Genomic DNA, 203,967 nt, shown 5'->3' with positions numbered 1-203,967 from the left:
TCAAGTCTGCCGTACAGTATTCTGGTAAAAGGAACTACTTTCAATATAATCATTAGCAACGAGACCAAGTTCCGTCATTGACAGATAAAAGTATGGTAGCCACCAGTACGATAGTACGGAGTACTTCGTATTCGACTGGATACCTGGCCACCACCACATGGGCCGTAGAAACCAAAAAGAAGATTCTATCCTGCACCCAAAAAACGTGGCTGGGAAGACAGACAGGTTCGTCTTCCCTACCTGACGGCCCCAATGCCCTGCGGCCCAGCTTGCTTAGCGACAGTAGCTTGCAGCTTCTCTGCATCCTAGCCTCTACTAGCTGCATATCTAGCCCTCCCCCTCCAATGTCCAACAAATCCTCGGAACTCCGTGAAAAAAAGGAAGGATCGTGGTTTACAGTTCCAGATTTCACACTGTCTGTACTCCGTACTCCATACTAGGCCTCAGAGCCGTGTAAACAGGGGACTGGACGCCCTGGAACGGGGTGGAATTGGCTCGATGGGCGCCAACGTGGAGCCCTGACTTCCAACCTTGTCCAGCATTCAGCTGAACTCAGCGCCGCTGCTTGCCCACCAAACGTGCATCATGGCAAATTTCTTTTTTTCTTCCACGATCTCTAAAATCTATAATTGTCCACCGAGATCCTCCAGACTACAATATAACTGACTTTCACTAATGAACAACCAACCCCCCTCTTCAGCTCCCACGCGCCATTCCACAAAGACAGGATCAGAAACATATCCATTCCGAGAATCCCAGCAGACCCGCGGGGCGCATGCGATAGTCTCGGGCTCCGCGTATCACTATCCCCATGCTCCCGTCCATTTGAGATAAACTTTCCCCTATTCCAGTGTCAAGGTTGATTTGGATTTGAATTTGAATTCCAATTTATATATATATATTTTTTCTCTCTTTCTCTTTTATTCTTATTCGAATTTATTTTCACCATTGATATAGCGTGCAGGCTGTTCTGGTGATACGCGGACCATGGTTCGGCGCGCGGAGGGGTTCATCATCGGCAGTCCTGATCGGACTCCAGCCGGACCGCGATGCAATCGCGCTGCAGCTTCGGACATGAACGGGTTTTCCGGGTACGGTCGGTGGATACGGACGGAGTGAAACCCTAAATTTGGGTCGAATTGCAGACATGTTCAGGAATACGTACTATAGTGTACGGAGTATATTGTAGTGTATGCAGTGGTTACCACTGTAGACGGCAGTTCATCGCTAGTCGCTAGTCGCTGGGGCACTCTTGATTTGCAGATCACAGATCACGGAGGATGAACTCCTCCGTCTCTGCTGTGTACTCCGCTTACTCCATAGAATACACTTCACATAGTTAACTAACTAGCGTACTTTTATATAATAAGGTCTCTGATTCTCTCTACTCAATAACTATTTAGTTACCTAACTACCTACCTCCAAGCTCTATGAATAATTCCTCCCTCGAGGCTCTTCCCAGCCTTAACCCCCTACCTACCCCTTACTTACCACGAAAGCCTCCGAATCTCCTATCCGCCTCGTTGCCGACGACCTGACCCTCTGGTTCAGCCAGTATGGTACAACCAAGATCTCCATCCGTGGAAACTAATTTCTCCAGAGCCCTTCTCTTTCTTAGAACCCATCTCCAACCAGACCCAAACGAAAGCGAATCGGCAACCCAACTATGTACCCGACACTCTTGAGTGTACCAGCGATCTTAATTTTTCGCTTTAACATTGGGGACATGAGAGTGATCCATCCATCGCCACCAACCAACCAACTAGTTAGTTTAGTTAGTTATGCAAGGTACGGAGTACTGTGATTCTGACATAATCCACAGCCATTGGCCATCGGGTCTTGGCTCCATCTCGCCTGCCAAGCACGTCGATCCTCTCCAACGGTTTTCCTGTCACTCGCACCCGCGGAAACAGCTCCTCATTTTCAGGGTCACCCGGCATAAGCTTTTGCCTCGCCTATCCTGTTCCCGAATGTGCACGTCATACCCGCTGAAATTCGAATGCAGGAAAGGTGCCGGCTATCGCTTCTGATCCGAGTTCCTCACCTAAGTATCCAGGGGCAACTGGCAATTAGGTTTCAGTTCTACACTGCACCGCACTGCACTGAACTGCACGGCCTCTGGATCGGTCGGCAGATCTCTGTGTGTGTGTGTGTGTGTGTGCCTGGATTCGAACCACAATTTCGCTTTTCGCTTGCGCAACCGCGGCGCTTAGTCCATCCCATACAGTACTTCGTACACCTACTGAATAGGGGATGTAATCTGCAATACCTTCCGTATACTCCGTAGATGATTCTCGCCTCGACATGGTGGCGTCTAAATTATCCCCCTCTCTTCTTTTTTTCGCAGTAATAACAATATATCCCGCGAATTGGTGGGCGTGGCCGTGCTCTTCACTTCTGTCAAATTAGCCCAATGGTCTAGATTTCTCTTCCCTCGGTCCAATTCCCACTCCTACTCGCTTTGGCTGTTCTCTCGTAGCTAGTCGCCTGGCTGGCCCTTCGCGTGAATGGGCATGGCATCATGCCATGTCAATCTTTCTCCACATCGGGCCCTCGTCCCACCCCCTTAGTGGCAAGTGCTAAATACGGTAGCTCGGCCGGGAATTTGGAGGAGTAGCTTGCGGACCACACGTCTCGCTAGGAGAAATTATTTTGCACATCAATCGCTCCATCGTGCACGTTCGGGTGATGAGCGCTGGTCGCGTAGGTGGGTTTACTCTGGCGCTATTGTACGGAATACGAAGCAATCCATGCGGCGATGCGCTGATCATCGTGCTGCTGCTTTTTGAGGTGCATGGCTCTCCATGGCCCACCTCTGCGACTGACAGCTGGGTGTTACATGTATCTTGGCCTGTATTGATATACAGCTGGACCAACAGTATTGAGACTCGATACGATGTACACTGTACTTCGTGTATACCGTCTCCACGCAATTGGCCATAGCTGCATCCCGTCACGTCTCTTAGATGATGGATCCGGGAGGAAGAGAGGAGCGCTATGCTGCCGGGCTGATCTAGACTTTCCCTGTCATATTCTACCTCGGCATCGTAGACCATAGAAACGAGGACTAAGCGATTTTGGGGCAATGCGCATACCACTACAGGAACTTTGTTAAGTCGTGATTCATGTCCAGAGTTGTATGCAACGTCTGGCGGGGAACTCGGCTGAAACTCGAGTCGAGTTGATATGTCGACTGCCGCTACGTATGACAGGTCGGAGAATTGATCGAACGTGTCGACTGGTCACAATAGTCCTGCATAGTGCATACGATGCATTGTCCATGACAGATGATGTAACTATACGATTTGAACTGACATGCTCATGCAAATACAGGCACCCCTGAGCAGCTGTCAAGCTGAGGCCCTGCGCAGATTAGCCGCCCCATCAGGATCCGTTAATCGCCAGCACTATTTGCAGAGCTAACCGGTCAGTCCCGCATTTGCTTAGTGGTGATAATCTCAATCTCACCTGCGATACAATCAAGGCATGCAGAATTGCAGATGAATAGATATAGCTATTCCATCGACAGTTGAAAATAGAAGCTTCATAGTCCATGCCTCTCCGTTCTTATGGTCCTGGTCTGTATCTAGTCCCACAGAAAAGAAACAAATTAAATTAATCACAAAACTTCCCAGACTACCCATCAACTTACGTATACCTGTTGCATGCTTTACTTCTCGGTTACAATGTGTACTGCAGTCACTGAGTCTCCTTCATGCTGTAAACTTGGCAGATCTTCAGACCCAAAATTGCGTTCTAACTTCCGCCACATCCAATCCTGCATTGTGATCAGCACCGTTGGAGCTTGCAGAGCGGGGGGACTGGGACTACAGTAGCATATCCCCTCGGAACTCCACTGGCGTTAACCTAGCCCAGTCTGCAGCCCGTCATGCGGCGTAACTCAACTTAACTGAAGAATATTTATGTACTTAACTAGTCATGTCTGTAGATCACTTCAAGAATTTTCATTCTTAACCGACCAAGTACCTACCATCACCCTCGGGATATGTATATGTAAAAGCTCCATACTGTACTGGAAAGTAAGACCCGTCCTAGCCTCATCTTTACCAAATCCCGGTTCCTTCCCCCCACGGCTTACCCTGCAGTGCCGGGCGGAGTATCCGTGCTCAGAGGATCGCGCAAGCCGTTGTTTCAGACCACGAATGATGATCTTTTCGGGAGCTTGCTTAGACAATCAAGGGTCACTCCTAGTTAACTTCTTCGTTTGACTAACTAGGAATGAGCTATGATGACATATGCATGTGTATCTCCATCTAGTCGGACTGTAGTTTCCAAGATACCAATCCTGCATGTAGCCATAAACTCTAGCTCTTCTATCTGTATGGACTATTCGGTTTCTCGCAGTGAATAAAGTTTGAACATGAAACGCCTTGTCTTGGTTTACTGCAGGCCCGATTGGTGGGCCGTAGAGCCTGGCAGCAAGCGCTGTGGTTACAACTTACTGCACGTTGGTGGGCTTGTTTGGCGGCCGTTGAGGATCCTTGCTCGCGGTGGTATGCGTCGGGCGTTGGACCCGTCGATATGCATAGCTGGTCTGTAGTCTATTTTAGGCTGGTGGACGCATCGAGGGGCTGGTAGCTTGGGTACTTTGTTCGAGGACGATGAGTCGATGACGCTTTGGGGATATGCTCAATGCTGCACGTCGTCGTCACCAGTTGCATTTCCTGTTTCAGGGAGTTTGAGGAAATATTTTCGATGTCGATGCTTTTGTCGCTTTTTACTCCATATAGACGTTTCTGATGTTCTGTCTGCAGAATAGCTTGGTAGGTAGGGTCCATTATGTTCCATGCCACTGTTCGATACTCACGATATCGAGCGCCAAATTGAGCTCAATGGCTAACGGTGCAAAACTGGATTCTTCGATGGTTTTCCGAGCAAGTTTTCTAAATCCACTGTGAAACAGAAGATCTCATTTTTGAAGGAATGGATATTTGGTTGGATGAAGCTGCTTCTCGCGGCACTGAAACAAATTTCTCAGTCATCGGAGCGTCCTAGCCCAAGAAATATCCATAGAATTCAGTTCCTAGGGTCTGCATGTCGTCGTCATTTGTTTAGTAACTCTGTAGGACTGGATAGGATTAATTCGAGTTTCCACATCCCCTTCAGCGTAAGTTGAGCTGGCCCCTTCGTGCCCATAGTTTGGCTATCTATACATGTCATAGTGAGCTCGCAAAGAGCGGATGCCTGGATCGACATATCATTTTCTACCAGCGTTTGAAAGCTATTCTGGTCCAGTCGGGAGTTTCTTCTCTTCTTTAGACTTTGACAAAAGGGACATAGTAGGTACTAGGTTTGTTATTTTGATTTTGTTGTATGTCGTACCTGTTAAATACAACTCATCAATGTATAGATGTACAAACCAGTAGATCCACAGTTCCACGCTAGTATATGGAACAAATCAAACTGATATATCTAATTCCATCGCGCTCTGTCCATATATATATATATCCGCTAGGACCAGGCGTTGCTAGTCAAGTGGCTACTGGGCGCTCGGTTATGGCTTCCGCAACGGTCAGCCATTGAACATGTTTCCTAATTCGCAACAGTGCAGTATATTGCTGGCTTTATTGGACGCTGAAAGAAATGATCTATCGCGCGGACAGCGATAGCGGGGTCGACACTAGCCTGAGGTATCAGACTTATCGCCTCACGAGGGGCAATCATGGCCATTGCGTACTCATTGGTAACAGCAGAGTGCTTTATTCAGTTGGGCGATGCAGGGTGCAAAGTCGGGAAATCCGAGGTATCAATTTTGAGATGTCTCAGATGTGTTGATCGTTAGAAAGCCGCAAACAGCGCCGTTCAGTGGAACATCGATTCATTGAGGGAGGCATTGATGGCCAGTGCTTTGTCTCGGGGAATTACAGTTCTTCGCTAAATGCATCTGTTTACTGGCTAGATACGCTAACTGACTCCGGGCGTACTGCGTAGTCGATAATGGCCAGATAATGTGTACTTTTGGCGTAATCGATAGGTCTACGGCAGGTCTGGTCCTCAGGCTACGGGAGTTTTCGGCATTGGTCTAGATTACTCGTGGTTTTCTTGATCGCATCTCCCCATTGATACTGAGGCAAGACACTAGACTTAGGCATCGATGGACTTGTGAATATGCGCCGACTAGGTTGTGTGTATACGCAGAGGGGTCAAGTGTGGTCTATGTTTTCTTATTTTTGGGCTGGCAGCAAGTTGGGTAGGGCTCCGATAGTTTCCTCGTTCCTCATTGGATCTTTTTTGATATCGAAGTCACGGTTTCTAGTGTCCGAGGAAATGCCATGTAGATACAGAATTTGCAGAAATAGCCATTTACTTTCGTCGATGGTAATCATTCATCTAACTCATGTTGATTTTCTCCTGGTTTTGGTCAAGGTTCGCAGAGTATGAGACTGGGTTGGACGAAGACTTGAGAATGCAGGCTAGTAAACCTGAGTACTGCGATGTTCTATCTATTCACCAAGGACAGTGTTAAGCAATTAGTTCTCAGGAGAATACCAATTTAGTGTCTATATTGATCTTCATTCTGAAAACCTGGAATGCCTAAGAAGATGACGCGTGAAGCATCCCTCCATAATAAGGTACACACTATCTACGGAGCCCAAAGGCAGATATATATTGATAGCTTCAGCAGCTTATTTACGAGACGAAGAAATAATTTTTATTCAATTTTCCCAATGCACCAGGAGCTGATAGTGTATAGCCAGGCTGAACAATCCTCACCTCGACTCCCTTGAGCTGGTTCCATTCCGTTCAAAAGTCCATCCAGCATAGCTTATCTGGGCAAGTCTTGTTGGGATTGGTCGTCGGGCAAATTGTAGGCTCTGCCGAACTCGGTCGGATCGATGACCGATGATCATCGAGCGTCCTCAGCGCTGATATAAAGGCCGGAAAAACTTCTCTAGCCTCAAGCCCATCTTTGACAAAACTTTCAAGCAAAACTCTCAGCTTTGTAAACTGCTCTGCTCGAATGTACGCTGTAGGCCAGCTCCGCGGTTTGGACTGTTTGCAGGAGAGCCACACCGGCGGCCCCCGAACGGGAAGCGCTTAAGTAATCGGGAAAGTTTGCATTCCCAACATCTGACGGAAAAGTGTCGCTATCTCCAACCCATCATTCTCCCCCTTCTACAATTGGGCTTCTCGACGTACACAATGCTCTTCCGTACTGCGGCCCGCCAGGCTGCGCCTCTGCGTCGCCAGGCCTTTGCCCCTTTGACCCGTCGCTCCGTCACCACCGACGCCGCTTCGTCGCACGCCGAGAACATCCCGCAGGTTTGTTGAGGAACCCATCCGGAAAACAGGAAAATCGTTCGCGAGCCCCGGAACACCTCAATGCTGATGCTGGTGCTTGCGCTGTATAGGAAGATGACAAGCCGTTCACCGTCCGTCTCTCCGACGAGAGCTTCGAGACTTATGAGCTCGACCCTCCTCCTTACACTCTGGAGACCACCAAGAAGGAGTTGAAGCAGATGTACCACGACATGGTCTCTATGCGGTATGCACCTATGCTTTGCACTCCCTCTTTTCCCCAGACGTCCTCTTGAAGCAGCTTCCTAACTGTTTATTTTCTCCGCTATAGCCGCATGGAGATGGCCGCCGACCGCCTGTACAAGGAGAAGAAGATCCGTGGTTTCTGTCACTTGTCGACTGGCCAGGAAGCTGTCGCCGTCGGTATTGAGCACGCTATCAACCGCGATGACAAGGTTATCACCGCCTACCGTTGCCACGGTTTCGCCTTGATGCGCGGTGCTACCGTCAAGTCCATCATTGGTGAGCTGCTCGGCCGCCGTGAGGGCATTGCCTACGGCAAGGGTGGTTCCATGCACATGTTCGCTCCCAACTTCTACGGTGGTAACGGTATCGTCGGTGCCCAGGTGCCCGTCGGTGCTGGTCTCGCCTTCGCCCAGCAGTACAACGAGCAGCCCAACACCTCCATCGTCCTGTACGGTGACGGTGCCTCCAACCAGGGTCAGGTCTTCGAGGCCTTCAACATGGCCAAGCTGTGGAACCTGCCCGTCCTGTTCGGTTGCGAGAACAACAAGTACGGTATGGGTACCTCCGCTGCCCGCTCTTCCGCTCTCACCGAGTACTACAAGCGTGGTCAGTACATCCCCGGTCTGAAGGTCAACGGCATGGACGTCCTGGCCACCAAGGCCGCCGTCCAGTACGGTAAGGACTACGCCGTCTCCGGCAAGGGTCCTCTCGTCTTCGAGTACGTCACCTACCGCTATGGTGGTCACTCCATGTCCGACCCTGGTACCACCTACCGCAGCCGTGAGGAGATTCAGCGCATGCGCTCTACCAACGACCCCATTGCCGGTCTCAAGCAGAAGATGATCGAGTGGGGTGTTACCTCCGAGGAGGAGCTCAAGAGCATTGACAAGGCTGCCCGCGCCCACATCGACGCCGAGGTTGCCGAGGCTGAGAAGATGGCCGTCCCCGAGGCCACCCCCCGTATCCTCTTCGAGGACATCTACGTCCGTGGTTCCGAGCCCCGCTGGATGCGTGGCCGTACCGTCGACGAGACCTTCTACTACTAGAGTGTGTTCTGACGGTATGGGGTTTCTCTCGAAGGTGAAACTTGGAGAGGAGCCCTGAAAAGAGCTTGAAAAGAGAGCTTTGTTGGTGTTTCCGGGGGCTTTTGGGGGGGGATTTTGGTTGTCCCTCGGCGGGAAGAAGAATCCCCGATCAGTTCCCCTATCTGTTCCTACCTACCATTATCTGTAATTTAGCCGATGACTACTACCTCTTCCATTTGTGTTTCGTTTCCGTGTTTGCGTCCCTTTTAGAGTAGAACAATCGTCATTCACTTTTCTCCAGGGTTCAACTTGAGATCTTTCACACGTAAACATGGACTAGTCTCTGTAGTAAAAGTAAAATTCATAACAAATATCCTTGATTGCTAAAATTGACGCGAGTGGGTATCATATCAAAATAAATAAAAGCATACAAACAGCGACACGGAACTCCGGAAAGATCGCCAGACCTGACCCCCAAGCGACATGTAAATCAAACCCGATCTACCCCATCAAGCCGGCTCCTGCCTCAACATCTCTAAAATCATATCCTGTGTTCGCTGAACAGAGTCCAGCTTCTCTTCTAATCCGGCACGGTCCCGACGTAATTCTTCTCTCATCTCCCGACGCAATTCCTCCTTCATTTCTTGTCGCAGTTCTTCTTTAATTCGTTCAATTTCCCTGGAGGAAATGTTGCTTGAAGATGATTGTTGTGACACTTCGGAGGAAGCTTGGTTCTGGGTCGTGGACTCAGTGGCTGATTGGACCAGCGCTGATATTAACGGCGAAGAACGGGCATCGGGGGCACCATTGTTATTGCCTGTTGCTGCATCGAGGTGTTTATTGAGTTTGCCGAGGGTTTCGAGGACAGCGCTGAATACGCGGCGATCTGATGATGGTTCTGCTGCTGCCCTAGGTGCTGGTGTAAAGGTTGAAGGCCAGCGGTTCGGCTGGGGATGGTTGTTGGAAAACATCGTGTCGAATCCTGGGGGTAGCCTGACGCCACCTGTAGAAGCTGGAATAGAAGGCCTGTCCAGCGAAGGTGTTGCTGCAGGGACGGCCGATGATTGAGGACTCCTCGTAACTAAAACGATAGGACCCTCGTAAGGATCATTCGCCTCCATGCCAGTATCATCAGGGCTGGTTGGGGAAGTCAGATCAACCGGTTCCAAAGCCGGACCTGCCCGGGGCTGAAGTTTCCACGGATCATCAAGATTCCCTTCAGGTTTCCCCCTCGAGCGCTTGCGAAACGTCGCGTCCCGCTTCGCGATCCGACGCGCCTCAGCTTCCTCCCAGCTTTGCCAAGTCGGAATCCAAGTATCCAGCACAGCACACCATTGCGGATTCATCACGTCAGGAACCGGGTTCGCACCGGACAGATCTCGCTGTCGCTGCTGCTGATCCTCGAGGAACTTGATGCGCTTCTTCGTCAACATTTCCACTTTCCTCCGCACCGAGTGCCACGAATATGGACGGCCATTTGCGCGGGAGAACTCTGTTGCAACGGTCTTCCACCAATTACAGAGATCGCTGCGTCGACCGAAGCTGTCGGCGTGGTGATTGCAGATCTCGAAGAGGGTGACTTCTTCTTTGGTTGTCAGCCGTTTCCAACCTTTCCGTGGTGTGTCGCCGTCTCCGTCATCGTCCAGGTCGAGTTCGTGGGCGCGCTTCATGCCCCGCGTTGGTGGCGCAAAGTTCAGCGCGCTGTCTCCGGCGTCTTGGAAGATGTTCACTGGCACCGGCATGGATACCAGGTTGCTTGCGATGACGTCCACTGAATTGTGGTGAACTTGGCGCCAGTCTTGACCTCACCGCCTTCGGAGTGTCTTATCAGCGGCCCACTCTTGATGGCAGCTATGAACCTGATTACAGTCTCAAGTGAGTTTGATATAAACTAGAATCGATATGGTGGACCTGGCAGAGACTATCTTTTACGCAAAGAGAGCTGCCGTAGCTAACCTTGGGAGAATTCTACTCCGAGATATAGACTTGTCATTGCCAAAGTTCTCGGAGAATAGCTAAGTATATTTCCAAACCGGGTCTGTTCCCGACGAAAGTTAGAAGAAAACGAGTCCGGCATTGTCTCGAGGTATACTTTAAAATATAGACACAGAAAAATATGATGATGGATATGTGGTATTGATTCAGCATAGTCTAGAATGTTGACATTGGGAAATGATATTTGGTTCTTTCTCGGCGAGGTTGCTTAGGTCCTGCGCGTCCCTAAAACCCCATCTGGCTTGGTCCCTCTCCCCAACTGAGGCTTGGATTGGTCCTCTTTGCCTTCTCCCTGTGCCCACCCGTAGTTATTCCGGGGTAGTTGGATGTACTTGTCGATCAGTGCGGCCGCGTAAGTGGTGTCTGGTAGACGTCGTAACTTGATGTCCGAGCATGCAGGTGACTTCTTGTTAGCCAAATACAGGAAATGATCAAGCAGCGAAACGCGCCGACCAAGTGCTGCACTGTGCCTTGCATCCGGGTAATTTCGCCGTGGCCATCCAGTTAAATGAAGAAGTAGAAGAAGACATCTTGCTTCAGAGATAAGACAGAACTGTAAACGTTCTGATATATCGGTACCCTTCAAACAGAAGTCGCATCGGTCGCCGAACCGCGAGCGCATATCTGACTTTCGGCAAGGAGCACGAGGAAGCTCGCAGCCTATACAGACAAACACTGCTTTGCCTAGTTAAGAGGTTAAACCCCCGTGACGAGATATAGCCGCAGGCTGAGATGTCTGCCCAGGAACCTGTGATATAAGAGGACAGGCTTTCGCTCTCGGTGAAGGGAATTTGCTTGCAGTAGCTGCGTCTAGCTCTCAAGAGACGGGCAATAGGGTGGTATTGCTGGATTGTGATGGCTAAGAGAAGAGACCCTCGTGTCGGAATTGGTCAATTTTGTCCACGAGAATATTGAGCGATAATATAATGGAGACGATGTGTGATCGAGATCCAGTCCGGGATGTTGGTTAGGTCCTTGTCCAATGCAAGAAACATAGTTGCATAGTTGACGGCGAATCTCATCGCTTTGTAACAGAAGCCAAAGACACAGGAAAATCACCGAGTTCCAAATATCTAGGAGCATGAAGCAGGAAAGAGGGAAAGAAAGGAAAGGGGCAAATCGAAGTCTAAATAGAGCTTGGGAAATCAGCAAACAACTGGTCCTGGCAATCTCCGCAGAAAATCCCCATCAGTAGTACAAGGAGAGAACTCTATACTCTTGAGAATAGCGCTAGAAGCAGTGATTTATTCCATTTACAATCCATTCATGGCTATGGTGATACACAGGGACACAGAAGCCCCCAACAACAAAAAGGCGAGAATAATAAGGCACCAACACCATGGTCAACATGATCCCACTAAAGGGGTCCCTTCATGAGCACCAGAAGAAATATGCAAGCAGAGGAGGGATGAAAAATAAAGATCGGGAGAAGACCCAGTAATACAGTCGTGGGAAATGGGGGGAAAGGGTAGGCAATAATAGAGACACGGAAGAAGCAGGAGGTCGAGGAAACCGATATGTGAGTGTTTCCTTTACCACCGTCTCTTCAGGTACCAGCCATAAGCGGGTGTGCTGATCGTCTCGCCGAAGGGGGTGGGAACCTCGGCGGAACCGGGGCGCGCAACGGGGTGTCGCAGGTAAACAGCTGCGCAGATGTTCTGGTTCACTTCGAGATAGCGCGGGATGAAGGCGAAGGCGGACATGTACTCGCGAGGACGCCAAGGGGTGGCGTAGGGCTTGGAGTGGTCGATGGGGTTATCGCGCATCTGGGTCAGAGCACGCTTGAGAATGTCGAATTCCTCGTCCGTAAGCTCGGAGGTGTCGACTTTGCCGCCCTCGGCGGCAGCCTGGAAGGCTTCCGAGAGAGCGCCGCTGGTAGTTTCCTCTGACTTCGTGGTAGCGGCAGAGGTCTCCTCCTCCTTAGCCTCCTTCTTGGACTCCTTGGCGGGCTTCTTCTCAGCCCGCTTGGCCTTGAGCAGCAGGGTCAGCTCGGAGAACTGCGCCTCCAGACTGTCGGTCAGGACAGTGCTGGTGTCGGAGCGGGACAGCACTCGGCGCACGGCCTTTTGGAAACCGCGCAGCTCCTGCTTCTTCTTGGCGGGAAGAACATCCTTATCCGTTGACATGATGGTCTTGGCTTGGGACATCAACGCCCGCAGGGAGTCTCGAGCGTTCTCCTTCTCATCCTTCTCAGTAGCCTCTGGCTTGGTCTCGGCCTCAGCCTCCGCGTCGGCACTCTTCTGCTTGAGCTGGCGGCTCTCGCGTCGCTCAAAGGCCGTTTTCGGGGCACCGGTAGCGTACATCACGCGGTCTGGCTCGACTTGGAAGAGATCACCGGGATTGAGCAGGTAGCTGGGATGTCTCATCTGGACGGGAGCGACATGTTAGGAACCATTCAAGTTCAATTCAAGTCTGCAAATCATTCTGTCTTACCTTCTGTCCATTGACAGTCACTGCACCGTGGATAACAAACTGCCTCGCTTGCCGCGTGCTGCTGGCAAACAAAGCTCGGAAGATAGCAACATCCAACCGACGCTCCAGCGGAGCGAACGCCATCTGAGTATAAGGAATGGGACGAGACGATCGACTCCTGCCACTACCTTCATTCAGACCAGAGCCACGGCCAGCAGACTCCTTCGATCCGTCGTCGGCCGCCAGATCGGCCGTGTTCATGGGAATGACGCTGCGGATGCGCTTCGAGAACATGCGCTTCCACTGGCCCTCGCGGACCTGCTCGCCGTGGTAAGCACGAGAAACGGCTTTGGCAGTCCATTTTTGCTGGAAGAAGGTTCGGTTCCCGGTAGCTGGGGTGCGGAATCGTGACAGGTTATACAGGTTATATTTGCTCCATGATTGACGGATTTTCTGGGGAGGACAGGAGTTAGTTTTTGCGTAGCCGTTTGAAGAGCGGAAAGTGCAATTGAACTTACCCCCTTAGATAAGGAGGTACTGGCCCTGTTTCTCATAGTGGCGACTTCGTAAACAAGACGCTGAGGAGGTGGTTGTTGCGGTATCCTCGTGTCGGAGATGGGCTCTGGTGGATGCACTCTCCCAAAACTTCCGCAAGTCACGTGACTATATGACCGATTGGTTGGTGGCCTGAGTGCCTGACACATGTTCTGCCACGTGACCTTGTTTGATTCACATCACGTGGGCGGTGACTGGTCTCGCTTAGCTGCTAGCGTCCTCGCTTGGGACTAGTTCGGACTAGCGTGTTTTCCGGAAACCTTTAAATAGCTCCTCCTTCCCCGAACTTTCCTCCTCTTTTTTCTTTTCTTCTTCATACTTACCTTGTTTGGGTGGCCGCGCTCATGAAGGCGGTCCACCACAAATTGGTCCCTGCATTGCACATCGCGGCGGAACGGTTTGTTCAACGGCCTTCGGGTCATTGACAGGCGTATTCTTTGGCACTTTCCACCCCGTGGATACTCTTCTTTTCATCAAGCTTCGGGTCAGCGACTCGTCCTTGGAGAAGGGAAACCCTCCTGTAAACTACACTCACCTCCGAATCCACCGTAATTTGTATTAGGAAACAGACTCTGCTCAGCCGTGACGCGCCTGCAGCGTATTGGATCTCAAGTGTCCCAAAACATAATTCCAAGCAACGGTTCTTCAATGTGTATGGGGGGTCTGGCGATCCGCGATATTGCTTGACGCACGCCCGCCATTCTCCGCTTTTCTTTTTTCCCTTTCCGTGCTGATTATCCGACTGCCTTTAGCGTCCCTCTCGTTACTCGTTATGAATATCTAAGTACATATCTTTCAAAGGAGCCGCCTCTTGCTTAATCCAGACGTCAACCAACCACATCAAGGGCCACCTACGAACCGAACTATGCCACATATAGCCCATATCTCCCTAGTCGTCCGTGACTACGACGAGGCTCTCGCCTTTTACGTCCATAAGCTCGGCTTCACCCTCGTCGAGGATAACCAGGAGCCCAACAAGCGCTGGGTAACTATCCGCCCTCCTGGTGCATCGCTAGACGCGACAACTATACTGCTCGCCCGTGCTTCGACGCCGGAACAACTAGCCGTTGTAGGAAGTCAAACGGGCGGGCGTGTATTCTTATTTCTCGAGACGGACAATTTCCAGAGGGACTATGACCGGTTTACTAAGAATGGGGTTGAGTGGGTCAGGCCACCAGCAACGATGGACTATGGGACAGTTGCTGTGTTCAGGGACTTGTACGGTAACCTGTGGGACTTAATTCAGCGAGCAAAAATTTCTTAATCGAGATCATGCAGTACTATTCCAATATTCAGGTGCCCATTTTCAGGGCTGGTTCTCAGACTTTGGCCACCATTTGGTTTCCTTGAAATGTAGCTGTTTGTGGCTGGTTACTCGCACGTGTATACATACGCCTAGGTGTCAACCAGCCACCATCCATTTTGCACGGCTTGAGCGCATCGTTATACATCCATCCCTTGCGGTGGATCGGAGATGCAGCTCTTACTTTCCATGCTAGGACTGGGAGCTGAAACTCGTGAATCTAAAAGTAAATATTGGTATCTCAAATTCATAAAACTCATAGAAACAAATGCATGCAATTCGCCCCCACATCCTGAGCGCCATCAAATATGCAGAGCCCATTCCATCCTTCACCCAAACACCATCCCTAGTACAATCATTTTCTGCGGTCAGTCTCGCCGAGAGCTAGGGAACGCCTCAGCCAGTGACTCCGCTTCTTGCGGGTTCGTCCACTCCTCCAGCAACTCGTGTGCCATGTCCACTGTCTCGTCATCGATACCTGCTTCGAGAACCGACCCGTCGCAGAAGGCCAGCCGTGTGAGGACCACCAGATGCTTTTGTTTACTCCCCGACACGGATGCCAGCTTCTCTTGCATGTTGATGGATGAACCGTGGCGGCGCATGACTCCAAAGATCAGGCGCATGAGGCCGTTGACCATCGCAACGCGGAGTTCTTGTTCGGGTGGCGAGGAGTAGAGCGCATCTAGCTCGTCATGCATCGACCGGAATAGACGTGGCAACGCCGTTGGGTGCGCTGCGATGATGGCACTTCCGTGTTCTTTGGATGGGGCTGCTGGGTTGAATGCCAGGGACTCTAGCAATAGCAGAACCTCGAGTCGCATGGCACATATGTCGTAGGCCGTGTAGGGCTCGCAACCTTCATCTGGCATGGCTGCCTCGCTGAGCATGAATGAGAGGCGGTCGACAATCCATTTCTGGACGTCTGCTTGGTCCTGCTCCGAGGACATGATGGGGCCAAAGGAGTCTGCCCGAATGCTAGTGGACAGCAAGGGTAATATGACCATGATGTCCTTGAGTGGTTGTGAACCATGCAGCATCACCAGAATGAAAGTGTAACGAATGTGTGCCCAGAAATTGTCTAGAGCACTCTTGACATGTAGTAATTGACAAGAAATATAGTAGAGTAGACGAAGGGCCTCGGTCGAATCGACTTCTAGATGCAGATCGGATTGAGGTGTTGAGCGCGGAAGTCGTGCCTTTTCTCGTGCTGCTGGGGAGTATTTGAAGCGAGGAACTGCATTGACCTCAACTGAATCTTGAAGCACACCGACTAGAGAGGTGATGAGATCCGGGAGCGGAGCCTCGTCCATCATCAGAACATATCTAGCAATGGACATGAGTCGAGGAACAGGCTCGTAGAACCTCTCCGTCAGTGCTCGCCGCCAGAGCAGCCCAATCGTATAGAGGTACTCGAGCACGAAATTTCCCATGTCCACCCGAGCCAACTCATCCATGATGATACTGGACAGCGCTTTATGAGGCTCTGACGGGAAGTATAGTCTGGCGAACGCTTCAAGATCGGTTTGCTGATCGGGGAGTATCCTATGGTTCAAAATTCGCTTCATAAGATGATCATGAGTGCCCGATTCCCGCGATTTAGGCTCCTCATCAAACACTGTCCCGGAGGTATCGGTCGGAGCATCTACCATGTTGAGCTCCCCAGCTGGACTCAGCTGTAATGGAGCTGGGCTGTCAACGCTTGCCTGTCGTTTCCGCTTTCCTGGAACGGTTGGTGTTCCTCGCTTTGATCGTGCTACCGACTTGCTCGGCGATACTACGGCGATCTCATCGTCGTCGAATCCATCACGCAAGGGAAGTATTCGAGACTTCTTTGGAGTGACCGGGGCAGCCTTCTCCGCTCCGCGTTGCTTTGTTTTATAATTACGGAGTTGATGAACCTCCTCGGCTAGGTCGTGCTGGAGGAAGAGATTTTCCGTCGCCAGCATTTTGCCCTCTGACATTGCCGCATCGACTGCTTCCTTGTGTGTGGTTTCCCGATCGGCCATAGCCTTTCGCAGAGCCGCCAATTGCCGGTCATACTCCTCGGCCATTCGCGTTTGTTTCGAGCGAATGATGGCAATCTCTCCAGCTTTGGTTTCGGCCAGCGTTCTGGCTTCAGCCAACTCTCGTCGCATCTGTTCTTTTTCTTGTTCAAGCTGTAGCCAAGCCTGGGTCAGCATTAGGTATGTAAAATAAGGTGAAGCGCTAGTAGCCGACGTACTTGCTTCATGCGTGCATTCATCTCATATGCATTCGCTTGGCCATACTCATGATCAACCTCCATCATATCATCCATACCGCCATTGGCAGGCCATACGGTCTCTGTCACGACAACCGCAGGGGCCTGCGCAATTGCCTGTTGGCCCTCCACATTGTCATAGACCTCTGCCTCCAACTCTCCCACCTCAAGTGTATCATAGTCATTCGTCAATCCAGTGTGTAGGCGGGGTGGCGGCTTCAAGGTAGCAGCAGGCTGTCTCGTGTGCACGAGGGCGGGCTCCTCGGGAGCTAGCGGCGCATTGTGTTGTTGAGATGTCGCTGGACCTTGAGTCGCCTGGAAGGCATTCTGCTCCAGTTGGTACAACGTACCCGGAGGTAAGGAATCGAGGTCATCGGAGAAGTAATCATCGTCAATGTCTTCCATGCCCCCGCCATGAATAGTGCTACCAGCGTATTGGTAGGACGAAACTGGGGAGATGAGAACCGGAGAAGAAAAGTGGAGACGCGAACGGAGAAGTTGAGCTTCACAGGGGCACGATCATCCTGGGGCTTAGCTGATTAGGGCTGGTCGAGGCTGGGGTGGAATGAGGGAAGAGGAAGTAGGAAACTCGGCGGGTGAGGCGCAGCTCCGACGTTCAAATTGTCTGTTCGTTGCCCATTTTTTTTTTCTCCAAGACATCCTTTTTCCAGTACGCGCCTGTTGTTGAAGGAGCTGACCGCTTTCGGATTCACATGAGCTCATGAACTTGCCAACTCCACTCTTCCTCTTCTTTCTGATCTGGTCTTAACACCCTCCACTCTCTCTTCACCCCTCCCCCTTCCCTCCCCCTTTTTCCTTTTTCGCCTATCATGTCCAAGCCTCGCCGCAATGTTCGGTTCCAGCGCCGCGGCGAGCGGCGGATGAGCATGTCCTCCGACGTCAGTGATGGCCCCTCGGAGCCCTCCAGCCCAAGCAAAAATGGCAATGCCTCGCATCCGACTACGATACCTGAGGAGGTAAGAATAAATTTTGTTGATGTGATTTTGCGCGTTGGCCATGGCTAATGTGGCATTTTTCCCCCGATTTCCACAGAAGCCGCAGCAATCCGAGTACGAGAAGAAGAAACAGGCTTTCATTACCCGGACGATATGGACATTTGTGATGATCGCCGGCTTTTTTATCGCCTTGTTCTCCGGTCATATCTATATCATCGTCCTGGTGACTGCCATTCAAATTGTTTCGTTCAAGGAAGTTATCGCCATCGCCAACGTTCCTAGCAAGGAGAAGAACCTCCGCTTCACCAAGTCCCTCAACTGGTATTTCCTCGCGACAACCATGTACTTCCTCTATGGAGAGAGCGTCATCTACTACTTCAAGCACATTCTGCTGGTGGATAAAGTTCTCCTTCCCCTGGCGACGCATCACCGTTTTATCAGCTTCACTCTCTACGTCATGGGTGAGTTACCTGTACCTCGGTAGTTGGATTTCGACTACATATACTAACTAGATGTCGACAGGCTTCGTGTTCTTCGTTGGCTCTTTGCAGAAGGGTCACTACCGATTCCAGTTCACCCAGTTCGCTTGGACTCACATGGCCTTGTACCTGATTGTGGTCCAAGCCCATTTTGTGATGAACAACATCTTCGAGGGCATGATCTGGTTTTTCCTCCCCGCGTCTCTAGTCATTACCAATGACATCTTCGCCTACGTTTGTGGTATCAGCTTTGGTCGCACTCAGCTGATCCAGCTGTCTCCGAAGAAGACTGTCGAGGGTTTCATTGGAGCCTGGATCTGCACCATCATCTTTGGCTACTTTATGACCAACTTGCTCATGCAGTACAAGTACTTCATCTGCCCTGTCAATGATCTCGGTGCTAATGTCCTGACCGGCCTGGAGTGTGTGCCTAATCCCGCTTTCGTTTCCCAGCCCTACTCTCTGGCAGTGTTGGGCATCGATAAGACCCTCTACATTGCGCCCATGCAATTCCACATCCTGGCCTTTGCTACCTTTGCTTCCCTCATCGCTCCTTTCGGTGGCTTCTTTGCCTCTGGCTTGAAGCGCACCTTCAAGCTCAAGGACTTTGGCGAGTCCATCCCCGGCCACGGTGGTATTACCGACCGTATGGACTGCCAGTTCATCATGGGTTTCTTCGCTTTCATGTACTACCACAGCTTCATTGCCATCTACAAGGCGAGCGTGGGTGATATCATTGAGACTGCTATCAACGGCTTGACTGTTGACGAGCAGCTCGATGTTGTCCGCGGCCTTTCCAAGTACCTGTATAACCAGGGTGCCGTCTCGGAAACTGTATGTATCCGCACTGTCTAGTCGTTTCGTATCGTTGCTAACTTTGATAGATCCTGGAGTGTCTCAAAACTGAGCTCAAGCGCCGGTGATTCTGACTCTGTCGACCCCCTCATAATTTCAAAAAATGACGACTTTTATTTATCGTTCCCGTTCTCTCATACTCCATTACGAGGACAACTTCCCAACCCCGTGCTTCTCTCTTGATTCTTTCTTTGCCGTGCCGATCTCTTCCCTTCCTTGCTTTCCCGGTACATGAACCTCCATATCGTTGTATTGCCCGATTCATGCTCCACCTGCGTGCATGCATAAGATAATCAACATTCGATCTCACTTTTCAACACGACTTCCCCCTCGAGAACTAAACGGCGGCTGCGAAAAAAACCCTCGCTCGAAGCACGGGGTCAATCTTTTATTCACTTCATGCTTGTGTTTGTCCCAAATCTTTTTTTGGCTCAGTACTTTCCTCTGTGCTCTTTTCTTTTCTTGTAAGGTTTCTGCCGACTGGTTGTGGGGTCCGGATCGGCTCTACTTGATGATTGTGTTTCGACTGCTTGAGCTGGGGGTCTCAAGGCATACTGGTATACTTTGCGATCGTGGAAGGATTACACGGTCTGTTAATGCATAGCAGGAAATGGAAGGAGGCAACAGGCAAAGCCTTCTTCGGGAGAAACGGTGTGATTTGCTTTTATTTTCTAGTTGCGCGGTACTCCCTGGTGAGATGTGTGGCTGCTGCGATGGCTGTAAAATTTGTACATAGCTTTCAATCATACCTACTTGAAGCTGACGTTCTGCTAATACGATGCCAATGTAGTACGCTAGATACCCAGACATCCATAGATGCAGTCGATGACTAACATGAAAATGATGTTGTCATTGCATAGAGTCCTCCATGGCGTAACAATTACTCTTTCTGGTGTACGAATAGCGTCCTTGTGGAGCCTATAGTTCTCTGATGGCCAATAGAACTAGACACTGGACAAAGACATACAGGTCCGTTCTATCCGGCTTGTTAGATACCCAGAGATCCTTAATAATCTTGCTTCATATTATAGTTTGCTCCATCCACTCGAACTATCTGACTATACACTTCCAAGATCTCTATGGCACATAAGCATTTCCTCGTACTCGGCGCATCAGGTATACCCAAGCCCTCTGCCATCCACGTTATATTGCGCACATCGAATCTCATAATCTCAAAGCTGACCCACAGTGCATTAAGGGGCCATAGGAAGCCACTTCTGTGACCTCGCCCTCGAAGAAGGCCACACGCTCACCCTCTTCGTACGAAACGCAACCAAACTCCCCGATTCCCTTCGCGATCACGATTCAGTAGCCGTTATCGAAGGAAAGCTCGAAGACGACACCTCACTGGACGAAGTTTCGCAATGTGATGCCGATGCATTTATATCGTTTGCCGGACCGCCTGTCGGAAACAAAGGCACAGTATGTAAACTCCCAAAACCGAAAACGCAGGGGTCATAACCGAAGACTAACCACAGACATTCTCGCCAGCCATTGACGAAAGGATACACGGCGCTGGTCCCTAAACTCCTCGTCCAGAATATAAAACGCCTTCTTATACTATGCACCGCTTCCTTCCACGGATCCGAAGACCAGATCTCCTTCAAGTGGCACTTGAGTCACTGGACGCTGAAAATATTCAGTCCCGATCAATACGGCGAGATGATCAGCGTGGGGGAATTCGTGTCCTCGTTGGCGGCTGATGATGGAGTGCGATGGACGTTGTTCCGGGTTGGGTTGTTGAGGAATGGACCAGAGGCGGAGGTTGAGGCGACGCATTTGGGGAGTGGGAAGGACGTGATGTGAATTAGTTGGGCGAGTGTGGCGGGTTGGGTGTTGGATGAGGTTACGGAGGAGAAATTTGTGGGGAAGATGCCTTATATTTGTAATTTGTAATTTGTAGAGGATGGTGTCGTTGGATTTGGATTGTAGCGTCTTCGATTTCTATTCGAGGATGGAGTCTGTACGTATGAGTATGAGCATCGTGAAATCGAGGAATGGCTTGTACAATTTTTACGCTTCCTAGCTGTGTGCCTTTACCCAAGAAATTCTACATCTATAGCCTTCATTATCGAGGATGAGTTCAAATTGTGATGTTTTTTTGTCTGTCTTTTTTTCTAGTTTAGTAGTGTGTTATGTCATTCGATCCCGCAGCTGGTTGTTGGAACACAGCCCCAGGTCTCTCCTGCATATCAATGTTTATCGTACCCGTATGAATGCTGAAATAAACCATTTCAGCGGCGTCCAATAATCTCACGGACTTCTTCTCCTCCCTCCACCATGCAGAAAGCATCCTCGATCTCGTCGAATCGTTGCACGCAGGAGGCAATCTCGGCAGCGCGCATCTTGGGATCGGAGCTAAGTCCATGTGGGAGCCAGAATCCGAACATGTTGTCCGATGGGGGAATTGTTCCGTCTGGGTTTTTCGATCCTTCTCTGTCTCGCTCGTGCTTTTCCTGATTCTCCGCCTCTGGGTGGACTAGTTTGAACATCGAACGCTCTTCCTCATCGCAGGGACCAAGGATGTTTGTGTCGACGATGGCTTCCAGCAGTGTGTTGAGATCGGCTCCGCTGCGGACAATCATGGTGGCAAGCCTTAATAAGAGGAGTTAGTGGGTTCTGGGGAAGAAAGAGGTGGATTGAAGATAATGGGAGGAGGAGTAGTAGTGGAGGCAGTGGTTCCAGGATGCCAATATGCTTGGGTGCGCCAAAAGGACCGACGGGAGAAGATCGAGGAAAGAAAAGAATGTCAATTTAAAGGGAAAGAAAGTTCAACTCACCATTCAAGGTCCGCATTGTATTCACTTGACTGAAGCGAAATCTTGCCACTGAAAACCAAATCCGAGTCCCGTTGTACATTCGACAAGCAATACAGAAACTTGGCAACAAAATGGGTGTCGTCCGTGGCCCCGTAGAGATCCACAGGGACGGTCAGGCAGTCAGGGTTGATCAGGCCCTTGTCGACCAAGGCTTGAAACAGTTTCCAGATGGCTGACTGGCGACGACCGCGCCACCAAAGGTTTCGAATGATCGATTTCCAGTCGGGAGCCTGGGACGACATCTCATCATGAATGAGGAGGTCAGTGACGAGGCCTCGATCATCACAGTTGGCAACTTCATGTTGGGCAAGGGCGACGGCTGATTCGGCGACGACCTCGCTGGAACCATCGGTGGATGGCGGGGTAGCGGTCAAGGGTCGCTTGCTCAGGTGAGGCAGGATGTCCTTATTCAGGGTCGGCCACTCGATTCTTTGGTTACTCGAGGGAGGCTGAGGTGCAGATTTAGTGTCCATGCAGCGGAGAACCGTGGCTTCAAACTGCTGCGACGGGTCGATATCCGAGCTGTGCCAGAACTGGGGCGGGACGATTTGGCTGGCGGGGGTGGTGGGGGTGATGTCGCGAGTGAGTCTCTTCTCCACGAAGTTTGCATGTTCTGTGAGAGTCCAGGTCGCTCTTTCCGCGCGAGGAGGGCAATCGGGGATTTCCAAAGTCGTGAGAGCTGCCACCCACGCTCCGATGAAGCGGCCGTTGCGGGCGCGATCGCTGACACTGCGGGAATCGGCGTAGGAGGAAGTGTTTTGAGGCGCGGAGGTCGAGATAATGCGATTTGGCTGGGCTGCCTTCTGGAACACGTGGATGAATTCGCCCGAGTTACAGGCACTCACGACAACGTAGACCAGCGTCTGCGGGTGGAAGTCCTTTAGCAGGTGGGAGAACACAACCGGGTGGAGCGATCCAGAGCCCAAGCGGAGCGCCCCGTTCTGGCTGCCGTGCGCTTTGAAGTTGATTTGGACTGTGTCCGCCGGTCCGGCCTGGGCCTGCACTTTGGTGATCCAATCCTTCACTTTTGTCACAATCTGGTCAGCTCCGACCTGCTGCCAGAAGTATTTTCGCTGGCAAAACTGGGCTCGCGAGTATGTCCATATCTCTTTGCCCTCCTGACCGTATTTTCCGAACTTGATGTCTGAGAAGGCAGGTGACTTTTGGTTCGCTAGGTAGAGAAAGTGATCTTGTAACGGGAAACAACTTAAAAAGTCGTTTTCAATGCCTCGCTCTTGATACGTCATGCAAATTCCAAGGAAGTCAGAGAACATCCAGCCGTGCTCGGGGTCTGTCACCCCGAGCACGACCAGAGTGAAAGACTTCGGACCCTGGGGGATAACGTGCATAGGGGCGCCGCCCAAGGCAGCCACCTGCGAGACCACCTTACGATGGCCCCGCAGGCCCCCTTCTTGTTCCTTGGTGGCTGGGGCGTCTGTGTTTTCCTTCGAGTCATCTCAGCCCTCGGCTCGATCGATGATGACGATGACGATGATGATGATGATGATGATGATGATGATGTCTCATGCGTGGAGTACATGTTGATGAAAGTATTGAAACCCGAGAAAATCAGATTGGCGATGGGTTAAGAGGGTAAAAGGAAGAAGGAAGGAAGTTTATTGATGGCTTGGTCGCGTTTTGTTTGATATGGATATTCTAGGGGTTTCCGGCCTATTCACCTAAGAGGATCTTTCCAGTATAAATCATCAAGAGGAACTTCCCGGGAATTCAGCTCAGTATCACCGGATATCCATGCCATATGCTCGAATCCGTGTCCTATGCCATGTCTCTTCGATCCCTGACAAAGAAGCCCCTGTATTATTCTATAGTAGGAGCTCATAAGTCGGAACCAATATATCTTGGAAAAAGTTCCAGGATAGGCTTCAACTTCATCTTTGTCGAAGGGTTCTCCTGAATGCTTTCAAATTATCTTCCTAGTCAGTAGGCATCATTGATGAGATGAAGGTAGTTTTTAGCCTGGTGTTTACAACTCACGGAGCGCTTCTATATCCGATTTGAGGTCCATCTCTAGAGGTTCAGTTCTCGTTGCTTGATCATGTGAACTTTTTGATATTCACGTACACAGACAATACTTAGATTACGCTTGCATATAAAGCAAAGCGGCCTGTATCTGCCTTTGATATTCTAAATGACGTATCAAATATACTACATTCCATCACCCAGTCGATACTTAAGGCTACTGCCGTTGCCGTTTCCCACACAAATATTGAGATATGAATTACCATATCGTAAGTAGATGTAATACGTCTCTGCTATGGTAATGCATACTGTGACATATATCTGCTTTTCACGACTCGAACTGATGGCATTCGATTAAGCTTTAAGGTTGTTGGTGTGGGTCTAGATAACAGATTGGCCATGCATATCTAATGTGGAGCTGCACATGATTATTCCCGCCGTCTCGAACAGGACGTCCAAATCGATAGAAGAACATTTTTCCTCGTGACATACATGAAATATCTATATCGGGAAGCATGATATAAATATTGCTTTGATTTTTGTTTCTCTAAGGAGAGTACACGCTGTCCTAAAGTCCCTGAATATCTACCCATGCTCTAGTTCTGCCGCTCCACAGACCACCAGGATATAGGTAACCGGCTTCTGCTAAGGCTTAACAGCCATAGGGGCATAGTCTGGGGCTATTACCTGAGAGACCATAGTGGGGGTGGCCGTGCTGGCTACCCTTCTTGTTCTTTAGAGGTGTCGGGTCCTTGTCCTTTGGGTTTTTCTTTCCGCGGGCCATCTCCATCTGCTCTAGGTCGGGATTCAGGTTAGATGCATCCATGCATCTAGCCTGAATCCAGAGTTGTCATTAAATACACTCATAATGCAATTGCTGGTCGGAAAGGCAGGTTGGTGCAAGACTGGTGAACTGCTTAGAGTGGATGAGCGCGTCATCTTGACTCTGCTTGATTTGGCGCATATTATCGTAGTGGTGGCACAAGCATCCCGCATTTCTCATCGATAATAAGAGTTCAAACCCATAGCTCTGCTCGTTTTGGGCCACCACCAGCTCCTCCGGAGTATCTCATAGACGACATCGAGCAATAATATTTCCAGAATGGAGTTACCGTCGAAAAGGCCACGCACGTTGGAACTCAACTCGATATGGCGGGTTCACGAAATAGTTTGCACAACTTGTAAAGAGCCGAGAGTTTGGCCCTGCAAGAGGAAAATAAATATTAACGTGGCTTTCTAGTCTTATTCTCGCTCCATGTCCTACTAACCGCGATAAAATCCGAAAATATCCACCAGTGGTCTGGGTCTATAGCCCCACAGACTAGCAGGGTGTAAATATTTGGCCTTGTAGCCATGGGCACACCGCTCAGTGCTGTAATTTGAGAGACCACTGCACGTTCTTCTGATAAAGTGCTCGTGTATAGGAAAGCACAAAAGGATGGTCACCTCGTTGTCTGCTCCCAGCAGTATCGCTGCTGCCATGAAATCTGACCACATCCACCTGTGGTCTGGGTCTATTGCACCGCAGACCACGAGTGTGTGATGCCAGGACTTCTTCGGTTTAACCGACGGGGCGTCGCCCAGGGTAGCCACTTGCGAGGCCTCCCTCCTTGCTTTTGGGGTGGGGTTTTTGCTGGACCCTTCTTTTCTTTAGGCTTCTTTCGAACCATTTCTATCTTCCCAAGGTTGGCACCGACTGCATATGGGTGGTTGATAGATGAGTAACCGAATCGAAAGAAGTCGAAAAGTGGTGGTTCCGTGAGAAATAATATGATCATATAAATCAAGGGGATTTCCAAACCCGTGCCAGCAGTTGTCTAATTATGCTTTAGAAAGTGAAAGTAGATCAGGAGGGCTTTGGTATGGATAATCAGACATACTGTAAATATCACCAGGTGTTAAAAGGAACATAAACATCTCCAGAGAATTGAGGGCCAGTTGCTCAGAGCTATCTTGTGGACGACACCCCGAGTGTAGCATGAAGGTTATTATATACCACGATGAGGAAGAAGACTTGGCGTTAAGAAGTTCACGGGTAAGATGATGGTATATAAAGAGAGTGGACGAGTAAATGGATGGGAAGGCCGATAAAGTGAGGTGGATAAAGGAGGAGGAGGAAGGAGGATAGATCAGGTCTGCCCTGCTTTTATTATTGCGCTGGCTTTGTCTGTTAATTTCAGGTAGTTTCCGTATGTCTTCATGCCTAGTTTGCTAAAGCTGTTGAGGAGTTCCTCAGAGATCTTCAGGTTTAACATATTCTGTATAGCGTTAAAATCAGGTCCTTCGAGCTTAGCCTTAATCGTCCAGGGCAGAAGATGGATATATTTGAGGTAAAAAATAGCCGCTCGTCAACATTGACTAGGCTCCTTCGTAACATGGTGCAGAGATACTTGATTGTACATAGTGCGCACGACCTTTCTATTGCTACTGGTAAACGCGCTGCTTCGCTGAGATGCACGCATACCACGCCGATTCTCCCAGTAACATCACGTCTCCCAAGTTTTGAGACTCTGATCTAGTGAGGAGGAGTTTTTGCTGATATTATTACAGAATCTATAACCGCAATCCATTGATTGTCTTTGACAGCCTGACATGGAGATTTCCGTAGACTGGTAGCGTGATAGAGTCTTCGGAAAATACCCTGGAGAGATTCTGATCTCCACTTGTCGTGGATACCATGACTTCCAAAGTAAGAAGAAGACAACCGGGTAGGTAGATTCATTTGTGATCTGCATGACTTTTGCTGACAATTCATCAGGATCACCACCGCTTATTTGAGGTGCTTCGAAAGTGGCAACTTCCAATGCCTCTGCCACACCCCAGTCTTGGTCCTTCTTATAAAGGGCCAGAGTCAATGCCATACTTTCCAAACTTTATGTCCAAGAGGTTGACGGTCTCGTGCTAGCTAGAGACCTGCAGTAATTGCGTCTTGAAACGGCAGATCGATACAGCGTCTTGTGATTGGATTCGAATTTGCTTTTACAGGTCTTTTGGTCTGTCACTTCATCAAGACCGAGTTCGGTGTCCAAGATTGGTTACGGTGGGCTTCTCTCCACCCTTCCCTTTGCAATAGTGTGGTTCACTTGATTGTTGGTGAGATTTGATAAATTCATGGAGCTGTTGGTAGACAAGGATAAGAGAAGTCAGCAGTCGTTAAGGAGATAGAACATAATCAAAGCGGATGGGGACACATTCACGGAGACAGCGATGACATGACTTACTATGTGTGTAGTCTCGAGAGAGTGAAGGAGGCGACAACAAGCACAAAACAAAGGTTCAGCTGGCCGATGATTATGTGCCTTCTGTTTCTTGAGTCTATGTTGTGGATGATTGGGTCTATTGGAAGATGCGCTGGTTGCGTAGGTGTGATCCACTGAGATGTCCACGTCGAGAAACCTCCCTTGAGAGGGAAAGTTTTCGTACAATATGTCAGATGGGGACTTTTTCGAGATATTGATCATCGATAAGGTAAGTGAAAAATCCTGGAGTTTCACTTCTTGTCTTTATATAGTAAGTCAAGACGTCAAGACTTTGTTAGAGGATGAAGAGAGGAAATGGGGGTTGTGGCACTGTTGAACAGCTTATATACGAAGATCCGCGACATACAGGAACTACAAACTATTTCCTGAGAGTTGCCTTGTCCACTTTCTTTGCCATTTGTCCTTGAATATTCCATTCTATTTCTTTGTCTCCTTTGCTTTCCCTCCCCACCAGTTACAGGGTGTATAATTTAATGGTTGTGAGTAGTCGACCCTCGGCTTCGCTACATCGATATTTCCGTACATCTGGTATGCTTCACCAGCACTCTCGAATACCTTCCTGGGGGATGCCGATGTGCCTTCGTGGACAAAAGAGAAGATAACTCGCTTATATCTCCGAATTGGATATGGGCCCGCCCTATTGGTCACCTGCAACAAGACATGAAAGTCTGGCGTGACAAGTCCCGTTTGAGGATGCTTCTCAACCTGTGGCACGGTCACCTTGATCTTGCGTGCTCGAGTATAAACAGCAAATCCTGTAGTATCACCCTTCTCGGTGTTCGACGGAATGTCTTCCAAGGGTTCAATCTTGACCTCCGGACCTTTGCCAAAGAAGTGGAAACCATTGACGTCCCCGTAGAGCATCCATGCGTATTCCAAATTATCATCAGCGCTGCAATTATCCGCACTATGTGTACCACTTGCATCGAGGATATGCGTTTCACCAGCCCTGACTTCAATGACCAACGGTTCTGTGCCAGTGTGTCCATTGACATCAACAACCGGTGGATGTCCCGCCTCGGCAAAGTTGTCTGTCAGAGTCCAATGCATCCGGGCTGCAAAATCATCCTGAACAGCATCCCTCCATCGCCAGATGGTGGCTTTATGGTCAGCATGATAATTCCCATCAGCCCCAATGACACCAAAGTCTTGGGCATTATGGAAATGATTCCCATCAATGCCATCTTCCCAATCAGTCTCACTCTGCGGCCGAATATACCGACCACCCCAACCGCCCCAATTAATGAAGTCTCGGTGACTCAGACCATTCTGAATAAGCCATAAGAAAGACGGTGTGTCGCCCTCCATACCAAATTTCACTTCGGGGTACGCTTTAGCTCCAAAATTCCCAACACGAATGTGCTCGTTCAGCCAGGGGTTAAGCACCTTCGTATGATCGACTCCGTCACCGGCACTGGCATTCATTCCTAGCCAGCTGCCTTGGCTATACTGGTCCCAGCCGTGCAGTGATACTACGTAGAAGACATCGGGGTACTTGGCTCGAATCCATGCGCCGGTGTCGTCTTGGTCGGAGATTGAATAGACACGTAGCTTGGCTCGCTCTCTGGCAGCCAAGTTCGGGGATGATGTCTCGACGAGGTGCTTGAGTGCTTGGGCCAGAGTATTCACCCCACCCCAGACCGGTATATAGAGTGGTTCTTCGGATTCCTGGAGGGCGGCTAGCAGGCGTTGCGCGCCTGCACTATGAGGCTCTTTCAAGGCTTTCTTTCCGTAGACCTATGGATGGGAGTGTGTGAGTTAGAGCTAGATCCAATGGAGAATAATATTAGCTGCGAGTACGTACCTTGGGTCCAGTCGTAACAAGCGAATGGAGATATTCGGTGGACGGATATTGGCAGCTAGGATGCACATGTTTGTTCAGGTTGTCAACAACTTCGCCGTATGCCATGATGATACGACGAAGCTCCTCTGGATGGGTGCTGGAGCGCAGCCAAGTAGATGTTGTCGCACATATCCCGCGAGTATCAAACTCATTGGAATATAGCAGATACCTCACGAGGGACTGCGAGTCATCAGGCTCATTCAAGACATCTGTCAAGATGAAAATGCGGGGCTTTTGTGGGAAAGTAGGGAGCTTGTCTAGATTGGCGGTCATTGCGAAGAGTTCCAACACTTGAATTGGAAGGGAAAGAGCGAGATGGATACATGAAAGGATGGACGTTAGTTCTTACTCTGTCTTGAGATTTTCTCGGGGCTCTTCTTCCAGCCTCATCTCCCGAATGTAGCTGCCTCCGCCAAGACCAAAGCGCGGGAGAGCCACCACGGTAGAGCCCAAAGAGGTATTGATACCCGCAGGAAGAAATCATGAAAAGCGGAATTGAAGCCTCGCCACAAGCTCGTACGAAATACTTGTTGGTTGACGCGTATTTCCATTACTGGGGGATAATTTCACAAACTGTATTCAAAGACCAATTGAGGTAGGACTAGTCGCCCAAAGAAGTCAGAGGAGCATCATTAATTTAGAGTCATACATTGGAATCGGGGTATCATAAAATGGTCATCACGGAAAACGCCCCGGCATCCTTCGTCAAGCGCTCTGTGTGCCAGAAAACGCCGAAATAGCTCGCACGAACAGTACGAACAGCCAAACCACCAGCGGACTTCACTCCTCGACCTCGTACTCCTCCGTCTCATCCTTGAAGTACTCCGAAACCTGTTTTTTCTCCTCCGCCGCCAATGCCGGGTCCAGAATGAATCGCAACGGCGCATCTCTACCACTTTCACTCTCTCCACGGCGATCTCCATTGGCGGCAACTGGCGTCAGTGGGTGGAGAGGGCGTTGAACGTTATCGGGTTGCTTGCCACGAGCATCGCTTGGCTTAATCGGTTGCTTGTCGCAAAGATCGTCTGGCTTGGGTATTCCAAGTACATCCCAACAGGTCAAGTACCGTGGGAGATTTTTCTCCTTGGCTTCCTGGTTGAGAGAGATGCGGATTTGGAGGAATCGATCTTCAGGGAAATCGCGGCCAATCAAGGTTGAAGTCCGGTTGTGCGTGTACAGTTCAAGCATATCAAGGAGGGTTTCTAGAGATAAGATCAGTATGCCATCCCAATTATTGAAGCGTCAGTATCACGGGAGCAATCATACCCATGATTGCTGCGCGCTTCGTGTTGTACTTCTCATAGTGCTCTCCAGTCTCGAGAGGCTCGCAGCGGTGGTCAAAGAGCCGGCACGACAGCTCAAGGCAGCTGAGCGCCATGGTCGTCGCGACCTGTTTGAGAGGGACAAAGGTTCGATACAGATCGAGGGAAATCCGGTAGGCCACGTGGTAAATGTCCGAATCCTTTGTAAATCCGTACTCAAGAGAAATCTTGAGAAGGAACCCTTGGGGGTGGCGTGTACGGAAGTCAAAGCCAAAAGATTCCAGCATAAGCCGCTCGAGGCCGATGACACTACGGGAAGTCGCTTCAAATACCTGAAGAGCGGGTCAGTGTACCTTTCGCTACCAAAAGTGGTCTTTGAGGAGGGGTGACATACAGGGTCATCGGGGGTCAGATGCTCGGAAGTAGGCAACTTGAGGTTGTAGGCCGCGCACACAACCTCTCGAGACTTCTTTAGCGTGTCCTCAATCTTGCAGGCAATGAGCAGTGCAGCTGCAGCGGCATCCTGGGGTGAACGTTAGATATCAGAATAGAACACAATGACAAAGGGGCGACATACCACATAGTTGTAATCAGCATGTGGATGCACCAGTCTGAATTTGTGATAGTAGCACGCAGCAGTGTTGAAAGTTCGCACAGGACTGTATTCCTGGTCAGCATCTCACCACTCACAGATCTTATATCAGGACCAGCCAACATACAGGTGGAGGGCCTTCCGGACACTAGCAATCCAGGACACTCCCAGCAGGCGGAGTTGCTCATCACGTGCACGATCAACGCCCATGGCCTCATGGCAGTCTTGAACTGTCTTTTCGAACATGTAAGACTTGGTTACCTGCATGAAGGATGGGTGAATGAGTGGACGTTTTCGGCGGGGGCGCTCAGGCTTAGGCTCAGAGCCTGAATGAGGCTTCTCATCACGCTGATTTGGTGCCATCTTTGGGAGGGATAAAATTGACAGTTGGCTCCCAATCGTTTCGGGATGAGCAAAAAGCTCAGACAATGGAGGATGTTTGGGAAGCGGCGACACCATATTCGATAAGAGTCACGTGGTGATATGGTTTATCGGAGTAATATTGATCCTAAGGGTAGTGAGAAAGTCACGTGGAGATAAGTGAAAAAGAAAGTGATGTAGTCACGTGGGGCTGCGTGGGTGAAGATCACGTGTATACGGGCGACAGGGATAATAAGATTGTCACGTGTCAAGGTGTATGAACTTGAGATTTTGAAAAATGCATGTAAACAAACTTGAAGAAAGAGATAAGATAACATGCAGGAGCGCCTTCTCATTGTGCGAATTTCATGGAACCCCTCGACCAGCCCTAGTAGCCTTGGCCAATTCACTCTGCGCTGTATTATCTGCATACCTTTGTAGATAGGCAGGTAATGCTCCTTCTCGCTCGTTGTCTCCTGAATACTCTTCCGGTTCTCGAGAGCAGAGACCCATTTCCTCCACCTATTCCATGCTTCCTCATCTAGTCCACCCTGTCCTTTGGCTGGAATTCCCAATCCGCCGCTCTTGAAGTCGTCAAACACCCACAGGCGCACCGCCCATGGCGCAAGGACAAGATCGGGCAAGCTTACCTCGGAACCCAGGAAGAATGGTCCCTCGGGGTGCATTTCCTTTGTCCAGGCTTTGAGAAGGCCCAGGAATTCTTGCCGTATTTTGTCGAGTCCTGTATCGCACCCTGCACCATCCCCCTCTGCAGGCTGGTATTGCAGGAAGCGGTGAAAAGACGGAATGATGCGCGACGTGACGTAGTCAATCCAGATCCGGGTACGAGCGCGCTCATAAGGATCTTGTGGGAGCAAGTGCGGTTCATGGGTAGGATAGGCTTCTTCCAGGTACTCGAGGATCACGGTTGACTCGTAGAGTGGTCGGGGCTGTGGGTCAGTCGGACACGAAAGGGTTGGAACCAGGCCACGAGGGTTGAGAGAGAGAAGAGATTCAGGTTTGTTGTATGGATTGACTTCAATGTACTGATAGGGAATTTGTTTCTCCTCGAGAGCTAGCCAGACCCGTTGGACTGGACAGTCTATCAGTGTCACGGCTCCAGAAGGTCAATTGCTCTAGTTGATGAACGCACCAAACCTGCAATAAGATCAGCCGAATATATCTCAAGTCGTCGCAGGATTTCTACTTACGGACAGAACCATCCCGCATACAACTTCAGTGGCTGCTCCTCGCGATGCTTCTCAACTAGCGCTTTGGCGGGGCCAGTGGCCTCGGGGTGAACATTCGAATCAGGGTGTGCAGGCATTTCGTAAAACTTATGTTTGTTAAATGCGAATCACAAAAAGATAAAGAACCAAAATGTAGAATCACAACTTGGTAGGCCGGTTCTTTTTCGTCTTAAATCAGGTTCTGCGCTCTTGGATTTGTAATCGACAAGATTCATCCGTTATGCGGCTACCTGTGCCTTGCCTTAAATCTGTATCTGCTATTCGCTCAAGACAGAAAATCGGGTCGAATCAAAAAAGTCGTCCGGAGCCTCTGCGGGGTTGTCCACTTTCCTTTACCGTGATTTCAAAATGACATCACGTCATACTAGATCCCGGGACTGGACAACCTTAGTGACAGGCCAGCACTGCACGATATAAACACCCCTTTGGAAATGTATATACCAATACCATTACCCCTCAATAATGAAGTTGGAGTCCCTACGCCCACGCACCAACAATGCTCATACAGAATGCCCCCAAAAACACCAGTATACAAGCATAAACCCTTCGTCTCCCATAGAGAATCCGCCAACTCTCGTCACTGAGAAAGTCCTCAGACAGCAGTTCCACAAGAGAAGCAAAGATTAACAGCCCGGCAGAGATCGCATTCATCACACCGACCAAGAGTAGACCAATCTCTGAATCGGGGCTGTAGAGTGTATGCGTGGCCAGGCCGATGGCCTGTCCGATGGGTGTACTAGTCAATGTTAGGATAATTCTGATTCATAGGTACCATGCTATGAGCATAAAGCCAGTCACTTACGTGCAACCATATGCAAGCGACATAATCCAAGGCTGAGGCTGTCTTTCAGACCAGGGGAGGGAAGCAATACGCGAGCCCAGAGCAAGGCCTTCAAATGTTTCTGGGAGCGATGATCGTCAGCTTTCACACACAATCGACTTGGATTTGGAATTGCACACACGATGGAACACAATGGCAATCAGTAAAACCACAAACTCATTTCCAATTGAGACACTGAGAGACATGCCAATGAACACACTGTGGAATAGGATGCCCATTTCAAGGAGATACACCTGCATCGTCTCCTTCTTCTGCTTTTGTTCCGGTGTCAATTCAAAGATGTTCTCGTGTCGCTCGATATCTTCCTGGACGGCCCCATTATCTTTTTCGCGATGTGGATGAATCTCGGGGGCTGATGCAACACGAACAATGTCCCCGGAGTCGTCTCCCACGCGGTTCATAGCCCTGCTAATACTCGATGATCTTCCAATCAGAGGGCCCATGTCTCGTAGATGAGCTCTTCCACCAAGCGTGGACAAATAAGCTCCTTCATCGTGCCTTGGCAAAGGTGCCTGCTTGATAGTTCTCGAGTTCCCTCCCCGACAAATATGCTGAGCCGGACTAAATACCATTTCCGCAACAGTCACAATAAATATCCCACCCAGAGCGATGGCACCCGGCATCGCCGGGTAGTCCGTCGTCCAAAAATGAGACAAACAAGGGTCCCCAAGCGACGTGAACGCCGTAGGAAGAAGGTGCACAAAGGCAGTAGCAATCAAGACCCCCGTTCCGAAATGGCTAACGAAAAATAAGAATGAAGGCGGAATGCGTAGACGAGGGAATCGTGTTGCTAGTATTGGAAATGCGCAGGCAATGGTTGATGTTGCTAGGATGATGAATAGGGCTGCGACATGTAAGGGAAGGTCGTATGCCTCGCCGCGAACACCTCCTCCGGTTGCGCATTTTGATCTTTTGATTTGTGTGAGACGTTGGGGTTCGAGGGATTGCTCGATGATGAGCTTTTGTTTGAATAGCAAGTATGTGTTTAGTCTGGTGGATGAGATGAATACTGAACCACAGAGGACGGAGAAAAGCCATAATGCCCAGCTTTTGACAGTCTGGTATGGCGAGACGATGCTATTTGAAGCTTCGTTCTGGTCAGCTTTTGGGCCAACCTTGGATGGTGCGAGATGTCCTGCTATCACCATTAACAATAGAAGTCATCACCAAGAAAAGTGCTCGTACCTGACAATGTCAGGGACATCCCGCGTCCCGAGCAGAGGGAGTTCTCCTTCTCCAGCTCCTTCAATGGAGGAGCATCCATCCACTTAGAGGAACCATGCAATGCAGAAAATCCTCTTCTCCCATCTTTGTTCTCGCGAGTGTTCGCGATACCTTTGAGGTCTTGGCAAGTAGTCGAGTCCGGGGCGAGGAGGGACGGATTTTGGTTCCACTCGTCATGTTGGAGAGTGTCGTCCGTTCGCGAAGGGCAGTTCATGGTGGCACAGCGGGTACGTCTTCTCTTTTCTATTTGAGCAAGTAGGCCAAAGCAGCAGCAATTCCACATAGGACAGAATCTTCTGTCCACGACTCCCAAGGCAGATTGATTCTTGGTGCTTGGCGTTGAGTAGACTCCGCCGAGCTGGCTTGGCAGCGGACCCTCGTCGTCTCCGTGATTTGTCTAGAGGAAATAGACCTTAGAATGAGGGAGGAGTCTTATTGCTTGTACAATCTTCTGCTGTGTTTCTGAGAATTTGGTCTATTGTGGAGTTGCATAGATAGATTCATAGGATCATAACGGCATTCCCTGCTTGGATGTTTGCGATAATAGGCTTTAAGAAGCAAGAAATCTATATGAAATTATACAGTTTCAACAAGAAACCTCTCACACCAGCTACCTTCATCATCTACGCCCTGTCACTGTACTTCCGAACAAGCTTCTGCATAATCGACATCGCACCAGATCGATATCCACCACCGAAGATGGCATGGTGGTTCAAATGATGATACCTAAACACCAATCATCAGTCCTATCCTCATAGACTAAGCCAGATAATCAAAGACTCACAACTCGTACAGCCGTACTCGATCATCATACTCCTCCACAGGCTCCGTCTTCGGCACCACTCGATGATACAGCTCAAAAAACCTCGCCCCAAACCCCCCAAACATATGCATAATCCCCAACTCAAACTCACTATGCGCATAGCACGCAGACGGATCATAAACGAGATCTCCCACCAACTCCTCCCCCTCCCCCCTCCCCGGAACTATCCCCAACAATCCTCCCTCGATCAACATTCCCACTCCACAAATCCCCATGCACAACAACAGGCTGAATACCCTCCCCTTCACCCTGGGTATTATACCCCAGATGATCATCCGCAAGTAAACGCGGCACGACAATGTTCGCAGTCTTCTCAACGAGATCCCGTAGCCCCGCATCACGACCATTCCGTCTTTCCGACGACGCAAGAATACTCAAAAGCCTCTCATTCGCGTAGAACTCGGCCCAACTATCGTAAAATTTATTCGCTTGCCTCGTGTCACCACAAAACGTCGGCACGGGGAACCCATATCTCCGCCGACCACTCTCAGGATCAGCCGGTGTAGGCGTCGAATGTAATTTCCCCAATCTATACGCCAAACTGGACGGGTCAGTTTCATCCCCGGAATCCCGACCCATGGCGCCGCTCAGGTCGAGAAACTCCGTCGCGAGGAAGTAAGCATTCTTCTCGTCGAGGGAACCCCAGGCTAGTGCGCGGGGACAGAAACCGGGCACTGCGCGCGCGATGGCGTTGAGAGATTCGTATTCGCCGTGGAACATTTCTTGTGCTGCGGTGCCGTCTTTGGAAGTTTTGATGAAGTATTTGCGTTCTGAGGGTGTGCCGTTTGAGTTGGGGATTTTGGCGTGGAGGGTGCTGGTGCTTGTGAAGCCGGAGCCTAGACTGGATGAGTCGAGGGTACAGTATGCGGGGTCGGTTGGGAGGTTGAGGGCTTGGAGGATTGATCTTGGGACTGGTGACATGGTTGATGTGGTTTGTGTTGTTTGAGAGGTGTTGGAGAAGATTAGAGGTTGAATAACACGCTTGGATGATAGTTGTCAATGTCAATACTGGAAGGGTTTCTGATACTATGACGTCGAGTTTCTCCACAGATATCGATAAGATAAGAAGATTCTCTGATTTGTTTGACCAACACTGGAAGAGAAGGATAAATGTGAATAAGGTTGGTAAGCAACCTTAAAAGGCAAACGCTGTACAAATAAATAACTCGATCTAGGCTCGTTTTGGAATGAATATACGCAAAAAGCTTATGCACAGTTCAATTCTGAGGAACGCCCGAATCCAGAATCCAGGCCAAAATTACGCTCAAAGCTAAGCCAACGACGAGTTCATAAGATGTACCGCAGTCTTAGTCCGCTCCTTCACGTCCAGATCGGGATCGTCTTTAAGGCTATCCAGGCGGTCTGCGATGCCCAGAGCCTTCAACTGGCTAGCCCGCTCTCGGCATCCGTCGCGGTCACTCGAGTCCTCCACATAAAGGATATTAATGACTATCCACACGCAGTTGAGCCGCACTTCGCGGTTGGAGTGGTTGAAGTAATTTGTCAGCGATTGCAGAAGATCAGGGTGCGACATCAGCACCCGTCTATGACGAATGGGCCCTGCGGCGAGATGGATGACGACGGCGCTGACGGAGCTGAGAATTTCCGTGGGAACATGTAGGGGACGGCTGGACGATTCACGGCGATGAGCGAGCTGGATTGAGCGCGGGCGGAGGTTATTGGCGAGAGCATCCAGTAGCTCGTCCTGTCCGATTTCTCTGAACAAAAAGTCAACCATCTCGACAGCACCTTCGCCGCATATGATGTTGCGTAGCAAATCGAACATTTGCTCTTGAACTGCGATATCATCCTGTCGAGATTGAGTGGACTGCTCCAGCGATCCATGCAGAACAAGCTTGCGTCGGCGTCTCACATCTGGCAGGAACATGTCCAGGCTCATCTTCGAGGATGGCATGCTGTCACCCATCTTGAAGTCTTCGCCGAGCTCTTCAGAGTCTTCCATGGGGTTGAGAATATCGACTTGTTCGCCGAATGAGTTGACACGGCCCATGGCAATTCCCGAGCTTTGGTCCATCTCCTCTTCCATACCTCGCCTCGCTAATGCACTGACTTGGTCCTGGCTAATGATCTGTCGGATCCACCCTGGGCTGAGAGCTTCGATGACTTTCATTCTAACGTCATTGGGTGACATATATACAACATGCTTGAGTGCCCAAAGCGATTCAATTCGCAACTTGGTGTTGGACGAGCGGGCATGCTCGCAGAGAATTGGAATGATATCGCTCGAAATAATTGCCTAGTTCATTGGGTTAGGATGAGTACGCTGTACGGAGGTAAGTTGATCACTGACCTGTTTCATGGGACTGAAGTCCAGCGCCAGGTTACAAATTGCTGCTGTGGCAGCAATCTGAACTTCCAGGTCAGGATGCTTGATCAAAACGAACAGCGGCTGAGCAACGCCGGCGTCAATGAGACTGGTCCTCAACACACTAACTGACCTGGTCAACATCCGAGCAGCACCACAAGCAGCCAGTATTGTTGGCGTCGGGTTGCCGTCGGCGGCTGAATTCTTAGGCACTGATGCAGCATCAGCGGGCGCATCGCTAGGCCGAGGCTTAAGCGAGTCGATGATATATGGAACCACACCATTTTCACAAACCGCCTTACGGTACTCATCCTTGAATGGGACCAGTGCCGCCAGGGCCTTCAAGATGCTCTCACGGTACCGCATGACATGGCACAGGACGGGCGAGTAGCCAGGTGGTCCGAGTCGGCAGTCCGCCGACATGGATTCGGGATCTCGCGCTGGGCCATCGCCTTCCGCATACCACATTGGTCGTAGGCTCTCCGGGACCGGATTGTAAGTCTCTTTGAGCAGTTGAGATAGCCTTTTGAGAGCATTACCATCAACAGCGTGTTTCTGAAGATCTTGATCGTCCATGACCAAGTTAGCCAATACTGCCGGTGCTTCCTCCTTCAACCGCTGCGTTGGTGTGATGAGGCCATCATCACAAGGGTCATGGTCGTCTGGTATTTCAAAATCCTTGTCCAGCATACGAAGTAGAATCGGAACCAATAAGTAACTGAACATTGGAACCCGATGTTTCTTCGAGAGGCCGAGGCGGAAGAGGACCGTAACCAGCCGAGCAGCCATCAATCGAACCATGCCTCCCTCGGAACGGAGAATACATAGTAGCCATGGGACAATAGAATTTTCCTCCTCTTCTGGGGTTGGTGTCTCAGCCAGCGAAAACGGTGTGGGGAAGGAGTGACTATGGTGGCGCTGAGAGCTACTGTTCCCCAAAGGCGGGAAATTGGCCGAGTTTGGTGATGATCTCCCGTGCGCTAAAGGAACCGATGGCAGCAAAGTGTCGACTGGATTGGCGCCCGTGTTACGCGGGACCGCGGAGCCGGACAGGTAGGTCGACCCCCAGGGACCTCTTTTGATATCCGATGAGGCGAATCCGGGCACTTGTTTGGGAAAGACTGTGACTATTCCAGGTGAAGACAGGAAGTGCTCTGCCCGCCATTTCGACTGCTCAATGATTACCGTGACTGCACGAAGTATAGGAGCCAAGCGTGCGGATTTTGGTGCTGGGGCTGGGAGTTCCCCCAAGGAACCAGGGTCCTGTAGATTATCTTCAGCACCGGGAAGGACAAAGCCTTGCGCCACTACAAAGGTGGCAACCTTGACGGCGAGGGCATCCAGCACGCCAGACTCTGCCAAGGCTGTCTTGTGGATCTCTTCTGTGCATAGCTTTCCGATCAATGCAGCTGCCAGCTCGACACAGGCTCGGTTACGCGCAGAGCCATAATCTTGTGCAACGATTCGTCTGATTGAACCAATGTGCTCGCCTGAAAAGACCAAGTCTGCCAGACGGGTGTCTCGAGGCCATTGATCCTGGCTCTGCAGTGGAAGTCGGTCTGCAATGGTGTTCAAGAATCGCAGTATGGGGAGAGTAAAAGAGGGAGGACAATCTGGAGAAGATAGTACGGCGAGGAGAGTTGGGAGTATATCGCTAGCGAATATGGGAGCAAGGAATGTTGGTCCCCCTGTTCGGCCTAATAAGCTTCCGATCTATACGGCGACCATCGTTGCCGCGGGATTAACTTAAGACTTACCTTGGGCCAAGCTGCCCGCAATCAAGATAGCCTGGAGGCATGCTTCAGACTCGTCTGTGTTTTGATACAATGGGGCATGGTTCAGGGCGGTCCCATTGGACTCTGCTGCGGTAGCTCTCCCCGGCCGTCGCGAGCTAAGTAACTGCCCCAGAGCTGGGATGATACCGGCGGCAATATAGGTTTCTTTGCGCTGGTCATGGCCGATCAGTTCATTTTTCAGCGTACGCAGCAAAGCCACCTGTGAGGAAGCCGACTCCGAGCTCTGGAGCTGCAGCAGAATCGGCGGAGCAGCAGCTCGTGTCATCGTCCGAAGACCACCGTCTCCCAAGCGGGGAGATGCTCTCACAAAACCTCTCGCACTTTGATTGTCAGCTTCGGCGGGAATCCGAAAAGGAGAAATCAAGAGTTGGCTCTCTCTGTGCTGTGGTCGTATAAGCCTCGGTATCGCAGGGTCGCGTGGGTATCTGTGGCAAGCCGTCGGGGTTGCAGGGCCGGAGAGTTGGCAGTCAATGGGTCTTGCCCGGATTCAGCCAGTTGGGGAGAGGGGTCGCGTGTACCCACGGCGGGGCGTTCGATAACGGGGCCGGGGGAATGAGTTCACCTGACCGGTGTTGACTGAAATGAGATGGCAATGAGGTTGTCGCTAAGCTTACGCGACTGATTGCAGGGTTGATGATTAGCGTTCTAGCTCTCCTGTATCATTTGATGGCCTCCGACTCCGCAATGGCTGGGGGATGACTTCGCGGTTACGTAAGGAAGGCGGGAGAAAGGACACCTGAGGCAGAAAACTAAGAAACTCCAAGTTGCCCGATCAGGTGATTCAGGCATCAACCTCGAGCAAGTTATTAGTGCAGCCGTGAGTTTCAGGCAGAGTTGCCCTTTCCACGTGAGATATCTCTGCAAAACAGGGCTAGACCCTTGTCCAAATGATCCACAAGGAAGAACCAGCAATCCCCGCACAGCCATGGTCCAGTATCTCCGGTCTACGTAGTCCATTTCTTGATATTCCATGACGAGGTCTGTCAAAGTTTGCCATTATTATTATTATTCTTCTTCTCCCATTTTCGCGTTACCCCAAGACTTTCTCTTTCTCGGCCAAGGGCCATCATCACCTGACTGCCGAGATTTCCTGTATTGTCATGTCTTGTCACGCAGAGACGGCTCGGACCTTTCGGGGGGTGCACCCAGCCAGTCATCAGACTTCCCCGCCCTTCGGAAGGGCGAGAGTGGGGCTCTGGAAGAACGGCACCTTCGTCAATACATTTCCGTCCCCGTATGAACAATACTGTATTTCACACATTGTATGGGGGAAGGACCTCCCGCGGGCTGTGTCTAGCCCTATCCTCCACGTATTGGCTGTAATAAATTACCTCATCGCAAAGCAGGATTTTCCAAAGAGGTCCCGGTATTATTATGCATGACTTTTCCACTTCTTTCTTCTCCTCTTTCTTCCATCTCAACTACAGGACCCCAACCTTCGATGTGATCCCCATCTCTGTGCCCGCCAGTGTGAGACCCTCCCCGGATTCTCTGGTCTCTTTTCTCTTCCCTTTCCTCGCGAGGATGAGGCCGTGCGCCAGCGCCAATCCAGGTCCGCAGCGTCAACGCCTCGTTGACTCGTGCGCCCACGTGGTGCCATCGTGCACTTTGAGCGGTCGAGATTTGGATTGCAGCATTCCAACCACCCTCCAAGCTTCCAACTAAACCCGGCACAATCTCCACACGCCAGTAATCCGATCGACGGGAACCGTGTTCTGTCTTTTTTCTCCTCCCCCAGTCATGTTGGCTTCTTCCCCCTCGCCTTCCTCCGCGGCCTTGCGATCCTCTCACCCCCAACCGCATCCGCATCCACACCCACTTCCTCGCCCAGCCGGAGCTGCGGCGCATTATGATCCATCGTCCGCTCCACAATTCAGTAGTCCTCGCTCGTCGCGCTTGGCCATTGAGGAGCTGCGCTCGGCCCTAAATCGCCATACTGTCGACCCCTCCTCTCCTGAATCTCCTGCATCTTGGAGACGGCGCGTATCAACCGTATCAACGGCCTCCGTCGCCGCCTCAGTCGACACCCTGGCTCCCAGTTCCGCCTTGGCTGTTTCTTCCGGCCCTTCAGCCGCCTCTCCTGCGACTGCCCCCGTGAATATTCCGCTCTCCGCCGCCGCACCTCCTGCCTCTACTGCTTACACCCCCTCCACTCCCTCGATGCCTGCCCCGGACAGTTCGGGGTCCAACAAGCGCAACAGCCAGTGCGACCATCACCCGCCGGATGCGACGGCGCTGGCGGGATCCGTTCAGGATGGGGAGGCCTCACAGTCCAAGCGCCTGCGGTCTTCCCCGGAAGATGTTAAAATCTTGCCTGCAAAGTACGAGGAAGTCGACCCTCGTGACTTGGTAGTGCTGATTTCTAGCATGCTGATGGAGCTGATTCGCTTCAATGACAAGATCCCACTGCACCAGGGACGCTTGACTCGCTTCCACTCACGTTCGCCGCCCCGGATATCCGTGCTGGATTACCTGCAACGTCTGACTACCCACGCTACTCTTTCACCCCCAATTATGCTCAGCATGGTCTACTATATCGATCGCCTCTGCGCCCTATACCCGGCTTTCACAGTCTCCAGTCTGACCATCCATCGATTCTTGATTGTCAGTGCGACAGTGGCTAGCAAAGGTCTCAGCGACAGTTTCTGGACGAACAAAACGTACGCGCGAGTAGGGGGAATCACCATGAACGAATTGGCCATGCTGGAACTCGAATTCCTGTTCAAGGTCCAATGGCGGATCGTACCACAGCCAGAGGTGCTGGAGGACTACTACCAGAGTCTGATCGAGCGATGTGACGGCTTCGAAATCGAGCGCACCAGTACAAATCACAGCAATGCACCTACAGCTACGACGACGGCTGCCAACACTCCATCAGCGTAAAGAAGGTCTACGGTTGATTTTGTCTGGAATCACAAAGACCCGACAACGGCCGTAAACCTTTCCTCCCTTCCACTTCATCCATCCTCCCGCACTGGAGTCCTCGGGCTGGTCTCGAGTGCCTTCCCGATGCTGGAGCTGGCCCTACGATTCACCACACTACCTCTCCTCTTCTCTTCCTTCTCCTTTTCCTCCTCTCTAATCCCGATTTGCTTTTGCGACCTGATCTTAATGAACTGATTCTCTTGCATTTCACGGAGGGCGTTGTTTCAAAACAGCCGCACCCGTCATGCTCGTGATACTGTCCAGCTAGTCAGGAGATACTCATTTTTCGTGGCGCGGTCACCAATAGAAGGGGGGTGTCTATCTTAGCATACCCACGGCGGACGGTGATTTGTATCATGTTTCCAGCGGTTCATTTGAAGCGGATGATTCTGGCGTTTTGAAATGCTTTATGGGATAACGAGGTGTTATATATATCTATGACCAAATACCACAAAATTTCCCCGTTCTCTACTACTATACAACTCATCTGTGTTCCTTGGAGCTTTCTCCTATTTAAATTTTTTTCTTGCCCCGCTTGGCTTGTGCACGTTTGCATAGCCCCTTGCCAAAAGAAATAATTAAACTAAATTAAACTTTTCTTCTTGGGGGAGGACTTCCCGCCATCCATTACTCACATCACGTCCCATCTTCCACAACCGTCTAGGACTCGATTTCTGCCTCTACGGTGGAAGGGAACAGGGGTTGTTCCGGGGGTTGGGTTTGGTAATTAATTACCTAGTCTTCTTGGGAGTTTTTATGGAGAGGAAGGCTTGTAGTCCCATGGAATTTGGAAGCCTTGGCCCTGTTGAAGCGCGATGTTATGGAGGGGTATCAACGTGGTTAGCAAGTCCGCGGGTGTGTCGTCTCGGGGGTCGTGGGAGTGGCATTTTAGTGGTAATAGGTATATAGCTTGTGCATGTATATGGAGTAGCTGGTTTCCTTGAAATTGAAATGTAAAATATTCGTGCTTATACTTTGTGAGACTACTGTCGTGGATGTTGTAGTCACTAGTTAAAGCTTGGCAGTGGTTCCAGAGAGTAGATTCCATCCATGCTAGCTACCTAGTGCTTATCCTCTTCGCCATACGGACAGGTCATCAGTATACGGGACCGCTGATTAGCAGTTCTTGAGATCCATGACTGGCGGTTAATGCTCTATTCCTACTGTCAACTCACGCGGGGGTTCTTTCTGTGGTACTGACTGTCGATCTACGAGTACAAACTCAATCTTGTCTAGCCGGATTATCTGGAACGGACTGTATGAGGCATAAATATGACAATAGAATAACACAGATATGATTTTCTACCAATAATATGCCCCTGGGTGACCCCTTTGTCTAATAGTAGAGGTCTTGCCGACTGCCCGCCGGATTAGATGTTTGAGTCAACCGGGAGATTCCATGGTGAGATTCAGAGTGTGTCACGGTAGCTTTGGCTTTGGCTATCAACATCTGCAGGCTTAAGAGTGATTAGTCCCCCGAGCTCTAGAGGGAAGTGAGTTTAAACCACTTCCTTGATAGGCTTTCACAATAACCAGACAACCTCAAGATGTTTCGATTATTCGCAGATCTTTGGCTGGATGACCCCCCAGAAAATGAATCAACGTCTCTCAAGACAATTCTACCCCTAATCCAAAACCTTGAACAGAACATTTCCCAAGGCATGTACCTTGTTAAGGTGATATTTATCCCCTGAAAACTCGACTGACATGGCATTAGGGACCCACCAGCTGTCTACGTGGGATATGAATGCCGCATTTGAAAAATATCGAGACGAAGAAGATGCTTGGTGGAAGTCACATAATGTCCAGCGACCCCGCGAATACCTTGTCCGCCCCTCGGGCCGTCTTGATGCTCCAGTGGCCTGCCATCTGTTTAACCCCACGTTCATCGTTAACGACCCTTGTCTTGGCGAGATGGATGACCCATCTAATCCATGTATTGCACAGCTTCATGACGTTGGATTTACCTCTGACAACTGTCTGATGTTTGATCATTCAGCTCGAAGAGAGGACAGCAGACATTCCAAGGTGCTCTATCCTCCGGATCTTTGGGATATCCACGAGACTTTTGTGTTCACCCTTCGGTACCACATGGCAGCGGCTGTGGAAATCTGCTGGGGCTCAAATGTACGTGAGCGTATGCTCAGGCGACTACAGAACACCCTACGCGTCTTACCGCTCTGGGGTCGTTACAAAGGCGTGACCCTTTACTTGGAGCTCACCGAGGATGAAACCTCGGTAAAACGATTCATCATATTTGCGAATCACCCACAGTTTTTCATATTTATGAAAGGAACGAATGTTCGAGCTCACGCCTTCCGAGCAGAGCAAGGAGGCCGACAGAATCTACTGTTGGAGGTAGCTTCTTTATTAGGAAAAGTTGTCATCAATCCCCAATTTGACCAACTTAGCCCCTACTACTTCAACCATTTCGGCCAGCAAAGGCAATTCGAGATCAGAGAGATGCCTGGAAAGGCCAAGCCTACGCGGAGCTCAAATCCGCTTTCCCAGGGGTGGAATTCTTTTCTTCGGCGCAGAGAACGCTTGGTATCTCTCGGAGGGACCATAATGAACTACAGGACGCCAGGCTGCCTGAGATTAACCATGCTCTGACGACACCCGATATCGTAGCTGGTGATGATCTCACAAATGAGAAGGCTCTGGTAGGGCAAATCTGCTTGAAATTCAATTTCACTGCTAGTACTGACTTTAACATTGCGTAGAAAGAAGCTCGTCTTCAAGAAGTTGCCCTATTTTGGAAAGATTTACAGGACCTAGTTGTTATTTTTGCGCCTGATGCGTACTTCAATCTCGCAGACAAGGACCAATGTCAGAAGATTATTACCAAAATCGAGGCATGTGAAGAAGAGCTTTATCACTGGGAAGAGCTCCCAGTGAGCTTGGCTGAGTTCATCCACGGCCAAAACGGTCTTCGAATCGACCAACGCCCGATAGAATGCCGCAAAGAGGCCGAGACAGCTTATCGACTTCTGCATTGTACGGGCAGTCCAGAATGTCTAAGCATTGTTGGACTTGCTTTGTCCATCTTGATTGCATACGCTTGGAATATACATCGCACACCGAGAAGAACCGTGATAGACTTGATGGTTCTAAGGACGCCACCCAAAAACATTGTTTCACGGGTTTGTTCCGCATGTGGCGGAAGTGTATTAGACGACCCCTTTGCATATTTTGCAAAGAACAACCCGGATTACTATGTTGTCAGAAGCTCACAGATTGGCTGCGGGCTTACTGGCTGCAAAGGAGGTCATATTCTTCTTCATCCTTTGGAAAGAAGTCAGAAATATATCCGCGCATTGATCGATACATTGGAAAATATCCCCAATCCTCGGTTTCGTGGGGGAGCTCCATGGGAGAAATACTTTCTTCGCCATGGTCAAGATGAGCTTGGAGATCTCCCTCGAACAGTGAGACTAAAATGCCCGCATAAAGGGTGCAACGGCACCCTAGAAGATGACGCTCCAAGGTGGACAATTCAACCAGTACCGACAATTGTGCTTCGTCAATTTACATGTCCGGAATGTCGACGCAAGTCCGACTGGAAACCCGTGGATTACTCAATCAAATACATCACTAGTGAAAGTCTCAGTCGCACCTGGAGCAGATTCAAGGAAAGAGGTTGTGATCTGACTCAGTACCCTCGCCGGGCGGATGTGTACTTTTCCCAGGGCCACATAAATAATAGAATCGCGCAGCTCAAGGAGCTCAAGAGACTGTCCGAGCAGAATAGCACAGATTAATAAGCTAAATGGATGTTTGAACGTGTTATAGATGTTCCTGTCCTTATTCTCTCGTGTAGATCACCAAGCATTGAGGTTTTCTCCTTACCCTTACTTGTAGGTTAGAATCATGTCACATTCTGTGATTTGTTGACTTGTACGCTATTTATATGTCTTTCTCGCAGTGAATATTACCGTATCCCAAGAAATCTGGCATGGGTCGCTTCTATTCGCCGCGTTTATGCTGTATTGCTTTCCTTGCGTCAAAATAAGTCCAGTGTATTGTCCCCTTGTTGATCAAACTTTGTCTTTAAGGCCTCTCGTAAGACAAATGCTCTGTATTTATGCAACAGCTAGCAAATAAATATACTCCTTGAAGGGATATCAGCATATCGGTGCTCCAAGTTATGGAATGACTCACTTCTTTGCAGATCAAGTCGTCCGCTGCAACTCCAGTCATCGCAGATATCAACCAGCAGAACCATTGTTAGGTCGAGTTATGTATTTTCTCCCACTTAGCACAACGGGACATTATGAACAGTAGGAAAAATAATTTAAAAAATATCAAACAAAAGGTCGTGCCCGGGATCGAACCGGGATTGCCAGAAGGCAGATATTCTCAGAATCTGGAGTGATGAACCATTACACTACACAACCTTGAATTGTTAGTCAGCGGAGGTTAAAACTTTTCATGAAGTTTGCCCTGTGTGGAGATGCGGAACAATATACAGTACTTCATGACTGGCTATCCTATTCAGGACAAGCGTGGTCATTGGTAACTCTATGGGAATTCTGACTGTAGTTATCAAATTCCCTTGGGACTATGACATTAAATTTGGTAGACAAGAGATGTGTTTCTTGATGTTTAGATCGAAGCGCTGAGAAACACCTCTCTTTAAGCGCAGAGTATTGGAGACTCTTTGTATAACAATGCCAATATCGGCCGAGAATGGATGATTGTTGGCAAGTCTTTGAAGGGACAGAAGTATGACGGACAGTAATTCTCCAAATTTCTGCTAGATTCTTTGTGGGAACGTCCTCATAAGAATCTCTGTAGTCAAAGCTGAGATACAGGTCGTCAAGCTTGATCATGTGGGCAGGAGTAGACTCGCCCTGGTCTCCCATGACAGGTTTAATTTGATAGATAGTGTAGTGGTTAATGGCAACATCCAAGCACACGTGGTAAGATTGCTTTTCTTTTTCTCAAACCAGATTTTGTATTGAAAGGGTTATTATTGTTTGTTTGCGTGTCAACAAGGAAGGGTGGCCTCATATACAGAAACAAAGTTGGGCACTGGACTACTCCTCTCGGAATTATCTTATAAAATGATCTTCGGATATCTGAGAAATAGATCATTCGGAGCATGATAAATAATAATCGTGCATTTAAGCTGCAACGACCGGGGTTAAATAGCAGGTGAAAAAAAACATGATAAAAAACAAAAAGGAGAGGTCGTGCCCGGGATCGAACCGGGATTGCCAGAATCAGAATCTGGAGTGATGAACCATTACACTACACAACCGTTCTTGTTGAAGGACCAGGCAGATTTTTGGCTTCATAAATCACTGCAACCATAGGCATCAAAAAAACAATCGTCCCAGCGGAAGCTTGCTCATCCTGGTGGAGAACGTCTCCGAAAGGAATGCCTATTATTATACAAGAGTGAGGCTGACACGCCTGCTAGCACCTTGTTAGTCGTGTCAATCGAGTAAGTAACCCGATCATGTCTTAGATGAGCAAAAAAAGATAAATAGAGCAACCATTTCCTAACCAAAAAAACCTGTTACTGTTACTGTGGGGGCAGAAAAAAAAGGTCGTGCCCGGGATCGAACCGGGATTGCCAGAAGATCTTAATTCAGAATCTGGAGTGATGAACCATTACACTACACAACCTGATTCGTTGAAATGATCTGTCGAAATAATGCTACATGAGGCAGGATTTATGAGGCAGCCCGAAAAGCAGGCCAATGACGCAAATTTCAAATCAACAGGATCCAACCTAACAGCTGGTAAGCGTGCCGGCCGATAAAAATTTTAGAATACATGATGTCACTACCTTCACTCCCAAAAATTCCTGTCTGATTAGGCAATGAAAAAGAACAAAAAAGGTCGTGCCCGGGATCGAACCGGGATTGCCAGAATGTCCTGATTTCAGAATCTGGAGTGATGAACCATTACACTACACAACCTCTTATTGGTGACGAAACTGTGGAATCCTATCTCAAGAGCGAATATCGTCGATACGCAATCTAATCAGGAAATTCGTTCCTCGGTATTAGGGCATTTTGTCTTCGTACACTTCGGGGTGCTAGGGAATTCAAACTATAGGAATAGTATTCTAGAAATACTTGTTTCAAACCTCATATGATGGTAAATACGGCCACATTTATGAAATGGATTATAGGTACTTACCTTGGTGCATTATAGTCTGCTGGACAAAACATTACCGTCATTCCATGCCTTAGAGCAACTGAGTATCCTTCATATACCTCTTCCAGGGTGAGGTTATTGTTGAGAGACACTAAACTGGAAGTACGCACACCCATGAACGCGTCCAAGGATTAAGACAATGCTGCAGATATGTCTTCTTCTCGGCGGGAAGGTTGACATTCCAGGAAGACGAAATAGAACAAGAAATGCATGAACCGGGTAGCGTCTAATATAACAAGCTTTTCATGTCTAAATAAATCGAGTCGCTAGAATAATTATCATATAAAAATCATCAGTTAGGTTGGTAGGCAGGTTAGTATGTCTACGTGTAGAGAAGAACATGCGTTGATGACTTAGCAGGTAGTGGAACCGTAGTATCCAATAACACTTCGAATCTTTGAGTCTGCTAATCTACTGGCTAATATAATACGATAATTGAAATGCGCTAAATGGACAGACTAGGGGATATGGCTACGGCCGTATAGAAACTTATATAGGACTCAAAAGAAATGGAACATCACCGTGTTCGACAATATCTATCCCCTTTACGGACAAACTCCACATCTATATTCTTATTGTGAGCTTGATTCCCTACAAATTCCTTGCTAGCATCCACCTTGTCTACTAACACTAACCCGCCTCAGCCTCTACCACCAACCAACCAACCATGAAGCTCATTACCCTAACAATAACCACCTTCCTCGCCCTCCTGACCCCAACCGCCCTAGCCTGGGACGAAAGCATATCCGAGCGCGAAGACCCCTACACCCGGCTCCTCCTCAAGAACAACCTCACCGAAGAGGTACTCGGCGAACTCTGGCTAAAAGAGGCCTGGGAGAACAAGCACTGCATCGATATTGCGCCATTCCAGGCAACGTGGATCACAGTAGATAGATGGAACTGCGGGACTCAGCAATGCACTGCCTTCGAGTCAACAGACTGCACTGGTGAGGGATATGCCTTCTTCAGCCGGGGGTTAGATAAACGTGTCGGGCAGTGGTTGTCGGTCCCGTGGGGGTCTGTGAAATGTGGGTGGGAGGATCGTAGTTCTTGCAGTGAGACTGCGCCTATTACGTCTGCGCCCGGGCATACGCCGAAGAGGTAGTAGGGGATGCGAGGCATCTTCTGTTGGGTGTTGAGAAACAAGTTGTTTCAGGATGTGAAGAGGCAATGGAGAAGGTAGCAGAGTGTTATTGTTCACTAGATTGTTGCGAGGCTATCACATCTCAGAGTGTATTGTAATAAATCTGTAATGATGTATGGAGTCCCCTAGAACCGCTTGGTAGATCCCGAGATCTGTCTGCCCGCTTCCCGCCTCCCATCAGTCCTAGGTTGCCAGTTTCCCTCATTCTTCCCGCACGCAGCACAGCCTTCGTGTATCTCTATACGCCCGCCAGCCATCCCACAGAAGGGTGTGCTTAGTAGAGCTGACGATTTCCCGACCCCTCACATAGATGTTTCCTCGGCTACTGGTTCAGGGAGGAGAATACCTACGGTACATTCTTCTGATCGTACTTTTATAAGGAAGATAAAGCCGCAGTGGGTGGCGAAGAGCTTATTTCGTACTTTTCTTACTTGAAATTAGTATTTTTTAAGGGGGAGTAGGGTCGTGAGACGGTACAAACTGATTAAGCCATGACGACGATAACAATTATATTTCCCCCTAAGCTTATGTCTAATGACTCCTAGGAATAAAATCTAAGGCTAGAAGCAAAGACCGGTTTGAGTAATCCCGCATTGCCCCCCTTGTAGCCCCTTCAAAGTAGTAGTTTGCCTTCGTCATCAGGATATTCTGGTGTCCTACAACTTTGAAACTATCATGTCCATGGTCACTAACATTCGATGAGGAAAGTGACCTCATCACACTGCTTAAGCTGACCATAATATATATCCGGCCACTGTGCTTTACGCCCATACGCTACGTAGACTCAGAGCATTAAAGTATGCCCCATCCAATAATTGTCTGCGGTTTCACCCGTAACATAATTGTATGATTCTAGAAGTGAAGCCTAGAGCCACCATTGGTTATGTTCGTACTTTCTGTAGCGTGAAATTTGCGCGTCCTAGATATCACATGGACACTTTCATGGTCTTTGCAGATTGTTGTGATATCATTCTTACAAGTCTTTTTGTATTCATAATCTATCTCATGATCTCAGGAAACCCATTAAAAAGATGAAATGCTTCCTCGGCAAGATCGAGGTTTTTAGCAGTGCAGCTGAACTTGGTTTATACGAGTCTTCTTCTGCTACTAGTTTTCTCATCAATTAAGTGACCAAATTATCGTTACTGTTAACACTTCACCACTTATGGAATACTGGATACTCTTAAATAACATATCTGAGTTCCGATCCTATTCCTGCTCACACTCATGGCAATCTTAACGAATCTCGTTATATTGGCAACGGGCCTGATGTCTATAACACATGCCCAGACCGTTGAGCAGTGTGCTACAACCGATTGCGTTCTCACCGATGCGGGGAATGGTGTTATGGTTTGGACACTGACGCCAGCCTGCAAAGCAGTATGCTCAGGCGGAGGGAATTCAACAGCCAGTGATCAATGCCCTGAAGTACAAAATGAATGTCTTTCTAACACATGCGATCGTCAAATTGCGGCATGCTGCACTGTTACGCCATGTCCTCCTCAATGTTCCGCCTTCGCAGAAAGCTGTATTCTCGATTACGGGTATCAAAGCAAGAGAGCCAATTAGCTGTTGATTAGATACCTAGCTACTAGCAAGATTGGTAGTAGGAAGAAGATAGTGTATATGAAAATCTTTTTTTACTTAGAATTAGAATCAGTCTTGCAGAGATTTCTGGCTATCTTTATACTTGCGGAGTAGGTTGCCTTAGGTCTTTAATATAGCTAGTACTATCGTTATAGACTAGCTAGTGACGTAGCTAGGTAGGTAGTCAATTCGTTATATAGTAGGTCAAAAGACTGCTTAATAGCCAGTTATAATCTTCTACCGATATTTAATAGGTTAGATGATAGGTAGGTGTAGTCTAAAGATCTAGATAAGGATTACCTAATTCGGCAAGTAGGGCATAGGGTGCGGGGTCTAGGGCATCATCCCGCCGATCTGAAATCTTGAACTTCTTTGGTGTCACCGCATCACCGTGTCGCGCTCTGTCGCGTCTTTGATTACAAGCAGACCAGACGCGTGACCTTGGAATCTTTGTTGACTTTCTTACAATGCGATAAAAATTTACAACCCTCTCCTTCCAGCTCTTCAGCTGCCCTCTTCTCTTCATCTTCCAAAACCTGAGAATCCCATCCCAACCTGGATCTCACCACGATGGAACCTGCAGAGATAGTCAAGGCCATAGAGCCTCTCCAGGGAGAGGTCATCCCAGTCAGAACCATCCAAGAGACTCAGCCACCTGAGGACTTTGGTATGTCATTCGTACTGCGACCTGGCCTCCTCCATGACGTCGAATCTAACTCAGATCTACAGCCGATGCATACGTCGCCGAAGTCAACGTTAAAGCTGCCTCAAAGGTGATCAAGTGAGTGCATCCTGGCTAACCCAGAATGAGGAACTTTGCTGTCGACGGTATCTAATTAATATTCCCAGGGCTCTCGACTCTGCCATCCCTCGCGATGCCTCTCTCCCCATGGCCCATCTGCGTCGTTTTGCGAAACGGATCATGCTCCCAGAGCATCTACTCGCAGCCATTGAAGCCGATAAATCAGCTCCTGCGAATAACGGCCAGACAATATTCGTTGTGATCCCACCTCCATACCCGGATGTCGAGACCTTGCAGGGCATACTGGCTCCGTTCGCACCTCTGCCTCGCCGTCGCAGCTCGGCTACACCCCCCATGAACTCCTCCCGCCCATCTTCCCCCTTCTCGAACCCAGGTTCTCCGGAGCCTCAGCCTCCTACTATTCGCCTCCTCAAGACTCGCATTCCCATCTATCCGCCGTTCAACACAGCCCAAGCTGAAAGATGGACCCGAAAAATGTGGCCGGTGGTCTTCAACCCCGCCGCACCCCGCTCTACCGTCGCACCTCCCCCTCAGATTCTTAGTCGCGCTCTGGAATCTATCAAGCCCCGTGCAGGCTTCTATCTCTCCCTGGCGCGCAAAGTTGCCGAAGAATCGAGGCAGTCCGGCCGCGGTCGTGGCGTCGGTGCCGTCATCGTTGACCCCGCCATCGAGGAGGAACTTGAGAATAATGCCTGGCGACAATGTCGCGATCCTACCGAGCGATGGATGGACGCCGTTCTCTCCGTCGGAGGCGATGCCCGATATGCACGCTCGGAGGCCGGTGCATCCTCCCAGGCAGACCGACACCCTGGCGTGGCCCCAAACCCAGCGAGCACCAGCTACGATGCTGATCTCGAAGGAGGACCGGATCTCCATGCCCTGATGCGCGCAACGGAGCTCGTCGCTCGACGCCGACGTGAAGATGATGAACATCTGGCTCAATACACCGAATCGGTCCTCCCCGTCACCGCAACGGACCCGCAGTTATCCAACGAGCTCAGCCCACTTGAGTCTTTCTTCCTTGACGACGTCTGCGGTCCATCCTCACCCCCCGAACGTATGGCTACTCACTTGTCGCCTAGGAAGCGCAAGCATGAGTGGCCCAACCCGGAGACCACCACCGTGACCTGGCCGGACGTCAACAACGAAACTCTCGATCCAGCCGACTCATTCACTACACCCCTCCCAGCTCCCCCGCCCTCCGCTACAGCCGTGGGCGAACCCACCATTCCAACCCCGACAATCAATCACGAAACCTCGCAACAAGATTCCTCTGGATCCCCCACTCCACCTCAAAACTCCCGCATCCGCACCCGCTCCCAGGGTGGATACCTCTGCACCGACTTGGACATCTACCTCTCCCACGAGCCATGTCTGTGCTGCTCAATGGGAATGCTCCTCTCGCGCTTCCGCGCGGTGATCTTCCCCCGCGCCGGCCGTATGCCCAGCGGCGGCATCGCCTCGGAGCCGGTTGTCGCACCCACCTCCGTCGATTCTGACTCCGAAGATGACTTCTGGGGCACCCACGAGGTGGTTGGGAAATCCGAGGACCGGCTGTACTATGGCCTGCACTGGCGCAAGGAGCTGAACTGGCGCGCTCTTGGGTTCGAGTTTGTGGAGCACGAGACTAAGGAGGATGGCGAGAAGGTTGCTGTAGCTTTTAATGGGCATGGCGAGGACGTTGCCTTCCATGCATAGATGAGCGCGCATTCATATCACTGTAGAACAGTGATCTACTGATGTCGGATTATGTTAGACTAAATACCATGTACAATTATCTTCACAATTCTGTTGTTGTTGTAATATCGGGACCTGTGAATTACTACATCTGGTTAGTTTTGCCGTTCCCGGACTAGCGCCCTAATACACTGTCATGTAAGCTCTCCCTCCGTTGCTCCGACATGAAAGACAAGGCCTGCCCTCTCGACCTCTTTTTCCCTCCCTCTTCCCCCCTTCAACTCCTCTATCTTGCACTCGTCGCCGGCCCCTTTCTTCCATTCTGTCCCCTACCGACTATTGCGCCTTGGCTTTCAGCCCAACGCACTGCCCGTTTCATTTCACCGGAGATGCCACTCGATCCGACGCCTAGCTCATTCTCGCTCCTCCCGCTGGACTAGCAGTCGCACAGGGGCAGAACCACTGAGATGATCCAGCCCGCAGTGGTATCGCGAGACTTCTGTCGATACTCCTACTCCTTCCCCAGGGGAGTGACTGTGCTCCATACTACGAAGCTATCTATGTCTTCCTCTACCGGTGAGCCTTGTTCGTCTCTGATTGCCGCAGCCTGCTTCACATCTGCAAGGTGCCGGTATATCCTCTACGCCGCATTCCCCGCTGCGTGCGCCCACCTGAGGTTACATTGCACAGCCCCTGCCGTCAGGAACAGCTCTCGGTTGTCTGGTCGCGAATGCTGTGGCGCCCAGTTGTCGTCATTGTTGGTTTCCGGTTCCTCTACACCTAGTTGATGAAATCTTTGAAAGCACAGCTCGGTGATATGGTCCAATAGCAAATATACCACATACACCACTGACCTCGATCGATCCTGCATCATGCGACCCGTGCTCGGATTGCGACTGCGAAACCATACTATGGCCCCTGCGTCACATATCGAATGGCGAACGGGCTGATTGCTAATGTGGACATGCATCATAACGGAAACTGTTGCCGATGAACTACAGCTCGTGGTTGTAGATTGTGAAACTGACATGATATTGCGTCTTTGGATGGAATGCTACTCACCCCGGTCGCCCTACTCCGTACTTCATGGAAAAAGTAACCCACGCTTGAACGATCTGGACAGCTCAGTCATGCAAGAACTACTCGATCGCACAGACGATACGAGTCTATCTCAAGAAGGCAGTTCTGACAGGGCGATGCCGCAGTAAATGGAATGGATTGACTGTACGGACGCCGAGAAGCAATGAAAGAGAGTGTTTAGGCGGTGATCCCGACTCCCGGAAGTTACAAGTCCTGAAATCCGACCAAGAAAAGCTGAATATGCGAGCCTTCATTACGAAAAGAAGGACGTAATTTTCTCAAAAAAAAGGCGTGGTCTTTTGTCGATTTACGTTATGAAGACAAGATATGGCACGTTACTGTAACCGCAGAATCTCGCAGAGACGAAGTGGTGCTCGAGAGACTAGGTAGGTCTGTGCGCCGCCACAGCTACCGCAAGCTAGAGCGCACCATTAGACAGGACGCAAATTTCTCTCGACATATTCTCCGTTCGTGCTCATTGACCTGGCCTAAGCAAAAAGCCTTTCTCTGCTCATCAGCAAAGAACTAATGATACCAACTGCGCCAGCGACAAGCGGAATAACGAATGCTCGTGCCATCGCCGATGTAATTGCTTGAATAGCCGCACTTTGTAGATCACCATCCAGCTTTTCGAACAGTGTGCTCTGAGCTCCTGCGACAGCACCATGGATATCAGCCTGACTGAATCCCTGGCCGTCCAAAACATGAGTCAAGTTATTCACGGCATTTGACTGGAATGCCTGGCTAGCAATCACGAGACAAATCACAGTGGCTCCAATCTGCGCGACATTCTGCAAGTTGATGGCGCTGAGCATGTCAGTGGGCTTGACCTTCAGGCTGCCCACAGAGTATCCCAGCTGCATGGTTATGCCCGTTCCGACTCCCATCAGAATGCTGAAACCGTAAATTTGAGCAGCCGGCGTCGATGGAGAGAGATAAGCCACAAATAGTGCGCCAGCAATGGTCATCAAGATCCCAGACACCAAGCACATCGGCATATAGTACTTGATCTTCGGGAGCGCCCAGCCAGAAGCCAGGTTGAAAGTGATGGTGAATAGTAGATAAGGAAGCAATCGTACCGCAGCCATGAGTGACGAGTCGTTCCGAGTAAACTGAAAGTAAATCGGGATGTAGAACGTTGTGAAGAACATGCAAGTATTGGCACAAGTGGTTGTGATGTAGAACAGGACCTGAGTCCGGGACTTGAGCAAGTGACCGGGGAACGATCTGCACTCGAGAGTTGTAAAGATGCAAAACCCTTGTTGTATGGCGTAAAGAGCAAGAAGAATTCCCCAAACCACAACCATTGCAATGGTACGACCGTCGCTCCACTGCCAGGCACCGCCGGCAAAGATGAATCCCATAGCAAAGGTCACCCACATTCCTGCGCTGAGAACAAACCCAACATAGTCTAAACCCAGCAACCGGTCTCTGAGGGATCTTCCTGGAGCTGGATGGATTGCTGGAAGATAGTATAGGTAGACCGGGGCTGTTATAGCACCAATAATCAAGTTGATGTAGAATCCCCATCTCCAGGTTGCGGAGGAATCGGAGAAACCACCGCCAACCACGGGGCCCAGGATCGCTCCCAGGCCCCAGACAAAGCCAGTACCAGCAAGGTATGCACCACGTTCCTCTCTAGTGGTCATAGCAGAGAAGTGATTCAGGCCACCCAAGTATATCCCTGTTCCTCCCGCACCAGCAATCATGCGTCCGACTATCAAGGCGCCCATGTTCGGGGCACCACCGCAGAGAGCGGAACCACCCTGGAACAATGCAATTCCTGCAATGTAAAGCCATTTCATGTTGAAGGTCGTGAAAAGAAAACCGTAGGGAAGGATGACAGAGACGGATCCTAGAGGGAACCCGGCCCCAATCCAGGCGAGTTGATCGACTTCATGGAATCTCTGAATCACTGCCCCTTGCACATCTGCAGCAATGGTCGTATCAAGTCCATACATCAGGGCCGACAGATATAGGGCCGAACAGACCAAAAACCAACGGTACCCGGTGATTTTGCGAACATCTTCCTCCGCGGTCCCTGAATCCCCTTCGTCATGTTTTTCGTTGCTAATGGGATAGGCGGAAATTTCTTCCCCTCCTTGGCGAGCAGGTTGGGTTTCGATGGTTGCGGAATGTCTTGGGCTGGTTTCAATGATGTCTTTGACCGTGCTCGAGGTAGATTCGATCGGTGTGGACACAGCCATCATGTAGCGTTTCCAGAGGGCTGGCTTGAGAAAAGAAGGAGTGACGTGCGGTGATGGGTAACCAAGGCTATATATCTCAAAATTAGCAACCAGTCACGCAACACTGATAGCTATTTTTTTTCCCTTTCTTTCTCCTTCCCGCCAGAGGGAGATATCATGGATCAGAAAGGATATGGCCTACCGTAGATAGTCAATCTGGCCTTATTTCCGTTATAGCCGTTCAATAGAGACACTGGCCGTAGATCAATGAAGAAGAAGTTGATCGATACTTGAAATCTACCACGGAAATAGGAGTTAGGAGACGAATTAACTAACGCCGAACATTCTGGCGAGTTGTAGTATCAAGCCCGATCTTCGTCGGCCGAGCACGCCAAGACCCGCCCAACACCCGACAGGGCACGACTTGGCATCTAACGTCCTATCACAGCCCACGATTGAGCTTAGGACTGGGTATGTGGTCACTAACCCCTGCGGTTCAGCATGAGCAATTGCCGCTTTCAAACAGCAGAGGAAAAGAACTAGTTGCAAGAGGTTCACGGGGATAACCGGCCCTAGCATGGAGAGAAGTTCCATCGTTAACATCACACCTTTACCCTTTAGGGGTATTCAGACCTCGTAGAACCTCGGAAGAGAATTTGTCTACCAAGTTAAAAGATTATATTTTGCAATTTCAAAATTGAGATGGAACATAGGAGTTGTATACGTCGAGATTGGGGAATTATTCACATTGATGAACGGAAAGACTTATCTTGCTGGCCAACAAGGTGTTGGATACACATTGAAGTAAACAAGAATTCAGCTTGAATTTGAATCGGTAATCAAAGAATAAATGTAAGGAAAAAAGTTCAACCACTAAACTATGCGGCAATAGCCTCCTGCACGATAGCCTGTGCCATTGCATCAATGCTTGTTCGTGCATCCATCAAGTCCAACATGCTCATGTTTTTTCCAAACGCTCCATTCAGCCAACTCCGAAATTCTGCAGCCAGCAAGCTATCGATCCCATGATCAACCACTGTCTTAGCTGCTTTGACCGCAGAGGGGTCAATAAAGAGCATGCCCGCCACCATCGCCCGAATGGCCTCGGTCACCAGTGCGACGGTCTTCATGACTTCCCCTTTATCTTGATCACTTCCAAGCTTCCTGATTGAGGTATCAAATTGTCGACGGAGTTGCACGGTAGGCGACTCATCAGCACCGTTCGAGCTGGCCACGCCCTTGTCGCTACCATCCACATTCCGATGGCGCCACCCATCGTCCAAGGCACGTAGCATCAAAGACACGCGAGGGTCGTGGTACCACCGAGGTACAGCACTAGAGGTAGACGTCTTGTCTTCTGTTCGTTTCATGTTGACCAATACGGCTGGGTCAATGCCAGTGACGATGTTGGCCGCGGAAAGTGGATCCTGTCTATGGCCGAGATAGTGATGTTCGGTCTTCGGATTGCTCACAAATGCAGGCTCCAAAGCTCGCAATACCTGACTACCCGTGACAGTTTGACCCTTGGCACGGACAAACAGATTGACGGTTACGGCATCTTGGGTAAGAGCTCCTAGATCATTGATGAATCCAAGTGATACCGTCGTTGCCGGTAACCCACATCGACGTCGATAACGTGCGAAATAATCCAGGAAGTTGTTGGCCCCCAGGTAGGTGCTTTGGGTAGGAAAAGCGTAGACAGTCCCCAGGGAAGAAGTCATGACGAAGAAGTCCAAGGGTAAGTTGGCCGTGGCTTCATGCAGATGCTTTGTTCCAAACACCTTGGCAGCCATGCCCTTATGGAACTTCTCTTCTGTCATCTTATCGAACGAGATGTCCTGATAGGAGACCGCAAAGTTGAACACTCCGCGCAAGGTGCCCTGTGAGTTCGCCTCTTGCACTCCGCGAAGGACTTGCTCTCGGTTGCTTACATCGCAGGCCACCGGTTGCACACGTACGCCCTGCGCCGCCATCTCCTCAATGAGACTCTCAGCTTCGGAAGCCATATTGTTCAGCCCTCGTCGTGACCAGATCACCAAGTCTCGAGCGCCTCGGCTAGCCATCCACCGGATGATAGATCTTCCCAGACTGCTCAGCCCACCCACGAGAATGTAGCGAGCTTCCTGGTCAAAATGAGCACGAGGAACGGATTGGTGTGTCCGTAGCATTGATTGAGGATTTTGATATGAGATGATCATCTTGCCAATGTGTGTTCCCTTGGAAAACTTAAGCAAAGCTTGGTCAAGTTGAGAAATGTCCGATGCATGGTAAGGACGGATAGGGCTAATGTGACCAGCGCGGAAATGCTCGCTGACCGCGGCCATAAGCTCTCCTCCAAGTTCCACATTACGTTCGATGACAAGGCCCAAGTCAAAGGAAGTAAAACTGGCGCTCTTCTGGAAAAGCTCAAGGGAAACGCTCCTGGAGTTTGTGACATCTAGGCGGCCGACGTCGACCAAATGCCCTAGCGGTGCCAGTGCCTTGATGGACTCGTAGAGCATGTCTCCTTGAGAGGTACTGAGAATCACATCAAACCCTCCATTGAGCGTAGCGGTGGCCATGCGTGGCAGATCCGCCAGCCGGCGAGAGGAATAAATATGATCTGGAGCAATGCTCATGCTGTCAATCAAAAAGCGAGTCTTTTCCGGTGTGCCTGCCGTGACATAGACATCGGCGCCCTTGGAGCGAGCTAGTTGAATGGCGGCCAGACCGAGACCACCCGAACCCGATTGAATCAAGACTTTCGAGCCCTCCTTCACTCGAGTGATGTGCTCGAATGCATAAACAGCGGTCATATAAACCAAAGGCATCGTCGCTGCTTCCATTGCATCAAGCCCATTGGGTAGCTGCTGCGCCAGCGCTGCTGGGACACGAGTATAGTTTCCAAAGTGGCCCTTGCCCATACCATACACACGGTCGCCAACCTTGACATTGGTCACCGCGGACCCAACGCTGGAGACAACACCAACATATTCGTTCGAGAGATTGTTCTGATCGAACCGCCCGGAACAGAGACCCAAGTCCTTCCAGTTGAGACCGACGGCCTGCACCCTGACCTCAATCCAGTCCCGCGGTAGAGGCTGCAGGAGCTCGGTGTATGGCCGAAAGTAGAGCGAGGTGAGAACTCCAGGAGTCTTGAAGGCCGCACGAATAGGCGTGACGTTGCCCAGCGGCATCAGCTTGATGTCGCGGTCATCCACCGTTGTTTCGTCGTATCCCAGGAGATCCGCATCAGGGACAATCCGGCTCACCCACATGCAGCCGTCCTGCCAGACCAGGTCACGATTGACGGGACTCTCGCCGCCATTGAGAGTTTTTGCTTGCAAGGAAAGCTCTTGATCGACCAACGAGCGGAGCAATTCATCCAGCTCGCTCTCCTTGACTTTGAACCCTTCCGCGTCAATGTCTATGGAGAGGAAGTCGCCAGCAGGATTCTCGCTTCCCAACGTCCGCAGCAGGCCGGAGACAAAGGATCCATCGGGGTTGCGACCCTTAACCAGGCCACATGAGGTGAGCCAGAGCATGCTTGCGGTGTTTGCAGCCAAGTGTTGGAAGAGACCAAGTCGATGCTGATCAGCGCCGAACAGGAGGTTTTCACCGTCCAGGAATACAACGACGTGGGAGTTGGGCGATAAAACATTCCGCACATCATCGAGGAGGGAAGTCTGGCTGGTGACTCCATGCTGCTCAATGGCGCGAGCTAATTGATGGAGAAGTGATGGGGCTCCGTTAGCCCCATGAAGGAAATGCACCACTTTGTTGTGGAGATGTTCCAGCTGCTGAGGGGCACTAAGAACGTGGAGAGTGACCGTGGACTGATAGTCTGGTCCCACAATATCTCCGATAAGCTTGAAACCAGCGCTTTCGAGGCCGCGGCAGTCGCTGGCCTTGACTGTTGTCCCAATCTGAACAAGATGCCCGCCTGGGCGGATGAGACTGCGCAGATGTTCCCAAGCCTCAGAGGAGTGCACAGGACTCGACCAAAGAACAATGTCATAGAATCCAAGTTGGAAGCCTTGCTCAGATGGATTCCGGTTCAAGTCTAGAATCGAATAAGAGACGTCGCGGAAGTCCGAGGTGGATTCACGGACAAACGTAAGTTGCTCCTGCGAGACGTCTGCCACGACAAATTCGCTGTATCGCTTGATACAGTTGGCGCCAACAAGCGTCTGGAGCACGGCTCGATGCGCGCCTGCATCACTGCTGGCATTCACTTCCAAAATTCGCAAATCTGGATTGGCATGACCTGCCAAGTCGAAGATGTTGCAAAGCTGAGGGAATTGCCCGGCTCTCCCCGGAATCGACGCGAGAGCTTCGTTGAGCTGATTCTTGCTCAGTGTGCGAAGGTCAGGTCTCCAGACCAAGCGCGCGAATGGGCTCCAATAGGGCTTGCTGGCCGAGTCTCCGGTCGCAGATGAATCTTGTTCATTGTTAAGGCTGGTGAACCGCATATTGTCCACGTCCAACATGACATTGCCCTCCTCATCCAGCATCTGCAGCTGGGCGTAGGCACCGCGCAGACCGCGCAGCTCGCCACGAGAGATACCGGTGGCCCACTTACGACCCTCCAGCCGACCACGGTTGAATCGCATTTGGCCGAAGTGGATCGGAAGCTGAACGCTTGCAGTTTCAGCCTGGCCACCATTACAAGCCATGAGGCCCAGACGAATTACCAGATCCAACGAGGCCGGGTGAATTGGATAGGGCGATTCGCCACCGGGGAACATGCCTGCCGTGGTATTCAAGGCCAATTTGGCAGATGCGATATTCTTAGCTGGATCAGCACGAATGTCCGAATAGCCTTGGAAGGATGGTCCGAATTGGAGGCCCATGTCGGCGAAACGCGTGTACCATGTCTGCGCATCCACAGCTCGCCCCTCCATCGTAGTGTCAATCGGCGGGGCTTGCTCGAATGGAGCCACTTCGACCTTGATCTGGCCCGAGCAATGTTCGGTCCATTGATTGGCCTCGCGGACAACTGAGGCAATGGAGAAGCGGGTCCAGCCTGGGGACTTTGCAGTGGCTCCGTCCTCAAGCTCCATACCGAGTACAATTTCAATGCCATAGTCATCCTCAGGAACCACCAAGGTCTTTTTGATGGAAACGTTGCGCATGGTCAGGCCGTATATAGGAAGGGCGTCGGGAAACTCCTTATAGGCATGTTCCGCGGCCACCATTGCCATCACAATGTGAGCAGCGCCGGGATGCAAGACATGAGGAGGAACGCGGTGATCGTCCAGCCAAGGTAAGTCCTTGAGACGAAGCATGTTTCGCCATTGGGGACGCAGCTTTGTGGTTCCTGGCACTTTGGATCCAAGGAGATCATGGCGAGGGGTGCTTCTCAAGCGGTATTCTTTACTGAGTCTGCTCTCGTGGTACTTGATGGGCCCATAGGTGTACTTGTACGGTGGCAGATCAATGCCTGTGCAGCCGTGCTCTAGTTGTCGCCGACCATCGAGTAGCTGTCCATCAACGGCATTGACCGCTACCAGATTTACATCGACGTTCAGGGCGAACAGGGTCCCTATGCAGTCGAGCATAGATCTCTGGGTATCTTCATTCCGCTTCAACGACGGGACGTGCGGGATGCTCTTGCCGAGGCTTTTGACGATCTGTCCCAAGGGGCTCTTCAATGCGGGATGCGGACCGATTTCAATTAAAGCACCAATATTCAGGTCCGGCACGTCGAGCAGCTTCGAGACGGCATCGGTGAAGCGAACCGGGGACTCCAAATTGGCCCTCCAATAGGATGCTGACACTTGAGTTGTACTTTTTTCTGGTGTGACAGAGGAAACCCAGGGAACAACCGGATACTTTGCATTTTCAGTATCGACACCGAGCTCTTTGAGACGGCGCATTCCAGCGTTGACTTTTTCTTCATATTCAGAGCCCAATGGCAGCATGTGGTGGGAATGATATGCGAGCCCACCGGTACGGACTAGTCTGTTAAACACCGCCTCTCGAGTAAGCTTTGCACTGAGCTCTTCCACGGGTTCAGCGTCGCCAGAGATGGTCACGCTGTCGAACGAGTTGATGGCAGCAACCCTGACTTGACCCTCTAGCCCAGCTTGTCGGATATACTCCACTGCTCTTTCGGTTCCGAATCCGACCGCTAGCATTGCGCCCTTGTGCTTGTTCAAGGAGACTACATAGCCGCGGTAATAGGCAACCGTGATGGCTTCTGCAGCGGTTATGCGTCCAGATGCATAGGCTGCAGCCATCTCACCAGATGAATGCCCAGCGACGCCGGAAGGCCGAACGCCCCATGAAGCAAGAAGATCAACAAGCCCAATCTGGACAGCTGTGCAAACACTCTGTGAAACTGCGGGTGTCTGAATCAGGTCCTTCTCGCAGTTTCCGCGAAGAATGTTGGGAAGCTTCCATGTAACACGCTCGGGCAACATGGACAGAATCGTGTCTAGGTAGGAGATAGAATCTCGGAACACCGCATATTCAAAGAGGCCCTCCCCCATTGCATGCCACTGTGCGCCTTGGCCAGTAAAAATGAAACCAGCGGAAACATGCTGAGGCGAAGAGAAGATTTGGATGTCGGTTTCCTGTCTCAGGCCAGTCTCTGCGACGCTGTCTTTGTCGACAATGCAGTAAGCTCGCTGTGTGAAGCGGGATCGTTTGGCAGCGAGAGTATATGCCAAGTCAGCCAGAGAGTGGTGACGAAGGTCTTGAGATAAAACGTCGATATTGGCCTCAAGCGAGGTTCGATGATGTGCTGAGAAGGGAAGGACCACTAGTTTTCGAGTAGCTGCATCGGCTTTCCGAACCATGGCCGGCGTGTTAATCACAGGAGAGTGGTGATTTGACAGAGCTGGGATACCATTGGTGCCGTTGATGCCAGTATCGCCATGAGCGGCATTCGAATGACCGCCTGTTCCATTGGCATATCCATTTGAAACTCCATTGGTACCGTTTACATGGCTGTCGCCATTTGTCCCAGTCATTTCCTGAACACGCTGGCCAAGAATTCCGGGCTTGAGATAGGATGGAAGGACGTTGTGGACGTGGTCAATCACGCAGTGTCCGTTGGTCCCACCGAAACCGGCAGATGTGACGCTTGCCCGCTTGAGCTTGTTCTTGGGCCATAGCTCGACACTCGTGGTGACTCGTGCCTTGGCAGTCTGGAAGTCTATGCGCGGATTGGGTGTCTGGAACCCGAGGGTGGGTGGGATCTCTCCCTGTTCGATAGCTGCAACCACTTTCAGAATGCCAGGAAGAGCGCATGCACCTTCCAGATGGCCGAGATTGGTCTTAACAGATCCCACTATCAGTCTGTCTTCATACTCCGGAGACCGGGAAGCTCCAAAGACGTTTCCAGCTGCTGTGACCTCAATGGGATCACCGACGCGAGTTCCAGTGCCATGACACTCAAGCAGCGTGGTTTTGGAAGGATCAAGATCTCCTGCATTCTTGTAGCTGTGGGTTCGTCTTATTAGCCTCGGTAAGTCACCATATTTCCAGGCCACTTACGCTTCTCTAATAACAATCTCTTGGGCCGGGCCACTTGGGTTCGTGATACCATTGGTACGGCCATTCGCATTGATTGCCGAGCCCATGATCAGAGCGCGGATCGGAGATGCATCTTCGATAGCCAGCGACGTTTTCTTCAGGTAAAGAGCCGCAAACCCTTCACCACGGGCATAGCCGTCGGCCGATGCATCAAAGGTGTGGCTTCGCGAAGTAGCAGAAAGCGCACCGAGCTTCCCCATCGCAATGTGACAGTTTGGGTCCATGATCCAATTGGAGCCTGCTACAATAGCAGAGTCGCAATCCCCGTTCCGAATCGAAGTGATGGCCAGATGCAAGGCATACATGGCCGAAGTGCAGGCACTGTTGACCAGCAGGCTGGGTCCCTTCAAATTGAAGACGTAATGAATACGGTTGGCCAGCATGTTGGGGAATGCTCCGGTGGCCGAATACTTGCCACCATAATCCCAGTCCCGCGTCTGCGATATATAGTTATCAAAAGAGATATCGCCCACAAAGACGCCAATGCGAGAACCAGATACGCTTTCCCACGTCTCTCCGGCATTCTCAAAGGCTTCATATGTCACTTCGAGAAGCTTACGCTGAGAAGCGTCCATCGTTTCCGCTTCCACATCTGTGATCCCGAAGAAGCCCGGATCAAAGAGTCTTGGGTCCTCTTCCAGTAGGAATCCACTGCTGGCCACAGCGGTGCCAGGACGATCCGAATTGGGATGATAATAGCCCTTGGCCGAGAATCGTGGCTCAGTGAACTCTTGATGCACATCCCTTTGCTCCTTGAGGAAGTCCCATAGGGCAGGTATACTTCGAACACCTCCTGGCATATGGCAGCCTAGCCAAGTCAGTTACTGTTCACTGCCGGTGCCTGGAGTGCCTTACCAATTCCAACAAGAGCAATTGGGTCATTCCCGTCGGGGCATAAGGCAGGCATTTTGTGCGCTCGTGAAAGGTTTTGCAACACACTTCAGAAGTTTAATATATCAAAGTTGTCAAATGAACGAATCGTAGAGCATTGACCATGTTGATGGCTGATCCTTTATACTTTTTGCACAGGACATCCTAAACAGGGTAACTTCCTGAATGAAGGGAAGGATTGGGATCCATGTCGTATCCGCTTACTGTTTCATATCACCATCGCTGTTGACTTGGTGTCTCCATCTCACTGCACACGTCCCTCAGTATCAGGCCCTTTGGTCTTTTTGTCTCCGAATTCGGCATCTCTTGAATGTTCCTAGGGCTCTGCGTAATCTCGAGCATTTGCCATTCGCCATTCGCGATACGGACACTCATTGCTTCATGCATGTTGTCGTGGAGCTTCGGCTATCAGCACAGATATTGCCGAAGTCTCGATAGTCCGATCTGTGCCGAGGATCTAATTCTGTGTCAATTCAGCCTCAATCTCTCTTGCTCGGCGGGCATAGATAGGGATCCGACTCACCTGGAGCGGAGTTCAATGAGCCCAGCCCGTGTATTGCCCACTCTATCTCAGTCAAGGATCGTCGCTGTAACATCGTATCCCACCGCTCGGTGTCCTGAGTTCTCATCTGGATCCACATCGAGCCGTTGACACAGCCTCATGTTCTGACAGATGTATAAGTGGCGGCATCAAGCGTGCATGAACGTTCATCGGCTCGCAACAACCCTAGCAAATCCGACTGCCAGGGCCAATCGGAAGAAGTATGTCATTTACATTGACATTGTGACAGTTTGTTATAGTTCTTTTTTGATAGGAGTCCCCATAGTTTATCAGGATCGCATCCATGCGGGCCGTGTGGTGTGGCGTGCCAAGTTAATGCAGGGATGACGGGATGGACCGCGGTCGGCGCCGAATATTAATCCGTGCACACACGGGGACTCGTTCTTTGTTTCTTTGTTCCATGTCTTTGAGCATTTGATAACTTGATAACCCCTCTTTCGCCCAGCCCCGACCTGCGTCGGCCGATTTCTAGCGGTCTTCATCTCGTCCAGCATTTCACTATGCATCAGAGCCGAAAACGCCGCGTTAGAACGTGTTACCCATGCTACACACGGAAACAGAAAGTAGGTGACACCCGGACCAGCTAAACCTAGAACCCTGGGCTGATAGACTTGCAGTGTAACCGGGAGTACCCTTGCAATCATTGTACCCGCCGTCGGCGACCAGAGGAATGCGTCTATAGCGCTCCGCCAACAGAGAAAGCCTTCCAGAATACCTTCCGCTTGGAAGGTGCCGTAGATGAGGCTCCTGGTCCCTTTCTCGAACATGCACAGCCCTCGAGCGAGACTTCGGGCCTGCATGAGGCTCAATGTCACTGGTCCAGCCACTGCAGCCAGCACTCAGCCATAGCCAAATCCTTCGGTTACTTTGAGGACAGCAACTCCAACACAATGGCGTTGCTACGGGGAGTGGGTCTCGTACTTTCTTTGTTGTGTTGTTGCCTTGAACTGACTGATTGGACCCCGCAGTTGCCTCTGGAAAGTGAAACGGATCTCAGTGACCCTTCGCCATCCATGTGGGAACCTATCCAACAGGAGCTTAGCCGTATGCCTCCACGCGAAATCCTTGACTTTCTCGTACAGTACTTTGTCTATGAGCTGAATTGGTAAGCCTTCTTGGCGTACGTCCAAGCAAAGTCGACTATCTTCTCTAATCCAGATTATGCGTGCAGGATGAAGCAGGTTGTTCATGCCCCCAGCTTCTTGACCCAATACCAGCAATGGTGGGCAAAAAGTAAGCCCATCGGAGTGGCCGATGTCGAATTTGCCGTCCTTATCCTTCGCATTTGTTCGTATGCGACGCAATTCCTGCCCTCGCCGACTCATACCATCGACCAGATCTGTGGTCGACCGCTCTCGGAGATCCGCAACACATGCAGTGACGTCGCATATAGTCTTGCCAAGCTCTGCGAGGGTCTTGATTGGAAAGGCTCAATATTCCGTGTTCAGCATATCATTTTTGCGGCACTAACGGTCTCCTGTGAAGGAAGAACTGATCAATTTTGGGAAGTCATAGCCTCGGCCAGTCGAGCCGCCCAGAAAGCTGGCATTCACACTGACACTGACACTGCATCCAAAAAATCGCGTGTTCCCCAAAATGACAGTACCCAGGAATTAGATAAAGAAGTTCGACGAAGGGTTCTCTGTAGTCTTTATGTCTTGGACAGGTACGCAAAAGACCAACATGATCTGGGACAAACACTGATACCCCATAATAGCCATTTGAGTCGTCAGCTTGATCGAGTCCCATTCTTGCCCGATCACTTGGTCGATAACTCACCTCCCCGGCTGCGCTTGATTCCAGATATTGGAAATATGTCGGCAGAGATTGATACGAATGCACCAGACATATTCACCGAACGGCTCATGCAAGTCCAACTTGGTCAGTTTTGGCGTCGAATTGGGCCACGTCGAAACTGTGATTACGATCCGACGCAAAGCGAGCAAAGATACGAGATGCTCTGCGCTGAATATCTCCCAAGCCTGCATACGGCATTTTCAATAGACTGTCCAGATACGACATGGGACAATGCCCTGCCAAAGCTACCAATGCAGAGACAACTTCTGCGTATCGCAATTTTCGACTCAGTCTGTTGGAATTTCCGACCGCTCTTGTCACTAAAGCCTGATCAGATTGCGGAGCTTGCCCCGTACAAGCAAGTGCTTCTCCAATCACAAAAACGAAGACTAGGCATGGCTGCAGTGAAAGTACTCGAGGCTGTCACTGCGCTCCATTCAATGTTTGGAGGCTCCTATACCCGGTTTGCTGCTATAATATTCAACACCTTTGAAGCTGCCGTTCTCTTACTTTGCCTTTGTTGTCACGCCGACTTCCCCTTTGATCAGGGAGACGAACACACGAACGTACTAGGTATTAAGGCTAAATTGACCTACAAAAAGGCCATGCAGGTTGCTGAACAAGCTATTGGTCGCCTTCAACTGCTGGCCGAACTCAGCGACATGGCTGCGACCGGGCTTGGGGTGGCTGCTCAACTATATGCCATAGCCGCCAAGGCAAAAAAATCGCCAGACTCAGTGGCTCCGGAGTCATCGACCAATACGCCCTTTTGGCAACTTCCTTGCTCGGCTGATAGGGGGACTGATAACGGCCTGGATCCCCACTCATCCTTGGGACAAGCCGATCCCGTATTGTTGAGCGACATTTTCTCCTGGGCAGCGCAAGGAGACTCGTATTCAAAGCTTTCTTCCTCATCTTACGAATTCCCCATGTCTTGGGAGGGTCCTGTGCTCTAGTATATTTTACCCACTGTTAGTGGTCGTGAGTTCCACAGCACTAAGAAGCATATAAGGTTGCCGGATGGTTAGAGGAAAGCTACCGTTGACGAAATATGACCAGACCATCGACGAGTGGTTGAGGCGTCTTTTGACTTTGTCTAAAAGTTATTGGTTTGTAGTCAAAATGTAGCGATCACCCCTTCCGTCCTTGCTAAGTTCGCAACATCAGCAAGGCTCAAAGAAAACTCCCTCGAAAAGATAATAATTACAAAATCCTACAAAAAAAATTTACGTAAACAAAGGATGGTAATAAAAACTTGAACAAGGGGACTTGTTCCGTAGGGAATCCATTAATCTACGTATTTTGGTTAGATCTGGCAGGGACCATGTGCGGACATGGATGCCAACCCATGCGCCATGGGTTCGTTGAGATTCCCCACCTGAGCCGGGTTTGACGCCGGATAATAAGCCATTGAATCAAATCATGACGATCAGATATGCTAATCTGAAACCCTGCACGGCTCTGACAATTGTTATGATGCCATTGTTTCACTCGTTTAGATAAAGCGCTCAAGCTGCGGACTGTTATATTGTCATCACGCATCATACATCATGCATCATGCATGCAACGTCTCTAACATCTGTCGGCCGATGTGCGTCGGGGAAACGGCGGACATTGTGGAGAAGAATCATTCCAATGCATTTGTTTCAAAATATGTCCGATGTTCTCCCCGGAGTTCCCCGTCTGTCCCCAATCTTGGCATCTAGCCACGTTGAAGATGGTTTCATCCCATAAGCATCGAGCATTATGGAGACAATTGGGCCAATAGCAGCAAGGATGCCATGACTTGCTGTCTGGGTACTTATTGTGGTCGAGATATATTCGAAATGGCCTACGTCCAGTCTCTGGCATCAATCATTTTTGACGTTGATGAAGAACACTACAGTATTTTCAATCATGTCGTGGCTCAAGATAGCACCAAATTATGAGCCATATCAGGCTTTGAGAGTGTCTTTGCTCATTTCTTTACCTCTTATTGGCTTCTATGCGCTCTATAGATGGCTTCTCCCCAGCCCCCTTCTGGGTATCCCGTTCAACTCAGAGGCCGCCAAATCGATTTGGGGTGACGTCTTGGAGCTTCGAAACGATCCCTCAGGCTTGGCCAAATGGTGTAGCAAACAACTTGAGAAACATGGATCACCAGTTTGTCAGGCATTGATGGGACCCTTGTCAAAACCAGTGGTTCTAGTTGCCGATGTTGGGAACGCGCGTGAGATGCTGATGGGACGAAGTGACTTTGACCGGTCTGCCTATATTATCGATCGATTCCCGCTGTTTGGCGAGTTCCATCTCAATATGAAGACTGGAGACCGCTGGAGGCAGTCTCGCGGCTGGCTCAAAGATCTTCTTGCCCCACAGTATCTGCACAATGTTGCCGGTCCCGCTATTCACTCGTCGACGCTGAAGTTAATCAAATTATGGGAGTCCAAGTCTCGCCTGGCCAACGGACAGGTGTTCAGCATGATTTCTGACCTTAAGACTATGGCTTTGGACGTTATTGTGACCTTCCATTTCGGAGCCGACTTCCAAGACTCGGCCCTTGATAGACAAGTCAATCACATCGACAACCTTGATGGCACAAAGCTACCATCCGGTCAGCACGGCGAGGTCACTTTCCCCAGTGCACTCTTGCACGAGTTTCAGCAGGGCCTCACCGATGTCGGTGATAGAATGGCTGCTATCTACACTACGAAATTCCCTCCGTCGCTGGTATCGTGGTGGGCACGTTATATGTCTCCCTACTACAGGCCATTCTTCGAGGCAAAGGATAGGTTCATCCGCAAGCACATAGATCTTGCTATACGGCGCCACTACAACGACCAGGATCCTACCACCGGCATTGATCATATGGTGTACCGAGAGGCAAAGGCAGCGCGAAAGGCCGATCGTGAACCGCTATTTGGCAAACAAATAATGATCGATGAGGTGTGAACCCTTTCTTCCAGGAGAGAAACTAATACTGAAAATGGTTGAGCTAACTTATATAGGCATATGGAAACCTCATTGCGGGCCAACATACTACGAGCGCAGCCCTGGTGTGGATTTTAAAACTCCTAGCCGACTATCCCGATATTCAAGTCAAGCTACGAGAGCACCTGCGCACTAAATTTGCTGGTCCTATACAGGACAACCGGCTACCTACGGCGGCCGAAATCATAAATACAAAGCTTCCATACTTGGACGCGGTGCTCGAAGAAATGCTGAGACTTCGTGCAGCAATGCTGGTTCCACGCGACGCTACAAAAGATACACAGCTGCTAGGCTACCAGATTCCTAAAGACACAGTGGTTCTTCTTGTCTGTCAAGGACCTGACTACAGGCCCTCACCCCCGTCAAAGTACTGGAGCGATGTGAAAGCGTCAAGACTGTACCCCGGCAAGGGAAATCCGGACTTGGAAATCTTTGATCCAGAGAGATGGCTCGTGCGTGATGAGAACGGAAATATCGAATTTGATGGTTCTAGTTACCCTCAGTTGGCCTTTGGACTTGGGATCCGAGCATGCTGGGGACGTAGACTTGCCATGTTGGAGTTGAGGATCATGACGACATTGATGGTGCTCAAGTTCGAGCTGAAAGACGTTCCAAAAGAGCTTGCGGGTCATGAGGCGAGTTACGATATTTCATATCGGGCAAAGAAAGGTTATCTGCGTTTGAAAAGTTGTTCAGGACTCACGTGAACGGACATCAGCCTACGTGGCGATTTTGCTTAGCAAGACTTTCAGAGTGAATATGTTGGCTCCAGGGCTCCTACTCTGCAGATAGCTAGCTAGCTCCAGTACAAATGGCCAGGGAAAAATAAGATAACAAACCTGAAATCGATTTTGAATCGTTGTAATAGTTGAAATCGACCCTAACTCTGTTAAGATAAGAAATCATATATAGGGAGCGACACTAGTTATAAGCCAGCAGTTGAGTAATATTTAAGATTTAACTTTCTAGATGACCACTTTACATTTGATAGAAATCAGACGGGGTCAGACTTTGAATGTGGACTCCGAGATACATTCCATATGGTCAGGCGTTGATATCGGCTCCGTGCTGGAGCAGCAGCTGCACTATCACTTCGTGTCCTCTAGAATAAGCGGCCTGGAGTGCGCTTCCATAGTCCCCTGGGCGTTGATATTGGCTCCGTGCTCGAGCAGTAGCTGCACTATCATACCGTGTCCTCTAGAACAAGCGGCCTCCAGGGCGTTTCCGCAGTAGCCACCCTGGGCATTGACATCGGCTCCGCGCTCGAATGCTTGATTTTTAACTCTTGAAGAAAGTATAGGAAGGAGGGTATCTAGCAAAGGTTGAATTTATGTTTTCAGATTATTTTATCAAGAAATTAATGCTCATATACGAATTACGCAACCAGCACAAAGGAGGCGGTGTGCGCGGTGTAGAAAAACGGTTGGCGAGGGTGTTCCAAACTTTTGAACACCCACTGTACAGTACTATTTCTAACTGGTACTAGCGCTTTTTCACCTCTATCGATAGGAAAAGCTACCTACCCAGGTGGGCAAGAAAAGAAGCACAGCATTCCGCCGTGTTGATCCTCATAATTGTATCAGCTAAAGAAATGGCTAAATTCATTTACGTAGTCTCCGCGACACTCTTTTGGTGTCTCGCTTCCTCCACTTTTAGGGGACAGCAATTCCCGAATAGCCAATCAGGGCCGTTTCTACGGACACTTTGGAATGTCGGAGCCTTCACCATCTAGGTGCAACAGTTCTAGGGCGATCTGAACTGAAACCACGTTCTAGTTTCTGCTTGTAGACTATGACGTTGTACACCAATTTACTATGGTCAATGAAGGAAAATAGCCGCTCGACCAGTCTGGGCAAAACAGAGGGGGCCCTGGGTTTGGATGCAGAGGGGAGCCATTTTCGGCGTCGTTTTCACAGGTCCCTATATTCTAGTTGTAAACATCTACGTATCTACGATTTACATGATTAAACCATTGAAATGAAAATTCCTTTGAATTTTTTTGGAGCTTCTGTAAAGACATGCTTTTCGGAGGTCCGTCACCTCCATTCTCGACTTCATCTTTTCCCACATCGCCCGCCCTCCAACTTGTAATCTTGTATCTCCACACTCCATCCTCTCCTCTCTCCTCTTCTCCTAGAGCCAGGGAGCACCACTCTTGGGTGTAGTCAGTCACAACAAGGACCACCAACCACCTCAAACTCTCCTTTCACAAAGAGCCAGAGCCACGGTATTCACCACCGCGACCGGCAAAACAAAGCAGCATCAGATCAGATCTGAAACAATCAACCACCCCCAGTACCGCCAGACCATCCCCCATGCTCAACCTCCGCAGGTCTATGGGAAGGAAAAATAAAACAGACAAGGAAATTCATGACGTCGTCACAGATCCCCTAGCCACGCCGCGCGTCAGCGGCACGACAAAAGTACATGCAAGAAAGCCAGAGAAGAGAAAAATATCGAAAGACGATATCAACCATGAAGAGGAAAGCGAAACTCTTCTCTTCTCCGTCGAAAGACAGGGGATGTATCCGTGAGAAGCAACGGAACAGAAAAGTGGGGGTATAAACCGAATTTGACATCCCATAAGATACAGCCCCGGAAATGAATCAAAAAAGGGACTCGCAGGCTAGTGTAGATCACATGGGTGATTGCAGAGATGAGGCGCATAGTGATGATAACAAAAACGCAAGCAAGAAGATTGAGAGCCCATGGTTGAGAGTTGTCAGGTGTGAAGATTATGTGATGGATGTTTATGAGCAATCCGTGTTGAAGTGCGGATTTAGTGACCCCAAGTTCAAAATTCGTCATGGGTCGTCGGAAGACGATCGATGGGAGAAGGATGTCGATAAATTCAGAGAGCCCGCCATGCCCGTGACTATATCGATATCCTGCCCAAGGATGCTGATCCACGCCTCACATGTGCAGGCGGAGGCCGTAAAGACATGAATGTATGGTCGCAATTCAACCAGAAAGCGGTATGTACAACCAATTGGAGACAGGGAGATTTTCGTGCCCTGCCAGTGTCGATGAAGCAGGAAACGCAGAGTGTAATGATGATAGATAGCACCGGATGCGATGGGCGCTGTAAGAATAGAGGGTATGATGCTGTCATGAGAATGTATGATAACAATGAAGGGATAGAATAAGGGCCTAGAGGCTGTGATGATGCCCAGTGAGGAATCGGACAGTCAAAGAGAAGATCAAGTAGTTCCATGCTTATCTAGCATCGAGCCACCTAAGCGATACGCTGGTAGAACAACAGATAGGCAACGCGGTTGTCCCGAGAACCATATCTGCCAATCGGAGTGCGCACACCAGACGAGGGTCCGGAGGAGGCAGCGACACCGGCAATGGATTTCTTGCTCGAGTGACCAGATGAACCGGAGCCGCTAACTTGACTCCAGCCCTTCTCGCTATCAGCCGACTCGGTGTCCTCCTGATCGATGTTCTCGAAAATGTTGGAGCGAGGAATCTTGTCCTGCCTGTGCTGCTCAAGGGCAGCCGCAAGAACCTTGGGATCCTCCTCACCACCAGCCTCTGCAACGTCCTCACTGCGAACACGACGAATGACGGTGTCGTCCATGCGGATCCATTCGCGGCCATCCTGGCGTCGCACATCAACAGTATAGTGACCGCCGCTGGCATTCTTTCCGTGGTGGTAGATGACACCCATAAGGCGGTACTTGGGAAGACCACCTTGAGCTGTTAGAGTATTACGCCGGTGGGCCGGGAAAACCTCACGTGGGATCTCCAAGTCGAGGGGATAGCCAACCTTCTTCCAAATCTTCTGAGTGGCACCAGTCAGGCTGTCGTAGTGGAAGCGCTTGAGGTGTAGAATCAGAACGGGAGGAAGCGTTTCAATAAAGATCTGCTTGGTGGCTGTCACGTTGGGACCACGGGACGAATTGAAATCGCCTTGAATACTCTCAGGCTTGGTCAGTCCCTTGAGCGCGTCAACGATGTTGTGGACATCAGGTGCACCAATATCGAGCTGCAGGGGCTGATAAGGTTCCATGGTGACCGAGGTCTTGTTACCTGGCACCTTGAACTCCGATCGAAGCTTGCCTCCAAAGATTCGGGTGATGGGAGATTCGGTAGCGACGGCACCGGATGACTGCGTCACCGCCGCCTTTTGCTTGTGGCCAACCTCCATCCATTCCCCATCCCCGGACGCTCCGTTGGTAGCGGCGTGTCCATTGACACCGTTAGTACCCTCAGGCTTGGATACGTGCTTTGCAGCGCGGTCGCATTCCTCGTGCAGTTCCTCGAGAAGGAAACCAAGGAACTCCTGGGCATCTTGTTGGTGGCCACGACGCATGTCGCGGAAACGAGGCAACTGTCGGATCATCTCGTATACGAACTCGGGGACAAAGGCTTCGCCATACTGCTCCAGCTCGTTTGGTTTCAATCGGAGTCTCAGCTGTTCCTCCTCCGAGGCGGCATCAATGACGTTAAACTCACGCATGAACATAATCATGGCGTCGATCAAAGGCATGTCGCTGTGGAAGCTGTGAGCGGCTCGACGACCAACGTGATCCAGGAACTGATGGAATGGAACGCATGAAACCAGGATTTGCAAGATAGAGTTCATGTAGCACATGTTGCCCGTGTTTATCAATCCTCGGGGCTCGAGGAAGGCGATCTTATCGCTATATTGGGAGACATCCTCACCCAAGCTGCTCAGAACGTCCGCGAGCGACTCGCTCTTTTGCAAAGCCAGGGCGGTTGAATCTGAGGGTGCAGGAGCGCCTGAGGCACGGGCAGCATTCTTCGATCGAACAAGATCAGCCCAGGACTTTGGCGCAGAGCGAACAGGTGAAGTGGGCTTTGCAACGTCGTCGGCAGCGGGTGCTGAGCCATTCTCTGACACTGTAGTGGCAGTGGTTGACTTTGGAGTCTCCGAGCCGGCAATGGAGGTATCCTTGGGTTCGCGGCGTGAGGCTACTGGTACAACCGGGACGATAGGAATGGCGGGCTTGGCGTCCTTTTTCTGGGTCTGAGACTTGGGGGTGGGGGTGGGGGAGGGTGTGGTGGCTTGCGTGGAGTGACCATCCGAGAGAGGGATGGAAGTAGTTGGCGTCTGAGGCTCTGAGATGATGGGAGCGGCTGTATTTGCATTTCCAGACTTGGGTTTCACAAATTGACCCTTCCGGTCTCCAATGATCCAGCGTCCGTCTTTCGGAGGAAACTGGACTCGGTCCGGGATGGGTCGAATGTTTCTGCGTCTGAAGGGTGGACCGGCGGGAAAGGTGATCTCGGGCATAGAGAGCCAGGGCACCTGTAATAAAGATCAGCACTCATTGGATACTTCAACAATCAGTTTTTTAAAACCAACTTACTGGTGCAGTGAAGACAGGCTCGGGCTCTGGCATGACTGGCTTAGGTTCCCATCGCGGAGGAGACGCCACCGGATAAGGCTGAGGAGGCTGCTGGATGGGAAGGATGGCGTGAGGGTCGTGCATCTCATGTTGTAATGGCGGTGGGGGAATCGATGGAGACATAGTTGGCTGCATGGGAGTCGATGTCCTTGGTTGCATGGGCAATGAGTGATGTGGGATATGACTGGGGGCCATGATCGGCTGTGCCTGAGGGTATGAGGACACAATCATGGGTCCATATGGAGGTTGATAAGGACGAGGTGGCATCTGCTGCATATGTCCATAGGGAGGATACCACGGAGGGAACTGTTGCGGCGAATACGCAGGAGGCATATGCCCATTCATGTGTGGAGGATAGCCCATATAGGCCGGAGCGCGCATGTTGGGCGGGCCGGGGTTGTAGAAGTCTTGCTGTCTCCGCGATGGGGGTATTGGCGGCTGCCCATGGGGCATCGCGGGCAAGTGGTGGTTCATCTTGATCGGGCTCGGAGGGAGGTGTTGCCTTTATGTTTTAGCCACACGCGTTGCCTCAAAGGGAGCCATGCGCTATTGGGAAAATCAAGATGATCAAGTTATTGTGAAAGAAACATGAAGCCTCAGGCGCACTTATGCAGCCATTTTGGCCCCGTCCGGAGGTAGGGAAGGAGGTTAGAAGCGTAGAGAATATAGCGGAATTCGGATGGGATGAAGGTGCTGAATGAGCAGAACAAATGATGGTTAACTTCGATGCGCCAAAGGACAGCTTGGAAGTGAGGGTTTCAATACCTGAGAAGTCACATCAAAGAGTGGGGAGGTTGGTAATGACGGCCAGCAGACCAGAGAGTCTGGGTAAGTGAAAGGGGGGTCAGGGGAAGAAGCAGATAGTCTCTCATCGACCCTCTTCCGAAGCGAAGCTGAAGTGCCGCGAGGTGGAATTCCCGGCGCTGAATCAGCAAGACGCTGAGTCATCCGGCACGTGCAGGGCTGGCGATGTCATGCCCGCCGCCCCTCCTCGACGACTCTGCCAAAGCAACGGCGTCCCATTCCCGGACGCTTCGTCTATTCTTAGATGGCCTCTCGAGGCGTCGTCTATTCTTATCATTTACAAAGTGCTCTGTTCTTGTTAAGCTGTGGCGGAGGTCTTGATACTGTCTGCCCCAGGTGATTTGACGCTCCACCTTACCTAGCTGTGACTATCCAGATCCGAGCAAACCCCCTCTCGTCTGCTTCCTGACCAGCTGGGTTTCCTTGGTTAAACCCCAACCGCTTCATTCGAGGAATCTTTCGGTCACTACGTCATCAATACCTGCTCGGAGATGTCGTCCAATGCGGGAAACAACCAGGCTCCCTCTAAAGTAAATATATCAAATACCTCGGCCGCTCCGGCGACATTTCACTCGACAGCCCCGACCGACAACAGCTTCCAACGACGCGCAGGGGGCTCTGGGAGTCTTGGTGCAGGTCTATCTACAAGAAGCCTGGCTGCACCAAGGAATAACCAGGCCCTGAAGAGTCAGCATAAGCGACAGAGGAAACCCCGATTGTTGGATGATAACGAGTACAGTGAATCGGTAGGCATTCCCAGATTACGTGACTTAACCCGGAGCTTTCTACTGACACAGTCGGTTATGTCCAGGCCGTGATGAGATCAACAAATAGTCGCAAGGGACAGACGTCCATCACCCATTTGATGAACTTTTCGTTGCCACCCCGTCCGCAATATCAGCCGCCGCCGCGCAATACTAGGAGATACACATCTTGGGGAGCGGGATCTGGATATCACGCGGTGGATAAAGCGCGCTACGTTCATGCCAATTATCGATTCATTGTCTCGCCGAACCAAAATTACCATGCCCAAGCCGCCAATGCCGACGTCCATCTGGACTGGGCTTCAGTACTTCAGGTACTGGTCTCCGCTCAAACTCAGGCTGCTAGTTGTCCCATTTGCCTGTCTACACCAGTCGCTCCACGAATGGCTCGATGCGGCCATATTTTTTGCCTGCCCTGTCTCATTCGGTACATGCATTCGTCGGATGACGATAACCACCATGTCCCAGAGAAAAAACCTCGATGGAAGAAATGTCCAATTTGCTGGGACTCGATTTACGCCTCTGAGGCTCGCCCCGTTCGATGGTTCCGCGGTCAAGAGGGTGATCTCCCCGTTGAAGGTGGGGATGTTGTTTTGAGGCTAGTCAAGCGAGAGCCTGGCAGTACTCTTGCTCTTCCCCGGGACGGTGCCGAGACCCTCAATGCCGGGGACGATATTCCATGGTTCCATGTCGCGGAGGTAGCTGATTACTCTCGAATCATGAAGGGAGGGCAAGACTACATGATATCTCAGTACGAGGCCGAGATTGAGGACCTTCGCAGACAGGAAATTGAAGATCAGCTTTTGTTTGGCGATGAGAATACCTGGACACGGAAGGCGATCAGCGCTATCAATGAGGCTAAAGAAAAGGTACAGGGGATTGGCAATCCACCCGACATCTCTCGTCAGCCTGCTGCAAATAAGCCGATCAGAGACCCAGCAATGGAGCCCGATGCCTCTGCATCTTTTTCCTCTGAAAATATGGATCTATCTGGTAACGGATCCTCCGCTCCATCAGCTGCTGCTTCTGGCACGGACATCACACAACCTTCCACAGACGCAGTATCAGCCCCAAATACTTCAGATGAAGCGGAACATCTATCAGAGGCCGTGGGCAACATTCAGCTCAACCCAAAGTCTCCGGTCAAATCAAAGCAAAAGAGCAGGGGCAAGGACCCTCAGGTTTCACAGCCGTCTGATCAACCATATTACTTTTACCAGGCACTGCCCCAGTTCTATCTGTCTCCTCTTGACATTCGCATTCTCAAGGCAGCTTTTGGCGATTATGCTTATTTCCCCGCTACCATTCTGCCCCGGGTAGAGCACATTTCCACTGGCCACATGGTTGATGATGAGCTTCGCAAGCGTGTCAAATACTTGGGCCACCTGCCTTACGGATGTGAGGTCAACTTCCTTGAATGTGACTGGAGGGATGTCGTCGTGCCGGAAGTTTTGAACCGTTTCCGCTCCGAGACGGAGAAGAGACGCAAACGTAACCGAGATAAAGAAGCTCGCGAAGAGAAAGATCGCATCCGCGCGGAGAAAAAGGAGGACGAGGAGCGGTGGGCTGCTGCACGACGCAAGCGACCAAGCTTTGGCAGTGCGAGCGAAGCGGCATTCTCTGCTCATGACTTTCAACCGCTAGCTGACAATGCCGAGTCGGCCCAATTTGACAGCGGCGTGTCTTCTGCCTCGCCTCCTCGCGCGGCTTCTCAATTTGGGGCATTGGAATCCCCTTCGAGCAGCCCACCGGGCGCTCGCACCGTCTGGGGAACCACCGCGATACCATCGCTGTCTCCGACTTTGGAGGTTCAAAGTACAGCACGCAATGACGGCTGGTTACAGGGCTGGGAAGAGGAGCTCCTGGCCCGGCAGGAGTCTGAAATCATTGCCCAGACTATTCATGAAAGCCAGCATCCGGAACCTTCAGCTTCTCAAAGTAGTAGCGGTGGCGGGGGAGCTGGCGGTAAGAAGAAAAAGAAGAACAAGATCACCTTGATGTCGACCAACAGCCATAGAGGAGCATAGACCACGAGCGATCGGCCGGATCAGGCGCAGATGCTCATCGCAGAGTGAATATCTACATGCCTTGAAGAAGGTCACTTGGAGTTGTGTCTGTTTTACTGTCTCCGCGTATCGCCGTGCATTGTCATATCTCATCATTATATACATCATTTCCTGATAACTCGAGTGTTTGATCTCTGTTCAGCCTGTCGCATCTCGGCTGTGGGCCCACATTCCAGCACACAACGTTTCTGTTCGATTGTCAAATTATACAGTATAAATAACAATAATCAAAACATCGTGGACATGAAACCACATATCTTTTATTAAATGATTTGTCTCCTGTATTCTCAATCGTTTGCGTAATCCGAGCAAAGCCACGAATGCGTGCCTGACTAGATCAGCGCCCAGTCGCACTTTAACAGAGAGCCTGCATAGAACGATAAGCTTGGCATTGAGATCGTCACGGCAGGGAAGGAGATAGCGAGGATACCCACTCAGTCCCAGATTGGGCCCGACTAACGGAGTAAGTTGCCAAGGGTAGGCAGCACAGAACCGCGGGACGGGCCAATTCCACGGGCTAGGCCATATCATGAACATGTACAGTATCATGAGAGTCCACTACTCCTGCACGGTTAGTATGTATGTAGGGCATCGGCTAGAAATGACCAGCGAATGTGTGGGGAAGACAGACGGGCGGAAGAGGCGCGAGCCGGACGTATTCTGAAAGTAAATTACGAGCAACTGGTAACGTAGAAGTATTATTTGGGTCAGTACAGTACACGCAGGTACTCCCGGACTGTCGTACGTGTAAACAATCTCGCTGTTTTTCTCCTTCCCACTTCTACTGCGTGACCCCTTCTCTTACACTCCTTCCTCTTCCCCCCTCCCTCCCCTTCTATCCACCTCCAATTGCTGTCGGATATCGGACTTCCGATTAGGCAATCATGACTTTGACCCGCTCTCAAACGGGGAAAACCCCCAAGTAAGTGGTTCCCATCAAATGTGTTTTGCGATCCGCCGAGCGCAAACTCCCCCGTCGCGGCACGGACTACTATAAGAACGAAAACCCCTCCCCTGTCAATTCCTGTGCACTGTTTCTTGGAAAATTCTTTTCGCTAATCTTGTGTGCTTTCGCATTGACTTAGGAAGATGGAGCGCCCCGGTTATATCGAGACCCCTGGCCGTCGTTCCACTCGCAAGAGCGCTGCATTCGAGATGAGCGAGAAAGACGTGTCCGATACGCCCTCCGAGACCGGATCCAAGTCTACCACTCGCCGTCGCACTTCCGCCAAGGTCAAGTCCGAGGATGAGGATGAGGTAGAGGTCCCCGCGAAGGTTGCGACTAATGGCCACGCCGCCAATGGTTCGGCCAAGCCCAAGTCGCGCATCGTTGATGGTTGGGAGGAAGGCTTGGACCCGAAGATTGACTACAGCGGACACTATGAGTTTGGTGGCTCTCCAGGTGTCCTGGCCATGATGATCGGTTTCCCCATGCTCATGTACTACATGTGGATTGGCGCGACCTATTACGATGGCAAGTTCCCTCGTCCGGAGGAGGGCCAGAGCTATGGCGAGTTCTTCTCCCATCTGGTGAACTTGGTCTATACTGGCGCGTTCCCTTCGCTGAAGGCGTGGACGATCTACTGGGTTTTCTTCATCTTTGAGGGTGCCTGCTACGTTCTTCTGCCCGGTGTTTCTGTCTCTGGTCGGCCGCTGCCTCACTTGGGGGTAAGCAGCTTCCCTACTACTGCTCGGGCGTGTGGTCGTTCTACACTAGCATTATCTTGGCGCTTGCCCTTCACTTCACTGGCCTGTTCAAGCTGTACACCATAATTGACGAGTTCGGCCCTCTTCTGAGCGTTGCGATTCTGTCCGGCTATCTGGTCTCCTTCGTGGCCTACTTCTCGGCTCTGTACCGTGGCCAGCAGCACCGTATGACAGGCTCCCCGATCTATGACTTCTTCATGGGTGCGGAGCTTAACCCGCGCATGTTCGGCATTCTGGACTTCAAGATGTTCTTCGAGGTCCGTCTGCCTTGGTACATTCTGCTGGGCCTGTCCATGGGTGCTGCCGCTCGTCAGTACGAGAACTACGGTTATGTGTCTGGTGAGGTTATGTTCCTCGTCATGGCTCACTTCCTTTATGCCAACGCTTGCTCTAAGGGTGAGGAGTGCATCGTGTCTACCTGGTAAGTTCTCACCCTGCATGCAATGACGGGTTCCAGGAGCCTAGCTAATCTTGGAATTAGGGATATGTACTACGAGAAGTGGGGCTTCATGCTCATCTTCTGGAACCTGGCCGGTGTGCCCTTGAGCTACTGCCACTGCACCATCTACCTGGCCAACCACGACCCCTCCGAGTACCACTGGAACCGCTTCTTCCTCGCTTTCCTGTACATCGCCTACCTCTTCGTCTACTGGGTCTGGGACACCACCAACAGCCAGAAGAACCGATTCCGTCAGCAGGAGCGTGGCACTATGGTCCAGCGCAAGTCTTTCCCCCAGCTGCCGTGGCAGACTCTGGAGAACCCCAAGACTCTGACCGGTCCCGATGGATCTAAGATTCTGGTTGATGGATGGTGTAAGTTTTACCCCAAGAAGCAACTGCTCTTATGGAATCATATACTAACACTTTTAACAGACGGCAAGGCCCGCAAGATCCACTACACTTGCGATCTGTACTTTGCCCTGAACTGGGGTCTGATCACTGGCTTCTCCAGCCCCTTCCCTTGGTTCTACCCCCTCTTCTTCGCTTGCATGATCTCCCACCGTGCTCTGCGTGATATCCAGCGTTGCCGTATCAAATACGGCGAGACCTGGACTGAGTATGAGAAGCAGGTTCCCTACTTGTTCATTCCTGTGAGTATCACCAGACTACCCAGGCCTACATTTTCGAGCAATGCTGACCAGCCACGACTACAGTACGTCTTCTAATTTACCCGCTACTTTGGGTGCCCTCGACTTCTCTTTAACAATCCCCCTTTTTTCTTATAATCTCTGTACAGGGGCTTCAAGGTCATTCTGCTTCCTGGCAGCCCATCAAAATTCTTTTTCTCTGACCACCTTTTTTGGGGACTTCTAAGACACGATTCGAGATATTTTTTCTTATAATGCTTGTCATGGTTCTGCTGCCTCGGAATCCCGGGATGGGGGATGTCTCGTGGTGGCGGGTTCCATATTCTGCTTCGTGTACATTATTCAATGAAGTTTTCTTTTTCATAATATTTTTTTTGGGTTAATATTTCGATTTTTTCTACCTTTGAAGAGCTGTATCTTGCTGTCGAGATCCTTCCTGGTGTTTCTATATTGTGAGAAATGCCATAGGCAAAGCCAGGAATCCTTCAACAATTGATGCTGTCCACATATGTGACGTGAAAGTTATTCTCAAAATTCCTGCATCTCCACACCGTGATATCTCGCTGGATGTAATGTAACATGTTTAGCCGTGAGGGTACTGTAGTATGCCAACCTCATGTTATCAGGTCAGATGACTGGGCCACCCCGCGGCCTTATCGATAAACTGTTTTTGCGAGTTCCAACAAACGTCAACGACAGTCAATTCCGGGCCTTCATTCCTCGAGACCTCATTGAATCTTCTAATCCGCCGGAGTTAACATCATGCTCATTGAAGAGTCCCATGTCGATGTTCCCACTACGGCCGATGGCCAGGGGACGATGCGTAAGTGCACAGCTTAACTGCCGAGATACCCCTCACCATACATATCCATGACATGTCCATGTCCATGTCCAATCATAGAACAAGCACAAGCACAACCCTGCTATCTTACCAAGGCAATTTGATGCTAATTATTATCCAGGAATCTACATCTACCACCCGACAATCCCGGGATACCCCAATGCCCGGTTCCCGGGCGTAGTCGTCTTCAGCGAGATCTACCAAGGTGGGATGAGCCCCCCCCCCCCCGGTCCGGAGACAGCATCGGATCTGGTCACGCTATCCAAAGAAAAAAATACAACTGACATCTCTGCGTGGCTGTTCACAGTGACTGGCCCCGTAGCCCGCTTCGCGCGTCAGATTGCGGGCCAGGGATATATTTGCGCGGCCCCGTCCAGCTACCATGAATTCACGGGTCCGGAGCCTCTGAAGTATGACGCGGAGGATACGGATAAGGGCAATGCGTGGAAAATTGGCAAGGTATGTTATTCACTCAACCCATACACAGGACCTTAACACCAGCATGAGTCCTTTGGAAATATTCCCACTCAGGGCGGGTTGTTTCTATACATGCCCTTCCATTCGATCCTCGATCCTCGATCCCCTCTCGTGCGCGGCGGCGTAGCTGTGTTACTGACTAGTCAACCCACGAAAATAGAAACTAGCCGCCTACGACGAAGACGCCAGTCTCTCGATAGACTATCTGCTCTCGCTGCCGACGTGCAATGGCCGTGTTGGCGCGACGGGTATGTGTCTGGGTGGTCACCTTGCGTACCGGTGTGCGTTGGATAGTCGGATTAAGGCGGCGGTGTGTTACTTTGCTACTGATATTCATAGCAAGACGTTGGCAGAGGGGAAGAATGATGATAGTTTGGCGAGGGCGGGGGATATTAAGGGGGAGTTGTTGATGGTGAGTTTTGTTTGTAGTTGAGTTTTTCTCTTGTGATGGTACCGTTGCCATTCTCCTTCTTGGAAAATGGTGCCGTTGGCTATTTGGTACGGTTGATGCGCTGACTTGATATATTCCTACTAACTAATTAGATCTTCGGTAAAAACGACAACCACGTCCCGCCAGAGGGTCGCGACTTGATCCGCAAGACCCTGCATGACAAGGGCGTTCTCTTCAGTTTCTACGAAGTCGCCTGGGCGCAACGTGAGCAATTCCATATACCCGATTCTCTTCCCGCTTCTTTGAACAGAGTTCAACTGACTACGGTGTAGATGCCTTTATCCGAGATGAGCTCAGCAAGGGCCGGTACGACCCTGCCATCACCAAGGCGTGCTTCGAGATGCTCCTGGAACTATTCGGACGCACCTTGAAGCTGGATCTGGGCGAGCATGACGGGAAGAAGTTGGTGGTTGAGGATGTTTGCTAAGGGGGTGTACTAGTCATTTGCAGTGCCGTGCTCTGTCCGTTGCGGGCTCGCGGGAGCTCCGATGTGAGAATGGGGAGTGAATTGGACAAGATCCGCATAGAAAAAGGGGGAATGACGGGATGACGGGATGGGTGTTTGGTGGGAGTCGATTGTACTCTAGTGTTTACGCCCGGCCAGGGTGGATTGTGAAGAGGGCTGGTGTGGATTTCAAGGGGTGTTTGGGGGAAACATGGACGGGAGTAGAGTATAATGGATGGACCGAAAGTGGGCGATCAGGGAAGTTATACGTATTCTCTGGGATATTACTATGGAGGTGAACCTTGAAAATTTCTGAGATAGCCAAAGCCAAGTTTTTGAAGTATGAGAGTCTAGAATCATTCTCTGCCCGATATTATTATCTGCATCATCTGCGCGGTCGCCAGGCCGACCCCCGATCGATGGAATGCCGATGTGCGGTGTAAGGGCGGGGGTGGCTGGTCTGGAACCTTGGGAATAGAAGTTCGGTTTGTCGAGCTGAGATTTGGAGAATGTCGGAGGTACATACTGTAGAAGGATCGCATATTAATAATTGTAGTTGTAGTTAGAGTTGTATGGTGACGTCGTGATAGACTAGCGGCTTTTTCCTGTGTTGACTATCCGGTTCCTGAGTATTCTTGTTGTACAGCCACTCAGTTTCTTGCGGCGGTCGGGGGGACGGGAGGACTGGAAGGGGAAAAGATCGCTAGTACTACTACTGGACCCTCATCGAATGTGATATTCGATCATGGATGATGGATAATCTGATCTGGGTGCTAGGTTACTGTGTACATTCACCCAGCCAGGTCTGTGCAGGTTCTGCAGAGGGGCCTCGGGAATTACTGCAGCCACATCGTCGTGCAGCCCTCGAGGCCTGCTTAGTGTATTGTCCTTCGTATAAACACAGTCGGTGGCTTTCTATTCTTAGCGGACCCAAGCTGGGGTCACCCACGGACGGTCCGCGACTCCCAGTGGCCTCGCCCGTGGAACTGGCTGGTCCCTGGCTTCTCAGTTCTCTGAGCCAGAGTTCTCAGGACAGGGGAACGTACGGGGAAAAAAGTAATAAGGAGGCAGTTGTAGACCCAATTTTTTCCAGGGCTGGAGGGCTCGTCACTACGAAAGAGGCTAGACGGTGGAAGTTAGCGTGGTCGATTCCCTGCTCGAGGACGCTAATCTGCGTTGGCCTGAGGACTGAGGCGTAGCAGCAACAGCAGCAGCAGCAAGCGGAGTGCACTAAAGATGGTCTAAGACAAGACCCAGGCGCTAGCCACCACCACCACCGTTGACCAGCGCACCTCCATCGCTCTTCGCTGACCTCCACCACACCTCCACCCTTCTTGATCTCTCCCCGATCTTCATCCAACCTCCCGCTGGCCTACCCTCTGTCGCCCTCCCGCCCGACCTCACGAACTCCACCCACCCCCATTCGCACGATTCGACCTACCAACGCGACCGTGACCGATTCTCCCCAGCCACGGGTCAGGGGACTCATCGCAAAGACACCCCCAAGGCCCCCCAACTAAAACGTCCCACCGCCCGACCAAGGCATCTTGTCTTCGCTCTTTGCCTACTCGTCGGCATCGTGAGCCCCTTCAATTCGCCATGGGATCGACGCAATTCGGCAATTTCCACGTGAGTCGAGTCTCCTGCGATCTCCGACCTGGAATGCTCTGCGCTCCCCCGCCCAATCGGCGGCCTTGTCTGCCCATGCCGAATAGGAACAGGCACAGCGCAACGGCAATGGGGAACGGAACAACAGATGTATGCTGGAAATTGGACAAGATCAGTCACTGACCATGGAGGGTACTGCAGGACTTTTGTCGCGACTCGACATTACCCGTTTGCAATGTTCGTGAGACCTCTTTCTTCCCTTTCAGCTTGTACTTGTATTTGTGTTTGCGCCCGCCCCCGCCCAGACTGACCGTGTATTTCTTGTTGTGTCTAGCTTTTCAAGGTCAACCAACCGCCGGGACTTCACTATGGTGGATGTGTTTTGGAAGGTATCAGCCTTAGTGGAGGTAGACATCTCGCTAATTTAGGTATGCCATGAGATTGTTTCGGCGTCGCGTGTTTTGGAGGGATGGTTGGGTTAATTCGGAGGCAGGCTCGATTCTTTTCGCATTTATCGCTATTCTGGTCTCTATTGCGCTGCTATGGAGGTCGGACAGGAAGCATGCCGCCGTCGGGCGTCGGTACGTACAATCCGCGAAAAAGAGATTCGAGATTGGGAAGTGATTGGCTAATGAGATGGGCTGTGTAGTGAGATCCAAATGTTCTTGTTGGGTTTTATCGTGATCGAGATTTGTGAAATCTTCACCGTCGGTGGTATTCCACTTGACGATAATGTTCGAAAGGTAGGGACTTGGTCTTGGAGGCTGCGAGCGGGAGAAGATCACTGTTCTAATTTTTGGGGATTGACTAGGGTTTTTCGGCGGTCCATATTGCAGCCATCACTGCCACCTGCTGGATCCTTCTTATGAACGCGCTTGTCGGATTTCAGCTCATTGATGACGGTACTCCGGCCTCGATTGGTCTCATTTCCGCATCTGCGCTCGTTTTGTTCATTGGTACTGGGTATATCGCCCTTGACACGGCGTTCTCATGGACCGGCCATTTCGACTCTAGCTTGACGGGCAGCAACAACCGCAACATCGGCCTCTACGTGTTGTACCAGCTCTTCCCGCTGGTTTGCCTGGTGGTATTCTTCTTGCTCGAAACCGTGCTGGTGTTGCGGGTGCTGGGCGAGTTCCGTCCGATGCGTACGTATCTCTGCAGCACGTCTATCTAATGGGGTACCGTTTAACTAACTACTCGTGTCACAGTCTACCTAGTCGGCGCCGCTCTGCTGTTCGCCATTGGCCAGATCTTCCAGTATGTGATCAGTACGCATCTGTGCTCGGCCACATCGGGCAATATCAACGGTGCTTTATTCGAAACCCTCTTCACTCTCCTCTCCGTCATTGGCGTCTGGGGCTTCTGGAGCAGTATCACTGAAGACGATTGGCCCCTGCCTGTCGGCAGTGGATACAACTAAACCCGACCTCCTAAAACTTATGATCTTGAAGCCTCGTCTTCTTACGTGCGGAATCTGTGTTATGTTTTCCTTTTACATTTCTCTTTTACATGCTCTTCCGATACATACATGGAATTTATGTCTTCAGAGACCCCCCGAGGCGTTTTGAGTTCTTTTCCTGGTGACAAGTCTCCTGCTCCAGCCCCAGCTCTGCCCACCGTCAATGATAAACAGAGCTTTTGACTTTGTGATACCACATTCCTCTGGGTCATGTTTCACGATTTTTGCGTCTGCTTGTTGTTCTGCTTTCCCCCCTCCCATTGTCCTCTATCACTCTCTACGTGCCTAAATGGCAGGCGCCATTTTATTGTGTTGCAATATTTCTTCGATGTTTTTTTATGTCGTCCTGGGTAATGTTTCCTGGATGTCTTTTCCCGCTGGTGCGGCTGTGATCTGTACACGGGTCGGTGATTGAGTCCTGATAGGGGATGGGATGTTCTTTTGGACATCTCTTGTTTTTTTTTCCTTCTCTTTTTATTTTTCAGATACCTCTCCGTCATGTACCTAAGGTTATAATCCATGTCCAATAATTGATTCATCATTCGTGTGCTGTGTCTGGGAGGCTAATCATCCTTTAGCTAGGAAGTTATACCGTGCTCCATTGATGTATGCAAGGGATTGAAGACGTATATACGTTAATTCAACGTGTATGATAGCAAATCAGACCGAGAAAATCCTTATTTATCATCATAAATATCAATGTTCTGGCTGTGTTGATAATCCAGCTTCCTCAATATCCAATTCCACATCCGTTAGCACAATCCCCCAAACTTCACTGATGACGCATCGAATCAAACACCAGTCCACCTCCTTCCTAGGCAATCAAGCCCGGACACTCTAAGCTATGTGTTTAGATTGACCCCATCACCAGTCAAGCCCGATTGCTTCCAACTTCCCAGACCAGGTATACCCACAACGCTCGATCCCCCGGATGTGACCTAGTGTGACCTCAATCTACCAAGTTTGCCTTCCTTATACTCGCAGCTATCCGTATGAATATCACACCGGAGTATCCGGGCTGTGGGATAGCTGCGAGTATTTCGCTTGTGTGGTGAGAGGTAGGACTTGGAGAGGGGGGAGGGTTGTAAGTGTGAGTATGACGGGGCTTGGGAGGATATGGATGGATACATGGGAATGAGCTGGAAAGGGAGTGGAGATAAATAGCAGCGAGACTGCTGCTGATCTCCGTTGGGGAGAGTATATTTGATTCAAGACTGGATTTGAGCACCGACCCGATTACTATCAAGATTGATTTATTCAGTGGACAGCTCAAATATGCGGATTAGTATCTCGACCTTCGTTCTTGCGGCGGGCTTGACGTCCGGTGTTGCTGGCACGGCGTCGTCGTCCTCGTCCCCGTCCCCGTCCTCGTTCTCGCGGGTACTGTCTTCTCCAGTATCGTCTTCTCGAGTACTCCATGATCGAAGCAATGCAGAACCCCTATCTTGTATGAAATCTAATCCTCCCACTGCCAAGCTTATACTAACCCCATCATCGTTAGTACTCGAACAAAATCGATTAACCGTCGAACTCCTCCCACCAACATGCAATCTAAACGCATGCCTCGGTCTCACTGGCACTTTTTCTTGCATCGCGTCTGCACTCCAGGCTAGAGATCCCGCAGCGTTGTCGAAATGTTTGACCGCTGGACTACAGGGCGTAAGTGCATATTCTCTTCCGGGAAAATCGATACTGATGCGATATTGTTTCTCCGCTTCGTGTAGATCTGCGCTTGCGCGGCGTGCATCCCCGCTGTGAATAGCGTGTTGAATGCTCTCGGTATATGTTTGTCGGGGCCCGGTGGGGGTGGGAATGCCACTATGAGTCCTTCGGTGCCTTGGAATACGTTTGTGACTTCTACTCCTGTTTCGCGGAAGCCTGGTGTTAGTAGTAGTGTGGTTGTGACTCCGACTTATATGGTTTGAATGGAGTGTTTTCAGAGAGATTTTCTCTGCTGGTGTGGTTGTGGGACTTGGGATATGGATGTGTGTCGAGGTTGTGTTGTGGATCTGGATAATTGTGTTCACGTTGAATAGGAATGGAAATTTGCTTTGCCAAGGTTAGGCCGTCTAATCATAAAAGTACCTCCAATGTCATATATACAGTGCAATGCGTATCCAAAGCAACACCCGGGTGGATCTCAAGTGATCAGCGATTCTTGCAAAGCCACGTTGAAATTCGGGAGCCAGGTCAGTTACAGACAGCGCGATGTGGGCGGTCTTCATGTTCAGTGATCCATCTGGGTACTCAAAAACAGCATCAACAGTGGGGAATTGAGTTCACGGCCTCTCATCAAGGAAAGACAAGCTTTCGTCCCAAATGACACGCGAGGGATAAGGACGAACAGTTCAAAGCCCAGCTCTGAAATAAATCTTGGTACTCATCAGGTTATAATCGCACCTTCACATCCACACAAGGGAGCGTCCACTCCCGCCGTCCCAACAGACTGCGCAGCCACTCTAAGCCCACGCCAGTCCACTCCTCCGCCCTTGATTCCACTCCAAGTTTTTGCTGTGCACTTTCAAGTGCAGCACCAGCCAACGCTTTGGCGGTTGAGTTGAAGGTGTCAAAGACGAAGCTCGCAAGGCTATCACCCGGCAAAGGCGCCTCCATGGTGGCGTTGCCTGGAACGAAGCTGTCGGCGGGCGTAGAGCTGTAGCGTGGCGCAAACCAGTTGCTGCGGAGATCAAATATACAGCGGTCTGACCAGTGGCAGGATGATACGAAGAGGATGAGGAGGAGGGCGGAGCAGTAGATGCATGGTCGGTGGATTACGTAGGTGAGGGCGATGAAGGAGATGATGAATAGCGGGGAGGCGTTGGTTGGGATGAATAATAGTGGGAGCCAACTGTAGACAATCAGATGAAATGATTAGTTTCGGATCCATTTGTGTTGTTGCGGTCCGACCTTGAATGTCGAGTAGGTCTCTGTTCTTACCTGCGGAGACAGAACATGGTGGATGACGCCAGCCCACGGCGAAACTGGGCCGAAGTGAGATGTATTTGAGATGCGAGGGTGTATGTAGAGGGGGTCTCTAAGAAAAGACTGGCGTTATCAACAGAGTGCCATGCGAGATGGAGATGACGGATATAAAATGTCGAGGGATTGAAGTGATCGGGATCGAAGGCGTGGCGACCTCCCAAGAGTCAGCCTCAGATCCTAATTACACATCCAACCATGACGCAGTATGGTAATTACCGTAATTAATACGCACCAGCCACGCACCAGCCACCGCGGCGTTTTACTTCTCCAATTTGGCCGTCACATCCTTTTCATCTCGCACAACCATCTCCTCACTCTGCTTCCTCGTCAACTCGTCATCATTCCATTCGCAACCACCCCAATTTGGTCATTCCCTTTAACTTCTTCACTTCTACTGGCTTTTACTCCTACCTTCCTCTCGAAAGAGAGCTACTTGAGAGCTTGCAAAGCTTGGCTTTCGTGCGGAGGTCGCCTGTAACCCACGGCGCGCGGCAGAAATGTCCACCCCGAACGATCTCCAGGCCCTGCTGGCTAGCATTCGCCCCCGGCCTTCGCCATCCAATGCCCCTGGCCAGGAGAACCCTCACTATCAGCGGCCTCAGCAGCCTTATCAGCAGCCCTACCCTCAGGGCATGTTCCCGCCTCACCCCCAGCAGCAGCAGCAGCCATACGATGGTCAGAGCTTCCCTCATCCCCAGCTGCACGGGTATAACCATCCCTCGGTCTCCTCTGCTATCCACAGTCCTTCTCCTGTGAATACCCCACCTCACCATGGTTCCGACATTCTCAGCCCCAAAGTGCCAACCCCCGTGCCGAGTGGCAGCAGCAGCCATACACGCCGCCGCCGCCGCCGCCGCATCGTCAGCAAAGCAACCAGGATAGTGCTGCGAGCTTGCTCAGCCTGCTGAGATTCAGCCAGGGTCCTGCTGCCGTTCCCCAGCCTGCCCCGCCCATTGCTGTCGAGCAGCCTCGTTCTCCTCCCGTCCAAGAGCCGACCCCGTCGCACGGACGAAACATTTCCGCGTCAGACTTGGTCGCCTCCCTGTTCGGACAGAAGGCGATTCCTAAAGCTGCCTCGCCCGCTCCCGCCGTTGCACCGGCCCCAGTGCCCTCTGTTCAGCCTGAGGGTCCCAGTGAGAACACCCAGGACATGCTACTCCGCCTTCTCAACCGAGCCCAGCCCGGCCCAGCCGTAGTAGAGGCGCCTGCCTTGGTTCCAGCTGCTCAGGCAGTTTCTCCGCAGCAAGTGTCTGGCCAGCCTGTCCTTGAGCAAGGTGACAACGGCATTCTCATGGAAGTTGTGGATACCGACCCCGAGGAGACTGTGATTCCGGAAACGGTCGCATCTCCAGCTAAGGATTCTATGTTTACCTACGTCAACCCCTTCGACCAGCTGGCTGCCATCTCTCCTCGTAACAAGTCCCCACAGCCTAAGTCTGACAATGAGACTCCAGCTGCGGAAGTTACCACGAAGGAGAAGGTCAATGTCACTGCTACGATTGAACCCTCTCTTGCTCCTCAAGTGGCACGACCCCCGAAGCGCAACCAGTCCCCTGTCTTGGAACCTGAGCAGCGCAAGGCTATGAATGACGTTGTTAGCCGTTTGGTGGGCGAAATCGGACGCACTGTCAACGGATCTGACTCCCAGCGTGACGTTGAATTGGACATTGAGATTCCAGCCACCAAGGCTGGAGAGTCTGAAGATATTCTCTCCGCGATCCGGAACCACATGCGTGAGACAATTTCCAGAGTCGAAGACATTCGCGCCGAGGTTGAGAGTCAAGACATCCAAGCAGTCAGCCAGCCTGAAACTGATACTGAGCCTGCCAAGGAGATTGCAACCGACAGTGTCCCGACCCCAGTTGTCCAGAGTGGCAACGAAGCTGTCGAGGCTTTGGCTGATAGTTGGGAGAGCGCCGAAGATAGCGCCGAGAAGGACGAGGAGCGCGTGGTATCGGTTCACAACTTCCCTCTGCGTCCTTTCATCTCGATCACCGTGAAGCCATCTGCTACTAAGCTTGTGGATTTCCGTGACGATGGTATTATGGATATTGCACGTCTAAAGAAGGAGTTTGATCAGTTGGATCGTTCGCTGACCGCAGCGACTTCGGATTATATTGTGTATGCCCTAGCTAAGACTGGCGGTATCAGAATCATTCGCCAGGATGACGGAAGTGACCGACAGGTCTTCCGTGCTACTCGCGATCGTGTATTCAATGTTGCCCTCTGCACCACTCACACGACGTCTGGCCAGTCCGACGTCCAGGCAATTCTTGGCATTGGTGTCAGCGGTGCTGTCTACTGGGCTTTGATTTCCCGTGCTGGAAAGGATCTGTTTGAGCTGGATGCTCTGGAAAGTGAAAGCTTGATTTTCCCGCCCTTCCCTGCTTCCGACGAGAACACTTCGGGCGGCCAGCTGAAAACGCGGGCCAAGCGAAGCTCTCGTCACCCTGATCTCTTTGCCATTGGTCGCGGCAAGAACATCTACGTGATCTCTCCCCAGGCGGCCATGTCCCCCGCCTACGGTGTCGCCGGTTCCCAGCGCACTGTCAACACCGAGAAGTTCTTCAAGGAGCGTGCGTTGAAGATCTCGACTGGCAAGGCTGGAAAGGACTTTGCCTTCAGTGACGATGATACTGTCATTGCGTCCCTCGACAAGACCGGTCGTCTGCGTTTCTGGGATATTAGTGACATTCTGGAAAATCCTTCCTTCCTCGAGGGCCAGGCCCCGACGGAAGTCCGGGTGCCTCTCAACACCTTCGTCACCGGCTCGCCTGCTGAGAAGTCTTGGCCTACTTCGGTGCTGTTCCTCGACAAGCTTCGCCCTTACTCGCGCGGTATGGCGCTGCGGTACGTTCTGGTCGGTCTCAAGCAGAACCACACCTTGCAGCTCTGGGATATTGGGCTAGGCAAGGCTGTGGAGGAGATCAAGTTCCCTCACGAGAACGAGTCGGACGCCATCTGCAGCGTCGCATACCACCCTTCATCTGGAATCATTGTTGTTGGACACCCTACGCGCAACTCGATCTATTTCGTGCATCTGTCCGCTCCTCGCTATAACCTGCCGACCATGTCCCAGGCGGCGTTCATCAAGGCCTCTACCGACAAGGACAGTGGTCTGCCCAAGCCTGATTCGACTGCCTGCCTGAGCGGAATCCGGGAGATCTCTCTTGGTTCCAAGGGCCAACTGCGAAGCCTGGAGCTTCTGCCGATTACAAAGTCTGCTGCTGATAAGCGCGGTACTGAGGAGACTGACTTGTTCGAGCTGTATGTTATGCACTCGCGTGGTGTTACCTGCCTGAACATCAAGAAGGAGGATCTGGGTTGGACTGAGGATAACAAGGTCTCCCGTGCCATTGATGGCTTGGAGGCTGGTTCTATTGAGATTTCTGATCTCCAGACCTTCCCTGCATACGTCACCGATGAACCCTCTGTTAATGGTGATGCTGCGTCGACCCCATCCCGCTCTGCCAAGGAGGCGGCCGTCAAAAAGACGGATGCCGTTGAGTCGACTGCTGGCGTGATTCCTTCGCGCAACGCGTCGCCTACCAAGGCCGCTGGCAAGAAGAAGGTTGCGGAGGAGGTCGCCAAGGATCAGGTTGAGGCTCCCAGCAGCGCGGAGAAGGCTGTTCCAAAGAAGAAGAAGAAATCACCTGCCGTCACTTCTGAGACGAATGTGAAGGCTAAGGAGCCCACTGCCATAGTCGGCATGGAACCTCTTCCCGCTTCCAAGGACAACGATATCCTTGCAACTTCGACTGCCGCCATGACTGCAATCGATGCCGCTGAGCGTACGATCCCGGCTGGATCCCCCTCTGGCTGGTCCGGCGCGGTCATCTCTGATGAAGCCCTGAACAAGTACCTGGAGAGCCTTCAGAGCAGCGTCTCCAGCGAGCTCAAAAAGAGCCTTGGCCGTGAGTTTGAGTCGCTCTACCGTCGCTTCGATGATGAGCGCCGCAGCTGGGATGCTGCGTCGTCCGCGAAGCAGGATCAAGTGCTCCGCCTGGTTTCCAGCACGCTTTCCGACAACGTGGAGAAGAATCTGGCTCGCATCGTGTCGAACAGCATCCAGACCGAGGTCGTCCCCGCCATTGGTGATGCCACCTCTGCCGCTGTCGGCAAGCAGATTGGTGCAGCCCTCTCTCAGCAGCTTGGTGGTGCACTCAACGACGAGCTCCGCCAGGCCCTGCCTACGGCTGTCAACGCTGCCCTCCAGCAGCCCGCTGTGATGAAGACCATCTCGGACTCTGTGGTCCAGAAGTTGTCGCCACGCCTCGATGCTGTTGTCCAGGGTGCTATTGCGCCTCTGGTGGAGAATGCGACTCGCAGCACTCAGAAGGTCGAGGCTGATCTTGACCGGTTCTTCCGCTCGCAGATGAAGCACTACGAGATTCAGCGCCAGAGCGATAATGCCAAGATCGACCAGCTGTCCGCTGCCCTGCAGGAGCTTACAGGCAAGGTTGCAACTCTGCTTGGACAGCAGGCACCTGCCCAGTCCTCGGGTGATTCCGAGATGAATGCCATTATGAAGCTCTTTTTCGAAGAGGGTAAATATGAAGCAGCTACTCTGAAGGTACGTTACCTCCCTGGAGTTCTGAAATGGGGTGAACTGTCGCATCTAACACTGTCTTTCTCATAGTGGATCGAATCCAGTCGCCAGACTGATCTTTTCGACTGCCTCTTCCTCCGTATCGACCCAGAGTATATGCTCAACCTGAATGTGATGCTCAATCTCTCGGTCGCTGTCGCTGTGACCGTCTCCTTGGACACCAATATCACCAAGCGCCTCAAGTGGCTGGAGACTGTTCTCACGATGGTGGATCCTGAATCTCGCCAGGTAGGTTTCACTCTTCATTGTCTTGGTCTCCTATACTAACATGTGTTTCTCCTAGAACGCTGGAATGCGCATGTCTCTCGTCATGAACGAGGACCTCCGCCAAGTCGTTCCCATCACCATGAACAAGCTTGGTCAGCGCCTTCACGGCTTCTACATCACCGCCACTCAGGAGCCCAACCAGCAGAACAAGCCGAGCCCCGCGCTTGTTGAATGGGTCGTCCGGGTGATGCATTTCACCCGCAAGATTCTCAACGACTACAGTGCGCCTGTTTAGCTTCACAAAGGTTATTTACAGCTGCCCTCACTATTGTGTTTTGCACACGCATCAATGGAGTCAACTTTCCCTTTCTGCATGATTTGCTACGATACCTGATGCATGAGAACTAAACTACGCATGGAACGAATGGAGATGATACGCCCGGAGGAGGACAGGGGCATGAACATGGATATCAATCTGAACAGCGGCAATGAATTTCAATATGATCTCATTAATGCTTGATCTAACCGGGAACTTGTCCTCAAACTCGAGGTTGAGTTCCCTGACGCCGAGCTCTTTCATGTTAATCGATAATACCGGGTCACCGGATTCGAGCATTGTTTTTCTTTTTCTTTTCTTTTGATGTGCACTAGCGGTGGTTATAGTGTCTGGGAGCGCTTCGCAGAAGTTGTTCTGGACCCTTGATCCGCCTGATTTTGAAGTTTTTCGTTCTCTTTATCAATTCCTCCTTTTTATAGTGATACCTGCGTCACTACATGGCGTTGGGATCATCATGATAAATTCTTGTGTAAACCTTTGTGCTCTGGTCCGGCCATTGGGTTGCGCCAAGGGCAACCTGTTTCTACTGTACATCTCAGGAGCCTGGCAGCTCTCCAGGTGGCCTGTTACATGGATCATGAAATTTTCCGTCTCTTCTGAGGTGTGATTTAATACTGTCAGTACTTAGAATGGACTATTCGAGTACAACAATAGGTCCGCTGTTGACACATTGCCTACTACACATACAAAACACATCCACATGTTGGATCAGAAATAATATGGCATGTATTCGAGATATCCAAATATAACTATGCTGCTCAGACACCGAATATTTCCTTGTTGGCCACAGCCCACTCTTCCAAGCTGGTGACCTGCCCGGCATACTTCTTCAGGTTCAGAGATCCCTCCGCATACCCCTCTCCTTCATACATACTCGAGCGACCGCCTGGAGTACCCAGAGACTTGACCAATGGCCCAGCCACAAATTCAGGTACACCACGCTCAACTAGAATCTTGGTACCCTCTTCCTCATCCACCTCCGTGACTTTGACATCTTTGCCAATCGCCCTGCCAAATATACCCATGGCATCCCGCTGAGACACCAGCTTCGGTCCACAAAGAGCGATAAAGTTCCGTTCTTTCGCGCCGGATGTCGCCTCTATACCTTGGCTGAGTACCGTCCCCGCAATTCGGCCAATATCTCCAGGGGAGATCCAGTCAAAGGCGCTATTCGGGTACGCAATTCTGACTTCGCCCTCGCGAAGCATACTCGCCCACCAACGGGCGTTGGTATTGAAGAACGCCGGTCGAAGCGCGACGTAGCCATCCTTACCAAAAACATCTTCTAGGTTGATCTCAACCTGTGCATGGAGATAAGGGATGAGAGTCGTCGGCTCAAGACTCCTGATATCTCCCTGAACGGAGAAACTACTTAAAAACACCACGAATTCTACGCCGGAATTCTTGAGTGCTTCGATGGTTCCTCGCATGTGGTCGGAACTGCCATTGGCAAGGTATATAAAGGCATGTTTGGCGCTGGTTGTGCGTACGGCGGCTTCGATGGTTTCGGGTTTGGTGAGATCGGCCTGGACTCTTTCGAAGTTGCCGGACTTTTCTTGGTCTGTAGTCAGACCTGGGATGGGTTTTTGGGTGTCACGTAAAGCGAGCACTACTTTTGCACCTAGTTCATGTGCGGTGATGGCGGCGGCGGAGCCGACGTGACCGGTTGGACCGAAGATAATGGTGGTAGGAGGAGACATTGTATGATGCTTATGAGCTAAAGCTTGTTGAATAGGTGAATGATTTGAACGATGATGATGATGATGCACGGCTTCAACTTCACATTTTTATGGATCCTCGAGTGATCGGCCATCGGTAATTCGGAGACCGATGGTAACTGTCGGAGTTTCCACATCCGACTTAGTTCGTGTAGACATTGAAACTTAATGAGCATCTTGTAGCTTAACGTTAATAAATGGTCCAATGAGACCTGGACGGAGAAAGTTAACTTTACCTCCACTCGTATCACTACGGGTGCTGCTTACCACAAGCTGTCAACTTGCTTTGAAATCAGGGACTCGGGTGGGGGCCTTTTAGGAATACGAGCTCCACGGACAGCTTACCTCGATGGAACCGTGTGGCGCCGAGCTTGGATCGGTGTTTTCCAGCTCCGATTTAGACCATGGTCCGGGAATGATGGCAGGTTTTCAGAGGGAAGGGTTCGTAATGCGGTTGAAAGAGACGGAGACCAAGACCCGTCGGGTACCTTCATGATGCCGAACTTTTCGATGCAATCGAGTCCTCATACCAAATCCCCACATTCAGTAGCGCATTCATGGATCTCATTCAAATAGTCATGATGAAAAACAAAACGAGAATGAGCGCCTGATGAAAGAAAAAGTAAATCGCTTTGTATAGTCGTCTACATCGATCCTTCAAAAATGGATCGCGATCATGTATCGAGTTTCCCATTCTGAAACGTTTCTGGCAAGAAATCAAGATAGTATGGTAAAATAGCAAGCAACAGCTATATTTTCTTGGAATTATTCCACGTGTATAGCCTTCTCTGCATTGGTCATTGTGACTGTGACTCCCTCAATTTTGGACATTATTTGCAAAAAAGAAGACGGGTGACATTATGACCACCTGGGCTATCAAGTGGCGGCGTAGAATATTGATGATATCCTGAGCCAGTGATGGTACAGGCTTACTTCTTCCCCATTCTGGCCCGATTGAAGCTAGTTATCTGAAGGAGCTTTATCATTGTGTCCACGTAGGCAGCACGTCATACCATCCCTGCCATTGGCTACCTTGTGGGTGCGGGGAATTTAAGCGTTGACTTAGGGGCGGGACACATGACTCTGCCCCAGCCCCTTTGAGTCTTGATCCGAACTTCCTTGACCAGCACCATCAAGTGATCAGCAAGAAATTGTTCCATCTATTGATTGCTCGGACGGCAGGCTTGAAGCCAACATGTTCCCCTTTGACATTTTGCAGAGGACTTATACCATCATATTTCCTCCGACTGCAACTAAGAATGACGATGCTATCCGGATCGGGCTGCTAGGGGCCTCCAAGATAGCGTTCGTGTTTCTAAAATCATGCCTTGACTGAGCTACGAGCTAATTACATTACTTGTCTTCATAGACCATTTGTTGTTGTAAACCCGGCCAAGTCCCATCCAGATGTCATCGTGGCAGCTGTGGCAGCTCGTGATAGTGAACGCGCAAAACGATATGCCAAGACGCATGGAATTCCCATCGTGCATTCATCTTACCAAGGTACTTTAACTATCTTCCTCGATACATTCACAGTGCACAAATGCTGATGCGTCATGAATTGAACAGACCTGATAGATGACCCATCGATTGATGCAATCTACGTTGCTCTGCCGAATGGTCTGCACTACGAATGGGCCCTGCGATCCATTCGTGCAGGAAAGCATGTTCTTCTCGAAAAACCTTCTTGCTCAAATGCCATTGAGGCGAAGCAGCTTTTCAATCATCCGCTGGTGACCGCCAAAAATGCACCCGTTCTCCTGGAAGCCTTCCACTATCAATTTCACCCAGCCTGGCAGACATACCTCTCGGAGGTTCGTAAGTCTCCGGGTAGCATCAAAAGCGTCCATGCTGAATTTCTCCTATCACCCGGCCTATTGGGGTCTGACGATATTCGGTTCACGTATGACCTAGGCGGGGGTTGCATGATGGATGTGGGAACCTACGCTCTTTCTATCGTTCGTCAGATTCTAGGACGGGAGAAGGTCCTCGAGCCTGTTGAAGTGAGCTATCGTGGATTGCCGCCAGGAACGGACGGAAAAGCCAAGGAGCCACAAATTGATGAGGCGATTGACGCGAAATACCGCACAGCTGATTCAGTCGATGTCCACATAAGTGGCGACCTTGTTACTAGAGGGAATTGGCCTTCCTTCTTCCCGGCATCATTGACCCGGAGATTACCATCTTTCAACTGGCCAAAGAGCTCGGTTACTTTCGAACCTGTAGTCGTTGACTCTCAGAATGGGGAAGGTCATACTCCGTCCCAGCACTTTATGCAACGAACTTTGACAATGCGGAATCCTTTAATTCCAACGTTCTACCATCGGATTGATATTTCGGATCAGCACATCCTGCGACAGGGAGATCATATTACCAAGACCTGGAATGAGACAACTTACAAAACGGCATATAACTGGCCCGAAGGAGACAAACGTGCTGCTGTATACAAAGACTGGTGGACCACGTACCGCTGTCAGTTGGAAGAATTTGTGAATAGAGTCAAGGGTCGTGAAGGATCTGGCGTCTGGGTTGATGGGAAAGAGAGTATTGCGCAGATGGAGACCATTGATCGGACTTATGAGAAAGCTGGATTGCAACTTCGGCCAACCAGTACATTTGAGTTGTAGTATTGAGTGGATTGTGATATTCCAGATCGTGAGAGACGTTCCGGGGACACTCTACTGTTAGTTGAATGCCACAAAGTGAAACTCTTGGGGATCAGGTGTCCAGGATACATACTCTCCATATAGTTACCGTTTTGTTTGGACCGAACCTATGTACAATGTATGCACAACGCCCTTGTTTATCATCCCGGCATAGATATTTTCTCCAACTGCCGAACTGTAACAATCAGCCGAAAATAATCGACTTTATCCATCGTGTTAGCTACAAGTGGAGGCTTGGCCGTTACATTTGACTAACTAGATCGGGGGATTTTCCGGGGTAGGCGTCCGCTCGCTAAGTGACGCCAAGCAGCTCAGTGAGCGATTGCGAGCACCTATTGGTCAAGCTGGCCCTACGCTAGTCACGCAGGGTCCTGAGTACATTTTCATGAAGAGAACCCCTTCATCCGGCTATACTTGGATGAAGTTTGTCATGCCAAGGTGAAACCCCTCAAGGCATACTTGCAGCGGCGTTTGGACGCGATTCTATTCACAGTTTCTAGAGTTATGGAAGACTGATAGACTTTGTCGCCCGATGATGTTGAATGTGGTTATGACCCAGTTCAGCTCTTCTTTGAGGCTTACTCCAAAACCGTGGAAATGTTACCTAACCCGGACTTTCTTCGAGAACCTCGCGATGAAGATGTGCATGGCCGGCAGAGTATACTGACGCTGACATTTATCCACAAATATGGTATGGATCGGTGAGAGTCATGGTGAGGGTGCTTGCTGAATATCTTCTGGACTGGCCTATCACAGAGCTGTCTTGCTATGAAACGTACTAGTCCCGGGGGCCAGGGATCGCTCGTCAAAATCAGGGCTTACCGAGATCTATCTAAAGACTGGCAGGCAACAATGTGGCGCGGAGGTACCTCGGAGGGGGAAGTTGCAAAGGAGTGTGTGGGGCCGATAGTCCGTGACGAACTTTGGACCCTGAACTAACGACGCCTGTTCTAGTTTTAGGTTAATTATCCTTCAACCTTCAGGTGATCCACGTCTTCAGCCACGTCCCCGCTGTCTCCACTAGGGAATGACCCTTTCTGTTTCCTCTCACAGCAGATTCCGCCCCCTCTGACAACATGCCAAGACCCTTAGGTCCTTTATTGTTACATATCAAGCCCAGGACGTGCAATGGCTCTTCCAGAGATATTCTTGGCAGTGTGTTAGGTTTCAGGCTAAAGTCTTCTGTGCAAGAGCTTCGGCTAAAATAACGATCGAACATCATTCTCTTCAAGTCAGTTGCAGGGGTCTTGGATAGAATAGGAAATATCCGTTTCTCATCGGTGAAGTGGATGGATGGTGCGACGTCCGTTTTGCATCAGGAAGGATTTTCGACTAGCTAGCATCTAAACTATGAACTCACTTCCATTAGCGAAGGCACCTCGATCTTGTATAAATATCGGGTCGATTTCTTCGAATGTTATCATTTGATCATCACAAATTCTCATCATCTATACACTCGAAAGCGTAGATCTTCGCAAAGATGGTTCAACTCAAGGCAGCTGCTCTAGCTCTTCTTTTCGCTGGCCAAACGCTTGCCAGCCCTGTCGAATCTCGACAGGCCTCTGTGAGCATTGATGCTAAATTCAAGGCCCACGGAAAGAAGTATTTTGGAACTATTGGTGACCAGTACACCTTGACCAAGAATACGAAGAACCCAGCTATCATCAAGGCTGACTTTGGCCAACTGACCCCGGAGAACAGTATGAAGTGGGATGCTACTGAGCGTGAGTAAACACACCTCTTGAACACAACTATAACATCGGAAACTGACTGTCAAAACAGCAAACCGAGGCCAGTTCTCCTTCTCAGGATCGGATTATCTGGTGTGTACCTGAATCTTCCGTGACATATATTCGTTTGCTTTGTTCTCACGAAACATAGGTCAACTTTGCCCAATCCAATGGCAAACTGATCCGTGGCCATACTCTCGGTAAGTCTTTGAAACCGCGAAACTCAACATCTATATTCTAGTAAAGCTAAACTCGTCAAGTGTGGCACTCCCAGCTTCCATCATGGGTCTCCTCCATCACGGACAAGAACACTCTCATCAGCGTCATGCAGAACCACATCACTACGCTGATGACCCGCTACAAGGGCAAGATCTACGCCTGGGTAAGTTCTACCCACAGAAAAAGGCCAAGAAAAGGCCATTTATTGACCCTACCCAGGATGTTCTGAATGAAATATTCAACGAGGATGGTTCCCTGCGGAACAGTGTTTTCTACAATGTCATCGGCGAGGACTATGTACGCATCGCTTTCGAAACAGCTCGCGCTGCTGACCCCAATGCAAAGCTCTACATCAATGACTACAAGTGAGTTGTTACTCTCTGCTCTGCTGGAAACTTATGCCTTCTGACTTTAAAAGTCTGGATTCCGCCTCATATTCCAAGGTGAACGGTATGGTCAGCCACGTCAAGACGTGGCTTGCTGCTGGTATTCCAATCGATGGAATCGGTAAGATCTCTGTCATAATACATGATGCCCGCCGTAAATAATGACTGACCCGTTTCAAGGCTCCCAAACCCACCTGGGCGCTGGTGGCGGTGCTGGTGTTGCTGGATAAGTACCCTCCTACCTCTTGTCCACTGAAGAAAAACTAACAGCCTCTCACAGCTCTGAATGCCCTTGCCGGTGCTGGAACCTCAGAAATTGCTATCACCGAGCTTGATATCGCTGGTGCTAGCTCTACCGACTACGTCAATGTTAGTATCAGATGCCATTACTATACTTTGGCCGGGGATTAACCATATTTTCACAGGTTGTCAATGCTTGTCTGAACCAGGCCAAGTGTATCGGAATCACAGTTTGGGGAGTCGCTGACCCGGTAAGTAGCCTTTGTCATAGAAGTTAAGAAGACAGTGTACTAATATTAGAGGATTCCTTAGGATTCGTGGCGCTCCAGCTCTACTCCGCTCCTGTTTGATGGCAACTACAACCCTAAGGCTGCGTACACTGCCATTACGAATGCGCTCTAGCTGCGTTACTTCTAACAATAGTCTGAACACATGAGGACATGCTGTATATGCTTTTGATACTTGGTTAGTCCCGAGAACAGGTCACATAGCTCCAATAAACCATCCTTGGCAGCACATACTCCGAGATTTCAACATTGGCCATGGTGCAAATTTGATGCTTGCAATAATACCGTAATCTGTGGCTCAATGAGACCTAGAATATTCGACTTCGTCTACGAGATTTGTATAAGGACAATTTAATCAAGCACACAAAACGGCACTCTATCGTATTCACAGAGATAAAAGTAAATCTATGAACAATGAAATCTCCAAACCACCTTTCACCTACACAAAATGTATGTTGAAAAAGAAAAAGTTCAATGTCCAAGAACGGGAACAAGATTGCTCTTGTAAATGATCAGAAAAAGGCTGCCCTGCCCTTCCCTTCTACATTTGCTTAACGGTAAGCAATCCTGTCAATGCCAGAGTAAGTTGCACGAGGTCTTTCGACCCCTGGGCTGGCATTGTAAGTGTTTACGCCGGACTCGGCGAGTCCTGCCCCCGGTCCTTCCCACCAACCACTGCCTCGTGCGTGACAAGGTTGACAGGGCGCTCAGGTTCATCAAGGGATCCAACACCGAACTGTCTGTCAGGCGAACGTGGTCGAATCACTGTACCACCAATGCGGAACAACGGCGGGTGAGGTGATTCACGCTGGTTGCCACGCTTGCGAGACCGGTGGCTCGGGCCTGAAAGATTCCCACGAGGTGTGGCGGTACTGTGGGTGTGGCGAATGTTTGAAATGGGCACTGGCTCAGGCTCATCAACAGTACTAGTGCTGATGGCGCTGGAGATGGTGCGTGGGAGATTGTATCCGGCTTTTCCGACCGGGACCGATAGGCCATGGACGATCTTGAATGGGGGTTAGAGGCGCATGATCGAGTATGAAGGAGATTTCAGGTACTTACAATACTGCAGATCACTAGGAACCAGACAACGACGTTGATGACATCCATGACTTGCTGGGCATCCTCTCGCACTTTACCATCAACAGTGATTTCTCGCAGGAATTCTCGGCTAATAGAGAGGTAGAAGATAGCACCGACGCCAATTGGACCAAAAAATCCAACAAATGCTGCGTGGGAAATTTGCTCGATTTGATGGATGTACTTGTGCATCGCGAAGATAATTGGCATTCGGCGAACCAACAAGATCAGAATTCCCAAAAGGACGAGGCGGTAGATCGGGATGATGTCGTTGTTCAAGAAAGATGACCACGGGCAGACGGCGCCAAACCACATGAAGACTGCAAGATTGAGAAGCATGTCAATGGTCGGCTGGAGCGAGTCATCCATAGTTTCAAGACGGAACCAGTCACTACTCTTGTCAGTGGTCTGCCTTCATAGCATCTGCGATGTGACTTACTCCTGCGTGAACACATTACCAGCAATAAAGCATGCGAGAAGGTCATCAGTGCCAATAAGACCACAAGTTCCCACGATGAAGAGCTATCCCGGGGTGTCAGCGAAAATCCAAGTATTCCCACATGCTTCATGTATAGAACAGAACTCACAGCAAGCGCAATGGCAAAAACCAGGAAACTCTCGCGATCAACGTAACGCTTCTCCTCCGCCCAGTGGAGAAGTTTCCGCGACAACCAACCAACAACGATACCGTACACCACACTCAAGATGATGGTATACAGCCAAGTCTCCAAGAACCACTGACCCATCGCCCTCCCGGCCCCTCCACTATATCCTTCACCATCCATACCAACATACTTGAGCAAGTAGATGCCAAAGAAAAGAAAAGGATAACCCAGACCATCATTAGCACCAGACTCGGCCACGATGATCCGCTGCAGTGGGCGCGGAACATGCTTGTCCGCGAACTTGCCCTTAACAATGGAATTGGACAAGACCGGGTCAGTAGGTGTCACGCAAGCGGCGACGATCAGCGCATGGAGGAACTTGAAATTGGGAACCATAGCCCAGATGACCAGGCTACTGCATAACCACATGGCCGCCATTCCGGGCCCAAGGAGAAGCGACAAGCTCCGCCATTCGATCTGGAGATAACGCTTGGGGAGCTGGACGCCTGCTAGAACCAACTGCACACCGAGGACGAGACGAGTGAAGTGCAGAGTGATGGCCTCCAGATTCTGCTCTGAATGCATGGCATAGTCATCCGGGCGGATGAAATTCGCGGCATGCGGGGAGAATGCGACGCCCGCTAGAAGCGAGATCACTGCGGATGAGGTCAGAGGCCATCAATCGTAGTGGGAGTTTCGTCAATCGAGAGAATTACTTACAGGCTTCGGAAAGGTAGAATCGCTCTTTGCATAGGTAGGATACCAGTCCAAAGAGGGAGACAAAGCCTCCGAGCGTCGCACAGACGATGTTGAAGTTGATCAAGGCGAGAGTCGGCATCTCGCTCTTGGCTTTTGCTCGGCGGCGGGGGTCCCGACGATGTAGCAGCCACTGGTAATGACGGGAGCGATCAAGATATCGGGGATTGAAACCAGGCGAAGTATTTCGTTCGACTTGACAAAAATACTATTCACGGCTGACCTGCTTCGAACTGCCACAAGCGGAAAAGACGTGGCAGCGGGGGGTGTAAGCAAATGTTAGGCAATCATAGTCTTGAGGTACTGGATGCGACGCAAGGCGACCATGTGGTAGATTTGGAAGAGTTGGAAGAGGAAGGAAGCCACGGTGGAAACGATGTTCCTTCTTTTTAGGGGTGAATATCCTATCGAGTGGACCGTGGAGATGGAGGTTGAGGTGTGACAGTGGAAGCAAACGTCGAAAGCGGGTGCGGAGGAAGAAATCCCACGTCTTGGCAGGGCCTCGATAATGCTCCGATCCCGATCTCCGGACAATTTCGAGTTTCCGATTTAGGATCCTACGTACCCGAAATAATAATATTATTTACTGATTATTGTTGAGTATGTATATGCTGTACATGATCTCTAAATTCTTAGCTTGTACAAATATTTATTTACATCTACGCCACTACATTGACATAGGTGCAGTGTATGCACTTGCTTAATCAACAAACCATGGATTATCGATACCGATCCTGGCAATATTTCATGACTATCGTGGCCCTGGGAAGAAATAAGGAACATCTTTAAAAGTCATCTTCAAACACCGCTGCAGGCACCCTCCGACTGACTTCCAATGCCTCTGCTTTTTGCCTCACTCCTTCGTGGGCTCCATTGACCGCTAACCGATCGGCCGCCTCATTGCCAGGGTCGCGATTATGTCCCTTGATCCACTGAAACAATGTCTTTACTTTGAGTTCGTTACGCTCCTCAATCTTGACCAGAATCGACTCGATCAAGTCACGATTCTCGACCGGCTTGCTGTCCTTGGTCATCCAGTTGTTGCGCCGCCAATTGACAAACCACACGGTCACACAGTCAATCGCGTATCGGCTGTCGGTGAAGATTGTAACATCCCGATGACGAGGCGCGATGTCAATGGCTCGTAGAATGGCGGTCAGCTCTGCGCGTTGGTTGGTCTGTCGGCTTCCCTTCAGTGGCTCTGAGACATTCCTGCTAGGACAATCAAGCATGAGTCAGAATAACTTGGCCAAATTTAGGTTGTTCAAGAAAAGTCACAAACCTCGAGTCTCCAGGTCCAAAGTATACACCGACTCCGGCCGAGGCCAATTTGGTGCCATTCCGTAGTGAGCTACCATCTGTGTATATCCGCAACATTCCCGGGATCCCTGCGGCCTGCGTTTTCGTAGCTGCTTTCTTGGCAACCGTCTTGTACACCAGTTTGCCCGTGCTTGGGTCGAGCAGCACATTTGGATCGAATCCATCCTCTGCACCTGGCGGCAGAGGTCCCTCACCAGCTGTGATTTCCACACCATCTGCAAGCCTGGGGTTCTCCGCAGTCATACCAGGAGCTCCAAATTCAAGCGACACAAGCGCCCCTTCTTTCCCTGCATTCACGAATTCTTCCGCCTCTTCGCGCGTCGAAAACTTCCGGTACCGAGGTCGCGTAAACCCGCGGATCTGGTCTTGCGCTGCGGTCCAGTCCGTGTACACGCCGGGAACTCGGCCTCGTTGTACACCATAGAACCGTGTATTTTCCGCGCCATGTGCGGAGGCGTTTGCGGACGGGACTTTGGCGCCGGATAGAAACGCGTTGGCATCTTCGAAGGTGAGAAACGATTGAACTGTAGAGTGCGCGTTGAAGGTCAGTATCCAGCGACACGGTATGGTACGTCGCGAAGCTTGCAAAGCTCTCGAAGCTCTGGTCTGACGAGCGAGCAGGAACTTACAGATAGCTCCTTTGAAGCCAGTGATTTGGGCAAGACAGTCAGGCCAGCTGTAGTAAATGCCAGGTTTGCTCCCCTTCTTGACAGCATATAATTTGTTGCCGGTGGTTCTCTTGCGCTTTGTCCCGGCAGTCGGCGAAGGAGACGGCTTGGAGCGAGGGGAGGCCTTCGGCCCGGGCGCCGGACTAGGTGAGGGCGTGGTCGTGCTCATCGGGGCGATCTCGTGTTCGTAGGAAGTTAAATCAAGTAGATGTGGTGTAGCAAAGTGCCTGACGGATGTGAGGGTCGTAGGAAAGGGTCTCAGAATAGGATAGTCGCGATTGAATAGCGAAAGGCCTGCTGGGCAAATTCTCCAGCAGTGCGGAGTGGATTGCGGACGGCGCCTCGGAAGCGAGTACCAAGACCCCAGATTTGGGGCTGGGAGGCAGACGCGTCTGCTAATTGTGATCGACCCCGAAGCAAAGGGGAGTTTTCACGGAGCGTAGAGAGGGAGATAAGGGAGGAGGGGGGGTGTGGAGGGTTCGGAACTGAGGTAAATTCAAGAAGAAGAGAAGGGGGGGGGGGGGTTGGAATGGGAGGGGGGAATCTTGCCTGATTGGGGCCTCCACCAGTAGCTCCCGATAACCTCGTCCAAGTCTGCCCTTTTGATTTGCTGAATGTCTGCGATGTGACCAGCATGTCATGACAGCCCTGTAGGTATTTGGACGTAGGTATTTGGACTCGTTCCTAGGTCATGCACGGATTTCTGGCCAGCTTCATGAATCTTTGCTGAGTACGACTCAATCCCCAGCTTAGATCCACATCGCCTACTGGAGTAGACATCTTGCACTTGGCACTTGCTTGAACAATATGCCTGCTATGGAGGATCATCGAAACACGTACACCAGAACACGAGGAATCAAATAGTATGATTATAAATTATGCTTTTGAAACAGCAATACAGATCATGATCTCGATTTTATATCATCTCCATAGCCCTTGCAACGGCCAGTTTTGCCTCTTGCTGGATGCTCCTAACCAACTCCTCAACCGATACAATCTTGTCAATAACTCCCACGCCTGTACCTCTGCATCACTTGTAAGTATAGTTGGTAAATATTCAGCCAAAGATAAACGAAACTCACGCCCACACTGTACGTCTGTGATCATCTCCCTTCTCTCTAGCCTCGTTGTATCGTTGAATGATCCCCTCATCACTGGCGCCACTCTCGAACTCATTATAGCTAATTCCAATAATAGCCCGTCCATCATACTGTCTTGGAAACACATCCGTAGACTGAAAAACGTCGTGCTTGGTCGTCTTAACGGTCGAGACGCCGCCGTCCGTCGCCGCTATGATTGACTCTTTCATAGAAAGAGGAGCTGGGCATTCCGAGGTTGCAATAAACTATACACGGTTAGCATTTTCATTATTATGGAACCGCTTATGGTATGCGTACCCTCGTCCCCATAACAATGCCATCGGCACCTGTTCAGGTTACTATCGACCATTCTCATAGTTCGGGATACATGCAACTCACCTAACCCCAGAGCAGCCACACATCCTCGTCCGTCTACAATACCACCAGCTGCGAGTATCGCAACATCATCGACTCTAGCACTCTTCGACACGAGATCTCGTACCTCGGGCAAAAGCGACATCAAACTGGCCCCCTGCGCCCACTGGTGTCCTCCCGCATCGACACCTTGGACAACCAGAACATCAACGCCCTGCTCCAAGGCTACTTTAGCGGATTGTACAGTGCCAACTTGGACGAAAATCTTAACATCCCAATGGCTCTTGCTCTGCACTTTGTGAATCGCTTTGATTAAAGGTTGATGGTCAGCGTCCGATTTGGGAAATGACAACCAGACTGCGGCGACCCGATGCTTTTCGAGGATGGCGACCGCATGATCTTCGAATCCCGTTGGCGTAAAAGTGATGAATCCAATGCCAATTGGGAGAGTTTGTATTGAAGCGATACTCCCGAGTTCTGCATGCGCTTTTGTCAGGGTTGCATCAAGATTTGCGAGTTGGGTTGATTCGGGTCCGAAATCAAAGCCGCCCCCAATGAAGCCTACAGGTCGTCAGCGATGTGTTTTTTCCTGGCTTGTGTATACGTCCCTGACCGAGCGAGCCGATTTGGCCCGTGATCAGAAAGATTGGGATTCTGTTCATAATTCTTGTTCTCGCATGATCTATACATACCTAAGCCTCCAGCTGTGGTGACGGCACCTGCTAGACGGCAGTCCGCGAATCCAAACATCGGGGCATTCGCGATGAACGGGGTTGTTGTGTGTGGAAACCACCGTTTCAGCAGACGCTCTGGTAAGCCTTTTGATGCCATAACTTAGAGCTTATCAGACAGCAACAGGGCCGCCTGTTCTCGAACTTAGTAAGCTTTAGAATATTTTAATCTCGTGTAGTACTTAAGTAATTTCTCCATGGCTGCCCCACTTTATATAGGAACAAGGGTGCGTATTTCAATTTGATGATAATATCAGGCGCCCTTCCCCGCTCGGCTTGCGGAGATTGACTAATTGGTAAGCATCAGGCATGGATCTAGCTCAGTGGGGTCCCACTATTCTTCGGAGGATTTAAGATTTCCGGGTTTCCTTGGTTTCTCTTATTTCGTTTAGGCTCGCTGCGGGGGGTTGGAAATCCTTTGTTAGGGTATCAAAATTTTGGCCTATAGGCATGTTCTATTGGATCTTGTTAATGGTACGACAAGAAACTTTATTGCACGACAGACTAGCTAGCTCCAATTAGGAACCTCCTTGCTCTCTCACTGGAAGTTACTTTCGACGTCTACGCCGGAAGCGCTTCTCGTGGTTGCCCTTAATATTAGCTGCGACTTAAGGCATGTAACCACGTCCACGTCCTATAGATAATTAGATAATCGTCGTCGTCATAATGCATACCTTAACAAGTGGCTATGTAGGTGTTGGAAGTAGCTCCTTGTCGTAGAGCAAGGAGGTTCCTAATAAGAACTAGTCTGTCATGCAATAATTTTCTTGTCGTGCCAGTGACAAGATCCTTTTTATTTAATGACCAAGGAATCTGCTAAGACAAGGTAGGAGATCATGCCTAACGATGCGCTAATCACACAATCGAATAGAAGTTACTAATTTTATCTATTAAGGAAGGAGACACAGAAAGAGAGGTCAAAAGAGAGGTAGAAAGCCGTGTTTCATGACTATCAATAAAATGATCCTGCACACTAATTTTTGTTAGCGATTAACAAAGCGTGTAGGGCTCTCTACATGAAGTTAAGTTTGTATAAGGAAGAATAATTAATGCCTAAATTTCTGACCTTTTTAGGTTTAGTGTGACCTCCATGAGCTGTACCCAGTTCCGAGCAACCATAGGTTAGGTTAACCGAGCTATAATCGATGCATTGAGGCTCAATTGAATCTCACAACGCTGCTAGTAGGGGTGAGATCTAAATTGTCACGTTCAGCACGAAATACCTCATTTGAAATGTAAATGGACCAAATGAAAAAGAAAGCAAAAGGAAGAATGAAACCGCAAAATCATCCCTGAGGTTGGCATTCAGCCGCACCTCGAAAACCGTTCCATCTATGTCCTCTGACCATCATATCGGGTGTCCGGTCCGAAGGCCCCGAGGACCTCGAGCTGCTTGGCTGGATCATCTGATCAGCTGGTCGAAGATGGACTCGTACTGGCATTTGTTGTTGGCAATGAGATTCTTGATGACATTTATCTCCAGTAGAATTCCCTCTTGAATCCGTTTAATTTGGGAAACCTCGCGGTTTCCACGTCTTCATGGTGCCGTGCTGCAGCCACACTTGATGATCTCAACGCTATGTGCGTGAGGAGGTTTCCATGCCTGATTCTGTCCAGGCCATGATTGACCTCCTTGAGACGTTGGAATAGTTGGCTGAGGTGCTCTTCCAGGATAGTCTGCTGCTCTTGGAGGCCTTTCTGTTCCTTACAAACGACGAGCCGCTCTTGGCTCAGCTTGCTCAGAACTGAGAGAGCAAGGCTTACCAAGTCGGTGGCCGGTGCCACACCGTGGAGCAGCGATATCCCGAACACAATGGACGAAGGGTCCCCTGTGGACCTTACAGCACCGACAAGCTGTATTCTCTGACCGTCCGACGATCTGAATTGTGGCGGCCTCAACCCGGGCACGGGTAGCAACGACTTCACCAGCCGGTGCGGTTGGCGTAAAGAACACGGCATAATTAAGGCGGAAAAGTGGTTCCCACAAGATTCTTTCCTGGGCGAGGCTCTCCAGGAGAGAGGACTTGAACAATTCACCCGTTGCAGCCACCTTTAACGGGTATCCCTTGATGAAAGTCGCCCATGGCCCGGCTGGGCAAAGAATAGCACCCACACCGACAGCTGGGACATCCTCAGGAGGCCCAATTACCATGTTTGGGGGCTCAGGTCGGTCCCTATATCAGTTAGTATTGAAACAGAGAGCCAAAACGCATAGTGCCTTACAGTCCATGAGGTACCACCGGTACGTTCTGCTGGTATGGGGGGATCCCCCTGTCCTTGGTAGCCTCTATTCAAGGAGATCAGTCTTGAGTGCTCATGGTGACAACGGGAAAAGGTGAAGGGTGACTTACGACGCCATGACTGGTGAAGTTCGAGTGTTTGGTGAAGAAGTGAAGAGTGTGGGGGAGAAAGGGTTGGGTGCGAAGGAAACGAAGAAAATGGCTCGTGTGAAGAAAGAAACGGAGGAGGTCTGGGAGGAGATGTCTCGAGAACTTCGAGTTCTGAAATGACTCGTGGGAAGAGAGAGGGGGATGAGATCTGGGAGGGGGTAAATAGGAAGAACATGAATCAACTGGAAGTTTCCAATATTATGTTGCTAACCCTCCTACCTGCCCGATTTGGCAGGTTTGATAAATGCCTGACCTTTCAGGCAAACAACAACCCTGCACGTGTAGTATCAACCTCTATGCTCGTTTCCTATTTAATAGTACATTGTACCCAAAATGCATCGTCTTGCTCACGGCTTGTATTCAGATACGTGTCTTTTATATACTGCGGGAGCGGCGCAGTGAAAGACAAAAGTATGCTCATGGTCCCGTTCCCCATCGCTCCTCTTCCCGATCTCCCTCTCGAACCTCGAACTTGAAATGCCTAGACCTTGCTCTGTTCTTCAAGTAGGTGGGCAATATTCTTCTCTTCCATGATAACCATGGCCTGTAATGCGGTCTTGCACAAGGTGGCCTGCTTCAATGAGCTTAGTTTGCTCATCCCAGAAGTTTTCGAATGGCCCATGGTTGTCGCGGCAGTCTCTTTTGACTGCGCTGCAACTCTCCGATGGCTGCAGCGTTTGAATCTCCCCCGGGTCTTGTATACAGCCTGAAAACAATCCATCCCCCTTCTGGCAGTTCCCGCGTGGCTGCTCGAAGGGGTCACCCTTGGCCTGGGACTCAATGGCCTCAACAGTCACAGTCTGTTGGCCAATGAGTGTGTGGAATTGTTTGCCAGTCATGGGCCAGGCGATCTTGGGTCTGTTCGGGACCTTGATTGTGGGCTCCCTATAAAATGGCCTCTGCTGGTTCCGGTGCAGGACCGTCCCAGGCTTTACTCGCAGCCATCGGCCACGAGACCATTTCTGGCCACGGATCACCGCTGCCCAGAACCTTGGAGGAAGATCTAGACCCCCCACAATCGGGGCCTTCCATGTCTGTAACATTTTTCAGGGAGTCCTGTATGCCTTCCTTCATGGCGGAGATGTATAATGGGTTACCGCAGACGACATTGCTGCCGATGACCTCGCCAAATTCGAAGCTCGTCAAATAAACCAGGCCCTGAGCGATCCCACCGCAAACACACTCATTATCCTTACCTGTTACATTCCTTCCTGCCTTCCCAAACGGATTCTTCCTTGCCAATAGGTTTTCCTTCCTCTCAAAATTTCTTCCTCTCCAAGAATTCTTCCCCTCAACAATAACCATCCACTTCATCTCTCCCACGCTCCTCAGCACTGACTAAGACCCTCTCACACCATTTAGCTACAGTATCCTTCCGACACATCTTACACGCAACAGCCTATATCAACACGCTAACATCGATCACTGATAGACACATTTTCTCTCACCTTTCCCTGAGGTGACACACGGCATCACACTGATCCACATGCCTTCCAAAGCCAAAAGACCACGCATCGCAGGTTCGCAGGCCACAGCCAACCCTGGCACGGGCGACAACCCTGGACCGAGGACGGAGGACATGACTAAGAAGAAGAAGGCCCCCTCGGTTTTCAACCGCGAGCTCTCCACACTCTCTGCACCAAGCAGGACCTGATCAAAACCCAGGAGTTTATCACAAAACACAAGGGCAAAGGCGTTGGCTCACAAGCCAGCTTCAGCCTGCTGGCATACACCGACATGATCCTTAGCAAGGCGAATACCAAATTCCAACCCCCTAAGGTTAAGCTCGAAGTTCCGCCCTTAGATGGTACTCATTCCAGCTATTGGAGCTTGAGCGATCACCAAGCAACTAGCACGCTGAATAACTGCATCAACCTCTGCGCGTCATATAATGAAATCAATGAGACAAAGAGTACTGGAAAAATGTTTGTTCTTCGGTTTGCTGGAGGAATGGATTCGTCAATGATGATTGGCCAGGCCAATGTTTTGGGTACGCAGGGAACAATAACTCGTACAGCGGGGGTTTAATCTTTAGGTGGTTGTTACTTACGATTCTGTAATCTGGATTAATGAGGTGATTTGTCTGTGACTTCGATTTAATTCACTATGTATATAGCGTACACGGCCTTGTCAGCTCACCAAAGCAAGACAATGATGGCCTATTTGTCTTCAGTACTTCCCTTCTTCGACTAGACGAGCCCTACATTGAGATGGAAGATATTTCACTTGAGGGAAATCTCCAGGCGCTTCTAATAACATTCACAGAGATTATCCCAATAAGAGGAGGTTAGGGAGCATATAATTTGATCATTTCACTAGTTATAGTAAGACTACAGATTTTTATAATGAATCATGTTTAGAACCTTTGTCAATTTATTGGGTGAGAACCGAGCTGTGCGTGCCTAAAAGAAGAGCTTCTCTGATCGTAGCTCCTTCTATCCTACCAGATAGGGTCTGTTAATGTACGTATCCCTTGTTCCTACGACAAGAGCCTGTCTCTTTCCAGGTTCGTATTCTTGTGACACTCCTTCGAACCCCAACCTATTTGCTTTTAAGGGGTTTAGGGCGGACTGTGGTCCTAAGGGGAGTTCTACGTTATAGAGATTAACGCTACAGCCAAATGTGCTAATATATTCCACCAGAGCTATTGAAACACCTGATAGTAATATTATCAATTGAGTATCAGTGTACGTATACTAATTATCGCAGAGCAGCCATCGATGGAGCTTGACCAACAAATCGTTCCGATGAGCACATGTGCCAAGGGCTCTGCATACGAGGAACAGTTGCTGTCAAGGTTGCAAGTATTCATGACTCTGTATCGGTGTAGGTTCAAGGCTAGAACTAGCAACAACGCCGTCGATGAGGTGGGCATCAGCCAAGCTGCAGAGACAGCAGTAGAACCGAGGAATTGAGGCAGTCGTGAGGTTGAAGGATGATATAGACACAGAATATCAAGAAAGGAGGAAGGGGAAACTCAACCTGCGGCCCTTACCTTCTGCTGAAGAGATTGATATTACCTATTCACCCTGAGTATGTGTTTTTTCTCTCGTTTCTTCATGTTGGAGTGGTATGTCCGCATGTCGACCCCACTCACCCTGCCAAGCAATCTCGTGTTCTTTACCCGCGTTTTCCTCCCTTTTAAGGTTAGCCATGCCATGCCGATCATTAACACAACTCGTATTGGGAGAGCTAGCGTGAAGAAAACAGACTATTTTTAGTGTCCCATCCGCGAAGTACTTCCACCATCGCGAGATTCGTTTATTCCATTCATCAATTCTTCATGAGGTTGACGATCATGTTCGCCCTGCCAAGCAAACTCGTGTTTTCTTCGGCCTTGATTTACCTTATTTTACATTAGGCCCTGCCGATCACTTGTGCGGCTCGTAAAATGGAACTATTTTTGGTAGTAACCATATCTAGTACTTTTCGCCCCCGATCGTATTTACCCCAGATGCTTGATACGAGTGGTCTTTTTGGCCCCAGGGTAGGATTGATATTCTCAAGCGAATAGAATTACTCTCGTATTATGATCAATAGAACTGACGAAGCCCTAATTTAGAGCTCTTTACGGGTGTGGATTCAAGGTCGCGGGCCACTAGCCCATATGAATCAATAGCACTTTGAGCATAATGATGTGCCGTCCACGGAAAATATCGTATTCTTTGACGCAAAACACAATCTCAGCTTCCAAAATGATCTTCTCGGCGCTAAATTTAGGCATGTTCGTATGGGAAATATCCGTGGTTGTTGGTCCGAATTGGACATGCACGTGGTGAGCATTGGGGTGCATGTCAAAGTATAAGTACCCAGCTCCTACCTGATGCAAAAGGTTTTTTTTTCACAATCATCCAGCTCCTCCATTTCTTCACTACTCCTCTTATCGACTCGGTATTCTATCGTCGAGCACTTCAGTCAAAGAAAGAGCAATCCTTAACGAATACTGCGACACTTGCCGAAAGATTGACCATCGCAGAGTCTACATATCTACACCTATTCACCAATATGCAGCTCACAAATTTGGCTCTCACCCTCGCTGCGGTTTTCTCCGTGGCCAATGCGTACACCATCTCCGGAGATGGAGTACACTGTCGCACAGGTCCCTCCACGAATGATGCGGTTGTCACAAGCTACCAAAAGGGTGTCGATGTCAAGATCACTTGCCAAACCCATGGTGAAAACATTCAGGGTACCACTATCTGGGACAAGACCTCTGACGGCTGCTATGTCACCGACTACTACGTGAAGACGGGTTCAAGCAGCATGGTCACCAAGGACTGCGGTGGTGGGAGCTCTGGTAGCGGTACCTCGTCCTACAACGGCGAGATCAGCCGCAAGGAGATCATCTCACGCGCAGAGTTTTGGGTCTCCCGCCACATTCCATACTCCATGAACGCCGAATACCCGGATCCTCAGGGCCGCGAATACCGGACCGACTGCTCGGGCTTCGTTAGCATGGCTCTTCACGCGACTTCGCCAGGCTTCAACACTGTCAGTCTTCCGGAAATCGCGAAAGCCATCTCTTGGGACGATCTCCAGCCCGGTGACCTTGTTGGAACTCTTGGACCTGGAACTGGCGGTGCTGCTGGTCATGTCACTCTCTTCCATTCGTGGGCTGATAACTCCAAGAAGGAGTACAATACGCTTGAGTGCCGCGGCACCTATGGCTGTGTCGCATACAAGCGCGCTGTTAGTTGGAAGGATGGCAGTTTCACCTCCAAGCCCTACAGATACATCCGTGTTAAGGATTAAGCCCGAGCTTGAGTACTGTTTTGGAGTTAGCCAAGGATGGACCCGATTTCTGTGTACATGTATATACAGTTCTTGAAGTGGCGACGATAGTTGAGCAGCCTGCAAGATAAGAGTGGCTGCAGATAGATTACTGGGAGGATCGAAGACGCAGATATTGTGTATTTAGATTTCTTTCTATCTTTCTCTTCTTGATTTCCCCACATGTGGGACACTTGTGAAATCTATCGTTATCTCTTGTCATTCCATGGTCTTATCCTAGCTGTAAGGATGTTCTAAAAGGGCATGGTGCAATAGAAGGATCGGGAGAACTACTGCATGAGTTGCTATTTAGATATGCGATGGGTAAAGATTTATTGCAGAAAATTCTTCAATCCACTAGAGCAAGAGTGAATCACCTCTTTGCAACAGTGTCACATTAAGACAATGTTCTGTCCATTTGACTCAGGGACTTCTCTTGCAATTTATACTATACTCCAACCGATTGGGTTTGTTCTGTCGACTTTGAAGGAGCTATACAGTAGTTTTCGAATTCAGTTTGACCGAACACTCTTTAGACCTGATTCCCGGAAAATAAATCAAAAATACACTAATCCTGTTTGAGGTCACCGCTTTATTTATTGGGCAGAAGTATGGTGGTAATGACCATGCCTCGTCCAAGGACGTACAGTGGCGCCGCAAAAGTCTGAGACCCCCCTACTGACCGCCTTCTTAAGATAGACTAGTGCTCGCCTAAACTAGAAGTGATAGACCACACTATACTACTTAAGGTAGATATTAGTCCAGAATAGGAAAGCGGAGACCAAAGCGGTCAACAAGGGGGTCTCAGACTTTTGCGGCGCCACTGTATTGTTATAATACTGTAACTATACATCGAATCCCCTAGAGCCGCTTCGTAGATCCACGGTGTAAATTACCCCACAGATGGAAATTTTATTCATTGACCCTTCTTTGGTGTTCTTGGCATTATGATTGCCATCACAACCCAAGCTGTAGCTCGAATATTCTAATCTGCCCCATGAGATTCATTCAATTTTTAATCGATCAACCCTTTTGCATCGAGAAGATTGGTTCCTCTTGAGCCTATCTCCATCTCTTTCGCCTACCAGGATTACATAACTATACTGTCCAGCTTGTTCTGACAGGTAACTATAGAATTTGAATATCTAAAAACACTTTACGTGGCCATGTCTATTCTCTTTGGTTCTTTAAAATTGGCTCCTCGAAGCCCCGCTTCGCCTGCTCTTCTTTCGTCTCAATCCTACTCCCTCCAATCTGAGTGACAAACCTATCGAGCTTTGAAGGCCGACCGGCCCTTTTCAAAATCTATGCTCCATCATAAATACAAGTTATGAGCCCGATAAGGCTGAAAAATCAGCGCCGGGGAAATGATGACGTAATGTGGAGTAGCCCAAAGTTCGGCTATATAGTTAATGCTCCACCGCGGAGTGGAGAAAATGATCTCTCGATTCTGGTCACATCGCGGTCCAAAATGCGATTGCCTCCAACATTCCTACAACGTGAGAACTGGGATACGCCTATCGATCGGAGCGTGCAGACCTGGAATTATGTGTGCCAGTCATTATGCATCTTTGGGATGTCCGCCTTCTTTGGTATCCGCCTATATACCCGGCTTTTCATAGTCCGTGGTTTTGGGAAGGAGGATTGGACGTGCTCTATAGCATGGTTCCTTGGTGTCTGCTACTCTGTTATTGCTATCATCATGGGATATTTCGGAGGAGGTTTGCATTACTTCGACGTCCCTGTTGAAGATCACATTCCATTTGAGAAGACTGTCTACGTGACAATGGTCATGTATGGACCAACCGCATATGTGACTAAGGTGTGTCTATTATGGGTTTTGACTCGTGTCTTCAGTCCAGTCCGTGATGTTGTCATTTTTATCTATATCTTTATAGGCATTATGCTTGCCTATTACATCCCAGTTCTCATCGTCAAGATCAGGATCTGCAGTCCGATTGCTAGATTCTGGAACGCAAATATTGATGGCACCTGTCTTGATCAGAAATCGATTATTCTTGCCGACGCCGTCGTCAGTGTGGCAAGCGACTTCGCTATTCTTATTTTACCGTTAATATTAACCATGCACTTACAAATGTCAACGAAGAAAAAGATCAGGGTCGCGGCTGTCCTTGGCGCAGGTGGACTTGCTGTTTTGGCTAGTATCATCCGCCTCGTGCTTATTATCGTTACCGGACAGTCAAAGGATATTACTCTTGCATTCATGAGGATCAATATGCTAGGAAATGCCGAAGTCTCCATCGGAGTGATCTGCACATGTTTACCTGCCCTTTTAACCTTCGTCAGACACATCGACCACGAATATCAGAGCAGCAGAGCAACCCGTACCTCTGAACGTAGGATGAAGGTCGAAACACGGAATGCAGAGCCAGCCGAAGACACCTGGATGTATAACACACACGGGAACTCGACGATCCGAACAACTATCCAGGGAGACACCAATGCTCCGGAAGTTTCGGGCGGTTTACCACCCGATAGCACATGCATTACAAGAACAGTTGATATTTTAACGCACGTGGAGACGCAATAATAATAAATGAGAAGCAGTACGTGTACCGAAATGAGCAACTGATAACTTTATGAAGGACATTTTTGTTCGTGGTATATCGTCATAAATGAAGGGCTGTAACTAGGCCTAGGCTGATTTCACGGATCTAATTCTATACCTTTTTGTTTCTGGAGGCTGATTTAGATCTTTCATCTCCATGAAGTTCTTTTAGATCAACCTTTTACGACAAAGGCTCTTAGTGCTGGAGATGGTAACTTTAGCCTGAAATTCATCCTATCCCATAGGAATATAACTATCTCCTCGAGGTAGAGGCTAGGTTTCTCATATAGATGATCACTCTTTGTTTCTATCATTAGGGGCGTCATAGTTCACTTTTGTCCTACTCGGGTTTCTAGTGCGTATATACTCCCAAATTGTCGCAAGTTGTTACGGGTACTGATAATGATCTGCCTGCTGCATTCAGCTCATTCGGCCATATCAGTTATGCAAGAAGTTGCTAATTGTCCCGAAAGATAGACGGGAGAGGAGGTAGCGTGTATGCTGATTTCGTGTAAAATACACCATCCATGGTACTAAGGACGTATTGTAATATGCATGGACTATTGTAGAAAGCGGTCGATATCACAACGCTTAAATAACAACCAATCAGAGCCCGCATATTCAGGATATATTTTCCGAAATCAAGTGTTAAGAGTGAGAAGGCAAACTGAATTCGAAAACTACTATGTGCGAGACTTTAAGATCATTTTGACACTAAACTGGCCCTTGAGGCTTCCCACGCGAAATCATCCACCTTAGTTTCATAATCTCGAATAAATTTATTACTGGGACCTGGTTCAATCCTTGGCGACTATTCTTCTGAAACCTAGGAGGACTTGTAGTTGTCTGGCCATTTTCACTAGCATTGTTCTTCCCGACAACCAGATCATAGCCAAGTTTTTTAACCGATCGAGAAAAGACAGTCGTCGTAGCTCGTCTCGAATCTCAGAGATTATCAAACCGGCATTAAGAACATGACATATGAACAAGAACAAGGAGGCCATCCTCGACCCGTAAACTTGGCTATTGATCGTCTTCAACCTCTTCGTGGCTGTACCCAACAGAGTTTGACCCATTTTAGCCCACTCATTGTCAATGGCCTTGGTTATTTTCCATAGGGTGTAGCCCTTTCTACAATAACTACGGGATTTTCGAGAAAATATCGGGCTTTGTATGCAATGGTGTGGTTTTTCTCGAGGCCCGGAAGTACAGGAATCGCTTCCACATCCGAGCATCTTCACCTTGATTCCACGCTTGCTGTCCAATAACACCGGGCAAAGCATAGTCCAAGGCAGAATGGCCTTAATCCCGACCCTCGTCTTGCCCATGAACCATAGCGATTATTGCATCTGGCTCGGCCATGGTGTTTGTCACAGCATTATTGATCGCACCTTTGCCTGTCCTATTCTTGAAGTAATCAACAGCATCCCCCCCCGGGGGATTGTATTATCAGTGAGGACCCCAATGGCCATAGTAGAAGCTACCTGCGCCAGTTCCTAATAGGCGCAGGTGTTCAGAACCAGCTTAATGCTAGAGAAATAAAATTTCTTCCCATGAAACACGTCAGCCACCATCTTCTTAAAAACACCTAGCCTATCGGTTTGGAAAGGGGTGTAGTCCCGCAGAAGCTCTCTAGCGTTGTCTAACTAACAGCCTTACAGCCCAGCTAGAAGGTGCTGCTTGTCATTGGAGCAGATAGAAGTAAGCTCCCAACTCCAGTATCTCAGAATTTCTGCTACTACATCGGCGTAGGAGGCGTTGCATTCGGTCTTTCAGTGCAGAACAAGCGCAAATACCGCTGCGATATCTTACTATAGTAGGTTAGCGTTGCCATCAGTCGATCCAACCGTATCACGACTGACGAAGCTGATATAGAGGGAAAAGAGTTCCACCAAGCCCGCCACGCATCCAAACGTCCTGAGAACTTTGCTTTGAGACAAGTAAGATTGGACGCGGTGGCCAGCAATTCAAGATGCCTGAAGCTGGAAGGCAAAGGAAGCAAGGGGAGTCGGAAAGAGAGGATTCTCACTGTTGTTGATTCAAGTAGCCAGAATGATACGCACACATGAAAAAAGACTCCTTAGGTACTTATCAGCAACAATACCCAAGCTGACGGATTTACGGAGCGGATATCAGGAAGAGGAGAAGTTAGGAACTTAGGAAGATAATTTTTACGATATAAGGGTGCTCCCTGTTTGGGTTGCGTATCTAGTGAGGATTACATACTCATATGGGATTAACAGTTGCGCTTGCAAATTGAATTAGTAAAACGTAACCGTGAAGGATCCAATCCACCATTACTTTGATGGCCCACAAGGGCTTATTGGTAGGCATAGTTCATGGGCCCCTACTTGATCTGCTCCTGTAGGCTTTCCGGAGTACTAGTATATTCGATGCGTCCTAGAGGCTGAAAGATTTGAACTATACCGTTGTCGAGTTGTCAATACGATAGATTTCATGGATACCATGCTTATTGCCGAGCGACTGCTTCTTGATCAACCATTTTTGTTCTGCCACCAATATCTACCACTTTGAACCTAGGGGCCTTAACGTTGAGTTACTGTAAGTATAAGTCATAGGGGTAGAAAGCGCAAAACTCGCCCTTAGAGCCTATTGATACTACTGGCTATAGCATACAGAGTAATCGAAGAGTGTAGGCAGTGAATCAATTGATGAAATAGCTAAATTTATACACCAAAAAAAGGGGTGAGACGGGATACAGGCTCGAGGAGCACGGTCGGGTTCAGAGCAGTATTGACCCGGACCGACCTCGGTCTTCAACACTAGTAGCAATACGCAAGTTCTCCACATCGACAATAAACCCTGGCTGAAAGTCCATAATCTGAGACGCAAAGCCTGTTTTATCCCTTCGATGTCTGTCCGCACCCCTGCTGTTATTTTGATCCGGTCAAGTTCCGTTCCTGCAGCCACTTTTCAAGGCTAAAGCTCCCATTTCGCAACTCTTCGGGGTCACCCCTCCACTCAAAGGCAAATCCCTCGACTTCCTGTTCTCCGGTGTCAAGAAAGTCAATCAAAATAGGTACCAGGTCATAATGATCGGAATGGTAGGCACGAAGCCGATCCCACTCCTCCCGTAGACGAATTTCGTAGGCTAAGCCGTCAATTGGTTGAAATGGCTTTCCACTGACAAGGGCTGCGTACTTTCCCCAGAGCTTAGTCGTGTAGCCGATCACTCTGGCTGGTCGCATTTGTGGAGGCTCAGACAATTGCAGAACTTTGGCAAGAGTGGAGGAGTCCATCAGTGTCCCATAGAAGAAGAAATAACCTTCACTGAAAGGCGTCTGCGGCCAGTCTGTTTCAGAAGATCTAGGGGACCTGGCTTGGGATGGGAAATATAACGTTGGATCTTCCGAAGCCTTGTATTCGAGGAATTTGCGAACCATGCGGGATGGCGGGGGAATTGGTCTCCGGTTCTCGCTCATTCTGATTAAGTCAAAACGCTTCAGAAGGTATGTGGTTTCCTATGGGCTTGGAAAAGCGGTTCAAGTCGAAGTCCGGTTGGATGGACTGGATGGTAAAGTTGGAGTGTCAGGCCTGGGTCTGAACCTCTTGCCCCTCAGAAGCTTGGAGGACTTACTGTTAGATACGTGGAGGATGTCCGCCCTAGTGGATAATGAAGCCAGGCTAATTCAAGCGTAGTGAGAATATCAAATCATTCAGATAGACTTGAATTATCATCACTGTGTGTTTCTGGAATGAGAGAAGGTAAGAAAGTTATGTTGGTCGCGGCAAGAGCCGATAAGCTTCTTGTGTAGGTGCAGCGCTCCGTTCTTGGAACGTCATCTCAGGTAATCGATTCCCAAGTATCCCCCTACGTAGTTAACTTCATGACAATTAAGATTGGACTTATGCTGTATTGTGAAGTTGCTTCTCCTGGATTAACTGCATGACAAAGCTAGAAAGATGCTTCCTACCTGGGCTTGAGACCCAACTTCATCATCATAAGATTTCTCTTGCGACCCTCTTCCATCTTCGCCCACAACGCTGTCCGCTCTTCTTCGCTCAAAGTTCGGACAGCTTGTGGTACCACAAATCCGGATTTCCCTCGGAAAATATGGTCCAAGAGAGAACGCTTGAACCCAGAGACTTCATGTCTCGTAAGAAACCTGCGAAGCCCCTCGACATCTCGAGAGTACTGAAGAAGGTCACGATAGGATGAGGTCATCTTAGACCCATGAACGAAACTGACCACAAACTCTACCCATGGTATACACATTGTTTCGTCAATTGCCCCCGGTGCCTGTCTGAATTCGACAGTAGCCAAGCCACCGTAGTATAGATTTGTGAAGTTCCAAGAGAAATATCTTGCGCCGCCGTCATTCATCAAGTCTGCAATTTCGGAGGGGTGATTGCAACGATTCACAAGATTTAGGCAAGTGGTGATGGATTTTCCTTTGAGCAATGAGTTATCGCGACGATTGTTCGCCGTGTATTCATTGCTCCTTCGTTGCGGTTGGACTAGGGCTTCAATGGCTCCCTCAAAGTAGAATATGGACCGGCAAAGGGACTTCAAGGTGCCGAGGCTCCAGCTGGACTCCCCGGGGGGTGAAATGTGGACATGGACGCCACAGGATCGATTGCTTGTGACTTCGCAAACGAGTCGAATGGCTTTGAAGACAAGACGGACTTGATCGCGCCAGGTGCTTTGCGCATGGTATCTAAGGATGGGAGATACTAGCTCTAGAGGCCCTTGTTTTAGTTAGCATTACACCAATTGGCTTAGAGCTCATGGATTCACTTACACTGATCATCTTCGTCTGTTTTGATGGTAGCGTCGTCCGTAAGAGACCACTCAGTTGTGGTGTTCGGCCCCTCGTAGATACCATCAACGTCGTTGTACATTCGTGGGGCAGGACGACGGGCAGCATTGCAATGGGCCACAATAAACTGGGCAAAATCCTCCAGGTCCTTGAATTCGTTTTTGCTTCTGCGGATTGGCCGCAACAGCAGTTCGAGCTCGATACCGATCTTGAATCCAGCGTCCATGGTGAGCGTGAGTTCTGCGGAAATTGAGAGAGACAAACTGTGAAGATACAGCAAGAAGAGTAGACTTAAGGGGATGAGCTTTCAAAATTACTGGATAGTGATTGGGTTACCTTGAAGGAAGGTGCGCGCCTCGGAAAGAGAGCCCCAAGATGTGAGATGGGATTGCTGCACACTGGGAGCAAGAGCATCCGTAGTTAAGCATGCTATGCTCATTCATAAAGACGCAATAAGTTGCGCTAGACCGTAGCAATGGAAAAAATCTATCCTGATATAGGCTGCCACTTGGAAAAAAAATGTCAGAAATCAACTGGAAAGCCTCAACGCTAATTTTATTATATACTATGTCAATATAATCGAGAGGTATTTCGAGAAACACTCAGTTTGTGTTGCGTAGCAGATCCTACAAATCGCCCAATAAGACTGCTTTTCAAATTTGAAATGATATCGCTCTTGATATACTAACATAGTGTCGTTAGATATCTTTTTTTGTAGGCTAGATCAATAGACCGCAAGCAAGAAAAATTTAAGGTTTATTCCTTCTTTTGCTTTCCTTCATCTCCATTTTATAATCTAAAGCTTCAGGTTTGTAAGGTATCCTTCCCCGTTCATTCTCAGTCGCCACCGCTATCTCCTTAGTCAGTACGTACTTCAATGTCTGCATCGTTGCTATATGCAGTTCCGGTTTTGGTACAACTATAACGTCGGAAAATTGAGAATTATGGCGACAACGTGTCCCTAGTATGCGCGCGCTAATAAGGATGATGTTGATGGAAGATGGTAATCGAAGGGTAAAGTCGACTAGCATATGGCAAGGCCCGCCTTTATGTCATCCCTCTCTCTCTCCCCGCGTAGACCTAGGATAGAGCCGCCGGCATGGTATGCTATACTAGATACTGGGATGGAAGAGCTGGTTTGATACGGTAAAGCGTGGACGTCGTTGGATGGAGGCGCCGCCGCGCCGACATCGACATCGCGGTGGAAACAACACGGTATTAGGCAGAACGCCACGATATGCTAGTAAAACACCACGCACAACCATGACTTTTCCACTGTCACCCCCTAATTATCACGTATCTGGTGCTGCCTATGATTTACGCCATGCGGTATAGCATGCCTGTTTGGGTTTAGCGTCACTAGCTGACCTCCCGTCCCGGTGCGTGTTTCTATAAAGTCCCCTCCATCGCCGCTTCAACGTTTCATTGTTTTTTCACCCTTCCTGCTCTTTCTTTCTCCCCGGTTCCCACGCATGCCCGGGTAGCGAGGCATTTTTGCTATTGATCCGGATCACCGAGCTCCGCCACCCCTTTGGCCGCCGGTGGCTAATAGACTTGCTAAGAATTCGTTAACAAATCACTCTTAACCTCTTGTAGGAGCAGTAGAGGAATTAAGTGAACTTAAGTCGCTACTTGACTAAAGGCGGAAGTTAGGGAGCTAGGAAGCAATCACGAATAACTTAAGTTTGAATTGAGAATTATTCTTTTAGACTAAATGCACTGTCCGTGTATGGATCTGTTTCTTTTTAACTTTTAATATTTCATGAATTCATTAAGAGACTCGTTGAATATTCACAGCTGGCCGGATGGTGTAGTTGGTTATCACGTGTCGTTAACACCGACAAGGTCCTGGGATCGAACCCCAGTCTGGTCAACTTACTTTTTTGTCCACCTCGTCACGGCCATAATTTGCACAGTGCTGAAGTTAAACCCTTTCGATCCAACCTGTAGCTTCAAATACAAAAAAGCGGACTTTAATGACTAGGAACCAAAAAAAAAAAACCACGAGAAAAACGAAGAAAACTGCTAGGGCGATGTTCGGCCTCTTTGTTGATCTGGTTGGATTGTTGAGGAACTCCCAAAACATAAGTATCAGCACTTGCTAAAAGCGTATGGACTAGCATGCATTCAGGGCGAATGAGATCAAGCGGAACCAATTTAGGATAACAAGATTGATCGATTAGAAAGATAGACATTCGATCGAGGGCAGGTTGAAATACCCCACGTATGTGCATATACTCGGTGGTTACTACACCGAGGTTGCGGGCTGAACCAATTTACGGAGAAAACACAAAGAAATGTGGGTTCCTGGGTAACCAATCGCTTGCTAGTGGTAAGTTACCACAGCATACGCTGACAATAAGGAAAAACAAAGACGACGAAGCAACATTCCAAAAATTCTCGTTTTCACTACAAGCGGATATCAGATTCTATTTTTGGCCACCTGGACACCAACGTGGTATGGAAAGTGACCGCTTGCCAGGTTGGGATCCTGTATCAAGTTTATCCTGAGCTTTAGTTCCAGAGTCTTTGGTGTTGGTCCGTTGGAAAGCGGCGGTGGTGGTGACTGCCGGTCTGGCCTTCACAACCACGCATGCAGCAGCCAAGACTGGACACATCATATAAGCATCCAGATGTGGTTCAATCGGGACAAATCCGTACGATAATATCGTTCATGGCGACTGGAGCTCCTGCATTTGTATCTCCTCGGAGGTTAACTGGATGCTATCTACTATTACTCTCACACGTTATCTACGTCACTTTCTTGACAAAATAGCCTCGAATGGTGATGACTTGGGAGCTTTTGTGATATTTGAAGAGCGGATAACTAAGACTAATTTCATCCTAGAATAGACAGAATATCCTACTACATGAACATCGATAAAATAATAAATACGCCAACCTGTCAGATGGGATCGAATAATACCTCACTTTTGAAGCTGTCATATAGCCGTTGCCATTCCAGTTTCCTTATCGTATTTCGATTATACTATAGCCCCTTTTGTATTCTCATCTGTAGATAAAAGTTAAATTGTCGCTCTTGTAAAGATGGCCAGAGTCAGGAACGGAGACTACTTCTCACCTTTCCATATCGATAATCACATCGCTCCCCTGATGAAGCTCTGTCAGCTGCCAAAGCATTCAACCACACGGCCAGGCGAATCCCTGCTTTGAGAATTTGTGCTTCCACAATAGGAGCAGCCTCGTCGTAATACTGTCCACCCAGATCTTCATTTGTAAGCCATTCAACGCCATTTTTGAAAACAAAATCACAATTCAGTCTGTTTGTCTCAGTTGCCCATATCATAGGGCATTTTAATGGCCTCTTTATGTCAGAGCATTCTGCATGAAGGGGCCTCAGTCCCTGAGACTGGAACAATTTTTCGGCCCACTTCACGGCAGGCTTTTTTCTTCGTTGTGCTTCAGGCTGTGCTTAAGTCCGTTCAGTTTATGGGGGATATCCGTGTCCCACACACTGTGAAGGTTCGTCTTGCCGCAGTGATTGTCAAAGCAAACATGAATATCGTTGCCTCCTCGACACTTATCCTCAACATGCAGTGGTTGGTGTAGATCACCAATGAAATGCATTAAGAACTTCAGCGCGTCACCTTGCTGCGTCTTCTCTAGAGTGGGGTCTTGAACTTGGTGTGTCTTTTTACCGTCAGTAACGGTTCCCTGATGTTGGTATCTAATTGTGTTGTATTATTCAGAGGCCTCTCTCACTGACCATATTTTCAATCGCAGATATAACACATCCGTCCTTCGTGCAATCTGCTTCATAGGAGACACGACACGAATCAGGCGGTTGATCCTTGGCATCTATTTGAATAAGCTTAGGGATCTAGAGTAGCTAGCATTAGTACATACCTATAAAATGCCATGGTCTAGTAAATGGAAGTTTCCGTTTCTGAAGATCAGCCCACACTGCCGCATCTGAGATATCAAAATCCCCATCCGGGTGAATAAGGTCTTCCACTAGCCGAGTGCCATCCTCATTTAGATACTTCTCTGCCAAATATGCTACCGTTCGATGACCGAGGTCTCCCCAGCCCCAAGTGAACGGGACTGTATAACTGAGTAACAGGAGTGACCAGAGGGAGTACATTGCTGGTGGACACGCAACTGATAAATCGCTATTGGAAAGCTGAGCTGTGGATAGAACTTTTTGAGTCATAAAAGGAAAAATATCCTAATAGATATAGTGGTCAAATATTTATAAGCAATAATCAGTTGTACTATGTAGAAAGCCCTCCGAACAGTCTAGATCCAACAAGCTTAGCGGATGGGATAAGCCTCGATACGAATTTTCTGCCGTTTGCAGCAAGAAAAATGATGTATCCATTACAACGGGTTACAGCTGGTTTCACAATGACCTAAAATTCCTGCTCCATGGCCCGAGCCCTCGCAAGGAGATCGCTGGTGACTGGGTGGCTGAACGAACCAAGCATGAAGCTTGGATTTAACCCGTGAATTACATTAAATGTACACGACCGAGGTCACTCATCACCCAATCCAAAATGTAATCTTGCCACTAGCTTTTCTTAGTTTCTGTCCCAGAATAATTATTTTGCAACTTGATTTACCATTGAAATCAATAGGGTGTTTTCAACATGAAGCTATTGTTCGCTGGGCAAGGGAGCCCAGCCGACGGCTTCTAGAGCCGAGATGGAGTTTTTGTCAAACCAAGACAACAAAAGTACATAAATTACTTACTTCAGTAAGTAGAATGATACGTATGGATGGTTATAGAAACATATAGTCCTGATTCAAAGTCACCACGTATCGAGTATTACACACTGCTCTCTCGTAGTAGCGATAGACGAATTCCAATAAACTTGAGTCGATTCTTGATCAAGGGGGGAATTTGAGGAATCAGGACACGATCAACGCATGTGTGAATGGAAAGTTTCTTCTTTGAAGCCATTTTTCTCGGTGTAGGTGACTTGATACGTGCGTTGTCTTTTGGCAAAGAACACTCTAGATACCTAGCAGGATCTAGTCCCATGTTAACATTGTGTGTTTTCACGGGTGCGCTTATTTTTTAAGGTTCTATGGTATATCCAAACTTTAAAATGCGCGAAGACCGGTATTCAGCTTTTGGATATTCCACAGGTTCTAGATTTACTCGGATCGTGATCAAAGACAAAGAATGAACTTAGTTGCATATTCCAAGTTCCACCTATTAACTAGTGGGATGTTTTCGGAAAGAGGGTATCATTGTCTGCTCTTACCGCTCAATAGGTGCGTGCCATTATATTAGGTTAAGTAGTAGACTAGTGACGGAATCGCCCTTCTAGCTTATGGAAGTACGTCATCTAAATACCTCGTTACAAGATTGCGTTAATCACCTCCCAAACAAGCGAAACCTGGAACGGATCAAATCCACTAGCCAAACCTTACACTATCTCTCATGGTTCCCATCCATTGCCATTGCGCAGTCTTTAAGATCTACTGTCGGTATTATTATTCAAATCGTGTAGGCTATTGCAGCTGCAGATGCAAAAAGAATGGGTTGGTTTCAGTCAGATTCGAGGCCTTTGCTGCAAGCGGGGTGTTTGGGTGTCTTTTTGGTTCAACCCCAGTGTTTCATACCCACCAATTAAATCCGCCATGAACCATGAGCTGGGACTGAGACTTGACTGCAAGCGGGGATTTTTCTCTGCTAAGCCAAATCGCAAGACATCATCTTACTGTCAAACCGTGAGGCTCCTTTGAGAGATTCTCCCATAATGATAGCTAGGTTTGATTTGCTATCGGGAGCCGGTCACTCGATACACCTTTGAGGACAATATTCCAGGCTCGATCGCGTGACACAAATGGATATATTAATATTAACTCCCCTTGTCCAGACAATATGATCATCATACACACAAATTACCTCGCAGACCAGCTTAACGTCTCTAGTCCTTCCAGTTATGCCCCGCGAATCGGCGCAGCTAGCGGCCCGGCTGGCAAGTTATAAACGTATCATCCTTTGTGCAGACGGAACCTGGCTTGCGTCCGACCTAGGAGACGCGTCCGTGCCGTCCAACGTCGCGAGAATCGCTCGCACCATCGCGACCAGTGGCCCAGACCTCCATGGAAACATCGTTCAGCAAATTGTCTCATATCATTCTGGACTGGGAGCGGGAGAGCTCCCTTTCCAGAAGGCTATTTATGGTAAGGTCCGATATTGTCAATTTGATACCGTGCAGGGCTAATGTAATAACTGCTTCCTTTCTATCATAGGCGGCATCGGCTGGGGTTTAGACAATGAAGTCTGTCAGATCTACGAGTTCATATCCAACAACTACGTTAAAGGCGACGAGTTGTTCTTTTTTGGATTCTCGCGCGGCGCTTTTACCGTCCGCTCTGTGGCTGGCCTAGTCTCCGACATAGGTGTGCTCTCATCACAACACATGTCGCACTTCACCGAAATGTGGAAGGCTTACCGGGAGAATACCGGCGGACAGCCTTTCCGGAAGACCACATGGTATCAGCAGAATCAAGGCAAACTGCGCTTAGAGGATGATGTCCGCATCAAAGTAGTGGGCGTTTGGGACACGGTTGGCGCTCTAGTACGTGCAGATTCTTCTGAAGTAGCAAGTGACAGGAGCTAACATTGTGTTAATCAGGGGATCCCTGATTGGCCGTTGGTAAATATGGCTTCAAAAGTGGGTATCAATCTTTCAAAGCAGTACGCATTTCACAACACAAATGTGTCAAAAAGTGAGTTCATCGCTCATCACCTGCACACTGTCTTATACTTTGAATGCAACCCCGCTTACCAGATGGTGTAGATATAGACTATGCCTTTCAAGCCCTATCTATCGATGAGAGACGACTCACCTTCCCACCGACCCTTTGGCACAGAACTCAGGATGCGCCAGCCAAGGATCTACAGCAATGTTGGTTTCCCGGCGTACACCAAAATATTGGGGGTGGAGCTCCAGATTGTGAAATCGAGGATATCACATTTGCATGGATGGTACGCCCTTTTTACCACCTCTTCTTCCACTTGATTTATTATCACGATTCATTGACTACTAACTCCTGACCTCTAGGTGGACAATCTTTCTGGAATGTTGACCTTTGAAAGTGTGATAATCGAGGAACTAATCCAGAAACACCGGGCTGCGCGGGCCGAACGTAACGCCCTAGGCCAACAAAACGATGACTGGGGCTGTGGGTACATCAAGTCCAATTTTGCTGGCCTGCAGGGTGCGTTCTTCCGGGGGCTAGGGAAACAGGACCGCACGCCGGGAAACTATCCGCAGGGTCCAGGGGATGACAAGAGCGCTCGCACCACTAAAGAATCCTTCCATCCGATTGCCCGTATCCGGAAGACCAATCTGGCTCCAAGTTATTCTCCAGCTGCGCTGGCTGGGTATGTGATCGAGGGGCCCGGTGATGGTAGTGGTGGCCAAACCGGCTGGCAATGGGTCAAAAAGGACATTTTGCTGGCGTTGCCAGAGTACGTTTTGCGCCCAGATAATAAGATGACTGTGACGCATAATTCGGATTATGTGTCTCGGCCCAGCCTATCCAGAGCTCTATGTCCAAAGAGCCTGTTGGCGGACCTCGATCGACATAACGGTATACCCATACCTGCTAGTGAGACGACTGCCATTCAATGACATGTGTCTTGTGCAACCAATTCTTGTTTATGTTTGTGGTATGTTTGCGTGGCGATCAAGAAACTATATATCCATATTGAACTGCAGCAGCATTACATATTTAAAGAAAATTTCTTGCTACCAGGATGGATTGAACGCGTATCTGCTAGATATTTCTTGGCTAAATAGGCTACCGTTCGATGGCCGATATCTCCCCAGTCCTGAGTGACATGGAGTATATGAATGAGCAACAAACTAACCAGAGATAATGCATTGTTATTGCATACTTGTAGCTGATATCTATCATTATCGGAATGTCTGCGCAACCAGTCCTCTTAGGTGAAAAGTCCACCAGGCAGTCTAGATTCAGGAAGGCTTGCAGTGACGTCACGCCAAATATGAACATTACGCTATTTGTGGCAAAATAATGATAAATGCATTATTTGGATCTCAGGTGATATACCATGACCGTAAACCAGAGACGTCTGTCCCATGGCTCTAGCACGCCCAAGAAAATCGCTTGTGTTTCGACGGCTAAATGACCAAGCATAAATGTTAGGAGCAAAGGTTCATAGTTCAGTACGTTAGTACGAACTGTGATCGGTCCGTGGTCCGTCCAACCATTTATATGACACTCTAATTTAACGGACTCGCTCTCTTGATGTATATTCTCTTTTAATTTCTTTGTAATTAATGTACATGATAAGTAAGCTGGACGGATAATCGAACTGGATGGCTATTGTGGCCAATTATCCATATCCATATTAGTCACCTACTGGTAGCTGCAATGCTCGTAGTTATTGGGATGTAAAGACTTGCATAGGGGGGTTTGAAACTGAGTGGTGTATGACTAATATCCAGGACCTCTGGCAGGCGATTTGGAGCCCAGTAACCCTGTTTGCGGAAGGGGTACTGATCGTTATGATTTAAACTTTAAAGTATATTGCGAGTCCATCGCAAATGCCCGGTCTGGATCCCGCCGGTACCCCCGGGTTGGACCGGCACCGTTTGCGGATAATAAGCGGAGGTCCTCTTGGGAAGATCCATGCCATCGAAGTAAACTAAACTTTATTTTATTCTTGGTTATTGGGAATGACACAACCTACGATTGTTGTCATAGGTAAATGCTTGTCGATTCCTAGATGCCAATAATCAAAGCTTATTTTGATTTACGCGAGCTGATTCTATCATGCCAAACACAACCAAGTCTCCCAATACGCATAAATACCTTAACAGCACGCGATATTGACTACCTTGATCTACTTGTGGAATACCGGGTCCTCTATTGCTTTAGTGGCTTCATCTGAGTCAGCCTGCGAGCTCACAGCTACCATACATATCCCGCCCGCGCCCCTCCTTCGCCACGACTGCCACTATCATGTCCCCAACACGGGCAGTACCAAATATGATGCCCGACTACGAGGTTCGGCTCCTGCTCAACCCAACTGCAGTCCTCAGCCCTGAACACGAGGTAACGGCTACCGTCCTATCGACCTTCGAGATGCCCCCGACTGTCACAAAACTGAATGTCCAATTCCTCGATAAGAGCTCCAAGGAACTCTATGCCGCCGACTGGAGCGCCCGTATCCGTAAGATCGAAAACGAGGATAACTTCGAGCTGACGTATAAGAAGCGGTATGCCGTCACAGGCGGCGATATTGAAGCTGCTCTCCTTGTGGCTAACAACGATGGCTTCAACGCTGGCAACGCAAAATACGAGGCGCAAGTCGAATGGGGTTACCAGAAGCAGACACTTTCTGTTAGCCGCAAAAAAACGGTAGCGGACTCTGGGAAAACCGGAATGGATCTGCCAGGAACAAGCAACTCCCGTAAAATGCTGATCGATAATGCGCCGAACAAGTTCGATAATTGGAGGTCCAACAAATGGGGTACTGACACGTTAGCAGTATCGCGCATCTTTGGCCCCATCCTCGTGAGGCGCTCTGCTGGCTCGTGGAACGAGATGCCCCTATACCTGGAGATCTGGCCCCTCCTGGACCTCCAGGGTACGGGAATTGAGTACATGGTTGAGGTTTCTTTCAAAACAAAGAACCACAAGACAGCCTTAACCGAGAAGACCAATTTAACCGCTTACTTGCAGAGCAAGGGTTGGTTTCTCGCAAAGGACTCACTAAAGGCATCGGTTATTATGGAGCGCTACTGATATGGAAAATAATTGGACCCACGGGCGGTTCTTGATCTGGATTTCACGACCGTTGAATAATATCCAAGGTTGAATGATCAATTACAGTACTTTGTTAACCATCCATTAAAGCATACTATAGGTTGATTACTCCCTACCGCTCAGGACCAACTAGCCACCGCTAAGGACTATAAGCCATAATTTACACAGTGCTAAATCTGTTTTGTATTCTATCTCTTCGACGTAGCATATGATCCTCGTAATCTTAGATTGATAATTTCTTTTGTTATCCCTCTTACGCAATAAGGGGTTAAACTATCAAAGATAGATACTATAGTGCTTAGATAGATAAAGCTTATAGCTGTTGAGTAAGGGGAATACTTAGACATAACCGGGGATGTTATATTAACGACTAGGATTATCGAAGAATATAGGTAATTTATAAGTCCGGAAATACGTCTAAAGCGCGTCCTTTCGAGAGTAGTAGAAATCCTTAGCGACGGGAAGGAGTTCTAGACACGCTGAGTATACCGGGTATTAGAGAATATATTTAGGTTTAGTATCTTTAGATCCTTTATAAGAAGGGACCTTGATATTTATTTTATTAAACTAAATATACGCTTTTTAGGCTACGAGGCACGTAAAGCTAGTTTAGTTCTAGTCGGAGATCTAGAGAGCGGATCTAGTCTTATATTAATAGAGCGTTATTAATCTTATCGACGTCTCGATTTTAAAATTTAAGTTTAGTAAGAGTAATCCTCTCTAGTTAGATTCGGCTTCGTCTAGTATAAAGTTAATCTATTCCCCTAAGTAGTTACTCTCGATAATACGATTACCGATTTAATAGAAGAATTCGGCACGAGTCTTACTCTTCGCCGAATTATAGAGTTTCTTTCGCCGAGACTTGATTTTATTCTATAGCTTTTATAATTTAATAGAACGCTCGTTACTAAGCTTATATATAGCCTATAACTAGCTATACTCTATAATAAGATCCGCGTGTACTCTCTAGTATTCTTTTTTCTATTTAACTAGTTTAGTATCTAATTCTATAGTCGCTTTCTACGCCGGCGTAGCTTATTATAGTACTAAAGGGTCCCGCGTAATACTTACGTAGGTCGCGAGGCTAAGTAAGGACTTTCGAGATAGCATCTCTATAAAGATAGATTAGGTGTTATCTATGATCGAGATATAATTAGCAAATGTTCCCCCTTAGATATAACCTATAATCCGATTCTGTGAATACTCGTCGAGATGCCCAACGAGAATAGGTTAGCGGACTAAAGATATAAGGACACTCATTTCAGCATCATATATTTAGTTCTTCGCGATCAATCTCATATTGTTACTTAGTTACTACCTTAGTACTTTGTACTTCATAGTTCACCTTCAAGACAACCTAACCTATAAGTAGGGGAGCTCACTTCGTGGCAACACCTAGTGACTGACTTACTTCGCGCGCACTCTAGTACATCTTGCAAGATACTTAAAAGGACCCGAGCCGTGTAAGGCTTAGCATAGCAACGGTACGGTTAAGAGATATTCTTGGGATCGAAATCTATACCGACAGGGTCGGAATCAGCCGCCTCAGCACATATCATAGTTATACCCCATTACAACTCAGGTAACTACCACCCTTCCCGCACTGACTCACAGTGACCAGCAGGCACCGCGTAACACACGGATCTGTCAGGCGGTAGTCCGATTTGTTGGCAGGACACTATAGCTAGGCGGCAACACTAGATCACATGACAAGAAATCCCTTCAAATCCCTAACCCTTTCTCCTCTGCTTCCGCCCCTCTCAACCACCAAATAGGTGTAGAGGACGTTGCCGATATCCTGATTACCGAGGTTGTAGTGTATGTACATTTATGGTAGTCGTAGAGGGTTCTGGTCTAATTAGTCTACGTACTAAAATTAGATGGTTGATAGATAGCTTCGTACACAGGGACGGTTCAGCCCAGCCCCTGTTCTTTCTGTGTACGGAGTACTTAGAAGTTTCCTTCTTCAATCAATCAATCTTTATCTGATGATTCCGGTAGTTATCCTTCTTCCTAATTCATACTAGTCTATGCACTAATTCGGCCTTGCTTTGACACCATAAATAGCCTGACGGATTCAACACAATCCAGCCTTAGTGAGGCTTTCAAGCCTTCAGTATTACTCCAGTGGACCGCTTTAAAAGCCTAAGGTTTCCCAGTCCAGGCCTCGGTCAAAAAGTCCTCGGCCGTAGTAAACTCATAGTCAGGCAGTAGCCGGTTCCATTCATCAGAGACCTTGAAGCATCCAGCAGAGATTCCTAGCAAGATACCTGAAACCACCGTTTTAGACAGCGTATCGCTCACTAATTCAGGAGGTATTGCAGGGTGACTGATTCTCGGCATCCACGAGGCTGACCATGCCCCACTCTCCAAATCCCGTGGCTTCACCTTTTCGATTTGAAAAGGCTGGCCACCTAGTTCTGGTGTTAGTTGCGCTAAGTTATATGAATCGTGTGAGCTCATACCGCGGACTTTCTCCCCAACGGAGATTATTTGCCCCAGGGATATATCAGTGCCTTTCACGCCCCCAACAACAGGCCACTTGCCCTCAAAGCTAATGGCTCTAGCAACGACTTGTGCAAGATCCTGCACTTTCGTCAGCGTGACATAAATTTGGTCATAGTTCTCTGGCACAATAGCTCGGCGGTTGTTAAAATCGAATGGAAGTTCCGTCTGATGAAGGTGGGCTGCAGACTTGAAGGGGGTCGTGAGATAGTTTATAAATAAACCTGGCTGAAATAGCGTGTACTCAAGAACCTGTTGATTATAATTAAGATGTGCGCGCGTCTTGCTGTTATGGGCTATTACCGTCTGCTGCCTGTTCAGCCCTTCGAGATATCGCCGAGTTTCTTCCTTGTAAGCATACCAGCGCATATATTCCATACTAGATCTGAGCAGGGTCAAATACTGCACGCAATATCGGGGGTTGAATAACTAACGTAGCCCATTCGCTGGGAGCAAATCGTTTTACACCGGCTCGCACGGCAGCATTGATGAGATTTTTCTGTGTCATGCTTCCTGGGTCATGTTGTATAACAACAAATGACAGCAGAGTATGGACTCCACGAAGGCTTTGTTCCAATTTTTTTGGGTCGTTGTAGTCCACCTGTGCCCAATCTACGCCTGGTGTAGCCTCGTGAGCTGAGCTGCACTGTATCACTTGGTCAGTTAAAAGTCCAAGGTACTGAAGCGGAAAAACTGTACCCTTTCATTCCTGGACAGAACTATAATATCATGCTTTTGAGAAATTAAGGCCTCTATGACCTCACGTGCAACACCTACTAACACTTTAGGCGATGCTGCAAAAGAATCCATGATTAGGTACTGATTAGAACTTACTGCTGGAGCCACCCGCAACTGCAACTTTGACCATTTCAACGAGATATGAATAGCGTGCGAGGGAGAATATTCTTTCTAGGCACGTATAGAAATCCGTATACTTAACGCTGTAGTTAATTTTGTTAACAGGTCCTGAGGCATTTTATTATATGAAGGGGTTCTGTCTAATTTCATCCGTGAGGGGTAGATCTGTTGTGGACTGGAGGCCTAAGGCGTCCAATGGACAGCGGGAAACCCGATAGGTGTGCAGCACAGTCGTATCCACGTTCTTAGGAACAAAGCGTAAGCTACATAACCAACCAGCCTCCTTGTTCAGAGGCAAAATCCCTTCCAAACACAAACAAATCCAATTTTCAGAATGGTGTATACTCTTTATGAGGGCTTTGTTCTTCAAACAAAGCGGGCTTTAACCACACTTTCGCATATTCTCCACAAAGCCGAGGAGCAGCCCAACGCATCCAGCCTTCCGTCGTGTCGACTCCACAATGACATGAAATCTCTCAGCTATCAGGTGTTCGCGGCAACCACGCAAACATCGCTAGTTTTGGCTAAGTTAACAGCCGAGTCATTCCCAACCGAAGACACGAGTACGGATGTCGTCTACACATATGCGGAAATGTACGCTCGCATCAGCAAGGTACTCCAGGCCCTTGATGCGGTTGATAAAGACTTTATCCTCGAACACTGCGAGGCGGTCAATCCCACGCCTCTTGGAGTGGATATACAACTCCTGTCTGGGATTACATACGCGTGCATTATGCAGGCTAATATCTTCTTTCATGTAACTACTGCCTATGGCATCTTGCGCAAGGAAGGCGTGCCTCTAGGCAAGGTGGATTATATTTTACCCTTTGTAACGTCCTGAGGCTTAGCGTTAATCAAAGGGTTTGACTTGAACAAATTGCACAGAACCACCTGCTCGGCCGAAACTCTGAATGCGTCCCCAATCACCAGCTCAGTCGCCTTTACGGAGTACTAGTTAGGTATCAAGATAAGTTGATTATATGATGTACTTACTTCCAATCTGGGTTTAATGGCAGTCTAGACACCTGCTAAGAGGGTTCAGGTACATCGCGCAGGCTCGACTCGGCAGTAATACGTATTATGCAGCCTATTGCCCGTTAAGAAAAGGCGGCTGAGGATTCATATCTCTATAAGAGTTTCCTAGCATATCAAGAAGTTATACTGTATATTCGTGGAAATTGCGGTGTGATCGTCGGCATTTTGTACGTTGGATCATATCAGCCAGTTAGCTGTTGATGACAGGAGCCATGTATTACTTTAGTGGCCATCATATTTTGGCCTGGTTGAAAGGATTGTGGCATAGAGAGGAATGAAAGAATAGACTGGTTGGGTTAATTGTGTTATTATGGTGCTTGCAATATCGTGTAGTTGTACGGAGTATGCTGGTCGTTAATTCGGAGAACGCCATCAATCCAGAGCTAGCCAAAGAACGTGACCTGACGACATGACATATTGTTTACCTAGTAACTGACACTATGGGGGTAAGATCCGTTAGCTCCTGTACACCGTGCCATCCCATCTCTCTATCCCATACCATATCAGCCTTGCCCTTTGGCATGCTGGGTTCCACTGGTTCTATAGCCGAGTTGAACTCAAACGGTTACAATTGAACCACGGAGGATGAAGCTCCTAGGACCTTAATACAGTATGAGAATTGTGGAGGAAAGGAAGCAAATACTCATGTTAATATTACGTTCAACTGTATCTCTCTCCTCGATACGGAGATACTGAACATAGGTGAGCATGAGGATTGTAGATTCGGGTTCTCCGGTCTAGTCTGATCGCTCGGGATGGAGCGGAGGTAGTAGTGCTCGTCAAGTACTTCGTAGGTTGAAATACTTTCTGGTCGAGACCTGGGGGGCTCCCAAGGTAATATGAAATGCACGGACCTACGCTTGATGTGAGAAGGTCTCTTGGCTAGCCAATCTTTTCAGGGGATTGATAAAATGACCCCCCCCCCCCGGGCTGATTTCTGCCATAAATTCTGCCACCTATTCTGCCACCTATTCTGCCACTCTTGTTTCTGTAGCTTACCATTCTGTAGTATACCATTCTGTTTTATACATAATAAATGCGGATTTTGAAGGGTGTAGATTAGACCCTATTAATGTATATCCTCCGCGGTTTTTAATCTGTTTGATTTGAAAAATAGTATTAATAGCAACCGCAATGCGATATTGATGGCGACGCGGTGTTGATAGCGGTGAAGGGGTAGGTAGGGCGGTCAGAGTGGAAATAGTTGGGGAAAACAGTCAGGGCGGTCAGGGCTAGGCTTACGGAGAAATAAATTTTCCTGCTAACATAATCGTAAATTGCTGCCTTAATGCCTGATTTTAAAAAGACATCTCAAATTTCAGGCATCTTCAAGCAGGGGAAGTCGCTCTAGGACAAGGGGGGGTCGCTGTAGTAATCCCCCCTATGCAACTATACCGTAGATAGTTAGCTTGATTGTCGGCCTGGAATTTTAGGCAATTAAGCCACCAGGTATCCACCTCCCAATACGGCTAGCGCAAGGCGCTATAGCTGCCAGTCTGCCCCACATAAGAGCCTCACATCAACGCTCCTCCTCTCAACCTCGTAACCTATCCGGGAAACCCATCTCCAAAGCATCCAAAGCAACTCCAATGTCGTCCTCATACTCAGCCTGGTTCCGTAAGGGCCCTGACCCTGGAACTATCATCACCCTTGACCAACCAGTCCCTTCCCGGTGGAAGATTCTTGAGAAGCTGAACGAGCATGACTATCAGGTTAACGAGGAGGAAAACGATGAGTATGGCTTCCGTTCTTTCGCCTCGGCTAAATATCTATGCTGCGATCCCAGAGCCCGGACTAAGAAAGCCTTCATGCGCATCTACATTCAAGTTCCCCATCGGAAGACTGAAATGGATGATGCGGATACCAGAAGCCGACAAGCCTCAACATACAACCCCCAGAATTGATCGCCTACCGGGACCTCACTGAAAAGGGCTCGAGTGACACACCAAAGCTTCTCGGATACAAGACCGATAAACAGGATCGCTCGGGGCTAGTTCCGGGTGGGTTCATTATCTGGCTTGTGTGGGAGATCGTCCCAGGGCTGCGCCTCGGAGACGGCAATGGCGCTGACCCATTTTGGGCTCTTGAAAGCTACGAAAGGGAGCAGGTTCGCTTGGCTTTTCTTAAGGCTCTACCGTAAGTTGATGTTTCTTCTGTATTCGATACTGGATCTAATCATTGTCGACTATGTAGTAAGCTGCATGAGAACGGGTGGTTCCCCCGTGTGTGCGGGGCAAGCAGCCTAGTTTGGCACCAGGAGACGCAAACACTGTACGTTATTGCTATATTATCCCAACGACAAGGTGACGAACTTACTAATTTACTCCATATAGCTACTTTATCGGACCCTTTGAGAAGGCCGGCAAGCCCGAACGTCCGATTATGTTCGGTGCCAACTGGATTGCGCATTTCGATCTCGCCAAGCCGGAACCCTCTACGGATGAACGTGATAGTGACTGGGATAAAGATACGTCACGCTGGCAATGGTAGCTGAGGAGGAAGCAAGATTGTTTGTTTGTCCTCTTATTATGTTGAATTCGGTGACAAGACTGTGGCCTTTTATAAGGGAGCCGTCCACTTCTGGTTCCGCATGCCTGTGCTAGTGTCAAAATTCGAGTCCGCGAGGGCTAATAATCCAATATGGTAGAGACTCTGACAAAATGGCACCGTCCTGCCTGAAGTACTTCCTCTGTCACTGTGGTAAATCACCGGAGAATACTCCAGTCCCCAAGCTCGACCGACTTCCTCCTTTCGAAGAAAAATCGTATGCTCGTACGTAGTCAAGAACCCATACTTCAAGCGTGAGTCGAACATATACTCCGCAATTTGGCCTACATATGCGCGTCAGTGTATATTTATTCCTATCAATAGCTCATAAGACTAACCTAGTACGTGCCGGAAATTATCTTGCTTAGCCCCAGACTCAAACTCAGTGATCAACTTCCTTAGGTTGTGCTCGCGTATCCAGGGAACCTTGACTTCTCCCACAACCTTTGCTTCGTGAGCCGAGGTCATAAGCACAAAGTCAGGGGCTTTTTTGTATCCTGGATACGGCGGCAAAGCACCCTTAGAGGCACCTAGCTTAAGATCATGGTTCTGGGCCCCGAAGACAGCTCCTAGAGCTATTCCTGCTCGTCCCTCGAGTCTGCCTTGCACACCGCGCTCGTCACTCACGAAAACTTGCTCTTCGTGGACTGAACCGGCGAGGAAGTTGGCTGTCAATCTAGACGCTATTTCGCGCGGGTTCCATGTCTGGCTGTTGTAGGTGTTCGCGACTTCTGTTTTGAAGTTGGTCCATTGCCCCAGAGCTCCGACGAACTTGATCCGGTGCAACGCGTGGCTGACAGTGCGGCGAGCGGGAATGTCGAGATTAGGGAGTGGTTCGAGTAAGAGGCCGGACGCTCTATGCGTGACTGAGACTGCCATGATGATGTAGCTGTAGAGTGATTGTTGATAAAGTGGGAGCTTGAAGCCTGATAGCGAAGTATTGATCGGGAGCTTGTTGAAAATAAGAAAACTAGCAGTATCAGAGCGAGGTGCAACGGTGAAGAAGCTCTGTTGTTGATCGTGCACTCGACGGTGCCTTCCTAATTAAGAATTTGTAGACTCCAGCGTACAGCGCCGCATATTGTACCTAGGCATAAATATAGCGAATATAGTGCCGCTGAATTTGCTGCGGTTTATCTCGAATTCAGGATATCATAGACATTATTGATAAAGATTTTCAATTTTTTTCCTATATTTGTCGTCGTAGGGTAAATCAATATCGTAAGTATTATACATTGTACACGGAATCTTGCTCTTCGTTGACCGAACTAGCGAGGAAGTTACTATCAATCTGGATTCTGGACGCTATATCCCGCGGGTTCCATATCTAGCTATCATACGTGTTTACGATTGCTGTCTTGAACTTAGTCTACCGTCGCAGAGCTCTTAACGTGGTCGGTAAGCGAGTGAGCCATGTAAGCGAGCGAGCCACCCAACCAGAATTTCTACACATTTATCGATATATATCAACCACAACTCCTTTATATTCATTATTCTCTATTTGGACAAGAATTCTTCTTATGCCCTATTTCACTGCAATTGCCGCATTTAGGTAAGGCCCTCGGCTTCGGTGCCGGTATACCCTGCGCTGATGGTACTCGTGGACCTGGTATAGCCTGAAAGAAGGCATTATGAGCTTCCTCGAGCTCTATTGTTTCTTGTACAGATAGACCGTCATCGTGAGCTATCCACCTAGTCGTACGAGCACGCTTTTTCTTCTGTATAGTATTTTCCTCGCGTAGCTGCTTGTTTTCTTGCTCGAGAAAGATACCGTTTTGTATTACGATTTGACAGCCTTTAATAAGCTGGTTTAGCGCGGCCTGCGACGGCGATGGGGGACTTTTCGAGCGTTGTTTTAGGAAAGCTTTAATTGAAGCTGCTTGCTTATAAAGCTCGTCTACGTTCGCGGGCGTATGGGGGCAAAAAGCGCTTGCTGGACTACCGCGGCTTGCGGGTGGCGTAGGCGTCCGAAGTTGAATATTAAGCTTTGATAGTACTGGTTCGGGATCAAAAGGCACTAATCCTGCTGCTCGGAAGCTATTTCGAATCGTCTCTGATTTAAATGCGTCGGTGCGAGCTTGTGGATAAGCTGTGAGGAAATCAAGCTTGTCGATATAGCTGATCCCGAGCCGTATTTTCTGGCCGACTAAACCACCGTACGAGCGCTTTAAAACCGCGAAATATCCGATATCAAGCGGTTATAAAAGATACGAGGAATGCGCTGGCATACAGATCGGTATAATATCGTGATCCGCGCAGATTTGGTCGAATTCTGCCCTTAGATAGCTTCCGTGTCCGTCGAGGACTAAGAGTCGATATCTTCCGCGCGTACGACTATTTATCGACGGAATAAATTGCTTTTGAAGCTAGCGAAGGCCTATTTCGTCGGAAGTCTACCCGTTCGTACTAACTTCGAAGCGCTAGTCGTACGGAAGATCTTTGAACCAGGCTTGATTATATTGCTTGCCCTTAAATATAAGCGTCGGTGGAAGTGCCTACCCCGAAGCGTTAATTGACTCGATCGCGGTTACCTACTCGCGGTTCCCTAGCTGTAAAACCGATCTCCGACCGTAGTATTCCGCTCGAGTAATCACTTTTTGATGCGCACAAAGGCCTATCGCGAACCTAGTCTCGTCAAAGTTATAGATATCGTCCGCGAGGATACCGTATTGCTAAATCGTGGTTTGTACGAGGTTAAACCACTCTTGAATGATCTTTGGATCCTCTTGTAGTGCCCGCTGGTAGTCGTATCGTCGTGAAAAGCGAGATTTAAGCTCTGGATGGCGTTGGATAAAGTTATATACCTATTTTTCGCCGACGGTTTGGATAGAGATAGAACCACGCTTCGCGAGCAGCAAATTAGCTATTTCTCGTACGTGAGCTTGTGTAGGGGCTGCTCCACGTCGATCTAGCGATAGTATCCGCTGCTGAAGTAGTTCCTCCTCGATCTCAGTTAATTTATGAGAATTTGCGCGAGATTCAGCGCGGTTTGTAGTACCGCGTAGGCGACGCGCGAGCGTACAACGGTTAACGTGGAATTGATCCGTAGCCCGTCGTATAGAGCTTATTTCTTTGCTTTTAATAGCCTGTATTGCAAGCAGAAGGCGACCTTCTTGCTGGATCGGATCCTGGCGTAATCTAACCTGATTTGGAGGCATGGTGGTGGATAGGAGATAGATGAACACGGTAGGACGCGAAAAAGTGGTTGGGTGGCTCGCTCGCTTACATGGCTCACTCGCTTACCGACCACGTTAGGGCGTGATGCCTAAGCCGTCAGGCAGCATATCAAGCCAGATTCATAAGGCCTATACAAGAACTACTCTATGGCCGAAACTACATGCTGAATCTTTATAAGCTTTATGCTATTATATCATCATTATCCAATCGGATAATCAGTCATAAAAAGACGCATACAATAGTCATGCGATCTACATCATCACTACGGTCAATTATATCGTACAATCAAGTAACCACCAATCAAACAGCTACTGTATGAGATCACTATATATCTAGAATGCATCTAGGCCTATCTAGAACGATCATATGCAAGAAACAAGTTTGATAAGTTTGCATAAAATCTTGATTATAAATATGCCCTGGTTTCTCTACCAAGATCGAATAATCATGTTCAACAAGTAACAAGAGATTCAATACAATCAACCAAGCTTCAGTCCTACCTTACTTTTCTCTCATCTCATCTTTATGATTCCAAGCCGAATTGATTTTATCCTTCCTTTTCAATTGAAGGAAGAAGATCGATCAATCTTATTCAATCTTCTTTCTTCTTCTACCTACCTGCGCAGCATCGCTTGCTCACAAGAGAACACTAGACACCGACACTGAACCACGATTAATTAAGAACGAAGCAGTTTAGGACGAGTTTACTAGAGAATAGCAGGGGATAGAGATACTAGAGAGTCAGGCCGCTATACTAGGAGAGATATAAGGCTATAGGATCTAATAACTAGCGTTTTGGTACTGTTTACTATAGGACTTTCTATGGCAAAACGCCGCTTTCTTATATATCTACTATTTCATGCGTAAGGACTAGCGTTCGGGATACTCTTGCTTCCGCCGGAGGAAGCGCCTGCATAGCCATACGACGCGAGTTAGGCTGCATCAGGTTAATAGAATATCATCATCATCATCATCATCATCGTCACTACAAGATACATAAATACCACCTGGCCTAAAACTTGACGGAATTAGTGATTATGTACTTACATGACGTATTAACGCAAGCGCCGGGCCTAAATTCCCTCTGTTTCGGGTCGTACCTTTTCTTCTGATACAAATTCTTTAGCCAGCAGGCTCTTTCTATTGTTGAACAGAGACTCACAAGAATTAGATACGTGCTTCCAATCCACGTGTACAACTAACCTATTCAGAGAATTTTATCTGATTCTTTAAGAACCAAGCACTGACACTTAGCGAGCATATCATACTCTTAAAAAGACATTTACTTCTACAGCATGAGATAATACACAACAAACACACAAGAATAAGTAAGAATAAGTGTATGACCACTAAGATAAACGCCGGAAATTCCGGCGACAGAGCATAGAAAAGCAAATGTCTCACCGTCACGATCTATCAGCCCAGTCTCGATAAGCATCGAGAAATGCCCGCCGATGGAAAAATAGAAAAATGGAATCTCATGTAGTCATGACGCTCGGGGGCGGGTCAAAGGTAGCATAACCTCCGCCTGAACGCCAAACCCATGCAGAGAGACCCGCAGTGAGGAATGAAAACACATAATGGGAAAGGCTGAATGAGTCGTAAGAATAGAGGAAGATCAGAACCCAGAACGCCCATTGATGCAGCGGGAGCTCGGGGAAAGGGAACAGCCATGGTGGGAAACAAAGCGAGAATGGAGATTGAAGTGGCGGGAGATTTGGGGTGATAATACACAGAGGGGGTCGGGGACACATCTAGAGATACAGGGAAGCTCCGACCCTGTGAAAGGTAGAGGGAAAATGGGACACAGGGCGAAGACGGAAAATCATGTGCAGCAATGGATATGAATATGGATAGTGATGAAGACTTGGCGTATGTGAACGGCCAGTCGGTGTGATGTTGAAAAAGATGTCGTAGCCATTCATGGCATGTCATAAAATAGAGAGCAATGGGGAACCCCAAGGCCCCAAGCAAGGTTGGCAAATTTGACTTAGGGCAAATTTAATGCGCACCCACTTGGTGCAGCTCGTAATTGGGAATGTAGTCGAACCAATCAGTCTCAGGGTTGTATTGGTAAGCCTTGAATTCGACACCATAAGGCTTGGGCTCCAGCATATACAACATGCCCATGGGAACATCCAGATCGGCGACCTTGTCGCGCTTCAAGCCGCGGAAGTACGAAAGGAGGACGCGGGCAGTGGATCGGTGGCTGACCAGAAGGACGTGGTCGGTGGTGCGCTCAACCTCAACAATAACGGCTCGAAGACGGTTGATAATGTCCAAATAGCTTTCTCCGCCAGGACCAGGGTAACGGTAGAAGAGCTTGTCCTTCTTGCGGTGGGCATACTCCTCGGGATACTGCTCCTGAATCTCCTTGTAGGTCATGCCCTCCATCTTTCCGGAGTGGAGCTCGTCGAGCATGCGCATCTCCTTGACATCGTAGTCGTCCTCATTGAAGTGCTCCACCGTCTGAACGGCACGCTTCATCATAGAAGACCACACACAAAAGTTGCGTGGGCGATCGCGAGGAATGTACGACGGATTGGGAGGGGTGCTGTCACCAGGGCGAGGCGGGAAGTGCTTGATCAGGTTCTTCTGGCGCTGGTAAAGCTCCCATTGCTTCCGCTGGTGGTCGATAAAGCGAGCCAGGGCCTCTGCGTAGCGCTTGCCATTCTCGCTAAGGTCAGAGTCACCGCCAATACGGCCGGCTTCGTCGTCCAGGCTCTCGCCGTGGCGAGTGATCCAGATCTGGCGCGGAGAAAGGTTGAAGTTGAGCAAGTAATAGACGACTTGAGAAGAAAGGAAGCCGTGAGTCTGGTGCGAGACGATCTTGCGGCCGACATCAATCATTTGAATGTAGGCCATGTCGTGCTTCTCCTCGTACTCGCCGAGTGGAACGTAAGAATTTTCGTACAGAGCCACGCGCTTCTTGAAGTCTTCCAGAGCCGTGACTGGATCTTGACCCTTGTAGTCGGGACCGGAAAGCTTCAGGCGCATGTTAGCCTCCAAAAGGTTCTTGTCCACACAGCTGCTCTCAAGGAACAGAATGCCCAGCTCGGGGCCAGCACGCTGGCGAATATGGTCGACAATAGCCTTGCGACGTTCCATGGTGCTGTTTGTGGCATCAAGGATGCCAACGCTACCGCCTTCCTCGAGAATGTACTCGAGCAGCTCGTCGAGGGTATCCAGGGCCACTTGCTCACGGAGCTTGACAGCACGCTGGTTCTGGGGGTCGAAGAAGTTTGCGGACTGATCCATGGGTTCTGGGGAGGCTTCCTTGATAACCTCTTCATTGCCAGTAGACTGGCCATCACCTGCATCGGCAGAAGGAATGACGGTGCTTTCGTTCTGGGAGATGGAGGATCCAGGGTCTTGTCCGTTGATGAGAATCTTGGTTGGAACCACGGGAGGCGGCAGAGCAGCGTCGTTGGGTGGTGAAATGTTCTCTGGAGAAGATTCGTTCTGATTCATCGTTCCAACGCTGACACTCAGTCGGCGCACAGAGTCCACGAGATCCTTGTGGACATTGCTCGCGCGTTTCTCCAAGGGACGTCCAGGCTTGGCCGGCGAGGGGGACTTGCCAGCGGCCACACGACGACGCTCACCAACGTTGAAGATCTCGGTATCATGCTGAAGCCAGTTCAGGTATCGAGCCAGCTTCTTGGTGATGTAACTCTTGCCTCGAGCCGGCAGACCGACCATGACAATAACCAGCTTGGAGCCGACATCGCGCTGAGCGATGCGTCCATCCGGGGAGACCTTGGACTTGGTCAAGCCGGGAATATCAAGAGTAGTTGCCCGGACTCGGCTGGGAGTACTGGCGGTAGAGAGACCGTTGCTGTAGTGAGATAGATGGATTAGCTAAGAGTCATCATCATAAGAAAGAGACGAGCAACCCGAGGCTCGTGATCAAATGCAACAAGATCACACGATGAGGCTCCAGAAGCGGATACAGCCACATCAAACCAGCAACCAGTCAGGCAGTCAGGACTCAGTAGCGGTCAAGCCCAAGCTTTGTGTCTCCGGGGACAAGCTCCAGGCCCGCGTTTGCGGGAAGGACTTCACCCGAGGCATTTCGCAGGGTTACCGATCAGAGGCCACCTCCCATAGGTCCGGGATGAAACAAGCAAATCATTTGACACGAGACAAGGTTCTAGACTCCAGGGGAATGGAAGGATATTGACGACTCAGACGCAGGGGAGACTCACATCTGTGGAGACGGGGGAGCGGTAGAAATCGGAGTGTCCGTCAGCGCGGTTCCGACTCCGCCCTTGGGCGGCTGAGAGGTTCTGTGGGCATCGGAATGCAGGTCATTCCCTAGCGCTCTGCCGACCACAGTCTTCGGAGGAGGCATCAGAGCTCCTTCTTTTCCCGAGCCGAGACTAGCTCCGTGCGAACCGATGTCGTTGGGCCGCTGGTTCATAATTCTTTGATCGCCCAGGCTTGTGAGATCAGGCGAGGTGGCCGACGTCATGATAGCCGACCGTGCGATGGTGGAATGCTGCGCCATCCCCGGCTCTGCGGGGGATCGGTACTTTCCGGGGCGAAACAGTATTTGAGAGGACTTGAGACCCGAGATTCGAGTCTTCGGGCACTTAAAAGGTGTGCTCTCGAGGATGAGGACAGATTTTTGATGGAAAAAACGGCCCTGAAGAACAAAGCGGGAGGGGAGAAAGAAAGAGGGCGGGAGAAGCGGATGACTCAACTCCGGGAAAAACGTCACTTCGACAGTGTGCTTCACTTCGGTGATTTGGTTGGTGAGCTGCCTCACTCAACGGTTTTGGGAGCACCAGCACGCGATGGAAATGCCACGGAGATGAAAAGTGAGACGAGGGGGTTTGGGATTCTCGAGGTGCTGGTGATTTGGGGGAATCTGGTGGGTTCACTTGAGAAAGGCTGACGGTTGATTGAAGGCGAGTTGTGGATGAGGTTGAGGTTGATCAGAGACAAGAGAAACAACGTGATGCCGCGGACAAGAGTTAGGATGGTATTGGAGGTGATTTGTGCTCTTCTTTCTACGTGGTTGGAATAAGATAGAAACTTGAAGATCGAGAAGCGTCCACTTCAGAGCATCGAAGCCCTTTCCCCCGTAAATGAAGTCAGTGAACAACTGATCGCCAGAACCCACTTGGTGGATCTCTGGGGGCATCAGTGGCTGTACGATATGATGTCAATGTTGAAGCAATGGAAGTGAGAGTCTCTGTGACGCAAAATAAACACGGAGAACCCGAAATATTGGATTGTGCAGCTTTCTAACTTCCTATATATACACACACGCCCTCCTGGAAAGGAACGAGGAAGGTCTTGCGAGTCTATTGGCGATACATCAATCTTTATCTTACCCAGAATGCTTGGCTCGAGACCCCCAGGCCAAATCAGAACGGTGGATCAACCTCCTCAGCTGCGTCCGCTACCCCTGTGTAAATCTCCAACCCTGAAATGCCCCCCGGAATATCCACCGAGGGTCTCGGTCAGCATCACTTTGCCCCTGATGCCTCTCGGAATTGCCAAGCAAGTGGGTGCAGCCAGCGCCCAGTCCGCGGACATCCAGAGTCAACATCAAAGCCCAAGTAAAACCCCAGAGGAGCGATTGATCGACCGATTTCAACCCGAACGACTCCGGTGATGGCACAGCCGACTCTTGGGACGCCTTGTACGATGTACGCCTCACCGGTCGGGCCAGTCCTCCTCCCATTCCGACATACTCAGGCTTCTTGGCGGTTTCTCGGTCCCCAGCCAGCGCAGCAGATCGGACTCCGACTAACTGGATGCCGCCGCGGACTCACGGGTGATCTCCGCCGCCCGTACCCGCGGGCAGATGATAATGTCGCCGGGAGTGTGGTACATCATTCTTGGCGCTTGGCGGTAACGCAGGGGGGAGGAAGGCGGGAGTGGGCGTGATTCTGTGTGCGCGGAAGATGTGGTCTTGCAGGGAGGGTGCTCCATCAGGAGGGAGGCGGAGTATCCCACCATTCCCCCGAGTCCTGCCATTCCCCCCTCCGAAGCCCGCGGTTGACTAGTTGCTCAGGTTCACAGTGAGGCCGATCAGGCAGGCGTAGGCGGCTACACTCAGCGCAGTCAGCACCACCACGGCATTTCCACTGGTCCGAAACTTGTGTCGATGGATGCCATCATCTCCCACTTCTGAGAAAAATTGTCGGTTTCCCTGGGAGCGGCGAAACAAGCCAATAATGAGGACACCGGTACCGTAAATGGCAAACAGCGCACCGATACTGTAGAACTCGGCGGTGAAGATCTTGAGGACGACGAGGGCGAAGGAGAACTGGGAGAGAGCAGTACGGACGTAGGCACCTTCAAAGGTTCGCTGAGCAGCGCGCACCTCGACGATTTCGTCCGAGGTCAGCACTGCAGAGCGGGCACGGTGCATCCGCAGGCGATATCGATCGGCCGCTCGTCGCTGAAGCTGTTAGTCAGGTAGAACATGGCTTGACGGTGTACGAGAGCCGGGAATACGTAGTAGTGAATAAACACACACCTCAAACATAGTGACTACTCCCCTTCCCACAATATCAAGGAAAAGGTTCCTGAGGAGTTACCTTCAAAGGCAGACGATGCGGTCATTTCGATGGGGAAAGATGGAGAAGGAAGCGCGTGATCAGCGTTCACGTGGACTCGGCCATCTTCTCGTCGCCTCTCGACTTCGACTGTTTTCGGCTTAGCATTAACGGCCGACCTTACTGCTGTTAGCATTCTGACCCTTTGGTACCCTAGAACCTTAGGAGATTGATTTCCGAGTTCCTGAGGTCCCCATGTATCGATGACCACGACTTCCAGAACAACGTCCAGTGGCTGCTGAGTCGTGCAAAAACAACCGCGCAATTTCCCCACCAATGACGTGGGGGTGTTTCTAATGCTCTCGACTCTCGATGGTCGGCTATCGAATTTGCCCAACGAGGGAGCCCAATCGCCGGACATTTCCCCAAGAACCCCCACACGGCCAGCGTTGACGGTCGGCGCATTCTCCGAACCAGTTCTGTTCTGTTTCCCCGACTTTCTTAAAACTTATCTCAATTCTCATTTCTCTCCCGCCCTTTGACGCTTCATATGTGAATTGACTCTCTGCGATTGTCGCGCTGAGCTGGTCCAAAATGGCAAAGGTATTCGACGCTGCAGAAGGTACGTTTCGTTTCTCCGCACGGAACCCTTCTCAATGGATAACGGGGTTTCCAACTGGAATCGTGGGGGCACACTGACTCGATTGCGCAGTCGCGAAGCACAATACGCCCGAGAGCTGCTGGGTGATTCTCTACGGCAAGGTCTACGATGTATGATCGCTCCAGTCTTTCCTTAATTGCTAGCGCAAGCAGCGCCCAAGAGCTAACGCCATGCGCTGTTTTTAGGTCACTGATTTCCTGTCCAGTCACCCTGGCGGTGCAAAGATCATTCTGAAGCTTTCAGGAAAAGATGCGACCGAGGAATATGACCCCATTCATCCTCCAGGCATTCTAGAGGAAGAACTCAAGCCAGAGGCTTGTCTTGGAACGGTGGATCCAAACACGGTATCCAAGGACGAGACACCAGCAAAGCCTCAGGAGCCGGCGGCAGGACCCCCTCCTATGCAAAACCTCCTCAATCTCGACGAAATCGAAGAAGTTGCCACGAAACAAGTAAGCAAGAAGGCATGGGCCTATTACTGGTCAGCATCGGACGACAAGTTTTCCAAGCGATTTAACAACGAAATCTACCGATCCATTCTCCTTCGGCCAAGAGTTTTCATTGATTGCACCAAGTGCGACTTGGATACGTCAGTACTGGGACACAAATTGGGAATGCCAATTTATGTATCTCCCGCGGCTATGGCGCGTCTCGGCCATCCTTCCGGTGAAGCGGGTATTGCAGAGGCATGCCGAAGCTTCGGTGCGATGCAAGTCATTTCCAATAATGCATCAATGACCCCCGAACAAATTGTCAAGGATGCAGCTCCGGATCAGGTCTTTGGCTGGCAGCTCTATGTTCAAGTTGACCGCAAGAAGAGCGAGGCGATGCTGGCGCGTATCAACAAACTCAAGGCTATCAAGTTCATCGTTCTCACGCTCGATGCACCCGTTCCGGGTAAGCGTGAAGAAGACGAGCGAAACAGTCTTGTGGGTGCCTCCACCCCTGTGTCAAGCGGTGTGAAGGCAGCTGAGCGCTCTGCTGATGGCACTCCCGATGTGAGTGGTCCGGGTGGATCTGGTGGTGTTGGCCAGCAGCTCTTTGCTGGTACCGATCCATCCTTGACGTGGCAGGAGACCCTGCCCTGGCTGGCCAAGCACACAGATCTCCCTATCATTCTGAAGGGCCTGCAAACTCACGAGGATGCATACCTTGCCTCCACTCCACGCTCCACAGGTCAAGGGTATCATTCTCTCTAACCACGGAGGACGAGCCTTGGATACTGCCCCGCCAGCTGTGCACACTCTCTTGGAGATCCGGAAATACTGCCCCGAGGTCTTCGACAAGATCGAGGTCCACGTTGATGGCGGTATTCGCCGTGGCACAGACGTTGTGAAAGCCCTCTGCCTCGGAGCCAAGGCAGTTGGTCTTGGACGCGCTGCACTGTGGGGTCTGGCAGCTGGTGGCCCTGATGGTGTTCGCAGGACATTGCAGAGTACGTACCCCTTTAATTTGATAAATAATTCCCACTAATAGTCTGCTATAGTTCTTGCCGACGAAACCAAGTCTTGCATGCGCCTGCTCGGTGTGGAAACCGTGGATCAGCTTGGCCCTCAACATGTATGCTTTCCTCACTGTGCCCTTCGTCCACTATGAAGTAAAATACTGACTCTTTTAGATCAACACTCGCATGGTCGAGCAGCAGATTTACGACGGTCCATCTGCTCTAGGCCCTTTACGACGTGCTTTCCGGGCGAAGCTTTAGGCGCATATATTGGGACTCATTATGGTTGTAAATACCACCTACTTTGTAAAAATTTTTATTTTGCTGTTTTAGCACATTTGCCAAAATTTCACTGCATTCCCTGGAAGCAGACTATTCTTGCCATCTGCCATGTTGCCATGTGTCGTAATAAGCAAACAATTCTCGGATGTCACACACTGTGAGTTAAGAAGAGTAGAGCCAAATCTAGGAGGTACAAATCACGGCTTCATACGAACTTTGAACCCCGCTTTGAGACGTGGTCTGATACTTATCAGACAATGATAATTAGGAGGGGAAGGGCATGAGGGAAGTGCATGGACGAGCGTGGCGTTTTGTCAGAATACCGTGGCATTCATCCTCCTAACAGCGACCTTTTCACCGTGATGTCGTCGCCTCCACTCATGTTCCTTTACCAATTCATGCCTATTCTTCTATTCTAGTATCCTCTAACGCGTCGGCGGCCCAATGGCGGGTCTGCGAGGCAGACGGAAGGAGTGTATAAAGGCGGGCCTGGCTGCCCCGCTACTCGACTTCACCCTTCAATTTACTATTTCCGGAGTAAAGCTCGATATTTAACGGTTTTCATCGAAAACAGTCTGATCGAGGACTAGATGAGGGCTCTGGTATCTAGAACAGTGGGCACGAACAATATGGATGTTTTTCACACTTCTTCTCTCGGTTCCGATTATAACAAGACAACGGAATTTAATGAGATTTAACCTTCCAGCCTCAAGCCTTGTTTAACTAGATGATTACGGCATTCAGATACCCAGGTTGACGAATGACTCCAGTCCAAGGCATCAGTCTAATGCGCCTCAACTAGCCCATTTAAGGCTCCGAGCGCCGCGCGTCCAAGCAATTCATAAGCCCCCTCCTCCTCCCGTCCCCGCCTCTACTGTCAACCTTTCAAAGCATTCAGCTCAATAGAAATCATAACTGAATAGCCTACACCGAATCCATACCATGTCGCTATCAGATTCTGAGGGGTATGATGCGGTTGTGGTCGGCCCTGGTGATATTCGCGATTTCAACGAAGATAACATCCTTCCGCTTCCTGCAGAGGACCTCAAAAATATCAGAGATTGGCTGCAGCCTACACCCTATGATCTAGAGAGATCTGAGTTTTCGAGACATCTCGAGTCATATCTGGCGGGTACCTGCCAATGGCTTATATCCACAGATACATATCAACAGTGGCATGGAGGCGACGCGAATGGCCTTCTTTGGATCAAAGGCATACCAGGGTCAGGCAAATCTGTCATGGCTGCTTCGATAATCCACCAACTACGCAAAGAAAATGTGCCTGTTTTATTTTTCTTCTTCCGACAAATTATCGATGCAAACCATCAACCAGTAGGGGCGTTGCGGGACTGGCTATGCCAAATTCTCCCCTTTAGCCCGCCCTTGCAGGTCAAGTTGAAAAATGAATACCTCGGTCAAAAACGCTCTATTGATAGTCTAGCTATGAACGATCTCTGGAAACACATCAATTTTGCTCTTTCGGCATTCCCTAAGGCCTATTGTGTCACAGATGCTTTGGACGAAATGGACCAAGGCAATGATGACTTTATTCAGGCGTTAGCCGAGCTGGGCCAATGGCGTCCTGCGAATCTCAAAGTTCTCATTTTCTCGCGCCCAGTTGTCGCAGTGGAATCTCCCCTGAGGTCCTTATCTGTGTCCACTCTTCGTCTGGAAGAACAACTTGTCGATATGGATATTGCTGAGTATGTGCAGTACCGCTTGCGACATTCCTCCGTGCCCAAGGAATACTGGAATCTCATAACCGAAGCTGTTCCTGGTCGAGCGAATGGTCTGTTCTTATATGCCCGGCTTTCAATGGACGCGTTCTTGAAGCCCGGTGCTGATGCTAAAGACGTTCTCCAAAAGTTGCCTCAGGACCTGAACGTGATGTATAATGACCTATTACGCGAGCATGCAAAGCGCTCAAAAGTTCCCGAAGACCTTCAGCTACTTATCCTGCAGTCCGTTACACATGCAACTCGCCCCCTTCGTCTTCTTGAGGTTGCTGAGTTAATCAAAGCCACCCATGCTCCAATTAAGAACTGGAACTTGAAAGAGATCAAAGATCTAGTCCGGGCGGCTTGTGGTCCGCTGCTCCAAATTCTTCATGATGAGACAGTCTCGGTCATTCATCACTCATTTACCGAGTTTCTGAAGGGATCCACTCGCTCCGGTGTCCTTGATGGTTCAACTTACCCTGTTCTGAAGGCTGGCCCGACAAACCAGCGGCTTGCCATTGCATGCTTGGACTATCTCATGTCTGGCTGCTTAGACAAGCTTGAGATCAAGAAACGCCGTGCAGAGGATGAGTTCTTTAACCCCAAGAAAGCCCAGCAGAGTGGAATCCGCCTGCAATTTCCATTCCTCGAATACGCAGCGATCAATTGGTACATCCATACTCGCCGAGCAGTACTAGCTGGCATGGATTTGTCATCATTATACACGACACTGGACAAGTTCTTTGCGAGCAATCAACGATTTATTGCTTGGCTGGATATCGACTGGCCGGAGAATGTAATCCAAGGTCTGACCCCCCTCCATGCTGCCGCCAAAACCGGACTGGCTCAATACGCTACGCACTTGATTCAGAGGAACGGTGCCGACCCGAATTCCAAAAGTAAGCGTGGGGATCCCCCTCTCTATTGGGCTGCTTCCAGTGGCCATGCGGATGTGGCGCAGGTTCTCATTAACAACGGAGCGGATCCGGATGGAGAGGCGCACGAAGGATACAAACCTCTTCATGAAGCGGCTAGCAAGAACCACGCTGACGTGGTCAAAATCCTGCTTGTCGCTGGCGTTGATCCATTAACGCCAAAGACAAAAGAGGCCCCAGGCGGATTCTGTGGCAATGCTCCAACATCAATCGGTCATACCCCACTCATGTACGCCTGCAATAATGGCCAAACTAAGGCAGTGGCTGAATTCCTACCCTATCTCAAAGATGCTGATACTATCACGAAGGCCCTTTTTTGGTCTGCAGGCTCAGGACATGCGGCCTGTGTAGATCGGATTCTTCAACATGCCACTGTGGATGTGAATTCAATCTACGGGGGACAAACTCTGCTGTTCAAAGCCTGCACCAATGGCGACCTGAATACAATCAAGGTCATTCTCGCGGCTGGAGCGGATCCCAATATCTTCTCCCCTTATCCTCATAATGAGCTTAGGGGTATAAACTCCAACATGCGACAGTTACACCAACCCTCTAAGCGTCCAGACGAACCCAGAGGCTACACTGCCCTGCACGCTCTCAGTGGAATAGATGGCGGATCTGGTCGTCGTCAGTCTCTACTGGACTGTGTTTCAGTCCTCCTCCAAGCTGGTGCGGATATTAATTTAAAGGCTCCAAATGGCGAGACAGCCCTGCATATCGCCTGTTTAAACAACATAGATATTGTCAAACTACTGTTGGAAGCAGGGGCAGATCCTTATGCCAAGACCGACGGTGGAGGTACAATCCTCCACACCGATGGAGCGACGGACAAGGAGTTGCTTCCCGTACTTCTCGAATCAGGGCTTGTTGATGTCAACAAAGTGATAGCAGAAAACAACGGAGGGCCTTTGTTCCTTCGACTTCAAGGTCATTACTTCGAGTCCGCTCTGGAATTTTTAAAGTACAAACCAGACCTGAATATGACTGCGGCAGATGGCAATGGTCTGCTGCATGCGCTATTCAATAACTGGGGTTTCAAATCCCGGAACGCTGTTCTTGATGCCTTGCTGTCAGCTGGCGCAGATCCAAACCTCCAAAACCAAAAGGGTGAGACTCCGTTGCATTTGATGAGAAGTGATGGTGAAGTTGAATCGGTCTCCAAGCTGCTCAAGGCCGGCGCAAATCTTGAGATTCGGGATGCACAAGGGCAAACACCCCTGTTCAAAAATGTCACACATTCGAATTTTAACAAGGGCAAACCTAACCTCTTCAGAACACTTATTGAGCTTGGTGCTCGACTTGATACCCGAGATAATAAGGGCCGGACCCTTCTGCATCAAGTCGCCGGGGATCCTGGTCGTTTGGACGAGCTACTAGGCCTTATGGACTTTGACCCTTTCGTAATCGACAATAAAGGAAATACGCTTTTGCTTGAGCTCGCTTCAAAGAGAAATAGCTCCGACGGCATTACAAGATACAAACATCTCAAGAAGCTGGGGGTTGATATCGAGCAGCCTAACAACTGCGGGAAGACGGTCTTGCACAAGCTGTGCTCACGAAAACCAAGAAGTCGCAGTTGGAAGCCTTCTGTGGAGACACTATTTGGCTACGTGACTCAAGAGTGCAAGAGCCTCAGTCATCAAGACATTGACGGAATCCAGCCCTTGCATATTGCTGCCGCTGTGTCTGAAAGTTATGTTTTCAAGCTTCTCAATGCTGGGGCTGATCTTTTCAGCGTCACAAAAGAAGGCATGACGATTCTGCATATTGCAGCTCGAGCCCGACAGTCTGGAATTATCGGTCTTGTCCTTTCCAAAATCGACGACCTTGATGATGAAAAACGAAAAGCCTTCATCAATCAGAGAAATCAGGAGGGAAACGCAGCCCTTCACTACGCCTGCTGCTCGGGCCGTCCTGAAACTGTTTATCTTCTGTTGGAGGCCGGCGCAGATCCTAACTTGCTAGGCAAGGACGGACATGCGCCTTTCAGAGCATGTGCCGAGTTTGAGACCGAACAAGCAAGATGGAAAATGATTGGCAAAAAAGACAGCGCCAAAGCTATCAAGACAGCCAGCACCTGGCTGGGCACGCGAAGTATACCGTCAGTGGGAGAAGATATTAAAGCCTTCCAATGGAAATCGCATAATCTCAATGAGTCAGACTCCACACGCCTGGAGGAAATTTTGGTTTCCTTGGTGCTTCATGGCGCAAACATTACTGGAGAGAATGGCTCTCTTCGTCATGCATTCCAAGCAGCCGTATCTAATCAATGCGACTATACTGCCGAACTTTTGGTGCGGATCCAGTCGCGGTTTCTCCCCAACATGAACCTCCAAGAAGGACCATATGCCCATGGCTTCATTCTCTGCAATTCTCGGTTGGAAAATGAGAAATCATCGTTGAAAAAGGAAGAGAAGTCGCGAAAGACCTGGAAACCCACAGAACGATCACGCAATGACGCACGGTTTATGCACACAGTCAAGCTGTTAGGTCTTCGCCAATACGGTCTATTAGAGGAGAAAATGCCAGAAATAGACATCCTCCAGCTCAATTGGACCAGTGTGTCTCTTTTACACTGCCTTGTGGGTGCCGGTCTGTCGGATATTCTGGATCGTATCTGTACTCCTAATGCCGCTTTAAAATTTGATGATCATGAATGGTGCGCCCAGGCTGAGGCTGCAGATCACTGTCATCTCAACGCAGTGAAGCCGCTCTTGATCACCGCATGCAATCGTGAATTGCCAAATATGGAAGTTGTCCGGATCCTTGTGGAAAAAATGGGTATCAACATCAACTCAAAGTGCAGAAAGGAAACCTGGGCTAGCGGGAAGCGCGAGATTGTGTTGGGCAATGGCATTTTACATGACCTTGCAGAGGGCACAACTTGGTGGAATGTGCATCAAGCTTTGCCGTATCTGATCAGAAAGGGTGCCAATCTGGATCTTCGCAATGATGACGGCGAGACGCCTCTGCACATTGCCCTAGACTATGAAAGGTATAAGGGCGTTTTCTACAAGGAAGCTGTGAAAATTCTTCTGGAGCATGGCGCAGATGCCAACGCTGTGAATTCCAAGGGAGAGACCTGCTTATCGAAAGCTGGTGCTGATATGGAGCTGATCGAACTGCTTCTATTCCACGGCGCGAAGATCTCTCCTGCTGCTGTATTTTCCGCAATCGAGCTCGGCAAAGTTGAATTATTGGAACTCTTTCTCACTCATGGTGATCTAGCCAACATGAGACGACCCGTTGCCGAAACCCCGGAAAGAATCCATTCAATTGAGCAAACCAGAATTCCAGGTGCTGAGATATATCCGTTATTACACGCAGCAACTTTCAAATCTACTAGCCCTCTCAAAAAGGTCGATCTTACACCTGTTCGAAAGCGCATGATGACTGCGCTTCTTCAGCACGGTGCAGATCCTTACGCCACTTTTGTCAAGCTTCATCGAGTAAATGACAGCTCTTTCAAGGACGACGACAAATCAGAGGAATCAAATGAAGACTCTCAAGGAAATTGGGAGTCCGAAACATGCACTGTCATACATGAGATATTGATGGGAGGGGACATGGTTGAGCCACTGCTTCAACTTCCATCACTCCAGCTTGAATCACGAGATGACCAAGGAAGAACATTGATCCTTTGTGCTGCTCGAATTGAGCGAATGTGGAGCCTTGTCGACCGTGGAGCTGACATTACTGCCCAGAACAAATTAGGTCAAACAGTTGTTCACGCACTCATACAACGCCGGCCCAATGAGCAGATTATCAGCACCCTTGGGGCTTTCTTTACAAAAGATCCTAAGCTTGTGCAGATAAGCGACAACACTGGTGACACCCCACTTCACTATGTGCTCAGATCAAGAGATATGCACTTTCAATATGTTGACCTACTGCTTGAACATGGCGCCGATCCCCTTCAGCCAGATTCAAACGGCGACACAGCCCTCCACTTTCTCGCCATCCAGCCCATCACCAACAAAGCACGCATGCAGCAATTCTTGGACCTTGGGTTACACATGAACTCACGCAACAAGCTGGGAAATACCCCACTCGTGCGGTATCTTGCACATGGTTCATTGCGACGTGGGTGCAGGTTTTGGCCCATGGCCGAGACCGGTGTGCGCGGAGATAATGATGGCCTACTATTCTTCAAAGATTTTGGTGCAGACTTTTTTGCAATTGACAATTTTGGGACGTCGCTGCTTCATGTGGTTGCTGGTAGGGAGGTTGGCAGTAGTAGTTTTCATCGTGAATTTGAGTTAAAAGCGCCCACAGAAAATCTTGTCCAGTGGTTCAAATTCCTTATGGATATGGGCTTGGACCCTATGCTTGAGGATGCTCAGCAGCGGACTCCTTTGGATGTTGCTGCCGCTTGCGGCAATGAGCATATTCTGAAGTTATTCAAACAGAAGCCCATTGAATAAAGCTAGGTTGGCTTCACTCGGGTTGAGTTGGAACACATATTTCTTCGTTTTATCCGATCATTATTAGGTTATTTCCATCATCTAAATTGACTGTCCAATTAATTGCCCCTTGCATATTATCAATCAAACTCAAATCGCAGATGTCTCTACTATTCAAATGTACTCGTAAGCTACCTGCAGTACAGTGGTAGTTCAAGTCTCAATATAGAAGTAGATAAAGATCAAGTTCCCTTTGTGTTCAATTCCCTGTCATCTATGTCTTTTATCGATACATAGCTTCCTATAAAAGTTATCCTAGACAATGGAAGGTAGTTTGAGCATAATGACAAGTGAAAAATCTCTGCCATTTTAACGTCCTAAATGTATTAAGTTATCTAACTACTAGTTATCTACAACACAAATGTCATCACAATTGAGTCAGAACAGGAGTTTTGTGTTGTCTGCGGCTTGCTTTCTGCCAAGATGAACCCTCCATTGAGCATTCTTTTCCTGGCTGGCATTGCGCTACGGCGGCATCGTCATATGATGGCATCTTACACATTTATAATTTTGACTGTGGCTTAGGCTTCTCGCTAGTCTGAGATAGACAAGAATCGAGATGTGTGTGCCAACCATTTGGGACCGAAGATCGAGCTTTCGGCGTATCATCTAACCAGTCTTGAAGAATACGTGCTTCATCTTCAGACCATCGCGTGAGCTCTTGGTTGAGCCAGCATGCCGTCTCCTCGCATATTCGAGACACATCCTCGAAGGGAAGTTGGTGCCCCGTACGAGGGATTGTGATCTCCTTCACTCGATTAATCCTCGAGCCACCACTGCCCCCAATGCCTGTCCCCGTCCTCGTGAGCTTCTCTCTGCGTAGATTTGCTGTTGAGACGGGGCTACGATCGCCAAAGAGATAAAGTACAGATGGGCGGACGTGCCGTAACAAGTGCCACATTAGAATAGGCTCGTAGCGATAAAAGGGATATATCGCGTGGGCGGGGCCAATGATGTCGGCGTGGAAGCAAGGATCGTGTTCACTCAGGGCAGCGGGGTCATGTTTTGAGCTCAATGGTTTCCGATCGCCAAAGTTAGGACGCAGGTAGTACATCACCTCTTGGCTGCGGGAGGTTGTGAGAGTGACAGCATCCGAACTTGGAAGTTCGTGCAGACCGTATTGCAGCCAGCGCTCGAGTACCCTCGGATCCCAGGTCTTGAACTGCTTCTTGAAATGGGAAGCCGCTTCCGCACGAGACTTCCACGTATCTTTCTTGTCCAGCGAGAGTTTGACAAAGATCGGCCCCTTGCCAGTGTACATGTCCTTTTCGATGACCGGCTCAATAAGCACCAGAGAGGTCAGCAAGCGTGGGTGCATCAATGATAGTAGTACTCTAAACCAATATCTCATCAGCCAGTGCCTTTTCTTTTTGCTTGAAGACACACCACTGGGATAGGAAGGTAACCTACAATTGACCCGCCCCAAGACTATGGCCGATTCCAACAATTGGGCGAGGCATATCGGCCTTGAATTGGTTGATCATGTAAAGGAGATCGCGGGCATGGTCAAACCACGATGCTGGTGACGTGAGTCAATTGGACAATTTATTTTAGAGAACATGGAAGCACACTAACGGTCGTTTCCCAGGTACTCCTCGTTCAAGACCCCGCTCGCCGCTTGATTGGCAATGTCTGCTATCCAGATTGACCGGATGCGAATTCCCTCGTCATTTAGTTGTGAGAGAACCCCCTCCCAGATCGGTTCGTAGAGTTCCTTTCTCTTTGGATTAGTAACTATCAGGATGAACTGAACAGTGTTCACTGTCCAGGAGCCGAATGAATCATAAAGCCTACTTACCTTGGGAAATCCACTTCCGTGAGCCCCGATGATAGTCAGGTCGCCTGGCTGGGGGTCTGGATTTGATTTTGGGGTGTATCTCTTGACCACTAGTTTCAGAGCATCGTCGCCCCTTCTTATCGCGTGGGGATACTCTCGGATGTGCTGCGAGTCAATAACGTGCTCGGCGATGAGGAACGGTGACGACGATGCCATTGGTCTAGCAAGGAACTTTATCTTAATCCCAAATGTGGTGCCACGCAAATATGAAGCTCAAGAACCTTGTCCAAATCTCTCTTTAGAGAGAGTCTAGGGATATCATCATATATGTAGTGTACCTGTGTATCAGTAGCCGGGCGGGTCGAGGCAGGGACGGTAGAACTTAGATGAACTGCAATGAAACTGTACAGTAGAGAACGACCCACCGATGTGGAGAGCTGAGAGACTTCCCATCGGTTTTGCATTGTCACTTCTTGCTCTTCCGTCGGTTGTTCGACTCTGAAATTCCCGTGGAGCCGGACAAGCTTGTTCACGTCTTTTTTGTCGGCGACACCGAAGCGATGATACCATGCCGTCTTTACTCTTTCTTCAGGAATTCAGGGAAATAATGTGAAAAAAAGTGCCTAAGTGGCTGGGCTGACTGGGGGCTCGGCAATCTATAATTCGTTGCGCTCGTCAATTAGATCCAGATAGCGCGAACTCCCGTTCAGAAATCTCTGACGGGCGCCCTGCAAGCTTGGCGCATATGCTTCCGAGGATTGCCGTTCATTGCCCTGAAAGCAGCTCCTAGCCAGCCACATAACGATGGCAGTGCCAACGTGGCATCAACCGGAATTTGGCATGACTAGTAATACAAAGCAATACTGATTCGGAGAAAAGAGAAATAAACAAAACAACAGCGCCAGGATAAAATCGCATCCATGAACCTTATTCGTATCCCTGAACCGAGCCCTAACTCAAGCCTTTCTGCCGGGCTACCAAACGCTATCACCCGGCAGGACACGGCAGGACCCACCGACAAACAACTGCGAACCCAATGTGGTTCCTTACTATTAGGCGCTTGTTATCTGTGGCGTCTCAGCCATGCACCAGGCGCTTGTTATCTGTGGCGTCTCAGCCACGCACCAGGCGCTCAAGTAGTCGGAATCAACGATTCCAAAAGCCGCGAATCCAGGCGGCTTAAACATCCAATCATTGCTCGCGATATACGCGAGCGAAGTGAGACATCATGTCTTTCCGGTTTTGTGTACAATTGCATTGGTACAGTGGCAGTTCAAAATTCCGAGAGTAGAGAGCAAGAAAAAAAGATCATCTTAATACTCTTCAACTTTGTAATTTTTTTTTTTCAAAGAATCTTTCTGGGAGTCTTTTGAAATGTATTTCTAGATATCCCAGGCATTATCCTTCAACTTACCTTTCATGTCTGCCTGATGAGATGATTTTGAACCTTCCGGGGGCTATGTACAAACTTAGGAAACCCCAGTGTAGAAGACGAAAGCCTCTTAAAATATCCGACAGGCCGTTATCCTGACTAACTCCACCCGCCGGGAGAACAGGAAACCTTCTCCGGTCAATAATGAGTTTCGTGGTAGGGGGAAAGCAAGCTCTATACCTCATTCAGCAAGACTGTATAGTAAGTGCCAAATTTTTTCTCGGTCTTCTTACCCGAGCGGCCGTTTATGAAGGGAGGTCCAAGTCCCATGTGTGAATAGTATCCAACGTCAGCTGTGTGCATTTCACTTTCTGTCAGAATGGACCCACTTCGGACATGCCGTTGATCCTGAAGAGGCATTACATAGTACTCAGCTGCATCCACCTCCTATTTGTCGAAAATGGATCGTCTTCGGTTGTTGCGTAGGCCTTGAGGAGTCATGAGAATCTTGTGGCGGGCGCTAACTCGAGGATCTTGACCACGTTCAATTGACAATAGTTGTCCACGAGGGAAAAAAGACTAGCAAAATTTCTAAATATAATGGAAAAAACCAAAGACCGATACGCGATCCTTGTCAGACCGCTTCGGTGGGAGCTGTCGAGGGCAGGGCTAGCTGATCAAAAATTGGGCCGTGAACCATGACCGGATATAAGCCTGACTTTACTGCCAGAAAACATCCAACAATCAGTAATACTCCCTTCCTACGGACTATATTGCAGCTGTGAATCCATATTTTCTTTGATTTTGCTCTGTCTTTTTTTTATTCTCTTCTCCACCTAACCAATTAATTTCTTGGGGGAATTAGCCATTGTGAAACGATGCCTGCTCTCGTATCGAGTGAAGAAACTTTCAGGATTCTTATGCTACATGGTGAGAACAGTTACCTCCTGGAACACAACGCGTTTATCAGCTGATATCTTCTAGGGTATGCCCAGTCGAGAGAAGCCTTCAAGGTGAAGGGGCGTCTACTTATGCAACACATAAGTCAAGCTCTTCTGCCGCAGATAACAGAGGAATATGCTGGGGGTATAGAGTTCATCTTCCCCGACGCACCAATCTCCCTGAACGAAGTCCTTGCCGACGAGCAAGATCACCATAGTGGCGTCAACCGCCGCGCTTGGTGGCTGAATCTAGACAACACCAGCCGATATATAGGCTTGGAAGATACCATCGTCACCCTGGCTCAGTCACTTGGAGGGCGGCCAGGTCATGCCGCCGTAGGGTTCTCCCAAGGGAGTGCCTTCGCAGCCATGATTGCCTCGCTTTGTGAAGCCACGCACAATCCCGGGAAGAGAAGAGTGCTCGAAGCCCAGGGGCTACCAATGAATTTATCCTTGAAAATATTCCCGGCCAGCGTCCTCTGAAGTTTGTGATATGTATCTCTGCGTACCGGGGCACGATGAAGTACTACAGCAGCTTGTACTCCCAGAGTCTCTCCACACGCTCATTTCACATCATTGGCACCTTAGATACGGTAGTTGAGGAACTAGAAAGTGAGGTCCTCGCAACGGCTTTTGAGCAACCCAACATCTTCCGGCATTTTGGTACCCACTACATCCCTCGTGACCCCGTGTTTTTTCGACATTTGGATGGTTTCCTCGAGGATGCCTGCGACTCGTCTCTGGACGCTGATGCGGACACTAAGATCCGCCAACTGTCAAGCCCTTGTTTAGTGGTATTAAAACCGGCTGCAAGGTCACCGTCTTATTCCCGAACACAGTATGTCATGGAGAAGAGAACTCGAATCAGGTGTGTGGGAGGGAGTGGGCATTTAAAGGAAGATATATCGAGTGCTATTTCTGATGATTTATCATAATAATAAACGGGGACATCTCTATATCTAATGAGAATACTACGATGCTACAGTCGAGTCAAAACACTGCCTTTAGAGGCAAAAGTTGGGCAATAATATATGAAATTAATTTCAATGGGAAAATCACCTTTGGCAATACTGCGTCAGTGCTAGAAGCACACGGAGCCTGAGGATTCCTCTCAGGTCCAATATTTTAAAGTAGCCTCGAGATGTCTAACGGTTCGGTGCTGGACAACTCGAAGGCGCTGCTTAATAAACCCGGGGGAGGTCTAGAATGAGGTTTGATTGATCTTGTGGTAGTGAACGGAGCCTAAAATGCAGGTTTTCGGACATATAATTAGAGAATTCCATACTGCTCCTACCACCCGATAGGGGGTTCCTCCTTGCCCGATTCTATTCGGCATCGAAACACAGCCCACTTGATTAGACACTGTCGTCCGTGTCCTGTATGCTCAGGTCCCGGATGACGCTTTTCCGTGTCACTTGGGACAGGTGATACCTGACTCGATGGTATTCCAAGCACTATTATTGAGGAATCATCGAAATCTGCTGAGAACGAGATAATATTTGTGAAGCCAGGAAATAATTAGCGTGAGAATACGTATAGATTATGTCTAGTACAGGCTTTTCGGCACGATTCGTATAATACCCGCTCAGAGCGGCGTGTGTATATTCTGTAGATATAAGGGGGTCTATTATAACAATTCTACGATCACCTTTAATGATAGTCATATTAGAAAGGTCAAACAAGCGAACCTAATAGATACCACTAGTGACCTTGAACAAGCCTTGTTTGCTTATAAGTTACACTTGTGGCTATAGTTTCGGGTTCGCTATCTCTGGATAAGGCGTGTTAGACAAGAAATCATAGGCGATATTATTCCAAACAACATGGCCCTCGCGATTCTTGTACATAAGGGTTAAGCCTAGCGACAAAGCCATGTTCTACATCCTGGATAGACATCGTTTAGTGATAATAGAGTTGATTTGGGTAAAATTCTTTTGAGGGATTCGGCAAGGGTCGCCGAATATGGGTTCTGGTTGTTTGGATTGAGCAGAAGTTTGCAGTCTAAAAGAAAGGACAAAACAGGGGCTTTCGGTAGCCGATTTAACCATTTTATCCTCCTCAACCCTATGACGATGACATCGACGGATTGGAGTTTTGGCCTGACGACGGAGGGGGAATCTTTCTACGGAAGACCACAAACTATTCCAGAGTCGGAAAACAAAAGTATTTCCTCCTTGACACCAACTGCCCCCACATCCGATCGATTCCTGAAATGGTATCATCACTATATACAAAAAGTCCAGGTCTGATATTTAGCGAGAATTAAGGAAGTCCTGATTTCAAACTGAGCAAGTCGCCAATATGAAATTCAACCTGGATCTCATAGCATTTGGTGCAAGATATGTTTCAGAGGCAAAGCGTGCCAACGTTCGGGAATCTGTCCATCGGAGTCGAACTCGCATATCAATCGTCGTTACTTTCTTACTGGTGGCCACGATTTCATTCCCTTTTCAACTTTAAAGCTGACAAAAGATAATATGGAAGCTGGCACTCGAGGATGGCTTTATAGGCGTGGGATGACTTTTCCCGTATCTGCTTATCGCGTGCGTTATCATTGGTACATCAATCAATCAATCCATCAACACTCTATTAACCTGATGCAGCCTAGCTCGTGGCGTAATGGCTATTCAGGCGCTCCCTCCGGCGGAAGCAAGAGTGATCCGAACGCTAGACCCGCGCATGAAGTAGTAGATACATAGGAAATCGGCGTTTTGCTATATAAAATCAGCTCGAAAACAGTACCAAAACGCCCTCAATGTCCTCAGCCCCACGATAAATCTTTCAATTAGCCCTCACAATGGCCTGCTGCTTCCTCTGCATCTCTATCATTGGTACATTCCTGGCATATCATTGCCTCTCGTACGGTGTGTATGGTCTTATGCAAAGAACATTAGTACGCAGGTGTGATGGTTCATTGGCTTAATAACATGAAATAGACGATTACCAGACGGAAATTTCTCCGTGCTGAATTCCTAAGTCGAAAGAGGGGAATTATTTCCGGACATTCAGTAACCCACCTCAATTTATTCAACTGAAAGCGGTCAGTAATGGCTCCAACCTCCCATGAGGTCAACACCTTAAATCAAATAGCCGCCAGGCTTCAATTTAGCGTGCTCGTACTTGATTCCAGAAAATAAATCCTAAATACGCTAATCCCGTTTGAGGTCGCCGCTTGATTGGTCTGCCTGCTTCCTGGCCCCCCAGTCCCAAGTTCCCACTTCCTCTCATTCCTCCCACATACAGCATGCCTTCGTGTACACCCGCAGTCATCGCACAGAAGCCTGTGCTTACGCTGCATGGATCTAATTCTCGTTAAGAAGGATGTTTACTTTATCTCCATAGATTTGTTATTTGCGGCGCGTCTTATTCATTGCAAGCCGTGCATCTCTAAACCAATTCACGGATGATGCTTATTTCGTAGCGGAGTCGAAAGCAGCTTATGGTTAAAGGAAAGGCCGGGTAGAGAAGAGGTAGATATCCACAGTTGTTACTTTTATTTCTTGCTGATTTAGTATTCATCATGACGGCGGAAGTTGTTCATTCCATTTCCCGCTTCCTGCCGACCCATCAAGGTCATATCCAATAAATGATAGGTGGATAGGATAATCTCTAATCCACGGGATGAGGTCTCATAGGTATGAAAAACCTCGTCACCTTCCCGGAAGAACGAGCATAGACCAAAGTAGCCGTTCCCGGGCTTCCAGGTGATAGTCTCTCCTTGTGCCTCAAGTTCGGCCCACGTCTTATGCGTTCTCGCGGAACTGAAAAAAGGAAACTTCCAGCCCATCCGGGTTCTGTAGGCGGAGATTTCAGACAAGGGCGCGGTGGCTACGGCGGCGAAAGATGTATCCCTACTTGACAGGTGGCGGAGATCGGGGATATGGTCCATACAAAATGAGCAACCCACGCAGCCCTGAGTCTCCTGGGGCCCCAGCATAAAATGGTAAAGTATTAGCTGCTTGTGCCCATTAAATAGATCCAATAGGCTCTTCACTCCGTCAGGTGTGTCGAATTGGAACCGAGCTGGGTCGTGGATGCGCACCATGGGCAACTCACGGCGCAACTCGGCTAGCTCCTGAAGCAGGTGAGTTGCTGCTTTCTCCTTCTGAAGAAGACGAGATCGAGCAGCTTTGTACTCTTCGGGGCTGGTAATGTTTTTCTAAGAATGGTAAGCGAAACTCACTTAATAGTTGGGAGGGTAGAATACCTGACTATCCATTGCTGCAAGTTGTGGCACGAAGAAAGAGGATGTTGCATGTCACGCGGGCGGGCTGGTAGGTTTGGGTTAACACGACCACCCAACAAACCGCCTAAATTAGGATCCACCGCCTCCCATAAAGATGAAACATCATACATTAGCGGAGGATTTGTAAAGGCAGAATGTTATGTAATCATAGTTGTGGTTGTCGGGGTAGGTGGGTGTACTGTTGACTGATCTGCGTGCAACTGGTGTTCAAAGGGCTGAAATAATTTTGGGGTGCTTTTTCACGCCGCTCACGCCACCTAGATCTCGCTGGTCGCGTAACTCGCTCATGCAACTTGGGATGATGGCGAAACAGCCTTCAGAAACATCACCAGACCTCACCACACCCCGCCAAGTTGTTTCCTATGTAATCTGTCTCATCATCTTTTACCCCTCTTCCTTACTAAGAAGAAGACTGTATTATAAATTGGCAGAAGGGGAGAGACATGAAGCTCCCCAAGAAACAGTCTCTGTTGCAATCTGACTTAAGGCTTTGCTCTCCTATCTAGTTGACAGGCCTACTACCCTGCAAGTAGTTAACCCCATAACACTATTATATCTCTTTCAGTAGCAATCAATTTAGCTTGTTTAGATTATCTTTTGACGGTCGCTTTCTTATGATTTGATTGGCTCAATCGATATTGCCCTCGAAGCCCTCGAGCTTCTCTGCTGGTTTAGTGTTGTATGCCTTCTTCCTGTCTATGCTAGTGGTGTTTTGTGTGGCCCTAAGCCCTTCTCCAATCGCCTATCTCTTTTGTGCCTCGACCTCTCTGTTTTGCCTAGACTGCAGTTAGCGCATCTCCTCGTTTAATAGCTAGTTTTAATCATTCGCCTTAAGTTACCTAGCAAAAGCTACGCATTATATATTTATATTCAACGAGACTCTTAGTAGGATCTAGGGTATTCAGAAACCTAGGAGACTAGTAAGGTGTGAAATTCAGAGTTTCATTTCGTTATCGCTAAAAAATCACCTAAAAGTTATTTCCATTAGAACGCGTTCTACTAATCCTCTGCACTTCTACCCCAAACCGTTGATCTTGGCATTGCATTGAATCCCCATCTGGCTGTTATCTTGCTGCGTTCGCTAAATGTTCTGCGTCCCCTAGTAAACAAAAGTAATTTGTCCATGCACTCCTAGGTCTGACTTCATCGGGGAACTTGAGGGTCAGCTCGCGATCCATACTTGGTGCAATTCAAATTTCAATGGCACACCGTGCTAATCTTATCAAGGGCACTTGACAGTCATAAATTAACAACTATCTTCCACTAAGAAAATATCTCGAGAACTTTGTGAATGATTCTGATACATTTCCCGATGACAATGGTCCTCCGGGACAGAGAGATCATAGGGACTCGGAAAGAAGAAAGGGTTTCCCCGCGATACATAGTTATTTTGATCGGCTTAGAATCAATTTTAGAGCTTATTCAAGCTGTTCAGACATGAAATAGTAAGCAACTTTGATAGCTGTAGTGAAAGAAGGCCCTATGTACCTAGACGCCCCGTTGTTCCTTGGAGGACTGATAGGACTCAAGTACAAGAAGACTTGATTGTTTTTCGAGTTCCTCCATGTTTGTGCCCGCGAGATTGTCAATTTCGATTTCGTGCTCGATGAGAATAAAGGTTGGCAAAGTTTCGAAATTGTGCCTCATTGCAAGGTCTTCGTGGTCCTTGACATCAACTGTGGCGAAGCAGCATCACCGTTTGTCAACAGACTTGCAAGACACAACTGTGACTGTTAATACGCAGCGATTGTTTCAGTAACTCGGGGGTTCCGACTTAACTCTGCCAACGAGTTTCTTTCCATCCTGAATAGCATTCTGAAGTGATATCAGCTTCGCCTTTTGGCAATAATTCTCAGAGCTGCCGCTTGAGACTCAAAGTGGATCCCTCTACGAGTTCTCCCGGATTTTGTTGAATGTTGGGATCTAGGCTTATCTGGAAACATCCCAGCTGGAAGAGAGATGGAGATTTCGAGATTTGGTCACGATAGGATGATACCTATGATGCACAGACGCCCGGAACCGCCAAATGTGTGCCCCTCGCTGTAGTTTCCCGACGTTCACCAGGACAACTTCATTTCGCCAAATTTGCAAGCGCAGAGTGGTTCGGCCCTTGAGGGTGGTCGTCAGGATTCAATATATTCTGTCTATAGCCTATAAAGCTCGGTGGGTGATGTGAACCATGTCACTTCTATCGGAGCTCCCCACCATGTGGTACATGTGGCAACTGTTCGTCCGTTGCGTTTCATTCCTCTTCTCCCGTAGGCAAAACCAGGTGTTCTAAGGGAAGTATCCAGCCAGTTTGAGCGATCTTTTCTTGTAATAGGCCAAGTCGCGGGTTCACGCTGTTCGGAATAGATGTCAGGAATGCGGCTAGGTATCCGTGCCTTTCTGCCCACCCAAAGCGCTTCCCGCTTTGGGTGCGCCCGGTGTTATGGCCATTCCGGTGTTATGGCCAATTTTCATAGAAATCGTCAAATTTACCACCCAACTAGCTAATTATCAATAAAAAAAAGCTCTCCCGCCCGTCTAGCCGCTTCCTCATTAGCAATTGCCCGCTGGATAGATTCCTCCGATCGCTGTGTGGGCTCGTAGCCATAAATCTTCTTGAACTGCTTAGCTAGCTTCCTTTCCTGCTTGGCTAATTCCTCCTTCTTCCTAGTATCAATCGATCGATTCGCATCGCGTGTAGTTAATATACTAGTCTGGCTAAGTGGCTTAACCTGTCGCTTGGTGTATTTTCGACGCACTGGGGCCTGCGCGGCCCTAATACGCTGAATTGTATCCCGCGTCATCGAAAGCTCCTCCGCTATCTCCCGCTGGTGCGCTATCAACCTCGATAGATTTCGCTGTATCTTATCTGATAGATCCTCGAGGTGTTTAGTAATCTTCGCCTGGTTCTTATTTAGTGCTTTAATAGATTTTGGAGGGCTATTTTCAACACTAGAAGACGAGAGATTAGGTGGTGGTGGTGATGGTGTATGCGAGCCCTATAAGCGAAGATCTGGTGCGTATAGATCAGGAATCACCAGTTCTTTAGCAGGATCGTCAACAACCTTAGTACTATCAACTGGATAGATTCCGCGATCACTAAAGGATTCGCGGATAATTCGCTGCGTAAACGCCTTCTTGCGAATTGGCCCGATAATCGCGAGGAAATCTGATTTCCTATATAGCTAGCTACCCCAGAAAGCTAGTTTATTATTTATTAAGCGAAATTGCTGCTTATAATTCAAGAAGGGCTTTCCGTCAAGTAGCTGGCAAAGATAGGTTAAATACGGTACGAATGCAAAAGGGATAATCGTATTATCCTCGTAAAGTTGAAGAAATTCGAGTATAAGATACGCGCTATAGCTATCGAATATAAGAACGCGCTTTTCGCCCTGTTTCATACGATGAGCTATCAATTAAATAAAATAGCCTAGCTAGGCTAGGGCTAATTTATCAGAAATCTAGCTATTAGGAGAAATAGCCGTTATCGTGTCTGGTGAGAGGTTTTCGCTACCGTAGAACCAGGCCTCTATAAGATTTTTGCTAGTTCCCTTGAATATAAAGAGAGGGTCTATCTACTAGCCGTCCGTAGTAATACACTCTAATGCAGTAATATTTTCGCCTTTCTCGGTCTCAGCAAGGTCAGGGCAAGATGATTTAGCACTAATAACGTTTCGTGATCGCCCTTGACTAGGTTAAAACCCGTATTCATCGAAGTTATATACTAGCCGGGCAGGGACGTTATAGAGGACCCGTTCTAGCTAGTCGTACTAGTGCTGAAGAAGGCCTGTATCTTCCGATTGGATTCGCTTCAGTTCCTTGGTCTTTTACTTCACAGGGCCTAGGCCAAGGTTTTTTGGTAGGGGCTTTATAATGCCGTACGCCCAGTTTTTACCAACCTGCCTATCTGGCTGATCTGTTCGCGCCAGTGCGCGATTTGCCTATATACCTACTACCGCAGGGGTAGGTGGGAGATTCCAGCTATGCATTTGGACTATCCAGCTAATCAAGGCTTTCTCCTGGTATAGCTCTAGGGCGTTTCTTAGCGATTTGGTAGGTGTAGTAGGCGATTTAGCTATTTCGACGCGATTGGCTAAGGTCTTGCGAGCCACGCCGAATTCACGCGCAATCTTAGAAAAATTCGGTTTTTTGCTGGATAAGGCCACTTGGCAGGCCTCGGCCAGGCGAGATTCATCAAAATTGATAGATTTAGGCATCGTTGGTGGTTGAATTAGCTAGTAGAAGGCTACTGGTAGAAAATTGGCCATAACACCGGAATGGCCATAACACCAGGCGCACCCAAACCGCTTCCCGGTTTGGGTGGGCAGTAAGGCACGGATAATGTAGGAGGTTTCTGGACCCAACCCGCATACATTCATGCGGTTCGGAATTGCTGGATCTACAAGACAGGACATCTGCAAGGGATATTGCGATGTCTGCAAGTTTCATCTGCTGTGTCTCTAGTCAATAACTGGTGAACCGACAGCAACAGCCTCGTCCTATACACCACGAAGTGGTTGGATGCCGACCACTTACCATTCCTAGACCATGAGATTCGACAACGCCTCGTGGAAAAGTGCTAATATGCGCGACCACTTTCTCCGCAAGCTGTTCGGGGAAGAATAAGCTGAGACTCTCGGCAGCCATATTAAGTGATAGCTCCACATGGAACATAGCTCGTCTCCATAGAATCAGCCTCATCCACTGTTTCGTGATGAGAAAGTCGACCAGTTGAGAGTCGGGAGAATGGTCCAGTAATTGCGGTATTTGCTGGATTTGCATATCCATGGCCAGGAGGAGATGGCATTCACCATGAAATTCAAAGCTATTTATGGCAGTACCGAATGTTTGAAAGAGCTGGACCATACCTAAAAAGGGCAGCAAGCCGAACGGGTTTTCATCTACGTGCAGTGCTGGGTTGACGTGAATCAAGGTGAAGGGTACACGGGAGATCGAAGCGTGTTGCGTGACCCCTAGAGTGCCAAATTGGCTCAAAGACAGTCCTTTTCGAACAGGGAAGAAACCTCTGTCATACCTTTCTGTGATGTGAAGTAGCCAGATGATTCGAAGCCGGTCCTGCGCTTCAGTAGCAGATCGGCCGGCATAGTGGCCGGGCCGGTCTAATCCCAGTAGCTGCGCGATCGTAATGGCTTCACGGAGAAGCAAAGTAGCTTTGAATATCTGGCCTCGATTGGCCGAGTGAATATGCAAAAAGAACGAAGATAATATCGTGTAGAGACTGGGGTTTTCCTGATAGGCGCCTTCCATCCTTGCTGTCTCTGACTCGGACGCTAATCGCTGGCTGTCAAGCTCGGGATATTCGTCGGTGTCACTCGAAGCCTGGAGATGATGTATGCGGTCCGACATAACCGCACCAAGTGCAGTGCCCAGTGCATATGCCGCGACATCTAAATGATTGCGAAGCCGAGTCCGAAGATTCTGAACATCCACCACTGGCCAGAGGCTATACGAATGTTGCCTGTAGATGCGCAGACAGCGTTCAACTTTTGCTAAAACTGCATCGTAGTTGCTTTCATCCTGGTTTGGAGGACCCAGATTCCCCGGCTGGCCACCCTCAGCGAGGCCGACGGACGAATTCTTCAGTGGAGCACTCTGCAATTTAACTCTTGCACGTTTCTTCCCAGCCCATGGCCCCTTAGGTCCTGGCTTTGAAGATTTCCGCAATAGTGTGCAGCTTAAGCCCTGCGCGCTGCACCGTCGACAGGGTGATCCCCTGTCGCACTTGGCCTTTCGGAGCGCGCATGGGTCACAGGCCCGAGCTCGAATCATCGGCCGATCCGCACGAAATTAACACAGCAAGAGCTAGCGCAGGCCGTTTTTCGAAGGGGCTCGATGCAGCCAGGAGAAACCGGACAGGGGGGGTTGTCAGAGATCGACCATCATCGTAGATCTCGGCCAGGTCGAATCATGCCACTTTGCCGAGGGATCGCGTCACACAGCACGGCTCGGTTATCCCCCAGCAACTCAGGTGCCAATCAACGAGCCCCCACGCGACTGGGGGAGGCCAGTCTTTCCCTCACGAGCCATGAGACAAGAATCTCTCCGCAAAATCCTCCGTTCCTGAGCCCCACCAATCTGGATTTGCTCCTGAGATAACTTTGCAATGACCCGCCAGAAACAGCATCTATATAATCGTGAATGTGGTACAGCTGGGCAAAATCACGCTCAACCAAGCTGCATTCATAGAAACGCCTTCCAAAATGTACAGGTCCAAGAAAAATATTCTTTTAGTCATCGCCGATGACCTGGGACGTACGTTACCCTGCTATGGCGACAAAGCCGTCAAGACCCCGCATATCGATGCGCTCGCCAACGAAGGCACCGTCTTCGAAAATGCATTCGCGAGCACTGCCTCCTGCAGTGGAAGTCGATCTGTCATATATACAGGCCTGCATACTCATGAAAATGGCCAGTACGGTCTCAATCACTTCACTCACCACTTCATGACGTTCGATCATATCCAAACTGCGCCTGGAATTCTTCAGAATCACGGCTATTTGACCGCCATCATTGGCAAGATCCATGTCGGTCCTCTCGCCGTGTACCCTTGGGAGCATGTGGTGGAGAGCCCTAGTCGAGACGTTGCGTGGGTCGCGGAGCAGTCTGCGTCTTTCTTCGAAGAAGCAAAGAATGGTGACCGGCCATTCTTTCTCACGGTCGGTTACATGGATCCCCATCGAGATCACACTCGTGGTGGGTTTGGAAACGGCGATCGAGAAGTCTCTGCACCAGATGCCTGTTACGACTCTGATGCGGTGACCGTTCCAGAATTCTTGAGCGACATTCCTGAGGTCCGACATGAATTAGCCGAATACTACCGGGCGATCGGCCGTGTCGATCGAGGGCTTGGTTTGATCATGGACACCCTTAGGAAGAATGGCTTCGATGAAAATACCATGGTCATTTTTATGAGCGACAACGGCCCACCATTCCTCAACTCCAAGACAACACTCTATGATGCCGGTATCCGTCTACCTCTCATCATCCGGCAACCAGGCTGCGGTTCCGGCTCGAGGAATCCAAATATGGTGTCCTACATCGACATTTTGCCCACAATTCTGGACTGGGCCGGGTACAAGGACGTTAAACAAACAGACCCGCCTCGCCTGGGGCGCTCGTTACTACCTATCATGGCAAGTCCCACGATCGATGAATCGTGGACGCGAGTGTTTGGATCCCACACATTCCATGAAATCACCAATTACTATCCCACGCGATTTCTCCGCACAACTCGATACAAGTACCACCGAAACGTTGCTTGGAAACTTGATTTTCCCTTCTCTACAGACCTGTACGCCTCCATGTCATGGGAGGGGATTCGAAATGCCCCTGGGCCAGTGATGATTGGAAAACGGGCGCTGAAATCCTATATTGAGCGTCCGCCAGAAGAATTGTATGACATGCTCAACGATCCTACAGAAATCACCAATATCGCCTCTGATCCTAGGCACCAAGACCTACTGAGGAGCCTGCGCGGTGAGTTAGAAGACTGGCAAAGAAGAACCAAAGACCCTTGGCTATTCCGGGATGGAGTCTCCTTGCTGGAAATGGGCGGACATCTCAAGGCAGGATTGCAAGTTCCCGATCGATTTGATTTCGATGTTTCAGCACCGCAGTCAAGACCATGATGCAACTGCCGCGCAGGGCTAGCTCCTTATTTGAAAGGACCTGTGGTTTGTAACTTAGTGAATCTAAACAAATTATTTATCGAAAATTATGTTGATCTGGAATACAATCAAAACGAACATCCAGAGATCCATAACATCAGTTCCGTGAGAAAAAGATCAAACAAAAAGTTCGGGAAGAATCTCTCGCGCGCGATCCCAGACCCCATATCACACGTTCATTTCATCATTAGCGTCAAACTTTCACTTCGCAAAACCGTTCCTGGGTTGCCCAACTCCCAGGACCTTAGTGTGAGGGGGGTTCCGCTCCTGGTTCTAAAAAAATCTCTCCGACACAACCAAAAACTTTCCGCCAAATCTTTCCCCGCCAAAAATGAACCTTGAAAGTTCAAACGCTATCCGCATTCAAGAAACGGCCCCGCTTTTATCTTTCGCGTGATTGATTGTGTGCATTGCGACTGCAACGATTTTGGAGGCCTCTCGAAATGGCCCGCATATATATACTATCAAATTCCCAGCGCACTTTGGCGGCCAATCCTCCCATCCAGGATCGAGCAGGTTGGCCCGGAAGATGATTTCTTCAATTTGGAAGAAGAGCCACCTTGGCCAACACTTCACCCCGAGATTAGCTGGGGCAGTGGGGCTCATCAGTCTGTCCACACTCAACTATGGTTTTGACAACCAAGGCATAGCGACCAGTCAGGCGATGGCAGCTTACAAGACGCAATTTGGAGTCTATGATGCGGCCAAAAAGACCTGGGCTATCCCGACATACTGGACATCCTTGTTAAACAGTTTGAACTTTATCGGGTTTGCAATCGGTAAGTTCATGCATTTCAAATTGAGTAGATCGAACTAATATATGCCAAGGACTATATATTGGGAGTGTCGTGAGTGCTCGATATGGCCGCCGCATCTCGATGTTTACCATGTCAATTTGGGCAATCATGTCTGCTACCGTACTCATTACCTCCACTCGGATCGAGCAAGTTCTTGCTGGCCGTATCCTGAATTATGCCTACGTTGGTATGGAATTGGCAACCTGTCCACCGTTCCAGGCTGAGATAATCCCAGCTCCAATTCGAGGATTTGCAGTAGGTACATATCAAGCCAGCTTACTGGTAGGGGGTATCATCATCAACAGCATTTGCCTTGGCACGAGCACCTTGGCTAGTAATGCTGCATGGAGGATCCCCCAGGGACTATTCTACGTCGTCCCTTCAATCGTGGCATCTTGTATCTGGTTCATTCCCGAGTCTCCTCGGTGGCTGCTCATGAACGATCGAATAGACGAGGCATTAGACTCATTACGGAAGCTGCGCGGCTCAAACCCCAATAGTCCTTCACCCGAAGAAGAGCTTGCAAGGTTACAGGCTTCCCTTGTTGAGGAACAGAATCGGGGCACATATACGGATCTTTTCCGAGGCCGCAATCGAAAGCGCACCCTGATTGCCATCGGTACGAACTTCTTCATCCAAGCAACGGGCTCTCCATTTACAGCAGCATATGGAACGCTCTTCGTCCAATCACTGAATTCAATTAATCCATTCAAATTCTCACTCTTGAGCTCTTGCATAAATACCTTCGCATGTGTGACCGCCATCTACATCACAGACAAAGTTGGACGGCGGCCGCTACTAATGCTCGGTTCTGCATTGCAGGTGGCATGGCTGTTTATAATGGGCTGCGTTGGAACAGTATCATCGCCAACAGTGACGCAGACCCGGGTTATTGTTGCCGCTACTGCACTGTCATCAGCTAGTCCCTGCTTCAGTTGGGACCCTTTGAACTATATCATCACTACTGAACTTCCAGCAACTCGTTTACGTGATAAGACGCAACGTGTGGCCTCCATTGTCAACATCGCCACTAAGTATGGCTTGTTCTTCATATTTCAATTGCCCTTTGACTGACATACATCTTCGAAATATAGTTTCGTGTTTTCTTTCAGCACACCCTATCTTCTGGATGCCCCCTACGCCAATCTTCATTCAAAGGTTGGATTTGTCTTTGGCGCTCTTGCATGTTGCTCTTTTATTTTCGCCTATCTTTGTGTTCCAGGGATGAAGGGCAGATCTCTTGAAGATATCAATAGAATGTTTCAAGCCGAAGTTCCCGTGAGAGACTTCAAGAGCTATCCTAAGGGGGCCAATCAAGAGATATGTGAGGGGCAAAAGGGGATTGATCGGAACTCCTGACTCTTGTCTTTATCAGACTTTAAGGTCACTTTCCTGGTCGGAGAGTCCTGTTCGAAGCTTGATTTATCGTTATACAGTACTTCCGGAAATTGATGTCACTACCTCCAATCTTCGATTGTTTCTTGACCCCTAATGCCAAGAAAAGCTAGGCTTCCTTTGGCATAGTCAAAGAACTCTCGCCGTTTCTAGGCCGTGTGCCGTAAACTGGTGACGCGCGCTGTCGCATGCAGTGGCCCTGAAACGAAACAAGCGTCAAAAGTGAAGCGGAGTTGAGTGATAGGATGAAAGTCAAACGCTTAGTTTTCATAAGGCACCGGAAAGGTACGGACACATGTTCGCTAGGATTAGCCAATTATATGCATACCAAGATGCGGGGCAAGGTGCAATGATTGGACGAGCGTACATGCAAAAATATATTCGCTAAGTCAAAAATGAATTGAACAGAGAGAAGAGGATAAACAAAAGTATTTTACATAAATATATCACTGGATATTTAACTCTGGTCACAATGGAAACAACGTAAAATACAAGTTAAAACTTGATCGTAGACTCACAGTTGACGGGCCATATGACCTTGTTATAAATGCTTCTCTTGGGGCGAGCAGCGTACGGGGCAGTACAAGCCAGACGTATATAAGCATCAACGCTGCCGCACGCGGTAAGCGCTAGAACGAAGTGTCATTTACATAGAAAAAGCCGTGGGTGAAGGCTAGGATACTATCTTCGAGTTTGTTTTGAAAAAGTATGTTTCTGATGAGAAGATGTCTCTAAATCGCGTCCTCTACAGCATAGATTCGGTCAGTGTACCTGGAGCTAGTCTATTTCTCGGGCAAACGGGTCGTCGAGATCGTGGAAACCTAAATATCGACCTTAAGCACGGGCCCGTAGTTCTAGCTAGCACCAGTTAGCTAATTATTAGTTAACTAAATAGTTAACGGGTATTCCTCGTTAGACTTAGTGATATCGTAGTATACATCTACTTAATCGCTATTATCTTGATATAACTAAGTTTACCGAGGCTCAAGGCTCTATACTTAAGTTAATCAGTATAGATATCCGGCCCGGACTTATTATCTCTCCGTCGGTCTAATCTATTATCCGACCTATAATAGAAAAGCTTACAATTCAGGCGATTTGCATTAATTGCTAGGTAGAACATAGTTCGAAATATTTAAATATGGTATCTTTTGAAATTGTATAAGCGATCACTGAACAAAAAGCGAAGTACGGCCGCTTTATCGATATAAAATAATACTCGAAATTTAACGAGATCGCCGTACCGGACGCCGAACTTCACTTCTGGGATACTAACGGGCAGATTTTGTTAGTCGGAAGAACGCCTCTGTCATTTAGATCCACCTAAGCATTCACGGATTTTTTTCACCGGTTCTTTGCGGATGCGGAAACCCTCTATATGTTCGGGCCTAGCGAATTAAAGCAAATACCAAAGGATAAAGTTAAGGTTATATGGCGCATGGAAGACCAGATCTTTCTCAAGTCAACAGCCAATATTGTGGGCGTGAGGGGTGGGGGTTATTATCATGAAATTTGGAAGCTAAAGGATGGGGAATGGTTTCTGAAGTCTCTTAATTTGAGAAGGACATATACTCATGTGACTCCTATGGCAAGGGTTCTACAAATTCTACAATCATGCTTAGGACTGACACTATATTAGACACGCAAGTCAAAAGCGAAATCCGTGCTATGATACAATTCGAGACTGGTTAAGGACAGCCGACTTATAAGGGTCATACAAAGCCCTAGACTTTCTACTATAACGTCAAATTTGCCGCTGGTGTGGCATGTTTACAGTACCACAGAATGGAATCCTTTCGTAGCTCTAGCGCATCGCTGAACCAACGCTGGCCGATTCTGTGGCAGCGAGCCGCCTCGTACCTAAGGTCTGACTAGGATATTACGGAATACTAGTTACTTCGTTCTAGTCCTCCACGTAGTATAGGTGAGTTCTAGGGATCGTTTATGAAAAACTAGACGGTCATATTATTAAGAATCGCTGTGTCAGTTACCTGCGTTACCGGAAACGAGCAGAAGCAAGCTGGCTCTGCACGCTCTACTATTATGTCAAGAATATCATCTGAGAGCAAGCGTTTATGAGTATTTCATGATCTGTTTTGTCTGAAGAATGAAAGTCACTAGCTTATAGGAAATATGTTACGTCATTGCACTATTCTAATACGATCAAGACCTTACTTACAATCAGCAACGCTTAGCGTGGAAGTTAATATCAATGATGTAAGAGACCTTAAGTCAAGAAGAGAGTTACACTACTACTGCAGATGAGTCAGCACCAACCAGTCATAAAAGAGAAACCTAGACTGAAGTGCGGAACGAAGCCCTAGAACCCTAAGAGTTAAGATGGATAGACTCGAGCGAACCAGACACGTCTTGGCTGCGAAAATCGACGAATCAGCGGCGAGAACGGGTGAGGATTTTGCAGTGACGAACACACCAAACTTTGTGGGCAGCTCGCGCGGGGTAGTAACCCCTTCACTCGTTCCTCGATTCACAGCAATACCGGGTAATTATATAAGCCAGGTCTGGGGTTATCTTCTGTCATAACTACGCATCCGTGACTTCGCTGCCCCACGTTCCACGTTCCCATACGTTAGAGCTTTCAGGTCTGACGACCGTCCGGTACGAGGTCCTATCAATTCTTTCAGATATATCAAACCCTGGTCAAGCTGCCGAATTAAGCTTTTTCCGGATGGCTAGCTTCTACGTTTGAAGTTTTCCGGCTTGCACCTGACGATCGGTCATTCCGTACCTGCCGAAAAGCAAATCAGCGACCTCGAACAAACTAAACACAAATGGTCCTTTCAACGCTTCCATTATGCAAAGAGCCTCAGTTTGAATGGCTTGTGCTAGCACTATTTCAAGGCTCCGTGGAGTATGAAATGGCTGTCATTCGAAACGCAGCTGAAACGAGAAAAGATGGACCAGGCGACCTATGATACCTTGGACTTAGCAGGAATGGGGTACCAGCAGGCATTGTCCCGCAAGTTCACCACCTGGAGTATGCTAGCGCTAGCTTTCAGCATCTTGGGAACGTGGTCAACGTTTGCGCAAGACTTGGCAGGCGGCTTGATGAACGGTGGGCCCGTCAGTATTCTCTGGGGCCTATGTCTTGTCACATTCTGCAACCTCTGCGTGGTGGCATCCCTAGGTGAACTTTGTAGTGGTATGCCTACGGCACTGGGGCAGGCCTACTGGATCTTCCGCCTGTGGCGGTCCCCTTGGGCCCGATTCGTCTCCTACCTATGTGCGTGGATAAACGTGTTTGGCTGGTGGACGCTCACCGCGTCGCAAATCGCCTTTATGACCAATTTTATGATTGCAAACAAGGCAATATATGACGCTATGTGGCCTGGCCCGAATCGGTGGCTGTTATTTGTTGTCTATTTGGGCGTCACCTTACTGCTCACCTTGCTTAACGCCGGTGCTTGCCGCAAGGACAGTCACCTGCCATGGTTCAATAACATCCTTGGCATCCAATTTGGAGCTTTGCTTATCATCTTCTCGTTGGCCATGCTGATTTCAGTCGCCGTCCGCTCGGATCTGCACTATCAGCCAGCCGGGTTTGTCTTCGGTCAGTGGATCAATCGGACTGGCTGGCCTGATGGAGTCGTGTGGTTTATGGGGCTCCTCCAGGGTGCCTATGGCCTAACAGCATTCGATTCCGTGATCCATATGTCGGAGGAGATCCCTGCACCAAGGGTTAATATCCCTCGTGTTCTGCTCTTAGCCGTCATTATTGGAGCCGTCACAGGTGCTCTTTTCATGGTTTTCTGCTTATTCTGTTTACAGGATCTTGATCAGATCCTGGATTCGCCTACAGATTTTCCTTTTACGGAGCTGGTTTCCAGTACTGTGGGGTTAAAGGGCACTCTTGTGCTTATTGTACTTTTTGAGATTAACGGTTTAGGTCAGGGTCTCAGTATTATGACCGCTACATCGCGTTTGACCTGGGGCTTTGCTCGAGATGGCGGGCTACCCTGGAGCATCTACCTTTCACATATAGACACGTATTGGAACGTTCCAATGCGAGTCCTGTGGGCCGAGGGATTTCTTATCGCAGTCGTGGGGGTGCTTTACCTCTTCAGCAATACGGTGCTGCAAGCCGTGTTGAGCGTAAGCACGATTTCCCTCACCATCTCCTATGGAATGCCTATTATAATTTTAGTCTATGTTGGGCGCGATCAACTACCACCACGGAGATTCCATCTGGGCCGATGGGGTCTTCTGATTAATTGGATTAGTATTGGCTATTGTGTCGTCACCACGGTCTTCTTTTTCTTTCCAGGCTCGCCTCGGCCGTCTTCTACTGATATGAATTATGCAATTGCTGTGTTCGGCGTTATGTTGGCGGTTGCTGTGATGTGCTGGTTTGTAAAAGGAAGGAGTTTCTATTTAGTAACAGATAGGTCTATGCTGGAGGCTATTCGAGCGCAAGGCTTGCATCCAGCAGCTGAGCAGCTCCGCGCCGAGCAGATCAGATTTTACCTGGAGTCTGACCGTTCGAGATTAGCGGCACCCCGTTTAATGTCACTTTGGACCTTGAACACCATCGAGAGCCTGGTATGACCTGTTACCTACTGCGTGACAAGGAGTCTGTCTTCTGGAGTGAACGCGCCACATGTGACAAAATGGTTTCCTGTACTCTAGAGTAAAAATGTCGACTGATTCTGTCTCCTATATAATTAAACTCCACATCAAGGTTCCGACTGGTATCTCAATAGCCATTGAGCGCCCCGACCGGTCAGGATAACACGTATAACGCTATACCTATACTGCAGGCGATAGGGCCCATGTTGATGACTCTGACAATAGCCCCGTTAAGCCTAGAATCATATAATAGAACCTTATCAGAAGGACCTTTAGATATAGATAGATAAAGGGTAGTTGTAATTTTATCTTGGGAAGAAATCGTGGGGTTAAAAGTAGTTACCTAACAAATCAAACACAAACAAAGTGGGATACGTGATAATTAGGGGGTATCGATGGAAAGGTTATGATTGTGCGTGATGTTTTGTCTCGATACCGTGGCATTCTCGCCCGTTATCGTGATGAGTGACCTTCGGAAATTCATCGCAGTTTACCCGTCGCCGTATTGCAAAGCCAAACTATCTCTTCGTAGGACCCAGTCGCTAGCAGCTAGCCATCGGGTAAAAATACTACCGAGTAAACCGACCTTAAGTGACCTTCAAGTTTACGCTGGACTATACCCACCGCTGGACACCAGAGACAGACTGTTATATCATCCGAGGCAGACGCCGGGAGTCGGCTGTCAGGCGAAAAAGCTACGGACGAAACCCAATTTAAATAGCCCTCCAGAACTTGCTCTTACGTGCCCGATTTATGTCCCAGAGCCGGACTATCATGTCCAGAGCGTCAGAAGCTGATAACTAGCCCTCTGGCGAGAATGTTACTGATTCGACTTCACCCTCATAGCCACGGAAAGTCTTTCGCAGCGATCCTATTTCAGTGTCCCAGAGCCACAGTGTCCTATCATGAGAGCCGGACGCTACCAGCTAGGAGTCAGGCGAGAATACCACCGACTGAACAGAATTTGAACAGGCGTAAGATTCCGCCGCAGTCCTCCCATTATTACGTCCCACAGCCAGATTATCTCATCGTAGGAGGTAGGAGCCAGATGCCAGTAGTCAGCCATCTAAAGATAGAGCCACGGACCGAACCGAACTGGTGTGACCTTCAAGAATCTGTCACAGCACGCCTGCGTTCCATAGACGGATGGTATTATCCTACAAGCCAGAGACTAGTATTTGACCGTTAGAAGCAAAAGTGACTGCCTCAAGGGAGCCCGAGTGCCTTTCAAGTGCTTACAATTCAGCGCTCCAGGTCTCTTCAACACGTAGCAAGCGATATACCCAGACAGGAATACCTATTTCAAACTCTCTACGTACTAGAGCTTTCTGGGGTGCAAGGATAAGTCCCGAGCAGTAAAGCTGAACGAGCACAATATCGACTACCTGAAGGTTGTTGAGTATAAAGCGCTTTGCGTCATGCGGAAAATCCGCCATCGCAGAATGGTTGGGGTCCTTTATCTATCAGTGTGAATTATATATTGGCCAAACAAGACACATACCGATACAACCGCCTGTGAAAGATCAATTATCTCCACCGCTTCAATGCATCGTCAATAAGGCTCATTCCCTCCACCCAAGGAAGGAAGTGCCTACGCAGGAATGAAAAAGACTTTTCCACATCACACAAGTTTTTGCATTGCGCCAGATGATGTCCCCAGTCGATTTCCCAGTTCCAGCCATCCCATTCAATCAGAAGATGGACTTGCTTTGTGGCAAACTAGCACATTCTAAAACTTGCTGGAGTAGCTCGGTACCGGTGCTTGAGAGACATTCATTCTCATGCTGATCCATATACGAGTCAAACTCGGCCCCTTGTGCAGTGGGCAATTTGGCGAGGACAACATTTTAGTCAATCCAGTCCGTATTTCCAGCCATATCGGTTAATATTGGTTAAGAGAATCCTGTGCAGACGTTAGCTAGTCGTACTCGGATTTAATCATGAACTTACATCTAGTCCACCTGCTAATATAACGAGAAGGATGCCTCATAGCTCTGGATATCCTTCATAATCCTGCCCACTTCTGCGTGTTTAAGAGGCCATGCTAAGGCTGGAAGTCCATCATTCGCTTCCCCTTCCCTGGACCAATCTTCACTTCTAAGGCCTCGAGTTGCGATCGTTGATAGTATTGACTAGCGACGAGGAATTAGGTAGATTTGCGCCCTGCGACTCTTGGAGAACATCTTTGAGAACTGTAACCGTCCTCTGTAAGGCAAAAATATCTTCTCGTGCATATTTCGCCATATGTATATAGCTCCCGCAAGTCTCCACAATTCTCCCTGTGAGTTGGATAACCGCAGTAACGATGATGCAGAGAAACGACCTCTATTTCGGCTGGATACAAGAGCAAAATTTTCAGTGTTCCCGAAAGTACAACGGAACAAGGCTGCCCAAGCCTTCGGTGTCTCAAACCTGGTGTGATCACCCCCACTCACGTAGAAGTTCCATTAACCCCGCCCCGGACGGGCACTAGCATATATTAGGGATAATCACGGAATATCTATTTTCCTGTCACCAAAGTTAGTTTTAACTATCTTAATTACCAGCCGACCCGATCACCCGAGAACATCATGGTAAATACAATGTCTCATAACTTAATATCTCAGCACGTAAGGTTAACTATACAGACTCCGGGTATATAGGTATGTGTTTATAGCCTTGAGAACTATTTTGGGCATAATGATGTGTATATATATATATTTATATTACACTATCGGAGCGTATTTTTGGTATTGTGGATAAACAACTGTTTTCTGCTAATGCTCATTGCTCCAAAGTATTTCTGATGTAAGAGAATTCAGGTATACCACAAATCAAGTGAAAGTATCTTCTCGTTATTGACATATCCGCACCAACAAATCGCTTTTAGCATAGTGTTTTAGGGTGATCGAGACGGCCAGTTCTGAAGATGGGCCCGGGCGGTTCTAAATTCTTGAACCACGAACCGCTCCTCAAGGGAGGGAGCTGCAGCCTATGCACTCCCAAAATCGCGCTGGCCCGTGAATGCTTGATATGTCAAGGATTACGTCTTTCAATTCCTGACATGGTGAACTATGCTCGTTGTTTATTGCTACAGAACAAGGTTTTGGCATGCCAGCCATTGCCAGATGAATGACTGCCCAATCGGCTAAATTACCCGCCTCTGTGGCCCCGAGCCGTCAACGCTTGCCCTAAAGCAATTTCCCATCTAGTCGTCAACAATGCAATGGAATGCCACGACTGCAAGGTATGTTGTAACCCTCGGTCCTTTATAAGATATTTGTTCCCACCCAACAGAAGGGATATTCTACAGAACAAGAAATTCCTCGCTACTGAGAACCCATTCATTACCTCGCTGCCATTTATTCCTAAACGGACTCAATTTTCTGGTTTAACATGATGACAGTGAATCTTCGAACTCTCCTTATGGGGGTTAGCTTCATCTTTTCGGCCACTGTGAATGGAGTAGAGCTTCAGGCTCAACAAGTGGGAGATTGTAAATTACCCCTGGCTTGCTTGACTATCATTCAGATGGAGGATTGCTAAAACATGCGCAGGTATTGCGTGGTACTCACCCCAACTGCGAACTCCTCCAGAGACCTGCGTCGACGTTGTCAATATGCATCCAGGGCTTGATTTGACCACATTTTTAAGCTTGAACCCTGCGATTCACCCTTATTGCGACAACATGCTGGCCGGGCATGCAGTCTGCATTCGAGCTGTTCCGCCAAATGACTGCCCGAACCCGGCGGAACCAACTCCACAGCCACAGCAAATTAGCCCAAAGCAGCCGCAAAGTAGTACCACTCCGACGCCGCAGGAAACGGACTCCACAGCTTCTAATGGATGGCATTGAGAAATGACAGTGTAAGCCATGTTGCACTGGGGAGAATCAGGTCAATCTATCAAAGCTTCTGCGTTATGGCTCTTCTAGTCGTTTTGAGTGCGTATACTATTTATGAAGTGACTCGGACAAGTTTTGTCAAGAGACAGCTAGCGAACCTAGTATAATTAGCGAGTAATTAGGTTACTTCACATTTTCACTCAAACATCCACTATGATTGAAGATCTGGCACATAAAGAAGCTAATCATTGAAAATGGCCTGCAAGCTTTGTAATTTGATGAACAAAATTGGTTTGAACGGACAGCATCTTCAGCAAACGAACACTAGTACGAAGACTGTCTTGAACCAAGACCTTTTTGACTGATCACTTCCTTGATGAAGAATTTAGAATTATTTACTTCTAGCATCTGGGAAGATCCCAATCTAGTAGGACTAGGGTCTTTACGTCCGGCCGAGTCGGGGCTGGAATGTTCAGCTACTCGATCTGTGACCCAAGTGTTCGAATCTCCTCCTGCAGCTGTTCATTTTGTCCATGTAGCTTGGTTGCATTTGTAGAGTGTTCCTTCCTCTTTCACTCTAGCTGAAGGGCTTGTAGACTTTTATACTCCAGCACCTTAGCATAATCCAGCGAGAATTCTGGATTAGTAATCCAAAGACCCTCTTTACTTTTCTTAGCTCTGCTAAAGACTGGAATTTTTTCGATAGCGTCTTTGGAGTGAATAGCTGTCCTAAGTCGGTGTTCCAGGCCCTTTGTGAGGTTCCGGATATCTGGAGGGCATTCGATATACTTACTGGCAAACGTATTATCGAGAAAGGCGTACTCGAGAATATCTCGGATAAGACAAAGCCCTACATTATCGTTCCGTTTTGTGTTTATTGTTGCCTTTCTTAAGCCTATGTGTGACCTTAGTGAGGAGAACCTAACATGTAGGATTGTCTAGAGGTTTTACTTTATGGGATCGAAATCCTGACATCCTTCCATTTCAAGACTTTACTTCACGGGATAACTTTAGAGTCAGTTATTCCCGAACAATAGGAGGATATAAAAGAGATCGCCCGGGGCGTTATCGTAATAGGTTTGTAGGATAGATAAATATGAGAAGGCGGTAGTCCTTCGTTGTTCATCGTTTATACTATTCAAGGAAGCTATCAAATCTGGAGAGAGGAAGAGAAAGCTCAGGAACGGTAATTTAAATAGTCTCCTGACGAGAAACAACGGTAATATCCTCTCGGTAGTTTTCTTTCGATGTTCTCCTTTTCGGTAATCTCCCTCCTATTGCTACAGCCAAGTAAGAGAACAGGGTCCAAATCGGTGCATCAAACAAAGCAACTAAGTCTATAGAGGAGAAGAAAAAAAATTCCATATACTAGGTTGGTAGGCCCTTTTGTTTACAAATGAAAGAAACCTCCCAGCAAACACCAGTGGATCAGTTGGATACTTGGCTCGTTGACTCCAGTTCGTTCTCGATCGTCACACCTATCATCATTAATATCGTCTTAGCAGGCAAGAAAACTTCGACTATCATGTGAGTAAAAGGTTTCCTTTTTCAGGTAAGAGCACAGGCAGCAGCCATAACATCCATCAGCTATAGGCACCATGTTTTATGGAAGAACTTAGAATCCCTCCTCGCCCATAACAGTAAAACTATCCGAGAGCTCTCTGTATTTATAAAGAGGCCAAAAGACTTGCCAAGAATTCGCCAACAACACACACTCAACCTCTCGCGGTGTGAGGAGCTGAAGCAAGACTTGAATTTATTCAACCAGGCCACAAAATGTGTAAACAATGCTTGAGAAAGAGAAGTTCTTCCTGCGTGTTTCTCCTGTCAACATGCCACGGTCTCGTCGTGGCGCAGGTGACCGAAATCAGTTAGCCGACGGTCGAGCTTGCGCGCGTCGAGGTATATTCGCGTATTGCTCTTTCTAGTCAATCGCCCGTGTAGAACGGGGCTTCAAATCTACCTTAGGGGCGCAAATCGAGGTTAAAGGCGTTGGCAGCCTTGGCTAGTGGCGTCCGTATCATTTCGGAACTAGGGGAACACCGGGATCGAACTAGTCAGCCTATATTAACGGCTAGAAAGTCTCAGCAGCTATATGTATTAGGTAGTAGTGGCTAAGTCAGCAAGAGTTAACGAGACGATAATAGTGATACTCCGTCTATTCACGGCGGTCACGTCGAACCTTAGGACCGATATCTGAACCGGAAGGCGACCTCGTTAGGCTACGTGCAAACATCAATTCCCGTCGACCTACGTAGTTTTTCTTGCCACTTTTCGCATTCTAGAGCGCCCCTGTCACCGAAGGCGCCTTGTCGCCGGAGCCCTGTTGACTTTATGATCGATTGGCGGAGAGGATGAGATAGACGGATAGGAAAACAAGGGTTTACTCGTAGAGCACGAGCGCCACGCGGACTGGAGACGACGAGAGAGCTAATGTTTGTGCGTCCTGCACGTTTTCTTTTCGGTCCTGGGCCACGCAACGAATGGCAAGCAACGCTCTATCGACCAGGTAGTGACAACCGGACGCGGGCGATGTGCAGATATGCGGTCCCCTAGATATAGCAATAGCGCTTTGCGGTGTGCTCTTCCTGCCAGAACCGCCCCACTTTCTCCTAGAGCCTCTCCCACTACTATTTGAACTCTCCGCCTTTTTTATTCCTCTGCATATTTTCTATCTTCCAAGGGACTTCACAGAGTGTCTTATTGGCCTCTATTGATCTTCCGAAATAGGTACATCACTCTCCCAATAACGACGCTAGTATAACGATAACTACACCATCACCGCTGCAGCTATTGCCTGTCCAGAATGCATCATTCCACTGGTCGCAGTAATAGCAGTACTTTCAAGCCCAATGCAGCACTGAATGATGACTGGAGCCAGGTCTCTGATCCTATAGAGCGCCGACGCATGCAGAACGAATTGCGCAACGAAGGTATCGTGAGTCTCTCTTTGGCACATACCCAAGCACCCGCGTTCATGAGAATAACCGCTTGAACAGGTAGGAATCTGAAGCGACAACTCAGCGATGGAATGCCATGTAGCTTGTCCTGCCCCACTAGAAGGGTCATATGCTGAACCCATGGCTCCTCCCGAAGCTACGCTCCACAAGTCATGCTCCAAGCCACTGCAAGCCAACAAGGTCATCGAAGACGAAGCAAACCCCCCTAACGGCCCCAAATATCAAGCCCTTGTTCCTTGATGACTATTACTTAAATACACAGTATGGGCGAAGTGTATCGGAAGAGCCCTACATCCACCAATTAACGGCCTCGTCGCCTGGAGTCGTTTCTGGCCCAGCAATATCGACCTACGACGTCTATTCCAGCTCTGGATAAATTCCATTCTACCACACAGCTCCAAGATGGAGTAGCGATACTTCATCTTCCGTTAGCTAGAGTGAATCAGTTTCGGTCACTGTCCCCATGGTGGACCCGTTGATAGGCCAACCATGTGACATTATACGTCCATTGTTTGAATGCTACTGATACGAATTCAGTGAGGTTTGGGAATTGGTCATGTGCTGAACAATATCTACTTGGAACAACTTCACTCTGCGGGTCTGGAAGCGTCGGTACCTTCATCGACGGGCTAACCCTATACCATTGCTCGAAAGGACCACACTGTTATCTATCTATTGACCTCTTTGTTGCAAATTTAGGCTGGTATGTCATCCAGCGACTGGGAAGATACAACATTGCCCACGGAGCTAATAATACAATCCACTCGGCGAAGTAATAAAATACCTCCTGAGATAGTAATCTGTAAGTGCGTTGGGCAGTGGAGGTGACACTGAGTATAGCCAGAATTTGCTTCAAGCTAGTTTCATCCTCCGAAGCGCGATCGTCTTTGACACAGCGCCACTTGACAATCGTGTAGGCAATGTAGTTGTCTCTGGGCCCCGTACTTTGCCAGTTATCGGTGCCAATTAAGTCAAAAGCACGAAGTCTACATACTCTCTTTCTGCCTGAAAGGAACCAGATACTGGAGACAAAGGGCCCGCAGGAGGTTTCAAAAGGGATATCGGGCGGAATGGTGCTGGATCGTGACCTGTCTTCCGGGTGTGCTGGGGTCGTCCTACATCTTTAGTAAAGAGAGGAAAGAAGTGTGGAAGAGTCATCAGATGAAATGAACGTTCTAATTGCAGAAAGAGAGGTCTCCAGGTGGATAAAATCACCCAATCATTCGAGGACTATTTATAGTTTCCGCAGCTGAAGGTAGAAACAACTATATAAAATATTGATAAAGTCAAGTCATGGTACCGATAATTGTGCACGCTTATGGTCGTATATATATTAGACTTATATCAAATATCTAGAAGTCATTGTGTGAAAGTCACAACAGAGAGGATGTAGGAAGGCTGACGGCAGCTGTGCTTATTGGAAAATTAGACACCTTTAACACCACAATAGCCTCTGAAAGGTCACGAATTATCAGAGCAAAGGTTCAGTTAACCATTTTGATAGAAGAGAGAGCTGAGAAATGACCAGAAAGTATCGAGCGTGAAAAATACAGCCGTAATTGTCATTTACAACCGTTCTGAAATTTCCAAATTTCTAGTAGTATTCCACGTGGATTGTCGTATGATTTCGTGTATTTACAATACAACATATTTCACAGAATTAAAACTAAAATCGGGAGAGCGAATGGGGGGACCTTATACAGTAGGGTTCAGTGTCCGTACCCAGGATTACAAACAATTCACATGAATAGAATACGCGTATTAAATCCTTCACTTCTACGCTGAAAACTGTGAGGTTTCTTAGCGCATCACGTGCGCCCCTGACCCCCGAGCACCCCTCAAAGGCCCTCGAGTGGAATATTCAGGAAGCACTTAATGTTACGCTCAAGCACGAGAGAGATATTGATCAATCAACATGGTAGCATTTGACCAAAACAACTAAGCATGAGAGAAGGAAAGAAGGAAAGATGGCGGAATGGCGAGAGAGCTATCTAAATAGTAGATTGATGCCTCAGGAACCAGGCATCAATCCTGCTGACGATCGTCACACTTAATACTCCATATACCACGGCACGGCTAGATTCCTGTGTACCTCAGTCCTTAACACAACACGTGACCCTTGCCTGTGCAGCAGGGGGGTAGATCGACCCCGTTTTTAGGAAGATTATACAAATTGTGAGGGGCAAACCTCATATCCGGGCTTCGCCCCAATATTGGGGGAAATGAGTCAGTCTGACATAATCACTCTCCACGGGGTTTGCCGCACTGCTCCAACCACGACTCTCATGAATACTATCCTGTATCCAATTAGGGGAATCCGTCTCGTCTGTAATATGCAACTCTCCGTTATGGTGGAGTCTCCGAGTTGGTTGAGACAATAATCCTTCGACACGTTGATTCTCCTAGTCATGAACTTTTCGCCACAGAAACGCGGGAACTTGGAGTCAATCAGCCTGGTCACGCAACTTCTTTGCTTTAGTGCAATTCCGCTTTTAGTCGCTATACGAGCCTTTGCCAAAAATAAGTTACATCTCGCGTTCGGGGTGGAGGATGGTACGTCTCATTTTCGAAACCATAGGTTTCTCAGCTAATCTTGGCAGCATCATGTTATGCGGCGTTGGTACGAAAACGCGAGCCTGATAGACTACTTTATGTATCTTGACACATGACAGATCTTCTTTGTGGGTCATTCAATTTCAACTCTATTTTGTAAGGAATTCCAGTCAACTTGCCCGGCTTAATCCAAATTGCTTATGAATCATCTGCTGCAGATACCTATGCTGGAGGTACAATTTCTTCCAACCCATCCGCGACCTGGGATCGTGAAATCAAATCTAAAGTACCAAAGCTCCCAAGCTCCTTCAAAGCAATGTATGCTGACCAACAAGATATTCTACATAGCCACGATGTTCTACGTCCCCATGGTTCTTTTCGTCAAGACCTCCCTAATATATATCATGATCCGGGTGTGGAGTCCCTATCAGGGAAAGGTAATCGCCTTGTACAGTTTCCTGGGTTTCATTATCGCGTACTATACTGTCATCCTGTTTGTGAAAATTTTTACTTGCAGCCCGATTCACTTATTCTGGGATTTCAATTATCACGATGGGACGTGTTTGAACCGGTCTGCAATCATCATCACCGATTCGCTTGTCAGTGTCATCACCGATCTCGCCATACTCATCTTTCCGATCGTTTTGTCTTGGAAGCTGCATATGCCTATTTCCAAGAAGCTACGTACCATTGTCATTCTCGGATCAGGAGGTATTGCCGTCGCTTTCAGTATCAACCGATTGGTGCTGGTCATATGTCAAAGAAATAGCCCTGATGACATCGACGTGTTCATGAGAGTTTTACTGTCCGAGTGAGTCTTTTTTCGAAATCTAATACCTCAAGAATCAAACCTAATCAATACAGTAATGCGGAAGGTGGACTAGGACTTATTTGCGCATGCATGCCGTCCATCAGCAGGCTTCTCCGTCACTACAATGAAATATGGCGCAGGCAAAGGAGAGAACAGCAATGCGAAATTGAGCTTTGTGCAAGTCTCAATCCCCGTCGAAATTGTGATCCCGAGGAGCCCCGTATATTTCCACAGATTTCGCCAAGTACATTGGGTGAAGAGCATTGCACCTCCACAATGAAGAAGTAAATTTATCAAGTCTTCAGGGGTAAAAGTTCCCCCATAGAAGGATTAAGCTCTAGTTTTCATCACAGTATCACGGCCCTGAACTTTATTCGCTAATATTTATGACCAGAGAATATTAAGTTTCTCAAATTTCCGTTTTGGTGGCGGTTCGGGCTCAGAGGCTTCCTGGCTGAGGGAGAACTGCATCAAACCAACAATCGGAATTTCACTAAAGTGATGATATGTGTTTTGCCCCAGGATGTATGCTGAGACAAATGTTTCAGCATTCCAATGACCATGAATAAATGTGCTGAAACCTCCGGTAAAAAGCAGGAGCAGGAGTAGAACAAGGGAAGCCCAAGTTGAAATAGGTTGAAATAGCGCAGCTTACGGGAGTTCTTTGTGTCGGCAGTGACCAGCACGGAACACTCCTAGTAAAGGGCGCCGACTTTAATCCGAGAGATATAAATAGCAGAACGCCGCTATTTACGGCTATACTGCTATAGGGAACGGATATAAGGCTATCGTCGACAGACTTCTAGTAAAGGGCGCCGATACTAATCCTAGAGATAAAGATAGTTACACGACGCTATCCTAGGCTATATGGTACGGACATAGCGTTATTGTCGAGCTACTCCTAGTAAAGGACGCTAACTTTAAGTTAATCCGAGAGATAAAGATTACTAATCGCCGCTATCCTCTAACTAGTTAACTAACTAACTAGTTAGTTAGTTAGTTATATCATCACTAACTACTGTATGACTAATCACTAACAAATTTTTTTAGCATCAAAATCAAGTGTCAATCCCACTTACAAATGGCCTACCAAAGCCTGTTTCAGCTGCAGTCATTGAACATGTGGCTGTTTTGCCAGAGTACCCTCAAATACATGATGCTGGTTATGCATATGTGGTCAATCTCGAAGGTTTATCATCCCAACAACCCAGAGCAGCGCTCACATCGGTATAATCCTAATTTTACTAGTACATGACTAGTTCTGCTAATACGTATATTAGATATAGTATTCCCGCAAGGCAAAGGGGTAATCATATGAGGTTTTTAACTCATCCTTAGATTGCCGAATGCTAAAAACTGGCTATCGGTGTAGTAGAATCAAGGCATGTGAGTTTCTAGAGCCAGGTATAGCTCTAGATACCCACTATTATACAGATGAGAAGCTTTTCCACTCAATAGCAACTATACGAAAGCAAATTCATCAGTCCGATCACTTTAGACAAGATCAAGAGTGGACAACTGCGTAAGTTTACTAGTACACGACTAATGTATAATAGTTCTATATCGCTAATAATAAAATAGGCTATATCGTGCAACCAAGCGTAAATTTGAGGTTCAGGGTGCGTGCTACACGCAGAATGAGACCTGTCGGCTTACATGTAGAACATATCATCATCCAGTAAGCTATTCATCCTTTCTACACTATTTATCCTAACTACTTCCTAACTAGTAATACAGAATACTGCCGATGTTTAGAGCTATTATCTTGCTTGTAGTAATGCAAGTACTAGTGATTCTACGGATCACTATCATTTTAGCCTACTAGGCAAAGAATCTTCACTTGATATACCTCTTTTGAAGCGTCTAATTCAGACCGGTCAATCTACAACCTTCCAAAATTGTGGTGTGATTGAACAGCAATCAAGTCGATGACAACAGTGGTATGATATAAACTTAACTAGTCATAGAGTACTTACTAACTAGTATTATTAGGAATTATCCATCTACAGGGACAAGGTACAATGGTAAAGTATACTTGTGAAGTTTATATCTGTACCTATATCCCGTTAGATATTAAAACACACCCATATACAAACTTCTACTCTCGCGGACTTCATAAGCATTCCCCACCACCACCGAATCGGCCGCCATAGTTGATTATGGATAAAATTTTGCACTTGATTTGCCGGATGCAAACACCAGACCTAACATACAATGAGTATTCTCTTCTATCTAATAATTATACTAGTTGTGACGACCTAGACATGAAGGGGGGATTTGGCGATGGAAACAAACATGACTAAATCAGGAAGATAAGAAAAGGCGTTTCTTATCGGAGGACATATCAAACATCGTCTCTCTAGATAGTTTCTTTGCTTCTCTTCTCCCTCTCTAGTCTTGATACTCTCGTCAAATGGCACAAGTTGATCCTTGATCTCTTCCTCGCTGTAACATACGGGAATAGTAAGGAACTGGTATTGGCGGAAAGTGGAGGTGGGTAAGGTAATGTAAGAGGTGGAGAGGTGTAAGAGTTCAGGAGAGGGGGGTGGGGCTTTAAGGCCCAAGGAAGAAATCACCGCGGTGACGGGAGGTCTCAGGCCACCTGGGCTGACCTTGTAGTCACACTGTAAGGCAGCGATTCTTAGACCTATAACTGGCAGATCCCTGTATTCATTAGGTTGAGTTATGAATCAAGCTTGCAGGTTACCAGGGAACGCGCATGAGGGGCGGCATGAATACTCGAGCCAGCCAATGATATCGCAGATCTGCCGATCAGGCGTTCATGTTCATCCTTCTTATCTCTTTCCCGGCCACGGGTTTGCCCCCTATCCCCTCGCGACTGTCTGTGCTTCTCTTGTGGCCCCTTCAGGCATTCTACTATGACCAAGGACTCTTTACGGGAGTGTATCCTTATCCTGGCTTGATAGAAGCATGTCCTTGCTTGCGAAGGGATCACTTGTGACTTGTCGTCATGCTAAACCCCTCCCCCCAACTTGTTGATTCAATTTGAAGTGTGTCCATGAATATGTTAGACCTGGCAAAAAATGTGCTTGCTCCTTGGAGCTTTACTACACCACGAGGGCTCTCGACGTAGTTTCTGCTCAGGACCTGCATTTGTCAGGTTAGGAACTAATCCCGAACGAGTATTGCCATCACAAACCGCATTCCCTGGCTACAGCTTGGAGTACAAAGAAATAGAACGTACGGGATGCGCACGAGGGCGCACAGAAAATCGCGGGCGGTCGCTATTTTGAGGCGCAAGGAAATCAGAATTTCAGTATGATGCCTCCTAAGGAGTCTATAGAGAGGAAGCTGGCATAGGCGCCGTCCTCAGCCTAGGCGAAGATTGCCGTTGAGGGTGAAATTTACGCCGTCCAAATCTGAGGAAGTTGATGGGCGGTTGCCTTTGTCTCTTCGTCTAGAAATGGGTGTCATAAAGCTAATCACAATCCCCTTGACCCGAACTAGTTCACCTGTGCCATTGTCTTCACCAGCTTGCCGTCTTTCGGCCACCTAACTATAATAGCGTTGCCCTCCATAAAAAGAAAGCCAGGTGGGTCTCGAATTAACAGAGCTTGATCCCGAACAGCTCGCTGTCAACAATCCCGCTGCCGAAAATGCCGCCGTCAAAAAGCCTGCTACCGAAAATTATCGAATCACCTACTAACGAAGAATGGCTAAAACGGTGCCTGTGCTGAAGTATGATTTATGGCTACAGTGCCTCATCCTAAGGCTCCTATTAAAGCTCGAACCTGGCTTCTCTTAGTGTTGATATTCTGGAGTAAGCATAGAAAACACAGCGTGTGGTTGGTCCGCTAGTTCTCCTTTCTCAACCTTGGAGTAGAATGGTCCCATTTCTCTGATCTAGTTCGGTTTTAGTTCGGAGATACTTTTTTTCCTACGAATTCGAAATCAGCTGCCCTTCTTCAATAAGGCTTTGCCGTACACTACATACAGTATCAGGACATTCTTGACAGAAGAAGTTTGTATAACTCATTCCTTTTCACATCCATAACTATGGGAGCTAGTAACGGATCGAGATCTTGTGGCAGCTTGAAGCGCGTATCCTAATCAGGAATGTCCCCTATGAATTAAGAAAGTAGCCCAAGAGCTCGAAGATAACGAAATAAAGGGACTCCCATCCTCGGAATTATGATTGGAGAGCTCATCATAAGACTGGTATATCCAACTTCTAAGACCCGTGCTTCCCATCCTACTAGATCTCGAGAGCAGACAGCGAGTCTCTTGTGCAGAAACAAACACAGCTGCAGGCTATGGGCTCCTGGGCCAGTATCAGGCAGTGGATCACTCTGGGCATAGAAGGGACTGAGGAAGTCGGATCATGATGGAAGCGGAGGAAGATGTGACGAATGTGACGATTGGGATAAAGGAGATTGCCATGGGATTCTCCATGATGGAACTTACCACAATTGCTGGAGGGGGTTTAAAAAGGAGCCTACATGGTAGATAGCTGTCTTCTTCTTTCCCTTCCATCTCTAGACTTGATACCTTCGTTGAATGGTACAGTTTGATCCAGGATCTTTCTCTTGACCCGTAACGGAAAATCGGAAACACTCAAGACAATGTCATTGTGGAGAACCAGCGATCGTAATATACCCTGTTATACTACTAACTAAAATAACTAGAAAAATTCCGTCTAGCCTAATTATATATTAGATCTACTTAGGGTCGGTAACTAGCTAGGAGATGAGGGAGCTAGAAGTATTCGTCTTATCTTGGTTCAGGTGGTGTATTCGGTATATCTCCAAGGATTTCGTCGTTATCAGAAAGGTTTTGATGAGAACTAAGGTGAATGCGAAGTGAAGGAGAAGCACGATCGATTGTAGTGGTATCAGTAGTACCACTCACAGCAACACCACCAGTAGAAGTAGCATTAGAAAGATCAGACGAAGCCGAAGCTGAAGCCGAAGAGATAGCGCCGCCTATAGTAGTAATACCAGAGGAATTAGCCGTACTAGCGGAACTAGTCAAATGAGCCAAGCTAGTAGTAGTCGTAACACTAGCGGTAGTACTGGTAGTAGCAGTAATTAGAGGAGTAGCCAAAGCATCGATGAAGGGGTTGGCGAAACCGCCGCTGTAAGCACTGGTGTACCAGGCCTTGACGCTGCTGGGCAGGCTGTTGCACCAGGCGGGCATGGTAACGGCTTCAATCTGGGAGATGAAAGAGGAGACGGAGGTTGGGTTCGTGATGCCACTCCACCAGGTGGCCGGGATGGCGGTCTCGAGGACGCTCAGAATGAAGCTGGGGACTGAGTCGAGGAGGAGGCCGGACTCATCAGAGGGGGAGGAAGAGGATAAGGTGCCCGGGTCCTGGAGGGCGGCCACGGCTGTGGCAGAGAAAGAGGATGGCAAGGAGCTTGAACTGCATTTTGGAAGGGATGCGAAGCGAGTGAATTAGTTCTAAACAAGTTGTCGGACCGGTAAATGGTGTCCAAGTAAAAGAATGAACGTATAAAATTTTTTCTCCCCCAAGAGTCGGAACATCGGCGTTCCCGCCTTTTTCTGAAGGTGCAATTGTGCCTGGTTCAGGTAAATGCGAGTATGATTAGCACCAATCACTGGTTCTAAATCTAAGCCCCTGAAAGAGGGTCAATGGGGAATACGGGCTAGGAAGGGAAACATAAGTAAAATGCATGAACTGGGCTGCGTTGGTAAGAGTAAGATAAGCACTAAATATGCATCCATCACGTCATCGAAGTCGGACTCCGAAGAACCCCCGATTGTAATATGTTTATAGCATGTTATTAGAAGAAAAGTGCTCCGTACATACGGAATTGGGGGCGGTGATTGGAATTAGCTTGAGACAATTCCACTTGCTAAACTTGGCTCTAAAGCTTAGTTTTTCCCCTAACGTTTCAGGACTCCACAACAGAACTTTGCACACTGAGATTGGGTAAAAGTGATTCTACTCACATAGGTATCCACTTTATATGCTGGATGATACAGGAATTTTCACACTAACCATGAATAGCTTAAGAATAAAATTGAGAGCCAGAAGCACAGCTTCCCCCAGTAAGCGGTATCAATCATTTCAGCTATACTTCATCATCTAGGTTTCCAGGTATCTAGAGTTTCTCGATGATACCCTTCTCCGCTAGCAGTGATCTCCCACTACTCGCTAATCTTGGCGTCATATCTGTCGTACTTGACTTTGCTGCTATCACGTGTTTCAACAGCAGGGGCATCGTATCGATCGTACTTGACTTTGCTGCTGTCACGTTCTTCAACCGCCGGGACATCGTATCGATCGTACTTGACTTTGCTGCTGTCACGTTCTTCAACCGCCGGGACGTCGTATCGATCGTACTTGACTTTGCTGCTGTCTCGAGCACTTATGTGAAGTTAGAGTTCCATAGCTCGCCGCACTACTTTCATTACCCAGACAAATCCTTAAGTACTTACACAAGTCCAAACACAGTGCTGGAAGCAAGCCCCAGAAGGATAAGGGAGGTCTTGGAGAAGTGCATGGTGACTTAGATAATAGATATATCTGTATCGGCTATGAAATATTCAGAACAGTCGATTTCTGTTTAAAAAAACCTAGGTGCGAGGGTTATATTCGATACTTTATAGTTTTATGAGGCACCTTAACTCGGGAACACGAGGAGGGGTACCTATAAGGTGATTAGTTAAGTCTGGAAGATTTGTGCACCATTTTCCATTTCAGTCAGTCCTATTGTGCGATAACGTCTGCTATAGGTAATGATCTACGGTTACATATGACGATGCGCGATCAGCTCGATTGACTCTTTGAAATTGCCATATTTTTGTCGACTTCGAAGATGTTGCGATGCCATACTATGATCCTTGTCATATTAGCGGTTTTGTTAGGTAGACCTCTTGTTATCAAGAAAGCTAGGGATTACGAGACTAATATCCAAAGCTTGACTACGTATGTTAACGGTTACCGTGGCTCGCCACTTTCAAAAGAGGCGGGAAATCGATCGGATGAGAGTATGAGTACCTAGGCACCTACGTAGCTACTTAGCAATACGCTTGACAACCATCACGGCGGCAAAATGACGGTGTATAGAACGGTACGATAATATTCGAAATCATGCTTATCCTATTTTCTATCTCTCTGTATATCAACGCCCAAATTGAAGCATGTCATGCTGAATTAGGTATAGTTTCGCTTACTATGCATATACCGATGTAACGTATTTCGCAAGCGAGCCTCCACTCCTAAAACACTTCATTAAATCGTATGTCTTAAACCTGCACTGCAACTAGAACTAGTTAATAAGGTCCAAAATGGAGCTTATGCAGTAGGGCGTAAAGCCTTCCTGTTCTAGACTGGCTCAACAGTAGTTTGGAGTGACTTAGTGTTACAGTATCACACAATAAACTTGGCTTTAGAGACTGGCCATCAGTAGTTGAAATTGCGGTCAAATATTGGAAGCATCTTTCCCCTTGTTTCTCTTTCTCTTCTTTGCCTCGAGTAATCTTTTTCTCAGCCCCCTTCTCTCTCTTGTTCTGGCTCCTGCGTCCTTCTTCACTAGCCTCATCATGCTTCCATATAAAGAGACCTGGGAAGAAACTTACATGGCCGTGAGGGCTGGTTCTGATGAGTACGACGATGCACCCGACGACCTAGCTCTCTTTCCAGAGTCACTCCTGCCATTGAAACCAGTTTGGAAGCAACCTAGAACAGTTCTCATCTACGCTGGAAATCTTCTACTCTTCATGCTATCTGTTGGGTTAGTGGCGGTTTCCCTTGTCAAAGGCTGCTCGGAGCAATACTGTGCAGCACGTACATCAAACTACTGTAAGATATTTAGGGAATTTTTATTTGGAAACCGCACCTAACACAGCGTTCGGAGTATAGCACCCCTCCTAGAGCCGGCGGCTGGTGTTATTGAGTATGAGACTGTGATGTTTCATGGCGCGCTGGAATACGAGACTGTCTATAAAGGAAGTCCAAACAAGGTCAGGCAAACTAAAGCCTCCATGTCTCATGGACTTTGTCAACTGATATAGCTTTGATTTAGGATCTGGACGCCGCATGGTCGTATATCAAGCACAGTATGCGAAAGTCCAATCCTTTAATTTCTCTTCGCAATAACTGAGATCTATCCAGTGGGTTCAACTCAAGTTGATGCCGAAGTCCTTCCCCGAATCAACAAGTCCGATATTGCCGTTAAGTTCCCAGCTGAATACGGTGGAAAATATATGAGTGGGGTTGAAGTGTTCCATCAACTCCATTGTCTTGTAAGGGTTCCGTTTTCTCTGATATACCCAAGACCAAAGCCAACAGAAACCAGGACCTTATCAGGAAGTACACCTACAGAGAATATTATGACCTGCTTGAAAATAGGCCGGAAGAATTCACAGATTCTGAAGCGACACTTCGAAAACACGTTGACCACTGCATTGATATGCTTCGCCAGTATCTCATGTGCTCTGGGGACGTGGGAATCGTTACCATGAACTGGGTGGAAAAATTCGGCATCTACCCTGACTTTAGTACTCAGCATAAATGCCGCAAGTTTGATAAAATAGTCGAGTGGGCAGACAAACACGCTGCCCCTTCACTGCCATACAACGGGGGGATCCGACTTCGAGTGCTGACTCGGTGTTTTTGCCCACACCCCCTCCTTGATTTTCTACCTCTTATTTAGGGCTCGTGCATATCATTTCTACTATATAGATGAAATATTTCCATGTTTTGACAAAGTAGATCCACTTTACAACGTTTCCGTAGAGTATGCCTCTGGCATGCCCCGCAAAGGCGGAAGCGGGACAGACCGATGTAAACACTCATGTTAATACAAGGAGGATATTTGGGCTATAATTATATGTATCCAAGCCTGATTTCTAACTGTGCATGACGATCTATGGGCGCCTTAAAGAGTCGATTCTGATCCTCTTCCGACAGAAGTAAAATAAGACTCAAAAATTTATCAACCAAGTGGCTTGATTATATCAAGTATATATTAAGTATAGGGTTTACAGGTGGCTTTTTCTTTTATTGTTTCCCGGCTTTTCATAATTCATATATTTGAAGAAGGGACTTGTAGCGCTTAGTAGCTACTGTTGACCAAGGGAGCTTAGACAAACCCCTGCGCAATCTTTCATGTGGATCCAGGTCGTGCATGCCTGACGGCTCATGAGCCTGACTCCGAGCGCCCTCATAAAAGCGGCGGCAGCTAAGAAAGGAAAGCCTCACCTCGAAGAGGAAATATGGTACATGGAGCTTCGTAAGTAGGGACGAAATAACCAAGAGGCACTCCCGTTTTGTGCTGGCAGATAGTTGGAGGATATAGTAGCCCGGTTGTTGTCACGTCAGCCGATTTACCTATTTACCCGCTCTTCTTAGAACGCGACCTAACACGGCTGACAACGCTAGATCCTCACTATAAGTAAACTCTTCCATACCAGGACGCAGTCCCTAAAGAGCACGAAAGATACCCTACACTTGCATACTTAGTCAATCGAAATGCAACAATTAATATGCTAAGGAACTCCTCAAATACTACTTTCTTCTTCAGTATCACGGCTATTAGATAGCTTTTGCCTCTCCCATTCGTTAATCTTGTTATTTTGTATGCACCTTCCCTCGAACTCACCCCGTCAAATCTTTGATTGGGCGCCGTTACCTTCCTCTCCTATTTATCGTTTCAGGGCCGCTGTGCGCAAAGTGCACGTCTAGTACTGGAACAGCGTGTTTTGGTGCTATTCACAGGCTTGGTTAGGGTTACGCCACCATGTTTCAAATCGCTCCTATCGGATTCGGTTTGTTTGTCTTTCCGCAACCTTAACCACGCTATGACCTATCCAGTTTACTACCTCCGCGGCCTCCCTGCAGAGCTTTGCTTCGATTCCCACTACTAAACCATTCGCTGACCCTTACATATCGCAGCTCTGATTGGTCATTTTGTGTGCCAAGTTTTCCTCTTATTTGCTGTTACTTTTCGTGCATTCACATGCGTCACGGCCACGTTATTTCGTCTCGAAAACTATGCCTGGTGTGTTTTTAGTAACCCCTATCCAGGCGGTGAGTTACCGGGACATGTGTCGATATTTAAGTGCCGACATACCCCGTTAAGTGAAGACAATTCCAAATTCTCTCACATCTTCTCTCACCACCATGACCTCAACCAAGACGTCATCAGCTGATTCCTACTTTACAAAGCTTCCACCTGAGCTTATTATAGAAATCCTCGTGGAACTACCAGATCTAGAGAGCGTTCATTCAGTAATCAGTACCTGTTATACCCTCTGCAGTGTTTACCAGGAATCGCAGTAACGCGTGATCAGTTTATTGTTACATCGAACGGTCTATCTTGATTCTGACCATGGGATCTACAACGCTCTTCAAATGCTCAGGTTTATTATCACACGAAAAATTATACGCCGCGATATTGCATTGTTAATATTTAAAGCTGCATGGCCTTTATTTGCAGTGAAAAAATATGAATAAATGCTTTTCCCATTTGGCAGAGCCTTGGCATGGTCTTTGGTGAAGAATGAAAAGCAACCTGATGCTATTCAATTTCTTCAAGATATATGGAAGG

At 48.9% G+C, this 203,967-nt stretch overlaps 66 protein-coding genes across 66 annotated transcripts; 34 read left to right on the top strand and 32 right to left on the bottom strand.

Moving 5' to 3' along the window:
- Positions 1-7,159: 7,159 nt before the first annotated feature.
- N7458_007650 (pyruvate dehydrogenase (acetyl-transferring) subunit E1 alpha) lies at positions 7,160-8,552 on the top strand (the record flags this gene model as incomplete). Its single annotated transcript, XM_056911032.1, has 3 exons — positions 7,160-7,284; positions 7,374-7,507; positions 7,592-8,552. The coding sequence occupies exons 1-3, from the start codon at positions 7,165-7,167 to the stop codon at positions 8,550-8,552; spliced, it is 1,215 nt and encodes a 404-aa protein (XP_056763858.1). The 5' UTR covers positions 7,160-7,164.
- A 488-nt stretch (positions 8,553-9,040) lies between these two features.
- On the bottom strand, positions 9,041-10,273 carry N7458_007649 (uncharacterized protein; the record flags this gene model as incomplete). Its single annotated transcript, XM_056911031.1, has 1 exon — positions 9,041-10,273. One exon carries the CDS (start codon positions 10,271-10,273, stop codon positions 9,041-9,043), a length of 1,233 nt encoding a protein of 410 aa, XP_056763857.1.
- A 1,785-nt stretch (positions 10,274-12,058) lies between these two features.
- N7458_007648 (mitochondrial 37S ribosomal protein uS4m) lies at positions 12,059-13,492 on the bottom strand (the record flags this gene model as incomplete). Its single annotated transcript, XM_056911030.1, has 3 exons — positions 12,059-12,892; positions 12,960-13,391; positions 13,457-13,492. 3 exons carry the CDS (start codon positions 13,490-13,492, stop codon positions 12,059-12,061), a joined length of 1,302 nt encoding a protein of 433 aa, XP_056763856.1.
- An 866-nt stretch (positions 13,493-14,358) lies between these two features.
- N7458_007647 (VOC family protein) lies at positions 14,359-14,757 on the top strand (the record flags this gene model as incomplete). The annotated part of the gene is made up of 1 exon (XM_056911029.1): positions 14,359-14,757. One exon carries the CDS (start codon positions 14,359-14,361, stop codon positions 14,755-14,757), a length of 399 nt encoding a protein of 132 aa, XP_056763855.1.
- A 407-nt stretch (positions 14,758-15,164) lies between these two features.
- On the bottom strand, positions 15,165-17,440 carry N7458_007646 (uncharacterized protein; the record flags this gene model as incomplete). Its single annotated transcript, XM_056911028.1, has 2 exons — positions 15,165-16,964; positions 17,018-17,440. 2 exons carry the CDS (start codon positions 17,438-17,440, stop codon positions 15,165-15,167), a joined length of 2,223 nt encoding a protein of 740 aa, XP_056763854.1.
- Positions 17,441-17,865: 425 nt separating this feature from the next.
- On the top strand, positions 17,866-19,393 carry cds1 (phosphatidate cytidylyltransferase; the record flags this gene model as incomplete). The annotated part of the gene is made up of 4 exons (XM_056911027.1): positions 17,866-18,012; positions 18,089-18,452; positions 18,514-19,304; positions 19,355-19,393. 4 exons carry the CDS (start codon positions 17,866-17,868, stop codon positions 19,391-19,393), a joined length of 1,341 nt encoding a protein of 446 aa, XP_056763853.1.
- A 1,011-nt stretch (positions 19,394-20,404) lies between these two features.
- N7458_007644 (uncharacterized protein) lies at positions 20,405-21,131 on the top strand (the record flags this gene model as incomplete). Its single annotated transcript, XM_056911026.1, has 3 exons — positions 20,405-20,441; positions 20,533-20,747; positions 20,817-21,131. The coding sequence occupies 3 exons, from the start codon at positions 20,405-20,407 to the stop codon at positions 21,129-21,131; spliced, it is 567 nt and encodes a 188-aa protein (XP_056763852.1).
- Positions 21,132-21,559: 428 nt separating this feature from the next.
- N7458_007643 (uncharacterized protein) lies at positions 21,560-21,910 on the bottom strand (the record flags this gene model as incomplete). Its single annotated transcript, XM_056911025.1, has 1 exon — positions 21,560-21,910. One exon carries the CDS (start codon positions 21,908-21,910, stop codon positions 21,560-21,562), a length of 351 nt encoding a protein of 116 aa, XP_056763851.1.
- A 191-nt stretch (positions 21,911-22,101) lies between these two features.
- Positions 22,102-23,493, bottom strand: N7458_007642 (uncharacterized protein; the record flags this gene model as incomplete). Its single annotated transcript, XM_056911024.1, has 1 exon — positions 22,102-23,493. The coding sequence occupies one exon, from the start codon at positions 23,491-23,493 to the stop codon at positions 22,102-22,104; it is 1,392 nt and encodes a 463-aa protein (XP_056763850.1).
- Positions 23,494-23,535: 42 nt separating this feature from the next.
- N7458_007641 (uncharacterized protein) lies at positions 23,536-23,733 on the top strand (the record flags this gene model as incomplete). The annotated part of the gene is made up of 1 exon (XM_056911023.1): positions 23,536-23,733. The coding sequence occupies one exon, from the start codon at positions 23,536-23,538 to the stop codon at positions 23,731-23,733; it is 198 nt and encodes a 65-aa protein (XP_056763849.1).
- Positions 23,734-27,801: 4,068 nt separating this feature from the next.
- Positions 27,802-29,500, bottom strand: N7458_007640 (DUF1593 domain-containing protein; the record flags this gene model as incomplete). The annotated part of the gene is made up of 2 exons (XM_056911022.1): positions 27,802-29,121; positions 29,189-29,500. The coding sequence occupies 2 exons, from the start codon at positions 29,498-29,500 to the stop codon at positions 27,802-27,804; spliced, it is 1,632 nt and encodes a 543-aa protein (XP_056763848.1).
- A 507-nt stretch (positions 29,501-30,007) lies between these two features.
- On the bottom strand, positions 30,008-32,768 carry N7458_007639 (Glutathione S-transferase/chloride channelC-terminal; the record flags this gene model as incomplete). The annotated part of the gene is made up of 7 exons (XM_056911021.1): positions 30,008-30,429; positions 30,494-30,821; positions 30,884-31,012; positions 31,067-31,148; positions 31,209-31,311; positions 31,875-32,534; positions 32,657-32,768. 7 exons carry the CDS (start codon positions 32,766-32,768, stop codon positions 30,008-30,010), a joined length of 1,836 nt encoding a protein of 611 aa, XP_056763847.1.
- An 841-nt stretch (positions 32,769-33,609) lies between these two features.
- zrfD (putative plasma membrane zinc ion transporter) lies at positions 33,610-34,970 on the bottom strand (the record flags this gene model as incomplete). The annotated part of the gene is made up of 2 exons (XM_056911020.1): positions 33,610-34,667; positions 34,718-34,970. The coding sequence occupies 2 exons, from the start codon at positions 34,968-34,970 to the stop codon at positions 33,610-33,612; spliced, it is 1,311 nt and encodes a 436-aa protein (XP_056763846.1).
- Positions 34,971-35,693: 723 nt separating this feature from the next.
- N7458_007637 (putative fructosamine-3-kinase) lies at positions 35,694-36,500 on the bottom strand (the record flags this gene model as incomplete). The annotated part of the gene is made up of 1 exon (XM_056911019.1): positions 35,694-36,500. One exon carries the CDS (start codon positions 36,498-36,500, stop codon positions 35,694-35,696), a length of 807 nt encoding a protein of 268 aa, XP_056763845.1.
- Positions 36,501-36,849: 349 nt separating this feature from the next.
- N7458_007636 (armadillo repeat protein) lies at positions 36,850-39,966 on the bottom strand (the record flags this gene model as incomplete). Its single annotated transcript, XM_056911018.1, has 3 exons — positions 36,850-37,836; positions 37,891-39,518; positions 39,663-39,966. The coding sequence occupies 3 exons, from the start codon at positions 39,964-39,966 to the stop codon at positions 36,850-36,852; spliced, it is 2,919 nt and encodes a 972-aa protein (XP_056763844.1).
- Positions 39,967-41,441: 1,475 nt separating this feature from the next.
- Positions 41,442-42,584, top strand: phoB (regulatory cyclin phoB; the record flags this gene model as incomplete). Its single annotated transcript, XM_056911017.1, has 1 exon — positions 41,442-42,584. The coding sequence occupies one exon, from the start codon at positions 41,442-41,444 to the stop codon at positions 42,582-42,584; it is 1,143 nt and encodes a 380-aa protein (XP_056763843.1).
- Positions 42,585-44,173: 1,589 nt separating this feature from the next.
- On the top strand, positions 44,174-46,387 carry N7458_007634 (uncharacterized protein; the record flags this gene model as incomplete). The annotated part of the gene is made up of 4 exons (XM_056911016.1): positions 44,174-44,302; positions 44,355-44,984; positions 45,038-45,289; positions 45,350-46,387. The coding sequence occupies 4 exons, from the start codon at positions 44,174-44,176 to the stop codon at positions 46,385-46,387; spliced, it is 2,049 nt and encodes a 682-aa protein (XP_056763842.1).
- A 3,077-nt stretch (positions 46,388-49,464) lies between these two features.
- On the top strand, positions 49,465-49,902 carry N7458_007633 (uncharacterized protein; the record flags this gene model as incomplete). Its single annotated transcript, XM_056911015.1, has 1 exon — positions 49,465-49,902. One exon carries the CDS (start codon positions 49,465-49,467, stop codon positions 49,900-49,902), a length of 438 nt encoding a protein of 145 aa, XP_056763841.1.
- A 2,196-nt stretch (positions 49,903-52,098) lies between these two features.
- Positions 52,099-53,989, top strand: N7458_007632 (putative tRNA-specific adenosine-34 deaminase subunit Tad3; the record flags this gene model as incomplete). The annotated part of the gene is made up of 3 exons (XM_056911014.1): positions 52,099-52,195; positions 52,258-52,309; positions 52,378-53,989. 3 exons carry the CDS (start codon positions 52,099-52,101, stop codon positions 53,987-53,989), a joined length of 1,761 nt encoding a protein of 586 aa, XP_056763840.1.
- A 1,547-nt stretch (positions 53,990-55,536) lies between these two features.
- On the bottom strand, positions 55,537-57,255 carry N7458_007631 (uncharacterized protein; the record flags this gene model as incomplete). Its single annotated transcript, XM_056911013.1, has 1 exon — positions 55,537-57,255. One exon carries the CDS (start codon positions 57,253-57,255, stop codon positions 55,537-55,539), a length of 1,719 nt encoding a protein of 572 aa, XP_056763839.1.
- Positions 57,256-58,112: 857 nt separating this feature from the next.
- On the bottom strand, positions 58,113-65,662 carry N7458_007630 (type I polyketide synthase; the record flags this gene model as incomplete). Its single annotated transcript, XM_056911012.1, has 3 exons — positions 58,113-64,662; positions 64,717-65,563; positions 65,611-65,662. The coding sequence occupies 3 exons, from the start codon at positions 65,660-65,662 to the stop codon at positions 58,113-58,115; spliced, it is 7,449 nt and encodes a 2,482-aa protein (XP_056763838.1).
- A 1,046-nt stretch (positions 65,663-66,708) lies between these two features.
- Positions 66,709-68,961, top strand: N7458_007629 (fungal specific transcription factor domain-containing protein; the record flags this gene model as incomplete). Its single annotated transcript, XM_056911011.1, has 5 exons — positions 66,709-66,771; positions 66,826-67,116; positions 67,177-67,313; positions 67,380-67,874; positions 67,926-68,961. The coding sequence occupies 5 exons, from the start codon at positions 66,709-66,711 to the stop codon at positions 68,959-68,961; spliced, it is 2,022 nt and encodes a 673-aa protein (XP_056763837.1).
- A 940-nt stretch (positions 68,962-69,901) lies between these two features.
- On the top strand, positions 69,902-71,682 carry N7458_007628 (uncharacterized protein; the record flags this gene model as incomplete). Its single annotated transcript, XM_056911010.1, has 2 exons — positions 69,902-70,930; positions 70,993-71,682. 2 exons carry the CDS (start codon positions 69,902-69,904, stop codon positions 71,680-71,682), a joined length of 1,719 nt encoding a protein of 572 aa, XP_056763836.1.
- A 2,528-nt stretch (positions 71,683-74,210) lies between these two features.
- N7458_007627 (mRNA-binding ubiquitin-specific protease UBP3) lies at positions 74,211-76,806 on the bottom strand (the record flags this gene model as incomplete). The annotated part of the gene is made up of 2 exons (XM_056911009.1): positions 74,211-76,253; positions 76,315-76,806. 2 exons carry the CDS (start codon positions 76,804-76,806, stop codon positions 74,211-74,213), a joined length of 2,535 nt encoding a protein of 844 aa, XP_056763835.1.
- Positions 76,807-77,648: 842 nt separating this feature from the next.
- On the top strand, positions 77,649-79,948 carry N7458_007626 (RING-type E3 ubiquitin transferase MAG2; the record flags this gene model as incomplete). The annotated part of the gene is made up of 2 exons (XM_056911008.1): positions 77,649-77,903; positions 77,969-79,948. The coding sequence occupies 2 exons, from the start codon at positions 77,649-77,651 to the stop codon at positions 79,946-79,948; spliced, it is 2,235 nt and encodes a 744-aa protein (XP_056763834.1).
- Positions 79,949-80,871: 923 nt separating this feature from the next.
- Positions 80,872-82,860, top strand: erg4 (c-24(28) sterol reductase; the record flags this gene model as incomplete). The annotated part of the gene is made up of 5 exons (XM_056911007.1): positions 80,872-80,909; positions 81,073-81,604; positions 81,664-82,115; positions 82,176-82,507; positions 82,568-82,860. 5 exons carry the CDS (start codon positions 80,872-80,874, stop codon positions 82,858-82,860), a joined length of 1,647 nt encoding a protein of 548 aa, XP_056763833.1.
- A 684-nt stretch (positions 82,861-83,544) lies between these two features.
- On the top strand, positions 83,545-84,978 carry N7458_007624 (dienelactone hydrolase family protein; the record flags this gene model as incomplete). The annotated part of the gene is made up of 5 exons (XM_056911006.1): positions 83,545-83,605; positions 83,745-84,082; positions 84,261-84,512; positions 84,644-84,755; positions 84,824-84,978. The coding sequence occupies 5 exons, from the start codon at positions 83,545-83,547 to the stop codon at positions 84,976-84,978; spliced, it is 918 nt and encodes a 305-aa protein (XP_056763832.1).
- A 1,617-nt stretch (positions 84,979-86,595) lies between these two features.
- On the top strand, positions 86,596-88,027 carry N7458_007623 (chitin synthase export chaperone; the record flags this gene model as incomplete). The annotated part of the gene is made up of 6 exons (XM_056911005.1): positions 86,596-86,625; positions 86,939-87,032; positions 87,098-87,185; positions 87,254-87,347; positions 87,416-87,752; positions 87,816-88,027. 6 exons carry the CDS (start codon positions 86,596-86,598, stop codon positions 88,025-88,027), a joined length of 855 nt encoding a protein of 284 aa, XP_056763831.1.
- Positions 88,028-89,569: 1,542 nt separating this feature from the next.
- Positions 89,570-89,991, top strand: N7458_007622 (uncharacterized protein; the record flags this gene model as incomplete). The annotated part of the gene is made up of 2 exons (XM_056911004.1): positions 89,570-89,725; positions 89,791-89,991. Coding segments are annotated over 2 exons (357 nt in total), but the record flags the coding sequence as incomplete, so codon positions are not given.
- Positions 89,992-90,454: 463 nt separating this feature from the next.
- Positions 90,455-91,020, bottom strand: N7458_007621 (uncharacterized protein; the record flags this gene model as incomplete). The annotated part of the gene is made up of 2 exons (XM_056911003.1): positions 90,455-90,914; positions 91,004-91,020. The coding sequence occupies 2 exons, from the start codon at positions 91,018-91,020 to the stop codon at positions 90,455-90,457; spliced, it is 477 nt and encodes a 158-aa protein (XP_056763829.1).
- A 525-nt stretch (positions 91,021-91,545) lies between these two features.
- N7458_007620 (uncharacterized protein) lies at positions 91,546-96,159 on the top strand (the record flags this gene model as incomplete). Its single annotated transcript, XM_056911002.1, has 4 exons — positions 91,546-91,800; positions 91,839-95,621; positions 95,688-95,885; positions 95,941-96,159. The coding sequence occupies 4 exons, from the start codon at positions 91,546-91,548 to the stop codon at positions 96,157-96,159; spliced, it is 4,455 nt and encodes a 1,484-aa protein (XP_056763828.1).
- An 800-nt stretch (positions 96,160-96,959) lies between these two features.
- N7458_007619 (NmrA-like family protein) lies at positions 96,960-97,901 on the bottom strand (the record flags this gene model as incomplete). Its single annotated transcript, XM_056911001.1, has 1 exon — positions 96,960-97,901. The coding sequence occupies one exon, from the start codon at positions 97,899-97,901 to the stop codon at positions 96,960-96,962; it is 942 nt and encodes a 313-aa protein (XP_056763827.1).
- Positions 97,902-99,114: 1,213 nt separating this feature from the next.
- N7458_007618 (Gfo/Idh/MocA family protein) lies at positions 99,115-100,546 on the top strand (the record flags this gene model as incomplete). Its single annotated transcript, XM_056911000.1, has 3 exons — positions 99,115-99,224; positions 99,289-99,422; positions 99,489-100,546. The coding sequence occupies 3 exons, from the start codon at positions 99,115-99,117 to the stop codon at positions 100,544-100,546; spliced, it is 1,302 nt and encodes a 433-aa protein (XP_056763826.1).
- Positions 100,547-102,065: 1,519 nt separating this feature from the next.
- On the top strand, positions 102,066-103,562 carry N7458_007617 (endo-1,4-beta-xylanase; the record flags this gene model as incomplete). The annotated part of the gene is made up of 10 exons (XM_056910999.1): positions 102,066-102,309; positions 102,368-102,408; positions 102,467-102,515; positions 102,576-102,697; positions 102,754-102,899; positions 102,953-103,041; positions 103,101-103,136; positions 103,201-103,289; positions 103,346-103,411; positions 103,473-103,562. The coding sequence occupies 10 exons, from the start codon at positions 102,066-102,068 to the stop codon at positions 103,560-103,562; spliced, it is 972 nt and encodes a 323-aa protein (XP_056763825.1).
- Positions 103,563-104,075: 513 nt separating this feature from the next.
- Positions 104,076-105,970, bottom strand: N7458_007616 (putative Na/H antiporter; the record flags this gene model as incomplete). The annotated part of the gene is made up of 5 exons (XM_056910998.1): positions 104,076-104,453; positions 104,510-104,918; positions 104,967-105,049; positions 105,115-105,788; positions 105,853-105,970. The coding sequence occupies 5 exons, from the start codon at positions 105,968-105,970 to the stop codon at positions 104,076-104,078; spliced, it is 1,662 nt and encodes a 553-aa protein (XP_056763824.1).
- Positions 105,971-106,673: 703 nt separating this feature from the next.
- Positions 106,674-108,045, bottom strand: N7458_007615 (RNA-DNA hybrid ribonuclease; the record flags this gene model as incomplete). Its single annotated transcript, XM_056910997.1, has 3 exons — positions 106,674-107,103; positions 107,171-107,732; positions 107,838-108,045. 3 exons carry the CDS (start codon positions 108,043-108,045, stop codon positions 106,674-106,676), a joined length of 1,200 nt encoding a protein of 399 aa, XP_056763823.1.
- A 747-nt stretch (positions 108,046-108,792) lies between these two features.
- Positions 108,793-110,161, bottom strand: N7458_007614 (nitronate monooxygenase; the record flags this gene model as incomplete). Its single annotated transcript, XM_056910996.1, has 5 exons — positions 108,793-108,901; positions 108,959-109,221; positions 109,274-109,302; positions 109,355-109,891; positions 110,023-110,161. The coding sequence occupies 5 exons, from the start codon at positions 110,159-110,161 to the stop codon at positions 108,793-108,795; spliced, it is 1,077 nt and encodes a 358-aa protein (XP_056763822.1).
- A 1,605-nt stretch (positions 110,162-111,766) lies between these two features.
- On the bottom strand, positions 111,767-112,213 carry N7458_007613 (uncharacterized protein; the record flags this gene model as incomplete). The annotated part of the gene is made up of 1 exon (XM_056910995.1): positions 111,767-112,213. The coding sequence occupies one exon, from the start codon at positions 112,211-112,213 to the stop codon at positions 111,767-111,769; it is 447 nt and encodes a 148-aa protein (XP_056763821.1).
- Positions 112,214-112,951: 738 nt separating this feature from the next.
- N7458_007612 (uncharacterized protein) lies at positions 112,952-113,494 on the bottom strand (the record flags this gene model as incomplete). The annotated part of the gene is made up of 1 exon (XM_056910994.1): positions 112,952-113,494. One exon carries the CDS (start codon positions 113,492-113,494, stop codon positions 112,952-112,954), a length of 543 nt encoding a protein of 180 aa, XP_056763820.1.
- A 443-nt stretch (positions 113,495-113,937) lies between these two features.
- N7458_007611 (uncharacterized protein) lies at positions 113,938-114,479 on the top strand (the record flags this gene model as incomplete). Its single annotated transcript, XM_056910993.1, has 2 exons — positions 113,938-114,057; positions 114,117-114,479. 2 exons carry the CDS (start codon positions 113,938-113,940, stop codon positions 114,477-114,479), a joined length of 483 nt encoding a protein of 160 aa, XP_056763819.1.
- Positions 114,480-116,456: 1,977 nt separating this feature from the next.
- N7458_007610 (putative NlpC/P60-like cell-wall peptidase) lies at positions 116,457-117,203 on the top strand (the record flags this gene model as incomplete). Its single annotated transcript, XM_056910992.1, has 1 exon — positions 116,457-117,203. The coding sequence occupies one exon, from the start codon at positions 116,457-116,459 to the stop codon at positions 117,201-117,203; it is 747 nt and encodes a 248-aa protein (XP_056763818.1).
- A 1,489-nt stretch (positions 117,204-118,692) lies between these two features.
- N7458_007609 (uncharacterized protein) lies at positions 118,693-119,772 on the top strand (the record flags this gene model as incomplete). Its single annotated transcript, XM_056910991.1, has 1 exon — positions 118,693-119,772. The coding sequence occupies one exon, from the start codon at positions 118,693-118,695 to the stop codon at positions 119,770-119,772; it is 1,080 nt and encodes a 359-aa protein (XP_056763817.1).
- Positions 119,773-122,684: 2,912 nt separating this feature from the next.
- Positions 122,685-123,233, bottom strand: N7458_007608 (gamma-glutamylcyclotransferase family protein; the record flags this gene model as incomplete). The annotated part of the gene is made up of 1 exon (XM_056910990.1): positions 122,685-123,233. One exon carries the CDS (start codon positions 123,231-123,233, stop codon positions 122,685-122,687), a length of 549 nt encoding a protein of 182 aa, XP_056763816.1.
- A 488-nt stretch (positions 123,234-123,721) lies between these two features.
- Positions 123,722-124,797, bottom strand: N7458_007607 (uncharacterized protein; the record flags this gene model as incomplete). Its single annotated transcript, XM_056910989.1, has 2 exons — positions 123,722-124,485; positions 124,554-124,797. The coding sequence occupies 2 exons, from the start codon at positions 124,795-124,797 to the stop codon at positions 123,722-123,724; spliced, it is 1,008 nt and encodes a 335-aa protein (XP_056763815.1).
- A 2,763-nt stretch (positions 124,798-127,560) lies between these two features.
- N7458_007606 (uncharacterized protein) lies at positions 127,561-127,878 on the bottom strand (the record flags this gene model as incomplete). The annotated part of the gene is made up of 2 exons (XM_056910988.1): positions 127,561-127,584; positions 127,654-127,878. 2 exons carry the CDS (start codon positions 127,876-127,878, stop codon positions 127,561-127,563), a joined length of 249 nt encoding a protein of 82 aa, XP_056763814.1.
- An 86-nt stretch (positions 127,879-127,964) lies between these two features.
- On the bottom strand, positions 127,965-128,676 carry N7458_007605 (uncharacterized protein; the record flags this gene model as incomplete). The annotated part of the gene is made up of 3 exons (XM_056910987.1): positions 127,965-128,222; positions 128,299-128,390; positions 128,439-128,676. 3 exons carry the CDS (start codon positions 128,674-128,676, stop codon positions 127,965-127,967), a joined length of 588 nt encoding a protein of 195 aa, XP_056763813.1.
- A 1,810-nt stretch (positions 128,677-130,486) lies between these two features.
- N7458_007604 (T6SS phospholipase effector Tle1-like catalytic domain-containing protein) lies at positions 130,487-132,187 on the top strand (the record flags this gene model as incomplete). The annotated part of the gene is made up of 5 exons (XM_056910986.1): positions 130,487-130,730; positions 130,800-131,128; positions 131,186-131,279; positions 131,342-131,538; positions 131,615-132,187. The coding sequence occupies 5 exons, from the start codon at positions 130,487-130,489 to the stop codon at positions 132,185-132,187; spliced, it is 1,437 nt and encodes a 478-aa protein (XP_056763812.1).
- Positions 132,188-133,544: 1,357 nt separating this feature from the next.
- On the top strand, positions 133,545-134,330 carry N7458_007603 (uncharacterized protein; the record flags this gene model as incomplete). Its single annotated transcript, XM_056910985.1, has 1 exon — positions 133,545-134,330. One exon carries the CDS (start codon positions 133,545-133,547, stop codon positions 134,328-134,330), a length of 786 nt encoding a protein of 261 aa, XP_056763811.1.
- Positions 134,331-136,496: 2,166 nt separating this feature from the next.
- On the bottom strand, positions 136,497-137,724 carry N7458_007602 (uncharacterized protein; the record flags this gene model as incomplete). Its single annotated transcript, XM_056910984.1, has 6 exons — positions 136,497-136,765; positions 136,817-137,108; positions 137,160-137,235; positions 137,291-137,502; positions 137,634-137,650; positions 137,691-137,724. The coding sequence occupies 6 exons, from the start codon at positions 137,722-137,724 to the stop codon at positions 136,497-136,499; spliced, it is 900 nt and encodes a 299-aa protein (XP_056763810.1).
- Positions 137,725-138,048: 324 nt separating this feature from the next.
- N7458_007601 (DUF1993 domain-containing protein) lies at positions 138,049-138,555 on the top strand (the record flags this gene model as incomplete). Its single annotated transcript, XM_056910983.1, has 1 exon — positions 138,049-138,555. One exon carries the CDS (start codon positions 138,049-138,051, stop codon positions 138,553-138,555), a length of 507 nt encoding a protein of 168 aa, XP_056763809.1.
- A 1,783-nt stretch (positions 138,556-140,338) lies between these two features.
- Positions 140,339-141,239, top strand: N7458_007600 (uncharacterized protein; the record flags this gene model as incomplete). The annotated part of the gene is made up of 4 exons (XM_056910982.1): positions 140,339-140,575; positions 140,617-140,885; positions 140,943-141,020; positions 141,083-141,239. 4 exons carry the CDS (start codon positions 140,339-140,341, stop codon positions 141,237-141,239), a joined length of 741 nt encoding a protein of 246 aa, XP_056763808.1.
- A 69-nt stretch (positions 141,240-141,308) lies between these two features.
- N7458_007599 (uncharacterized protein) lies at positions 141,309-142,175 on the bottom strand (the record flags this gene model as incomplete). The annotated part of the gene is made up of 2 exons (XM_056910981.1): positions 141,309-141,580; positions 141,635-142,175. The coding sequence occupies 2 exons, from the start codon at positions 142,173-142,175 to the stop codon at positions 141,309-141,311; spliced, it is 813 nt and encodes a 270-aa protein (XP_056763807.1).
- Positions 142,176-146,474: 4,299 nt separating this feature from the next.
- On the bottom strand, positions 146,475-148,947 carry N7458_007598 (6-phosphofructo-2-kinase PFK26; the record flags this gene model as incomplete). The annotated part of the gene is made up of 2 exons (XM_056910980.1): positions 146,475-148,311; positions 148,682-148,947. 2 exons carry the CDS (start codon positions 148,945-148,947, stop codon positions 146,475-146,477), a joined length of 2,103 nt encoding a protein of 700 aa, XP_056763806.1.
- A 1,542-nt stretch (positions 148,948-150,489) lies between these two features.
- N7458_007597 (uncharacterized protein) lies at positions 150,490-150,978 on the bottom strand (the record flags this gene model as incomplete). The annotated part of the gene is made up of 2 exons (XM_056910979.1): positions 150,490-150,891; positions 150,970-150,978. The coding sequence occupies 2 exons, from the start codon at positions 150,976-150,978 to the stop codon at positions 150,490-150,492; spliced, it is 411 nt and encodes a 136-aa protein (XP_056763805.1).
- Positions 150,979-151,582: 604 nt separating this feature from the next.
- Positions 151,583-153,354, top strand: N7458_007596 (FMN-dependent alpha-hydroxy acid dehydrogenase family protein; the record flags this gene model as incomplete). The annotated part of the gene is made up of 6 exons (XM_056910978.1): positions 151,583-151,610; positions 151,701-151,759; positions 151,835-152,825; positions 152,857-153,084; positions 153,136-153,209; positions 153,268-153,354. 6 exons carry the CDS (start codon positions 151,583-151,585, stop codon positions 153,352-153,354), a joined length of 1,467 nt encoding a protein of 488 aa, XP_056763804.1.
- Positions 153,355-154,317: 963 nt separating this feature from the next.
- Positions 154,318-160,452, top strand: N7458_007595 (uncharacterized protein; the record flags this gene model as incomplete). The annotated part of the gene is made up of 1 exon (XM_056910977.1): positions 154,318-160,452. One exon carries the CDS (start codon positions 154,318-154,320, stop codon positions 160,450-160,452), a length of 6,135 nt encoding a protein of 2,044 aa, XP_056763803.1.
- Positions 160,453-160,993: 541 nt separating this feature from the next.
- On the bottom strand, positions 160,994-162,484 carry N7458_007594 (alpha/beta hydrolase; the record flags this gene model as incomplete). Its single annotated transcript, XM_056910976.1, has 4 exons — positions 160,994-161,825; positions 161,902-162,010; positions 162,067-162,238; positions 162,290-162,484. 4 exons carry the CDS (start codon positions 162,482-162,484, stop codon positions 160,994-160,996), a joined length of 1,308 nt encoding a protein of 435 aa, XP_056763802.1.
- Positions 162,485-164,518: 2,034 nt separating this feature from the next.
- On the top strand, positions 164,519-165,064 carry N7458_007593 (uncharacterized protein; the record flags this gene model as incomplete). Its single annotated transcript, XM_056910975.1, has 2 exons — positions 164,519-164,570; positions 164,625-165,064. The coding sequence occupies 2 exons, from the start codon at positions 164,519-164,521 to the stop codon at positions 165,062-165,064; spliced, it is 492 nt and encodes a 163-aa protein (XP_056763801.1).
- Positions 165,065-168,089: 3,025 nt separating this feature from the next.
- On the bottom strand, positions 168,090-168,800 carry N7458_007592 (DUF899 domain-containing protein; the record flags this gene model as incomplete). Its single annotated transcript, XM_056910974.1, has 2 exons — positions 168,090-168,740; positions 168,789-168,800. The coding sequence occupies 2 exons, from the start codon at positions 168,798-168,800 to the stop codon at positions 168,090-168,092; spliced, it is 663 nt and encodes a 220-aa protein (XP_056763800.1).
- Positions 168,801-173,275: 4,475 nt separating this feature from the next.
- On the bottom strand, positions 173,276-174,605 carry N7458_007591 (uncharacterized protein; the record flags this gene model as incomplete). The annotated part of the gene is made up of 2 exons (XM_056910973.1): positions 173,276-173,314; positions 173,352-174,605. 2 exons carry the CDS (start codon positions 174,603-174,605, stop codon positions 173,276-173,278), a joined length of 1,293 nt encoding a protein of 430 aa, XP_056763799.1.
- A 431-nt stretch (positions 174,606-175,036) lies between these two features.
- Positions 175,037-176,464, top strand: N7458_007590 (sulfatase family protein; the record flags this gene model as incomplete). The annotated part of the gene is made up of 1 exon (XM_056910972.1): positions 175,037-176,464. The coding sequence occupies one exon, from the start codon at positions 175,037-175,039 to the stop codon at positions 176,462-176,464; it is 1,428 nt and encodes a 475-aa protein (XP_056763798.1).
- Positions 176,465-177,032: 568 nt separating this feature from the next.
- N7458_007589 (uncharacterized protein) lies at positions 177,033-178,659 on the top strand (the record flags this gene model as incomplete). Its single annotated transcript, XM_056910971.1, has 3 exons — positions 177,033-177,282; positions 177,332-178,334; positions 178,395-178,659. The coding sequence occupies 3 exons, from the start codon at positions 177,033-177,035 to the stop codon at positions 178,657-178,659; spliced, it is 1,518 nt and encodes a 505-aa protein (XP_056763797.1).
- Positions 178,660-181,611: 2,952 nt separating this feature from the next.
- Positions 181,612-183,261, top strand: N7458_007588 (Hnm1p; the record flags this gene model as incomplete). The annotated part of the gene is made up of 1 exon (XM_056910970.1): positions 181,612-183,261. One exon carries the CDS (start codon positions 181,612-181,614, stop codon positions 183,259-183,261), a length of 1,650 nt encoding a protein of 549 aa, XP_056763796.1.
- A 6,650-nt stretch (positions 183,262-189,911) lies between these two features.
- N7458_007587 (uncharacterized protein) lies at positions 189,912-190,305 on the top strand (the record flags this gene model as incomplete). Its single annotated transcript, XM_056910969.1, has 2 exons — positions 189,912-190,038; positions 190,166-190,305. 2 exons carry the CDS (start codon positions 189,912-189,914, stop codon positions 190,303-190,305), a joined length of 267 nt encoding a protein of 88 aa, XP_056763795.1.
- A 2,168-nt stretch (positions 190,306-192,473) lies between these two features.
- Positions 192,474-193,717, top strand: N7458_007586 (uncharacterized protein; the record flags this gene model as incomplete). The annotated part of the gene is made up of 4 exons (XM_056910968.1): positions 192,474-192,618; positions 192,666-192,718; positions 192,906-193,429; positions 193,483-193,717. The coding sequence occupies 4 exons, from the start codon at positions 192,474-192,476 to the stop codon at positions 193,715-193,717; spliced, it is 957 nt and encodes a 318-aa protein (XP_056763794.1).
- Positions 193,718-198,160: 4,443 nt separating this feature from the next.
- N7458_007585 (uncharacterized protein) lies at positions 198,161-199,917 on the bottom strand (the record flags this gene model as incomplete). Its single annotated transcript, XM_056910967.1, has 3 exons — positions 198,161-198,812; positions 199,596-199,781; positions 199,853-199,917. 3 exons carry the CDS (start codon positions 199,915-199,917, stop codon positions 198,161-198,163), a joined length of 903 nt encoding a protein of 300 aa, XP_056763793.1.
- Positions 199,918-203,967: the final 4,050 nt, after the last annotated feature.

This window comes from Penicillium daleae (genome assembly GCF_028827525.1).
Source record: "Penicillium daleae strain IBT 16125 chromosome Unknown utg000007l_segment0_segment0, whole genome shotgun sequence".
Lineage (NCBI taxonomy): Eukaryota > Fungi > Ascomycota > Eurotiomycetes > Eurotiales > Aspergillaceae > Penicillium > Penicillium daleae.
Note: the sequence above shows the minus strand (reverse complement) of the source record. Positions and strands in the feature narration are given on the sequence as shown.